The 202,392-nt window shown below is 50.7% G+C and overlaps 3 protein-coding genes and 2 long non-coding RNA genes across 6 annotated transcripts; 2 read left to right on the top strand and 3 right to left on the bottom strand.

Moving 5' to 3' along the window:
* Positions 1-45,792: 45,792 nt before the first annotated feature.
* Positions 45,793-48,862, bottom strand: FAM241B (family with sequence similarity 241 member B). 2 transcript variants are annotated; one of them, XM_045437651.1, is made up of 3 exons: positions 48,732-48,862; positions 47,292-47,431; positions 45,793-46,592 (listed from the first exon to the last, which is right to left on the bottom strand). In XM_045437651.1, the coding sequence occupies exons 2-3, from the start codon at positions 47,382-47,384 to the stop codon at positions 46,323-46,325; spliced, it is 363 nt and encodes a 120-aa protein (XP_045293607.1). In that variant the 5' UTR covers positions 47,385-47,431; positions 48,732-48,862; the 3' UTR covers positions 45,793-46,322. The 2 variants fall into 2 exon arrangements, with proteins under 2 accessions (XP_045293607.1, XP_045293608.1); XM_045437652.1 differs by lacking the exon at positions 48,732-48,862 and adding an exon at positions 48,332-48,530.
* Positions 48,863-87,092: 38,230 nt separating this feature from the next.
* Positions 87,093-88,787, top strand: NEUROG3 (neurogenin 3). The gene is made up of 2 exons (XM_045439793.1): positions 87,093-87,291; positions 87,463-88,787. Exon 2 carries the CDS (start codon positions 87,470-87,472, stop codon positions 88,115-88,117), a length of 648 nt encoding a protein of 215 aa, XP_045295749.1. The 5' UTR covers positions 87,093-87,291; positions 87,463-87,469; the 3' UTR covers positions 88,118-88,787.
* A 40,745-nt stretch (positions 88,788-129,532) lies between these two features.
* Positions 129,533-130,495, bottom strand: LOC123576616. The gene is made up of 2 exons (XR_006701504.1): positions 130,379-130,495; positions 129,533-129,874 (listed from the first exon to the last, which is right to left on the bottom strand). It is a non-coding gene; the product is annotated as an uncharacterized LOC123576616 (long non-coding RNA).
* A 972-nt stretch (positions 130,496-131,467) lies between these two features.
* Positions 131,468-181,730, bottom strand: TSPAN15 (tetraspanin 15). The gene is made up of 8 exons (XM_045437649.1): positions 181,490-181,730; positions 153,898-154,083; positions 152,545-152,619; positions 141,605-141,700; positions 139,288-139,404; positions 134,319-134,366; positions 132,833-132,949; positions 131,468-132,308 (listed from the first exon to the last, which is right to left on the bottom strand). Exons 1-8 carry the CDS (start codon positions 181,583-181,585, stop codon positions 132,159-132,161), a joined length of 885 nt encoding a protein of 294 aa, XP_045293605.1. The 5' UTR covers positions 181,586-181,730; the 3' UTR covers positions 131,468-132,158.
* Positions 169,611-171,712, top strand: LOC123576617. The gene is made up of 2 exons (XR_006701505.1): positions 169,611-169,992; positions 171,296-171,712. It is a non-coding gene; the product is annotated as an uncharacterized LOC123576617 (long non-coding RNA).
* Positions 181,731-202,392: the final 20,662 nt, after the last annotated feature.

Raw genomic sequence — 202,392 nt, 5'->3', positions numbered from 1 at the left:
TATATCAAGATCATGAACGAGAAGGAGAAACAGAGGCACTGGCACAGACTGGGGGGTCTCAGGAGATGTGATAATCCAGTGCAAATGTGGTGTCATCGACCGAATCCCCAAACAGAGAAAGACGTTAGAGGAAAAACTGAGAAAGCCAAATAAAGCCCATAGTTTCAAGTTTATTTATTTAATTAATTAAATTATTTATTTATCCACTTATTTATTTATCTATTTTGAGAGACAGAGGCAGGGTGAGTGGGGGAGGGGTGGAGAGAGAGGAAGAGAGAGAATCCCAAGGAGGCTCTGTGCTGTCAGCACCGAGCCCCACGTGCGGTTCGGTCTCGTGAAACCATGAGATCGTGACCTGAGCCGAAACCAAGGGTCGGATGCTTAATGGACTGAGCCACCCAGGCGCCCCTAAAGTCCCTAATTTAGACATTACTATTGGACCAACGTTGGGGTCTCGGTGTTGATAAGTGTGCCATGGCTGTGTGAGGCATTCGCACTGCGGGGAGCTGGAGGAAAGGCACAGGGAACTCTGTACTATCTTTGCAACTCTTCTGTACCTCTAAAATCATTTCAAAATAACACGTTTTGATAAACTAGGTGTAGCTCTTTAAATACGTACATAGGCGTGGCCTCAGCATGATGACTGTGAACTTGTGCACCAGGTAGCCCACGTCCAGGCAGAGGCAGACGGTCACATACGTCCCTGGCGTTCGCGATCAGCTCCCAGAGTAGTAGGGGAGGATGAGGAGAGGGAGGGCTTAGACTGTAGTGACTTTAAGAAAGCTGCTGTTTCTTATAATTCTTTTTTTTAATGTTTATTTATTTATTTTTGAGAGAGAGAGAGAGAGAGAGAGAGCACTCTCTGGGGGAGGGGCATCGAGAGAGGGAGACAGAAAAACCCAAGCAGGCTCTACACTCTCAGTGCAGAGTCCGATGCAGGGCTCGAACCCCTGAACCGTGAGATCAAGACCTGAGCCGTAATCAAGAGTCAGACGCCGAACCGACTGAGCCACCCAGACGCCCCTCCACGTCTCTTAAACAATGAGCATATCACACTGAAAAGAGATCGGAACCAGACAGGTCCCCAATGGTGCACTGAGACGTCCGGGCACAGCAACAGACCCACGAAGACCTTGCAGGGATATTTGAAGTTTTGAGGGAAACGCAGTGACATCTCTCCAGTGCTCTGCAAACTACTAGCTCCCGTAGTCCACGGTTTCAACATGAGATCATGCAACATTCCTTTCAACAATGTCATAACTTGGTGAAACTCGGTTTTTTTGTTTTTGTTTTTTTTTTTTTTTTTGATGGTTGCTGTGATAAAAAGCAAACACCATGCGAAAATCATTGTGGTACAGGAAGTGAGGTGATGGTGTCCCACACGATTCCAGGGTTTGAGAGTCAGGCGATGCCCCACACATATCCCGTTAGTAAATAACTGTGGTTGGGGATGAAATATAAATGGTTTTTCCTTTCTTCTTTCAACGTATGTACTTTTGATGACGACATAATATGCTTCGAGTTATTTAGACGTAACCACTTACTCAAAGGAACTTTCTGGTATTTCTTTTGGCCTCCGGGACCGTAAAAAATGACTGACACGAAACGTGCTGTGAACAGAGAAAGTTCGGGAACTTCTGTTCGAGGGCGTTTGTTTCTAACTTTTTTGTGTATACAGACAAATGTGTCTGTCTTCATAATTGAGCTCGTGTGTATACACAGTTTTATAATGGGTACTATGATCCCTCATTTTAGAGTTGAAGACGCTGAGCTCCAAAGGGAAGAAGTCACCCAGTTAACCAGACCGTCTTGTCACATACCCTGCTGCTTCCCTCTCTGAGACTCCAAGATGGTGCCCCTCTGTGGTTCCAACAAGGACCAGCCTCACCAGCCAACATTTGCAGGGCCTTAGGATTACCCTGCCTTACTCTAGGCACAGTAAATAGGGTCCCTGTTTCACTGATAAGCCCTGTCCCGATCTGACCTCATTACCGCTTTGCAGATACATAAAACTTCATCCAGCCTTTGACATAGCATTCTCGTGAAGAGTAAATGACTCCAGAAAAGGAAAACCATTGAGCTATTATCAGTCATTGGTACCTGCATGTGAATGAGCTTATGAGAGCCTTTCTTGAGAGGAGTTTTGATAAGGAAAAAAAAAAAAAAGAGGCAATCTCTGAGAGAAGTGGGTAAGGAGGGTATCTCAGGTGGGGTTCGGTGGAAACAGACTGATTCAGAAAGCTGTGTGCAGAAAGTATGCAAAGGAATGAATGCTCGCAGGCGATACAAGGAACCAAAGAAGGCAGGACTCGGAAGGGAAGGGCCGGCCTGCAATGTGGTTGCAGTTGAGGCCTCGGCCATCCTGTAGGGCACTCTAGAGGGGAGGTGGCCCTTCAGAGTTGTCTCAGATTGAGGCAAGAGGGCCAGGTCTTTGGAACCCAGCGTCAGCCATCACTCTCTGTGAGTCAGCCCCGGCAGATGTGACCTGGAGGAAGGCAGCTCCCTGCAGACCAGGCACGGCATCACAGCGAGGGATGAAGCCGTGAGCCAGCGGCAGCTAAGAGTCCCGGCAGATGGACACTAAAGCCAGCTAGTTATAATGGTGCTAAGAGCACTGAAAGAGAATCCTAAAGAGGTGGAGGGTAATAAAGGGGAAGGGCATGTACCTAAACTAGAAAGGTGGGGTGGGGAAGGAGTACACAGCTGTAAGGAAGACCCCCTCCCCCCGGGAGAGTGCCGTGTAGCCTGAGGCCTCTAGTTTGAGCAGTTGCACAGGTAGACAGCATGTGCAAAGGTCCAGAGGCAGAAGGAGCAGACTTTAGCTGCGTTTGGGGCATGAGGGAGCATCCCGAATTGAGGCTGGCCTGGGTCAAGCAGGGCAAGGGTGCAGGGAGAATCGGGGACCGTATCGTCAAGGGAAGCTACTGACCAGGGAGGTAAATAACATGATCAGACTTCTCATTTCCTTTCTGGGATCCTTTCCTTCCCCTCAGGCTGCCCTTTGATGAGCAGCCTAATCAATTTCACCTGGATGTAAACGTGGTCTGTCCTAAGTGCCGCCTGTGCCAGGGTCCCCGTGGCCATCGGCAGCCTCTCTCCTGGAACCCCCAAGGCCCTAGTTGTCCCGCACATGTCTGATGATCCTCGCAGAAAAGAACAGAGACAGGAAAGAAATTATTGTCCTCTTCCGCCTCCTAATGCCCCTTCCTGCCCAGAGCAGACAGAGCTGCCCCCCTCTCAAAAGAGCCTTGTGGGAGAAGAGGGGAGGGAAGTGAATAATTCCTTTGCCAAGCTCCCCCAGAAAACAGGGTGGAACGAATTAACAGAGCTCAAAGGTCCCATCTGGGAAACCACTCAAGGTTTCCAGGATCTGACCCCATGACAACTCGGAGGGCACCGGAACAATCAAGGAAGCATTGGCGGTAAGCCTTCTGTCCGATGTCTGTCCACCTCTATGGAAACTTCTCCTGGGAGCCTGGCTGGGGGCCAGGAAGTAGGTCTGCACACACACCCGGCCCGCCCAGAACCACAGAGGTGGCTGGTCACCCTGTGCAAAGCGACAGCATCCACCCAAGCGGATTAAAACACTCCAAACAGCTCAATTAAACCTACAAATTGCTTTGACTGCTTTTCTTTCTGACTCATTGGGATGATGCCCTTGAATCATCTCTTCACCCAAGGAAACCATGTAAAGCAGGTGCTGCACGGTCTAGTCCACAAAACATAATCAGCCAAGACAGGGTGGCCCAAGGAATGCTATTGACTTATTTATTGATTTTATCTGTTTATTTTTTTTCAACATTTATTTATTTTTGGGACAGAGAGAGACAGAGCATGAATGGGGGAGGGGCAGAGAGAGAGGGAGACACAGAATTGGAAACAGGTTCCAGGCTCTGAGCCATCAGCCCAGAGCCTGACGCGGGGCTCGAACTCCCGGACCGTGAGATCGTGACCTGGCTGAAGTCGGACGCTTAACCGACTGCGCCACCCAGGCGCCCCTCTGTTTATTTTTTTAAAGAAGCTTTTAAAAAAAATTATTTTAGGGGCGCCTGGGTGGCTTAGTTAAGTGTCTGACTTTGGCTCAGGTCATGATCTCACAGTTCATGGGTTCGAGCCCTGCGTCGGGCTCTGTGCTGACAGCTCAGAGCCTGGAGCCTGCTTCAGATTCTGTGTCTCCCTCTCTCTGACCCTCTCCCACTTGTGCTCTGTCTCTCAAAAATGAATAAACATTAAAAATAATAAATAAATAAATAAATAAATAAATAAATAAATAAATAAAATAAACTTATTTTAGATAGAGTACATAAGCGGAGGAGAGGGGCAGGGTGAGAGAGAGAATCTTAAGCAGGCTCCGTGCTCACCATGGAGCCCAACTTGGGGCTCAAACCCATGATCCTGGGATCATGACCTGAGCCGAAACCAAGAGTTGGATGCTCAACCTACTGAGCCACCCAGATGCCCTATCATTGACTTATTTAGCCCTTCTTATGTGCCAGGCGTCATTCTCTATGCTTAATAGACATTTGCCCATTTAATCCTCACAGCAATGCTGTGAAGCAGGTGACATTCCTGTCTCCATGGCACAGATGGGGAAACTGAGGCATAGAGCGCTTAACTAACGTTCCTAGGGCCACAGCTGGTAAGCGGTGAACCTGGGATTTGAATGAGAGTGTGGTTCATGGTTTTTAACCCAGGCCAGAGGCACCCAGGGTGGAACCCCCTCAGGGTAACAGGGTAGTTGCCTCCAGCCCCTTTGATCAGGGCAGAGGATCTGTGTCATTGGTTTTCTCTACAGCATAAAGATTTTTGGCAGAAAACTTTCCCGGACTTCAAATGAACTTGCGAATCACTGGTGAGAGAGTTTTGTCTGAAGAGGCAGGAGAATGCCTGTCTCTTCTCTGAACTACTGGCTTAAAGATCTGAATGAGAACCCAAGTATCAGGAGTGCCTGGCTGGCTCAGTTGGTAGAGTGAGTGACTCTTGACCTCAGGGTTGTGAGTTCAAGCCCCACGTTGGGTGTGGAGCCTACTTAAATAAGTTCTTTTAACGTTTTACTTATTTTTGAGAGAGAGAGAGACATATACAGAGCGTGAGCAGGGGAGGGGCAGAGAGAGGGAGTAGACACAGAATCTGAAGCAGGCTCCACACTGTGAGCTGTCAGCACAGAGACTGACGTGGGCCTAGAACTGGTGAACTCCAAGATCTTGACCTAAGCCGAGGTCGGATGCTCAACTGACTGAGCCACCCAGGCGCCCCTACTTAAATAGATTGTTTTTAAAAAAAAGCAACCAGAAATACTGATTCCAATCACAGACCAATTTGGGGGAAAAAAGAGGGGCAATGCCTTTGGGTTCCACCTCTTCCTCCCTGTCCTCAGCGGGAACTAGGTCAAGCCCCAAGCCTCAGTTCTTGGCCCGCCTCTACCTCCCAGAGGTGCAGTGAGGGGAATGAAATCAGTTCCGGGCTGTAGAAGATAAGGAAGTGTCACTACGTGGACCATGCGTTCCTTCTCAGCCACAGCTATACGGGGACTCTCCTGAGCTCGTGATGGGGCAAAGCAGAAAGCTGGATGGGGAGGGAGACCCTGGGGTTGGGTTTCCCGGAGAACCCAAACCCCGACATTAGGGAGAAAACACAGGCTGGAGCAGAGGCTCTTGACAAAAGCATAGACCCCTGGCTAAACACCAACACTGCGGCTAAGATGTTTAAATACACCTGGGGTTCTCCCAGTGTCGGGAAAGGGAAAGGGAACCTGCTGTGAGTGTGGCCAGTGCGGAGCATGGGCCCGGGAGTCAGACAGACACAACTCTGCATCTGACCCCTCCGGGCACCAACCCTGGGACCTCAGGTGAGTTGCCCCTGTGCCTCAGTGGCTCAGTTTCCTCGTCTGTAAAATGGGAGGCCTCACGGCATGTGCATGGAGCTGGTCGTTAGGATAAGAAAAGATGCTGCCCAGGACCTGTCTAGAAGTGTCAGTGCAGGAGGAATCACGCTCCGCGGGCAGCCCAGCCGCACAGGCAGAACGATTCATCTTTCCGTAGCAATTCAATCTCTGGCTTGAACTCTCCATTCACGGGGGGGAAGGGCACAATCTCACTCAGTGAGTTTGGGGCAACCTTGCAGTTTCCCCCGGGAAGAGCTGGAGTCACTGGAGTTGCTACAAGGCCAGATGCTGCGGGGAATTAGCGTGCCCCCGAAGCACTTGACCCCAAAGTCCCCTGGGTCATTTCTCAGTGGAGCCCTCCGGATTCAGACATCCGTCCTCGAAGCTCATCACCAAGATGACCCTCATTCCTGCCTCTTGCCTGCAAGGTGCGGGGCCCAGGGGCCACTTCTCAGGTCTGGGCCTCACCTGGGTGTGGAAGCCAGGCAGTGCCTGGACTTGCCCCCAGCCCTTCCCCCCGGGTCTTGCTGCCTCCCAGAGCTCTCCAGGGAAGCCCCCTCCTCAACGGCCAAGGCCTGCTCTCACTCCTGACCTTGCTCCCACATTTCCACTAAGCCTCTGAATTCTCCCATTTCGTCGGAGACCTGGGGCCTGGGGGTCCAAGCCGGGCAGCCTCCTTTGTTTCCATTCGACATCTGTCCCATCCCACTTTGTAATCACGCAGGCTGTGTTGAATGCAGAGCACAGAGAGAACTCCCAAGAGAAAAAGAACTGTTAACGTCTCAAACAAGCACACCCCATCTCATTCACTGGACTTCCGAGGGCCGGGCCCCAGCAGAGGAGATGGCACCAAGGTCAGAGCACCAAAGACCCAGCAGAGTCTGCGCCGGGCTGGAAGGATGGGATGTCCTAAGACATCTTAGGAGAAGAAACTGGTGAGCGGGGGCCCAGACGCCGGAAGATGGGAAAATTGCTAGCTGGAGTCGAAGTTGCCCAATGTGACCGTGCCGGGGACACGTGGCTATGGACCACAGGACGGGACCTCCGGATGCCGTGTGAGGGGGCTGGGCTGGTGCACAGAGGTGGTGGGGAGCTGGGTTCTCTCTATGCCCCACCCCTCCCCACTCACTCGGAGGGATCTGGCCTCTGGGGCCGGCTGGAGCCCTTCCCCTCTCTGAGTCTCCACGTGGAAAGTGAGCCAGCCAGGATGGAGATCGGAGGGCCTTCCAGGGCTGAGATTTTAAACCACCACCTGCCGCAGCCAGATGTCGTCACTGAGAGCAGACAGGGAGCCCGCTTTGATCTTGCAAGGGGGTAGGACGGGCTCCCAGAGCTCGGCCAAGGGTGTGGCCGGGGCGGGGGGGTGGTGCCGGGGGGACAGGCTGGCGGGGAGACTTCCCAAGTGCTCAGCACCCCAGACATGCAGGCCAGCTCCTGGGCATGGGCCTGTGACAGGATGGTGGAGGATAAGAGTTAAGAATCCCCAGGACGTGGTTCAGCCAGGGGCTCAGAAGTCGATCAGCTGTGCCTCTGTGCCCGGACGAGCCTCTGGGCTGGACTTGGTGGGGCTGAGGCAGGGGCGCGAGGGCGGGCAAAGCTCCAAGGCGGGCACGTGCTTGTGGATTTCCTGGGTGCTTGGGAGGCTGCGTATCCAGAGAGGTCTCTCTCTCTCTCTCTCTCTCACACACACACACACACACACACCCACATGCAAGTGTGTACGTCCTCAGATTTCATAGTCAACAGATGCCTTTCCAGGGAAGAAGGCAGAGCCAGAGTTGAGATGGTTTCCAACCCATGGTGAAGGCTCAGCCAGGACCTTCTGGGACTGTTGCGCTGGCTGTTAAATTATTAAACACTTCAATATCAGAAACACCAGCTGCGGCCCCCACTCCGGGGGCGCCACCCACCCCACCCCACCCACCTGCTTTCATCACAGCCCTCTTAGCTACAGAAGAAATTCCGGGTTCAGAAGAGAGTCAGAGCTACTGGGGTGCCTGCACGTTTCCACCTTGAGTCTTGGGGGCCCGGTGCCAAGGCCAGACATCCGGGAACTGCTCTGGGGCTGAAGCTGGGCTCAGAGGACAGATAGAGGTCTCTCCCACGCTCGAGCCACCTGCCCCCCTCCACACCCCGTCACCCAGCAGCCCAGGAACTCTGTCCCCACCCCCCCCCAAACCAGCCAGCCTCCTGATGAGTATTCCACACCAGCTCAGCCCCCCAAAGCAGTGAGGCGGCCCCTCCCTGCGGCTGTTCGCTGACAACCAGGAAGGGATTTTAATCTCAGAAACAGTCAAGGTGGGGAAGGGGAATGAGGGGCGGCCGGGAGGACCATATGGAACCTGTTTGAAGAGCTGGGTTGGAGCCCAGCTACACCTCCATGCGCTGGGGCACGGGGCCAGCTCTTGGCTATGCCTGCTCAGCTCGGGCCAGAGAGGGGAAGGAGCGTGGGAGAACAGACAGGCAGGCCGGGAGGGGACGAGGCGTGCTGCATGTGCTCACGGGGCTGCTGTCCTTCAGGTGAGGACACCCTGGCTGGCAGCCAGTGGCCGGATACGGGGCCAGAAGGCCCGACAGCTCTGAAAAGCTGGGTTCACGGGGGTCAGCGGAGTGGCATCTGGGGTCTACTCAAGGCAGTCTCGGGGCCTTGTCTGGGAACGGCACTCCCGCTCAGCTCTGCCATTTCCTCGGCCTGGCTCCTGGTGGAGATGATTCCGGAAACCCTCAGACAGTACCATTTTGTCTCCGGCTTAGCTCCCCTGCCTCTGCACACAGCCAATCTCTGTCTCTCTCTGTTTACCCGTTACTAACCCAGTCCCACACGGGATGTCGGGCCTACGTGATGCCAAGTGGTGGGGCGGACATTATGACCCGTGTAACTGAATACCTGACTACACCACGTGGACTTCAGCCTCACCACATGGAACCTTGGGCTGATCCGGACTTGGATTGACCTTGCTGGATTTTGGACCAACCTCACCAAATTTCCAACTCACCACCTCGGTACATGAGAAGGCTGCCTGAACTTCTGTCTAGACTCCCAGGGCTTCAGGATGAACTGACCGAGTTTCTGATTGATTTTGCAGAAGTTAACGGCAAAACTTGACTGAACGTAGCGTGGCCTGGGTTTCTCGAATTTTCAAGCCACCTGACTGGATTTCTGACTGGGCTGACTGAAAAGTTTTAACCGGGTTCACGATTTGTTATTTTAAAAACTAAACTCGGGGCGCCTGGGTGGCGCAGTCGGTTAAGCGTCCGATTTCAGCCAGGTCACGATCTCGCGGTCCGGGAGTTCGAGCCCCGCGTCAGGCTCTGGGCTGATGGCTCAGAGCCTGGAGCCTGTTTCCGATTCTGTGTCTCCCTCTCTCTCTGCCCCTCCCCCGTTCATGCTCTGTCTCTCTCTGTCCCAAAAATAAATAAACGTTGAAAAAAAAAATAAAAAAAAATAAAAAAAAAAACTAAACTCCCCAAGTGCTTGACTGAGCTCTCTGGAGTCTGTTGCCCTGAGTTGGCCAGATGATGGGGTGCTCCTAGAACGAGACTGAATAACAGGAAATCGTGCGGGGCGCCTTGCCTGGCTGGCCCTCGGCCCGCCCCCGCCTCACACGCGGCTCACCCGGAGCCAGCCCGCTCACCTGAAGGGGGTGCGGGGCAGGCGGCGTCCCTCTTCCAACATTCTGAAATCTTCTGACATTCTAGCACCTGATTATTGCATTTCCATCCCTTTCTGCCTCACTTCTTGTTCCAGCATTGCCCAACTCTCGGGGATGGGCATCAGCGGCCCTAGGAAACAACGTTCCCGAGTCCATCTGGCCTGAGTCCCCATTTCCCATCCAGGAAGTGGTATAAAACAGAGCTCAAAAGGGAGGGCTCTGCGTCAGCCTGCCTGGGCTCAGGGCTCACTCCTGGGTCTAGCCGAGTTGTGCGCTCCTGGGCCGTGTTAATGAACTTGTCTGAGCGGTGGTTTCTTCACCTCCCACATGGGTGTGATTCTCTCCTGCTTGGAGGTTTCGACCAAGAATACTAATGATGGCTGATGCTTGCTGAACACTGACTTGAGCCAGGCTCTGCTCTGGGGTCGCATAGGGCCTGAGGATCCCCACTGAATCTTCCCCGGAGCGCCTAAGTCTAAGAGGTGGAGGGATCAGCACAATCCAAGTGGCCGCCCTCAACCTCTCGGCGATCCTGCCTCCTGGGCTTGCCTGGCACTGATAGAGTCCAGGGATCATTGGCGAGCGTGGTTTGCCTCGTCACCGTGTTGTGATACGACCGGTGGCCTGCTTCTTGTTGGGAAATTGGGCTGCTCTTTGGCTCCCGTCGTGGTGAGGCATTTGCTATTTGATGGTGTGACTTGATATTCTTTCGGGAACATGACCCCCACCCCCACCCCCACCCCCACCCCAACACCAAGGGAGCTGTGGGTCTCTTCGAACCCTGTAGGCACGTCAGGACCGTGGGGCTCCTTCTGTTTCGGGGGACGTTCGTCAATCTACTCACATCTGGTCTGATTTTACCACGAGGACCTCCCGGGTTTCTTTACTGGAGCCTTAACGGGAACCAGATTCGCAAAGCATTCGCCTGGTGTGTCCCTGCATTTGCCAGCCATTAGCCATAAGCTGCGGACGGCGACAGCGGAGGAATCGGCCCTGTTCCTGACCTCGCGCCACACCTGTGGCCACGCTGGTCTTCTTGTCTTCTCCGGGGCGGGAGAGGAGGCCGGTGCTGAGGAGGATGTATGAAGGATGATAAGTATTCATCCCTCACTGGAAGGGAAGTTCTGCTTTAACAGGAAGGGCCGGCTGTGGGCTGCCCTCTTCAGTCTCTGCCTTCAGTCCTGTGCCTTCGTGTGTGTGCTGTGCAGACAAATGCCTTCATTTCCCCTCTTCCGTGTCTTTGCACATGCTGTCCTCTGCCCCGTGCGTCTTCCTCCTCCTTGATGTACTTATTCCGCACGTACCGAAAATCTCCTCTATGTTACATGTGACTCAGGAGCTGGAAACACGAAGACACGATCCCTGCCTCAGTGGCTCCCAGTGGCAGAGGGATGCCGAGTATCAGGGATCCCAGGCCTGGGACACCGAGACCATGCGGGGACGGACAAGGGACAGGGTCAGGGAACTCGCCAGGGCCCTGGGGAAGTTTAATAAATATCCGTTCAAAGTAAGTCTGTGTATACACGCGTGTTGTATCCACAAGTGTGTGCACGTGTGTACATGACCCCACGTCTGTAAGAGGGAGCATGGTTCTCATGGGCCAGGGAGGGGAAGGGTAGTTCTTGGGTCTCATTAACATGTTTGTTTCATTAAGTTCTCTCAGCTCCTCCTCATGATGCCCTCCTCACCGTGGAGACAGGGAGATGGTGGGCTCCTTGGTGTTTAGAAGCTGAAGGATTGATTCTGGGGGAAGGGGTGAGGGTAGGACTGTGAGATACCGATATGCCAGCCTCCATCGGTGCCCCCCTCACAGCCAGCTCAGCCTGGCAACCAGGGCTTGGGTGGGGGGGCACACCAAGAGACAACCAGCCCACATAACCAAAGGGACCCTCCTTTTGATGCCCGATACCTCTGCTCCCCCCAAAATGGCTCCACTCGTGAAAGAGCCCTCCACTACTCCAGCCTACATCTGGAGCTTGGGTGAAGGGTCCCAAAGGGCTCTAGTGTCCTAACCATTGAATGTTCAAGACAGAGACCTAATGTTGACTCATAGGTTAATTTCTATCTAGAAACTCATATCCCAGCTGAACCCTTTCCTGACCTGGGGAAATGTCAGTTGCATGGCTTGTCTAGACCAAGGTGAGCCTCAACCTGAGAGGCTAAGCAGGCAACGAGAAGGTCTCCCAGGTGCAGAAACCCCACATGCTACGTGAAGAGCCCCATTGCCTGGGTATGATGCTAACAGTCCTTGTGCCTATGTGAGGAAGCCTTTATGATTGTCCAGGAAACTTCCACACATGGCCCACTCAGTTACCATTTTTTGAGCCTTTACTTTGTGCCTGGCCTTGTACCTCGCTAATAATAACTTCAACAGGCACTGCGCTAAGCCCCTCGCCTGCATCACTGGTTTGCGAAGATGAAGACAATGAGCGTGTCCATTTCTCAAGGACACACGGTGCTAAACGGTAGAATCAGCACTGGAATCCACCTCTCCCAGGTGACTCAAACGTCCCTTCCCCCACTCCTGGGTGGGAAAGCCAACTGGGCTCCAATACCCACGTTGCCCCTAAGAGAACACTTACCACAATGCTGCCCCTAGATCTAAGCCCATCTAGAGCACCCACTCTGCCTGGTTTTGTCTCATGCTCCTAGTCTCCCTCCCAGACCCTGCCATAGAGGACGCCATGACAGGTAGGAGACAGGCTCTGAGGGAATGAGGATGTCACCCACCACGACTGGTTTGTGAGGCCTCGGTGTTGGTGGTCAGATGGGCTCCAGGGCAGGCCCCAGCCAACTGCTGGCCCCTTGGGGCTTGTCTCCCTCTGCTGCCGCCACCCTTGGGCCCAGCAGGAATGACCCAGCATTCCTAGCGGCTGAGGCACAGGAACATTCTTTCTGAAATGTTCTTGCCTAATCCCCGCCCATCCAGCCACAGGCTTTGGGCTCTGTGACAAGGTCAATAGTTGCCCAAATGTCATCAGATCAGACCTATTTTCAGTTTTCAGACTGACCAAACCGAGCCTGTTCTCATCCACCTTTTCCTACCCACTCTATGTCAACTCTTTCCCTAAAATGTTTGCCTCTCTCACTCAGGGCTAAGGACTCTCCCAGTGTTTGGTGACATACTCAGGGGGTAAACTGCCCACCAGAAGCAGGATGTGAATTTCCAAGAGACAAACATAGATTTCCAGGCCCTTAAATCCCACCCCAAATTATAAGATGGCCAAGTGAGCCCCAGGGAACCCCCCAAGCCCACACGTCCTCGCCTCTTGTCCTCCAGGTTAAGGGCATAGAGATCACCTTCTCTTGGGACTCGGAAGCTTAGGAGGTCTAACTACTCAGAAACTTGAGGACTATAGAAGAAAAACAGTTGCAGTAAGAAAACCTGAACTCAAGCCTTAGCTCTGGCCACTCGCTGTGTGGCCTTGGCCAAGTCACCAGTGGCTCTGGGCGTCAGTTTTCCTATCGTTTTAAGGAGAGGGCTGGACTCTGTCTCTGAAAACAATTCTGGCGTTGGAAATGGTCACATGCTTTGACGTGACCAATCTAGGAAAACCATTCTGATGACAAAGTCTTGTTTTCAAGGCGCTATTCTATCATGCCACCGACTCTCACATGATGTCTGACAGCATATGGAATTAATTCTCCAAGTGCAACTAATTAACAGTAAGACAAGGAAGAGAGGAGATCTGACATTTATGGACCGCTTGTATGTGCCAGCCCCCTTCGAAGTGTGTTCTCCATGCAGGAACTCATGGAATCCTCCCACAAGCCTGCAAGACAGGTGTTATGGTCACTCCCGTCTTACAGACGAGCAGCGTGAGGCTCAAAGAAGGAACGTCACGTGCCAAGTTCACGTGGCTACAAAGCAGCAGAGCCAAGCTCGGAAGCAGGGCGGCTGTCTCCAGAGCACACACATTCAGTGACCACGCGCACGGTCACAGCAAGGTGAAAGAGACCCAGCCCGAAGGGAAGAAAGAGCTTGGACGTAAACTATTCTAATACAAGCTGGGGAAGTGATAAGTGACCGAGATAGAAACAGATGACATCCCCTGGGAGTTCAGACGGGAGAGCATTGCTTCCAGCTGCGAGAAGAGGGAGGGTTTATGGAGGAGGTGACGTGGTAGCTGAGCCTTGAAGGACAGGTAGCATTTGGAGCCTCAGAGGTTTGGGGCAAGGGAACGGTGGGGGCTGCATTTAAGGAGAGCCGTTGGCTCCGCCGGGGAACGAGAGGCAACACAGGAAAGACGCAGGTCAGAGAAGAGAACACCAGCCAAGTTGCGGAGGCTTGTAAATGTCCCTCTTAAACTGAACGAAGATGGCGGAGAGGCGAAGGTGTCTGTGATGGGAGCATGGTCAGGACCCTGCTGTGGGGACCGTGTGCAGTCAACAGACGCAAGGAGGGGAGATCCCGGAAGTAGGAGCGATGTGCACACTCAGGGTTCTGGTGGAAGACGGTGGAGCTTAGGGGCTCAGTGGATGGGTGAATGAACCCACTTCTCATGGAAGGGTGGGTGGAGCCAATGGGGCAGAAAGGCTCCCCCACGAATGGGCAGCCAGGAGCTTTAACCAGCATTAGGCCTGTGAGGCAAGGGGCAAAACAAACCTGCCCGTGGACCCGGTGAGAGCCAGAGGCGTAGACCTTTGGGGATACAGTCATTGCCAAAAACACGGCCCAGAGCAGGCATGGGGCAAGAAATGCGACCCTTGGGTCTCCTCCTGGAGCTTTCCGTGGGCAGAAACCAGAAAGCAAGAAAGTCCCTGTGAAGGACTGCAGGGGTCAGTTTCTGGGGGCACAGATCAGCACAGAGAAAGAGAGAAAGAGAACGGGGTAGGGATGGGGGGAGGGACAGAGGCAGAGAGAGAAGATTCGCCAGCCCAGACCAGATTTTGAAGGCATTGTAATGCTTTGGGAAAGAGACACTGAGACACCGACCCAGGGCAGTCGCAAGGGGAAAAGGAGATGCTGGGGACACGTGTGCAGGAGTTTAAGGAAGGAAGACGGGCGGAATTTGTCAGGTGCTTACCTGCAAAGCAAAGAACCTGTGTGCCGGCTAAGTGCCAAGGGCACGTGTAGCAGACCTTCCATATTAACTAAGAAACAAAACAAAATAAACCACAAGGCTCTGTTCTGGCACGATATATGGGTTTTTAAGCAGGCTCCACACCCAACGTGGGGATTGAACTCACGACCCTGGGATCAAGAATCAGATGCTGTATTGACCGAGCCAGCACGTCCTGGCATGATCTGAATGAAACACTTGAATTCAACCCATGGGGATGAATGATATCCTAGCAGGTTTTCGTGGGAAAGCCAAGAAAGCGAGATCTTCTCCGTGCATCAGTCACCGGTCACCTGGCACCCTGTGCACAGGCTTCTGGGGCGAATTACCTTCCCGATTCCGCAGAGGACAGAACTGAAGCCCTGGGGTGTGCAGTGGTTTGGGAAGGTCACAGAGCAAGACAGCCACAGAGCTGAAACTAGAAGCTGCCTCAGTGCTCCCGCCTGCCCAGCCAGAGTGTCAGGACAGACAACCGTCCACCCCAGCCCCTCTGGGACTGGAGAAATCAGGGGGCTTGGTCCCATCACCCTCTGCCCGGGATGGGCCTCACTCCTTCCATCCCCACTTTCTCTTTATTTTGCTCCTTTGCAGCCGGGGCTTCGAGATGAATGTATCTTTGCCTTGGAAAAGACACAGGGACTGATCAAAGATGGGGCCTGGCCAGGCATCCCCTCGAAGGAACTCCTAGCTCTGGGGTTCCACTGCCTCATCTCCATCCAGCCGGTCACCAGGCAGTGGGTTGCAAGGGAGGATCGTGAAAGCAACGATACCATCCAAAGCCTCGTAAAGCAGTTTCATTATCCTGCCGCAGATTTTTGGCAAATCCTCAAGTCTGGCTCATTTTATGTCTAATTACATATCACTGTGCATATCCCCCGTATGTGATGTTTCACATAATAAATACATGGAAAGTTTCCCTCTTTTTCCATTAGCCCCTGCCCAGAAATGAACAGATTTCTGGTGTGTGCTTAGGCAATAAGAAGAGGTCGTTACAGACCCCGTGACACTTCATAACCTGAACTTTATAGGCCCCTGTGGCTCTGATTCAGAGGGCTTGAAAGAGGGACCTGGGTTTTCCGTATGTTGTTTCGGCTCTGGGAGCAAAGGACGCTTGTCAGGAGTGATGTCCGGGGCTGGCTCGAAACCCAGCCCGCCCCCCACGTGGGGACAGAAAGGGTGTCAGGCTATAGGAGTGTGACAGGCCAGAGGTGAGGTGTGGCTGCAGTGTTTCCTGTAGATGCGGTGTTACTGGATGCCAGGGTCTTGTGAGTCTCGATCCGTCACCGGCCGCCTCATCCAACAGACCATCTACACGCATTAATTAAGCACTCCCTGCACGCCCAGGTCTGTTCTAGATGCTGAGCAGGGGAGGAAAGAGGTCAAGTGCGGGGAAGAGAATGTCCAAGGCGGGGGATGGTTCATGATGTGGTTATGAGAGCAGGATTTGGACCCGGACACCTGGCTTCAAGGCCAGGTCCCACTGCTTATCAGCTGGGGCATGTTTGATGAGTCACTGAAAACCTCTCTGGACCCGTTGCCACATCCAAGTGAGTGGGGGTGCCAACCTATGGCCTCACGGGGTTGTCAGGAAAATTAAATGAACTAATGCAAGTCAAGGGGCTTAGCGTGTTCTTAGCCCAGGATGTGCGCTCGGAGCTCGCTTGTCACCACTGTTAACGGTGTTCTCGCCTCACCTACCGTGAGGCTGGGCAGCGGTGGATCAGGAACGCAAAGACGTAGAAGACGTGGCCCCGAAGTTCGCAGTCCTGGATTGGAAGCCTAGCTCGTGGCTGGCCGAGCAGGCGAGCCCTGGGACGTACACGGCGGGAGACCGTACTCGGCCGGAACTGTGTATGTGTCGTCAACACAGAAGGGCTGGGCTGTTGTGGGCTGGAGTCCGTGAGGGCGGCAAAATATGGGAAAAGTACAAAAGAGGAGCATGGCCAAAAACAGGAAGGCACGATGTTTTGTGAGAGCGTAAAACCATTCGCCATCAACGCCTCAGATGCCTACCGAGCGTCTCCTGTTACGAGCGCTTACCCAACAGTGCCAGGCAGCCTCCAAGCCACGGGAACACAGAGCTCTTGGCTCTCTGTCTAGTGGGGCCACAGCCCACACCTAGGAAGCTACAGCGCAGTGTATTGACGTAGGCAGGCCAGGCGCGAGGACCCAGAGGGGGTCCTGCAGGGCCAGTCAAGGGGGTGCTTGGCTTTGCACAGAATAGAAATCAAACACGAGCCGGGAGGGAGGGAGCACAGAGTTTAGCGAAGCTATAGAGAGAATGCACGTACAGATGGAGTGTCTGGGAGACTCAGAAAGGAAAGGAGAGCGTCTCCTCTTTTTTCGGGGTCCAGGGTTTCTATTGAGGGCTGTGGTCCGGTGTGTGTGTCCTCTCAGGCGTCCAGGAGCCAGCTGGAACAAGGACAAGGGTCCAAGTGTCCCCTGTAAGTCACTTATTCTTTGGAGCCACAGGGTCTTGGGGCCAAGACCCCAGGCGAGGATGGCCTCGCCTGGTCATTCCTTAGATGTTAACTATTGTGCTAGAAGATTCCAAAGAAACCGCTAATTCCTTGATCTTTACAAGGAAGACATATATTGTTTGTACTAGGAGGCATGTGTAAGGCAGGGGGCAGGTCCTAGCAAGAACAGAAGCAGGAAAAGGAGAAAAAGGCAGGTTTTTATGGAGGGCTTCAGTCTTCCCTGTGTCACTACGCTCAAGTAAAGCTTCAGAGTGCAGAGCAGGGGCCATCATGGTCCAGAGCAGTGCAGAGTGCATCGTGGTCAGGGTCAGGAAAGGGACACGGGTACGGTGACCTTTGACTTGGCCCACTTGACTAGCGACGAGAATGCTCACTGGGGGCCGAGGGAGGCCATGGTGGGCAGATATTCTAAGCTAAATGGCCATTCCAACTTTGGGCCCAATAGCTCCGAGGTCACAACTAATACCATAACTCACTGAATGTTAATGGCCGTGAAGGCAAGAACTTTGTCTGCTATATTTGAACATTAGCTAGAACTTCATAGATGCTCAAAAAATATGCATTGAATGGAAGAATGAATGGTAACTAAATCATGTCCCGGCCAGTGCCTTCTGTCTGCCTCTCCAGGGCCACTCTTCTCCTCTCTCCACATTGCTGTCTGCCCAGGGGACTATCAGGCATGAACTACCTCAGTGGACTCCTCCTGCCCTCTGCCCGTGCTAGGGTTTGCCCAGTGGAGAAGCTGGGTAGGAGACTGGAGGGAGGGAGGAGAGTGAGGTCCTGTGAAAACAAGCTACAACGAGCTCATGAGTGGACAGCAGGAATGGAATAGGAGCGGGTCACTGTGCTTCATAAACGGGTTTCAACTGCCCTTTGCCTGGAGAGACATCTGCTGGTTCCTCTCAAAGGAGCACAGGAAGGGGCAGGGCTCTCTGCCACCACCTAGCCATGGGACAAAGGCCACCATTGACCCTTCGGCTTCTGATTCAACCCTATAATGAAAGGATTGGAGAGGCGCCTGGGTGGCTCAGTCAGCTAAGCATCCGACTTCCGCTCAGGTCACGGTTCGTGAGTTCGAGCCCCGCGTCGGGCTGTGTGCTGACGGCTCGGAGCCTGGAGCCTGCTTCCGATTCTGTGTCTCCCCCTCTCTCTGCCCCTCCCCTGCTCACACTCTGTCTCTGTCTCTCAAAAATAAATATTAAAAAAAAAAAGAAAAAAAGGATTGCAAGAGAGCAGGGGTTTTCGAATTGTGCTCCGAGGAAGTGTACGGTCACCCCAGCCAGAATCGCTGTGAGGGATACAAATGGTGGGGTGGGGAGAGCTTGGGAAAAGTGGGGGAAAGGCTCGCGTGGGGGAGGGGGTGCCCAGAGTCGCAGCTGTCCTCCTGAGCGCCCTCCGCAGGGAGGGTGACTATGATCTCCCAGCAACGCAGCGTCCTGTCTGCCTCCGGGTCTAACGCTCTGGCTACACATACGTGACACATGCACACTGAGCGTGGCAGCCAGACCCGGCCCTGCACCAGGCACTGTGCTAACCCCGTGCGTGCACGAGTGGCGGGCACCCATCTCACACAGTCCACAAGTCAAGTGTGTAAGACACGGGACTTTCCTTGCTTTCTGTGACTCGGCCTTATTTTCATTTTGGATCCCCGTGCCAGCGGTGGCCACGTCTCAAATAATGGCAAGTGTCACGCTATCTTCCCCAGGAAGATGGCCCCGTTCCTGTGGGTGGGTGGGGGGTTGCCCTTAGAGACAAGGCATCAAGTGAGACCCTGATGTCATGAGCCCACTTGGTCACCACAGAGGTGCCCTGTGATCCCTCCCACATGGTCCCTCCCATCTGGAAGGGGGGTGGAGGTCTCTCCACTTCTGGGCCCAGTTGCACCGAAGACCTACCTGCGGCTTCCACAGCCTGATGGGGCAGGAGAACTCCCAAGGGGGCTGTTTGAGACCGTGACCTTTTCACGACAGCAGCACTTTCCTTTCTCTGGGCCTTGACGCCTTCCCGGGTTCTCCCCCAGGGATCTGTTCCCAGGTCCCAGACCTCAGGCGGAGCTGTGGCCCTTCCCGAAGACCCAGGCGTGACACTGTGTTCACGGCGGCCTCTTCCTCCTCTACCCTCAGCCGGCCATCCTCCTCTTCCTCCCCATCACCGAAACTTTCTAGTTGGTGAGGGTGGGGTTGTTCTTACTCAGGATGTTTTTCTCCTGCATTTGTTCCCTTTGTAGTTTCCCCTACAGCCAAGGCTTTTGCACACAAAAGTCCGGAAGAGACTCCTTCTATTCCCTTTGCCTCCTTCTGTCACATCCTCTCCCGGAGGCCATGAGCCTGGCTGCTGGAATGGGAGAAGGGTGGGGAAGGAAGGAAACACAATGGGGGAAAAAAACATCAGTCGATTTTCAAAATATGTTACTATGTTACGTGGTGGATGGTATCTCATCGATGCTGTAACATAAATACTAACCATTATGCCCACTTTACAGATGAGGAAACCAAGGCTTAGAAAGAGTTAGCCATGTGCCCAAGGTCTGAGAAAGGACCTCGCTGTCCTTTGCACCCTGGCACTTGCCTCGCTGATACCCCTAACCCCGAGCCATGTGTCCTGTCAGCCACCTGCTCTCCTGCCTCCCCCGGGTCTACAGGACCCATGGGATGTCTGGACCTCCCCAACTCCTGCTGACCCCTGCAGATTCTCGGGTGGCTCCAGGGTCTCACCCGGTTCAGAGCCCAGCCCGCAGGCATCAAAACACCATTTTTCTTTTTTTTTTTTTTTTTTTTTTTTAATTTTTTTTAATGTTTCTTTCTTTTTGGGAGAGCGCACGCAAGCAGGGGAGGGGCAGGGAGATAGGGAGACACAGAATCCAAGACAGGCTCTAGGCTCTGAGCTGTCAGCACCGAGCCCAACGTGGGGCTCAAACTCACAAACCACGAGACCGTGACCGGAGCTGAAGCCAGATGCCCAACAGACTGAGCCACCCAGGTGCCCCCAAAACACCATTTTTCTTAAGCAGCAGCTGTTTGATGTGACCGGGGCTGGCCAGTAATCAATAAAACAAATATTAGCTATCATTATTTGTAATCTACTTTGAGCCTCCCGACAACCTAGCGAGAAAGCTATTCCAACATTCTGCTTAACAGAGGGTAAATCACTTACCCAAGGTCACAGGCAGGGTGGCTGCATTGAAACCCTCCGGCTCCTTGATGGGAGCTGTGTCCACCATAGGGCAGCATCCAAAGATGTGGCCTCTCGGGGTTGTCCCTCCTTATGATTAAGGCCACAAAGTTGTCCCCTCGATGGCCCCGGATAAGGGAGGGTCGTCTCCCCACATCCCATATCCCCCACCAAGGTGTTCATTCTTTGGAAGCCTTTGCTTTCCATGGCCTTCCAGCAAGGGCAGGCCCTCGGAAACGGGACTGTTGGTCCCCTGGGTCAGAGACAGTCTCCTTCAGCCCAAAGGGAGGATCCTCCTACCCCAACCTCCCTGGGGCCCTGGGCACTTTGCAGACTGACCCTCGCCCAGCAACCCTCACAAGCTGTGACTACAGAAAAACCAGGTGTAGACAGCCCGGTGGCCCCCCAACATGCTCCTGACAGGGCTTCCTTGCCGCCCTCGGGCTTTGGTGCTGGAAAGCCTGGAGTCTGGACTTGCCTTGTGGCCACAGCACCCAAAAGACCCTGCCTCTTCCTCCTTGGGGCTCCAGGCTCTAATCAGGCCCGAGCTGAGGAGCTCAGCACTCTTGGGAAAGCCCTCCCAGGCCTGGGGGGATGAAAACAAAGAGGGACTGAAACCTCCCCCTTTCCCCTACTCCCCTCTCCATTTCCACCGAACTCTCCCAGAAAAGGCTCCGGTCCTCCCAATCTGCACTCCTGCTAGACGGGGACGGGGGCCTCCCGGGCCCTCCAGACAGGATGTCCCTGGCCCAGCTACAAACCTACTCGCCTGTTGGCCACACCAGCCATCCTCCACACGCCCTCCCCATCGCTCCAAGGCCAGCCTTCCCCGGACGATAGAGGACAGTCCTCCCCGGCACCTCTCCCAAAAAGCATCAGTCCCAAATCACAGCCCCTTCCCTGGCTGCAGAGCCCGGGGGACACCACAGTGAGGGCAGTGGGCAGGAGGGGAAGAGGGCCACAGGAGCTCCAAGGAGGCATCTGTGACCCAGCTCCGGCCTACTGTTGCCAAGTCCTCTGATTTTTTAAGAGAAACTGGAAGTCTAGGTGTGTTTGTGAAAGATGTCAAATTTAAGTGCCAACTGTGAACTCAAAATTAAAACAAAACGAAAAAAAAACAAAGCAAAAATTACTGCTCGGGCCTATTTAAAAAAATCTCGTCCCATAGGTTACCGGCAGAGAACCTCGGGGGACCTCCACACCCAACCCTCCTGCCTGACCAAAGCGCCAGCTGGGTCGTTTACCCCTCACAAGGGCTCTCACTGCTTCTCTTCTAGAAAACTCAGTGGGCTCTGCGACGGGGGCCCAACCCTCCTCCATCCCTCGATCATGCACCCCGTGGGACCCTATGGACTACGCTTGTCAGGGAATGGCTTCCTCTTGACAGAAAAGGAGGGCGTGTGGCGTCCCCCCCTGCCAGGGCAGCCGGCCCAGGGGCAACGGGTCCTGCCGCCATCTTTGTCAACCCACATAGTCTCCTGTCAGCTTAGGGCCCACAGCCAGGCCACCTGGGGTGCCCGTCTTTTCACCGTGAGCACAGGGCCATCAGGACGTCAGTCCCTGACCTGGTCACATACAGGAAAGACCTCTCCACTGGCTGGGGGGTGGTATAAGGAGCCACAGGGCAGTAATGGGGGAGGAAATGCAGCCCAGCTCCCCCTGACCCACAGAATTCTGTCCATCCAGGGTAGGCAGGGTGGCCAGCCTGCTGCGAGGGGAGGAGGTACACACTATCATCACCCCCGGCCTGCGCTCTGGCTGGACAGGCAGACACAGCACTCAGGAGGGTCAGGCTCCATCCACTGGCCCGGCTCATCCGAGGTCCCAGGAGAGCCCCACGCGGCAGGACTGGGGTCCTGGCACAAAGGCTGTTTGTCTGTTTTCAGGCAGCCTGGCAGCCGGAGTATGACATGTGAACAAACCCACGGCAGGGCCCTGCATTTCCTTATGTAGACCGAAACCCTGCAGACCGGGAGCCAGAGCTCTTTGGGTGACAGCAACCCTGAAGTGTGCCTCTGCTGAGCCACCATTTTTCCGCCGAGATTCCAGATCCTCACAAACAAGATCCTCAAAGGGAGGATACTTGGAGATAGCGAGGAGAACAGATCTTAAGCACTCTGACCCACGAAAAAAGACTCACGTTACCTTCTGATGGTATGGTTAAGATGCTAATGGCAGCCAGTCTCTATTCCTTCTGCAGAGCCCTCTGAGACTTCTAGTGTCTTCTTTGAATATATCATGCAATGCGTTTTTCTTTCTGCCGGGCATTTTCTAATTCAGGCTGGACTTCCTTTCTGTTAGTCAGTCAACAAATATTTATGGAGCCCCTCCGGACGGCCAAACAGGCTAGTCTACCTAGCAGAGGCTTGTCGACCTACCCACCCCGACGTCCCGGGCCCACTTTTCGGAGACTTGCCACAAGTCACCTGCGGAGAAGACACATGTGGTTTGGGACCCTGCAGAGCTCCACCTTCTGCAGGCCCCATAAAGTTCTAGAATCTCAACCTTCCAGCCAAGAGAGGCAGCTGGGACAGGTGGCTAAGTCGTTCACGAGAACCTGTTGGCTGTGTGGGGCTGACATGTGGGAGTGCCCACCCAGGTGGCCGTGTAGCACTCACTCAGCCCTGGACGCAGCCCGATGAGGCCCACGGCTGCCACCTCCATGGGGTCTTTGGACAACACTCCACCCGTTCCTTCTCCTGCTCTGGCCACACGCCTACCCCCTGTCTTGGCCCCTTCTCACATCTTTAAGGGCCTGGAGCTTTTTTCCCATTTGGGCCTGAAACCCCACTGAAAACCCCTCCATCCCTCACAGTGCTGAGCTCTGATGCTGATTTGGCAAGGCAAGCAGCGATCCAGAGTTTGTCACCCCTAGAGGACCTACCTCCAGTCCCCAAGGCTTTATCATGGGCCTCACGATCAGATTTTGGGCATCTGGAAAAGCCGCCTGCAGGAGTGCTTAGCGAGGGCGCTCCCATTTGAGGAACCACGAAGACCGACAGGAATGGACGCAGGGGACTTGGCCGGGGGTGGAGCCACGTGGTCCCTGGACCCCTCTGGGCCAAGTGTGGCCAGCCCAGAACCAGATGGCATAGCTGCTGTCATGATGCCCCCTGGGCTGGCAGCCTCTCAGGGCCTCCCTCAGTTTCCTCATCTGTAAATGGGAGAAGGTCTGGAACAAGCAGGCCAGACCTCGGCGGTGGAGCCAGACAGGCCTGGATTGGAACGCCAGCTCTGAGCCGAGATCTTGGGTGAGGTCCTCAACCTACCCAAGTCGCAGATGTATCGTCTGTAGAGGGGAAGGGATAAGGGTACTCGCCCTCTGTGGCTGTTGACAGGGCTACAGGAAATGTACATAAAGTCCCCGGCATGAGCAGGCTCAGTACGCAGGAGTTATCCTACTATTTCATGGGCCTGTTTCGAGGACTAAATCCAAGGAGATAATGTGTGTGCAATGGCTTGGTGAAATACGGTGTACAAATGGTAGCAATCACCACTTATCAGTATGTCCTCCTCTCCCTGGGCCTCACCCCCTCCTTCCCCCTTTCTCTGTCTAGTTTATTTTTCCTTCTCTGCCTTCACCTCCTCTTGGCCCCTCTCCCTCCAGACCCCCCTCTCCTCTCCTCCCCTGACCCACAGCCAGCCTTCAGCCAGCATCCAACCCTAGCTTTATCTCCCCCCCCCACCCCCGCCCCGCTCCAGAACTACAAGGGCTCCGCACTCTCCCTCACGTCCAAAGTCAGAAGCACCACCTGGTCCCCGGTTTTACCTTGCCTCCCCCCTCCCTGGTCCCCGGAGCAGAGCCACCCCAACCCCCCATGGGCAGCCCCTCCCCTCTACTTCCCCCACACCCACTGGTGGCCTCCTCCCCACCTTCACTCGCACCAGCCCCCAGCCTGGGGCGCTCTTGGGGGCTCGCTGCTCCTCTCAACGAACACAGTCCCACCCGCCCTCCAAGACCTGATTAAATTCAACTTTCTGAGTCAACAAATATGTTTTCATCAGCTACTCTGCGGCAGGAGCTTTTGGAAGGGCTCTCCCCCTGGGAGGGTCACCTTAAAAATGAGGATTAAATTAAAATAGCGGTCTGGAAAGTTCCGAGCACAGCACCTGGTTCAGAGAAAATGATTGACAAATAGAATCTACTTTTGTTATCCTGGTTCTTGGACATATAGAAGCTACACAGACCGGCCAGCTGGGAATGTTAGACTTTTACTGTGTGTTCAGTGATCTTCTGGTTAAAATCAGTATCTCCTTACTCAGCAAGTGCCCGGCAAGGCTGCCAAATCTCCATGTCGCAGTATCCTCAGAGGTCTGGTCATTCAACGCTCGTTTATAATCGTCCCACCTGTGGGGACCTGTGCCAGACATGGGACAGAAATGACACTGCTGGAACAGGTTCACAGGATGCCTGAGAAGCAGTCAGTGAGGACCCGGGCCCCCAGGACAGCCTGGAACACGAGGGGCACCTCCGTGAACTGGGACACGACCCCCGTTCTATGTATAAGCCCTGCCCTACCCACCCCTGGGGCCCATCTCTTCTCCAGGCCCCAGCTCATTTTCCCTCCCCGGCTCTCCCTACCCCTGCCACCCTGGCCTCCCTTCTGTCTGGTCAACAGGGACCGCTGGGGCCTGGCTCGGTCTGGCTCTTCCTTCTGCCTGGGATAGGCTCTCGAGTCCACACACACCTCCACGGGTGGAAGAACTCCAGCCAGAGCCCGCGTCCTGCCACCTGGTGGGGCGTTCGGGCTTTCTATTAGGATGTCAGGAGAAGAGGTCAGGCTGGTTGCGAATCCCAGCTCTCTCACCTGCCAGCTGGCCTGGAGCGAGTGACAGGCCCCCACCCGCACCGAGGAGCACTGTGACAGTGCGTGTGAGCCCCTCAAGCACCTGCTGGGGGCCTAAAGACGGTGGCTAATGGCGAGAGACACGAACACACCCACGTGCCGAGCCTGGAAAGGTAGGTGGGCGTCAAATGGCTGAAACGCCAGGCACGGAGCCGGTCCTTTAGCCCAAGACGGAGGGGAGCAGGTGCCACCGAAGAAAGCCAGCTGCGATCTGTGCGGGACGGACTGCTGGAAAGAGCAGGCCTCTGACCAAGCCCTGTCCACCCTGTGGTCTGCGGGCGGACCCCGGCCTCCTGTACCCGGTCAAGGGCAACGTGGGAGCAGAGCCCGAGCCCCATGCCTCCAAACTCCTCGAAGCTCTCAGGCAGGCCTGGCTACACAGGAGGTGCTCAGAGATCGGTCGCCTGGATGCCGTGGTGCCAGAGTGCTCAGCAGGCCACGTGGCACGGAATTTCCGGCATCCCTGACCCTCCTGCCCAGCATCCCTCCCGGTTCAAAAGATGGTCCCAGCTCCCTGCAGCCCCACCCCTCTGCTCCCCTCAATGAGATGATGCCCGCAAAGCCCTCCAGAGCTAAGTACACTATAGATACAAGGCATTTCTTTTAGATCCAGGCTGAGGAAGCTGTGAGGAGCCAGGCAAGGGACAGGGGCTCCGGGGGAGCCGCGCCAGCCGAGCTGAGCAAGGTGCCTCGTGGCCCAGATGCTGTTAGTCAAACCTGATGGCTGCCGCCGGCTCCTTGGAGTTTACGAGAAACCAGGGAGGGCCAGGTTGGCTGAGATTTGAGCCTGGTGAGCGCTTGGGACTATTCGTCTCACATTTGTGGTTGGAGTAGGCCCAGGGCACGTTCCGCTGAGCCACTTGGAAACTTTATTTTCCAGGCCATGTGAACGTAAGGATTGGGGTTCTCCTGGATCTCACTTGTGGTGCTTATTTGCGGCCTGTTCTCCGAGACCCTTTCTCAGAAGGGAGTGAGATGTTTTGCACTCAGAACCACAGGCTCGACGGACAGGAACTGGCCCCCGAAGCTGGGCAGTTTGGGGCCCCTGAATGCTCAGGCACGCCCCTGAGCCCATCCTCTCCTTTGAGGACATCTTCCCGGGGCACGCTGGGAGCCACGGGCTTCAGCTTTGTCCTCTTGCTGTGCTGGCCTTTGAATATCAGTGTGGCCCTTTATTCTTGCGGGTCTGGTTCCCCGCTCTGGGGCACACGGCACACGGCAGCGGGAGGCAAGCAGGTGTTCAATCCACCTCGCCCTCTGGTAACACGTACACCCGGGATCCCGCCAGCAGGCCACGCGCACCGGTGGATCTCCCGGACGCTCGGCCCTTCCTCTATCTGATCACCCACGCCGCCACGCCCTGTCACCCTCGTCACCGCAGGCGAGCTCACGCCCCACCACGATGCTCCGTCACTCCCCCTCACCTCGCTCACCACCCCCTCCAAACTCCCACCCCCAGAAACTCCCTCAGATGCTGACGCAGGAGGCCTTTGTCAGGAACACTTCCAGAAAGGGCAACTGGAGCCCGAGACTGCAACCTGCGTGCAGAGGACCCCGGGGACCCGAAGGTGGGCAGAGGCTGCCCTGATGGGCCAATGAACGGCCTGCTCCAGATCTGTCTGGGTTTCGAGCAGTCCTTTGTCATCCAAGAGGAGGAGCTATGGAATACTCATGGCAAGCCCAGAAGGACACTCACTGTCCCTGAGGAGCTCATAGTGTCTTGGAAGAGACAGAGTAAAAAGGAATAGCCACAGGGGGCACCTGGGTGGCTCAGTCATGATCTTACGGCTCATGGGTTCGAGCCCCACATCGGGCTCTGTGCTGACAGCTCGGAGCGTGGAGCCCGCTTCGGATTCTGTGTCTCCCTCTCTCTCTGCTCCTCCCCCACGCGTGCTCTGTCTCTCTCTCTCTCCTTCAAAAATAAGCAAACATTAAAAAAGTTGTTTAATAGGGGCGCCTGGGTGGCTCAGTCGGTTGAGCGTCCGACTTTGGCTCAGGTCATGATCTCACGGTTCGTGGGTTCCCGCATCAGGTTCTGTGCTGACAGCTCAGAGCCTGCAGCCTGTTTCAGATTCTGTGTCTCTCTCTCTCTCTGCCCTTCCCTCGCTCACGCTCTGTCTCTCCCTTTCTCAAAAATAAACATTAACAAATTGTTTAATCAAAGTAAAAATTTTAAAAAAAGGAATAACCACAGGAAAACGTACAAAGTTGAATGAAGGAAAGGTAGGGGTGCTGTGGGAGAGGGGAAGGAGGGGATCCAACCTTGCTGTGTGGGAAGGCTTCTCTGAGAAAGTGCAGGGGCTGGGTGCTGGGCGCGTCCCCTCTCGTGTCCCCTCACTGCCTTGGCCCTTGTCTCAACGCACGACTCCACGTCCCTCCTACAGGCACCGCCCACTGTGAAGATGCCCACATTTGCAAAGATCCCCCTCCCAGCTTCTGGACCTCACACCCGTCAGACCTCACACTGGAAGAGACCTCAACGGCCTCCTGCCTGTAATGCACGCTCAGAAAGGAAATCTCAAGGCAGCTGACTTGTCCAAGTTGAACAGAAAATAGACTCTCTTTGTATCACGGGAACGCTATGATGAACCCACTTAACTTCTCTGAGCCTTAATGTTTTCATCTGTGAAATGGGCCTGCCTTGGATGATTGTTAGGAGGTTTAAGCAAGACAGGAGCAGAGAAGCTCCCTGTGTGAGCTGGGAGCATCATGGACAGAGTGTTTCGGAGCTCTGAAGGCTGCGATGGGTTTCCTCCAGACAACTCCACCCCCAGAGACGCCGGTCCCACTCAGTGATACCTCTGACTCAGCAGTGACCTCAGTCGAGGGGCAGGAGGATGCTGGAAGGATCTGGGGAGGGTGGGGAGGAAGGGGTTTATTCCCATCCTGGGAAGGGCTTGTCCAGCTGTCTGTCCATCAGTAACGGCTTTGGCGTGCAGACAACTGGAGACGGGGAGGTGGGGGCGGCTGGGAGGCTGAGGGAAGAGAAAAGGACAGGAAGGTTCACACTGAGACGGGAGGGAGAGGGGCCCACGAGGTGGTGTGCACCCGGGCCCCTGAGCCTAGCCCTGCGTTAAATATATCCTCAGTCCATTGTTTGCTCAGTAATTGTATTTTGCAGTTTTCCCTCTTGAGAGGCAGCCTAAAGGAGGAACCGGCCAAGTCGGGGGCCGCCTGGAAGTTTCACGAACACAATTGTTTTCGTGATGCAAATTAAAATTGCATATTTTTTGTCAAAAAAAAGCAAGCACTCCAAGGTCATACGTTGGCCCCCTGCCTCCTGGACTCCAGACCTGTTTGCTATTCTTCCTCAAGGTGCCTGAATAGAGGGGCCCAGAAGCAAGGGTCAGCCCGGGGCCGCAGCCGGGAATCACGCCCAGGGGGACATTCGAGTTCTTAAGAAACAGCTCACCCTGGCCACCCAGGCCCCGGGCAGCTCCCAGGCACCGAGGGAGGCTCAGAGGACGAACTCCATGGATGTGTCCGCCTCACAGGCCGGAGGCACGGAGACCCCCTCACAGCCTCACTCTAAGGGCGACAACTGGCCTGGAAACAAGGCTTGCTGGCCGGGGGGTGACCTGGCCCGGGGCTGGCAGGGGGAGGAATGTCCACGTCAGGGTGCGAGGTCCAGAGCTCCCTTCTCCTCAAGCAAGCGTGCCGTGAGGGGCAAAAGTATACACGAGCTGTGCTCTAGCTCCTTGCACTCAGGTGGCTCTCTCTCTACTTCCCCAGGGCTCTCTGTGTCTGTCTCTGGCACTCTCCCTCTGTTGCTGATTCTACCTCTGTCTCTCTCTCTCTCTCTCTCTCTCTCTCTCTCTCTCACACACACACACACACACACACACACTTGCTCTATCTCTCTCTCATATTTTTGCTTCTCAGAGAACTTCTGTTGAATTAAGCAGCCTTAATCCCATATGACAGGAGGGTGGGACCCCAGAGGGACGGCTGGGAGACCAACTTGGGGTCGGTGAGGGGCAAAGCCGGGCTATGAATCCGGGGCTTGGGTGTCCCAAGTGGGTTGAGGGCTCCGCCTCCCCACCAACGAGGGTTGACCTGGAGGAGACTATGGATGCCACCCAGTGGGTCTACACCCGCCACTCGGGTTTCTGTGGCACCGCCCTGGGGGCCTGCTCCCCTGCTACTCCCTTCTCCCACTCCATCCTCAGCTGGGGGGCAGGGGGGTGGGGGAATTTGGCCCACGCCCTTGCCCTCTGACCCTCTCTCTCCGACAGCCTGGCAGCCTTCCCCACCTCAGGACTCCAGGGAGAAGTGCTTGGTGGTCAGACCGGCAGGTTTATGAGGCCAAGTTCCCAGCAACCACAACTATGCGCTCCTGACAGGAGCGGGTTTGGCTCTCTCAGCCCAGGGCTCGTGGCTCACGCTGGCCTGCCTGCTCTCGGGGGAGGGGAGGCCGAGGACACCGGGTGGGGTGGGTCCCAGGACACCCTCTTGGCTTCTCAACATGGCGGCTCTCCTTGCGTAGCTGAGCAGCCAGAACCAGGATGGGGCAGTTGGGAAGGCCATGTTGTGAGCCGGGAAGTTGGGGACCAATTTTCACCCCAGAAGAGTGTGCATGGGTGTGTAAATAACAACAGCAAGCCCTTCTGTGCCTGGTTCCGAGCGATTTACACATTGACTTCATTTCCACAACGGCCCTGTTATTATTTCCACTTTATAGCAGAGGGAACCAAAGTCCGGAAAGGTCAAATGAGGAGGTCCGCCCAGGCTGGCTCCAGAGACGGTTCCAAAGCACTCCGCTGTGCCAGCTCACCTACAGTCTAGCAGACAGAGAACCTTCTAATACCGAGACGGTATAGATGGGCTGGCTTCACGGGTGCACTCGCAGGGACGTCCCCACTGAGTTTAATGCTCTGTGGTTGCCATCTTGAAATTCTAAATGATTTTTGAAAAGCAGATCTGGCATTTTCCTTTTGCACGGGGCGCCACAAATCATGCGGCCGGTCCTGGGAATGGAAGCCATGCCCGTCGAAGTCGTTCTCTGAGAGGAAAGCCTTCTGCTCAGCTCTGCTGGTCCCAACACTTCCTGTTCACAGGTCTTCGCGTGGGTTGGTCTGGCTACTGCTGGGCGTCTACAGAGGGCCACTGGAGCTCTGAGCTGGTGTCTTTCTCGGAAGAGTGCCAACACCAGGAACCCCAAAAGCTCCATCCCCCGGCCCAGCCCGGGAGTGAGACGTGGGGGCAGGGAGCGGCCTGGGCAGGAGATGCCCTGGCCCCCTGCCCCCAGGGCGGCTAGGAGGTGAGGCTTCTGGGGTTATTCTGTTCTGCTCCATCCCGGTCCATCCCAGACCCATTCCAGGAGCTGCTGGAACCACGAAGCTGGCCAGGATAGATGGCAGGAGCTGGCGCGACTCTGGCCTTCTATCCCAGCTCTGCTGTCGCCTCCACGGGGAACTTGAGCAAGTGAGCGACCCCCTGGGCCCTATTTTCTTATCAGGAACATGAATGGATTGGACGTGGAAGGATTTCTTTGAAGCCCCTCCTCGCTCTGAGACACAATGGCTCGAGAACTCCTGAACGTGGACATATTACAACCCAAGTGCTACTTTTAAAGCCAGCCCACGGAGACCAGCGTTCTTCTGGTTAGGAGGAGAGCCTGAGATGATCCCCAGCCTCTCCCCCGGCGTGCTGCTGAGGGCCTGGCCCACAGTCCCCACTCAGCACACATGTGCTGGATGGCAGCTTAAATCAGAGGACTCCAGACAAAAATGCTTCAGAATGTTCCAGAGTACATGCTTCAAGACCCATCTCAAGTGTCCCCTTCCTCGGGGAGCAAGAGCCTACATCACTTAGCACTTCGAGTGGGAAGTAACAACCACAAAAGCGGCCTCAAATGGATTCAACGAAAAGGAATGCCCTATTCCCAGAAGGTGGGTAAGTTCAGAAGTGAAGCGAGTCTCAGGATTGGACTGACCCAGTGGCTTGAAAAAGTCACCAAGGACCTAGTTTCTTTCTTTCACTTCTTTGCTTTACATGATGTTATCTTTCCCCTAAAGCCGACTTCGTGAGCTCAAGGCGGCTTCCAGAATCTCCCCTGACTACATACTCATCTCTGGCAAATGGCTGTGGCCAGGGGATGGAACATGCTAGCTGGCTTATACCCATCGGGGTCCCTTTCAGCCTGAAGCTGGAGTCCTGTGTCCTCAGCTGAAGGTTCTCTGTGCAGGAGCAGTGGACGCCCAAGCAAAGATGGGGTCCTGCCAGGAAAGGAGAAGGGCAGGCAGAGGCAACAGCAGAATCCTCCTACACCTTGCCTTACTCTCTGGTCACCCCGATTCTGAGCTCCCAAGAACGCTGTTTCCTGCTTTGTCTGTATACTTGTCACCCTGAATTTTAATGTAGCTGTTTACCTATTTGTCTACCATGTTAGACTGTGACCTTGTGGAAAGCCCAGACCACATCTTCTCTCCTTCCGTGTCCCCTGTGTCTCAGGACCTCACTTGGGGCTCGTTCAGGTCTTGTTTGTTCGATGTCAAAGCTCCGAGAGCAGGGCTCTCATGAAATAGACATCTCTCTGTCCCCAAGGAGGTCATAATATAACTTCCTGTTTGTTTTAAAATAAGTATGTGTCGTCTTTTCCTTAGCATGATTTCTTAATTTTATCTCTCCCATCTGGAAGAATAGCACCCATACGTCCAGGAAATCAGCTTGTGTATGTCACACGGCCTGTGCTTCCTGCTGAGGCACAGACGGGAGGGAGTGGCCCACAGGTCTTCAAGGTGCCTGTTTCCCCCCTCCGGGGGGGACGATGCACAGGGACGTGACCGCTCCCTGGCCCAGTCACGACACCCACTCCACAGAGGCATTGGAACACTCACAGGAAACCCGACAGCTCAGAGTTCTGTGCAGCACAAGCCTAGACCGGGCTCTAAAAATGGCCTCAGAGAAACCAGCCACCGTGGATCAAAGAGTTCTTCTCCCTTTGGAGGAAACCCCCCGGAGCATGAGGTCATCACACGCTGTTCCCAGAAGGATTCGAAACCTCCAGATGGGAGGCAGGCTGGTTGGCCAAACTGCCCTGTCTCCTTAGTGATGGTCTCTTTCTGGTCCTGGGGTTCTCATCGTAACAGGAGGACACTGAGGCTTCCCTCTACCCCACCAGCCTCACCAGGCCTGTCCCCAGGCCCAGAACGGTGCGGAGGACCCGTGTCCAGCTCCCAGCCTCTGCCAGCCCGTCAAGCAAGGCCCCCAGGTGCAAGCAGGGACAGCCACCCAAGTGTCCGAGGGGCCCTGGAGCTTGTGACGGGCACTTCCCAGACCTCACTAGAGTAAACCAGCTGTGTGAACCTGCCCCTCCGGAGCTAGTGGATGGAAACCGGGTCAGAGCACAAGAACCCACTAGGAACTGAGCAGTGTGGAGCCCCAGGAAACACTGCTGCTCTTCCTCGAGGGAGCACAGGCTCCTCCTGATATTCACCAAACTTCGTTTTGCTGTTTGGAACGTTTGGACAGGGAGGAACACAGCCATGGGAGCCCCAAGGGAGAAAGGCAAGCGAGGGCTGAGTCTGCAGGACCCCCACAGCCAGAGTTCGAAGAGAAAACTTCGGGAGGCCTGGCAGGTGGCCTCGCTCTTCCACACCTTCTAGGCCTTTCCAAGGGCAGGAGGGGCTGGAGCTGGCTGGAAGGAGAGGGAAGCTTTCAGCATTCCAGGGTTCAGGACAAAGCCCTGCTAAGCAGGAGGGAGGCCTGTATTTTAGTCCTGACTCTGAGCGCAAGTAGAGAGAGGGATAAGGACCTAGGCACCCTCGTCCCGCAGAGACCCGGGTGAGCCACAGCAGCCTCAAATGGGGCGTCTGAATGAGGAGCAGAAACACAGGTGTCTGCTGCGAATCTTCGTGTTCGCACACCCCCTCGATGAGCATCCGTAGGGACCCCCCCCCCCCCCCCAGCCCAGAGGCCCCGGGACTCGCACTGTGGCGTGGGGCAGCTAGCCATGGTCCTGAGCCAAGGGACTGCTCTGCTGATCTCTCTGCCCTACCTGCCGGCAGATGGAGGAAAGTCTCAGGGAGATGCCTGCAACGTCTCCGGGGCCTCCTGTTCTGGCCCCAAGGACGCCCCCTCCATCACCCATTCAGCTCTGGCCATGGAGAACGACACAGACACGCTCCTCAGACGGAGGCAGACCCCAGATCTGCCCGTGCAGGCCACGGGTTCCTTAAAATCAACCAAACAACAACAACAACAAAAAACCCCAACAAAACAAAAACGCAGAAATCCAAACCAGAAGGAGGTGCAAAAGCGAAAACTTACTTCGAAAGAGAGAAATCAAAACAAACCACACATTTTAAAGGCTGACAAATTCCACAAATGTCACAAAATCCAAAACGATATTCCCGACCAAGTTTTGCTAATTCAAACCTCATTTCGCCTCCACTCCCTACCTGTCACAGGGCCTTTCTTGTTGACCCAGGTACTGTGCCTCTTTGCCTGGCCCAGGGGCCGGTACGAAGGCACCCAGGAGCTGTTCCCATCCCAGGCCAGCCAGCTGAGCTCTCGCCACACGTGGGATGCTGTAACCACCTAAGCACATCTCCTTCAACCCAAACGGGCTCTCTCCAGCTTGGCATCCCCTTAGCCTGGCCACTCCAAGGTACAGTAGAGGGAGAAGTCAGAGGTCTTAATGGATTCTAGTGAAAGTATTTTATATATACCACAGGACAGACCTGTGACCATGGGGACACTGCCAGGGCCCCTCCCGGGTCCTTGGAAGGCTCCAGAGCACCAAGGGGCTCTAGGGTCAAAGCCTCATCAGCTTCTGGGGGTCCTACCTCTGCTGGGAACCCTCACCCTTCACTTTGGTTGACTTCATCAGTGTAAAAGTCATTTCCTCCTGACTTCAACCTAAAATCGGGCCTTGCTCTTTGCTCTGCTTGGCATTTTCCACAATCTGTAGCTCTGTTTTTGTGCGTGGGTATCGACTGGTCTGCGTCTCCGGCAGACTGCCATCCCCCAGAAGGTAGGGAGCACATTTGTCTTGTCGACTATGCGCTCCCAAAGTCCAGTGCCCGCTCGACCCCTATCCATAATAGCAGGGCAAGTAGACCACGTGCTGCTTTGTGTTACATCTAGAAGGTGTCAGAACATAAAGCACCAAGGTGCCCTAGGGGCTCCTCCCACGTCTCCCGCGCTTGCTGAGTCATCTGCGCTCAGCAGGAACCGTTAACTGCCTGCTAAGTCCAAGCAGGAAGATACAGAAAACCCAAAATATAACAACAGAAAGGAGGAAAAGATTCCGGGGATGATGTGGACTCATCTATGGAGAGTCACGTCTTTCATAACGTTGATTAAAAATATCATTCAAAATATGGAAACACGACAGCAGTGCTTTGGAACAAATCGGAACATCCGGAAGGCTCGAAAGCAAGCAAGACAAAAACACAGAACGGAGGGGCGCCTGGCTGGCCCAGTCGGAAAAGCGCGGGACTCTTGATCTCAGGGTGGTGGGTTGGAGCCCCACGTTGGGTGTAGAGATTACTTACAAATAAAATCTAAAACAAACAAAAGCACAGAATGGACTGAGTCGAATCCATTATGTCACGTATGAAACACAGTGCATTATAGGAATAGTTCCTAGAAGTACAAAATTAGGCTGGAAAGTCGGTCAACGGAATAAGAGAGAAAGGCGGGGAGGGAGGGAAGGAAAGAAGGAATCATTAAGACCTCAAAATGTGGCAAAACGAAACATGTTACCTAAAAGACTGTAACAATTCTCAGCTGAGCCAAAACCCGCCTGCCACACCAGCACCCTGGTACATCTGATGAGCAGAGCTTCAGGCTGGGTCACCGGTACACGGGTCACGCAGGGAGGTGATTTTAGGTTGGCGGACTCAAGGGGGCATGAGGCAAACACCTCCTGACCGTGCTCACCTGGGCTGAGGGAGCTCTGGCCCTGACCACACACGCCGAGGGCAGAGGACGATCCAGACGATCCTGGAGGAAGGGTGAATACTCCTGCCCCCCAGCCCGGGCCTGTTCCCATGGTGACAGAGCCCCTCATGCTGTGACAACTAGGAGAAGAAGCTGGATGCAGGTTCCTGGAAGCTGGGCAGCTCTGCTCCCCGCTGGGGCCTCCCTGAGGGCCTCTCCCAACCCCCAGCCTCCCTGCCCCCTCCAGTAATGTCCTTTGTCTCCAGCTGTGTCTGCAAATGTGTCTCTGTGCCCCCCCAGCCCCTTCTTCTGTCTGCAGGGTAGCACATGTCCCCCCCCCCCCCATCTATTTGGGGAGAATGGGGGGAAACGACTCTTTAATTAATCTCCTGCCTTAATTAATTATCGTAATGGCTTTCAACTTGGGGGAGAGAGGGGCACAATGCGCCTAATATGTTTTTATGTCGAGGAACACATTCTCTACTTGGCAGAGAAAGAGGCCAGTTTGGACTGGGGCTGCCGGGTGATTTATAAGGAAATGCTCCCGCTGCAAATGCAAGGTCCGCTTTCTGTGGCGAGGTGGTCACCCTCCCTCCCTTCCTCTCCCTGTAAGATCCCAGCCTCCTTGCCTCACTTTCCCCCCTTTTTCAAAAGCCCTCCCCCTCTTAACCCACCTCTTACCCCTCCTCACATCCCTCATTTCCCCGCCACCCCCTCTCGTTGTCTCTCTCTTCCTCTCCAAAGCCTGGATGGAGGGTTCTTAGGGGAGACGGCCACCGAGCAGACACTCTAGGGCTGACATCCACTGGCTGCACGGGGCCTGAAGGGCATCGTGAGCAGAAGAGGTGGGGGCCCAGCTCAGCTTTGACCTGCTCCTCTGTGAGACCTCTCAGCTGGCCTTTAGGGGCACCTCGCTCGTCCCCCAGAGAGTGGGGGAAGGTTGCCGGGCAACCTTGTGTGAACAAAGTGCTTTCTAGGTCTTAGTGGCCCGGAGTGAGGGCTTCTCCAGGTCTGCTGTGAGTGGGGAAGGTCAGAATTTCTGGAAAGAAGGAAGGAGATGAAGTTAAGGAAAAAACAACCCCACAAATCACTCTTTGATGAGGTGTGAGTCTCCACGGCAACCTGCCCAGGGCTGAGAACTGCGGAGGCAGGAGATGCGCTGTTGCCATGGAAACCACATCCTAGAAACCCACCGGTATTGGTCCCTGTTTGCCTTTGCAGATGAGCGCTGGGGGCAGGGGAAGTAGACCTCCTGGGTCGGGTCCCTCGGGGGGAACTGGGAGGAGGGAGAGAGTGAGCAAAGAAGGAGGAGAGGAGGAGGAGAGGGGGCACAGGAGAGGAGACAGGGAGCGGGGAGGAGAGAGAGAGGGGGAGACAGGAGGAAGGAGGAAGGACAAAACAGCTCCAGGCATCAGACAGGGGGATCCTGAGTTCTCTGGACTTTGCCCAGTGGAGAAGGAAGCCCTGTGCTCAGTGTGGGCACGTGCCAGCGAGCTGGGTGCAGAGGCCTGAGCTGGAGCCCCAGGCTGAGTCTCATGCCAGTTAGAGCCACGACACCCACCTGGCCTCACCACTTTCATCCCACCGTTATTCCAGATGTGTAAATGCAGCACATCCTGGGGTCCCTGTTCACTGACCACAGAACAACCCCCCAAACGTTCTGGAACCGGAGGAACTCAGTTTGGGGCTACCAGTCCTCCTCTTCACCCACGGTCCCAGAAGCACAGTGGTTCCAGAGGGAAGGTGATTGGAAGCTGGGCCCCAAAGCCGGCCTCTTGCCCTAACTACTCCCTGGCTATGGGTTGGTTCCCTTCTTCTGGGAGTTTGCGGCCACTGGGTGCCTAGCGCCACCTGCTGGTGACCACTGGAAGCACGGTGGCAGTGACCAGAATTGGCAGGTCTGAGTATGTCCCGCAGCACGGAGTCTCTGGGACCTCTTCAAGCCAAGGGTCAAACTGGGACCCTCCTCCAAACCCCACCCAGATGGCCTGTGGGCTCACAGCCTCGTAGAACACCCGGCTAAGCCCTGCCCAGAGACTGGGAGTTAATACACGTGTGTTCTTGGGGTGCCTGGGTGGCTCAGTTTGTGACTTCCAGCCCCCCCGTGGAGCTCTGCGCTGACAGCTCAGAGCCGGAAGCCTGCTTCAGAGTTTGTCTCCCTCTCTCTCTGCCCCTCCCCCGCTCATACTCTGTGTGTGTGTGTGTGTGTGTGTGTGTGTGTTTCTCAAAAATAAACATTAAAAATATCTATGTGTGTGTTCTTTTAAGCTACTAAGTTTTGGGTAATTTGTCCCACAGTACAGAAGGTAAATATAGATGCTGTATCCAGAATATTTCATGCAATATTTAAGAAATATGTCACTTCACTCCTGTCTGTACCTCAACCCTAAGAGGAAGTATTATGACCCCCATTTATAGAAGGAAAACTGTGGCTTGGGGCTAAATTGACTGAGGCCACACAATGGCTGGAGGAGAGGGATAAAGGCTCCAGAGACCACACGATGAAGAGCCCAGAGACCGGCCCGGGCAGTGGCATTGGCCTTAGCCCGCACTGCTCGCTGCGCTGTGTAGCAGCATGAAGGCCTTTGGGAGAGTGTATTCTCCTGGGTTCTCTCGCAGGCCCCACCCCTCCCTACTGCCTAGTACTCCCCCTGCTACACAGGCTTCTCTCAGTCACCCACCAGGCTCCTGAGGGCATGTGAGTCTCCAGCCCACAAAACTAAGGCAATGGGAGGTAGAGCCCTGTTTGCCCAAGAACTTGAGAGCAAAGGGCAAGAGCCTAGCTCTCCTGGGAATGAAGCTAGGGAAGGAGGCAGCCTGCGATCTCCAGGGGCAATGCCGCACTCCCTTCCTGAGCTGTGAGGCCACAGCGCATCACCTCTGTGACATCTGTATACTCCAGGGTCACTGTGCCCTCTGTAGCCCGGGGCCAGGCCTGGTCTGATGGCCCAATACCAAGTAGAACAGAGGAGGGACAGGGACACACAAGGACCACAGCCTTAGAGGTGACCCCCCTCCGGCTCCTGGAGCAGGGGTGGGTCCGGGGAATAGGGGGGTTCTCATGAGATGGTCCCCACAGGAGGGGTGCTGTTTCCCTTTAAGGGAAAGGCAGGGATGCCGGCAGATGTCACGGCAAGCCCTGGGGCCCTAACTTGAACTTCCTTAGTTCCCCCCTCCCTCTTCTTGTGCCATGTGGGCTAGGGCAGAACTGCCTGCACTTATAACCTGAGAATTAGGCCCACATACACCCCACATACGCAGGTGACATTTTTTCCCTAGCCCCGCTGGAAGTCCTGGAAGCAACGGGATCCGCATTTGAGTCACTTTGTCAGGAAAAGTCAGTTTCTCGGCATTAGCTGAGCTCAAAGCTGCAAACAAATGCCCTCCCTGGGCCACTGAGGGCTCTAACACAGGCCAGTGCTTCACAGGGAAACTTCTTAACTCTGTCATACTGGCAAGTAGCCATACTGGACATTTTTTCAAGTTTTTGTCTCCCAGAATTTCAAAAGCAGGTTACATTTGAAGTGTTCTTGGCTTAGGGCAGCTAATTTTCACTAGCAAGCGCTGCAGGAAGTGATGTGATCGTGGCTCACTGTGCTGCACCCAGGGACTGTATACACACCTGCCATCTGGACCTCACAACCAGCCCGGATGGCACCTTATTCCCATTTCACAGATGGGGAAACCGAGGCATGGTAAGTAGCTTGCCCACGGACACACAACTAGCAAGTGGGAGGTCTGACTCCACTGCTCCTTGCTTCCTATGAAAAAGACAAGCACCAGGCAAGGGACACTGTGTCCTGAATGACAGCCAGGTCACAATATCACATTAATTGAAGGAACCAAGCTGAGAAAAAAATAGGTGTATGTGTTGGTGGGCAGTGCAGCGGTGGGGCTGGCTAGGCAGCCCCCAAACTGGAGAGGGTCCAGCCTTAGAGAATGAGTGGGTCCCTTCCGCCTGGGGCCACCCTCTGTGATGACAGCAGGGCTGGATGAAGAAAGAATGGAGAGTAAGCCTTCTTGCTCCACTGCTCTCCTTAGAAGCTCAAATACCAGGGAGTCTGCTTCACAACGGAGCCTCTTCCTGGGGCCTCAGTCTCCCTCTTCCTGCCCCCCAGGCCAAAGGCTCCCGCCTGGATCTGGCCATCTGAGTTGCTTTAACCTCTGGTTGACCATCTGTGCAAAGGGGGTGACATCTATTTTTCTTCGTTTGGGAGAGGATAAAATGAAACGACGCTCTTGGCATAGGGCTTAGCCCCGCATGAGACCACAAGGAACGAATCCCAATGGAGCTGCATGCTCCCTCCACCAGAAACCTGAGTTCTTCCAATCCCTGAAGTATAAGGTCATGATAAGCCTGGGGTGGTTGAGGTGCATGGTCATCTGGGTCAGGAGGGAGGAGGAGGATTTGGAGTACCGCGATTCATGGACAGAGGTCGGGCTCCTGTTCAAACTCTCCACCAGGTGGCGCCACGGTACAAAATTCACAGCCCTTGAAGCCAACACCTGGAGACGCTGGGGTTTCCAGGGTCTTCCTGCACAAGGAGATTGGAAATTGATTACCCAGGCTAAAGAAAGCCTGAGGCTGTGTCACTCTTCAAGGCTTTCCTCAATTTCCTTAATCTAAATCTGCATCAAATATGGAGGACAGGGTGGGGCGGGGGGGGGAGAGTGTTGGGAAGGAGTTGAGGGGGGGAGGATGGGGGTACAGACCATGAGGCTGGCAATACCACGCCGTATCAGCAGCGACTACAAACACCATGCGTCCTCGCTGAGCCCGACAAAGCTAGGCGAAGACAGGAAAGGCACCATAGCCATCTGCAAAGGGAACCGAGAAAATCGAATGGGACTCCAGAGGCTAGTCCTGCCTTGACCTCTCCTGGCACACAGGAGACTCTCCCTGAATGTTTGCTGAACCAACTTAGAAGCTAGGACTAGGTTCAAACCACCCAAGGAACCTCACCCCTCAGGCACTGGAGAAACCCTAGTGCCATTTCTCTCAGGGACCCCACAATTCAGAGAAACAGCCCCATGGAGGGGTTCAGGGTCAGAGCCACAAGCTCCTTGGGGGTCAATTATGTCAACCCCTTATGGTACAAATGACTTCATGGAGGCCAAAGAGGGTCACCAACTCACCCAAATACCAAAACACAACAGAATTAAGAAGGTGTCTGTGCACTAATAAGAAATGTGTCCAGTCCAGGATGTACTGTTAAGTAAAAAAGGGAGAGCAGATATGTGTCTAGTTTTCCATTATTTGTATTTTTTAAAAAGAGAAACTTAGTATACTTTATGTTGCTTATATTTGTGTAAATGAATTCTGGAAGGACTGAAAGGACACTAAGAACTGTAGTCATGGGGTGGAGGGGGATAGAAAGATGGATGGAAGGAAGGAAGGAGGAAGAAAGGAAGAGGAAGGAAGGAAGGATAGAAGGGTGGATGGATGGAAGGATGGTTGGAAGGGAGGAAAGTTGGAAGAAGAATGGGTGGATGGGTAAATGGATGGATGGATGGAGGGAAGGAAAGATGGATAGAAGGAAGGAAGGAACGAACAAACGAAGGAACAAAGGAACGAAGGACTGATGGATGGACGGGGACAGGAGAGGGAGTTGAGACTTTCTTCTGTGTGCATTTGTACATCGCTTGATCTTTAAACTTGCGGATGTATTACCTTTCAAAGACTAACCTTTAAAAATAGCTTGCTCAAGATCATATAGTATTTCCCACAGTCATGGGGTGCCTTTACCTGACATGTGTGAAGTGATCTGGGGGGACTGTGCAAGATGACAAAACAATTCACAAACACAGCACCAAATCATAAAATGAGAAAGCCCTTTCCTCTTCATGTCTCTTCAGTCTTCTGACTCCATCCAGGAGAATGTCTCAGTGAGATGCTAATAGGTCTTTAACACTCTCTAAATCCTGGTAACTTGCCTTTTCAACAAGGAAAGCAGGCATCCGGCTCAGAGCCTTGGCCACAAGCAGCGGCTAGCTAAAATGGAATCATGTTATTGTCTCTACACTGAACTTACTTGTTTATAGTAGATATTTCTACTATGAATGGCAGGTAACGCTCACTCTCCATTTACAGTAGTCAGATGAGGCTCCCTTTTCAAAGAGATTTAAATAAAATGCAAGATGTTCTCAACAAAAATGTTAAGTAAACCCTAATGCTGTTGTTTTGTGCTAACCTTGTGCCAGAATCTGCTAAGTGCTTGCCACGAATTCATACTTAATCCTCCTGCCCCTGGGAGGTGCACAGGAGGACAGAGGGGCAGAGAGCGTGTGGACTGTGTCCAAGGTCACCGGTTAACTGGGATGGAGCCGACAGTGTGAACTTAGGCACTCAGCCTCCCCCGGGGACCCCCCACACCGGAGGGACCAAGGTTGGTGGTCCAGTGAATGCAGACCAGCCCTCCTGCCTCCAGCCCAGAGCCCAGCCCACCCAGCCCTTGACGAAATTGCCCTAAAGGCTCAGGCTTCACTCTGGACAGTTTCATCTTCCTCTTCCAAACTCTGGGTCCCAAAAGCCAAATGGTTTCAGCTCTTGCCCCACCCCCAAGCCTGAGGGTCTGGCTGTCTCTCTCTCCCTCTTCCTCTCTCTGTGACGCGCGCGCGCACACACACACACACACACACACACGCACACACGCACACACGTACTGCAGTTCCGCTGAAGTGCTCAATCTGCTTCTTGAACTTTCTCTTGCTGCTCTTTTGGGCCCTGGGCACAAGGAAGGGTAAGCTTTGCCTCTCCCGTTGTCGTGCCCTGCTGGAGAGGCTGCAAGCTTCTCTCTCCGTCACATTTTGGCAGCAAAGCCCTCTGCGCTCCCTCCCCCACCCTCACCACCCCTGCACAGCCCTTCAGGGACCCTGTGCGAGGTAATTGGATTTCTCCCCTTGTCAGTTTGCAATGAAAATGTCATGCATTCAGGAATGCAGGGAAGAGGGCTACACCCCTATTCAGCGGCTACAGCCCAGAGCTGGAAAGCTACGGAGGCCACCCAGCTGGGCAGCTGCGGCCAACATCCTCGCACCCACCCTGCGTCCTCTGCCCTCGAAGAGCTGATCTGATGGCCACAGTGGGTCCCAGCAGGTAGTGAGGCCTGCCCCTGTTGGGTCTCCCTCCTCTCTGAGCGGGCAGAGGTGGCTCCCCCCCTCTCCCTGGGCCTCTGCACAGTCAGGGGTTCTACTGCCTCTCTCCTCCCAACCTTTGCATCAAAATCGCCCCCCTTTGAAAGAGGCAGGCTCTGGGCCGCATCCCTCAGCATGTCTGAGAAGGTCTGCAGTGAGGTCCGGGAATCTGCCTCTGTAACAAGTCCACGGGTGATTCTGACATCCGGCCAAAGGTGAAATCAAGGAATGGTTAAGAATGTGGCCTCAGTTGGATCCTCGCTCCACCCCCTGGCTCACGAGGGGTCCCAGGGCAACTTATAAGTGCTCCAGGATGTGCTCAGCAGGGAAATAAAAAGAACAGTAGTAGAGCGTGAGTCATAAAGCTGGGGGGGGGGGGGAGGGCGGGGGCGATGTAAATGAATGACGTCGAGTGCTCAGCACAGGTCAGGCACACAGCACGCAGCAAATTCGTCCCGTCCTCATAGGAGATCTACAGCAAGCCCCTCAGGGTCCCGGCCCACACAGAAGCAGCTGTGGAGGGGGCAACACTAGTCTTCGAAGCCCAGCACTACCCCAGCTGGGGGTCCCAGGCGCCTGCTACCTTGTGGCCACCTTAGGCCAAAGCCCACAGCACGGGAGCTGGGGTCCAAGGCGCAGCGTCTGTGGAGGAGGTTTGGGGGTGGCTGCGGCCCCTCCTTTTTATGCCCCCCTCTCTCATCCACCATGCAAGGGTGAGCCTGAGGCTCCGAGAGGCAGGAGGGACCCTGATCATCATCCCTTCTCCTTAGAGGTAAGGAACAAGGCTGTCGAGAGGCCAAGTGAACTGTCCAAGGTCACGGACCCACAAAGTAGAGCAGGGCCTGCAAACAGACAGGTCTCCTCCAGGGCCAGGTGGCCTGGGTGGGGGTAGCCTTCGCTGCCCGCAAGGTCAGGCACCCAAGGGCAGAGGCTCTGACCACCACACCAAGGCTTCTTCCTCAACTCAGAGCCAGAGCCCCCAGTCAGGGACCTTGGCCAAAGGGCCGGGTTCTGGTCCCAGTCCCAAAGAGCCGGGAGCCAACAGAGGGCTCCCTGGGGAAGCTGGCAAAACGGGAGGTGCCATTTGGCCCCATCTCAAGTTTGGTATCTCTTGTGGGAAGGCAGAAACATGGCCTCCACCTGTAGGCTAGCTAGACGGTGGGGAGAGGTAGGGTTTGGAAAAGGAAGGCCTTGGAACTTACGGAAGGAGGACCCAGGCACCCGGGGAGTCTGGGAGACAGAGTGGGGACAGGCCGTCAGACCCCGCAGCTCCACTCATCAGGTAACCCCAGCCAAGGAGTCAAAATAACTCCACAGGGGGAGGGGGAGCTCCCCTTTCCACAAAGGCAGCAAAGGCTTGGTGAGATCCAAGCTGCGGCTCACGTGGTGTGGGGGGCAGCTCTCGCCAAGGCAGCCAAGCCGAAAATCCAACCTGACACAGAGACACAGGGCTTCAAGGATTAGCCCTGGAGATTAGCAGAAACCTTCCCTGAAAACCTGCCCTCCAAGCAGCCCGGTCCGGGGGGTCCTGTCACACAGCAGGCAAGGCAGGGGGTGGGCAGAGGAAGAAAGCCCCTCCCTCCTCCTCAGACAGGAGGTCTAGGAACAAGATGCCCACTAGGCCGAGACGGCCTTCGGCCTCACCCCAAGCCTCGTCAGGACCTGCATCCGGCCACCGGGAGGAACAAGCCTCTGCCAGCTGAGAACCTGCACAGGCGAGAGCCTCCCTGAAGGCCATTCTGAGGACAGGCAGGGAAAAGGCCCCGGATGCTACTGCTACACAGGTGGCGCAACCCTAGGGGGCACTCTGCCTCTGCCCACGGGCCACGCCGGCCCGGCCTACCTTCAGACCCCGGGGCTTTGAGAAGGGAAACAGCGCAACGGTTAGCAAACTGCCCAGGGCCCAAGGGGCACAGGGAAGGTGAGTTGAAATAAGAAGGGTCAAGAGGCGGGTTCCTGATCCCACCAGAGCAATTCTGTCAGGTCCGGGTTGTGTGTGTTGGATGAGAAAACAGAACTTTTTTCTCAAACAACTCACCTCAGGCCCCCAACCCCTTCCCTTAGGCTCACAAGTCGCTGGAGGGGCCTTGGCCCCTGGGTAGGTGTGGCCACCGATGTCCAGGCTCCTCCTGCACCCCAGGGCCTGCCTGGACACGAGGACAGGCCCCATGCCCCCCCCCCCCCCCAGGCTCTTTCTAGTCAGGAGCGGGGAGGAAACCCCTGGGCTCCCCTGCCTTCCCTAAAGGGCCTTCGCTTCTCCTCAGAAGGCTCGGGCCTTGGGAACCGACACCAAATTCTAGACAAAAAGACCGTTCTCAGACCTGCATTTGTGGACTCAGATTCATACCCCTTAAAGGGACTTTGTATATTGGGGGTTCACTTAAGATTTCTTTTCTTCGGAGTCCCACAGCTTTGCAAAGCAAAAAGAAGGGGAAAGCCCAGCCCCAGAGGGACAAGCTGAGGGGGGAGTATGAGGGAGGGGGATGCTGTGCACGGTCGTCCCTTCCCCGTGGCTGTGAGGCCACAGCCACATAAGCTTGGGGGCTGGCAGAAGATGCCATGGGGGACAGCAGGGACACCAGCCAGACCTGGGCACCACCTCCCCTTGCCCAGGCCCCACAGGAGCGGCTGGAGGCCAGACCCTCCGTTCCCTCTCTGCAATGCCCCCAAAGGCCCAGCGCCCTCCCCTCCATCACAAAGGGAAACCATGTTCCAACAGCTGCCCCCAAATAAAGACGCAGGAAACACTGAGAAAGGAGTCCTGTTCCAACACCACAAAGCTCCTTCGGGAATGTCTGTGATAAAGGCCACCAGCCCCCTCAAGGGCAGCAGTGGGCACAGGGGTGTTTTGGGCGGCAAGGTCCCGTTCCTAGGCAGCACAGCAGGCTCTCAGGAGGAGGGACAGAATCAATCTCAGTCTCAAACTACCCCCAACCATCCCACATACACCCCATGATGGTTTGTTCCACTAGCCCTGGCCTTCAAGAAGCACCTCCCCAGCCTGCCCTCCTCCCCCGGCCCCAGAAGAATCCTAAGAGGAGGTGAAAACTCTGGTCTCCAGGCAAGGGAAGCCCTCAGGCTCACCCAGCCTCCCTCGGACCACCCGTGGGAGCTCAGTCGTCTGGTGGAGCTCAGTCGTCTGGTGTTACCCCCTCCCCGCCGGCAGGGCCTCCACACAGACCCAGGGCTTACGGGCCCAAACTCAAGGCCTCCACTCGAGAAAAGCAGGGCACCCTTAGCCCACACGCACTGAGCAGTCGGCACCAAGACCGCCTGCTTTTTAAGGAGAGTGAGCCGCAGGAGGGAAGCCGACCCCCTGGGCACGGAAGCCTCGCACCCCAGCAGTCCCATCGCCACAGCCTCATCGCCATTCTGGCCACAGGACTCCACCCCCCACAAGGCCGACATCTCAGAGTCAGCCAGAAATCATCCAAGCATCAGACAAGGGGCCCGGGTCTGTGCTTCACCTGGACCCCCACCCCGCCCCCCGCCAGGCTCCCAGAGCCTATCAAGAAAAGCTTAGAAACCCCGGACCCCACCCCCCACCCCCCACCCCGGGGTCAAATGCCCACCTCCGCCCTGTTTCCAATCTCAGTCACTCCCAACCACCCTCCTCGTGCCTTCCAGATTTACAGGCAGCTGTACAATCATTTATGAATGTCATTACATGGATTCCATTTTAAATCTCTTTATTGAAAATGCCACCACAGTAAGTAGATGCCAGTGAGACTTGTCCTAAACAAAAGCAGCCAATTAAAAATATACCATTAAAACCAAACAGGGCTATAAAAGTCTGGAAACTTTTCCCATCTGCCTTAAGCCCGAGGCCTCCTCGCTAGTAACAGGGGGAGTCATGCGTGAGTTCCAGAGGCATGAGAACACGCCGGCACCAAGTTCAGGCTTTCTTCTTGGCATGAAAGGATTGGAAGAGAACTGGAAAGGGAATCCCTTTCTTGCTCTGACTCTGTGCTTAACGCGGGCCCAATGCTACCTAAAACCGTCTCAAGGGACTGAGGGGATCCACCCAATCCTTTGGGAAGGCAGGACTGGAGGCTTCCTCTGCCTCACGCCTCACGCGACGGGAACGCGTGTTCTCTGAGCGCACCTTCAAGGCACCCTGAGACCCCTGCCCCTGTGCCTGTTCTCACCCCCAGGCCCCAAAACTCCCTCTCCTCCACGCCTGCCCCACTAGCTGCCAGAGGTCACCGCTGACTCAGGTGGGACACCAGGTAGACGAGGCCCACGAGCAGGAGTCCACGCACGCCAAGCATCATGAGCAGGAAGAGAAGCAGGATGGAGGTCACCGGCTCCACAGCATGGTTGCCGAGATGCCACTGGGGGAAGCCCATGTTCACCAGCTGCCGGTTGAGGTCATTGAACGGGGACTGAGCAGCGCCCAGCCTAGCACCCGCCTGCTGCTGGCGAGGGCCGGAACCCCCCAGGGGGGCACCATGGCCCCTGTTGAGAAAGCTCTGGAAGGTGAAGACAGAGAGACGAATGACTCTGGAGAAAGCTTCCCTGGCGCGAAGTACTAGGCAACAAGGGAATCTTCTGGGCTGGGCTCTGCCCTCCCCTCCAGCCCCCGAGGGCCACACCCTCCTTCCTCAGCAATCTCCAGATGCCACCCCCGGGGATGCCGATCACAGAGTCATAAGCTCTCAGAGCACAGAAAATGCCACTCTATTTTCCCCAAGTCCTGCCAGGGAGAAGGTGCCCAGGCCAGAGAAAAGAGAAGGGGTCAAGGAGGGCGGGACCACAGGGCGCAGCTCCTGAGCAGGCATTCATATCATCGCTCCTTCCTTTAACGCCATCATGGTGTGGCCGTGGGCCCGTCTTTGCCACCTTCCCCGGGTTCTCTGTCGGCCGGCAGGCTCTTAAACAAAGATGCCAGCTCCAGCAGGGTTAACCAAGTTAAAGGAGAGACAGCTGTTGGATTCAAAGTCTGAGAAGGCTTCCAGAAGAGCAAGAACTGGGGAGGAAGGGGCCTGGCTGGGATTAAATCTGCATTTTTCCCCCAGTCTTGACCCTGTGTTCCCCAGCCCGACGCTCTGCAAAGAGGGCTTCAGGCTACAGAAGGTTAATGACTAGCAAGAGAGCTTCGGGGAGCTAAGGAGTCACTGGCACAGAGGACAGGAGGCCAGCTGCTCCTGCCACGGGCGCTGGGCACCTACCTGTCGAGGGGTGCTGCTGCGCGAAGGGATAGTGTTCCTGACGCGAGGGTCGTCGTCCTGCACGATTTCCCCATTAGCCAAGATCCGCACCATCCTCCCAGGAGCTATGGGTCCCTGCTGGGCTGCACCCTTCCCCAGACCTGAAAGAAATGATTTATCAGAGGTAAAGAGACGCTTGCCTTCGTGGGAAAAGCTGCGATTCACACCCGTCACCCGTGCCCTGCTGGCACTGCGTCTGATTAATTACAAGGAGAGAAATAAATGCAAGTTATTTGACAGACAAAAATCTTTCAGACATGGGAGTCCACTGGGAAAACTACCAAAACGATCCTTGGAGATGGATGTTCTGGGAACCACTTCCAGCAACCCCAGGGATGAGAGCCCAGGCCCCTGTGGGAAGTCCACTGAGGCCCACCGCATTTACACCTCCCGACACGCTCCGGAGCAGGCACAGCTAGAGATCCAGAGAAGTCTAACCGGCCTGCCCAGAACCACTCACGTAGAGGCAACAGAGAAAGAAGGGGAAGCCACAGGAACGCTGGCCCCAGGTCCTTCTCTCGGCTCTAAATATGGAGTCCAGGGCACCGAGATCCCCCGTGTCCCCATTTCCCATCCGTTACAAAATGGCCCGTCGGGAGTAAATGCCAAGGACCCGGGCCTGCTCCCCACAGAAGCTCTGGGCCCACTTTGGAGCTACTTCAGGTTCACTGCCTGGCAGCAGACCATACTGCTGGCCACCGGGCCGCCAGCGCTGGGGGAGGAGCAGACCTTTCCCGCAGAGGGCACGCCCTCACCTGGCCCTCACCTCTCAGATAACACCAGTCCCCCCCACCCCCCCCCCCGCCCCACCCCTGCTCACGGGGGCGGCGCCAGCCTTCCCAAACTAGGGGACGGGGGATGCGGCTGGGGCTCTGGGCCGGGCCCGCTTCGCAGACCCCCAAGGGTGTCCGTGGGCTGGAGGTGGGGGTGGGGTCCTTCCATGGCGCTCCCCGAGTCTGTGTAAAGGCCATTCTTTTCTAAGGAGATGAGCCAGTTTTCACCTAAATTCTGAAAAGCACTTGTGACACGCGCGCCAAAGGGGGTGAGGAGCCCCTGTTCTGTTGCCCTTGGCCCAGAGCGTGGGACAGGCGGGTCCCCCTTCCGAAGCCCGTCGGTCCCTGGAGGAGGCCAAGCGGGTCACGGAACTCCGCAGTCCCTCGGCGCTTGGCCACGCCGAGCCCGCTGGGTGGGCGGAGGCCTCGGTGGGCCCTCGCGGCACCTGACTCGGGAGCTGGGGTTGGGGGGGGAGCTCGGGGGGCGGGGGCGGCTGCCGCGGGGCGGGGGAGGGGACAGGGGGACGCGGGCTGCGGGGAGGGGGCGCCGCCCAGGCTGCCGAGCCCGGGCTCGGGGGAGGGGAGGGATGCGCGCCCGCTCGCCCGCGCCCCGGGCCCGGACACCCACCTTCGGGCGCGGCTCCCGGGCCTCGGCTGCGTCCACTCCCCGCGGCTCCCAGGCCGCTTCCTCCCACCTGACCTCACAGGAAGCTCGAGCCGCAGCGGCACGGCCAGCGGGCGGCGCCGCAGCCCCCTCTTTAGGCCGCCGGGGGCACTGCAGCTGCCGGGCCCGGGAGCGGCGCTGGGCAGGGAGGAGGGAGAGAAACTGGGCGCCACCGGGAAGAAGAAGGAGGGAGAAAAGAGGGTGGGGAGGAAAGAGCGGAGGAAGTAGGAGAAGGAGGAGGGAGAAGAAGAGGAGGAAGAAAGGGAAGTGGAGCCCGTGGAGGAAAAGCCCAGAGGGTGAGAGACCCTCTGCCCTGGGGGAGGCACAGGCTCAACCCACCAGTAAGAGCTTGCTGAGCAGGCTCAGGGGAATGCCTCTTGAGTGGGACCCAGTCCGACCCTCAAGGAACTCCGGCTTCCAGTGGGGAAGACGAGGCATGAACCACAAGGCAGGAGGTGCAAGTAACTGCAGCTTGTAGGAAGGCAGGCTTCCCGGAGGAGGCGATCTTTGAGGTGGGGCCAGAAGTGTAGGTAGGATAAATAGGGACGGGCACTCCTGACAAAGGGTACCACCTGTCAAAGGAGTGAACAATCAACAATCAGTCTCTGCCTCTTTCCTGATGTCTTCATACCCGCCCCCGCCTACTTTCATAAGCTGTTCTCTGTGGACCCTTTCACCAGTGGGAGAGAATGAACCCTGCGGTCCCACAATTTGGGTTTCAGCCTCCGACACGGGGCCAGTCAGTCTCCTCATTTGCAACATGGAGGTAATGGTATCAGTTACTTCACAGGATTGTGGCAAAGATTACAAATGACAGTTCCTGGCACACGGCAACTGTCGATAAACATTGGTTATGATGATCAGTCAGTAGATGTTTCTGGGAGAAGGCAGATAGGTATTTGTTGAGATGTAGCCAGAGGCCCACTGGCCCCTAGTGGGGGACAGGAACAAGAGTGAGATTCAGGCCTTGCCTTAAGGACTCAGCATCTGCCATCATGGTTTAATTACTTGATTATGAGATTTATCAGTAAAAAATGTTGAGCAGGTCCCCCTGGTATCTGTATCTTCTTTGTCTATCATTTGTTTGTGGATAAAAGGTGGCTGCCCGAGCCAACCTGGTTGGAATCTTGACATGGCTGCTTTCTAGTGCTGTGATGGGTCACTCAGCCCTTCCGGTGTGAGTTCCTTCATATGTCAAATGAGGACAATAACAGTACCTTTCTATGTTTTAAGGGAGGAAAAAGTGCTAATCAAGACCTCACTTTATTTCACTACCCATAATATAGGGTTTCACTCACCTAATTTTCACTAATCTAATATAGGGTTCTCACCCTGGTTCCACGTTAGACTCCCCAAAGGGGGATTGGTGCCCAAACCAATTGGATCAGAACCTCTAGGAGGGGAAGCCTGGACATCTCCTACGAACAAGGTTGTAGACACTAATATGCAGTTTTTAAAACATTGCAGTCGATGCTCCTCTGGGCCAGACGGCTGCCCCTAAACGTAGAGCTCCTTCAGATACAAAGCAGTAAGCTCCATTTGCCAACAAAGATATAAGCTTGTGTCGCAAATTCCAAGCCCCAGACAGGAAACACTGCCCAGGGTACATCGTCATAATTACAGTCGCTTGCCTCCTTTGTATATCCAAACACCAGCAGCAAAGACCAACACTGAGCCTCCAATATGACACCAATCCTCAAGGAAACCCTCTGACCACTTGGCGGCAAGTTGACTTCATTGGGTCCCTTCCATCCTAGAAGGGTCAGAAATTCATTTGAGCAGAAAGAGACACACATTCCAGGTATATGCTTGCCTTTCCTGCCTGAAGGGCCTCACTTAGCACCACACATCTTACAAAGTGTTTAATTTGCTGGTCCAGGATCCCACATAACATTGCATTAGACCCAGGGTCCTCCTTTATAGCAAAGCAGGTGCAGGAGTGTGCCCATAACCATAGGATTCACTGGTTACATCACATACTATACCAGCAAGAAGCTACCGGCCTAATAGAACATTAGAATGACCCACTGAAGGCGCAGCCAGGGGCCCACTCAGAGACAACGCTCAGCAAGAATGGTGTCCCATCCTCAAGGATGCATTGTATACCTTGAATCAAAGACCCGTACAAGCTGTTGGGTCTCCAGTTGGAAAATGCTTGGATTCAGGAACTCAGGGGTAGAAGCAGCAGTGGCCTCACTTACCATCACACCCAATGACCCTCTTGGGGAATGTGTGCCTTCCATCCCCACAACTCTGGGCTCTGCAAAGTTAGAAGTCCTGCACCCCAAAGGGGAACGCCAGTGCCAGAGACTATAGCAAGGGTCCCATTGAACTATGAGCTAAGGGTGCAGTCTGAGTACTTTGGGTTCTCATTTCTGGAAATTAGCAGGCAAGAAGAGGAGGCTTCGTCTTGGGAGAAGTAACTCGTCCTTGTCACTGAGAGGCGGTAGGGCTGCTCTTACATCATGGGGACAGGGCAACCATATTTGGCACCCACGTGGTCCACTTGGATGCCTCTTGATTGTCCTTTACCCGAGTGTAGTGGTAAAGGGCAATGCAGCAATTCTGTCCTGAGAAGGGCTGGAGACCAGAAGCTCGGAGCCCTCAGGAATGACGGTCTGGGTCACGCTTCCGGATAAGTCACGGAAACCAATGGAGGTGCCAGCTGAGGCATAGCGGAGGAGGGAGATGATGATCGTTTGCAGCCACAGTGGTGGGGACTTTAGTTTGTCCCACTAATATTTCCCAGGAAGAGTGACCCACCAGAATCCTGAGATAGTGGATCTGAACGATGTGAAGGGTGGACTGTAGGAAACACGAGGATGTGCGGGGCAGACGCCCTCCAGGGAAGGACTCGCTGCTCTAGCCTCCGGGAGAACATCCATGAAGCCTTCAGCTATCAGCCCCTTCACAGATTGCTTGGCTGCAGAAAGACACTTCACCCGAAGTCAAGCCCTTCCAGAGGCTGCCCACATTCAACGACGGATGGCCACAGGAGACATGCACGGGGCTGTTTCAGCTCCAGAGATCCTCTCGAGCTTGGCTGAGTGTCAGGTTTTCATCATAACATGAGTTTCCCCTCTGCCCAACTCCGTTTCCTCTGCCTCCCTAATAAATATACTGAACTCTAAATTCTGAGTTTGCTTCCTGGAGAACCCAAAATGTAACAGGACCCCATTGTGTTGGAGTAGGAGAAAATCAATGTCGTTTACTGTGAGATAGCCCCTTCCCCTGACATAGCAGGCACAACCAAATGTCCTTTAGATTCATAGGCCCCTTTGCCTTTTTTTTTTTTAATGTTTACTTTTGAGAGAGAGAGAGAGAGAGAGAGAGAGCGCAAATGGGGGAAAGGGAGGGGGGGCAGAGGATCCACGCTGACAGCAGAGAGCCCCATGCAGAGCTCCAGCTCACAAAGCGTGAGATCATGATCTGAACCCAAGTCAGATGCTTAACCAACTGAGCCACACCAGTGCCCCACCCTCTTTTGGCTTTTAATTACGGAGCCCTCCGCTCCACCAAGGTTTGACAGGTAACTAGACATCCACCATATGATTAGGTAGCTAGAAAATCCAAAATAAATGATCAGAATCAATAAGTCATTTTAGTAAGATTATTATCTGTAAATCAGTTGTCTTCCTAAATACAAGCAGCAAGGAGTTAGAAAATTAGATTACGAAAATAATACCAAATGAGATGAAACTTTAAAGAAATATGCAAAGCACCTAGGATTAATCTAACAAAAGATGTGCGTAGGGTCCTCTATTCTGTTCCATTAATCTATGTGTTTATCCTTCTGCTAATAACACACAGTCTGGATTATGTAGTTATATTATAATTCTTGAAATCGGGTAGAATGATTCTTTCCCTTTTATTCTTCTTTCTCAAGATTGTTTTAATTTTTACAATTCCTTCATCTTTCCATGTAAAATTTAGAATAGGCTTGTTTATATCTATGAAAAATCTAACTGGGATTTTGGTAGGAATTGTGTTCAACCTGTGTATCAACTTGGGGGAAATTGACATCTTTTTACTATGTGGAATCTCCCAATCTGTAACATAGTTTGTCCTTCTGCTTATTTACATCTTTTTCTGTTTCTTCCATCAGCATTGTGTAGTTTTCAGCATATAAGGGCTACACGTTTCATTAAACTTACACCTAAGTATTTCATTTTTAAATGATTGCAAGTGATATTATATTTTAGTTTTTACTGTCCATAGGTTGTTAGTGTATAAAAATGCAATTAATTATTGTACATTTGTACAATATATATTGTATATTATTGTATGTTAATTATTGTATTATTGTATATTTCCATGACCTAGCTGAACTCACTTACTACTACTAGGTGTTTTTGTAGATTTATTGGAATTTTCTATGTAAACAATCATGTCATCTGCAAATACAGACCATTTTATTTCTTCCTTTCCAATCTTTATGTCTTTCCTTTCCTTTTCTTGCCTTAATACACTGGCTAGAACTTCCAATACTATGTTGAATAAGAAGGGTGAAAGCAGGGGCACCTGGATGGTTGTTAGTTAAGTGTCCGACTCCAGCTCAGACCACAATATCACGGTCCATGAGTTCAAGCCCCACGTCGGGATCTGTGCTAACAGCTCAGAGCCTGGAGCCTGCTTCCGATTCTGTGTCTCCCTCTCTCTCTGCCCCTCCCCCACTCATGCTTTGTCTCTCTCTCTCCCTCAAAATATAAATAAACATAAAAAAATTTTTTTAAAGAATGGTGAAAGTAAACATTCTTGCTTGTTGCAATCTTAAGGGAAAAATCAGTTTTCAACATGAAATACAATGTTAGCTGTAGGCCAATATTAGCTGTAGCTATATATATACATATATATATATATATGTATATATATAATTCTGTCAAATGCTTCTCCTGTATTGATTGATATGATCATGTCATTTTCCTTCTTTAACATCTCAATGTGGCAAATTATATTGAGTGATTTTCAAATATTTATATATATATAAATATATATATATATAAATAATTCTGTCAAACGCTTCTCCTGTATTGATTGATATGATCATGTCATTTGCCTTCTTTTAACATCTCGATGTGGCAAATTATATTGAGTGATTTTCAAATATTGAATCAGACTTCCATGCCTAGAAGAGTCATGGTGTATAATTCTTTTTATAAATTGCTGAGTTGTATTTGCCAATATTTTCTTTAGGATTTTTACATTCATTTCCATGAAGGATATTGGGGTTTTTGTTTGTTTGTTTGTTTGTTTCTTTTGGTACTATCTCTGTCTAATCTTGTTGTCAGGGTAGTACCAACTTTGTAAAATGAATTAGTAAGTGTCCCCTCCTATTTTCTGAAATAGGTTATACAGAATTAGTGTTAATTCTTTAAATGTTTGGTAGAATTCACCAGTGAAACCATCTGGGCATGAAGATTTATTTGAGTAGTTTTAAAATTCTGAATTCGATTTCTTTAATGGTTATAGAGCTGTTCAAATGATCTCTTTCCTATTGAGTGAGTTGTAGTAGTGTGGTTTCTGAGGAATTGGTCTGTTTGTCTAAATTGTCAAGTATACATTTGTAGAATTGTTTGTGATATTCCTGTATTATCTTTTTCATATCTGCAGGGTTGGCAGTGGTATGCCATATTTCATTCCTGATATTGGTATTTGTGTCTTTGTTTTTCCTTTCACTCTTGATAGAGATTTGTCTATTTTATTGTTCTTTTTTTAAAAGTATTTTATTATTTTGGGGAGAGCATGAGTGGGGGAGGGGCAGAGAGAGGGGGACAGAGGATCCTAACTGGCTCCTTGCTGACATTAGACAGTGAGCCTGATGTGGGGCTTGAATTCATGAACTGCGAGATTATGACCTGAGCTGAAGTCTGACACTCAATTGACTGAGCCACCCAGGCACCCCCATTTTATTGTTCTTTTCAAAGAAACTGCTTTTATTTCGTTGATTCCTCTATTGGTTTTTTTGTTTTCAGTTTCACTAATTTCTACGCTTTGTTATTTCCTTCCTTCTGCTTGCTTTGGATGTATTTTGTTCTTACTTTTCTAAGTTCTTACGGTAAGAGCTTAGATGATTTGTTCAAGATTTTTCCTGTTTTCTAATGTAAACATTTGCTGGTATAAATTTCCCTCTCAGCTTTAGCCGTGCCTTATAAATTTTGATATGTTGCATTTTCATTTTCATGTAGTTCAATGAAGTTTTAAATTCCTTTGTTATTTCCCCCTTGACCCATGGATTATCCAAATAGAGTGTTTTTAATCTTCAGGTGTTTGGAAATTTTCCTTTTATCTTTCTGTTATTGATTTTTAGTTTAATTCCACTGTGGTCAGAGAACACTCTCTGTATGAGTTCAGTTCTTCACAATTTGTTGAGGTTTGTCTTATGGTCCAAAATAAATCTTTTTTTCCCACCACTATTGTGGTTAGAAGTTGGCAGCATGAGAAAGGGGAGGACCAGGTAGAGATTTGGGGTGTCATTAAAAAATACATGACCCCTAAAACTGGGGTGCCTGGGGAGAACTAGAACTGCCTCAATCCAAGAGGAATCAGAAGATCAAAAGTGGTTTGGGAAGACTAGAACTGTCAGGGATGGAGGAAAGAGGAAGGTTCAGGGGTGAAAGGGACGTTTAACAACTAGGGTGAAGAGATTGCTCTCTCCCTGCTGGGATCCCCGTTAGCCTTTCTGGTCTGGCAGGAAGGGGGAAGGCCAAAACTCCCATGGGCAGGTCTGGGGCTGTCAGATGGTTTAGGTAGGGGGTAAAGGGGGTTCACAAAGGCTTGCCCTCCAGGGAGATGATGACGCTCATCCCCAGCTTTTCTGCCAGAGAAGCTATCTTGGTGGATATTCCATAGGTGACTGAAAAGAATGTGTGTTCTGCTGCTTTCAGATCTATCAGTCACTGAGAGAGAGAGGTGTTGAAGTTCCTAACTATAATTGTGGATTTGTCTACTTCTCCTTTCAGTTCTACCAGTTTTTGTTTCACATATTTAGAAGCTCTGTTATTTGGTGCACACATTTTTAGGTGTGCTATATTTTTTTGGTAGATCGACTATTTTGTCATATATAAGGTCATTCTGGTAATATTCCTTGCTCTGACGTCTACTTTATCCTGCTTTGTTTTCATTAATGTTTACATAATACATCTTTTTTTACATAGTTTTACTTTCAGCTTGCCCATATTGTTATATTTGAAGTGAGTTTCTTATAGATGGCATAATTTTAAACCTACTCTCCTGATCTTTTATATGGTATATTTAGACCACTTACATTTAATGTAATAATATGTTAGGGCTGATGCCTGACAATTTTATTTTGTTTTCTGTTTGTTTTCTCTGTGTTTCATTTCTCCGTTTTTGTTTTCCTACCTTCCTATAGGTTACTTGCACATGGTTTAGAATTCCATTTTTATTTATTTATACTACTTTTTCTTATATCTCTTGATATAGCTTACCTAGTGGTTACTGTAAGTATTACATTACACATACAGAATTTATCACAGCCTACTATACTTCTACTTCACTCACAGTTTTACTAATTTGAGTGGAGTATAAGAACCTACTTCCCTTCATGTCCCTTTAATCTCCCAATTGTGGTGTAATTGTCTTAAATATTCCCTCTACATATACTTAGAACGACATCAGACAACGTTATTGTTTTAGTTTCAACTGTCAAACATAATTTAGAAAACTCAAAGGAAGAAGAAAAGTCTATTTTATTTACCCATATTTTTTCTTGCCATGTTATTTCTTCCTCTTGGTATTTCAAGTTTCTTTTACTTTTTCCTTTCTCTTTGGAGAACTTCTTATAGTCATTCTTTTAGAGTCAGTTTCCTGGTGACAATTTATTTTAGTTTTCTTTCCAGAGAGTGTCTTTATATCCTTTTGCTTCCTGAAGGAGATAGGATTCTGGGTTGACAGGTCTTTCTTTCAATGCTTAAAAAAAATATCGTGCCATTTCTTCCTGGCCTTATGGTTTTCTAGCAAGAAATCTGCTGTTGTTAGAACTGTTGTGCTCTCAACTGTTGGCTGAGGTATTGTTTTACTTCTGGCTGCATTCAAGATTTTTTTGGCTTTATTTTTAGTTTTCAGAAGTTTAATTATGATGTGTCTTAGATGGACTTCTTTGGATTTATCTTCTTTGGAATTCATCTGCTTCTTTAATCTTTAGATTTACATCTCTTGCCAAATTTGGGGAATTTTCAGCCATTTTTTCTTCAAGTACTTTTGCAGCCCCACTTTCTTTCTTTTCTCCTTCTGGACTTCATTGATATATATAATATATCTTTTATTATAATTCCCAGAGTCCCTTAGGTTCTATTCTTTCCTCCCCCCCTCCCCCCCCCCATAGTTTCTCTCTATTGTTCAGATTAGGTAATTTCTATTTCTCTGCCTTCCAGGTTACTGATTCCATTCTTCTGTTAAACCCATCTAAATGTCTTTTCTTTCTGTTATTGTTTTCCTCGAGTCTAAAGTTCCCATTTGATTTTTCTTTACGTTTTCTATCTCTTTGTTGAGGCTTTCTATGTCATCATTTGTTACAAGTGTGTTCATTATTTGCTCACGGATGCGTTTTTTTCATGGTTGAGTTAAAAATTTTGTCAGGTAATTCTAGCATCTCTGACATCGCAGTGTTGGATTCTGTTAATAATCTTTTTGTTTTCATGCTTTGATCCCTTCCTGGTTTTGGGTTTTAATGAGTGATTTTCAAACGAAATCTGGACATTTTCCTATTATGGTATGAGACTCTGCCTCTTATTTAAACCTTCTGTTTTAGCTGGCATTTTCTGACACTGCTCCAGTAAGGGATGGAAGGAAACTGCCTCATCAATGACAGGTGGGAAGTGGAAAGTGCCAGTTTCCCAATCATCCTCCAATGGCACCCAAGGAGGGTTCTGAGGGTGGAAGAGAGACATTCTTCGTTACTGTTGAGTGGGGATGGGAGTTTCTATTCCCCAATGGTCTCCACTGATATGATGGGTGGGAGCTAGGGGGACTCATTACGAGCTAGGGAGGATGAAAGTGATTCCCTACTTGGATTTCTCTTTTTTACAGCATCATGAGGGCAGAAGTCTAAGCTCCTTGCTTGGCCCTTGCAGGTATGGATGAGACCACAGTTTTTTCTGTGGTGTTTGGCTAGAATAGTGCAGTTTTTGTCTAGAAGTTTCCTGTCTTGCTAGGTACCTTTCCTAGTACTTTGCTAGAGAGAGCAGGCTTCTTCAAGGCTTTTATGGTCTGTACCCTTGGCCGTTTCCAGCTTCTTCAGTTCCTAATCTGGGATACACAAGACTAATGAGAAATTCACGGAATTTACTTCTGTGTTGTGTCATTCCTCAGATCCCCCAATCCCCAACGAGTCTGCCTGCTCGTCTCCACCTTTCAAAGTCTCCTTATGTTGATTTTATACATAATAACCAGGGTCATTAGTTGTACTTAATAGGAGAATAGGGGGAAAACATATTTACCCCATAATCCCAATAGCAGGCATCCAAGACTGATTTTAAAGTTCTGGAAATGAAGACATTGTGATCTAGGTATAAGCATAATAAAGTGACCAATGGATAAACAGAATCTGGGCACAAATCCGTAAATTGGGATTTGTGGTAACGTAGGGATTTGTGGTAACATTACTGCAGAACAGTAAGGAAAAGATAATCTTTTTAGTAAGTGATGGTGTGGTAATTGGGTATCCATAGCAGAATAAAATGAAATTGGACCCTTACCTCACATATTTATACATGTACCACAAATAAATTCTAGGTGTATTATAGATCTAATTATGAAAGGCAAAACAATAAAGAATTAAGAATGTAAAACACATTATATATATATATATATATATATAGAGAGAGAGAGAGAGAGAGAGATCTAGACCTCAGTAGGGGAAATTTTCTTAATGTGTCACAAAAAGTAACAACAATAAAGGAAGTGATTGATAAATTTTACTACATTAGATTTGCATTAAAAGTAAGAACTCCTATTCCTCAAGATACTATTTAAAAAAAAAATAAATGTCAAGGGGGAGCCTGGGTGGCTCAGTCAGTTAAGTGTCTGACTCTTGATTTCAGCTCAGGTCATGATCTCATGGTTCTCAAGTTGAAGCCCTGTGTTGGGCTCTGTGCTGACAGCATGGAGCCTGCTTGGGATTCTCTCTCTCTCCCTCTATCTTTGACCCTCCTCTCTCTCTCTCTCTCTCTCTCTTTCTTTCTCTCAAAAATAAACTTAAAAAACAAAATAAAACATCAAGTATGCCAGAAAAGCTGTCTGCAATACATAGAGCCAACAAAGGACTCACTTCCAGAATATATAAAGAGCCTTTACAAATGAATAATAAGATAATCAATAAAAATGCGGGCCAAGGACTTGATTGACTGAATTACAAAAGAAGAAATCCAAATGGCCTATAAACTTTTGCAAGAGTTCTCAGTATCCTTAATACTCAGGGAAATATAAATTAAAACCATCAGGAGACGCTACCACAAACTCATCAAATAAACTGTGGTTGAAAAGTCTGACAAGTGTTGGTGATGATGCACAGCAGTGAAAGTTCCCACGCACGGTTTGGGATTTGCAAGGTGGTATAGCCACTTTGGGAAAACCACTTGGAGTTGCCTCGGAAAGGTGAATGTTTGTGTTCTTTATGATCCAGGGCACAAAATGCAAGCTCATACGCACCAGGTCATGTGTACGAGCATCTTTCATGGTAGGGATTGGAAATCATTCAAATGTCTATCAAACTAAAATGGATAAGTTAATTGTAATAGAGTCAGGCAGTGGAATACAATGCAGTGTAATTAAATCTTAAAAATACCATACTGAAGGGGCGCCTGGGTGGATCAGTCAGTTGAGCATCCAACTCTTGATTTCAGCTCAGGTCATGATCGCAGGGTCGCGGGATGGAGCCCCCACATCGGGCTCTGTACTGACGGCTGGGAGCCTGGAGCCTGCTTCCGATTCTGTGTCTCCCTCTCTCTGCCCCTCCATCCCCCCCCCCAACCCCCACTCTCTCTCTCTCAAACATAAATAAACATTACAAAAATAATACTACTACTGAACAAAAGAAGCCAGAGCAAAATAAATCTTACTGCCTAGTCCATTTCTATACAGATCAAAAGAAGGTAAAGTTGAATTATAGTATGTAGAGATACATACTTGTGTGGCAAAAATGTCAAGAGACGCAAGGAAATTATTGCCGAGAGGTAGGGCTTAGCTCTAACAGAGAGGAAGGAATTGGGTCTGGCAGGGAGGAAGGCACGCAGTAGGCAGCAGAGGCTACGAGGTCCTGGCAATATTCTATTTCTTGACGTGGTTGGTGGTTTCATGGAGGTTCACTTTATGATGATTTGTTAACCTGCACAGGGAAGAGGGAGAAGCAGAACTGAAGAAGGAGTTTGCTTCTCCGGGCGGTGGTCAAATGGGTCTCTTCTTTCATTAGAGGCCGCCCAGGGGGATTACGTGTATGGCCTCTGGGGCCAGTCGCCTTTGATTTGAATTCTCTGGCCCTGCTACCTACTTGCTGTGTGACCTCGTGCAATTTACTTAACCTTTCTGTGCCTCGATGGTCTCCTCTGTGAAGTAGATAATACTACCCAATGTGAAGATTAATCGCTCCTAGGCCTACAGTAAATGGTACGCGAGCTTTGTGAAATACGTGAAAACTCATAGATTCATTGAACACGAAAATTCTCTGAGGACCTGTACTGTGTCCGGTCCTTCGATATGCCTTCACAAGCCAGTGGACTCGGGTCCAAGGTGAACTACAGAGCTCTCAGAACCGGGGGTCCCTCTTAGAGTCAAAGCAGTCACCTCCCACTAAAATCCTGGCTGGACTGCAAGCCTAGGCAAGGCTGAGCCCACAGGTGAACCAGAGGGCCCCCCCCCCCCACCTTGCTGCAGCCCTGGGGGGACCAGAAGCCACACAGGCTCTTGCTGGTCGCCTGCTTCTACAGTCGGACACGGGGCCTTCGGGCAGTTTGGTACCAGAACCGGGGCAGCCTCTTCTCCTCCAGGGCTCGGGAGAGTAGAAGGAGGTCAGATGATGAGAAAAGAGGAGCGGGAGAGAGCAGGAGCCAACGGCCTGGGACGCTTTTCATCCCTTCCACAGAGGGAGCAGCAGAAAGAAGTGTGGGGGCGGGGTGAGTGGAAAAAGGAACCAAAAGCAGAGAATGGGGCCTGCCCCGCCGCGCTTTTTGTGGGGTCTTAATTAAGCCTGGAGGTCCTATTGTTCCTTTCATGGTGAAACATATGTTCAGGGCCTGGCTGAGGTTTGGGGATGAAATTTCAATGGTGCTGGGCCCTATGGCCTGCCGGGGAGGGAGTCTAGGAGAGGCAGCAGGGTTGGTGCGGGGGGGGGGGGGGGGGTGGGGGGCGGTGCGGAACTGTCCCTAAGCCCTGCCAGAACTGATACCATCTCCCAGAGTCACCTTCCACCGGAGCAGGAGCTAAAACAACCAGAAAGCGTAGGAGAGCCTCCCCGCAGCCCCACCAGCAGCTCTAGTGTAGGGAAATGCCCGCGGGGTGGGTCAGAGTTATCTTCACGTTAGCAGGCCGTGTGACTTTCGGTGAGCCTCAGTTTCCCAACGTGTGCCATTCAGACGAGGCTGGCCAGGGCGGTGACTACCAGCATCTGCGGCTGCCGTGAGCAGGAGGAGCCCCCCAGCGGCCAGACAGCCCAGGGGTGAAGGACTTGAGCAGACGGCCTATCAAACTTCCATTTGAAGGCTCACTCTGTTGCTCACCAACTGGGTCCTCTCGGCCAAGTGACTCATCTCTCTGAAGCTATTCCTCTGGGAAACTGGGGTGATAACGTCCATTCTCCATGTTTGCGACGGGAATTAACGAGGGCGATCTGCGTCCAGCCCTTAGCACATAGTGCCTGGCGGGTGCTTACTGTTTTCGACAGCCCGTCGTCGGGCTGGTGAACCTTCCCCTCCCGGAGTCCTGACACAAGCCCATGAGCACGCTCAGTAGAGTGAAGAAACAGAGCGTGGCCGTATGGTCACAGAGGTGACCGTAACAGAGTCCACCCAGGCTGCAGGAGCTCAAGATGAAGAGTGAACTCTGTAGATGGGAGTGCTGAGGGGTCTCGTAAAAATGCAGCAGGTAGAGGGCCGGGTGGCCTTGAGCAGGACTGTGGCATCGCACAGGGGTCTGAGCACCTTGTTTAAGGACTGAGCAGGTGACCTGGCTGGTTGGAGATCCTGTTGGGGAGTGGTGGGACAGAACGTTTTGAGTGCTGTTTGGGTCAGAATGTAAAACACAAGCCTGAAGACAAGCCAGGACTCGGGGCATCTCTACAACCTTATAATTAAATCTCAGTCCACGAGTGGGCCTCAGTCCCAAGGGAACCCGTCAAGAGAAGGAAAGTAGAATGCGTACACGCGAAGGGTCCGTGAGATTCCCAGGGTCAGATGTAGCGCCTGAAAGAGGAAGTCACGCTGAGTCACTTTAAGAGTGTGGAGAGACTAGGTGACTCCCTAGAAACTGAGGGGCAGGGAAGGAACTTACACAGAAACAGCAAAAGGAGACAACCTCTGTGCCAAGGTAAAGATAGGTGAGAAATCCTTAGGGATAGGGAGGGTGTCACAGAACCCATGAAGCTATTCTTAGAGAAGGATGATCATTTGGAAAGAGCCACGCCCAGGAAGCATCAGCACCCAGTTACAACTACCACAGTCAAGCCAGAACTACTCTGATTCTCCCCACCCGGGGATCCAAACTGGCAACGAGGCAGGTGGGCAGGAGAAGGGAAAGAAGAGAGAAGCTGATCATACCTCCCACAAGCACACTTGTCCCATGGAGGGCTCCCGAGACTCAGGGGTCTGAGCTGCAGGAAGGGAGACACCCTAAACGAAGTTGGAGTCTTTATATTCCACTGGAAAAGGACGCGCTATTCCTTAGCTGTCAGTGATTGGGAAAGCCCCGAGAATGGCCAGAGATTTCACCCCGGGGAAATGGAGAATACGACGGGAGAGCCAGTGTGAAGGGGCAGTGGGGGAAAATGATACAGCTACATTCCGGTTGCATCGTAACACATGCAGCTCATTCAAAATCCGGTTACAGGGGCGCCTGGGTGGCTCAGTCAGCTAAGTGTCTGATTTCAGCTCAGGTCACGATCTCGTGGTTCGTGAGTTCAAGCCCCGCGTCAGGCTCTGTACTGATAGCTCAGAGCCTGGACTGCTTCGGATTCTGTGTCTCCCTCTCTCTCTGCCCCTCTCCCCCTGGTGCACCCCCCTCACCTCAAAAATGAATAAACGTTAAAAAACATTAAAAAACAAAATCTTGTTTCAGGCACACAGCTATGGAATGATGATTGCCAGGTGCAAAAAGCAAAGTACAAAACAATGCATAATATGGTGTCTTCTATCTCAGAAAGGAAGAGTATTTTTTTTTTTTAATTTTTTTTTTCCAACGTTTATTTATTTTGGGGACAGAGAGAGACAGAGCATGAACGGGGGAGGGGCAGAGAGAGAGGGAGACACAGAATCGGAAACAGGCTCCAGGCTCTGAGCCATCAGCCCAGAGCCTGACGCGGGGCTCGAACTCCCGGACTGAGAGATCGTGACCTGGCTGAAGTCGGACGCTTAACCGACTGCGCCACCCAGGCGCCCCGAAAGGAAGAGTATTAATACAAACAAGTAAATAAATAAATTTGCTTATGTTTTAAGCAATGAAAGGGTAAACCAAAAACTAATAAAAGTGATTTCCAATAAGGGAAAGGAGGAGAGACAGGATTGGAAAATAGACTTCACTAAAAGGACCTTGTTTTATAGTTCTGAGTCTGGAGCCATCTAAATGTCTTACATAATTATAAAACAAAATTAAATCAATACATTTAAAGGTAATGGCTAAAAATAACAGAATGAAGCATATGAACTTAACTATCTATCAAGGTTGTAGCATAACCACAGAGAATTATTTCAAGCGGTTTTAAAGCACAAAATTATGTAACAGGGACAAAAATGCAGGCCTTTGGAATGGAGAATCCTCTGGACTCCCCTAATCTTCAACTCCACCCCCCAGCCGCCTGGAGTGCCTCACTGTCAAGCTAATCCGTACACAGACACCAGCAATCGGTCAAAATGACCACTTAAATGTAACTACCAGTTTGTAGTTCTAGAAGCTTCTATTCCAGGTAGCTGACTCTGACTGTGGTTCTTTCTATTCACCTGTGTCTCCAGATTCCAGGGTGACGGTGTGCCCTGGGACCTCAGTGCTCCCATGGGTCTAAGAAAAGTGGTTGATTTTCAGTTTGTCCACCTTTTTCTCATCATGTGTATGCAATGACTTCCAACCCCTTTATTTATTTATTTTTAAAAAAAAATTTTTTAACGTTTATTTATTTTTGAGACAGAGCATGAATGGGGGAGGGTCAGAGAGAGAGAGAGACACAGAATCTGAAACAGGCTCCAGGCTCTGAGCTGTCAGCACAGAGCCCGATGCGGGGCTCGAACCACGGACCGTGAGATCATGACCTGAGCCGAAGTCGGACGCTTAACCGACCGAGCCACCCAGGCGCCCCCTTCCAACCCCTTTATATGTTGAAACTGAAATGAGAAGTTCCATCCATAAATTCATGGGCTACTTTTTTTTTTTTTAAAAAAAAAACAAGTTATTGATTACTTTGGTGGTTGCTAGGTCTGTCTGTCAGAATTCAATCAGATAGGCAGAACCCATCAGGAGATATTTACAATAAAGGATTTATTACTTTCACCATGTTAAAAAATGTGCATGGGAGGAATTTGTAGTGATTTTACAATCTACCATAACTACCCTGCTAGATCTCCAGTAAATTCAAGCACACGTTGTGCTTTTTGAATTAAACCTTATATTTTAAAATAATAGTAGATTAACATTCTGTAGTAAGAAATAATGCAAAGAGAGCTCTTATATACTTCATCCAGTTTCCTCTGATGGTAACATATTTGCCAAACTCTGGTACAAGATCGCATCAGGATACTGACATTGACACAGTCAAGATACAAAACACTTACATCACCACGGAAACTGCTGATGTTGCCCTTTTAGAGCCACACCTCCCTCTTCATCCCTAGGAACCACCAATCTATTTTCCACATCCATAATTTTGTCGTTGAAATATTATATAATTGGAATCGTATAGTACGTAATCTTTTTGGAATTGACATTTTTCACTCCAGAGAATTATCTGTAGGTTCATCCAGGTTGTTGTGTCTATCAGTGGTTCATTCCTTTTCATTACTAAATAATATCCCATTGTATGGACATACCACCGTCTGTTTAACTATTCACCCATTGAAGGACAATTCTATTGTTTCCAGTTTGGGCTTTTAGGAATAAAGCTATTTGTGATATTGTGATTTACAATAAGAAACGTGTATTTAGTCTTCATATTCTTTTCTGATACAGAGCTCCTAAAACCCTTGGAATTTCCTCAGTGATAAGAGAGGTAAAGATGTTTTGTGTTACCCATACCAATTTCCTTTCAACCACATCTGAGTTTATGTTAATAGGTGACTTTTGAAAATCTCCTAAGGATCAGGGCTAGTTGCCAGTGGAACCCACCATGTGATTAGAGGATTGAAACACTGGCCCCAACCCCTTGACCTCCAGGGAGGGAAGAGGTTGAATCAATCAATCTCCAATGGCCAATGATTTGATCAATGGGTCTCACGTAATGAAGCTTTCTTAAAAATTCAAAGGACAGGATTTGGAGAGCTCCTCGGTGGGTGAATACATGGAAATGTTGGAAGGGTGCAACACCCAGGAGGGGCGTGGAAGTTCCATGCCCCTTCCCATCTACCTTGCCCCATGTATCTCTTTCATCTGGCCGTTCCTTGGGTCGTATTCCTTTATAATAAACCAGTAATCTACCAAGGAAACTATTTTTCCTGAGTTATGGGGCCACTATAGCAAATGAATGGAACCAAGAACCAGTCAGTCAGAAGCACAGGTAACAGCCTGGATGCCTGATTGGCATCAGAAGTGTCAGGGGGAAGTCTGTGGGACTGAATCCTTAACCTGGGGCATCTGATGCTAACACTAGCTAGATAGTGTCAGGACTGAATTGAATTGTAAGACACTGAACTAGTGTCACTGAATTTCTTGGTGTGGGAAACCACCCCTCACCCCCACATTTGGTGACCAGAAGTATCAGATGTGGAGGAGGGTATTCTGTGGGCTGACAGAAAACAGAGAAATTTCCCCATACACTACGATAAGCATTCATGTATAGATTTTTGTGTAAACATAAGTCTTCATTTCTCTGGGAGAAATGCCAGGACAGCAACTGCTGAATTGCATTGTACTTGTATGTTAGCTTTATAGGAAACTGCCAAACTGTTTTCCAAAGTAGAAATACCATTTTACACTCCCACCAGCAATGTATGAGAGACTAGTTTCTCCACATGCTCACAGAAATTTAACATTGTTGCTCTTTTCATTTAGCCATTCTGACATGTGTGTAGGTATATTTCATTGTGGTTTTAATTTGCATTTCCTGATGGTCATCGATGTTGAACATCTTTTTATATCTTATGTGCCATCTACATATCTTCTTCAGTAAAATATCTGTTCATGTCTCCTGTCCATTTTCTAATTGGATTGTTTGCTTTTTTTTTTTTTTTTTTTTACTTTTTCTGAGTACTATATATATTCTAGATTCTAGTCTTTAGATGGATATGTGCTTTGTAAATATTTCCTCACTCTATAGCTTGTCTTTTCATCTTTTTAACAGAATCTTTTACAGAACAGAAGTTTTAAATTTTGATAAAGTCCAATTTATCCATTTTTTTTTTTCTCTTATGAGTCTTGCTTTTAGTGTCAGTTTTTTGTCTGGATCCTGAACCTAGATCCTGAGGAATTTTTTTCTATAGGTCTTATAATTCAATGTTTACACTTATGTCCAGAATTCATCTTGAATTAATTTCTGTACGAGACATGAGATTTAGGTGGAGAGCTTTTGTTTGTTTGCTTGCTTTGTTTTGTTTTGCCTATGGATGTCTACTTGCACCAACACCCTTTGTTCAAAAGGCTATCTTTCCTCTCTTGAATTGTCTTTACACTTTATCAAAAATCAGCTCAGCGTATTTGTGTGGGTCTACTTCTCGGTTCTCTATTCTGTTCCATGTGTCTCTGATCTGTGTGTCTGTCCCTCCACCAATACTGTACAGACTTGGTTACTGCAGCTATATAATAAATCTGGAAATCAAGTAGACTTAATATCAATCTCCCTTTTCAAAACTGTTTCAGCAATTCTAGTTCCTTTGCCCTTTCATATAATTTTAGAATAATCTTGTCTATACCTGCAAAAAAATCTTTCTTTAAAAAAAAAAAGATTTTGGGGCGCCTGGGTGGCTCAGTCGGTTAAGCGACCGACTTCGGCTCAGGTCATGATCTCACAGTTTGTGAGTTCGAGCCCGCATCGGGCTCTGTGCTGACAGCTCAGAGCTTGGAGCCTACTTTAGATTCTGTGTTTCCTCCTCTCTCTACCCCTCCCCTGCTCACGCTCTGTGTCTCTCTGTCTCTCAATAATAAATAAACGTTAAAAAAAATTTTTCTAATTAAAAAAATTTTAAAAAAGATTTTATTTCTTTAAGTAATCTCTACACCTGACGTGGAGCTCAAACTTACAACACCAAGGTCAAAAGTTGCATGCTCTACCAACTAAGCCTGTCAGGCATCCCTTGCTGGGGTTTTGACAGGAATTGTGTTAAGCCTGTAAGTCAATTGGGGAAGACTTGCCATCTTTACTACGATGAATTTTGAGTCCATAAACATGGTATGTCTCTACATTTATTTAGATCTTCTTTGATTACTTTCATTGGCATTTTGCAGTTTTCAACATACAAGTCTTGCACACATTCAGTTAGATTTATTCCTAAGTATCTTATTTGTGTGGTGTGTGTCATTGTAAATGGTGTTGTTTTTTTAATTTCAGTACCCACGTGTTCATTGCTAGTATATAGAAATACAATTGGCTTTGTATGTTTATCTTGTATCCTGCAACCTTGCTGAATTCACATGTTAGCTCTAGGAGGTTTTTGTATATTTCTTAGGATTTTCTCTGCAGATAGTCATGTCATCTGCAAACAAGGACAGCTTTATTTTTCCTCTCCAATCTGCGTGCTTTTTCTCCCTTGCCTTATTGCATAACTTCCAGTACTATATAGAGTGGTGAAAACAGATATCCTTGCCTAGTTTCCAATATTAAAGGGAAAGCATTTAGTCTATCACCATTATATCTTTCATCATTTAATTTTTCACCATTATCTGGAGGTTTTTCATAGACGCCCTTTTTTAACTTAATGAAGTTCCCTTCCATCTTAGTTTGCTAAAAGTTATTATCATGATTGGGAATTGGGAATTTTGTCAAATGCTTTTTCTGCCTTGACTGATATCATATGATTTTTATCCTTCAGTCTGTTGGTATGGTGGATTATATTGATTGATTTTCAAATGCTAAACCACTTTTACATAACTGGTCATGGTGTATACTTTTTTGTACATTGTTGGAATTAATTTGCCAATATTTTTGAGGATGTTTGACTCTAAGTCATGAGAGATATTGGTCTGTAGTTTTGTTTTGTTCTATAATCTTTGCCTGGCTCTGTTATCAGAGTAATGCTGACCTGTACATGAGTTGGGAAATATTCCCCTTTGTATCCTCAAGAAAAAATTGTGTTAAGTTGGTCTTAATTCTCAAAATGTTTGATGGAATTCTCTAGTGAAACTATTGAACTTAGAGATTTCATTTTCAGAAGGTTTTTATTTATGGATTCAGTTTTTAAAATTATTGGAGACCTATTCAGATTATGTATTACTCTTGGCTGAGTTTTGGTAACTTGTTTTTAAAGATTGATCTATTTCTTCTATTTGAGTACATAAGCATAACATTGTGATATTCCTTTATTAACTTTTAATGGATGTAGCATGGACAGTCACATCTTTTTAAATTTCTCACATTGGTTATTATACTCTTCTCTCCTCTTACCTTTGTCAGTATTGCTAGATGTTTATCAGTTTTATTGATTTTTTCCAAAGAACCAGATTTTTGTTTTATTTTCCCTATTGTTTTCCTTTTTCAATTTTATTGTTTTCTGCTCTGATCTTTATTATTTCTTCTCTTCTTCTTGTTTTGGGTTTACTTTTATTTTGTTTTAATAGTTTATGAGGCAGGAGTCTAGATTATTGATTTGTGACCTTTTACTCTTTTCCAATATAAATATTTAATGTTATAAATTTGCCTCCAAGCATTGCTTTAGCTGTATCCCACATATTTTGATATGTAATATTTTCATTTTCATTCAGTTCTATGTACTTTTATTTCCTTTGCTACTTCCTCCTTAATCCATGGATTATTTAGAAGTGTGTTGTTAATTTCCACGTGTTGGACATTTTCTTATGGGTCTATGTTGCTTAGATCCTTGCTGAGTTTCTGTCTAGTAGTTATATCTGTTGCTCAGAGTGGAGTTTTGAAATTCCCAATTCTGAACACGGATTTGTCTGCTTCTCCTTTAAGCTTTATCAGTTTTTATTTTATGTTTTTTGAGGTTCTGTTGTTTGGTGAGTACACATTTAAAATCATTATGTCTTCTTGATACATTGATCCTTTTATCATTGAGTAATGTCCATTTTTGTCTTGAGTAATTTTCATTGCTCTAAAGTCTCCTTTATGTGATATTAATATTCCCACTTCTACTTTGTAAAAATTAATTTTTGGATAGCATACCTCTTTTCATCACTTTACTTTTGACCCACCTATGTTGTTGAATAGTGAGGTCTTTGTAAACTACATGCGGTTCGGTCTTCTCTTACTTGTCCACTTTCTGAACATCTGCCCAGTAGTATATCTAAACCATTTACACTTAAAGAATTAAATGTAAATGGTAATAGTATATGTAGGGCATTTATATTTAAGGGAATTATGGACATATTAGGTTTTACTCTGTCATTAAATTTTTTTCTGCTTGTTTCTTTTTTTTAAAAAAATGTTCATTTTTGAACCTCAATTGCTGTTCTAGGCAATTTTGGTACAAAATATATGATGTAGTACCAACCAGTTGCCTTTGGTGAACTGAGGGAAGAAACTCTTCTACTAGGCAGGCTGCTACAACTTCTCAAAGGAGGCTATGTTTCTCTTTCCTTGCCTTCCAAGGGGTTACTTGAACATTTTTTTAGGATCCCACCTTAACTTACAGTGTTTGTGAGGACATCACTTTGTATAGTTTTCTTAGTGATTTCCCTTGATTTATAATATATATGTGACTCACCTCAGTCTACTAGTATTGACATTTTCCACTTCAAGTGCAGTATAGAAACCTTACTTCCATTTAGATGTCTTTAACTTCCCCACTTTTAAATATAATTGCCTTAAATATCAGATGTTCTTATAATTTTTATTTCAATCCTTATATATGATTTATAAAACTCATAAGAAGGATAATCTATTGGATGAACCCATATTTCTGCTTTCTTGGGTTTTTTTTTTTTCATATTTCCTAATGCTCTAAAGAACTTATATCATTTCCCTTCTGTTTGAGGAATTTATTTTACCCATTCTTTAAGAATAGGTCTGCAAGTTATGAATTGTTTTGGTTTCCCTTTATCTTTTATTCATGAAAGATAGTTCTACTGGACACGGAAATTATATTTGAGTTTTTCCTTCAGCAGTTGAAAAATGTGCCACTTTTTTCTGGCCTCCACATTTCAAAAAAGAAACCTGCTTTCATTAGAATTCCTGTTTCATATAGGTTAATTTGTTGTTTCTCCCTGGCTGTTTTCAAGATTTCTTCTTTGTCTTTAGTTTTCAGAAGTTTAGTCATGATGTGTCTTGGCATAGATTTCCTTGCATTTATCCTATTTGGAGTTAGCCCAGCTTCTTTAACCTGTGGGTTTATGTCTTCTACCAGATTTGGGGGATCTTCAGCCATTATTTCTTTGAATATTCTTTTAGTCTCACTCTCTTCCTCTTCTTACCTGTGAGTCGAATGTTATGAATGTCAGATCACTTGTTTTTGTCTCACAGGTTCCTGAGACTACTTTCTCTCTCTCTCTCTCTCTCTCTCTCTCTCTCTCTCTCTTTAATGCTATTTTGTACCTGTTGTTCATATTAGGTAAATTCTATTGAGCTGTTCTCAAGTTCACTGATTCTGTCCTCTTCACTATACTATTAAACCTATCCATTGAGTTTTTATTTTCTGTTATTGTATTTTTTCAGTTCTGTAATTTCTAGCTGTTTCCTCTGCTTCTTTTCTGAGGTTTTTCCAACTTGTTTCAAGATCATTTACAATTGCTTGTTGAATCATTTTTATAGTGATTGCTTTAGAAATCATCAGATAACTCCAGCATCTGATTCGTTTTGGTGTTGTCATCAATTGATTGTCTTTTCTCATTGAAGTTATTGTTTTCCTTGCTCGTGGTGTGGTTTGTAGTTTTCTTTTTTTACTTATTTAATGTCCTGGGACATGAAAAAATGTGACTATAATTACATGCAGGTGACAACTTTTGCCAAGAGTGGCCAAATATTTCCTCTGTTTGAGGATATTGTGCCACACCAGCAGCAGCCAAGAAGGAAAGATAAATGAGTGAAAGTGGACCTGTGACAAGCCACGGAAAGCAAGTCTATAAAGGGCTCCAACCAATTGTGGCATGTAAGAATAGCAGCCCAGCATTGCTATCACTATTAATTCTTCAAAAGAAACTAAAAATTTATATTTTTAAGAGAGATCTCTTATTGTTTAAATATTAGAAATCCATTCTTTTATTTTTTTTTTTTCCCAAGAATTTTCTGGCCAAAGAAAAACAAGATTGGATTAGGCTTTTAGGAAGTCCTTTTATCCCTAGATTCTACAAGGGAAAAAGGATAGCAACTAGTAGGTATGCAATCAATCGAACCGGAAGTGTCACTCACTGAGTACACTGACATAGCCAGTTCACTAAAGGTACAATGCAGCTTTCAAGGATGCTGCTATGGACCGATTGTTTTTGCACCCCCACTTCCATCCCCAATTCACGTGTGAATTCCCTCAACCCCAAAGTGAAGGCATTTCCACATCCACCAAAAACATCCTTCAAGTTGAATGTGAAATAAAGATATTCAATAAGTGAAATTTGAGATAATTTGTCTCCGGTGAACCTGGGCTCTAAGAAATGTTAATGGAGGCTCTTCAAGCTAAAGGAAAATGATACCTAATACTCAAATCTACGGGAAGAAATGAAGAACACCAAAAGTTGTAAATAAATAGGCACATATAAAAAGCTATGTTATTTTTTATTCTTGTGATTTCCTTAAAAGAAAATAGACTGTTTAAAACAAAAACAATAATAATGTAAGAAAAGCAAAAATGATACTAATGCAAGATAGGTTTATAACACATGTCACAAACATAGCACAAAGAATGGAGTGGGCAGGTAAATGACTTCATATTATTGGGAGGAAATAATAAAAATAATAAAAAGGTGTAGAATTAAGAAGCAAAGAGAGGAAATTAAGTGGAATACTAAAAATATGTGACCCAAAAAAAGGCAGAAAAAGAGAAATGGAGTAACAAAAACTTGAAAGAAAAAATGAAAAATACATAGCAAAATGGTAAACTTACACCCAACTATATCATTAATTACACTAGAGGTAAATGTATTACACACTCCAATGAAAAGGCAGAGATTGTCAGAAGAGATTAGATTATTTTTTTAAACCCAACTATATACTGTTTATAAGGCAGACAATTTAAATTTAAAAATACAGATATATGGAAATTAAATTGATGAAGAAATATACAATGCAAACACTAAACACAGAAAACCTGGTGTAGCTGTACATTAAAACCTCAGTTTGTGAGCATAATTTGTTCTGGAAACATGCTTGTAATCCAAAACACTTGTATATCAAAGCAAATTTCCCCATAAGAAATAATGGAAACTCAGATGATTCATTCCACCACCCAAAAATATTCATATAGAAATGATTACGATACTGTAATATAACAAAACAATAAAGAAAACACAAAATATAAAGAAAAATAAACAAATTAACCTGTGCTTACCTTTGAAAACCTTCCTGGCTGGTGTGAGGGAGACAAGAGAGAGGAAGGTTATTGTGTAGGACAATTTTCACTATCACTAACAGAATCCACTGCACAATGGAATCTTTTCACTTTTGCAAGTTAAATGAGGAAACTAGTCAATGACCTAGAATGAAGCAAAGCATTCCTAAGCTTATTCTTGCATGGAAAATCAAAGACTGTCCCTAGGTGCTTTGAAGTGACAAAAAATACACTAGTGTCAGTTGGGGGCACCTGCCAACATTCTGAAAAATTGCTGATTTCTGCCAAATGTCACAGCCTGAGATGGAGCATTGGAGCACGGGAGATGATAACCCACAATCCCACAGCAAGAAAGAGAGAGAGAGAGAGAAGAACCATTGGCTCAGTTGTGATCATGTGATGTCTGGTATCACATTCTACTCGAATTGCAAGACAGCATTCATTTATCAAGTTAAAATTTATTAGAATTTTTTTTTTCATCTTGTGGAACACTCACAGAACAAGTTACTCGCAATCCAAGGTTTTACCGTGTTAATGTCAGACAATATAGACTTCAAGACAGAGCTTATTACAGGAGATACAGAAGGCCATTTCATAATAAAAAAAAGGACAATTAATTAAAAAGAAACAACAATTCCTAAAATGTATGAACTTCATAACAGCATTTCAACAGTTGTGAAGTCAAACTGGCAGAACAAAGAAAGAAAGAAATAGACAAGTCCACAATCATACCTGGATATTTAACACCCTCTCTCATTCATGGACTGAAGAAGTAAGCCAAAAAAAAGGTAAGACTATGGAAGATGTGAACAACACTATTACTCAATGTGACCAAACTGACATTTGTAGACTGTTACATCCAACAATCACAAAATACAAATTAATTTCAAGTCCTGTGGAACATTCAAGAAAGATCATATTTTAGACCATGAAATAAGTTTTAATAGATTTCAAAAAGTTGAAAATTTATGGACTATTTCTCTGGTCATGAAAGAATTAAATTAGAAATCAATAAATAATAAGATATCAGGAGGGAACTAAATAGATTTAGATAGTTTAGATAATATCTACTAATAAGATATTAGTAAAAACTAAATAGCATACTTCCATGTAACTTATGAGCCAAAAGAAAAAAATTATCATAAAATAATTATCTAGATTCTCACTTTAAAAAGCTAGAAAAAGTAACTGGAAGCAACGGAGCCCTGTGCTAATAGAGAAAAAAATAATAATTAAGAGCAGAATTCAATGAAATGGAAAAAGATGAAGAAGAAAATGAATAAAGACAAAAGTCTGTTCTTTGAAAAGATTAATAAAATTGGTAAATCTCTAGCTGGACTCATCAAGAAGAAAGAGAGAACACAAAATTCCAGTATCAGAAATGACATGGGTGGTATCACTGGAGATCTTGCAGACTTTGAAAGAATATTAAGGAGAGGCTCCTGGGGGGCTCAGTCAGTTAAGTGTCTGACTTCAGCTCAGGTCATGATCTCACTGGTTCGTGAGTTCAAGCCCTGCGTCGGGCTCTGTGCTGACAGCTCAGAGCCTGGAGCCTGCTTTGGATTCTGTGTCTCCCTCTCTCTCTGCCCCTCTCCTGCTCCCTCTCTCTCTCAAAAATAAATAAACATTAAAAGTTAAAAAAAAAAGAACATTAAAGAAATTCTGTGAACAACTGTTAAAGATTAAGTAGTTTCCAGGTGCCTCAGTGGCTCAGTCAGTTAACCATCTGCCTGTGGCTCAGGTCATGATCTCACGGTTCATGAGTTCGAGCCCCCCATTGGGCTCCTTACTGTCATCACAGAGCCTGTTTCAGATCTTCTATCCCCCCCTCTCTCTGTCCCTTCCCCACTCATGCTCTCTCTTTCTCAAAAATAGAAATACATAAAACTAAAAAAAAAAAAAGATGTAATAGTATGAATCTTTTTTTTTTTTCAACGTTTATTTATTTTTGGGACAAAGAGAGACAGAGCATGAACGGGGGAGGGGCAGAGAGAGAGGGAGACACAGAATCGGAAACAGGCTCCAGGCTCTGAGCCATCAGCCCAGAGCCTGATGCGGGGCTCGAACTCCCGGACCGTGAGATCGTGACCTGGCTGAAGTCGGACGCTTAACCGACTGCGCCACCCAGGCGCCCCAATAGTATCAATCTTAAATCCTCCTTCAGAAAATAGAAGGGGAGGAAGCACTTCTGTTATCATTCAGAGTCCAATCAGGAGACAGAAACTACCCAGTAATTCAAATGGTAACTTGAAGTTTAGGATAAAGAAATATTGACAGGAGACTGGAAAAAAGGGAATTGTGTAGTAAGAGTCAACAAGAGCCCTGAAGAATATAGTACAAGTAGCAAACAGAAGTGATCATAAAGATACCCTTCCTTGGGTGGAGATCCAGACCTCACTGAAGAAGACAGGACATGATTCATTGGATGGTGGAGAGATTACTGAGGTACCTGAGGTGCCATGCTAGCGTGACTTGATGGAAAAGTGCCCTCTGAGATGCAGAGGGAAGTCCTCCACAGTGAGGTGGGATGCGGTAGAACCTGCTACATGGCTGGGGTGGCCATTCATGGGGCGGTGCCTCACCAGCAGCATTGTACGGCCCACTGGTCCACCTGAGGAGGGACCCAGGAGAGCTGCTGACAGCCACATGCTGCAGGAACAGGAACTGGAGGAGCCACCATGCTGATCTAGCTAAGCACTAGAGAAAGCTCACGATGCAGGAAAAGAAAATCCTCTGCTCCTCCAGTGTCCCTCCAGCACCCTCTACTGACAAGGCTTAACATGGTGCCCACGGATAAAGGGAAACACGCCGCCATCTCCTTTATCACAGAGCAGGCGAAGAATGGTTTTAGAGTGGAGAAGCAATACATTGATAACAGGCACAGCCTCCCCATTCATTTTATGTGACCGGAAAGACTCTGATAAAACCTGACAAAGACCACGCAAGAAAATTACAGACCAATATCCTTCCCGGACATAGATATAAAAAAGTCCTTAACAAAACATTAGCAAACCAATGACAGCCGTGTATTAAAATGACGATACATCAGAGTACATGGAGCTTATCCCAACAAGGCAAAGTTGGTTTAACACTTAAAAATTGATCAGTGTAATTCACCACATTAAAGAATACAAGAGGAAAATTACACAGCTGCACAAGCATTTAACAAAATTTAACACTCAGTCATGATTTAAACTCTAAGTGAACCAAACACAGAAGACGATTACACAGAAGAGGCCATCAACGAAATTATGCACGGTGGTGAAACTAGAGCCGTGGAAGAGAAGTTAAAAAACTTAACTGGTAAATTTGCTGCTGGAGACGCCACCTTAGATAGACAGGAAAGGTGCGAAATAGACTAATTTCTCTTCCTCCCACCCTTTCATCTCCCGCCAGTGTGTCCTATTGGCGGATCCCAAGCAGAAACAAGTTCTTCTGAGAGCCCCAGAAACAACCCATGGGAATTAGTTCCCTGCATCTCAGAGCAGAGCCAGGGAAAGGCAAAGAGGAGATCTGAGGGAAAACAGGAACAGCATCCAGAGACACTGCTGCCTGCTGGGAAATCTCCCATGTCTCTTGGCAGAAGACGGAGGGCTTGGCCCATCACAGCCAGGGCAGTTCATGGTGGTCCAGCCACATCTTCGTGCTATCTCAACTCTGGAGGGCCTCTTGCTGCAAGTTTGGACTCTCTTCCTCATCCTATAATCCCTCTTCACACAACAAACTGTTGAGTCTCCAAGCATACCTAAGTCTGATATACTCGGCAACCTAGCCCACCCTCCATCTTGCCTGATGTTGAGATCACCGAATCAGCCACTCTGCCATGTGAGTCTGTCTGAACTCTGGGTGCCTTTGGGCTCATAGGGTCTCCAAATCCAACACGGTAAGGACAGAAAGCTACATTCCTCAAGTGGGTCATTGAGAGCGATAGAAAATGGGGCTACTCTTGCTTCCTCTCGCTCGATTCCTGGACTCTACCCTACTGAGTACACAGCACCATGTGGAGTGTTGATTTTAGTATGTATACAGTGGTCCAGAAGATGGTGTCCCATCCTTGCTGATTTTGCGGTGCCTTCAGCTGGCTCTTCCAAGGCTCTCTTAAGCCAGCAGCTAATGTCCTTGCAGCATCGCTGGAGTGTAAAATATGGACCATCAGGGACAGCTGAAAAACAAGATCAGTGATGAATTCCATAGGGTTTCCCTGCCTTGCACTCTGAGTTCCCACCAACCACTCCAGGTGGGGAGTAAAATCTAAGTCTCATTTACAGAACCCTCTGCTGTTCGTAGACCACTTTCACCCATATGCTACCTTAGAAATGACACTGCTTTCTTACATCTGTATAATCCAACTCTCCCCATCAACCTACTTCACACATGATGTCCTACTACAGCAGAATTGAGAGATCTTTCCCTTGGCCTTCAGAATAGGACACCTCCTGGTGGTCCCTGTCCCTTTCTGGCCACCGCCCTCCCCGCAGTGTCCTTACTCTGGCTTCGGATCAAAAGCACCTCAGGGATTTGTTAAATGTACAGACTCCTAGGCTACCAGAGGGCCTACTCTGGAACAGCGGGCTCAGAAGGGTTCTGTAATTCCTGTAAACATCACTGTACCTGTCTCACCACCAGACTCTGAACTCTTGAGGCAAGGACTGGATTTAATCCCAGTGCTGACTACGGTGCTTGGCCCACTTCAGACGTCAGGAAATACATGCTAAATGGCTGAAAGGCCTTCATTGTGTTTTGTCACAACGTTTACTCAGAATTTTGCATTCACTCAAAGCCTCCGCACATCTCTATAGAAAAGAAAAGAATTCTCCAGGAAAAACAAACAAACAAACCAGAAGATTGTTACGACTTGCTCCAAATGGCTCAGCAACCTTCAGACCACTAGTTCTCAGTATTTAGGGAAGGGCGCCACGAACCCCTTAGATGACCTAATGAAACTGAATCTTCTCCTCAGAAAGATGTATGCTCACATAGAATGTTGCCTACCACCCTCTGGGGTTCACAATCCAGCCCCTAAACTGGAGTGATGGGGGTGGGGACAGACACTACATTGCAGTCCAAGTAGGAAAAGTTTATATTTTCTAATAAGTAAGCATGACAAGGACCATTGATAATAGATTTTTCCAATTGATAACTGGGCCTATGGCCATACAGACTTCAGACTCCATTTCCCAGCCTCCCTTGCAGCTAAATGAAGCCATGTGGCACTTACACTGGTCAATGTGCTGATGTATATATACAACTTCCGGGTTGTGTCCCCAAAGGAAAGAATGTGCTTCCCCTTTTCTGCTCCCATTATCCCTACGGTCTTGACTCCATCACCCGCATCAGAGTTTACAGCATATGGGTCTTATCGGTCCCTTCCACTTGTTCCCTATCCTGCCAACATCCTTCTGGCTGCCCAGATACCCAGGTCTCACATAACCTTTACCTTCCTGGGACCATTAAGCCAATTCCTATCAGAGACCCATCAGGTACAATATCCCTGCTAAATTCTCAAAACGACAGCTGCTGATCTGAAGGACTTCATCCTCTTCTGAGGGACACACAAGACAAAGGGCCTCCACATACAAGGCAGAGAAAGATGGGTGCCGAATGAGAGCAACTCCGAGCAAGGGCTCTGGGGCTCCATCATGGAATAATGGAAAGAGACGTGGGTTCTTCTGACTTGGCCACCCTTGCAGCGTGGCCTCGAACAAGGCACATTTCCTTTCTGAGCCTCAGTTCCCAATCATGTGTTAACTTAGTGTTAGGGACTACATGCCAGGGAAGGTCTTACTCAGCCCTAAACCCCGGTTCTTGGTATTTCTCACAACACCTAGCATGACATGGGTTTGTGCGACTGTGCTATAATTCTTTAGAAGGGGACTGGTGTTAATTTCAATTCACTCGGGTTAAGAACTGGAGCAATGAATTCTACCCATGGTCCTGAAGGGCTTCTGGGGCAGGTGACTCCCCAAGTGTGTTCTATACAACTGAACAGCCATCCTAAACCCTAAAGAGCCTAAATCCCTGCTTTTTCAATTCAAACCACTTCCCCCAGTCTAATCTCTGTGACTATGGGGAACAGCTTGTCACCACCTTCTCATAATGACCCTTCATAAACATTTACGAGACAGAGGTAAGGTGTGCCCAACTGACCCCACGCCATCTTGGTATCTGGGCAATTGCATTGACAGGAATTTGATTTGTAGTTTCCTGTGCAGACCTGAAGCTCTGCGTAAAAGTGCCGTCTTCCACACTTGCATCTACAAAGTGGACCCCACCCATCAAATAAGGTTACCTGCCAGGTTGCCTCCAAGCCCGCTACGGTTTCTGGTGGACAAGAGTAAATGAGCCATATGCACACACCACCAGCTGGCTTCATGGATCAGTCCACATCCCCTTTTTTGGTAGTTGCTCAACAAGACTCCAACTGGATGGGTGTGACAATCAGTTCACAAGTTGTAGGACGCACGACATAACAGAGAGCGAGGGCGGATGAGGCACAGACTCGGGCTCAGAAGACCTAGATTCTTACTCCCACTCCCCCATACAAACTGGGGGAGTCGCATCAGCTCTCTAAAGCCTCGGTTTCCTCGTACGTAAAATGGGACGCTGGTCTCTGACCACGCTGCCTCACTGGTTTGATGAGAAATTTTAATGGGTGAGAATGTGCTGAACAAGCACAAACCTGCGTCTTAACTGTTAATGGTACTGTCATAGCAGTTGCTTACGACAGCAGGATTCAAATCAGGTTGCCTGGCGAGGAGAGCACAAGAAGAGTCACAGATTAGAACTTCTAGTTATATCTTATTTTCATGTCCTGGGTGCAAATTTATTTGGAGGTATGTTTTATGATGTAGATATCATCAATGATTGTATTCATAAATGAGTGAACATCCATTACAAGTTGATGGTGATCACGTTACGTGAATTAAAATCGTTTCAGCCCCATGAGGTAGATACTCCATCATTCTCCCCATTTTATAGGTGAGGAAACGGAGGTGCTTCAGAGAGGTTGCGTCAATAGGCCGAGGTTACAGAGCTATTAGGTGCAAAAGTCCAAATTGGAACCCAGGGTGTCTGGGTCTGTGATTGGAAAATCACATTTCCATCTCCACTACTCTTGCTGCTTGGTACAGAGAGACGTCTATAATGTATAACAAATCCTATTTTGCATATGTTTTATATTGCATATAATATGTGAGCCATAATGAATAGCTATAATAACATACTATTATATATAATAACATATCATTCTATCTTTGAAGGGCGTGCCTAAAAGAATTTTCGGATAATGCCACAGGAAAAAAAAAAATTAGGACCACCTGGCTTTGAGGTCTCAGCAAGGGGGAATATGAAGCTCGTTGCCTTCAAAGGAGAGCTGGGGCTGGAGTGAGGCAGGTGGGGTGCCTCGGGCACCAAATTTAAGAAGGTACTCACCCTCAATACCCCGTAAATCTGGCCCTGCCTCGATAGCATTAGTGGGGAGCTAGGAGAAGCTTGTGGAAGCGATAGGAAGAGAAAACTGAGAGAGAAGGGGCCATCTCCATTGTTTATTATTTCCAAATCCTTCAGCTTCTGGACCCCCAAAACTCTGACAGACCTGCTCACCTCCAAAGGGTTCCTGGAGCATGGGCAGTGGGTAGGGGGCCAGGAAGGTGACAGAAGGTGCCAGCACTGGGGTGGACACAAGGAAAGAAGGGTTCCAGTATTCAGCTCTGTGACCTTGAGTCCCAGAATGCTCAGGAGTAAATTGGGAACAGTAAATCAGGAACCACCATCCCTGCCAGTGATATGAGAGGGTGATCTGCCTCCTCAAAGCTCTACATGGATTTTAAAGTACTGGGACTGCTGACTGGCTCAGTCGGTTAAGCATCCGACTTGGTCTCAGGACATGATCACATGGTTCGTGGGTTCGAGCCCCTCGTTGGGCTCTATGCTGACGGCTCAGAGCCTGGAGCCTGTTTTGGATTCTGCGTCTCCCTCTCTCTCTCTCTCTGCACCTCCCCTGTTTGCACTCTGTCTCTCTCTCTCAAATAAATAACAAAAAAAAAAAAAACATTAAAAAAAAAGTTACTAAGTACTGTGTGGGAAAGTACACTGCATGACCTTCTATTGCTTCTGCACTGACTTAGTCTAGAATTAATTCTCGACCCTCCTCGCCTTCCACCCCTGTCCCCTTCCTGCCTTCCCAAACTGACAAGTGGAGGCGGGGTGTGTATTGTATCCAAGGTGACCTAAAAAAGGTGAGGAGGATAGATTTCTCCTGCTCTCACCCCCCAACTCACAGCAATCCCGACACCCTTTGGTTCTTCCCGCTGTTGCCTAGGCACAATCCCCGTGGCACCGGGAATGGGTGGGAAGGGGGCATCAGAGCTAGGGAACAGAGGCACCCCCCGGCAGAGGGCCCCCCTGACTTCTACGGAGAAAGACTTCTCCCAAAGGAGAATGTCCTCTGCCCTGGGCCAGTGCATCTCAGAAATGTCAGGACCACGTTCTGTCAAAACCAAAAACCACAGGGAAAGTCAACAACACTTGTGCAAGGACGGCGGAAGGAGCACAGCTCATCCAAAGTCACGCCGAGGGTTGGAGGAACATGGTTTTCTCCAAAATCAGGACTGGGAAGAGGAAGAGGCTTCAGAGCCACACACCCACCCCCCAGCTTCCCAGCTCCACCCCAGCACTGGAAGAAATGAAGGGCTGAAAGCCTGGTAGCAGCAGGCAGGTATGCTGCCACTGAGGGTCACCGCGGCCCAATCGTTGCCTGTGCTCCAGGAGTCGAAAGACAAAGGGGACAGAGGACAGCTTCCTACACCCCCCAGTGCCTGTCTTTCCCCCAGAAACTGTCTTTCTTGGCCAGAAACTGTCTGTCTTTCTTGGCCAGAAACTCAGATCTGGCAAACTGAGTGTGGGTATTGGAAGAGGGGACTGCCCTCTCTCTCTCTCTCTCTCTCTCTCTCTCTCTGGGTTTCCTCCTCTCTCCCCTAAGACCTGTTGATATCCAAGGTTTCCAAGTTTTGCAAATTTGAAATTTTGAAAATGTATTTCCTTTACAGCTTTTTCCCTTAATAGATGGGAAGGGGGGCCAGGTGAAATCATTTTCTCAGGGCAGCACAAGGACAGTGGCAGAGCCAGCCCCCCACCCCCACCCCCACCCCCAGTGCCCTTCTCATCACCGTTGTGTTAGGAAAGCCCAGACAAGGAGATAAGTGGGCAGAGGAGTGTCAAAAAAAGAGGGGTCCGGGCCTGCCCCTACCGGGCCTCAGGTGGATGTCCACTCCTGGGAATCCTGGGAAGACTGGGGCAACTTCACCACTCAGGAACTGAGAAGTCCAGAGGTCAAGCAAGGACCAGAGAGGTCAGGCAGTGACCCGCACCTCCAGAGCTACTGGCCCTCAATGCTCCTGCCAGGGGCCCCTTTCCCGCTGCCTCACGGTCGGCGCTCTGCGTCCACAGCCGTGCGCTCTCCTGGCTCTAGCGCTGCGCCCAGAGGTGCCGTGCGCCCTCGCGCCAAAGGGCAAGCGCTAAGCGAGAGGCGCCTGGAGGTGGCCTCCCCGCCCGCGGCAGTTTCCGTTTATTCTGGGCTGGGGAGAGAAAATCACACAGTCCTGTTTGTTTCCCCAGCCCTGGCGGGCGCGGAGCCGGGCATATGGACATCTTGCGCTCCGCATCTGTGTCATCGGTCGCGTTTTCTGTGGATGCCTGCGTGTGTGTGCGTGTGTGTGTGTGTGTGTGTGTGTGTGTGTGTGTGTGTGTGTTTGAGACCAGGCGCTGGGAACAAACGTGCATCTGTTAAATTTGACAATAACGTCCTACAACGAAGCTGCCAAGAGTGGGACGGCAGGTGGGGGCGGAAAGCAGAGAGGGTGGGGGAGAGATGGAGTCTCAAAAGGCGACGCCAAGGCGCCTGGCCCAGGTATTATGTCGGGAGAAGGTGAGGACAGCAGCTGCTCTTTCTCGCGGGGTGTGTATGGGAGCGAGGGTGCGTGTGGCCCTGTGAAGAGTACACACCAATCTGCTCAACATATGTCGCCACAAATCACAGTATCTTTCCCTCCTCCCACCCCCCACTCGCTGCTGACCGAGGGCAGAACCGAGAGGCGCTGAGAAGAGGCGCCGCTTCAACAGGTGTCTTGGTGCGCAATGCACCTTTTCACGCATTCACTGTCTCGGCTGGCGGCTGGGATAATGTGGACACTTTGTTTCCAGGCGCTGCGCGCCAGCTACGGACATCCGGGGGGAGGTGGCCCTGGACAGGGAGGGGGATCTGGAAATAAAGACCTCGGGCGCTCCTGAGGTCCCGGGCCCTCTCTTCCCTTTGTTCGAGGACTCCCTGGGCTGGAGTTCCCTCCTACGCCCTGGGGGGTGGCATATGGCGCCCTCTCACCTACCCAAGAAAAAGAACCAGCCACCCACTCAAGAGCGCACGAGGTCTCTGCGCCCGGGGAGGGGGAGTCTCTGAGGGAATGGTTTCTCTCCCAAAGCGAATGAGGAGCCCTCCTTATCTCTCCCCACCCCACCTCCGCCATCCCCTCAGCTGGCGCGGCAGCCGTTGAGTGGGGAGCCGCGCGCCGGGCAGCACCAGCCTGCGGAAGCGCCCCAGCTCCCGGCAGATGAAATATGGGGCTGGTGAGCCCCTGGAGACCATATGCTTTCAATAAAAGAAGACAAATAGGACCGAGATAGGCCTTGCAGTCAACCTGTTATAAATGGGTGGCAATTGGGCCAATGTACACGGAGGCAGGGCCCCCGGGGGGAGGCCTGCTCGTTGCCAAATCCATGTGTCAGCTTCTGGGACAGGTGTGCCCAGGGGCCAGGGGCCACGTCTCCCCCCTTCGGGGTTTATCACGGCAAAGGTAATATTGTGCTAACTATGAGTAAACAGTCATTGTGAAAACGAGGGAGAGTTTATCAGAGGCAAACTAGTTGGGGGGTGGCTTAACAATAAAGTTGTCCGCCTTGGGAGCAGGTGACGGCTGGCTGCGGGACTCCCGCGGTAGATGTTTTCCAAAGCACTCCACTTTACAATCTCTTGTAATTATTTATTAAACGAAATCTATTTATTATTATTTTAGCAAACACTGGAGACAGGTGGGGCTTTCTTTTCATCGTCTCCTTTTGTTTGAAGGGCTGTTTGAAGTGGCCAGTCTCGGCCCAGGCAGCTCGCTCGCCAGATTTTTGTCTTCCCCTCTTTCAGGGCCGAGGCGAAGGCGAGAGAAAGAAGCCCCCTCCTCCGGCAAGCCATTAGCTATTCAGCTTCCTATGGCCCCCCTCCCTCCCGCTTGTTTCTCAAAGAGCCCCCAGGCACTGCTAAGATTCCCCCCGCCGCCTGGAAGGCGGCAGGGCGGACCGCTGCCTTCCTTCTTTTCCAATCTGCCCGCGGTCTCCGGGCGTCAGGCTGTCGCCCGTCTCCTGGGCCCCCTCGGCCTCCAGACGTGCGTAGGCCTCAGAGAGTAGAGGCGCGCGCGTCTTGGAGGCCTTAGAGGCGGTGGCTGGCCGGGGGGCTTCAGGACCAGGCTCTGCTCCCCGCTGGAAGAGCCGTTTCACAAAAACCGCCGGCGCGCACTGAGTTACCACTGCTTTGCGCCTCCGCCACCAAAAGCACAGGGATTAACTTTGGAGAGAGGTCTGTGCGTCCCCTACAGCGGAAAGGGAGGACGTGGACCCTGGATCTCCAATCCCCCAGGACTCTTTGACCTCGGACCCCGCCCTCCTGGCCAGAAGAAGGGCTGCGGGGAGTTGTGGGCGCTCCTCAAGGAGACCGCTACTCCTGGCCGCTGCGCGCTCCTCGCCCTATGTTTTGCGCAAAGCCATAGTGGTGGCGGCCTGGAATCCCCGAAGAGCCCTGGGCCAGAGCTGCTCTGGGGGATCTGGATGAGAATCCCACGTGGGTCCCAGAATTCTCTCCCGGTTAAGAAGGTTCCCAAGAATGCCCAGAATCTTGCCTGGTGCAGGAAACTCGCCCTGCGGCTCTTACCAGTATCTACCAGCCGCTTGAGGCAAAACTGAGCCAAGCGAGTCCCTCCTTTGCCCTTTATCTGAGAGCCACTGCCGGGTGAGAGTCCTGGTTTGGAGCTGCTCTTCAGGCCTCCCGGGACCCACAGGGATGTTTGGATCCCTTATCGCCAGGGCAGGCTCCCCGGAGTGGGGCTGGGTCCCAGAGCCCTAGGGAAGCATGCTTCGGATTTCCTGTCTGTTCATAATTTGCAGGATGATAGAAACCAAGCAAGGTTCGGGTATAGGGCAGGAAAGTAGCAAGATGAAGCCTCGGTCCCATTTCCACTCTGACCCTGTCTCCCCCACAGATACAGGACTTCTCCTACCTTCTACACTTTGGGGTGTCTGGTTTTGCCTTGGGGAAAAAAATATTTTCCCCCAATCAGGGAGAGGCAGCAGGTGCGAGGGGAGAATCTAGAAGTCCGAGTCTTAGGACCTGAGTTCTACGTGGTTCTGACAGAACTTGCTGTGTGACCTTAGGTGAATCACTTCCCCTTCTGGGCCTTGACGTCTCCATCTGTAAAACGGGCCTCTGGTTCTCATTCTTATGACTAGGAAACAAATTTGGAGCAATCCTGACGTGAGGGAGGAGCAGCAGCAAAATGCAATCCAGGAGTCTCTTCCCTTTGCTCCTCGGGAGCCTGACCCCTAGCTTCAGTTGGAAAGCAGAAAGGGAAGGAACCTCTGCTAACCGCGCACCGGCCGAGATCGGAAGGACAGCGCCCCCACCCCCGTCCAGTCCTAGAGCCCCCTCTCCCTGGCGCCCAAGCATATCCATCCTCTTCTGCCTTGGAGGTAACTGCGCCCCCGAAGCAGCCTGGGCGGGTGTGGAGAGGCGGTCACTGGGGCAGATACGCAGACCTACCTCCTCCCTTCACCCCATCCCCTCGGTTTCCCAGCCGGGTCCAGCCCCCCTCGTCCAGCTTCCGGGAGGCACTGGACCTGCTAGGAAGCACAGCTTTCTCAGCCTGCGGAGACGTAACCGGGGCCCCAGTCTTCCCACCCTCGGCTTCCCCCCCCCCCCCCCGCCTCTGCCCCCACCGGACACGTCGCGGTCAAGAGAGAGGAGCGGAAGCCGCGACCCCTCACCCAGAGTGACCGGAAGCAGAAGACCACGGGGTGTCCGAGGCGGGGACAAAAGGGAAGGGCAGGGAAGAAAAGAGGGATGATGTGTTCAGGCTGACTTTGGAAAGATTTCCAGCCGGCGCTAACAGGGGCCCGCGGAGTCCCTGAGCGGTGCTCAGGGCAGGACCCCCCGCCTCACACCCGGCTGGAGCTGGGCCAGGTAGTGCTGGCAGCCCCTGGCTGTGATTGGACAGGGGGACGAAGGGAAGAAAGAAGTCGTCTGTGTCTCGCAGCGCCAGCGCACCACGGGCATTTAAAAGACAAAGCCTTGCTGCGAACTGCCGGCCCTCTCCTGACCCCTTCTCACCTGAGCTCTTCCCCAGAGCCCCTGGCCCGAATGCTAGGGGACTGTCCGCGATTGGTAGTGGTCGAATGTCCCCTGGAGGTCCCACCATAACCCCCCTCCGCCTCTGGGACACGATGGAAACGTCTTAGGTTCCTGATGGGGGATGGATGGGGAGGAGAGGTCCTAAGCGCCTCCCTCTGAGGAGTGTGGAGCCTCGTCTCAGAGCACTGTGGTGGGAGGTAGGGGGGCTCCTCACCTCCAGGGAAGGTCTCTACGTGGCAGGGACCTAGGCAGGATCTGTCTCTGTGGTCGCCCCGCCCCTCCTTCCAGAATGGAGAGGGTCCGCGAAACATCGCTCCATGTGTGTTTCCTAGCCTGACCCGGAGCGCGGAAGAGCAAGGTGGCTTCGGGAGTTCGTGGACGCTCCTCCAAGCTGGTAGTCAGGGCACCTTGCACCTGGTCCCATGTCTCGCCGCGTGATTTGGGGCAAGCCACCTCCTTCTCTGAGCCTAAATGTCCCCGTGGGCTTCCCAAAGCCCTCTTCGAGGTACCAAAGGAGGGGCTGGACAGATGCCAAGGAAAAACTGAATAGGAGCAAAGCGGTCTGGGGCGGCCAGACGCGAGCCAGACGAGGCTCCTCTCCCTGGGCGAGGCTCTTTGAGGAACCGAGAGTTGCTGGGACCGAGCCCGCGGGGAGAAAGCAAACAGAGCGGCGCTCCCCTCCCCCGACCCGGGCCCTTTGTCCGGAATCCAGCTGTGCCCCGCGGGGGAGGAGCGGGCTCGCGTGGCGCGGCCCCCTGGCCCCGGCGCTGATTGGCCGACGGCTCGGGCAGCAACGGGGCAGGCACGCTCCTGGCCCGGGCCGAGCAGATAAAGCGTGCCAAGGGGCACACGACTTGAGGCTCAGAAAAAATTCCGAATGGTCTCGCAGCCGCGCCAAAGACAGCAACAGTGGCCCGGGACCCCCTTTGCTCTTCGCTTCTCTTGGGCTGGGGAAACTTCCAGGCTGTGGCTCCTGCATCCTGGCTGGACTTAACAGACGAAAAGGCCAGCTAAGCTCACCACTGCTCTCGTTGCTCGCCGCTTCTACCCTTTGGCGCGCGGGAACAAGGTAACACCTGGAGGTCACAGAGCGACGGGTGGAGGGGGGAAAGGGGTCCTGTGATCCGGCGGGAGCGGAGGGGTGGCTCTTTCTCGTCATTTTTTTCCCCCTCACTTGACCCGGGGACCGGGAATTGCGCGCGGGTGGCCCACCCACGCTTACCCGGACCTCTCACCCTAGCCTCAGGATGGCGCCTCATCCCTCGGGCGTGCCAGCTGTCCAAGCGACCCATGAGACAGAACAGCCCTTCCAGGGCGCCTCGGACGCCGAAGTGACCTGCGTTGCGTCCTCTCCGCCCAGCCCGGCTCGCGTGCAGGGGGGCTGCGCGGAGGAGGAAGGGGGCGGCTGCCGAGGAGCCTCGAGGAAGCTCCGGCCGAGGCGCGGGGGACGCAGCCGGCCCAAGAACGAGTTGGCTCTGAGCAAGCAGCGGCGGAGCCGGCGCAAGAAGGCCAACGACCGCGAGCGCAATCGGATGCACAACCTCAACTCCGCGCTGGACGCCCTTCGCGGCGTCCTGCCCACCTTTCCCGACGATGCCAAGCTCACCAAGATCGAGACGCTACGCTTCGCGCACAACTACATCTGGGCGCTGACGCAGGCGCTGCGCATAGCAGACCACAACCTCCACGGGCTGGAGCCGCCCGCGCCGCCCTGCGAAGAGCTGGGCAGCCAGGACGGCGGCTCCCCGGGAGAATGGGGCTCCCTCTACTCTCCGGTCTCCCAGGCGGGCAGCCTGAGCCCCGCCGCCTCTCTGGAGGAGCGTCCGGGGCTGCAGATGCCTGCCTCCCCTACCGGTCTGCGCCCCGGCGCCCTGGCTTTCTCAGACTTTCTATGAAGGGGCCTGCGGGTCTCTGGGCGGTGGGTGCTCGGGAGAGAGGGAGGGGGCGGTTACGGGGGCCTTCATGCGAACTTGCCCTTCCAGTCTCTGGCTCGCTGACACCCGATGAGCCCAGGCGCCTACGAGGGTGACAGGCTGGATTCAATCCCCCGTCCTCTGCGTCGCGCTAACTTCAGACCACCGCACGCAGGTTGCTGCGCAAGCAGGTGGGCGTTGCAGGCTTCGAGCGTTCCCCTCCCTGCAACCACCCCAAGTCTCCCGCAAAGACGACGAGAATGGTAGCACTACGCAGCCGGAGACACTGTCTCCAGCCATCCTACCCTCACTCAAGTGTGCCAGTCTGTCTCTTACCAACCTTCCAACCAAGGTGACTTAATCCAGTATTTGATCTCTTCCGGTTTGCTCTCCTCGCCCAGCGTCTCTTCTGGAAAGACGCCGCTGACCCTCTCCGTATTAAGCCCTGGTTTCTGGCCGGTCTGCTGCCTTAATCCACGAAGGCGATCCTCCGCCTTCTCTCGGTGCACTTTTCAGAGCCATTGCCGTCCCGGGGGAGGGAGACCAGGCTGTGAACTGCGGCAGAGACCGCCTGGCTCAGGAATGTCTCTCCTCCTTCCCTGCGACTGAAGCTCCCTTGTCTTAAAAAAAAGAAAAAGAAAGAAAGAAAGAAAGAAAGAAAGAAAGAAAGAAAGAAAGAAGGAAGGAAGGAAAGAAAGAAAGAAGGAAAGAAAGAAGGAAAGAAAGAAAGAAAGAAAGAAAGAAGAAAAAGAAGAAGAGAGAAGAAAAAATCAGTTTGTAAATTATATGATATCTTTTGAAATGAATTTTGGTATGGTAAATTATATACCCCCCTCCCCTCCTTTACACGTTTGTATTTATTGATAAGATTTCACAGCAGGGGGGGAAGTCTATATTTTGTACATAAGATTATTTAGAGACTGGTGAATGAGATTTGAGCCAATAAAAAAAAAGTACCCTCAAAAAGCCTCAGCTAAGTAACTGGACTGTGCAGAAGGGAGGACCACAGCCTCTGGGGTGCGGGCCGGGGGGGGGGGCTCACTCCAAGGACAGGGATGATACTTTCTGGGGATCTGGGCCTCTCCTCTAGTTTGGGCTAAAAGATTGTGACACTGTGCTCAAAGGCAGAGAAGACTGAGTCCTGAGGGCAAGTCAGGTAAACCCACTTGGAAAGTAAGAGCTGGAAAGCTCTTAAGAAATCATTGGTCCAATTCCCTATTTTATTTATGGGGCAGTGACTTGTCTTATTCTAGACAGTGGTTTAGATCAAAGACTCCAACTAGGGCCTCTTGCTGGCCCTTTCCCCAACACCGCTAACTGGATTTAGAGCGACTGCTGCATTTGGTGAGGACGAGTAATAGCCTGGCCACAAGGTCAGAGCCCTTGGAGACACGGAACCCGGACTGGGCATCCCAGGAATGTTCCCAAAGTGCTTAGAGATCTCGCACATCTTCTGAGCTCATTTCACAGAGCCGGTTCAGGGGCGGTGGCGTCGCGGCTCAGAACTGAGCAGCGAGGAGCAGAGAGGGTGGAGGTTCCTGCTGAAATCTCTGACACCCTGGACACCCAGCAGTCTTGACTGAAAACTTACCAAGGAACTGTTCAAGGTCTCCAGCCATGCATTCTCTGTTACTCCCAAGGTAGAGTTGGGCTGGTGAGCAGCGGGACCGAAGATTATCCGGGGGGCGCTATTGGAGCACCTCTACGTGTCTGGTGGGACCCCCAGGCCTCTGGAAGCAGGTTGAGCTGTAAGAATCCGAGGAGTCTGCCTGCTGCTCAGGAATGGGAAAATGGAGGGCGGGCACCCTACCCTGGGAATTGAACCCCAGAGGCCTCCTTGGATTGGCCAGGGGAAGAAGCCGGCCAACCCCAGAGAGGCGAGGCGCCCGTTAGGGGCTGACAGCAGGAAGGCAGGTAGGTAGCTTTCCCGTTAGAGTACAAAAGTGGCAGCTGCATCGGAGTCAACGCCTCTTTTGTTTCTCTTTTGCCATCCCCACTTCTAGATGAATTTTTCCTCTAATCCCAGTAAAGGTAGCTCTGAGGAGATAGGTCTCAGTTACCAGGGACCGGAATTGGGGGCGGGGAGAAGGGCCCCAAAGAAAAGAATGAATGAAGGTGTTGTTTCGTTTCACGGCTTTAATCTGGGAGAAGATTAATGGGTTATTGGTGACTTCTGCAGCAGCCAACTTTCCACCTGGGGCACCACCCAGGGACAGGTGTCTGCAGCTCCTAGTTGCAGGGACCAAACCAGTGCCTGCTACTTGCTGGGCGTTTTGGGGGGAAGAGCATGGACAGACAAAAAGCAGGAAGGTCCATCTCTGTCTTTGCAGGAAAGCAGCAAGTATACAGACAATATTATTCAAGGCCAAAAATATTGGGTGCTGGGTAAAGGTACAAGGCACAGGATAGAGGTAGGATAGCTGGTGCCTGGGGCTGGATTGGGAGACTTGCGAGAGAGGTGGTGTTTGGGCCCAGGACTACAGATTTAGAGCAGTCCTGAAGCAGGAAGATCATTCTTCTTGTGAAAGGCTCTGGAAACTAGTGTTCAAATAGGCGGGGGACTCCCTCAGGTGCAAACGACTCCCTGAGACAGCAAAAGTGTTGACTCCATGTTCTAGGTGGATGGACGCACTGCCCAATCCCCCTCCTGCTTTTGAGGGTGCTCATTAAGGAGCCATTAGTCACTAAACGCACACAGACTGGTCCTCCGCCCCATGAATTACAAAGAAAAAAAAAAAAAAGGACAGTTTAACCAACTTGACTGCTGGGCGGCCACCTTGGGTCCGGGTGGGGGTGGGGTGGGGGATTTGACCCCAGAGCTGTCTGTCAACTCTACATTCCAAGTCAAGAGGAAGCAAAGAAAGGTTTAGGGTTTGCCAGAATCACTGCAAAGTTTAGGGCTCCCTTGGCCGGGGTGAGCTCCATCACCCTGTATGGAGTTGCTCTGAGGTAAGAAACCTCGTCCACACCTCTTTCCAAGGAGCCACTCATCTAGAAGAGCTTGGAAACATCTCTGTGAGTGGCAGATACAACTAACCAGCCCAGCCTCACCATCACCACGCCTCCCACCCGCCGCGGGCATATTGCTTTCAGAGGCTTTGAAAATCACTCAGGCTGCTCTCAGTCTCGGCTGGAAGGCCGCGCCGGCGGACTAAGCCTCAGCTCCTACAGGGCCTCCCCCAGTCTGAAGTCTGAAGTCGTCGCCTGTGCCCCAGCTCTCTGAAATCCGGACAGGGTCCCAAGCGGGGCCAGGAAAGACCCTCGGGTCGAAAGACTCTTCCCCCTCTTCTGCCTTTGTCTGAGCCCAAGCTTGACTTCCAGAAAAACAGCACATGAATCTTGCGCCAGCACCCCACCCCCATCGGCTCACACTAGCAGGTAGATTTATGGTGCCCTGCCCCCATCCCACTCCATTCCCAAGCCGGCCTTGGTTGAAAGACAAAGCGTCCCGGGGCCATTGGAATGCTAATGTCTGGGAGCCTGGCTGCTGGGCTGGCACAAAGGCTGGCGGGGCGGGGGCGCACTCTGCCCCTCCTCTCCCCCCAAGGGCCACTCTACCTGGCTGTGTGACCTTGGACAAGTCCCTGAACCTCAGCTAATTCACTGGAGAATATGGAGGAAGTCCTTAATACACTTTCACTAGATTTCTGGGTGCCTACGAGAAGGCCATGCTTGCCGTGGACACAGTTATAACCCCCCTCCCCCCAACCAGAAGCAGCGGAGAAGACCCTCAGGCCTTAGTAGCGGGGACAGTGTCGGGAGGGTATAAGGGGATTTGGATGAGAATGTGGCACAGAATAAGTGCTGAGTATATTATAATTACAATTTTACATATATGTAATTGATACTCTCTGTTGAGTTTATTTCCCCCATCCTCTTCCTTTTTAAATATCTGCAGGCTGTGCTCAAGAAAAGGAAGGGGGCATTCACTAACCATCCCTGTCTGCTCTGCCTCCAAGGGGCCAAGATTACAGACAGTGGGACACTTGAGACTGGACACTTTTTTAAAAAAAGTTTATTTATTTATTTTGAGAGAGAGAAAGAGCATGAGCAGGGGAGGGGCAGAGAGAGGACCCCAAGTAAGATCCACACTGTCAGTGTATAGCCCAATGGGGGCTCGATCCCACAAACTGGGAGATCATGACCTGAGTCGAAATCAAGAATTGGACACGTAAACCAACCGAGCCACCCAGGTACTCTGAGGCTGGCACTTCTTGTCGTAGGTCCCTTCCTACAGCAGGCAACGAGGGCAATGATGTTCACACTCATGGAAACTGAGACCCAAAGTCTTGGAAGTAGGTGACTTACACAAGGGCCTCTGTCACTTGGTGAATTACTGGAGCAAACAAGCTAGGATTGTGACCTGGCACTAGACTCGCAGGTTAGAGCTCTTTGCTCTGTGCTGGGACAGTTTGTAGTTGTTCCTGCTTTGGCTGTAGCTGCGTCTTCTGTGTCTCGGGAGGCCAAACACTGTCTAGCGCCATTGCCTTTGGCCGCCCCACCCCCTCCTTTGAAGAGGTCCCAGGCTGCTCTCTGCCCGCTCTGCTTCAGAGATCTTGAGGGCCAAGGCTGAAGCTGAGGGCGGCTGCCTGGCTAACCCTGTTGGGCTCAGACGACCTGAAAGCGCCGGCGCGCCCCTGACCATGGTGCTGAAAGTACCGTGTTGGTTCAGAGCGAGAGACGTTCCTGGGAATTTAGTGTTCTCAACGCGGAAAACCAACATCCATCTGCTCTGCCCACGTTTCTAGAGCGTAGTCCCTAGGAAGACCCCCTGTGGATGTGTAGATCCAGAATAATGTCAGGTTTCCCTGGTGTAGTGGGGAAAGCATGGACTCTGTTGCTGTTTACTGACCGTGTGACCTCAGAAAGGCCATATTTTGTCTAGGCCAAAAGACTATCCTTTGTAAATGATGGAGCTAGAATTGAGTGACCACGTTAGGAACTTCGGACAGCATCTGAGAAGTCTGAAGAGGAGCAACATTGGAAGTTTAGGCTGCAGCACCCCTAACTGGGGAAACTGGTTTGGAACTTGGCCATCAATACGGGTCTTGTTTTCTTTGGGTTACAAAGAACTTTTAGTTATTGCAAGAACAAATGCTTAAGGGAACCCTCAAAATGCATACACAGGATGGCAGAATGGTTGAGAACAGTTACTTCAGAACTACACAGACATTGGTCTGCAGCCTGGCACTTCCATTAGCTAGTGGTTTTCAGTAACTGTGAAGTTGGGACAATAAATAGTAGTACCTAATTGGACTGATTAACGTGCTTGCTTTTAGTACAGTCTAGGCTGCTTTAAATGGCAAGTATTATCGGTAGGATCTTCAACTGTCTCAAAACCTTCTTATTCTCCCAGGACTTTTTAGGAGGAGGTGCTTTTGTAGGAGGTTGAATTTCCTCTCCACCCCTGTACAGTGCAAATTGGTACAAAGGCCAGAGGCCACTTACCCCTTCCTGGTGACCCTCCTCAGCTTTCTGAGTTCCTTTCTGAGTTCCAGGATTATATATCCGAATGTCCCTTGGGCACCCCAAGTGAGACATGTCCAAAGTAGAATTCCTCTCCCCTAACTCCAAACGAACGCTGCCTTCTGTTCCTGATCTCATTAAGTATCACCACCTAGGCATCCACACTGGAAATCTATGTTTCATCTTGACTCTTCTCTCTCACCCTGCTGATTTGTCCTTCTCACTATTTCTTGAATCTGGGCTTGCCTTTACTTCCTTATGACCACTGCTTTGTTTAGGCTTTCATCCTTCCCATGGAGAGACTGCCTAACTGATCTCCATATCTCTATTTTTAAAAGTTTATTTATTTATTTATTTTGAGAGACAGTGTGTGTGCATGTGCACAAACAGGAGGAGGGGCAGAGAGGAGGGAGAAAACCCCAAGGGCAGAGCCCAATAGGGGGCCCCAGTGGGGCTCAACTTGGGGCTCGATCCCATGAACCATGAGATCACGACCTGAGCTGAAATCGAGAGTCAAATGTTCAATTGACTGAGTCACCCAGGCACCCCTGATCTCCCTATCTCTAATCTCAACACTTGTCACTCTATCATCCATGCTACGGCCAGAGTAACATGCAAATACAACATTGTCACTCTCCTATTTAAAATCTTCAAGTGGTTTGCAATCATCCCTGGGATAAAGCTCATTTCCAATAAGGAATGATGGTGTAACGTGAGTTGTGAAGTGACATGAATCTGTGTTAGTTCTCAGCTGGTTTACTAACTATCAGTATGACCATGAACATATTCCTTAACATTTCTCTAAATTTCTTCATCTGTAAAGTGAAGACAACATTGCTTTATAGGGTTTAAGCTAAAGTCAGTCACCAGTAGTTCAAACTGAGGCGAGTACTCCAGGTGGGTAGAAGCTCTGCTCCATAACATCATTTGGGGACCTACGTTCCTTCCACCTTCTTCCTCCACCGGTTCCTAAGTCTTTTCCATCCACATGGTTGAGGCTGCATTGTCATGGAAGGGGAAATATGGCATGGAGAAACCTCGCCCACGGTCTTAAAGCTGAGACTCAGAAGTAGCACATTGCAGTTCTACTCATATTCCACAGGGAAAAGATGGTCATATCATTGCACCCAACTGAAAGAGTAGTTGTATGCCTAGGAAGAAGTGAAGAATGGATTCTGGTGGTTAATTAGCATTCTGCACCACAGGGTTGTTGTCAGGATTCATTTGGATTATATATGCTATTATTATTTGTTTGTAATCATCGCAAATCGCTTACACTTATGGCCAGGGTACTGCTCCACCAGCCTCTTTTTCATAATGTTTTATCTGCCTTGACATTTACCATCCAGAGATACTGCCCTACTTGAAGGTTTCCCTTCACACACTCAGATATCCCTTCCATGCCTCTCCCACCCCACACTGCTCTCTCTGCCCAAACTCTCCAGCCCCCACCAAATCCCCAACACAGACATCACCTTCTCCAAGAAATTTTCTCTGGACTATTCCTCCGTCTTTGGTCCTGCTCCCATCATACCCTGTGCATATGAATATCTTTGTAATTACCTATTTGTTCATCTGTGCCTTCCACTGGTTTGTGGGATCTTCACAAGGGCAGGAACTGTCCTTCATGGCTCCGATAAGTGCCCACTCTCAACCATATGCCGCATGTTTTTAGAATGAATTCATGAGTTAGAACTCATTAATGAGTAAGTGAATTGACTATTGAATGAAAGGCATTTCAATTATTTGTTTAGAAATTTCTACCCTTCCCCAGACTAGCTACCACATAAGGCCAATGAATATTTGAGTAAATAAATAGATTATACGGAGACCCATTATCCTTCCTGTGTCATACCCTCCTCAGCACCAAAATAACCTGTCCTTCATTGCTTCTGGGTCTATTTTAGAAGATGCCCCATCGGATTAGGTGGGACTGGGTTATCACAATGGTATGATTATTTCTGAGCTCACTAGTAACAATGCCATTGGTCAGGTGTGGGAGATCTCTCCTGAGAGAGTCCATTAGAGCATAGGGCTTGATATCTATCGCAACCTCAGTACTTCCTAATTCTATCGCCTTGAGCAAGTTTCTTAGCTTCTCCAATCCTCAGTTTCCCCATCTGTAAAAATGAAGAAAAGCACACCTATCACAGAAGGCTTTATGAGGATTCATATGAGATGACAGATGTGTCCATACCCTTCATGTGCCTGCCAGCAATTTGAAGAAGAACTCGTTATAGTACCCACTCCATCTTTATCTTATTCCTACAGATGATTAGCTAAGAAGGCATTGATTTTCCCACATTGACTAGGGAAAGGTTATATGACATGCTCAAGCCCTGTTAATTATGGAGACAAACTGAGGCTCCTGCTATCCTAACATTATCACCAGCTATGCTGCCTCTATTGTACTACTTAGCTATTGCTCATACAAATCACACAAAAAATTTAACTACTTAAAAAAGAAACATTCATTATGCAGGTCTTCTGTGGGTAAGGAACGCAGGCATGGTTTGGCTGGGTGCCCCTGGCTCAAAGTGTCTCATGACCATAGTCATGGTGTGTCAACCAGGAATATGGTCTCACTTCACTTCCAAGCTCACTCATTTGGGCTGTTGGCAGGACTCAATTCCTTCAAGGCCATTGGACTAAGGGCCTCAGTTCTTCAGTGGCTCTGGACCAGAGCCTTCCTCAGTTCCTTGTCATGTGGGCTCTCCATAGGGCAGCTTACAACATGGCAACTGGCTGTCTTCAATTCAAGTAAGCAAGAAGATACCAAGACCAAAGCCACAATCTGTTGTAATCTAATCTCAAAAGTGACATCCCATTACCTCTGTCACATTTTATTTACTAGAAAGAAATGATTCAATCCAGCCCAAAGCCAAGGGGAAGAGATTACACAGGACATAGATACCAGAAGGCAGGAGTCATTGGGGTCCCTCTCAGAGGCTGCCCATCATACTGGCAGTAGCAAAATTTTGCTGCCCACTTTTCACACCCCAGAGTCAGACAGACACATGTGCATGTCACACACACACACACACACACACACACACACACACACACACTCACCTCCTCAGGGCCAAATACACCAGGATTCAAAAGAAGAAAGCCCAGGTGATTTAACTCCTGGAGCTAAAGCAGATGTCTCTAGTGCTAGGTTGGCTTCCAAGGGCCGAGGGACGGGGGGGGGCCACTAAGTGCACATTTGAGCCACCCCAGCTGATCTCTGACATCCATTTACTTTCACAGGCCTCCCCACCCCCACTCCTGCAGGCAGAGATTTAGGACGTCTGGGGCCTGGACATCGTACCCACTGAAGAGAAATTTACTGCCTCTAGAGAACCAGGGCCTGACTTGGGGTCTTGAATGCATCTTTTTCCCCTTTGCCTCTGCTTTATTAGGTTAATCATTGCTTGAATCGGTTGCCATGGTTTGGGCAAACCCATGGCGACTCTATAATGAAGCCTGAAAGACTCGGACCCCATTTATCATCCCCAGTGTTTGGGAGGCCCAAAGCCTCATTTGCCTCCCCCAGGGTCTGGGCACCACCCTTCTGCCTGGGGCCCCCAGGCCCCTTTTGAATGAGGAATGAACAGGTGGCGACTTGGAAAAGAAGAGGAGACCCACACAGGTGGAGTTAGCGGTACACTGCACGTCCCTCCCACACACGCTTCTGTTTTCCACACCAGGAGTCCAGACACAGACCAAACACACAGGCAGCCCTGCCAGGCGTTTTTCTTCCTGGAGAGTGGGAGGCAAAAAGTGATCTTGAGTGAGAAGGGGTCCGTGGCTGTCCTCAGAAAGGGAACTTGTGTCTCAGCAGATCCAGGTGTTATTACGCTCTTTATTTCCTGGGCACAGAGTGAGCAGCGTTGTGATCCTGAAACAGATGGGGCAAGGCCCAGTGGGGAAACCGAGGCAGACAGAGGTTCAGCAAGTTCAAGGTTACCCAGTGATGGGATAGCCAGGGTAGAATCCGGAGCTAAGAAAACTGATTATGGAAAATTTCAAAACTAGAAAGAAGAGTATAATGAATTCTCATCTTATCTATCACCCAGACTCAACAATTTCCAACTCAGAGCCCACGTACGTTTTACCCATATATTTACCTACTCCCCCCAGCACTGCCTCTGTAGATTATTTTGAAGCAAATTGTAAACATCACACAACTTTAACCGCAAATCCTTCCTCGGTATCCTTTTTGTTCAGCATAAATTGCATACTAGAGTGTAGCAGCTGAGGGCGTTGACTCCGAAAACAAAAATCCTGGGTTCAAATCCAAGCTCTGTCCCTTCCCAGCTGCGTGACCTTCAACCAGTGAACAAATACCTCTGAGTCTCCGTTGTCTCGACTGTAAAATGATGCACCGTTACCTTTCTCAGAGGACAATTGTCGGGATTGGACGAAAGAAATCAAGACAAGTGCTCAGCACCTGGGCCAGATGCAGAGAAAGTGGTGGCTTTTATTGTTCCCATTCTTGTTACTACTGTAACAGCAGCAGTGGCCATCACTGGGCAGAAGTTTGGCTTTTGGCCTCCAAAATCCAGGTCTCTTGGTAAAATCTCCTGGCATGGAGGCAAGTGCCTTGTCATTACTCTCTGCCTGACGCTGGACTCTGAGAACAGGTCTCAACAGTGAGCCTGGCTCCAGGTGCTGATGGGCCCCAGACTCTGCTGCTCACAGCCCTGCTCAGCCCTGCAGCATGAACCCCTGCCCCTGACCAGCAAGGCCAGCGACCCCCCCCCCTTCCCTTCTCCTTGCATCTTTAGGCTTTCTTTTTTTGCTCATTTTAAAATATTTATTTAAAATATTTATTTATTTTGAGAGAGAAAGAGAGAGATAGTGCAGGGGAGGGGCAGAGACAGAATCCCAGGCAGGCTCCGTGCTGTCAGTGCAGAGTCCGACTGGGGGCTCCATCTCACAACTGTGAGAATATGACTTGAGGCGAAATAGAGAGGCGCTTAACCAATGGAGTCACCCCGGGGCTTCTGACCTCTTTGCTGCTGGTCCCACTTGTGAGCAGATGCTAATATACCAGCCTAAAGTTTGCATGTGTGTGCACACATGTGCACATGCTTCTGCGTATGTGTGTGCATGTGTGACTGAGTGTGTGTGCTGTCCCCACATGTGAACTACCATATTCTCACACTTTCTGGGGCTCAGCCTGTGAGGGAGACCCCAGAAGGAGAGTAAGACCTGCCCTCTTGCAGTTCACGGTTGACTGACAAGAGAAACTATCCACACAAAGGCATGAAGACACAAGCATAGACACTAAGACCTGGAGGAGGTGAGGAAAAAACCAATCTCTGCCAAACACATAAGGTTGAAAACGGAAGAGAGGGGTAGGCAGGGGGCTCCACGGAGGCTGAGGGCATGGGAAAGGAGGCAGCCCATCTGGGTTCATTGCTTAGGTAAGGCCTAGCGCCAGTAGTGGACTTCTCCAGGGAAGGTTGATTCCGGGAAATCACACACACACCCCCAGGGAATCAAAGCTCTGAAGCATGAAAGGATGTGTCCCTCCGCCCATAGCTCCCTTTTTTAATGGCAATTAACTTCTGTTGAGTGTTTACAATGTTGAATCACAGTCCTGGCGCTTTCTGTTAGTTAGCCTTCGGGAGCAGAATTGATGATATTCCCATTTTACAGATGATGAAATTGAGGCTGAGGGCAACTCAGTGACATGTTACACGTTAAGAAGTGGAGATGGACTGAACCCAAGCTCTTCTGACCTAGAGCTGGAGGTCTTGACCGCTGCTACGTTGCATCACTGATGTGCTCTCCCTTTCCTTTCTTTAAATTGTGACTTTAGATATTTTCAACCATGTACAAAGTGGAGAGAGAGAATATGCATGCAGTCACTCAGCTTCCATAGCCACCAATTCAGAGCCAACCTTGTTTCATCTACTTACCCCAACCTTATCAACCCCAACCCTGCAAACTCATTTTTATTTCGTGTGTGGAATATGGAGTATTTCTAAACGCATCCCAGATAGCTATTATCCCACTTGTAAATTCTTCAATATCCATTTCTAAATGATAGAACTTTTTTAAAAGTTTGTATTTTTATTTTATTTTGAGAGAGAAAGGGGGGGCAGGTGGTTTCAGAAGAGAGAGAGAGAGAGAGAGAGAGAGAGAGAGAGAGAATCCCAAGCAGGCTCCATGCTATCAGTGCAGAGCCCCACCTGGGTCTCAAACCCACGAACCATGAGATCATGACCTGAGCCGAATCAAGAGCCAGAGGTTTAATCGACTGAGCCACCCAGGTGCCCTATGATAGGACATTTAAAAAAAAAAAACAGAACCACTGAGCCATTTTTATACTTGATGAAATTTAACAATTCTGTAATATGATCTAGTATCCAGTCATATTCAAATACTTCCAATCGGCTCTTTCACAAATGTACAAACAAAGAACCTCCCATTTTTTAAAATGTTTATTTATTTAGAGAGAAAGATAGAGCATGAGCAGGGAAGGGGCAGAGAGAGAGGGAAAGAGAGAACCCCAAGCAGGCTCTGCACTGTCAGCGTGGAGTCAGACACAGGGCTCAAACCCACAAACCGTGAGATCATGACCTGAGCCGAAATCAAGAGTCAGATGCCCAACCGACTGAGCCACCCAGGCACCCTAAGAACCTTCCATTTTGGATTCTCCTCTCTGCCAGCTTGAGCAAATGAGCCGGGTGACCCGCTGGAGGCCAGGACCAGGGCCAAGGCCAAGACCAGGTCAGCCCTACTCCATGGCTTGGTAGGACTGGCCCTGGGTAGGTCGATTCCTTCCCCCCTCCTCCCAAGCAGCCCCACCTGAAAGTTTGGTGACCAGCCATCCTGGTTTGACCAGGACTTTCCCAGTTTGTGCACTGCGAGTCCCTGGCAAACCCAGATGGTTGGTCACCCCATAAGGAGCTGGAAACCTGGTGCCCACCCCAACCCTCCCTCCCACTCCTAGCTCCAGCGTGGTGTTACCACCGAGAGCAGGGGGAGCCTGCCACTGAATTTCAAGGGCCCTCAAAATAACAAATAATTTACCGAAACCTTTGAGGAGAGGGCCCCAAGCCCCCCTGTCGCCAGCAGAGAATCAGGATCTTTTCATACCCAGGGGGCCAAATTCAGCAGTCTCCTCCCTCCGTCTTTTTCCCCTCTCCAGATCTAATGACAATCCAAAGAGTTCCTGATAGGGTTTTAAAAGATGCTCTTCATTCACCGTCCACCAAGCATGAAAATCCAGCTCGTTTGTCTCCATTCTTCACCCTAAAGGCCTGGCCGGCCTCAAGCCTGCAGCCTCAAACTTGTCACTCACTTTCCACGTCCTTTTGTGAGTTCGCCTTTATTTCATTCTCCTGTCTCCTCCTACGCCCTCCTCTCCCCCTCCTCACTCCATCCCGGTCCTTCCCCTCCACCCTCCCCCGGCGTTCCCCGGTTCCTCTGTCCACACAAAAAAGGCGACAGACCAGTCTGAGAATTTCTTTACAGTCCCTGTGCCCCCACCCCCACCCCAGCCTCTCCTCCCTCCCTGCTTTTAAAAAGGTGGGAGCCAAAAGCCAGCAGTAGCTCAAAGGGTTCAGGATCCAGGAACAGAATTGCCTCATGCTCTGGCTGGAAATGGCCTCAAGGACCCCTGAGTGCTGACCTTTGGCTTCACAGCTGTGAAAACCAAAGCTCAGGGAGGGGAATAGACTGGCCCAAGGTCACATCCAGAGCTAATGGCAAAGCAGGGCCCAGAGCCAAGTGTCCCAGCTTCTCCACCTGGACTCCTCCATGCAGAATTGACGGCTACTCCTCTGTCCCATGGCTCTGAATTTATTCCCCTTTTATTTTATGACTCTTAGCTGTCTGGGCCTAGGGGCATAGCTTGAAGGCCAGGGCCATGTCCAGGGCATCACCGTGCCCCTTGAATGCCTAGCACGTGATAGGTGTTTGGTGGTGGCAGTGGTGTATGTGTGTGTGTTTTTATGTTTATTTATTTATTTTGAGAGAGAGAAAGAGAGGGAGAAAGAGAATCCCATGCAGGCAGGCTCTGTGCCATGCATCTCCCAAACCGTGAGATCATGACCCCAGCTAAAACCAAGAATCTTGACGCTTAACCGACCGAACCACCCAAGCACTCTGCCCCAGCCGTGGTGTTTCTGATGAAATTGAACTGAAGGAATGTGAGTGCCAGGCTGCTTCCTGTGCTTTGGATCTCTTATCAGCCACCTTCTGGGCTGTGGCTTTGTTGCCAGGCTCAGGGTGTCCCCCTGGGCCCAGGGGAGACGAGAGGGTGAGAACACCCAAGAAAACGGAGTATGTTTCCCAGCCATTTCCCCTCCTAAGAGCAATCTGACAGTGGGTTATGTACTGACAGCAGTTAAGAGAGGGTCTGGCTCTGCCAGTCTCCATGAGTGTCATCTACGTGCCAGACCCCGTGAGCGATAAGAAAAGAGGCTGGCTGTGGAGCCACATGGGCCTTCGAAGGAGGGGAAGGTCAGGCTTGAAAGCTCATCATCAGTAGAGCATGGCCTCTTCTCTGTGACCTTGCCTACTCTTCTTCCTTGAGCCTCCACTGCAACAGCTCTGCTTAGCCACCCACCTGCCCACGCTGGAAACCTAGGCGCCAGCCTCACTTTCGGCCCTGTGGAACCCACCCTGGCCTGTTCCTCCCAGCTCTCGTCTCTGGCTCTTGACTGCACTGTTGCCCTAGACACACAGAGGCACCTGCCTGGAGCCTCCCTGTCACCTCTCCTGGTCCAGCCCACCACAGCCTCATCTCACTGCAGATCAGGTCTCTCCTCCACACAGAACTTTCCATGGAGGCGAGAGAGCTGCTCACATCTTCAGTAGGTTGTGGTGGTCAAGGGCATGGCATAGGGGTGAGTCTCCCTGGGTTCAGATTACAGATCTGCCACCTGCCAGCTTGGTGACCTTAAGCAACCTCTTTAAGCCCCAATATCATTTGTGACATAGAGCTAAGTATAGTACCTCTCCCATAGGGTGGTTATAAACGTTAAATATAGGATCTACAGTATAATATATTAAGTATACACTATATACAATATAATAATCTATAAAAGTAGGAGACTACATGAGACCATCAATGAGTGTCAGTTGTTGCTATTATCATGATTATTGTCCTTCTGGACTTAAACAATTTTTATTATGCCCATATATTACTTCAATTATTTAAAAAATTGACCCACCCTGGGGCGCCTGGGTGGCTCAGTGGGTAAGCGTCTGACTTCAGCTCAGGTCATGAGCTCACGGTTTGTGAGTTCGAGTCCCACATCGAGCTCTGTGCTGACAGCTCAGAGCCCGGAGCCTGTTTCAGATTCTGTGTCTCCCTCTCTCTCTGCCCCTCCCCTACTCACACTCTGTCTCTCTCTCAAAAATAAATAAACATTAAAAAAAATTTTTTTTAAAAATTGACCCATCCTTTCTTCTTGGCTGTATTATCAAATGCCTTAAAATGGCCAACTTCTTGGCCCAGAAATTCTTCCTAGAGAAATCATCAGAAATTACATCAGAATGTGTAAACAGAGGTATTCATAACAGCATCTTTCATAACAGTAAAAATAAGATACAAAAGAAATGTCCAACCATAGAAGACAGAGTCGATTATTATATGTTAGTTGTATTAAATATATATTATATATTTATATTAGATTATTATATATTAGATTAGTAGATTAATATTTATATCTAAAATTACATTATATATATATATATATGTATATATATATATCTCAAAAAATGAGATATAAAAGAAATGTCCAACCATAGAGGGCAGATTAAATCATTATGTATATCCAGTGGGTCTGTGCCCCATTGAAAACTGTGCTGAACTGCTAGGAATTTACCCAAGGGATACAGGAGTACTGATGCATAGGGGCACTTGTACCCCAATGTTTATAGCAGCACTCTCAACAATAGCCAAATTATGGAAAGAGCCCATATGTCCATCAACTGATGAATGGATAAAAAAATTGTGGTTTATATACACAATGGAGTACTACGTGGCAATGAGAAAGAACGAAATATGGCCCTTTGTAGCAACGTGGATGGAACTGGAGAGTGTGATGCTAAGTGAAATAAACCATACAGAGAAAGACAGATACCATATGGTTTCACTCTTATGTGGATCCTGAGAAACTTAACAGAAACCCATGGGGGAGGGGAAGGAAAAAAAAAGAGGTTAGAGTGGAAAAGAGCCAAAGCATAAGAGACTCTTAAAAACTGAGAACAAACTGAGGGTTGATGGGGGGTGGGAGGGAGGGGAGGGTGGGTGATGGGTACTGAGGAGGGCAACTTTTGGGATGAGCACTGGGTGTTGTATGGAAACCAATTTGACAATAAACTTCATATATTGAAAAAAAAAAAAGAAAACTGTGCTGAAAAAAATAACACTTGTTAACATGAGGAAGTGTTCACAACATATTGCCAAGTGGAAAACACAAACTGGCTTTTAAGCAAGATGGCAGGCGAGGCAACTTGCAAACTTCTCCACGACAAAATATCTAGAAACTCTGGAGAAGAGCTAATAAGCATTATTTCAGAGGCATAGTATGAAGCTGTTCACACAAAAGGTACATGCATGTTTATGCTTAGGAAAGAATCTGGAAAGACATCCACTGATTTCTTGACTAGACAATGACATTATAGGACTTGCTTTCATTTCCAAATTTTGGTAGTTTTTTGCACGGAGCTTGTATTGTTTTCTAATGAGAGGGGAACATTATTGATAATTTTAAAGCTTGAATTAATGAATGCAGCGGTACTTTGATTTAAAAAAAAAAAAAAAAGCCTTTGGTGGGATGGCAAAATGGCTTCTTGTTGTTTTAAGCCACCCCGTGTGTGGTCATTTGCTATGGCAGCCCCAGGGAACTAATAGGTTTTTTTAAAAAAAAAATATTGCATCTTTCTGTACCTCTTTACCCAGAGCTCACACCCCACGCCAAGTGTGTGGCAAACAGAAAAGTTCAGCAAGTGTTGGCTTCCACCTCACCTGTCGTGATGGTCAGGGAGCTGCGGTCCAGCTCTGGGCACTCCTGGAGCTCCTCAAATGTGCCCAGCCTCTGTCACGCGGCCCCAGGCTGCTGGGAGGACTGAGCTCTTCTCTCCGCTGTCCTGGTTTCTACTGTTTTAGGTTGCCTGGCTCTGGCAGCTGGCCACCCATTTTCTAGCTTGCTGCCCCTGTCACCTATGGCTGGGGAGCCAGTTATCCAAGCTTAGTGGGACCGCAGGAAAAGAAGGATACATGGTATCTAAGTGCAGAGCCATGGAACTTTCCTTTGAATGGCATGCATGAGCTTTGGGTTTTGGGCTTGATGCCATCGGGATGATGCCAGAGGATGGCATCACCTAGTGGGAGGGGCAAAGACCCCAGGGTACCAGCTGGGGGCTCTCAGAAGTGTAGCTAATTAGTATGAATGCACACTTGCTAAGGTGGGCCCGGCGCCGGCCTTAAGGGCTTGTCAGAGGGCAGCGTTTCTAGAATGACTGAGACGGCACAAGACAGATTTGGAGAGGAGTCCCAGAAGGCCACCTAGAGGTGGTGGGAATTTGAAGGAGGAAAGGACCTCAGGACAAAGAGGCGAAGACAGACAGTGAAATAAGCATGGGATTTGAGCCCAAAGCCCTGGATCGAATCCCAGCCCAGTCACTGTTAGCAATTGGTGGATATTTTACCTATATGTGAAGAATAGAGAGAAAGTAGTCTATAATAGATTATAATTAGTATAGAGTAGTATATAAGAGCATATAAATACTGCATTTACTCCACTGTTGTCATACTGTGCTTAATATATTACGAACACCTCTCAGTCTTGATGAAATACAGATCTACCTTGTCAGTTGAATTGCTTCCATTTTCTCATCTATTAAATGGTGATTACCCGCCTTGCTATGTTCTCGGGCTTAGGGGAGGTTTGAACGAGAAAACTTGCGGTACCGCAGATGTGCGTTGGAAGAGGGGTCTGTGTGTGGTTCCCGGACATTTGTCAGCCAGCCTGCTCCGAGGAACTGCACGGGCCAGGGGAGGTGGGGCGTCAATGGCAGGACAGCAGTCTTCCTGCAGCTCGTCCATCAGCACTGACAAACCTGGCCCCCTGAGGGCTCCGGCCTCAGCTGCTGGGCAACGGCAGGTATGGAGCCGGAGCCCCTCCCTGGGCCCTTGGCACCCTCCTCTTAGGTCAACAGACAGAGTGGGCTCTGTCGGCCAGGTGAGGACAGGGAAGATTAATGGAGCAGGTGCAGGCTGGGGCGGGACAATCACCTGGCCAGACAAGGTCCCCCCTGGAGATTGAGTGCCTGACACAGGCCAAGAACCAAAGCCAATGTCATTCGGTCTGGCTTGAGCTTGCGGGGAGGTGGGCTGGAGCCAGCTACGCTGCCGCCCATCCCTTCCCCCCCCCCCAACCCCTCCCCACCCACATCTCGGCTGACCTCAGGTGGCCTCATTCAGTCTCCAACGTGGGGGCCTGGAGAGGCGCCTGGAGCCCACCCTGTGGCCCTCGGCTTTAAAATACTTGTTGTTCTTATTTCTTTAATTTCCCAAGTAACTCACTGCAAAAAAAAAAAAAGTGTAGATTAGCAAAATGCTATAAATCACCCATTAATCTCACCACCCAGAGATAACCCTGTTAGCATTTAGTTGATATTATATCTCTATCTCTACACGCGCGCGCGCGCACACACACACACACACACACACACACACACACAAAGAGAGACACAGAGAACGCACTCCAGCTTTTGTCCTTGAATCTTCTTTTTACACTTAATATATTATGCACATCTTTTGGTGCCAAAGAAATATAAGTCCATTTCATTGTTTTAATGGCTAAACTCTATTTGATTGCTACCTGAGTGTTCAGGTAAAGTATCACAATATATTCAATCAAAAATCCCCAGCTGGATATTTAGGTCATGTCCGATTTTTCCCCTTTATAAATAACATTGAGATGAACATTTTTATTATTTCTTTAGGAAAATGTCCCAGAAGTACAACTATTATGCCAGAGGGTATGTGCTTTTTAATGCCTTTGGTGGGTACTGCTAAAGGGTTGTGCCTGTGTTTACTGGAGCTTGTGGATGGTGACTCCTGCATCGGGTTGAGGGGGAAATGCAGGAGGAAGGCAGCCTGTTAGGCAGAGGTTGGAAATGAGGCCAATCTAGCATGCACCCCACTGTCCAGGGGTTTCTGGTCCAGCCTCCCGTGCCGGGGAGAGAAGTCCTTGAAGGAGCAGGTGAGGAGCTTCGTAGGCTTGGGAGTGAGCCCCTAGGTGCAGCCCAGAAATCAGATTGGAGAAGGAGGAAATCTTAAGGGGACACGAAGTCAGAGAAGGCTTCCCGGAGTAGGCAAAATTTCTGACAGGTGAAAAAACCGAGGCTAAGACTATCCAGTAAGTGACCTTGGTGGACACAGCTGGTGGGCAGCCAGGACTCAACTCCAGGTCTGTCTGGCCCTGTGGCTCATGAGCCTTCCCTGGGCCAGGTTGCCACCAGAGCTGAGATTACTTTTCAGCATCAGGATAGGAGCCCTTTGGAATACGACTGGGGTCGCCGGGGGCTGGGGAGTGTGGGATCTGAGGCTGTGGAGATAGAAGGCAGGGCCTCCTACAGGCTCCCCCACCCACTAACACCACCACCACTGGCCTCCTCTGCAGGGGGCAGCCAGCTGGTGCCCTGACCTTGTGCCTCTGACAATGATTTAACCACATTAGTGGGGGTTGGGGGAGATCTGTAAAGCCGTCAATAAGGGAGGGGCTTGAACCCCAGCCTCTTGGCTCAGCTGCAAGTTGGGGGTGGGAGAACGAGGACCCAGGGAGAGGCCAGGGGACCTGGTGTTCTGCCTGCATTTCCTCCATGGGTCCACCAGGGAGCCACTGAGCCTGTGCAGTTCTCTGTCTCTTCCCCCACCCTAAGTCCAGCTTTCCTTAGTGTAACCCCAGGCAGCTCTGAAATACTGTCACTCTCCTCTCCTTCCCACGTACAGAGAGCCTGACTGGCTATAGAAAATAGCAGAAATCACATTGGCAAGGGAATCCAGAGACATGGGTTCATATCACAGCTTCCCTATTGTCTGTGCAGCGACCCCAGGGCAAGTGCGCTTAGGACAGGCAGGCAACATGCATGAATGGTAGTGACCAAGTGGAGACTGTGGTCACCTGGAGAGGCCACATACCCCTAAAGGGGCCAGCTGGTACCTAAGTCCAGCTTATTATTTCTACGCAACTGTGAAGATTTAGAATTTTTCAAGAGAGCTGGAAATTCAGATTTGTGTTGTGGAATCTTTCCAATGTTGCCAACCAACTGGAAAAATATTCAAACACAGTAGAGGACAAACAAAAAAAATTCCCAGTGTAGCCTTAGGCTAAAAATCTTTGGCCTAGACACAGAAACAATAAAGGCCAGAGGGGCCATCATTAGATATTGTCTAGCATAACCCTCTTGTTTTAGATGGAGAAACTGAGGCCAGATTGGCCAAGAGAGGCATAACTTGATTAAAGTCACATAGTGAATTAGTGGCCCTGCTGGGCAAGGAATCCAGGCCGTCTGCCCCTGGTTTGTGCCTTTGCCATAACTTGCCTGGTTGAGGGGCCAGTGGGGAGACACTGGGGGTTCTGAGCAGGGAGTGAAGGGAGGAAAGCTGAGCTCCTCCTTCTGTACCAGGCTCACTTCAGTCCACTATGAGCCCAGGGATCCGGCACCCAGATCCACCATCGCTCCCTCTCTGTTCCAGAACTCTGTGTTCAAGTCCCTGTGGTCAAATACACAAGGCGGGTAGGGGAAGGGTCTAGCACCCTTGCCCTGTCAGGGACTTGACTGACAAGCTACCCACTGTGGTATATGGCGGGGGCCAGGGACGCGGGGGGGGGGGGGGGGGGTTGGGGGTGGGGTGGTGATCACTTAAGGACTTACAATAGGCTTGCTTCATAGCACTTATCACAGTCGGCCATCAATGATATGATACCATCTCATGGATAACCTAAGAACTTTACAACAGTACACTTCTCTTCTCCCCTGGTATCCTTTAGGCCATTGTTGTCATACGTTTTCTGATAGTCTAACCCTCCAAATATAGCATTATTATTTTTGTTTTATACAGCCAACTATCTTCTTCAGAATATTTTATACTTATCCACGTGTTTATCAACTCTTGTTTTCTTCATTCCTTTGTGTAGATCCAAGTTTCTACCTGGTATCATTTTCCTAATCCTAAGGAGTTTCCTGTAACCTTTCTTTCTTTCTTTCTTTCTTTCTTTCTTTCTTTCTGAGAGAGGGAGAGAGCATGAGTGAGGGAGAGGAGGAGGGAGAGAGTGAGAGAGAAAGAGAGAGAGAGAGACAGAGACAGAGAGAGAGACAGAGAGAGAGAATCTTAAGCAGGTTCTATGCTCAATGTGGAGCTTGACATGGGGCTCAATCCCATGACCCTGGGATCATTGACCTGAGCCAAAATCAAGAGGTGGACACTCAACTGACTGAGTCACCCAGGTGCCCCCTATAACATTTCTTATAGAGCAGATCTGGCAACAAATTCTGTCACCTTTAATTTGTATGAAAAAAAAATTTCATCTTCATTTTTTGAAAGTATTTTCCCTGGGCGTAGAATTCTAAATAAACAGGCTTTCCCCCCCGCACCCCCACCCCCCGCAGTTTAAAGATGCTGAGTCACTGCCTCTCAGCTTGCATAGTTTCTGATGAGAAAACTATCTCTGTCCCTGGGTGCATGTTTTGTTGTGGTTTTTGTTTTTTCATTTCTCTGACAACTTTCAAGGTTTTGTCTTTATTGCTGGCTTTCAGCAATTTGATTGTAATATTCTTCAGTCTGATTTTACTGGTGTTTATCCTGCTTGGGGTTCATTGAGCTTCATTCGTCTTTGGATTTATAGTTTACCGCAAATTTGAAACTTTTGCCCATGATTTTTATTCTTATTTTTTGAAGTGAGCTCTATGCCCCAACATGGGGATTGAACTCACAACTTCAGGATCATGAGTTGCATGCTGTATTGACTGAGGCAGCCACGTGGCCCAGGGCCCATTATTTTTACAGTGTTTTTTCTGTCTCCCCTCTCTCCTTCTGGAGCTCTAGTTTTATGCATGTCAGACTACTTGATATTGCCCCACAGGTCACTGAGACTCCGTTGATATTTTTCTTGATCACTTTTTCTGTTTGCTTCATTTTGGACAGTTTCTAAGTCTGCCCTCAAGTTCACTGAGCTCACCTTCTACAGTGTCTAATCAGCTGTTCATCCTATCAGTGAAATTTTCATTTCAGGTACTATATTTCTCATCTCTAGTAGTCTATGTGGGTCTTTTTATCATCTACTTCTTTCCTTCTTTCCTCATTATGTTTATGTTTTTTTCCCAAATCATTGAGCATAAGTGTATCTGTCACAGTTATTTTAATAATCCTTGAATACTAATTCCAAGATCTCTGGAATTTCTGAATGTATTTCCATTGATTTATTTTTCTCCTTGTCAAGGGTGACATTGTTCTGCTTCTTTGCACTTCTAGTCATTCTTGATTGGATGCTGTGCGATGTAAATTTATGTTGTTGAGTACTGGATTTGGTTGTAGTCCACTAAAGAGGGCTGGACTTTGTTTTGGCATGCCATTAAAAGACTAGTATGATCTTTCAGAGGCTTGTTTTAAAGCTTTTTAACAGTAAGACTAGAGTAAGTAGCCTTTATTCTACAGCTAGCTTACTTGCACTATCAAAATATGACCCTCTGGTATCTCTCATAGGACTTACCTCATTTGTTTCTTTCTCTCAAAGATCACAATCCTGAGTTGCCTGATTTCTAGTGTCTAAAAACTGTCATATCATATTTTTTATTCTTTTTTTAAAGTTTATTATTTTTGAGAGAGAGAGAGACAGCATGAGCAGGGGGAGGGGCAGAGAGAGAGGGGGACAGAGGTTCCGAAGTGGGCTCTGCACTGACATCAGTAAGCCTGATGTGGGGCTCAAACTCACAAACCACGACATCATGACCTGAGACGAAATTAGATGCTCAGCTAACTAAGCCACCCAGGTGCCCCTGTCATATCATATATTTTGTCCAGTTTTCTAGGTAAGGCCACCCCTGGTACTCCCTTATGACTGAGAAAAGTCTAGAGAGAAACATTTGGAGCAAGGAAACATCTTTCCATTAACAGTTCCCATACAAGGGTGCACAGCAATGAGGACCTGGACAATTTTAGGATCATACCTGTGCTCTGAGGGATGTTCTATTTGATCATCTAGCTACCAGGTGGTGTGGTGCAGTGGACAGAATCATGAACCAGGGATACAGTTCTTCCCCTTCACTGTAGTGCATTTTATTTTGGTCTGTTCCACATCATCCCCTTCTCCTGATCATGACATCTGCCTTCCTTTGGAGAACTGCTCCTCCCCTATTTTCTATGGTTCCATTTGGGCTGGCAATCACAGTGCCTTCCCCTCCAGGCAACAGTGATGAGTCTGTGACCCATTCCCGGCCAACCAGAGCTCTTAATCTCCCTTCTTCAGTCATTGGTTTAGGGATGAGTACATGATCCAAGCTGGGCCAATCACAACCCTTCCCTAAGATTTTTACATAGACGCTAAGAGAGATAGATTTTCCCTGAGATATTGCTAGTCTGGATTGATATAAGCCTATAGTTTCCTGTGGACACATCTTACTCCTCTCTTCATTTCCACAGTGGAAGAGCTCAAGGCAGAAGGCCTAAAAAGAGCAGAGGGAATCCTGACCACACGAGTGATGTCCATGTAATCCCAGAGGCCAGCTGCACCTCTGCACTTCCTGTTTATATGAACCAATAAATTCCCTTTTCTACTGGTTTGATTCGTTTTCTGTCACATTCGACCTGCCACCCCCCCAAATCTGACTGTTTACATCCTGTTTGAGGTCTTGTCCCAGGTGTCTTCAAAGTGCACTATAAATATTCTAAGGAGTGCACAAGATGATCCATTGGTGTATGGGAAGAAAATATAGATCCACTGATGAGTAGGCAGGGCATGTCAGCATGGCAGAATAGCATGTGTGAGCATGAAAACTAGATTCCCTCCTCCATGAAGGCAGGGCCAGGATCTGTCTCATCTTTATGTTTCCCAGCACTGAGCACAGGGCCTGGCTGATAATTGACATCAAATAAATATTTGCTGACCTTTCCATAATACCCAGAGAGAGGTCCATACAGCATTGTTCTGGCACCCTGTCATAACTTAAAGAGCAATTTCACAAGGTCCAGAGCCCTTGACATCCTGCAAATGAAGGAGGAGGATGTCTTCAAACTCCTTGCAGCAGGAACCCACTCACTGGCACCAACCTTGACCTCCAGATGGAACAGTACATCTGCAGAAGGAAAAGTGATGGTGTCTACATCATAAATCTGAAGAGAACCTGGCAGAAGCTTCTGCGGGCAGCTCATGCCATTTTTGCCATTGAAAAATGGTGGTGATGTGAGCATCATACCCTCCAGGAATACCAGCCCGTGGGCTGTGCTGAAGTTTGCTGCTGCCACCAGAGCCACTCCTACCATGGGCCGCTTCACTCCTGGAACCTTCACTAACCAGATGCAGGCAGCCTCCCTGGTGTCTTCTGATGGTTATTGATCCCACTGTTGACCACCAGCCTCTCTCAGGGGCGTCTTCTGTTAACCCACCTACCACCGCTCTGGGTAACACAGACTCTCCTCTGCACTGTGTGGACATTGCCTTCCCTCGCAACAACAAGAAAGCTCACTCAGTGGGTCGGATGTGGTAGATACCAGCCCGGAAAGTTCTTCACACACGTGGCACCATCTCCCGTGAACGCCCATGGGAGGTCTGCCTGATCTCTCCTTCTACAGGCAGCCTGAAGAGACTGAAAAGGAAGATCAGGCCACTACTGAAAAGGCTGTGACCTGGGGCGCCTGGGTGGCTCAGCGGGTTAAGCATCCAACTCTTGATTTCAGCTCAGGTCACAATCTCATGGTTTGTGAGTTTGAGCCCCACCTCCGGCTTCACATCGCACTGACAGCTCAGAGCCTGCTTAGAATTCTCTCTCTCTCCTTCTTTCTCTGCCCCACCCCCTTCTCTCTCTCTCTCTCTCTCTCTCTCTCTCTCTCTCTCTCTCTCTCCATCTCAGAATAAATAAATAAACTTAAAAAAAGAAAAAAGGCTGTGACCAGGGAGGAATTTCAGGGTGAACGGGCTTCCCCAGCTCTCGAATTTATTGCTGTCCAGCCTAAGGTCTCAGACTGGTCTGAAGGCATGCGGGTGCCCTGTGCACCCATCCACCCTGAGAAACACTGGAGCACTCAGCCTTCCACTGATGACGGCTCTACAGCTCCCACTGCTCAGGCCACTGAATGGGGAGGAACAACTGGAGTGCTCTTAAGCTGTTCTACAGACGCTTAAACAGAAAAGGGAAATATGATCAACGGAAAATAAAATTTCTAAAAGGAATGAATGAATGAATGAATGAATGAATATCTGCAGGGTAAACAAATGAATAAATATGCAGAGACAAGTGGCATTTAGACAAGTGCTTGTAGTGGGGTGTAGGCTACAGAGGCAAAAGCACATGGTAGGTGAAGAACAAAGGTAAGGTTTGGTGAGGGAAGGGCACAGAAATCGTTAGCAGGGAGAGGTCGATGCTAAGATTTGGGTTTGAGGCATCTCTTTGCAGGAGAAAGACTGAGCAGTGACCCTCGTTAGGAGCCTGCCTCAGTCAGGTGTGAGATGAGGGAGACGTCGGGAATGGGGTACTGATTCCAGAGAGACTTAAGAGGCAGACCCACCCTGGTTCCTGGATGTTGGGGCTGTACGACAATGGGCTGGGGTAGGTGTGGGTCAGACAGGGGGGTCAGAGGTGTCAGGACAGAGGTGGATCAATGAAGACCCAGGAGGTTCCACTTTGGAACCTGGAGCCTGAGACAGCAAGTTTCACAGTGAGAAGACAGGTTAGAAGGAACATGAGTTTGGTTGACAGTGTCTTGTGGTTTTGAGCTGGGACATCCACGTGGATGTGTCCTAGAGGCCATGGGATTTGTGGGGGATGGAAATAAATTTGGGGGTTGTCAGGGAAGAGATAATATTAAAACAATGAGAAGCCTAAGGAAAGAACCCAAGGCACATTCAACGCATGGGACCAATACTGCAAAATTACCTCACTCCAGAAGGTATAGTCTTGAGACTCTATATATTACACACACACACACACACACACACACACACACACACACACCTTGACAGCAGAGGCCTGGGCAAGGTCCATAGGAAGATGCACATGGCATGCTCAGAGAAGTAGGAAGAGGCCAGGGAGACAGCGATTTCCTGGAAACCAAGAAGACAGTATAAAAAGGCAGGGCTTTCCACGGGATCAAATGCCACAGAAAGATGATGAATAGAGACTAGAAATGGGTAGATGGAAAAGAAATACAGGGCAAGCTCTGCCCTGACTAGCTGGTATTCTGGAGCCAGCCCCCTGGCCTCAACTACCTCCTAGAGCAGGTAAATGAGCTGAGCCCTCGGAAATGCCTGGTACGTGCTGAGGAAATGCCCGTGCCTGCCTTATTGGTTATGGTTGTTCTCTTTTCACCTTCCCTAAGTTTCCTTGACTGCTTCAGCCTGTGCAAACCACCTCCATCTTGGACCTCCCTCCCTGCCTCCCTCTCCAAGCATCCCACGTGACTGGAGAGCTCCTTGAAGACTTGGGGGGTGCCCCTGGGTCTCTCATTCAGACCTTATCTCCCCAGTCTCCACTCTGCCTATCATTCTGAAGGTAGAGGTGGCCTAGAGGAGCAGATGGGAACAGGAAGGCGCCAAAGCCCAGAGTGCTCCCTGATTGGTCAGTGGCCAGTGGGCAGGGCGTTGTCTAAGCCACGCCCTTAACATGAGCTGCCCCTCCCCCAGCCTTCCCAGTTTGCCGGATTTTTCCCAGGGTCCTTGGGTTCTGAGCTCTTCTGGGGCCAAAACTTTTCAAAATGTCCCCATGGATTAGGAGAAGCAAGCAGTGTTTCCTGTTTGGAGCGGGCATTGGCAAGGACACGTCTAAAATCCTGAATCCTGCACGCTTCCGAGTCCCAGTGCCTCAGGAGACTCCCATCCACGTGTCCTGGGCAAAAGAGTTCAATTAGCCAGGAATGGGGGGAAAGTGGACAGGGGGAGAGCCACAAAGGGGCGAACTGTGTGGACTGGAGGTTGGCTGGCGTCTGCAAGCTGATTTCCTCTGGCTGGGCTAGAGGAACCAAATGCTAATGTCTTCCAGAAGAGGTTCTGCTTTCCTTTCTCCCTAGTCCAAAGGGGAGGGAGACGGGGAGGATTTTCTCCGGGAGGACTTTCTCGCTGCCCTGGGACCAACATCATCCTCCACAACCCCAGGCTCCTCACACCCTCTGAGACCCCAGTGAGCACCGAAAGCAGTTCTATCTCGTATGTAGTAGCCCCGCTTTGCCCCTATTTCCAGCTCAGCAGTTGGGCAAAGGAAGGTTCAGGGCAGCCAGGCTGAAGCCACCACAGCCTAGCCACCGGGGAGAGAGGTGTTCTTTTTCAATCCTTTTGACCCTCCTGGATTAGGCCCAGGAAAAGTCTGGGATTGTTGCAAACACTCGCTCACACCCGCCCCAAGAGATCCTGGGGGTTTCTAGCTCCAAAGCCCTGGGCTGCCCTAGCTGAGGTGCTAACAACATCGGGATATTTGAATGCCGTTTCTTCTTAGAATTAACTTCTACTTTCTCTATTTGCAGTTAGGATATAAACTTTTCCTTTTATGTGCTTTAAGTAACATTAAAGAGAAAGGATTAAAAGTTTAGGTGGACGTGGTGAAGGCAAAAAGTGTGCAGTGGGCCCGTGATAACTCCATTTGGGGAGCCCCCGGAGTGAGGGGCGGAGAATGGGGTTCAGAGAGGCTGGGGCTTCCCCGGAAGGAGCTGGGTGTGTGTGTGGGGGGGGGGGGGTTGCACCACCCACGCAGCTACAAAACGGATGCCTAGCTGGGCAGTGACTCCAGGGACCTGAGGCAGATCCCCTGGCGAATCAGAATCAATTAAAAGCCCCCTGTTCCACTTTCCTGCCTGCTTGCCCCTATACCCCATGCCTCCTAGGGCTGAGGGCTTTGTTTCTTCCAGGCTTGGATGGGAGCCTCCCTACACACACACACACACACACACACACACACACACCCTCTCCCCATCTTCCCCTCCCCTTCTCTCCCTAGGCTGTGAGGCCCCTCCGGGAGCCCCTTTGTAAGGTAATTGGATTTCTCCCCTTGTTAGTTTGCAATGAAAATGTCATCTATTCCAGGCCACCGCCGCCGAGGAGGAGCCAAGCCACCATTCAGCTAGCCTGGCTGAGCTGTGAAGCTATTCAGGAACTCCCTGCCTCCCAGTCGGGCAGCTGGCTGCTTCCCTGACAATGCCCCCCTTCCCCTCCACCCCTACCAGTGTACCCAGCCCACCAGGGAGTGGCCTTGACAGGGCCAGGGCTTGGGACGCTACAGTCTGAGGTTCCTAGGTCACCACCACCCACTTCCAGCAAGTAGGCGCTGGAGGAATTTGATTTTAAGAGTATTCCCCACCCTTAAGTGTGGGCACTTGGGAGGGGGCAAGAGAGAGGGAAGGGGCTAGGGGGAAAATTCCAGAAGTTCGACAGACCAGGCCAGAGCCGACCAATCCAAAGGCCACCGTGGAGCTACCTGGCCTCAACTGGAAGTTCCTCCGGACACAGCGCTCACTCCTCGCCCTCAGGGCTCCTAGTGGGAAACATAAGCAGGGGAAATGGCTCACACCCCATCCAGGCACCTGCCAGTCCTTCCCCCAGAGCTTGCGGACAAAGTGAAAAACCAGACGGAAATGAGATGCAAAGGCAGTCATATGAATCTGTAACCTGTTCCCCCAAAGGAAGAGAGATAAACCCCCCACCCTCACCGTCACTGTTCAGTGTGGAAACCGAGGTCCATACTGCCTGAGTAACGTGCTCAAAAGGGCACAGACGACAAATGGCAGAGAGGGGTTCAAACCTGCATCTGTCCCATTTTTAAGCCTACTGTTTAAAAAGCAAGCCCAATTTTGGATGGCATTGACCTTCCCTTCCCCATCCCAGGAGCCACACTGCCCCTTTCATCAGGTCAGGCTAGGACTATTGTTGGGGGGGGGGGGGGTGGCAACAATAGAGACCTGACTGGTCACCCTCCTGCTTCAAAAGCCATCAGTGGTTCCCATCACCCTCCAGTGCAAATTCCGAGGCGTGACCTAGCCCTGCGTCCTGCTCCAGCCTGTCCACTGTCGCCCCTTCCTTCCATCCTATGCCTCAACCACCCGCAAACTCTGAATATGTTCTAGTATTTCTTTTTTTTTAATTTTTTTTAATGTTTATTTTTGAGAGAGAGAAAGAGTGTGAAAATGGGGGAGGGGCAGAGAGACAGAGACACACAGAATCCGAAGCAGGCTCCAGGCTCTGAGCTGTCAGCACAGAGCCTGACGCGGGGCTTGAACCCACAAACCATGAGATCATGACCTGAGCTGAAGTCGGATGCTCAACCGACTGAGCCACCCAGACTCCCCTGTCCTGGTATTTCTCACTGTCTGCTGTGCTGGAGTGTTCCTTCTGTGCCCAGCCCACTCGTTATCCTGAAAGATGCCTGCTCAGTCGTCTAGTGAAACTCTCCCAGACTCCCTTCTCTGTCTGAGCAGTGACCTTGGAAGTTATCTGCAGCTCTGACACTTGCTAACTGTGGCTCGGGCAGTTTATTTTCCCTTTGTCTATGTCTCAGTCTCCTCATCTGTAAAGTGGGGCTAACAATAGCTGTTACCTCAAAGGGATTGTTGGAGGATCCAATGAGTTGATGGTAGCTGGTCTCCCAAGATAGCTGCCGATGATCCATGTTCTAGGCAGTCTCCCCCAACATTGAACCTGGGCTGGCCTGGGACTAACAGAACATGGAAGGAGTGTTTCTGTGCCGGTTCTGAGCCTAGTCTTCAAGGTAACTAGCAGCCCCTGCTTTCTCCTTCTTGCAAGGCGTGGCTGTGAGCTGCCTTGGAAGAGGTCTAGATGTCCTGATGGAGCAGAGGCCACCTGACCAGGTCATTGAGAAGAAGTCCTAAGACTTCATGGAGAAGGAGTGAGGACCAGCCATGCCAACATTCAAGAGCTGCACTCCAAACGACCTCAGGTCCAACTGTCACTTGATAGCACCTGCATGAGACACTCCAAGGAAGACCAGAAGGAGAACTGTCCAGCTGAGCCCGCTCATCCCATGGAACTGTGAAGGATCATTAAGCCACTAAATTCTCAGATGGTTTGTCACACAGCTGAAAAGAACCAAAGCAGAGTTAAGCAAGTAGTGTGCTGAGAACGGCATCTGGCCCACAGTAAGCACTGAACGTGTTGATTCATTGCCACTTATCCTAGAATCCTCATGGCTGTCATCTACACCATGCACGGACCACGAGATCGTGACCTGGCTGAAGTCGGACGCTTAACTGACTGCGCCACCCAGGCGCCCCACCCATATGATTATTGAAAGTGGTTTAAAATATCTCTGCATACGCGCTCATATTTCTCCTCCTGCCCCATAATCTGTGGTGGACGGTGGAGACACAGGATGGAAGGGACATGCAACTTCAAGTTCCAGTGGGAGGCAGCCACCCACCAATGAGGGGCATCTGTTGGGGTCTCCATGTGAGTAAAACATAGACTCCTATTGCGTTCAGCCCCTGGGATTTAAGGAGGGAGGTTACAACAGGTAGTATTGCTTTTAATCTTGTAATTAACAGTCAAATTATCCTTTTTTAAGTTTTACCTTTTTAAATTTATTTTTAGAGCGAGAGGGCACAAGCGAGGGAGGGGCAGAGAGAAGGGGAGAGAGAGAATCCCAAGCAGGCTGACAGTGTGGAGCCCCATGTGGTGCCCGAAGTCACGGACTGTGAGATCATGACCTGAGCCAAAATCAAGAGTTGGACACTTAATCGACTGAGCCACCCATGAGCCCCAACAGCAAAATTATCTTGATCTGATGCATTTCTAATCATACATCTTTTAACAGCTTTTTTTAAAGTTTTTATTTTTAAGCAATCTCTACACCCAATGTGGGGCTCGAACTCACAACTCCGAAATCAAGAGTTTCATGCTCCTCCGACTGAGCCAGGCAGGTGCCCCTAATAGCTTTATTGAGATGTAATTCACACACTATACAAATCACTCATTTAAAGTGCACGGTTCAGTTGTTTTCTGTATAGTCACAGGGGCAACCATTATCACAGTCAATTTAGAACATGTTTGTCACCTCACAAAGAAACCTCCTACCCCTTAGCTATCACCCCCCTAATTCCTCTGCCCTCACCCCTAATTCTCAGCAACGATTAATCTACTTTCTGTCTGTATAGATTTTCCTATTCTGGACATTCCATATTAATCAAATCACATAATTATGTGGTCTTCTGGGACCAGCTTCTTTCATTTATTTATTTATTTTTAATGTTTACTTATTTATTTTTGAGGAGGAGGAGGGGCAGAGAGCGAGGGAGAGAGAATCCCAAGCAGGCTTCGTGCTGTCAGCGCAGAGCCCGACGCAAGGCTTAAACTCACCAATCGGGAGATCGTGACCTGAGCCGAAATCAGGAGTCCGATGCTCAACCGACGGAGCCACTCAGGTGCCCCTGGCTTCTTTCATTTAATGTGATGCTTTAAAGGTTTATCCATACTGTAGCCTGCGCCAGAATTTCATTATGTTTTATGGCCAAATAACATTCTATCGCATGGCTGTAACGCATTTTATTCATCCATTCATCCACTGATGGGCATTTGGGGTGTTTCCACCTGTTGGCCATTAGGAATAGCGCTGCCATAAATATTCGTGTACAAGTTTTTGCGTAGACATATGTTTTCATTTCTCTTGGGTTCATGCGCGGAGTAGCATTGCTGGGTCATATGGTAACTCTGTGTTTAATCATGCGAGGGGAACTGCCACACTATTTTCCAAAGTGGCTGAAGCATTTTACACCCCCACCAGGAGTGCGTACACGTTCCAGTTTCTCCATATCCTCGCCAACACTGAGCCACCCAGGTGTCCCTTGGCCATTTTCAAATTAGATGATTTATCTTTTTATTATTGAGTTGTGCTAAGTCATAAATCTTCATTACCTTTTAATCTTGCATATTGTTATGGGTCTATTTAATTTGGGGGAGGGGATGAGTTGGGTGATTTATTTTCTAAAAAGCTATGTGTTTCTCTAGTTCTTTAAATTTATTGCCATACAGTTGTGGATCATATTCACTTGTAATTCTTTTTGTCTCTTTCATGTGTGTGGCTCTATCACCTTTCTTGCTCCTAATATGCGTTTGAGCTTCTCCCCCAATCTGAGTCAGGCTTGTTAGAGGTTAGCTTTTTTATCTTTGTTAAAAGCTAAAGTTTTGTTTAATTGTTTACTGTTTTTCTTCTTACTTATTTATTCCCTCTTGACTTTGTAGATATCCCCAACACTGTCTTTCTATTTTATTTCTTTTATGGTTATTTATCTTGTTTTAAGTCTTTTATTCTGAAAAACAAAAATGTTAAGTCTATGCATTTTCTCTTGTGAAGAGTCTTGAATGTGTCTGGTAAGTTTTATATAATTTGTTAATAATTTAAATTTTGAGTTTTGATTTCGTCTTTGACACAGTGTTTATTTTTAAAGTGATTGGGAGCATCTAGGTGGCTTGGTCAGTTGAGCCTCTGACTCCTGATTTCAGCTCAGGTCATGATCCCAGGGTAGTGAGACTGAGCCCCACGTCAGGGTCTGTGCTGAGCATAAAGCCTGTTTAAGATTCTCTCTCTCTCTCTGTCTCCCTCCCTCCCTTTCTTTCTTCCTCGCCTTCTCTCTGGGGGCGCCTGGGTGGTTCAGCTGAGCGTCTGACTTCAGCTCAGGTCATGATCTCACAGTTGGTGAGTTTGAGCCCCGGATGGGGCTCGTTGCTGTCAGGCACAGCCCGCTTCGGATCCTCTGTGCCCCTCTCTCTACCCCCTCTACCCGCTCATGCTCTCTCAAAAATGAATAAACATTAAAAAAAATTACAATAATCTTTCCGTTTTTGAGACACCTGGCTGACTCAGTGGAGCATATGACTCTTGATCTCAGGGTTGCGAGTTCAAGTCCCACATTGGATGTGAAAATTACTTCTTAAAAATTCTTAAAAACATTTTTTAATAAAATAATCTTTTCATCATTTAATTATCATCCAAACGAATTTAGATCACGTGAATTTGGCCTATAAAATCTCTACTTTTGGAAATTTATTGTGTATCTTTGTGACCAAGTAAGGAATACATTTTTGTTAGTGTTTCGTATAGTTTTACACGAGACACAATAATGCGAGATGCATATATATGTACATATAAGGTGCATTTACATATGATCTTGGTGTTTTAATTATTCAGACCCTCTACTTCCTTGCCTAGTTGTGTCTACTGAATTGTCCAATTCCAAACCTTTGTATTTGGATCACCAGCGTGGCTGTGGGGCCTTGTCAGTTCCTTATTTTTCAGTTCTGTTTGTGTCTCTAGAAGTTTTTGCTGTGCTTATTTAACTGCTTTGTGGTTCAGCACATAAAGGTTTCCAACTGTTTTACGTTCTTCATGAGAAAGGAATTTCTCTTTTAGAAGTGCGGGTTGAATTTGATCTGCTGACACGTGGGAACGGAATCTCCTAACACCGGACCATCAAGTGAAGCCATCTTGAACCCTGATACATGAGCTTTGGTTCCTTCCTGTTGAGTGCCCTGTGGTATATATCCCACAGCAGGAAGACATCATCAGGTGTCCTCTCGCTGTCTCGTGGTGGACAACTAGGAGTTTTCCCATTTTCACTATTACAAACCGTGCTGCAAGGAATATCCTTGTAACCACTCCCAGAGCACCTATGTGAGTGTCTCCAGGGCTCGCCCACGTGTTGTGAGCAGACCACTGGCCTTTGAGATTCTGGTGCCTGAAGCCCAGCACCTGGGTGTCCTTACTCTTTACTCAGGAGACTCATAAATATTATTGCTCTCTATTAATATTGAAGAAGAAACACTGAAGAGAATTGGGAAGAATTGTCATAAGGCTTACACATTTGTTTTAACTATTTATTTTCAAGAGAGAGAGAGAGAGAGAGAGCACCAGTGGGAGAAGGGCAGAGAGACGGGAGGAGAGGGGGACAGAGAATCCCAAGCAGGCTCCGCACTGTCAGCATGGAGCCCGATGAGGGGCGCAAGCTCACAAACCGTGAGATGGTGACCTGAGCTGAAGTCCGGCGCTTAACTTACTGAGCCACCCAGGTGCCCCAAGGCTTACACATTTTTAACTCTATTGGATTTTTTCTTTTTTCAATCAAGAGTTTACTTCTTTCATAACTTTACTGCCTATCTCCTTTTCCCAACTATATGTGCACGCATGCATGTGTTACGTGTACGTGTGCGTGTGTGCATCTGGTGGAAGGCAGGGAATGCCTGTCGCACGGGTGAGCCTTCTGTGGCCCTCAGCTTGTCTGTTCTCAGTGAAGCTGCTGCCCTTACGCTTTTCCTTTGCATCCTGGAAATGTTTCTCCATTTGTATCTTTTGCATCCTGGAAATGTTTCTCCATTTGTATCTTTCAGGGGAAATTTACACTTTCCGTTCAACTCTCTATTGCCTCTGAGGGGAAGGTACATCAGCCACTGTATTTTTTGTTCATCGCTGTCTCTTACCATGAATTGCCCTTCTTTCATAGAAGCAATGTGTAGTAGAAACCTACTATGTGTTTGTGAGGTGCTACAGCGACGGTGATCATGAGATGCGGCCCTCGCCCTCGTGTCCTCCCTCCCCCTTTGCTGCACTGTTCCCCACTGGCCCATACTTTTCTCCCGAGGACCCCTCCTCTCATGAAGAGTTCCTTCTCTGGCCCTTTGTCGGATGCACGGATTGCCACAGCGTCCGCATAGAACCCTCAGCTCTGATGGAATCTTCCTCATGGATCTAAGGTGGGAGACGTTGGGGTATGTGGTACTCGGCCAGGCCCTGGCCAGTATTCTTCACATGCTGGCTCCCCTTCCGGGTGTGAGACCCTGTGCTAATCCTCCAGGCAACGGGGACCATGGGCTGTTGGGTGGGATCTGTCTCCTGCTCCTACCGCCCCCCTCTCTGACTGGGCAGCTCTCCTTGTTGGAGTTCTGAAACCCACGTTTGCTGCTTTTTGCACATGGGCCTGAAGGGACCTCTCTTGCCTTGCTCCGGAGCCCCCCCCCCGGGCATCACCCAGGTCAGCATCAGGAGGACAGCCAAGCCAGTCATAGAACCCCATCCAGGACGCCCAGCCCCCACCCACCCCTCACCAACAGCATCTTAGTCTGGGCCCTTGCTAGAAGCTGCCGCAAGATCTGCCCCGACACAGGCTTGGTCTCTGAAGCCGATACAGATACTGTTCTTATTTGCGGCAAACCCAGGTTTTTCATGAGATATTGGGAAGGGGAGAGGCAGCCGTGACACGTTTACTTTAGAGACAGAGGAAGGGATACAGGAGCAGGGAGTGTCCGGGGACAGCGCGGCCATTGGCAGGGTGACCGTGTTAAAGAGCGTGCTTCCATCTGGCACGGCTGCTCCCCGAGCCACCACATGTGGAAACCCTTAGGATGTTCCCTCTGGAGAGGAGAGAGAAGCCCTAAGGGGGACATGGCTTTGACCAGGCTGACAGCCCTTGGCCCTTTGGGGCTCGCGGGTGGAATGCCATGCGCCCACTGAGTCCCAGGGGAGCTCCTGGCCATTTCCATCCCCTCAGTCAGCACCTCCTAAGGAGCACCCACCAGGACCAGGCATCATTAGCTTAGCACTGGGGGCCACAGAAGCGCATGAAGCCAAGTCAGACGAGGAGACTGAAAACACTCAGATGCGTAAAAGAGGCAATACGCTCAGTGACCGCTATGTCCCGAACGTTGCTTGTTAGCATGGCCTGCTAGGTGCAAGGGGCAGGGGGTGGGGTGGGGTGGGGTGGGGTGGGGTGTTGAGCCCTCACAGGACCATGGTTCTACACAGTGGTCTCAGTCACCACCCCCCCCCACCCAGTGACCTGGCCAGCTGAGGGTGCTTGTCCTTTTTTCAGACCAAGAAACTGCCCTCCAGAGCCCAGGTGCCCGCACAGTCTCATTCTGACAGGTAAGTCCCCGCCACCCTCCCCTGGCTCATTCCAGGCCCCTCCGTGGCCGTGTAAAGGTGGAGGCTTTGCAGTTGCTGGATGCCGTGGGTGCTAAGGCCGCGCCGCCCGAGCGGGGGAGGGGCTCTTCACCCGGGGTCCTGTTTTGGGGTGGGGGAGGGGAGGCACCGGAACTAACTGGCGACCCTGTTCAGATGCAGGCCGCTCCAAGCCCCGGTTCTTCCCTTCATTCCTCTAACTGGCCTCTCCAAGCCCCCGCGTCCTCACCTGCAAAACGCGCATAATGGAGCACCTGCCTCATTGCTCAAGTGACAGCTAAACAGGATGGAGAAGAAAATACACTAAGCACGGTGGATAGCAATAGTGTTGGCATCTGGCCTCAGCTTCCTAGTTATAAAGTCGGGTCGGAAAGTCTCGTCTACGCCAGCTTCATAGAATGGTCCCTGGTTTAACGACCATTTATTGAGCGCCTACATATGCAGGCATTTATGGTGTTTTGGGCTCCCTCACCCTGTGTCTCACTCCTAGCTAGGGGGTAGGGGGTGGGAGGCTCACTGCAGCTGCAGCCCCAGCACCCCAGACGCGGGGTGGGGGTGGGGGGTGCAGCCTCGGAGGGGAGGAGAGGTTGGAGGTGGCGTGCTGGACTCCAATCAGCGGTCCACAGCGCCACCTAGTGGCGACAGGCAGCCATGCCAGAAGACTTGTGCCTTCTGTCTTTCTGGGCTCTCAAAGACGACAATCAGGCTCCCTTCAAGGGCTCACAGACTGTGGGGAGCCAGGACTCGGTGCCAGAGCCAGCGACCCCATAATATTTCTGGGCGCTTCCCAGGCTCCAGGAGGGTGGCAGGCAGAGCAGGGGCTTGGAAGGAGCCAGGCTCTGGGGTTGCTGGCAGGGCTTCTTGGCATACAACTTACCGACTAGTCTGGTCTTGGTTTCCTTCCTCTGCAAAATGCGTGATAGTAAAATACGTCCCTCCACACCCAGAATGGAAGCGAGGCCAGGAGGAGATGGGAAAGGGAAACGTGGAAGAGTTGGCTACATCTTTCTCATGAGATGATGGGTAGTACCGTGTGAGCTAGGAATGAACTGGGTAAGTCCAGGGACCTGCTGACTGAGCCAGGGTCCAGGGGTGAGGTTGGAGCCGTCGATAGGCCTTCCAGGGCCAGGCTGGCACAATGTGTGGGAGCAGGGGCTGCTTGGGGCTGATTTCCCCACAGAGTATCTCCCCAGCTCATCCTTTCTTGCCCTTCATTCAACCAGTCTGAGCTGCTCCTGTGTGTCAGGCACTGGGCTGGGTGCTGGGAACACAGAGGGGACCAGACACCTCTATGCTGCATTCTGTCCAGGACTGCCTTACCTCCAGCCTACCCTGGGCTCCTCTGAGGCCGAGGGTCTGAAATGCCTGTTTTTGAAACAGCCATAAAAAGCGGTGGTGGGGGGGCACCTGTCTGGCTCATTCAGTAGAGCGTTGCAACTCTTGATTTAGAGTTGTGAGTTTGAGCCCCACATTGGGTGGGGTTTTTTATTAAAAAAAAAACAAAAACTTTAGAAAAGGGGGGCATGCATCTGGGTGGCTCAGTCGGTTAAGCGTTCAACTTTTGATTTTGGTTCAGGTCAGGATCTCATGGTTGGGATCTCAATGTGGGATTGAGCCCCACGTTGGGCTTCTCGCCGAGTGTGGAGCCTGCTTGAGATTCTCTCTCTCCTTCCTTCTCTCTCCTCCTCCCCCGCTCATAATAATGTCTCTCAATAAATAGATAAACATTTTTTAGAAAGACACGGAGAACGGATTGGTGGTTGACCAAGGGGAAGGTGGGAGTGGGCAAAATGAGTGCAGAGGATCAAAAGGTATAAACTCCAGTTAAAACGAATAAGTCCTGGGGACGTCCTGTAGAGCACAGTGAAGACAGTTAATGGTACTGTATTGCATATTTGAACGTTGCTAAAAGAGTAGATCTTAAAAGTTCTCATTACAAGAAGAAAAATGTAACTACGTGTTGTGATGGATGTTAACTGGACTTACTGAGGTGATCATTTTGCGATATGTACAAATAGCGAATCATCTTGTACCTCTGAAAACAATGTTGTGTATTGCTATTTGTATACATGGAATAAATGTCATGTGCCAATTATACCTCATTTTCGAAAAAGATACATAAGTGGTGATGGACGTGTTAATGAACTCCACGGTGGGGATCCTTTCACAGTGTGTATCGTCACATTGTACACTTCAAACACATAATTTTGTCAGTAAAGTTGGGAAGTGAAGTTATTAATAGAATGAAAAAATAATTAAGTGAATCTGAAAAGAAAGAGTGAATCAGAGGAGAGGAATCAGAGACAGAGTATGGACACTCTTTCAAAATGGTTGCAGTGGAAGGAAGGCAAGATATCGGGTGGGGGGCAGGAGGCTATGGAGAAAGTAGGATCAAGAGAGGAGCACTTGTTTGTTTCCAGATAGGAATAGCAAAGCTTGTTTGTATCCTCATGAGAATGACCCAGCTGGTTCTTTGAAGGGATCAATACAATTGCTAACCCCCTGGCCAGACTCAGTAGCAAAAATAGAGAAAAGTCAAATTATCAATATCAGGAATAAGAAAAATGTGATCAGTACACATTCTGCAGATATTAAAAGGATTATAAGAGAAAGTTCTGAGCAATTTTGTGCCCATAAATTTGACATCTTACATGAAATGGGCAAATGCCTTGAAGGATTAAGCTGCTAAGCTCTCAAGAAGAAAGAGCCTGATTAGCCTAATATTCAGTAAAGAAATTGGAATTATTGTGCAAAATCTTCCTACAAAGAAACCTCCAAGTCCAAGTAGCTCCACTGGTGAATCCTATCAAACTTTTAGGGAAGAAATTACAACTCCACACAAACTCTCCCAGAAAATTGAAAAGGAAGGAATACTTCCCAATGAATTCTATGAAGCCAAGACATTACAAGAAACTACAGCCCCAAATCCCTCCTGAACATTAGTGCAAAAATTCTAAACAAACTTCTAGCAAATAAACCCAACAAATTATTGTTAAAAAAAAAAAAAAAAAGTGAGGGGCACCTGGACGGCTCTGTCAGTTGAGTGTCCGACTCTTGATTTCAGCTCAGGTCATGGTCCCAGGGCTGTGAGGTGGAGCCCCATGTCAGGCACCATGTCAGGCTTGAGATTCTCCCTCTCTCTCCCCCCCCCACCCCGTCCCTCTGCCCCTCTCCCCTGCTACACGCATGCTCTCTCTCTCTCAAAAATAAAAACAAAATGAGTGGAGCTTATTTGAGGAACATGAGGTTGACTTAACACTTGAAAATCAATCAATGTAATTAGCCATGTTTAGAAATTTTAAAAGGGGCGCCTGGGTGGCGCAGTCGGTTAAGCGTCCGACTTCAGCCAGGTCACGATCTCGCAGTCCGTGAGTTCGATCCCCGCGTCGGGCTCTGGGCTGATGGCTCAGAGCCTGGAGCCTGTTTCCGATTCTGTGTCTCCCTCTCTCTCTGCCCCTCCCCCGTTCATGCTCTGTCTCTCTCTGTCCCCCCAAAAAATAAATAAACGTTGAAAAAAAAAAGAAATTTTAAAAGATGTAGAGAAAGCATTTAACAAAACCCAACATCCATTCTTGATAAAAATTCTCAGTTAAGTAGAAACACAACAGAACTTCCTCAAACTGATGAAGGACATCAATGAAAAACGCACATCTAACATTATATTTAAGGATGAAAGACTGAATGCTTTCCACATGAGATCAGAAGTAAGCTAAGGACAAGGTGCCTGGGTGGCTCAGTCAGTTAGGCATCCAACTTCAGCTCAGGTCATGATCTTGCGGTTTGTGAGTTCGAGCCCCACATCAGGCTCTGTGCTGACAGCCCAGAGTCTGGAGCCTACTTTGGAATCTGTGTCTCCCTCTCTCTGTCTGCCCCTCCCCTGCTCATGCTCTGTCTCTCTCTTTCTCTCAATAATAAATAAACGTTAAAATTTTTTTTAAAAAAAAAGTAAGCCAAAGGCATCTATTCTCACACTTTCTGTTCAACATTGAATGAAACAGAATAGAAAATCCAGAATAAACTCACACGTATGTGAACAACTGATTTTCAGCAAAGGCGCAAAGGCAAGTTGGCGGAGAAAGAGCTGTCTCTCAACAAATGATGCAAGTGCAACTGGATATTCATTTACAAAATAACCGAATTTCGATCCCTACCTCACACCATACAGAAAAAATTAACTCAAAATGGGCCATTGCCCTAAATGGAAAAGCCTTACATCATTATAAAGCTTCGAAAAGAAAATAAAAGAGAAAACCTTGCAGCCCAAGGGTTTCTTAAATGGGATACCAAAAACACAATGCACAAAAGAAAAAAAGTGATAAACCGGATTTCGAGTTAAAATCTTCTGCTTTGTGAAAAACACTGGTGAGAGAATGGAAAGACAAGCCATAGATGGGGAGAAAAGACTTGGAAATCCGATATGTGATAAAGGACTTATATCTAGACTATGGGAAGAATTCTCAAGCCTCAGAAAATGAGCAAGACAATTTTTTGAGAAAGATTTGAACAGATACTTCACAGAAATTAGTGCGTGGTGGACACAGCCATGAAAAGGTATCCAACATGGTTAATTATTGAGGAAGTGCAAAGTAAAACCACGATGAGGTATCACCACACACCCACACCAAATCCTGGCAAGGACATGGAAGAACGTGGGGGACCCTACATGGCTGGTGGAGGTGTAGAATCATGCAACCACTTGGGAAAATATGCTGGCAGTTTCTTATAAAGCTGAACATACAGCTTTCCACCCCCGAGTATTTGCCCAGGAGAAATGCAAGTGTGTGTCCATATGAAGGCATGCACATGAATGTTCATAGCGGCTTTGTTTGTAATAACAACAACAGAAACCTGGAAGTAAGACGAGCGCCCATCAGTAGGTGAATGGATAAGTAAGCTATGGTATATCCATTCAGAGGAATATCGCTGAGCAGTAAAAAGGAACATGCTACTGATACATGCTACAAAATGAGCAAACCTCAAATTAATCATGTTGAATGAAAGCAGCCCAACAAAAAGAAGAGTACATGCTGTATAAACCCACGGATATAAAATGTTAGAAAATACAAAGTCATGTATAGAAATGGACAGCAGATTCACGGTTGCCTGGAGATGGAGCAGGGGTGTAGCGGGGAGGCCGGTAAAGAAGGGATTCCCAAGGCAGGGCGCCTGGGTGGCTCAGTGGGTTAAGCGGCTGACTTCAGCTCAGGTCATGATCTCACGGTTCACGGGTCTGAGCCCCATGTTGGGCTCTGTGCTGACGGCTCAGAGCCTGGAGTCTGCTTCAGATGCTGTGTCTCTGTCTCTCTCTCTGCCCCTCCCCTGTTCACACTCTCTGTCTCTGTCTCTCTCTCAAAAATACATTTTAAAAAAACATTAAGGAGGGATTCCCAAGGGGCAAGAGGAAATTTTTTCTTAGCATGATGGAAATGTTCATTATCCTGATTGTGGTGATGGTTTCCTTAGTGATGTTTGTCACTTTAACTAGGTGTGAGCCCCCCACCCCCACCCTGGGTGGCTCAGTCTGTTAAGCGTCTGACTCTTGATTTCCACCCAGGTCCTGACCTCACAGCTCATGAAAACTGAGCCCCATGTCGGGCTCTGCCCTGACAGCATGGAGCCTGCTTGGGACTCTCTCTCCCCGCCCCCCTCTCTGCCCCTTCCTCTCCCTCTCAAAATAAACAAACTTAAAAAACACGTGGTTTATTAACGTGGGATTTACGTTAATAACGTGGTTTATTAACGCAGGTGCTGCCTCCCACTCAGCACCTCAAGTACACCTCAATAAACTGTTAAAAAATAAGTTTGGCGAATATAGTATTTGGAATTTGTATTCCAAGTCAGTCTTCTAGGACACGTGATTGTTTTGTTTCTCTTGGAATTATAGAACAACAACAAAAAAGCCCAACATTAAAGCCTACACACCTCTCCCCGTTCCGCAGCTATTGCGGGCTGCAGTAACAAGGTCATTTTCTGTATGTGCCACGGTGAGGCAACAGGATTAGTCTTGAAGGTCATGCTTCCATTCTTGTGAGATGAGGGGTCGAGAGGATGTTGTCGCTTTGAGCACCAAAAGAAGGCAAGAGCAGATCACCCCAACCTCAGGACTGAAAAAGTCCCCTCCTTGTGTCCCGTTTTGCTTTCTAGAGAGGTGAGTGGCTGCGGTTTGGAAGTGTCAGCTGGAGCTCAGTCCTCTGTGGCCACCCACCCCGCCCCCTGGTCCCCGTAAGCGGCAGTGTCACGTAGAGGGGCGTCTTTGCGCCTGCGCGTGGTGGCAGAGAGAAGGAAGACAAGGTGACCAGAGGTTTTCAGGTTACAGGGTACTATGACTTTGGATAGACACACTCAGGGGGAGCCCCAAACTCGCTCAGTGCCTCTGCCATCTTGCTGCCCCAAAGACAGCTGCCTCCCACTCAGCACAGAGAGAATCCTCAGAGAATAGCCAGAGCCAGGAGGCCACCAGCCAGATGCAGGGGGTGACCTGGCCTTGCACGCGTAGGTCAAGATGGGGACCGGGTGGAGGTTCCAGCAACAGCTGCTGTGACTACCCCTTGGGGACAGCTGCAGTATCGGCCATCCGTGCTTTGCACACCCAGGACCATGCATGCGTCCACACCGCGGGGGAGATTGTACCTGGCCTCACATCACGGCTTGGTCACTTACCAGCCCTGTACTTTGGGCAAGTTACTTGACATGCCCCAGTCTCTCCATCAATAAAATGGAGACAACACAGTTGCAAGACTTAAAGGAGCTAGTAGCTGCCCAAGGTCTAGACGGGCTCCCGACACAGGGCATGCTTGCTGACGCGTTTGCTATTGTTGCGGTATTCTATCCTTTTACACACCCCTCTCCTGCCCTTTTCTACACCCATCGGAACTCAGGCCCGTGTACGTGGCCGACCAAACATCCGACCGCTTCACTTCTGGGTGTGGCGGGCAGTTCCCTAACACAGACCGAGTTCTTCAGGTCTGGGGCTCTTGCTGTTTATATCTACAGCTCTAGCTACTAAGAACGGCACAGGAAACCCGGAACCCACGTCTTGGGGCAGGGAGGCCTGGGCGGGCTGATCCGTGCAGGTCCTGCCATCTCCAGCAGGGGGCGATCGGCACCAAGCTTTGCTGGGCATCGAGCGTTGTTCCTCCCGACGGGGGGGGGGGGGGGGGGGGGGGGGGGGGGGGGGGGGGACCGGGAACCGCTCGCTGCTTTCTGTTGGAGGGAGAGCGGCTCAGGTTCGAAAGCTGCGGGTGGATTTGAGGGCACAGCACCTCCCCAGACCCCTGGCTTTCCTAGTCCCCACCTGTCCCCGCTTTCCGGAGGAGGAGCCTCTTGCCATAGGTGGCTTTGCCTCAGTTTCCCAGTGTGTAAAACAGGGGTTGTCATCTCTGCCTCCTCCGAGGTTTCCCGCTGGTGAATGAATCGCTAGCAGGAAGGGCAGGTCCGGGAGGCTCTGGGGCCAGCCCACAAACACAGCTGGGAAAAGCCATTTCCCTAAGAAGCAACACCAGAGAATGGGAGAGGCTGTCCCAAACCCGGAGCAGGCGGCCTCCAGCCAGCTGCTGATGCACCAGCTGCAGTGTCCCCAACTGTCCCAGATCTTGGCCCCATAGTGCCCTGCCCTTCCCCGCGCGTCCCACCCCTACCCCCCTCCCCCGCGTCAATCCTTGCACCAAGGAGGGGCTTCTAAGCCCGAGTTGAGGACTTCCCCACCCCCTCCTGATCCAAACAGCACAAATGAAACACCAAAAAAAAAAAAAAAAAAAAAAATCAAATTTTATTGTTTGATTAATAAACTGGATTGGAGGGGCAAAAGTGGGGTGTGTGGGGACACACCCAGCTTTGATTAGTCAGAAACTCCTGTTAACCGTGTACAAAATGTTACAAAAATCATGTAAAAAAGAGGGTCAGCAAAGCAGCAGCCTTAGGGAGGGCTCAAGGTTCCTGGGAGGCTGGGAAATGGGCCCAGCCTGGCCTCCGGGGTGTGGCCGTGGGACTGGGGACGCCTGGGGGCCACACGCCCCCTCCACCACCAGGCACCCATGCTCTCCTCCCTCCTCGCGTACAAATTGCTACGAAATGGCCTTCAAATGGGCATAAACACCACAGGCCAAGGCACTGCCAGAAATGCCACGGGCCCTGAGCTGGGCGCTGGGCACCCCCTTGCCCGGTGGCCCAGGCCTGGAGAAGGGACACTCTTGTTGTCCGTGCCTAGGAGTGCGGGCAGGCACGGGACCCCAGGGCTGGGGAGGGGCTCCGCTCCCCAGAGAGGCAGCGGCCGTGGGAGGTCCGAGCAGGCCGCCAGAGCAAAACACAGTGGCTTTGGCTTGGCTTTGGACAGTGCCAAGTCTGCGGAGAGGACCCACGGTCCTGTCCGGCCACTGCGGTGTGGCCTGAGTGGTGCTGTCGCGGCACGGTCCTGCGGGAGCTGCTCCCCCAGGCTGGGGTGCTAGTTGGGGTAGCACATGCAGCATCCTGTGCCTGCCGCCTCCACGCTGGCCTTGGCACCAGGTCCCAAGAGCCCGTCGGTGACAGAGTGCTCCATGATGATGTCCTCTACCCGGGTGATGTACAGGACTGTCAGCAGCACCCCCAGGAACTGAAGAGAAAGGGAAGGGTGGGCGAGAGCATGCGGGGGATCTGTATGGCCCTCTCTGGCAGCCCCCAACCCGGACCCTCCTCTCCGCCTCCCAGGAAATCCCAGAGACCCTCCGTGCGCCCCATCGGCAGAGGCCCCTCCGCTCTGGGACCCCTGTCTCCACCCCGGCCATGCCACTCACTATCCAGGGGACCTCGGGCAAGTCACTCAACCTTGCCAAGCCTCAGTTTCCTCCTCTATAAAGTGGGCATGATAACAGCATCTACCTCACAGAATTGCAGAAGGCAGTGTCGGCGAAGCACTTGGAAGAGCTTTATAAGCAGACTACTGCCATTCCCCCTCCCTTCCAGCCCTTTCCGCCCTCCAGGTGAGCCCAGACTGATGGTACAAGAGCGTTCTTCACCCCACCCCGTTGTACCTTTTCTGCTCTCTGTCACCACCAAGCCATGCTTTCTCCGAACCGACACCTTGCCCGCCACCCTACTTCCAGCTCCCCTCCCTGGGTGGAGGGGGGACCAGCCCACCTGGGGGAGCAGGATGCCCAGCAGGAGGCCCGCCATGATGGTGTAGTTGTCCATGAACCAGATGATCACGGCGTTGGTGCAGCCTCGCACGTAGATGACGTTCTGCACGCTGAGGCGCTGCACAGGGAGGAGCCTGGCTGACACCTGACCCGGCAGAGCCCCAGCCCCCACTCTGCTGCTCACTCGACGTCCAGGCAAGTCCCTCCACCTCGGTAAGCCTCAGTTTCTCACATGCACTACGAGCAGGTGGCTCTAACCGGCGGGTCTCAGTGGGCAGCAGTGTTCCTTAGAGAGCACCAAGGACATTCTGGTGGCACTTCTGGGTGTCACAGCAGCTGGGGTTGGGGGCTGAGGGACTACGGAGCTAAGGGCGATCCTATCCCACAAACAACGGCCCTGTCTACCTGCCTCTCAGAAGTCCCCCAGGGGCATCTGGACGGCTGGAAACCCATCCATAATTATCTGAGCCAAAAGCCCAACTTCAGGTACTTATAAAAACCACACTGTTTTCTGTGTGGTTTTACTGTGCACAAATACATAGTATACACACACACACACACACCACACACGTATGCTATATATAACTTTGCATAAATACTACTATGTAAATTACAGAATGATTATACGGTATTTTGTCTGGAATTTTATCAAGAATTGTTCGCCATATTGGAAAAATAATGCCTGTGGTATACACGTTCCCACTCGCCCTGCCGGGGGTGTCAGCTGCCCCCGTGGTACAAACCCGTGACTGCTTTTTTTGCCTCTTCTGTTGTATCTAATGCCTGAGCATTTCCATGTGAAGTATGCTATAGGATTGTAAGTTGTTCTATTTCTCCTTTTATCTCGGATCCATCCCTCGTTCTGAAATTGGGTGTGTCGGTAGATTATATTATCTGTGGATTTCATTTCGAGATAATAACAAGGGCATTCCCACATGATTTTATAATACCTGGGCATCGGGTCTGATGGCTTGAGAACCTCTGCTAGTCTATGACTCTCCAGCTGAAATGTGTGTCAAGCACCTGCTGGGCTCTGCCCCAGGAATGTGTGTTTCTGGCAAGTTCCCAAGGCTGCTGTCACTGCTGGCCCAGGGAACTCACTCCTCACAGGCACCTCAAGCCATCACGATTTTTAGCTCCCTCCCAACACCACCCCAGTGTCTCTCTTAGTCCCCGGAGTTGCAAGGCAGACCGGTGCTGAGCACGGCTGGGCACACGGGCGTGCGGGGGGCACTGGCAAATGCATGCTGACCTCACACCAAAAACCCACAGTACGTGCTCAGTAAACACAGGCAGGCAGCCCCTCCCAGCCTGGGGGGTTCTTGGCTCCCTGAGTTCTTCTGTATCTGGGCACAGGTGGAAAATCCTGGCAGCACCTGACTCCTATTCACAGCCAGGAGCCCCACCCCCAGGAACCCTTCCAGTCACCCCGCGGAGGGGACAGGAAGAGCAACCTTTCTCAAGGAAAGAGATCCCAAAGACATTACCTCCTTGTCAATAGTTCTGTAGCCGCACATGGTGTTGACAACTTCTGTCTGAAACAGAAATGTGTATTAGCTGACACATAATGGTTACTGTACAAGACGCTATCATTCTCCCCTTTTACTGATGAAAGGACGGAGGCACAGAGTCCATATGAATGGAGCTGAGATTCCCTCCCAGGCCATCTGGCTAGAGTCTGCATCCTAGCCTCCCCACCCCCCCGCGCCCGCCAAGAGATGCCCAGGAGGAGGGACAGGAAGGTAGGTTCTGCGGCATTTGGGGAAGAGGACGACTCCTCCACCAGGGGCAGCCCAGGAACCCGGAGAAAAGCGTGCCGTCCCAGGCTCCCTTGCCGCCCCAGGGCCACGGCTTTGCGACATGGCCATACTCGGTCTCAGAGATGAGGGCTGGGCTCTTACGAGGCAAAACCTCAGATGGCAGCCAGGACCCTGGCCAGCTGTGGTTTACCTGAGGACAAGGCTGAGGCCGCTGACCACACTTCCCTGCCCCTGCAGACTGCCAACCCACCAGCCAAGGCACCACCCGGGTGTTCTTCCGGGAAGAGAGTTGCTCTCAGGACAGGGAAAGCTGGGGTCGGCCCTGGACCCCCTAAAGCCCCTTCTCAGCATCAGGACTGGCAGGGGCACATTCCAGCACTGTCTATGCCCGGTGCGGCCTCCTTCTCATTCTACAAAGTGACAGAAAGCTAGATGCCCCGGCCCCACGCTGTGACATCCAACTGAGAGCTGCTGTCACTCAGGGCACTGCAGGTGGCAGCAGGGAGAGCAGGAGAGTGGCCTGGGCAGCCTCTGGCATCATGCTACCTGGTCCGGGTCTTGCTCTGCTACTTATGAGCTCTGTGACCCATCTTAGATGGCGCTCAATCAGTATTTGTTGAATGAATGAATGAATGAATGAGATTCCTTGGTGTCTTTGATGAAGCAATGGTGATCAGTAAACCCACCTCATGGGGCTGTTTTGACCATAAAGTGAGGTACACCCGTCAACGGCTTATCTCAAGGCCAGCCACGTGGAAGAACAAAAGGATGCTGGCTGGAGTGACTTTGGACATGATCCCAGCCCCTGGAAGGCAAGGAAGGCTGTCAACTCCCCTTCCAAAAGAGCAGGTTGGACCGCAGGCCTCATCTCAGATGTCAGGACCTGGTTTGTGGGCAAAATAACCTCCCTCCGTCTAGACTGTACCCCAGGCGCCCTCTGATCCCAAACTGGCCAGCATCCACTTAACACAGGTCAGCATTTGTGGCTCCTCCAGGGGGTGAACATGACCCCCATGGAGAGGGTCAGGCCTGGGAAGCAGGTGCATGATAGAATGACGGGAATGATAGAAAATGGTAGAAAACACCTTACTTGTTCATTCATTCACTGAACAAATATTAACTGAGCACCTATTATGTACCAATCAATGGTCTAGGTGTTGGGAATGTAGAAAAACAAAGGAAAGTCCTTGCCTTCATGCAACTTATATTCTAGAAAGGGGGACCCACAATGAACATAATAAGTAGGTCATCTGCATGGTATATGGAAGGCAACAAGATTAACCACTTTGCACGGTGCTCCCAGCCCTGGAGGCATCGCCCCTGGCCTCAGGGAGCAGACATGCACCTGGCAAGGCCTCCTTTGCACCCACAGCCCCGACCCCTCCTCTGGACACGCCTCCCCTGCCAGGAGAGCCCCCTCCCCCGAGGGGTGGGGGGTAAGAGGCTTCCATGGCTCTTTCCAAAGGTAAAGCCTGTCTAGGTTTGAGCACAGAACGAGTATTCTCCAGAGCCTCTGCTGAAGGTTCGCAGGCCCTGAGACCAGTACTTGGTGGCCTTTTCCATCTGGCACAGGGCCACAGACAGGAGGTCACGAAGGGGGCTTCTGAGCAGCCCGAAAATGAACGCAGCAAAGTTCACAAGGGTTCTTCCCAAGTGCCGCCTCTCACTCTGGCACAGGGCTGATGAGCTGGGGTACCTGGGGTCTGAGAGGCCAGGGGGAAGGGGGAGAGAGGCCTTGGGGGACAGGCCCCCTAAGGGTAGCCAAAACTGAGAGGGTGGATATCTATAAACATGGGCCCAAGAGCTCAACAGGCACGTCAGTCTGAGGCCATTTAACGGAGAGTGCCCTCTACGCCAACCCAGGCCTTGGGGACATCACAGCATAACCAAATTTTACCTGAGTGATCCCTGTTGCTGTTTCCAGTCTCCTGTAGGAAGCCTTGTATAAGACATTTCTTTTAATGCTGAGAGCTAGGGGGAGAAAGTGACTTTCCCTGAAGAAGCAGCTTGCTTTCCTCCGTTGAACATAACAATGTATATTATGTTCATGTCTCCCTTTTTCCTTTGGCTGCCAGGAAGCTCTCAACCACCAAGCATAAGGCTCTGGCTTCTGATTATTTTCAATTTGAGTTTTTTTCTATGTATTTCCTGTGTGTCCATTCAGACCCGTGGCTAAATGAAATAGGGTAAAATAAAAAGATCCATACACGAGTTCACACGCAGATTCTAGGAAGGAAGGAAACACCCTCTCTTCTATCGAGAGAGGAAAATCATGTGGGAGACACAAGGTGAGCCCACCAGTGGTTCTGTAATACAGGACCAGAGATAGCCCAGCTGGGTGAGTGTCACCTCCCCACCTCACTGTTCCCGTCCAGATGCGGACTTGACACTTCGCTTCTCTGCAGGGTCCGTGTTGATATGCCCAGCCTGGACTTTTCCCCACACTCCAGACACCTATATCCACCTGCCTCTTGGACATCCCTGCTGGAATGTCACCCAGCTCCCAAGCTCCGCCTGTCACACTGAACCCCTGATCCCCCAAACCTGCCTCACTGCTGTCCTCCCCTCTCAGGCAACAGTAGCCCCGTCTTTCATGTGGCTCAAACCAAAACCTGGGAGTCCTCTTTATTTCTCCCTTTCCCCCACTTCCCATATCTGAACTGTCGGCATATCTTGTGCAATTACGTGCAAAGCAAAGCCAGAAGCTGACCAGGTTTTATCACCTCCGCTATCATCGCCTGACTCTGAGCCTCTGTCTTCTCCCACCTGGTGGGGTGGGTGCTTCCCGGAACCCCTGAAACACCGCGAGCACAATCGGCAGGAGCCTTAGCTGTCAGCCCTTGTGACGATTGTTACGTGTCGTTAATTTTATGTGTCAACTTGACCGGGCCCGGGGTGGGGTGCCCAGATATTTAGTCAAACATTATTCTGGGTGTTTCTCTGAGGGTGTTTTTCAGGGAGATTAATATTTAAATCAGTACATGGAGTAAGGCAGATTGCTCTCCCTAATGTGGGTGGGCCTCATCCGATCAGTGGAAGGCCTGCACAGAACAAAAAGGCTGCCCTCCCCCAAGTAACCGAGAATTCTTCCTGCCCGACGAACTGCCCACCTGAACTGAGACACTGGCTCTTCCTGGCTCTTGAGCCTCCAGCCCTCGGACAGGAACTACCCCGTCAGCTCTCCTGCTTCTCAGGCTGTTGGACTCAGACTGGAGCTAAACCATTGGCTCTCCTGGATACTCAGCTTGCTGACTCGTCCTGCAGACCTTGCTCTCACTAATCAGCATCTCAGAGCCTGCTTCCCGGACAGCCTGACCTGTGACACACGGGCCGCCCCTCATCAGACTCCCCATGTTCACCTCTGCCCTCCCAGCAGTCAGCGTGATCCTAGTAAACCTGAAGTCAGATCTGCCACTTAGCCACTCAAGCCCTCCATTTGACTCCTTGTCCCTCCAGGGAAAACCAAAGTCCTGACCATGGTCTTCAGGGCACCCATGACCTCCCCAACTTGATCTGCTACTGTTCTCCCCCACGCTCACTCTGCTCCAGCCACAGTGGTTTCTGTGCTGTTTCTCAAATGCACCGGGGCAATTCCCACCCCAGGGCCTTTGCATGTGCACTTCTCTGCCAGGAAGTGCATCCTCCAGATATGCATGGCTTACTCCTTCACTTCCTTCAGGGTGTTATGAGAACTACCTTCTCAATATCTAAAATCACAATCTTTCACGCCCCTGCTTTATTTTTCTCCTTAGCGTTTGCCACCTTTGAGGGTACAATCTGGCCCATACTTTGTTGGTCTAGAACGTCAGTACCGTGCAGGCAGCGTTCTCCATGTGTCTACAGACCCCCAGGACCTCGAATCACATGTGGCACGTAGCGGGTCCTCAACAAATATATGCTGAATGAATGAACACATGTAGAGCTTCCAGAGTTTGACATGGACATTTAGGTGCCACTGTCCTATGTGACAAAGTCCAGGATCACTGCCCCCCCCCACCCACCCCCCACTTTCCCAGAAAGCTACCCTAAAACGGCAGCTAAAATTTCCAAACAAGCCTTCTCTCCTGGTCCAGGCTCTTTTTAGGGCCGATGCACTTGGCACTGACTCCCTGACTCGAGGGTGAGGCCCCCCCCCACCCACCCCCCCACGCCCACCGGCAGCTGCTTGGTTTACAGAATCCAGCAGTAGGCACAGAATGGTAGAGATGTTCGAAAAGACATTTTCCATGACTGTTCAGGCATGAGTAATTGGAAAGCTCTCCACCTCATTCCAATCCAGAAACCGAGCAGTTGGGGGACACGTTAGTCAAACACAGGATTGAAGAGGCCCTTCGTTTATAAGCGGCGACTACACAGGACAGCCTCCCACGAAGGCAGGCCCCTGATGTTTGGGTGCGTCAATTTCTTCATCTGTACGGTGGGTAAAACAGGACCCACCCCAAGGTGTTGTGGAAAGGGCTGAATAATCCAAGAGAGCCTAGGACGGGCCTGCACGTGAGAAGTGTTCACTAGCTGTTCACGACCACTGCTCTTAAAGACCAGCCTTCCACGCCCCCACCCCCAGATGCACCCCTGTCCGTGGCCCTGGGGACTCGGGAAGCCGTGGCAACGACCACCACCTCCTGCCCCACCCCCACCCCCTTCCTGAAAGACGAGAGGCGCCTGGCCAGCCCGGGAGGCCAGGAGCAGCGGGTACCGTGTTTCTGACGCAGCAGGTGTAAGGCACCCCGCAGGCCAGGGGTCCGGGGGCGTCGCAGGCGTGGTACTGGTTCTTGCTCCAGTCCCGGTAGTCTTCCCCGCCGCAGCACTTAAACTGAAAGAGAGAGGCGAGCAGAGGGGTGCCGTGTCACCGCCGAGGCCCCAGGCACGGACCAGGAAGGGGCCCTGCCGGGAGACCCTGCGGCTTATGATGGGTCTCCTGGTAAGGGGAGCACCCGGGGCCGCGGTCGGCAGGTTGTCTTGTGCTCTCCCGGGAGGCAGTGAGCACCCCATCGCCGGAGGGGCACGCAGGCCAAGGCTGGGCAGCCTCCCAGGGTGGGTATGGGGAGGGTACCAAACACTGGAGGGAAAGTTCTCTTCGACCCCCGTCTTCACGTCCCCAGTGCAGCAGCTCAACCCTGAAGGTCCCAGAGACTAGGGCTCCATGGACGCCCCCACAGCCCAGTGGCCTCATGCCACAGCCACCCCAGCTCGGCCTGGGGGTGTTCCTCAGCAAAGGGACACACACACGGCCTGCCATGTGGGCTCGGGACAGAGGGTGGGGACAGGGCGGGCCTCCTTTCCCCCTGGCTTAGCTTCTTCGGGCACCAGCCCCTGCACTGGCGCAGATCCGAGGAGGCAGTGGCTCCCTGGAGGAGGAGGAGGAGGAGTGAGTGGAGGAGGGGGAGCGGGGGAGGAGCGGCCGTACTTTGGGAGGTCAGGGAGGCCCCTCTGAAGACATGACATTTAATCTGAAACACGAACAGCAGGGAAGAGCCAGTCACCAGTGCATAGGCCCCACAGAATGAGCCAGTGGTATGTGGGCAGCGGGCACAGAGGCTTGTCAGGAGCAGGGGGAGTGAGAGGGGAGGGATGAAGGGGAGAGGCCGGCCTGGGCCGCACCACGCAGAGCCTACTGAGCCAGAATGAGTAGGGAGCTGAGATCATATTCTGAGTGATGGGGAGTCGCTGCAGGGTTGACTAGGGGAGTGATGATGCCAGAGAGACACAAAGCAGACACCCTTCCGCAGCCCCCCACAGAGCCTTTCCGGCAGTTTTTAGGACCTGGAAGTGCCTCCCCAGGGTGCAGTTAAATGGCATTTGCTTTGCAGTCCAAGAGACCAGAGTTCAAATCCTCAGGCTACCCCTCCTAGCTGTGTGACTTTGGGCAAGCTGACCAGCCTCTCTGGGCCTCGGATCCTCATCCGCAAAGCAGGAAGAGCAATGCCAGCTTTGCACAGCTGAGCTGAGGGTGACAGAGCCAGGCCATACACGAAGCACTCAGCATGGGGCCTGGCACCGAGCATGAGTCACCCCCATCCCGCCCCACCCGGGGAGAAATGAAATCCCCAAGCCAGTTGAAGGCTGGTTCCAATAAAAACATCATGCTTCACCCGACGGTCAGAGCTGGCCGACACACCCCTGGCAGAGAGGGGCCTCCCGGAGGCTGCACCTGTTGTGACCACAGTGAAGGCCTGAGCCAAGGGAGTGGCCACTGCGGGTGGCCCTGGGTGCGGTGAGATTTGGTTCTCACTGACGGCTAGCACGGGAACCAGGTCCCAAGGCCATGTCCCCAGAAGTGCAACGTCAAGGCACAATGACATCAGGACATCAAGAGCGAGGGGCCATCCGTATGCCCCCCCCCCTCCCCGATGCAGATGAGGAACCTGAGGCTCAGGACTAAATGAGACCGAGGTGTAGAAGCCACTGAGGGCTTATCATTGCATCGACAGACTTGGGTAGACGTTGTGGGGAGAAGAACAGTGTCCCAAAATGATAATCGTTGCGTTCACAGAAGTGCTATGGGGAAAAAGGGGATGTCGTGTTCTGTTCCCCAATGCAGGAGGATGTGGGATCAGGGACGAGCTCTTTCCACATCAGGGCTGTCCCTGACTTGACAGGGAGTGAGCTCCCCGTCACTGAACGGACTCTGAACTGGGTGGCTTGGAGGTCACTCCCACCTCAAGGAAAGATGGTCTTTGCCCATCAGAGAAGGGTACCCTGGGACCCTGTAGGGTGGCTTGTAGTTTTACCTGACCTTATTCTTTTGGGGGGGAGGGGAGGGTGGTAACTAAGGAGAGACAAGAAGAGTAAGGACATTCTGGGCCAGGCACATGGGCAGAGGACTGGTTGAGAAGGTCAGGCCCCACACTTGGTGGCTGTCCATGGCACACCATTGCCTCCCAACGTGGCCAGCTACTTGCTTTGGGAGCAGACAAGCCACTGCTCCGTCACCCTCACCCTCTTGAGCAGGGTCCCGAGTCGGGGGGCCAAAGGGCATGGCAGGTGTGTCTGACCCACGGCGCCTGGCTCACCTCCTTCTGAACAAAGTCCATGATGTTTTTGAAGTCCAGATCGTCATAGTAGTTCTCGATTCCTCTTCGAATGTTGTCATTCAGAAAGTCGATGGTCTATTTAGATGGAGACAGTATGAAAGAAACAGACCTCCCCTCCCTGAGCCCAACCCAAGGTCTCCCAGGACTCGGGATTGGAACAGAGTGCCCACGTGCCCAAGGAGCTCCCACCCTGCCTGCACGAACGCCCCACCACATCCCTGCCCTCACCCTCTCCATGCCCCCCGTGCCCATCTGATGCTTTAGTCCCTCTGCCATGTCTAAGCAGGAGTGATTCACACGCTTTCCCATACAGATCAGATAGGCCAGGACCCAAGAGATGGGGCCCTTCCCCAGGGAAGCAGCCATGCCAGGCTGGTACTGGGCTGGCCCTGGTGCCTGCCTGGTGCTCCTTCCACTGTCCAAAGACAGGCCTGAAGTGAGTCTTCCTTTTGTCCTCCAGACCTCCTCTCCACTCTTGGCTGCTATCCAAGCTCTTGCGTTATAGATAAGGAAACTGAGGCCCAAAGAGGGGCCTGACTCTGCCAGGGCACAGAGCAGGCAGGCTAGGGGCCTGGCCAGGACTGGAAATCAGCTCTCCTCACTTCCCCAGCGGTTCATGGCTGCGGGGCTCTGGCCTGAACAAAAGGCCCACCCCCTAGCTCGGACCGGGAGGGGTGCTGGCACATCGCCCTCTCCCGGTCACACTGGGCCTTCTGGATCAACAGCTCCGCTGTTGTGCTGAAATCCAGGAGCACAAAAGGCCCCACAGCGGGCAGGGGTGGGGGCAGGAGTGTGGGCAGCCCAACCCCAAGCTCAGAGCAACAATCAGGGCTTTCAGAGCGGGGAGGCCCGCATATCACCAGAGATCGTGCTGGCACAAAGGGGGCATTCTTGGCTCTGGAGCCAGACGATCCCCAGGGGAGGCGCCTGTGGGCGCCCCTGGGAAAACCGGGCCCTGGGTCCCAGGCCTGGTCCTGGGCTGCAGGCCCCACCACAGCCACTTCTCCTCTCTGAGCCTGAGTTACCCACTGGTGAACCAAACCTGCAGGCCCGTCTTTAAGGTAACTTCCAGTTCCGAGGACCAACGACTAAGCTGAGAGATGCTGTCGAGGCTCAGAGTCAAGAACAGGCCCCTGCAGCCAGCCAGGCCGCGGACGCTGCATTTAATATCCGAGCCTCCAGTTCCTTACCTGCAAAATGGGGAGGACGGTCCTCTGCCTTGTAGAGATGTGAGTGTAGACAGCCTCCAGAACAAAAGCCAGCGGCTAGCCTGGGACCCCACAAACACCCTGCAGCCCAGGGAGGCCATCTGACCACAGTCACCTCACTGGTCACTGGCAGAGAGATGTTGGAACCAAGGTGGCGAACCCCCAGCCTGACAACACTAAGAAGCCAAAATAAGAACTCAAGGTTCAGTTTGGGGTCATCTCCCCACATCATCTCCAGTATCAGGAAGAGAGGAACAAAGGGTACATCAGCCACGTGCTTCCCGACACTCACTGCTCAAAGCCAAGACAATAAAGGAGACCGGCTTGGGGAAGCCTATCTCTGTGGCCAGAAGGAAAACCCTCTGCTGATGAAGGCCAGCTGCTCAGAAGCAGACCTAGGAGCCGACAACCTTGACGGTGGCCTGCGGGGGACGTGGGGCAAGTCCACTCACGGGCGCACCAACGACCGTGCTCTCACCAGCCCTCAGCCCCTGCGCTGATCCCGGGGCATGGGCCGCTGGCCGCACAACCCACGCAGAGCAGGGACCCGCCTGGCCTCAGGCCCACGCTTCTCAGAGGCCCCGGGCCATGAAACCTTTCTAACCTTGGGTGCCCACCCCTCTGGGTGATGAAGGGACAGGCCAGCCAGCTGGGACACTGTTGGGGGCACCTAAGAAACAGGACACTAGGGTGGGGCCGGTCTGCCACCCAGGGTAGGGCAAGGGAATGAGCTCATGGCATTGAACGGCACGCTGCAGGGGGCCCCTGGGTGAGCGGAGATGCAGGGGTGATGCCAGGGTCAGGGCCTATTTCAGTCAACTCTCGAGGCATTGCAGACACAGTCCCCCATGTCCCCCTGGACCTACCCCAGTCCAGTGGCCACCTCCTCGCCCCTCTACTGGGTCACATACTGTTGGGACTCCCCCGGGGCTAGAGCTGGGGGGCAGGGGATAAGGGCAGGAGGCCCGGGGCAGGGTCAGCCGAGGGGAGAAGCCTCTCCCTCCCTCTTTGGTGAGCCGCTCCGACCTTTCTCTCCAAACCATCTCAGTCTCTGGGCACTTTCCAAACATGCTGACTCCGAAAAAGGCCTCTGTGAAAATCAGGCCTCCCATCTGGTAAGCTGAGCCGGGCCCCTGCAGGGAAGGGAGGCCCCGCCAGAGGTCCGTGGAATGGGCAGGAGGAACAGATGTCCCAGGCTGCGTGGACCGTCCCCAGTTCCTCAGGGACCTCTTCGGATCACACTTGCTCTTGTGTTCTTGTGTGCATGCACTGCCTGTGGCACCGTGAATATGTGGCCTCAGGGGCCACATGGCCCGGGCTAAACTAAGCAAAGAGTAAGCAAACATCAAAGGCCACAAGATTTTCAGAGCACGGTGTTTAAACCACCAGAGGCAAGCTACAAAGACCTGTCCTTTCTAGTTCTTTCTTTTAAATCTAGTCTTAAAGTTATCCAAAGCCTCCACAGCAGCTTTCCCAGTAGAGGTGCTTTCTGCTTTTAAATGGAATTGGGGAGCCCGAGGAATCGGGGAGCCTGGGCCGCTCAGTTGGTTAAGCGACCGACTCTTGGTCTTAGCTCAAGTCATGATCTCCGCTCAGGTCATGAGCTCATGGTTCGTGACTTCCAGCCCCACATCAGGCTCTGCACTGACAGCGTGGAGCCTGCTTGGGGTTCTGTCTCTCCTTCTTTCTGCCCCTCCCCTGCTTGTGCTTTCTCTCTCTCTCTCTCTCTCTCTCTCTCAAAATAAATAAATAAACTTTAAAAAACTGAATGAGGAATCAAGGGAGTGGGACCCGTGGCAGCCGCAACCCGGGGCTGGGAGGCTGGGAGGCTGGGAGCAGGCAGAGAAGGGAGGAGGGGCAGGACGTTGGCAGGAGCCTCCTGCCTGGCCTCTGGGGATGGAGCTTCCGCTGCCTTCTCCTCAGCTCCCGAGACCCCAGGCTGCGGCCCCACTGCCACCGGTACCAGCCCGGTTCCCACAGTGTGGAAGCGGGTGCTTGGCCTAGGACTTCCTTCCCTTGCACCTGGGCTGAGCCGGCACCTCCGGGTTTCCCTCAGTGCCCCAGACTGTGGGGACTTGTCCTCTTGCCTCCAGTCCTGAGAGGGGGCCCACATCTAACAAGCAAGACCAGAAGAGAACCCAGGAAGCAAGAAAAAAGGAGCAGAGAAAGCTACAAGGTCCTCCGGAACATGTGCTAGACCCTTCCTCAGACCTGGCCGGACGTCACGGGTTTAATCCCGAGGGAGAGGAGGCCATGCTTCAGCTTCGCAGGTGTTTGGGGCTCCAGCTGTCCCTCCCACACTCTGTCCACAGCGGGGCACCCCGGCTGTGAGGGTCTGGCCAGATCTCAGCAGAACCTTCTCTACTTGGCCCCAGATGGGAAAGATATATACGTTTGTGTGCTCAGCCAAGCGGGCCACCGTGCCTTCTCCTTTCTCCCTGCCCCTGAACTTCAAGGGCATGTCCAGAACCAGCTAGTGCCAGGGCCATGATTAAAAAAAAAAAAACAGGCTGGGTGCTGTCCACCGTTCCCTGGCCCGGTGTTGGGTGTGACCACAGCACCCTCTGGTCAAGGCCAGGAAAGAGGCCACTCTTCACCCCTGCCTTGGTAGCAGAAGGAAGGTAGAGGCAAGGAGGCCTGCGACGGGCATACAGGTGTACCAGCTACAGCCCGGCACCCTCTGGGTGTCCCGCTCGGCTCTGCCTGACTGGGAACACATGGGCAGGAGCTGCCCTCCTCCCACACCCCTACACCCTCGGGAGAGGTCCTGGAGCAAGCTGGAGTACTACGAGGTCAAGGTGAGACGCGAACCATTGTGGAGGTCACTCAGACTCTCCTCCCATTGGCTGGGGTCAGGACACTGCACTTCAGATGCCCGGGCCCTCGGGTCTCAGTGCCACTAGGCTCTGTACAAACAGAGAAGCCACTTCAGTCTGACCACCAGGTCATGCCTGACAGCAGAAACCCCACCCAGGGTCAGGGATGGAGACTTTCTTCCTTATATCCAGGAGCATGTTTATATATTGCTGCCTGGCTGGGGCCATGGCCCGTGCACCTTCCTGGGAACCCAGCGTGAGGTCGTTAGCCTAATGTGTCCCCACTTGTCACCAAGAGCGACTTAGACTTGACTGGTAGCCCGTGGGGCCAGACTTGTTAACAGTGTGTCTCAGAGAAATATGTCTTCTCCTCTTGGTGAGGAGAAATGGAATCGCGAACTCACCTCCTCCTGGAAGCGGACCTTCATGGCTCCTCACCTTTTTCTCCACCTTACACCGCCCCTTCCTACTGCCATCAACAGCCAGGCTGTTTCCCTATCCTCACCATCGGCCAGTCTCATATTTTACATTCGGGTTGGAAGGGACATTGTTTTTTTTAGGTGGTATTTTTCCCATGATTTTAAGAAAAAGAATATTTGGGAGCTAGGGAAAAAATACAAAGAAGAAATAAAAATCACCCTAGCCCTACCCCTCAGAGGATATAAAAGTTAATATGATAATATTTCTATTATCTTCCAGATTTTTCCAGGCCTAGTTTTTTCATGGTGGAGATCTGACCGCATTTATAATTTCCTATCTCATTTTTCAATGATTTTGAATTCTGCATCACAGGCATATGAGAACGTGGCCCACGATGAGCCTCCAAAGAGCTGAGAGCCCTGACGGTGAGGGTCCTTCCTGGGTTGCACACAGAGACCCTCCCCTGACAGGCCCCATGAAGGGACACACAATCCAATCCTCAGGGTTTGAGGGATAATGAGATAATGAGAAACTCTCAGCCCTGACCTTGACCCACGGCGTCCTCAGCTGTGAGGTCTAGGGGGTGGAGGTCCTTTGGTGGAAGAAGGAGTGGTGAGTGTCATGGCCCCTGCTGAGCTACTGGGCACTGGGAAGATGGCTGATTGGGCCGCCTTTGTGAGAGTGCTCTGGAAACCAGAACTGCTGCTCACTTAGGGTACCGTTTATGAAAACAGTCGATGCTGCTGACCACAACCTGGACCTGGCTCTAGCCAGGAAAGCACGATTCCGTAACCTCTGGAAAGCCACAGGCTGGCTGGGAGCCCAGCGGCTGCACAGAAACACATCCCCACAGACGAATGGAATAAACCTCTCTCCCCTCAGGCTGCTGAGAAATGAACCAACACCCCGATCTTCCAGCTCTGAGCAGACAGTCTGAAAAGCAGAAAAGGGGAAAAGGGAGGAACAGGTAGTGACACCAGATCGAAAAGATAACTGATGAGGCAAAGAAAAAGGGAAATAAAAGAATATTTTGAGACAAACGAAAATGGAAACACAACATACCAAGACTTTGGGGATGCAGCGGAAACAGTCACAAGAAGGAAGTTTATAGTGATAAACATCTACCTTAAGAAAAAAAGAGAACAATGTCAAATAAAAAATCTAACTTTACATCTCCAGGACGCAGAAGGAGAGGAGCGAACCAAGCCCCAAGTTAGTAGAGAGGGAAGGTAATAACAAAGATCTGAGCAGAAATAAATGAAGTAGAGACTAGAAAGTCAAGAAAAAAAATATCTACAGGGGCGCCTGGGGGGCTCAGTCAGTTAAGCGTCTGACTTCAGCTCAGGTCATGATCTCACAGCTAGTGGGTTCAAACCTTGCATCGGGCTCCGTGCTGACAGCTCAGGGCCTGGAGCCTGCTCTGGATTCTGTATCTCCCTCTCTCTCTCTGCTCTCTCTCCCTTTCTCAAAAATAAAATAAACATTAAAAAAATTAATAAAAAGACAAAAAATGAAAAAATAAAATGAAAAGTTAAAAAAGAAATAGAAAATCTGAACAGACCAATCACGGGTCAGGAACTAGTAAACTAGTAAATGTCCAGGGCCAGACGCTTCACTGGTGAACTCTACCAAACACTTAAGGAATAATTAATACTAATCTTTCTCAAATTCTTCCAAGATATTGAAGAAGAGGAAACACTTTGAAGTCATTACGAGGCCAACATTCCTCTGATACCAATGCCAAGCAAGGAGACTATAGGAAAAGACAAATATAGGCTAATACCTCTGATGAACATAGCTGCAAAAATCCTCAGAAAAACATCAGCAAACCAAATTCAACAGTACATTAAAAGGATCATACACCATGATCAAATGGGATTCATCCCTGGGATGCAAGGATGGTTCAACATCTGCAAATCAATCCATGTGATAACCACATTAACAATGAAGGATAAAAGTCACATGATCATTTTAACAGATGCAGAAAAAGTATTTGACAAAATTTGACATCCTTTTCTGATTAAAAAAACACTCGACAAATTAGGTATAGAAAGAATGTACCTCAACATAACAAACACCATACATAATAAGCCCACAGCTGACATCATACTCAATGGTGAAAAGGAAAAGCTCTTCCTCTAAGATCAGGAAGAGACAAATGTCCACTCTCACTACTTCTATTCAACATAGTCCTGGAAGTCCTAAGCCAGAGCAAAGAAATTAGGCAAGAAAAAGAAATAAAAGTCATCTAAATCAGAAACGAAGAAGTAAAATTTTCTGTTTGCACACGACATGATCTTACATATACAAATCTTCAAGACTCCAGCAAAGATCTGTCAAAATTAATAAATGAATCCAATAAAGTTGCAAGATACAAAAATCAACATACAAAAATCATTTGCATTTCTATACACTAACAATGAACTATCCAAAAAAAAAAAAAAAGAAATTAACAAACCCATTTACAATGGCATCAAGTTGAATAAACTATTTAGGGAGAAATTTAACCAAGGAAGTGGAAGATCTGTATACTGAAAATCATACAACACTGATGAAAGAAATTGAAGACAACACAAATAAATGGAAAGTTATCCCTTGTTCACGGATTGGGAGAATTAATATTACTAAACTATTCACACTACCCAAGGTGATCTACAGATTTAATGTAATACCTATCAAAATTCCAATGGCCTTTTTTCACAGAAATAGAAAAAATAATCTTAAAATTTGTATGGAACCATAACAGACCTCAAACAGCTAAAGCAACCTTGTGCACAAAAAGTAAGCTGGAGGCATCACACTTTCTGATTTCAAACTATATCACAAAGCTATAGGTATCAAAATAGTATGGTATTGGCAAAAAAAAAAAAAAAGACAAGACATACAGATTGACAAAACAGGATAGAGAGCCTAGAAATAAACCCAGTCATACCCACTAACTTTTGATAAAAGCACCAAGAATACACAACGGGAAAAAGATAGTCTCTTAAATGGTGCTGAGAAAACTAGATATCCACATGCAAAAGAATGAATTTGACCATCAGCTTACATCATACACAAAATGGATAAAAGACCTAAACATAAGACCCGAAATTACAAAACTCTTAAAAGAAAACATAGGGGAAAAAGTCCTGCACGTTGGTCATGACAGTGAATTTTTTGGATCTGACATCAAATGCACAAGCAACAAAGGAAAAAATAAATAAGTGGGACTACATTACACTAAAAGGTTTCAGGGCGCCTGGGTGGCTCTGTTGGTTAAAATCCGACTCTTGATTTCAGCTCAGGTCATGATCTCACGGCTTGTGGGTTCAAGCTCCACATCAGGCTCTGCACTGACAGCATGGAGCCTGCTTGGGATTCTCTCTGTCTCCCCCCCCTCTCTCTCTGTCCCTCCCCTGCTCACACTCTTTCTCTTTCAAAATCAATAAGCTTTTTTTTTTTTAAGTTTCAACAAAAGAAATAATAAAAAAAAAACGCAAAGACAACCAACAGAATGGGAGAAAATATTTGTAAACCATATATCTGATAAGAAGTTAATATCCAAAATGTATAAGGAAACCTTACAACTAAATAGCAAACAACAATGACAACAATTATGATCTGATTAAAAATGGGCAGAGGGACTAAATAGATGTTTTCGTAAAGAAGACATCCAGATGGCCAACGGGCATATGAAGAGACGCTCAACATCACTCATCATCAGGGAAATGCGAACTGAAACCTCAATGAGATACCACCTCATGCCTGTTTGAATGGCTATTATCAAAAAGACAGGAGGTAACAAATATTGGAGGGGAGAAAAGGAAACCTTTGTACGCTGTAGGTGGGGATGTAAATTGGCACAACCATTATGGAAAACAGTATGAAAGTTCCTCCAAAAATTAAAAATAATGGTGCAATATATCCTTTGGCTATATATAGTACAGCATTGTTCACAATAGCCAAACTATGGAAACAACCTAAGTACCCATTGACGGATGATGGAGATATATATGTATACATTTTTTAATTCATATATTTTTATTTTATTTTTTTACAGTTTATTTATTGATTTTTGAGAGAGAGACAGTGAACAAGCATGAGTCAGGGGAGGGCAGAGAGAGAAGGAGACAGAGAATCCCAAGCAAGCTCCCGGCTGTCAGTGCAGAGCCTGACACGGGGCTTGATCTCACAAACTGTGAGATCATGACCTGAGCTGAAATCAAGAGTCAGATGCTTAACCAACTGAGCCACCCAAGACCCCCTATATATATATTTTTTTTTTAATTTTTTTTTTCAACGTTTATTTATTTTTGGGACAGAGAGAGACAGAGCATGAACGGGGGAGGGGCAGAGAGAGAGGGAGACACAGAATCGGAAACAGGCTCCAGGCTCTGAGCCATCAGCCCAGAGCCTGACGCGGGGCTCGAACTCCCGGACCGCGAGATCGTGACCTGGCTGAAGTCGGACGCTTAACCGACTGCGCCACCCAGGCGCCCCTATATTTTTATTTTTATATTGTATCGTACGTATATTCATCCATTGCATATACACACAATGAAATATTCTTTAGCCATAAAAAAAAAAAAAAGAAGGAAATCTTCCATTTGTAACAACACGGATGGACCTAGAGAGCATTATGCTGAGTGAAATAAGCCAGACAGAGAAAGACAAATACTGTATGGTATCACTTATATGTGGAATCTACAAAAAAGTTGGGCGGGGGGGCGGGGGGGGCGGGTAGTGGAGCCTGGGTGGCTCAGTCAGTGAAGATTCTGACTTCAGCTCAGGTCATGATCTTATGGTTCATGAGTTCGAGCTCCGTGTTGGGCTCCGTGCTGGCAGTGCAAAGCCTGCTTAGGATTCCTGCTCTCTCCTCTCTCTCTTCCCCTTCCCTGCTCATGCTTTCTCTCTCTCTCTCTCTCTCTCTCAAAATAAGCAAATAAACAAATAAATAAATAAGTTTCTTAAGAAAGGGAAACCCATAGAACCAGGGAGCAGAAAAGGAGTTACCAAGGCCTAGGTAGGAGTGGTGAGAGAGGGAGACGTTGGTCAGGGGTACGAACTCTGAGTTATATGACAAATAAGTTCTCGGGTTCTAATGCATGTCGTGGTGACTATAGTTAACAACAGCATATTCTATATGTGAGATCTGCTGAGAATAGGTCTTGAGTATTCTCACTAAAGAAAAAAAAAATTACTGTCTGAGGTGATGGATGTGTTATTTAACTGGATTGTGGTAATCACTTCACATTGCACAGTTTGAATATATTACAAGTTTACTTGTCTCCTATACCTCAGTGAAGCTGGGGTCGGGGAGGAACAAAGAACTGAAAAAGAAGACTGAGCCGACTCGATCTTGCTGTGTGCTCTCAGTTTTCCCAACCTCTCTGTGCCTCACTGACTCCACTGAGATGGGAATCTCCCCTCCCCTCTCCTGGAGTCCATGAAATGGAAAGAAGGCCCCTATATTCCGGGGGTGGAGACAAGGCTGTGTTTAAGGCCCATCCCTGCTCCCACCCGGGCCAGGATCCAGCTGCGCGCATGAGGAGCTTGGTAGGAGTCAAACACCGGGTCATTTGAGGGATCCGGGATAGTGATGCTGCCTTGGGCTCAACTTCTGATAAGAGCGACAACTGGCCGCAGTCCTGATGCAACTGCCCTGCAACAATGCCCAGGAGCGCCAGGGCCCAAGCTGTCTGCGTGGGGAGGGTGGAGGCAGGGGGTGGACAGACAGGGCAGAAGTTGTGCAAACTTGCCCTGCTCCTCAAGTCCCACCTCCGACACCAAGGCCAGGATGAAGACAAAGGAATGGGCTATGGGAGAAATGACAGAGCCTTGAGTTGGAAATCAGCCCTGCACAGCCACCAGCTTCTTGCAGGACCGTGGGCCAGTCCCTTCTCTTCTCCAGGCTTCAGGACAGAGGAGCTAATGTGTAGCAAGTGTCCAACTGGGGGGGGGGGTCATTGCCACACCAGGTTCTCACATGCATTCTCTCATCAACTCCTCACCCCACATCCCAAGAGCTAGGAATGATAACGCCTTGAGATCCTGAGGATCTGAGAGGCTAAGTGACTTGCCCAAGGTCACACAGCCCGTGTAGAGTGGCCCCTAAATCATGGCCTACGAGGACCTAGGGGGTCTGTCTTGGTGGCCCTTGCGACTTTTCCTTCCATGCCTCCCATCAGTTACCCGCTTCAGCCCAGTGGCCCGCACACTGGTCCACAAACCTGCCAAGCTCCTTTCTGCTTCAGTGGTTCCCTCTGTCTGGACTTCTGTTCCCCCTGCGCCTTGCCTACCCCAGGCACTCACCTGTCACCTGTTCTGTTTTCTTGTTCTCTGGTTTACTTGCTCAGTGCCCATCTCCCCAGCAGAATGGACGCTCCACAAGGAATTATCTACCCTACTCTCTGCACACCCCTAGTTTACAGCCCAGGGCATACACGGTGGGAGCTCAGCGTACACATGGCTGATACATGCACCAGAGACCCACCTGGTTCCGGAAGATCAAGGCCACCACACCACCAATGAGCTCAATTATGAGGCAAATCCCAAGGATATACATAAACTGAAAAACAAAATTCAGAGATTCACTTAGAGGGACAAGAGAAGCATCCTTTGCCCCAAGGTCAAGTGCGATAAGGAGAATCCTCTCTGTTGGAGCTCCTACTGGCTCCCGGGCCTTTTCCTCCTTCATCCTGTGAGGGCACGAGATGTGGACAGATATTCCCCGGGAAAACCCATCTCTGGGGCCAGTCAGTGGTCAGGAAGTGTGACTCAGCTGTCCAGGCCAGATTGTTATTGAGGTTTATCCCACGGTCCTCAGCAGAGTCCAGGCAGAAAAACACCCCTCTTACCGCCACCGCCACCAGGAGAGCTGACCCAGAGTGGGCAGGCCTGGCTAGATGGGCAGCCGCCACAGCATTTCCAGCTCTGCTCGCAGAGCCCCTCAGAAGTGGCTTCCCAGCACCCCCCCCCCCAGAGTGGGTGAGAGAATGTCTGAGGCTTGAAGGATATATCCCCCCACCCCTGCCCCATCACAAAGCAGGTATTGTCCAAACTGATGCCAGCAACTTCCAGCCTCAGGCAGCACCAACACACTGCTTATCAGGGCTTTTCGGACCTTCCCACGTGAGAGGTGACAGTGAGGCCAAACACACACGTGGGTACAGAGTGAATGGATCTGCCTACCCAGTACCCCCAGCTTTGGGGAGCCATCCCTCACTGTGCAGAAAGGGGGGCAGGTAGGGCTGGTGCCATGGCAGGCACTTACTTGGCCTGGGCAGGCCCGTCAGAGTCCTGGGACTTCGGCCATAGGTTACCAGGAAACGCTCTCTGGGATCAAGGGCCATAAACCCTCTATTGGCCTGAGGTGCCTAGTGACAATTGCAAAGAGAGCCGGAGGACCCAGCCTGGCATCCAGCTGGGAGGTGGCGAAAGAACAGGAGCCCAGGGGTACCATCTAAAGCCCTGGTCTCAGTGTGGGCTTGCCGATTACGTGAGCCAAGGACTCACCACCAACATCTTTGGGGTTTGCTTGCTCTCGTTTGAGTATGGTTTCTCCCACTCGCAGCAGAGAGTCTAGACCAACACAGGGTTTAAGTAAGAAGAATATTCAAGTCAGCCTTTATATACAAAAGTGGAGGTGGCCTGGTCTCTCTTGAGCCAACGTAACAGAGAGGTTGATCCAGGAAACCCTCTAGAAAGTGTGGTTTGAGGCAAGGACTAAAAAAAAAAAAAAAAAAACCGGGCTGCCCAAAGGCCCAAGGGCAGTCTCCCCAGTTCTCTAGGGGCTCCAAGGACCGCCCCCCACCCACCGGCTGAGGGGTGCATGGGGCCAACTCACCGCTTGGAGAAGGCACAGGTTGTCGCGGAGGGAAGCCAACACTCCAATGAAGGACACGATGAACATGATGACCCCCAGGAGGATGAGGATAATGGCTGGGGCCAGAAAGGCACTTTCAAGGGTTTTATATTTCTGCCGCTCAACTTCTGCGTAGATCCCCACCGACAGGATCAGGCCCCCGATCAGCTGCAGCAAGAAAGCAAGGAGTGAGAGCGAAGGACTGGCAGTCACTTGATTTTCCTACAAAGAGTTCGTCTGGGGGTTATGGCGCCCGTCACTGGGGGGCTCACCCCGGATGACCACAGATGAGGGAACGTGCTATGGGCTGAACCGTATTCCCCCAAAGTTCATACGGGGCACTGCTAACCCCCAGGGCCTCAGAATGTGACTATATTTGGAGACAGAGCCTTGAAAGAGGTAATTAAGTTAAAATGGGGTTATACGGGTGGGTCTTAATCCAGTATGACTGTTGTCCTTGTAAAAAGAAGAGATGAGGGACAGACACACACAGAGGGAAGACCACGTGAGGCCACAGGGAGAAAGCAGCCACTTACAAACCAGGGAGACAGGCCTTAGAGGAAACCAACCCTGTGAAACCTTCACCTTGGACTTCTAGCCTCCAGAGATGTGAGGAAATAGACTCCTGTGGTTGAAGCCACACGGTCTGTGGTGTTTTGTTACAGCAGCCGAAGCACGCTGATACAGGCTCTGTTTGGAAATGCCGCGTTAGAGGCAAATACTGGTGAGTCGGGAGAAGGGCCACTGGTTGGGGGGTCAGAGGGCCTGGGTTTGAGTCCCAGCTCCGCCGTTGCTAACCGTGGGCCTTAGACAGGTATTTGAGCCTACGGTTCCGTGTTGCCATCTGAAAAGCAGCAGAATGACACTTGTTTCTGCCCTGCTCACACCCCAAGTTTCCGCAAGGCTTTCGCGAGATAAGGGAAGTGGAGAAACAGAAACCTAAACGCTCGGGGCCGCTGTAAGGACTACTACCCGGGCAGGTCACCCCGAGGACGTTTCAGAGCTGCTCAGGGGGATGGGCACTGCGCAAGCACCGTAAATATGGACTGTATTTGCAGAAGGACCGTCAGGAAGGCCGAAGGTTGGAGCAGGAGGAGTTTTGAGAGGATTTTTAAGTCAAATTCCTTGTTATCAACTTTCCCAACGGTGGAAAGATGACTCTTATAACACTCCATCAGGAAAATTCAGGTGACAAAGCCCCCTTGGAGGGCTCCTCCTTTCTCTCAGCCCGAAAACTCACATACTAAATTTTCAGGGATTTTTTTTTTTTTTTACTTATTTTGAAAGAGAGAGCGAGCACAAGTGGGGGAGGGACAGAGAGAGAGAGAGAGGGAGAGAGAATACCAAGCAGGCTCCACGTGGTCAGCACAGCACCCGATGCAGGGCTTGAATGCTGGAACCGTGAGATCGTGACCTGAGCCGAAACCGAGAGTTGGGCACTTAACCGACTGAGTCACCTGGGCACCCCTAAATTGTCAGGGAGTTTTATCAGCTGACACCACTCCCAACCCTCAAGTCTGGGGCTCCCTCGCCCGGGATCCCGTAGCAGTGTCCTGACTGACCCCCTCCAGCCCATTCTCCACACCAGAGTGACCAGGCAAACCCTCATCAGAGCAGGCTGGTTCTCTGTAAGAATAAAAACATCAACCTCGATCACAGACGATAGGCCCACATGACCTGTCTGAGCTCACCACTCCCTCTCCTCCTTCTTCCCTCTGCTTTAGCAGCACTGGGTAAAACACGCTAGCGTATAATCCCAGGGCCTTTGCCCAGGCTGTTCCCCCTCCCCAGAATGCTCTGCCTCCTGACATCCACATGGTTCACTCCCTCACCTCCCTCTTGTCTTTGCTCAATTGTCAGCTGCTTTGTGAGGCCTTTCCGGGCCATCTGATCTAGAAGGAGAAAATCCCTCCCCCTGAAAGTCCTGACACCATTCTCCCTTTTATTTTCCTCCTTTGCACTTACCAGTATGTAACAGGCAACTTTTTTCTGTTACTTTTTAATTGCTTGCCTTCCCCCGTAAGACTATAAGCTCCAGGTCAGGAGGGATTTTCCAACTCTTTTGGGCATCCCCAGCACCCAGAACAGTCCTGACATTTAGGTACCACCCGTGTTTACCATCCACGTGCATTGAATGGATGCGAACCGGACTTTCCAACCAACCCCCTTGGGTTTGAGGCCAACGCTGTCTACCCAGTCTCCTGTCTGTCCAAGGACCCTGACATTCCATGCTACACACTGCTGGGGGCAAGGACACATCATTAGCTATGCTGCACTTCCCCTCCAAGGAGAAGGTGGTGTGAGAGAGTAACCAGAGCTGAGGTGCAGCCAGCGAAGGTGCCCGGAAAGGAAGTGAGGGATAATACAGACGGGATGTTGGCGAGATATGCCACGAACATAGCTACCCTAGAGTCACATCCAGAACACTGAGGAGGCCGCCCCTCCAGTTACTCACCAGTCTCAAATTGGCTCAATGTGCCTTCAAAATAGATCTCCGTGACTTCCTTCTAAAGAGCACTAAGACTGCATCCTGGGTAAAGGGAGGTGCCTTGTTTTCCCCTAACTTTTGACAAGTAGTGAGGATGCCAAAAGTCAAACAGACCAAGCTTATTTAGAACTCCCCCCCCCCCCATCACAGAGGATTGCCAGGAAGCCATCTCCCCCTGGGGGTCCACTGTATTTGAAAACATAATCCGGGATTACTGAGACCCACTTCCCCCCAGCCTGAAAGGAAGAACTTTCCAGCACAGGAGGTGCTAACCCAGCTGACAGACTCAGCCAGGAGTTACTTATTAACAAGTTGACCATATCAGGAAAACCATGAGTGAAACGATGTCATCTGTCATCGAAAGTACCCACTTGGGTAAATGTTTACATTTATAAGGCAGAACACACACACACACACACACACACACACACACACACAGAAAAACTTCTATAGGAAATAAAATCTACCTTTAACAGAGCAAGATTATCTGGTCAGTTCACACTCCAAAAGCCAGAACAAGGTAAAATGATTGTTCAAGGCCGTCCTGAGCCCTGTGGGTCCTCTGGGAACAAGAACAATCACTTTAAAAAGCCCAGTCTCCCCCTTCTGAATTACTGGACTGCTAAGGAATCGCCCACTGAACCCTAACCCTGAATCAGGCCCAGAGCCCGGAGATCCCTCCACCCCAAAGCTGAAGATCGTGCTTAAAGAAGACTGCACAGGATGGAAGTCTTCACAGCCCAGGCGGGGAGTGAATTAAATATGCAAGGACACAGTGTACTTGAGGGCTTCAGAGGTGGGGTTTTATCCTCTGTCTTGATGAAAAGTGAAATTCTTCTACTGTGGCTGACCCAACAAGATAACATCTAAGTATTTTCAGAATTGCTTCCATATACTTCTGCGAACTTTGCGCTTCCTGTTTTAAAGATTTTTTTAAGTTTATTTATTTATTTTGAGAGAGAGGGAGAGAGCACATGAGCAAGGGAGGGAGAGAGACAGAGAGAGAGAGAATCCCAAGCAGGCTCTGCGCAGAGCCCGATGCGGGGCTTGAACTCCTGAACCGCAAGATCGTTTCCGGAACCGAAACCAAGGGTTGGACACCTAACCAACTGAGCCACCCAGACATGCCACTGTTTCCTGTTTTAAAGGAAAACAAGCTCTTCTGGGCTGGGGGGACCCAGGCCCTGACATCTAGGCTATCCCTCATTCCTGCCTAAGGCCATGCTTCTGGGTTAAGGTAGCCTGCTTTGGAAAACCATCTCCAAAACAGCAGAGCAGAACTGACCCCAGCCCTCTCCATAAAGGCAGTCAGTGGCTTCTTCTATTTTTACAAGCTCCCTAGAGCCCTGGGACCCACTCCAGAACAGCCTTGCCGGCAGGAAACAAAACTTCCTTTGGTCTGAGCTCCCTCCTGTTGCAAAGCATCCCATTTTCCCTGCCGGTCAGCCTTGCAACATTTCCAGACCACCAAAGCCCTAGGAAAAACTCCTGTGGCAAACTTAACCCAAGCCTCCTGGCTCCACGAGCACTGTGCACTGAGTCGTCACACGCGTACTTCTCCTGGCCCACCCGCTTCTCCTGCCACCCCAGCCCCCCTAGCGGCCTGGCAGACAACCCCTGAGGCGGCTCCCAATTCAGCACAGGCCGCTCTGGTTTCCTCATTCAAGTGATCAAGGGGCAGTGGGCCTGGGGAGAGGCACCCATACCCCCTTTCCAGGAACTTTAAGATTTCCAGTGATATTTACATATGCAATGACATCGGTTTATGTTTGCATTTGAGTATAAAACTAACTGTCATTGTGAGCATGCGATCCCATCCAGTCCTCTCTGCTAATTATAGCCTTTCCCCCAAGGCTGCTGGGGGACCATTCCAGCTCCAGCCAGAAGCAAATGGCCCATCTGTCATGCAGGACATCTTCAGCTACAGACAGCTGGGGGAGAGGGGGGGCAGGGGGTGACCGCATGGCCATGCCCATGTGGGGCCCAAAGCTGGGGGGGATGCTGCTGGCAGCCACGGGCCAGGCCCAAAGCCCCAGGCTTTGCAAGCCCTGTGGCATCATCAACAGGCTGTGCAGGAGCCCCGTGGTCCAGCATCAACTGGGCCTGAAGGTTCCCGCTGAGCCCTGCAGCTTGGAACCAGTTTCCTTCTCGGCAGGGAGAAACCCAGCTTCACACAGCTGCCGGGAAGCAGGAGGCCCTGTGACATTCCAGCCCCGGCGTCTCCTCCTTCAGGAAGCATCTGGTCACCAGTCTGCCAGCTCACTCCCAGCTGACGCATGTCTGCACTTACAGACCCGTTTCACCCCCAAAAGGCACATACCAGGCACCTAGTACGTCCCAGGTCCTGAGGTCACAGGGGTCACAAGATCAGATAGGGGTCAGATAGGGGTCAGAGAGGTGGGAATTGACCTCTACAGTCCACTGGATGGAATTCAGCGGGTCTTTGAACTGGGGTTGGAGAAAAGGTCATACCTTTACTTTTGTTAACCTCCAGCTGAAATGTTTCTGGCACAAAAAAAGTTGACGATTCCCTGGCCCATGGGAAGTGAGCTGCGATTCTTACCCTGGAGAGGCACAGGGGGCTCTGGGAATTCCATAGAAAGTAATGGGGAGAAACAGAATGTCAGGAAATCAGGATGGGCTTCCTGGAGGAGTCAGTGAGTGTTTTCTGGAAGATCCCAAGAACGGCTCCATTCTGGAACTGTTTCATGAGGCCACTCAAGGCTCCAGAGTTCTCTGTTGGGCCCAAACAAAGCACTTTTCTGCGTTTCCGGCTTTGAAAGGATGTGAAGGGTAGCTAAACCCCAAGGCCCAAGAGAGATTTTAGATAAGATGGGGTGAGCAGGGCCCCTGCATCCGGCCAAGCAACCCTGAACCTAGCATGTACCAGCCCTTCTGCCCCGGGTCAATCCTGCCTGGCCCTGGCCAGACAGCCCCTTCCTCCACAGGCTTCGTACCAGCTTCTCTCCCGTACAGACAGACGGGGGTGCCGGAAGGAGCAGCAGAGGGGAGACAAGAGGTGGGAGCCGGCGTTCTGGGCCTCCGTTACCAGCTCAGTGCTCCTGGCCACGTCATGTCTCCTCTTTAAGCCTCATTTTCCACCGGTAAAATAGTGAAGCCCACTGCCGCTTACAGAGCGGTTACGCTTACCAGCAGCCTGCATGCGCTATACCAGGTCAAGAAGGCTGGTCTGAGATGTCCTTGCAAAATACACCGGCGCCCATAGCGGGACAGCGCTGCGTTCTAAGATGACGCTACTGTCCAAGATCGTAGCCACTTGTCACGCTCTCGAAGTGTGACTCGTGTGCCTAAGGAACAAATTTTTCGTTTTATTTCATTGGGCTTAATTTGAATTTGACCACGTGAAGCTCGTGGCCACCATAGTGGACAGCACAGCCCTAGAGTGTGCCCCTCACCACTCCCCCGCAGTGGTCCTTTCTGAAGTCACAGAGGCCAGCCTTATTGAAAAACCATGTGCCCCAACCATCCAGCCACTAGCTAGAGAAGGTTCAATTAATATTCACTGACTCACTCAGCAGAAAACAGTCTCTTGGCCCAGTTGCCCCAAGAAAGCTCAGCTCGTGCTGGCCCACTCCTCCTGCCCCTAAGGAAGGCAGGACAAGCAGGATCCAGAAGGTCCTGGCAGCGTCCCCAACCCACGCTGACATAGGGCCCATTCTGTCTCCTCCGGAAGACTGGTAGCCCCACCCCAGGACCACTGAGCAGTATTCCCCGCCCTTGGGTGCTCGACCCGGTGTCCCGCCCTGGCCCCAGCCCTACCCACAGTCAGCCCGTGCTTGGGGAAACCAAACCAAAGCCAGCCCTTGGGGAAGCAGCAGTGGCTGTCCCCTCCTGCCGGCGAAGGATCCAGTCTCTGGTCTTCATCACCGGACTCTGCTGACAACTCTGCCTTGACCCTGGACAGGACTTCTTTAAAACGAAAAAACTAGACATCAAGTGCAGAGAACCTGGTTAATTGCAATCCTTGGTCCATGACATTCTCTGACACAGCCCGCTTTTGCTTGCAATGTAATAAGCACCACTTATTATCCAGTTCTCCTGTCCCCGCTGATTTGGCACGACTCTGTTGTCACACATTAAGGTTCCACATATGCTTAGGTCTGTTTCTGGCTCCTTATCCGGTCCATCGGTCAACCTGGCTATCCCCAAACAAACCTCCCCGTCCCAGCGACTCCCGATTGGTAACACATCTGGGCATCTGGTAGGCCAACTGCCCCCTTTTTGTCTTCTTCCCAAGTGGCCAGATATCTTTGGACATTAATTCTTCCATACACATTTGAGAGTCACCTTGTCAAATTCCATGAAAAAAAAAAAAAAAACTGCTGAGGTTTGACTGGACCACATTGACTCCATAGATCTCTTTGGGGAGGATTGACATCTTTACTCTGTCAGGGCTTCTGGCCCATGGGCATGGTGTATTCCTTCTTTGTGTCTTCTTTATTATGACTTCTCTATAAACAGTGCTCTCCATCCTCCTCCAGGCAAAAATGGGGAAAGGCCTCTAGAAGGCTGGAGGGCCCGCCAGCTAGGTCCAGGGGTGGAAAACACAGAAAACAAACCTCTGGGAAGCAAGGTGGGCACATCAGTCTGTTTTGTGCCCCCTCCCATCCCTAGCAGTCAGGTAGAGGCTCGATTTAGAAGACCCCTCCATGGACACAGAATGTTCCAGGCTACGAGGGAGCTAAGCTGGGAGGACTGGCAGCCCCAGCTACTAGAGCCAGCCATGGCTGAGAGTGGAATTTCTAATTAAGAACCCCCCACACGTACTGAGCACTGTGGGTAAGAACCGACCCAGCTGGGCCTCTCCTTAGGAAAAGTTGGGGGGCAGACATGTGGGGAGTGGCAAAACAGATAACCACTAAGGATGTTCTGAGACAAGAGGCACAGCGATCAGGTCCTCCTGGGAAATCAGGAAAGGTCCATTGGGGGTTCCCACTACTGGACCCTCCACGAGGGCAGGGACCACCGGCCCAATGCACCTGTCGGAGGGATGAATCTGAGAAATGACCTTGCTTCGGATGCCCAGAACCCCAAAGAAGAAACCCTGGGGATCCCATTCTAGAACAGAACGTTCCACGGCTTATGGATCAGAGTGATTTATGGTTAATCTGAAACCCGGGGAAAGAGCCAAGGCAAAAAAGGAGAGTCCAGGGCAGATCCCCTCCACCCAACACACTCCTCTCCCTGGTTTCCTTTTCCCTCCCTCTCCAGACCTCTCCCCCCACCCACCCCACCCCCCCACGCCTTCACTGTGTCAGGACCAAGAGAGCCAGAAGCCACATCCTCCCGGGGCTGTGTTCCCATGACATCTGAGTGATTATCTCAGCCCCAGGTGGGCCCCAGCCAGGCGGGCTCATTAGCAGAAGCCAATCTGAACAGAAGCCACTGAGCCCTGGAATGCACCCTGGACAGGTGGGCCTGGCAGTGGGGACAGGAAGCCCCCCAGCTCTGGCCTCTGCAAGCAGCACCCTGGGCTCAGGGCTGTGGCTGTTGGCGGGAGTGGGTCAGGTGGCCCAGGCCGCCCCACCTCTCAGACCTTTTAAAAGGACACACAGGCTCACAGAGGTGACGAAGGGGCTTTGTCCCAGACAACAGGCCCCAGCAGCCTTTCAGAGCATACACATGTCTACCAGGTACTGGGCCAGGCATCCCCGATTCTTCCACTGGCCTGGGGCTTTTCCCAGAGACAGCATGGGAATCATCCCTCAGACCCCGAAGCGAAGGCAAGAGGAACTTCAGGGATGGGGTCGGGGAGTAGGCGGGGGTCTCCTGTGACCTCACTTCTCCCTGACTCTCCGGGCTGCTGGAAGGAGAAGCTCCAGTAAAGGAGGCAGCTGCCTGGAAAGGACTGGGCAGGGCAGGGCAGTGGTAGGGGAAGGAAGAGAAGAAGGGCTTCCCAGCATCAGCGCAGAGGGCATTGAGGCCCCACAGCCAGGCTACCGCCTCCCAAGGGTCACCTGGCTGGGTTGGGCATATACAAATTCAGCGTTGTCTCTACGCTAAGTGTTTCATGCTTCTTATTTTTAACGTGAGGTATAGTTTTATATCGAAGGAAAAAAAATGAATCAAATTGCTTTTTATATATACGTAGCCCCCGGCTCGTTCTTTCCCCCTCTGCCCCTGAACTAGAGTTGGAAGGCGGAGGAGGCATTCAGAACACAAGTGTCAGTGCTGGGTGTGTGCGGGGCCTTCAGAACTGCCTCCACGCCAAGGGCTCGTGACTCCAGAGACACGAGGAGAAAAGGGGAGAGCGTCACACACTGAAAGGAGCACTGGGGGTAAGGGGAGACTATAATCCCAGCTCTGCCGCTGACTCCCATGTGACTTTGGTCAAGCCCCTTCCTATCTCTGGGCCTCAGTTTCCCTGCTCCAAAAGGGAGGGCGTTGGCTACAAGCTCTAGAATCCCTTCACTGCTCTAGAAGTCCGTGAAAACTCACAAGAGAATAGCCCCGCCTAGAATCCCGGCCACTAGCAGACAGAATGTGGCCCGAAGTCTCCTCTCCTGGGGTCCCCTGCTCTCCTACCTGGTCCAGGATGTCATATTTGGCATGAGAAAAAGCCCTGCAGGGGACAGAGGTCCCCCCACCCCAGCCTCCACCAAGGCACGCACCCCAGGGCTGTCTCCTACAGCAGCAATGGAAAGGAGATGAAGAGTTGTTTGGAAATAATAAAGGTTACTGTAAGGGGCTAATTAACACCCATCCTCCAAAACTCAGCTCAAAGCCCTCCTCCCCTGGGAAGCCTTTCTGGCTCACCCCAGCAATAGGGATCTCTCTCCACTCCCGATCCCCTGTGAAACCAACAATGGGAAGCCCTCACTAGTCCTGATATTTACAGTATGAATGATGCCCATTGAACAAATAATTCCAGGTGTTTATTCCCTACTGCACACAGGCCACGATGGCAGGACCCCGCAGCACCCATGCCGTCTTTGACCTCGACAACTTCAGAGTCTTCACACGCTACGCCGAATCAGTTCCACAGGTTCGCAGGACGTGTGGTGGCTTAGCTCCCAGACCACACCCTCCCCACAGAAGCCATATGACAAGCGGGTAGGGCCCACACCGGCTCACAGTGGCCTGATGAGCCACAATGTCCCTGAAGATCCTGACACCCAGCAGGTGTTCAATCAATGTTATTTCTCCTTCCACACTAAAGATACAGGACTGTTCTTTGGTTGCTGTGTTTTTGTTTTTTTTTTTAAGTTTATTTATTTTGAGAGAGAGAGAGGGAGGGGCAGAAAGAGGGAGAGAGAGAGAATCCCAAGCAGGCTCCTGGCTGTTAAAGCCCAGTCCAAGGCAAGGGGAGGGGCTCAATCCCACCAACCTCGAGATCATAACCTGAGCTGAAATCGAGTCAGCCTCTTAACCGACTGAGCCACCCAGGCTCCCCAAAGGTATAGTACTGGTCTAACACCGACGTTTCAAAACTCAAATCAGATGCCAGAAACCATTCCCCCTTTTAGAGACATTTTGGTTCACGGATAATTCGGGGAAAGGGGTGTCCCTATTCTGAATTCCAAGGCAGTATTCACTGATTCAACATACATTTCTTAAGTACCTATTATGTACCAAGCCCTGGGAATAAAAAGAGAAGACGTAGTTCCTGCCCTCAAGACACCTGCTCACCAATAAATGTAGCAGAGTTAGGGAAATACAATGCGGGAGTCGAGTGTGCAGAGGGGCCAGGGAGGAGCAGATGCTAAATCACAGGCAAGACCGGTGAAATCTAGGAAGGCTTCCCGGAGAAGGTGATGTTAATGGACTGAGTCCACAGAAGGCATGTAATAGACAAGCAAAGATTTCTCAAGTGGATGAGGGGTTTCAGATACCCATGAAGGTGCCATGGAAACAGCAGGTCGGCACAGCTGCAGTCAAGCACGGGTAGATGGACGAACAGAAGAGGCCAGGCAAGCCCGCAGCCGCCAGGCCACCAAGGCCAGGCCTCTCGGATTAAACCCAAATGTCCATTCACTCAACATCTCTTCACTGAGAGGATTTGTAAGCCAGCGATTCTCAACATTTTTCATCTCAGGACTCCTTTTCACTCTTTTGGAGTGGAGGCTCCCAGGGCTTTTATTTTTATGTCCATAAAAATCTGTCAATCAGTTACTACCTAAGAAATTAAAACACATATTTTAAATATGTATTAACTCGTTTAGAAATACCAATAGATTTACGTATTAACATACATAGCATGCTTTTTATAAAAGATTTTCCAAAAACAACGGAGGGAGAAGAGGGGCACGGGCTTTACATTTTTGCAAACAACGGGGGCTGATGGGAAGACGGCTGCTCCCCACTCAGTCCGCCAACACGTCACCACGCTGTGCCCTGAAACGCTCTGCGAACACTCCCCAGGATGAGGGTGTGGGAGGCCAGCAACATCTCAGCGTCACTATAAAAATGGTTCTGACTTCGCGGACCCCTAGAAAGGGTCCCCGCAAGGATCGCTGGAGGCCACACTCTGAGAGCAGCTATTTGGGGAACGAGAGGCGGTGGGGGACACAGCTATAGCAGCGACCCAAACACAAAAGTCCTCGCTCTTGGGGGCGGGGGTTCACATTCTAGCTGGGGAGAGACAAATAAGAAAAACGCAGTATGCCATGGTTATAAGTGCTATGGAGAAGAAAACAGGAAAGGCCAGGGAGGCTGGTGGGGGGGTGGGGAGGGGGAGAGGGGGAGGGGGAGAGGGGGAGGGGGAGACTGCCAGTCTAAATAGCTTAGTCAGGGAAAGTGACATTTGAGCAAAGACTTGACATAGGTGGAGGGCTCTCTACCATCCACGGGGACGTATGGATGAATGGTCAAGCAGCTACCAACACCTGGGAATGTGCTCCCGTGCTCACAGAAGAGCAGCCAGGGGGTGACAGAGGGGGAGAGTGTGGGAGAGGAGGTCAGAGGGCAGGGGTGGAGCAAAGCAGCTGCGGGGAGCCTTTGAAGCCCCTAAGAGGACTCTGACTTCTGCTCTGAGTAGGTGGGAGGCACACAGGTTTCTAGAGGAAGGTCTGCCTGACTTTGATTTTTTTTGAATGATTATTTATTTTTGAGATGGGGGGGGAGCAAGGGGGAGGAGGGTCAGAGAGAGGTGGGGACAGAAGATCCAAAGCTGACCCTGTGCTGACAGGAGAAAGCCGGATGTGGGGCTCTGAGTCTGAGCCACGCAGGCACTCCCTGACTTTGATTTTTAAATGAGTTACTCTAACTGACTGCTGGGCTGGGAAGAGACAGGGTAGGTAGGGGTGGGGGTTGGGGGGTGTGGGGGGAGGGGTGGAGGTGCAGAGGGAGAACAGTCAGGAATCTCCTGCAGTCACCCCGATGCCAGGCGGCAGTGGCCGGGACCACGGTGGGCAGGGGGAGGTGGCGAGAAGCGGGCAGACTCAAGATAGATTTTGAAGTTGCAATAGGGAAATAGCTGAAATAACTTAAGCAAGGAGTCACATGCTCAGATTTGCTTTCAGAAGTTCTCTCACCGAACAGAACATTCACATGGCCCGAAGAGCCACCTCACAGCCCATTTGCCATCGAGGGGGAAATGCGCGTTAGCAATAGAGGGGGGGCTGGCCATCTAGCTTGGCACGGCTGGCGGTGCGGCGGCCAGACATCATATGCCTCTGAACGCAGCATCCCGGACCTTCTGCCACATCCCCTGTGCGGCGCTTATACGGGAAATGTGTGTGGCCTGAGCCCAACGACAAGGAACCTGTGAAACGAATCCAGAACGCTGGTGTTCTGCAGATCACCAGCCTGGAAGGCATCAAAAAGTCAAAAGCAGTGGGGTTGAACTAGATTGGGGGATTCCAGAGACACGCCACAGCCAAGATAATGTGTGAACCTTGAGTGTGTCCTGGTCGAGTCAAATATCTGTCCCAAAGGACATTTGAGGAACAACTGGGACATTTGTGGATATGACCTGCAGATTAGATGAGGTTTTATTTTACAGTGATTTTTTTTTTTTTTTTTTTTTTTTCAGATGGAGAGTGGCAGCATGTGGGAGAATGCCTTTTTTGGAAAGCTAAACGCTGGAGTATCTAAGAGTGAGGTCACAGGCTGCAGCTTCCTTTCAGCTGGGTTGGCAAAAAAGCATTGCACGGAGATAGAGAGAGATGAGGGAGAGAGAGAAATGTTAAGACAAGATGTTAACAATTGGTAACCAAAGGCATGCAGGTGTTCTTGAAACTCTTTCAACTTTTCTGTGGGTTTAAAAAAATTGGGGCGGGGGGTGGGGCGGCCCTGGGTGGCTCAGTCGGTTGAGCATCCGCCTTCGTCCAGGTCAAGGTCTCGCAGTTTTTGAGTTCGAGCCCTGCGTTCTGAGAGCTCAGAGCCTGGAGCCTGCTTCAGATTCTGTGTCTCCCTCTCTCTGCCCCTCCCCGGCTCATGCTCACTCTCTCGCTCTCGCTCTCTCTCAAAAATAAATAAGTAAACTTCAAAATAAATAAATAAATTTTTAAGTTCATTTCCCCTTTCACAACTCGATTGTGGGACTACTGATTTGAGGCTTTTCTAGCAACCAGGGTTCTCCAGCTTGCAAGGGAGAAAGGGCCTCTCCTGACCCCACCCAACCACGCCCCAGGCATCAGAACCAGGGAACAAAAGAGTGCGCCCTACATGCCCCTGGGCACGCGGACTTCCCGAAAACCTGCTGTATGCATTGGTTGTTTGCGGAGTGCCCCGTGATGTAGCAACCCAGGGCATGTCGGGTCTGCCCAAGCGGACTGTGGACAGCCAGCCCCGGGGGTTTGCAGCAACTTGGAGCCCCTCCCCCAGTGCCTGGCGCAGGGCCAAGCATGTGCAGCTGGTGATGAAGGGTGAACGCTCAGGGAGTCCCCAGCACGGCTTCCAACAGGAAGAGGGCTCACGCAGGCCCCCTCCACCCCTGCATTCCACATCACTACCCAGGCCCAGCAAGCCTTGCCCTAGCTGCGTTGCGAATTTCCCTAAACAAGCAGAGAGCAAGGCCCCAGTAGGTCTTGGTGGATGGGGCAGGCAAGTAACTCACGATCGTCCTGACGGGATTCCAGAACATACAACCTTCAGGGATTCAGAGGTACTTACCCTCATGTTTCAGGTGCACCGGGAAACTTTTTTTTTTTTTTTTTTTTTTTTTTTTTGCCAAAATGAGATTTGATGCAATGCACGAACTGTGGTGCTGTAGCCTGATTATTTTTTTTTTTTTTTTTTTTTTTTTTTTTTTTTTGCCAAAATGAGATTTGATGCAATGCACGAACTGTGGTGCTGTAGCCTGATTATTTTTTTTTTTTTTTTTTTTTTTTTTTTTTCCAAAATGAGATTTGATGCAATGCACGAACTGTGGTGCTGTAGCCTGATTATTTTTAATGCAGTTCTTTGTATCGTTCTTTCACCATCTCTAATGTTTTAATCTATTCACTATAAACCGTTGAGAAAGCGGGCAAGAGCCTTCTCTGGCCTGGAATGAATGCCCTAACCAAATGTATCAGTAACTGCTAACCAGAGCTAAATATAGGCTATAACAGAAACCTACCTATTATCCCTCCAAGAAAGCTGACTAGAAAACAGGCCCCCGTGGGCTCCGGGACAAGCTCCTGCCTATGTAGGAAGAGAGGCCTGGAGGAAGGGAGAAGGGGGTCACTCTTCACCTTCAGTTCCTCCTCCCCTGCTTGAAAAAAATTAGGACCAGAGAACACACACAACGAACCATCACGACGCAATTCTGGCGCTCCAACTGCCAGCTGAGGGAGGAGGTGAAGGTCGCTCACCACTCGATGAGGCTGGCCTGGGGCCACCTGGCAAAGAGCGCAGCCAGCCGGAGGCCTTCGGCCACTCAGAAGCTGTGTGACCTTGGACAGGCCACTTCCCTCTCTGAGCGCTAAACAGGAATGCTAACACCAACGGTCACTCAGAGGACCCCAGGAGAAAGGGAAACTCCTTTGTAAACTGTAAGGTGCTATAACACATCATGAGAACCCCCATTTTTTCTTTAAAAGTCAGCAGATACAAAGACCGTGTTAAGTGCCTTCACCTGACCGGGAGGTACCTACTATATTTCTTTCAAACAACTGCCGTTTCTTATTAAAATAAACACGATCCTGACCTAACCTACCGACGTGCATGAAATCATAGACTTGAGGTACAAATTATTTTCTTACACACATATTACACTTCAAAATGTTCCCCCAGGGACCACCTAAAAACCTCTTGTGAACCACCAGGAATAAGCAGATGGACGCTGTTCTGGCCGAACCGCCTTATTTTGCAGATGGGAATCTGAGGCCCACAGAGAGGTTATCACTCCCATGAGGTCGCACAGCATATTAGCCGCTGGACGGCAGCTGTGACCCGGGTCTCCAGACTCCCAAGCCAGTGCTCTCGCCACCACAAGCTGGCCTCTCTTGTCAGGAAAGAGTTCTCACGCCCTGGCCTACCCTCTCCCGATGGAAAAGTTAAAAGGACAGGGATGGACACTGAAGGATAGTGATGCCAACCCCATTTCTGCCTTCCTGCACTTCCATAACCAATCATGACCTGAGCTTAAATCAAGAGTGGGACACTCAACCGAGCCACCCAGGAGCCCCGATTGCTAGCTTTAAAAAGACAAAACAGTAGGATCCAGAAGAGATGACCGGGTTAGACAGCGGGCAGCATGGGGGGACTTCCCGACTGCAAAAAGGAAAGTTCAGTTCTAAGAGAGGCCAGCACCAGAGGAGACCACAGTGGAGACAGAAGACAGAAACAGGCCCTACTCCTACCACAGGGACTGTAGGTCGCTGAACAACCCCTGTCTTCATCTTCTTTCTGCCCTGATCATGACTCCCCCACTCTTGGGGATGGAAAGAATCAAGTGGCCACCGCCACCCCTATGGGAGCCCAAGTGTTTGTCCACCCCTAAGTGTCCCCGCCAGAGCCTCCTGGGAGCCGCTGGCCGGCCCCGCCCCCATCACAGGCTGTCTGCAGCTGCCCTGAGCTCTCTGCTAGGACTCCGTGAGTGACAGCCTCTCAAGGGACACGGACAGTGCTGGCTCATCTCTCCCCCCAGCCCAGCGCAGGGCCAGCCAAACAGTGAGCCTGGGCCAGAGGCTGGGTAGAACCAAGTCAGAGGCCTGAGTTCCAGGCGGCTGCCTGAGTTCTCTCTGGCCCTGCAGGGACCAGCCTTCCCTGCTGCACACAAGGCCACACATCAGGCCTCTGTCCCCGGGCACAACAGCAGTCCCGTTTACGGTGTGGACACCAGTACCCCAGATGGAAAGGGTAATACCGAGTGAAATCGCCGACTGGTGCCCATTGTCCCCTCTGAACGCTCAACGGAGGTTGTCCCATTGGCCGCAGAGTTTTAGCACCAGAAGCCGTTGCTGTGTGGTCTGGTGTATTTCCTCCCCTTTGAAAAGAGCAGGTCGCACCAGATGTCCTCTCTGGCCTGGGCCCCGAGGGGGGAAACAGAGAAGACTAAGGTGTCATTTTTCCACCTAGAGGGTCAGTCCTTGACGGAGATGGAGCTGACCTCCTGCAGACACAGCCAGAAGTGATGTGTGGTTTCCTGTCCCACTGGATGGCCTGGACTGTAGAGGAGCTTCGGGGATAAACTTGAGGAGGTAGGAAAGGGGCCTGAAGGACCAGGAGGGGGCCGGGCAGAGAGGAGTGCAGAAGGGAGCCTGCAGGAGGGAGGGCGGGACCCTGCAGAGGGTGACTACTGGGCCTGGACGTGGAGGTCGGACACCCCCTCTGCAAAGGCTGGGCCTGGAGGCAGCACGTTGAGGGAAGAGCGCTTCTCGATGGATGGGAGAGGAGAGAGTCTGATTGGCTGCATGACCACGGACACGTCACCCTCGACTCTCTGTGCTTCAGATTCCTTGTCGGTGGGAAGCGGACACCGTTGTACCTCCCACAGGGGACTGGCAGGTGGGGCGGTGCCCGCTGGGCTCTGAGCAGAGCGTCTCGTGCACCGGGCATCAGCACAGGTGCCCAGAGCAGGCGTCCCTGGGCAGGATCCCTGCGCTCACGGGGTGTGGCCCAGAGGGAGGGGTGCCATCGTGCGCCCTGCCTCACCAACACTGTTTCACCTCTTTGGATCCTCAGAACAACCGCTGTGAGCCTGGCAGACAGGGGCACTTGTCCCGTTCTAGAGCTGAGGAGACTCAGGCCCCCATGAGGGGAAGTGACCGGCACAACCTACCATTTGCAAATCGCCCCCCTTCCCCACCAGACTATTTCACTGTGGAAAAGTGCCTGCTGTGTCTTCTTTCGTTTTTCCCAAAGGGGACTTTCTCATCAAGGCAGGCATTTGCATCTTGGCCTGCAGGAAATAAACATTTGCTTGGAGGGTAGAAGGGAAACAGCTTTGGCCTGGTCAGGACTCCGGGGGCTCAGAGCCCTCCTCCTTCCTGCTGGGAGAGCCGGAACCACCTACTCTCCCCACTGCTGGAAGCCCCTCCCAAGATGCCATGTGTGGCCTTGGACAAGTCACATCGGCTTTCTGTGCTCCTTCCTGTCCCTTACCATGGGATGGGCTGTGCTGTTTGCAGCACAGTGGGGCCACGGAGGTGCTTGGGGTCCCGCAGTCAGTTCCTGCGCACCCACAGTGAGCTGGGTGCTGTGCTGGGTGCAGTGTGCTTGGCAGAGGGCAGAGGCCAGCCCCCAGGCCCACCCACTGCAGACGGGGGCCAAGTCCCCTGCTCGAGTGGAGTCGGGTGCTGGCTTCTGGGGCTGGTGCCAAATTCTGAGCCTGGGTCACTTCCTGAGGTCAAAAGGACCTTGTCGATCAGTGGGCCTCATTGACTGTGTCTGGAGGCTTCTGATCCTGGAGGATTTTACAAGTACACACCAGGCCCCATCTTCAGAGTTGATGCAGTGGGTATGGGGGGGACCCAGGCACCTATCCTTTTTAAACCTACCCAGGTGATTCGAGCATGCAGGTCGGCGTGGAAGATGCCGCTCTGATGGTGCCTGCGAGGGAATTCTGATGAAACCAGCCAGGTTTCCAAGCCAACACTCTCTCCGTGTGAATCCAGAGTGACGCGCTGAGACTTCCCCAGCCTCCTGGACCATCTGGACAGCGTCTGGGAAGTTAGCACACCACGAGGGAGAGGCTTGCTGCTTCAAATGGTGAAGGGAGAGCTAGGGGATGTGGGAGATCACCTGGGAGGCCAGGCTTCTCCAGGGGACTGGGATGTGCCCAGGGAGTGGGGGGTGGTCGCTGAGGTCTAGAATTTTGTTTTCCTTTGGGTTATCTTTACAACGTTCTTTTATCTGTTCTAAAGGGAACCCTTCTCTGTAGTTAACTTTGTAACTTAAAGAAGTTTCTATAGAACCAGACTTGAGGGGTCTTTCTGAGTCGGGAATTCACACTTGGGGAGTCGAGCTATGATTTTTCCCCCCTTAAATTATGTCCTCAGCTTGAGAACTACTGACACCCGGGCATCATGTTGGAATACTGGTTGTGATCTCGCTGACCTGCAGCTCTGTCCCCGGGAGGAGAGATGTGGCAGGGGGTGGCCTAGCCCCATTTTCCAGATGGGGAAACAATTCCAGATAGGCAAGATGTACTTGGTTGGGGTCATGGTGATTTTAGTTAGTGAAAGGATGGGGACTCCATTTCTGACTCTGACCACTGAGCTCTGCTGTGGATTGAATGCCCCCTCCCCAAACAAGATAGGTTCATGTTTGTGAACGTGACCTTATTTGGAAAAGGGGTCCTGGCAGGTATAATTAGGTTCTGAATCTTGAGATGAAACCATCCTGATCACCTGGGTGTGCCTCAAGTCGAATGACAAGCGTCCTTACAAGAAAAGGCAGAGGGAGCTTCGAGACAGAAGAAAGACACAGGCACAGAGGGAAAGACCACGTAAAAGTGGAGGCAGAGGCAGGCAAGCCACCAGAAGCCTGTAGAGGCGGGGAAGGAGTTCCCCCACAGCCTCTGGTGGTAGACGAGCCTTGTGACACGCTGGATTTAGACTTCAGACCTCCAGGATGGTGAGAGCACATATTTCTGTTGCCGTAAGCCACCCAGTTGTTACGGCAGTCCCGGGGAACTTGTGATTTGTGGAAACAAAACACAAGCCCCTTCTTTCGGCTGCACCAGGCGGTCTCACTAGGGAGAGGCCCAACTGACCAGACAAAATCTCTTTCCCTTCTAATGGGCTGTGCTGAAGCCTGAGAAGACCCGGATAGGGTTTGGGGGAGGAGCAAGGCCGGCTTGGGGTGAAGCCTTTGGCCCTGCCCCTCCCTCGGCCCCGCCCCCTCCCTCGGCCCCGCCCCCTCCAGGTCCCTGCCTGCCCCACAGGCCAATGGCTGCGCTCTACATCTGCTTTCTTAGGGGAAAGCCCTGATGGAAGGAGGGGAAAACAGGGGAAAGGAATGTGAGTTAGCTCTCAGGAAGGACTTCCTGGTTGTAAAAGCAGTTTAATCGAAATTGCTTGCCAAGCGGGGTTGTAAAACATTTAGGATTCTCTTACAGACTTTCAGAACAGGAGTGTCACCTGTTACTTGGCAGTTAGAAGGTGACTTGGACTGCCATTTGGGCCAAACTTCCAAGGACCGTGGAGGGCATCTGATGCAACCCCTGCCTTTCAAAGGGGGAGGAAATACACCAGACCACACAGCAACGGCTTCTGGTGCTAAAACTCTTCAGCCAGTGGGACAACCTCCATTGAGCGTTCAGAGGGGACGATGGGCACCAGTCGGCGATTTCACTCGGTATTACCCTTTCCATCTGGGGTACTGGTGTCCACACCGTAAACGGGACTGCTGCTGTGCCCGGGGACAGAGGCCTGATGTGTGGCCTTGTGTGCAGCAGGGAAGGCTGGTCCCTGCAGGGCCAGAGAGAACTCAGGCAGCCGCCTGGAACTCAGGCCTCTGACTTTGGTTCTGCCCAGCCTCTGGCCCAGGCTCACTGTTTGGCTGGCCCTGCGCTGGGCTGGGGGGAGAGATGAGCCAGCACTGTCCGTGTCCCTTGAGAGGCTGTCACTCACGGAGTCCTAGCAGAGAGCTCAGGGCAGCTGCAGACAGCCTGTGATGGGGGCGGGGCCGGCCAGCGGTTCCCAGGAGGCTCTGGCGGGGACACTTAGGGGTGGACAAACAGTTGGGCTCCCATAGGGGTGGCGGTGGCCACTTGACTCTTTCCATCCCCAAGAGTGGGGGAGTCATGATCAGGGCAGAAAGAAGATGAAGACAGGAGTTGTTGAGGGACTTTATTAAATCCTAGCTGGGTAGTGTGGTTTATATAGGCTGTGAACCTGAGTTCTATCTGCCACCTGCCTGACATTCCCGGGCCGAGGAACGCCCTGCGCCTGGGCTCCTGGAAGTGCTTCTCCCAGCCCCACTTGTCCAGCTCTCAGCCTTGTGGGACACTTCTATGACGGCCTGCCTGGACCCACGTGCCCATCAGGTGGCACACAGCTTCTGCCGATAGGTACACCACTACAGCCCAAGAACTAAGGGGTGGGAAGGGCCGGGTTCCTGTAAAAGGCCATCTGCACTCGCAAGAGGTCAGACTTCTCCACCTAAGAGTATGGCCACGTCCATCTGCTCTAAGCAGACAGCTCATCCCCAGCAGGAAGTGGCCTCCTCTAATAAGACAGACTCCAGAAGTTCTCACATCTTCTATCCCAGCCCCCCTGAGCTCTGCAAGGCCCCAGTGGACACCAGGCCCTACAGTGTGCATGGTGCCTTGGCATCTCTCCTCTTGCAGAAGCCTCCCCAAGGCCTCTCGGGTATCCACAGATGAGAAGTCTAGAGGCTCAGAGAGTCAGTCCTCTCTAGCTAGGGTCACACAGCAGAACGAGCAGTTGATCTGTCTCCAACTGGCCCTGCCATTGGGTCTTGACAATGAAACCTCCCTTTCAGTCACTCAGACCCCAAACTCCTTAGAGAACCAGGAGCCACCCTCTCCACTCACAACATGGCCCTTCTTAAGCTTCCCCATCTGCTTCAGCCATACTTGCCTACCTCAGGGCCTTTGTACATACTACTCCCTCTGTCGGCGATGTTCTCTAGAGGCCTTTTCTATGGCTGGCTCCATCTCATTCCTTGGGCGTCAGTTGAAATGTCAGCTCCTCACAAAGGCCTTCCTTGACCATCCCATCCCAAGTAGGAACTCCCATCTCCCCCCACTTGCTCCCTAATTTCCTTTTTAGTACCAGTCACAAGCTACACTTATTTACTGGTTTGTCTGTCTTCCAAGGCCTGGACTAAGTCTGTCTTGTTCATAGCTGTTTTCCAGTAAACATCACAGTGCCTGGCATAGACACTAGGCATCAAGTAACTATTTGTTGACCGAATAAGCAAAGAACCTTCTTCACCCTGGAGAGAATGGCAGGTCAGGACCAGACTCTCCCACCTTCCACTAAGATGGGAGGTTCAAACCCACTCACAGCCACAGGTTCTCTCTGGAAAAGGTTAATCTTCTCAATCTTGTGTGTCCTGGGCTAACCCAGAAGACATCTTTCCCCTGTCTGTGGAGCCAGTTGGGTACAGAAATTTCATTATCAGTCTCTTATCTGGTTTACTCTGAGCCCCACCCCAGGTTGGCATTGTGAGTCACCTGGAGAGAAGAGGCGCCAGGCAGGGGCACGAAGGAGGGCGGGTGGTTACTCCTGCTTCTCAGCTTCTCAGGAACAAACAACCAAAGATGGCGAGGTCCCAATCCAGTCCCACAATTTAAAACAATGCCTCTCCTACAGCGAGAGAAGGGCTGGTGCACCGAAGCCTAAGCTAAGAGCAAAGGAACTTTCTCGAGGCCTTAGTTTGCTCATCGGTAAAAGGAGTGCATTGGAAGGCTCTCCAAATCCCTTCCAGGTCTGCCTTCTTGATTCTCTGGATTTTTAAGGCCCCTCGGCCAGGCTGGGGGAGGGGACCCCAGTCCCATTGCTTCCGGGTCTTCTCTGACAGCCTCTTAGGCATGGTGGCTGCTTCTCCAGGGTGAAGTCACTTTCTGCTTGAATTTCACTATTTTCTCTTTGAAATGCTTGCCTAGAACAAGAGGAAAATGGACCTGCCATGCACAATGATAAGTAATAATTCAGGAAATAAAGTAGGTACACATGCGCACAAGGAGATGTCCAAATGAGCGTTTGCCAGCACGTAACAGTGGTTCGCTCCCAGTGACAGAACAAAGGTGACTTTTACTATCTTCGGTGCACTTACCTGAAAGGTTTGCCTGAAAGGTTTTTAACTATATGCACATATTATTTTCACAAAAACAATAAGGCTCTTTTCCAAAGTTGGAAATTCCTGCTGGAAACTAAATCTACTTTCTTTTTCGTCTGGCTTCATCTAGTGCATAACTGGGAGGCCAGGTACACAGCTCCTTCCAGAAATGCTACCCTCCACCCACACCCCGAGCCCTGACAGCAGGGGGAGACCACGGGTGTGGGGGGAAGGGGGGTGGCTGGTGAAGGTCATGGTGACCCAATGAAGAAACTTCAATCAGGCAACTCCGGTCCTGTTCTTGGTCTGTCACGAACTTGCTATGGGGTCTAAAGCAACCTACTTCCTCTCTCCATGCCCCTGTTTTCCTCAGTAAAGTGAAAAGCTCACTCTAGAGGTGCCTTTAAGGACCCTTCTATGCTCAGTCTTTGGCTTTTGAGTACCTAAGAAAACAGAGATGGGAAAAGATTGGCTAATCCTTAAGTAGTTGACGTCATGTTTATCACGTGCCAGGCATTGTTCTAAGCTCTTCCTACATATTCATCCATTTCATGGTCCCAGCAACTCTCTACTATCACCCATTTTACAGATAAAGCAATTGAGGCACATAGAAATTAGTGCCCAAGTCACTCAAATTATAAATGCTAGAATTGGGATTTGAACCCATGCAGCCTGATATAGAGTCCACACTCTTAAACATTAAACTATAGGAAATATAGGGGCGCCTGGGTGGCTCAGTCAGCTGAGCATCCGACTTCGGCTCAGGTCATGATCTCGCGGTTTGTGAGCTCGAGCCCCGCATCAGGCTCTGTGCTGACAGCTTGGAGCCTGGAGCCTGCTTCGGATTCTGTGTCTCCCTCTCTCTCTCTGCCCCTCCCCGGCTCATGCTCTGTCTCTGTCTCTGTCTCTCTCTCTTTCTCTGTCAAAAATAAATAAACATTAAAAAACGGGAAAAAAACGGGGCGCCTGGGTGGCGCAGTCAGTTAAGCGTCCGACTTCAGCCAGGTCACGATCTCGCTGTCCGTGAGTTCGAGCCCGGGGCTCTGGGCTGATGGCTCAGAGCCTGGAGCCTGTTTCCGATTCTGTGTCTCCCTCTCTCTCTGCCCCTCCCTCGTTCATGCTCTGTCTCTCTCTGTCCCAAAAATAAATAAAAACGTTGAAAAAAAAAAAAACGGGAAAAAAAAAAAAACTATAGGAAATATAAAGAATCACAAGCCAAGCTATGATAACGGCGACCATCCTTGGAGAAGGCAAAGAATTAATACTGCCCGTGGCACTTCTTACCTCCCCCACTTAGCCATGCCCACTTCCTTCCCACTCACCCCCCAAGTCCTTTTCTTCCTGGTTAGTCAACATTCCCCAGCCCTGACACCCTTTTGTACCCGACTGGAAATTCTACCGCATTGTCAAGGCAACAGGCTCATGCTTTCTGGATGGCCCGTGTCTCCATGATCAGCCCAGCCCACTCTGCAGATTCAAAGCCTCAGCAAATCTGACCACCGCTGGCTACACACCCAGCTCAGCAGCCCCTGATCCAGGTGCCCCCACCTCAGGTCCTTACAAGACACAAGTTCGGACCTGACCACCTTAATGCAACAAGCTTTCCCCGAGCACTTCCTGTGTCCCCAGCCCCAAGACCAGCATACGGAAAAGGATATGAATGAGCTGCGCCCCTGACCTCTACGAGCCCACAGTCCAACAGGGAAAAACAGTCGTGTAAATGGATCTCTAGGATACCCTGTGGTCAACGCTAAAATTAGAGATGTGTCCCCAGTGGGTTGAGGGCACATCTGTCAGAATGATTCACACTGCATGGTCGGAAGAGGAGGCTCCAAAGTGCCTCTGGGTGAGCTCATTCCTCACGGAGACATCCTCAGAGACCTACCGGAAGGAGCACTGAACTGGGGATATGGAGATGTGGGGACTCACACCAGCTTTGCGGAGGGACCCTGAAACACGCCCTGGGCCCCGAGGTCCCCATCTGAAAACAAGGGGGACCCCAGGTGTGGGACAGGAGCTCCTGTAAGTGATCAAGGTCATATTCACCTTGACTCATAGGCTGAGAAACGTCTTCACGGCTCACTGCCCTTCCCATCCTGCCCGCCGCATCCAGGAGCAAATCTGTCTTGGTGTCAGTTTGTCTTTCCGCCTCTCAAACACTTGCCAGCCTGCCTTTTGAACACAGAACTCAGGTCCACAGCCTACACCACCCGAAATATCCAGCCAGGATTTAATAACGTTTTGTTTTCCCTGCACTATTTACCATTACAGTTACATGCTATTTTTGATGATGCATTTTGGTTTCCCATTGGCAGTGATGACATACATAAAGCCTCCTTTGGAAAAAATTTTAACATTAAAAAGTGAGTCAGTTTAAAGTAATATCGTAGATAACACCATAATTGGTATGAACTCTATGTAGGGCAATTTAACAAACATCAAAATTTTAAACACACATACAAAGACAGGCAAAGCGGTTCTAGGCTATTTGATATTCTGACTGTGATTACCGCCGGAGGGAAGGGGTGGTGACGGGGGTGGGAGCAAGTGGGGGCTTCTGGCTTCTGCTTCCCGTTCTAGCGGTTGACCTGGGGGCTGATGATACATGTGTGTTCACTTAGCAAAAATCCATCAGGCTGTGTCCACTTATCATCGGTGCATTTCTGTACGTCGGTTGTACGTTCACATATACCTCAGGCCAGTTCTCCTTCTAGAAACTACCCTGCAGATAGACACACACGGGTGCAAAATGACACATTCAAAGCTGCTCATTGCACTGCTGTTTGCAGTAACCAAAGATTGGAAACACCCCGAGTTCCCCAGCTGAGGACTGATTGAATGAGTTTGGGCACAGCCTACAGTGAATTCTATCTTGTCATCAGACCGAATGAGGCAACCACTCCCGGATTCGCTCCCGAATTCACATAGACTTCAATTTAAGTGAGAAGGGAAGGGCAAAACTGTGTATAATGTGCTACCTTGTATGGGGAAAAAAAGAATATATAATACATGCACACGTTCATGCTAGGGCATCCCATGGCTAGAGTATTATCTTAGAAGAAAGTGACAGGAAACTGACCAGGGCAGAACAGGGGAGAGGGGCGGGAAAGAGGCTTATCACCAATGACTGCTCTTTGATAGTAAAAAATTTTGCACAGTGTCCTTGCATTTCCTATCTGATAATAAGTTCTAAAGCAAAAAGTCTTACAGAAGGTGCCTGCTTCTGGTGAAACTTATGGTCCCTTCCAGACCTAAAGACTGAGTTGAAAGTGTTACTACTTTGAGCTTATAAAACAAGTAACCCCTGACCCCACCCACATCCCAAGGGATGGTACCAGAGCTAATGGGCCTTCCTAAATGGGTCTCCGATTAACAGCAAGGCCAGTCTAGGACAAATTACTCACTCACACTGGCCTCCGCCCTGCAGAGAAAATCTGGCACCTGGAGCTGCCCTGGCACAGCCGGCAGGTGGCTGACCTCTTGGCATGGGTGGGGGAGGTTTTTAAGCAGAAACACTTCCAGGAATGGGAAGACAAGGATTTAGTAAGGCAATCTCAGTTGACTAGAGAGGAAAGATTCTGAGTTCTGAGTCCCAGCTGGCCCCAAGAGAAGCAAAGCAAGGGCCATTGAGTGGTCTTCTCTCCAGGCTACAGGGACAGAGACAGAACAAGGCCTTGAAAATTTGAGTTCTGGAGCGCCTGGGTGGCTCAGTTGGTTAAGCATCTGACTTTGGTCCAGGTCATGAGCTTGCAGTTTGTTGAGTTCCAGCCCCATGTTGGGTTCTATGCTGACAGCTCAGAGCCTGGAGCCTGCTTGGGATTCTGTGTCTCCCTCTCTCTCTGCCCCTCCCCTGCTTGCACTCTCTCTTTCTCTCTCTTAAAAATAAACATTAAAAAAATTTTTTTTAAAGAAAATTCGAGTTCAATTGTACCTGTGTAACTTTCTTTTGTACAGCACTAGTCACACCCACATGTCACTATCTCCCCATATCACGAGTCTTAAAAACAATCCAATGAGGTGTGGGGCAGGGTATCAATTGCCCATTTTATAGATAGGAACATGGAGGTGCAAAGGAGGTTAAGAGTAAGAGACTGGTCAATGATTACATCTGGAGGGTGGCAGTGAAGCCAGAAACACAGCCCCACCTTCTGGCTTCTGATCTTCCCACCTCCCCCCCACCATCCACCTTAGCCTTCTCTCAACTGTGACCTTCAGAGAGTAGAGCTCCTGTGGCCTGACAAGCAAGGAGCAGGCAAAGAATCCAAGAATCAGAACCGAGGGGCCTATGAGACCATCTGGCCCCGCAGTTTATAACCCTGACTACAAATCAGAATTACCTGGGGAGCTTAAATAGTTTAAATAAATATCTGTGCCATGGCCCAGGTATCCGTAGAGTTTTTAAAAACCTCTGGTTGGTGCTGATGCACCTTTGGGAGAGAATGACCCCCACCCCAATCCCACATACAACCTTCTGCCTCCCTGGAGCTTCCACCTTCCTCTGCTCCATCCTCTGGCCCCCAAATGTACTGCTCATCTCTCTTCCACATTACCTAGAACCAGGGAACCGGATTGGGAATTGGGCTGAGCCTCGTCCTCCAGACAGGCAAGTATTGAACAGCTAAGACCCCAAACGAGGAAGTGACTTGCCTAAGATCTCCCAGTGAGTCAATAACAGAACAAGACTAGAATCTGGATCTCTTGACCACCAGGCATCATCATATCCATTGAGGGGTCAAGAGGAAAGCCAGACCTGTTTGCTATCAGGCAGATCTAGCTGTTCCTGCTAGCAGAATAGATCCAGCGAGGGGCCCCAAGAGGAGATTGGAGTGTGCATATATTTCAGGAGGGATGGGAGTGAGCAATCTCCCCTGCAGTCCCTGTAGCATAGTGGGGGGGGGGGGGGAGGGGGCGGGGGGCAGGAGACTATCCTAGAAAGGCAAGGTTCAAGCTGGCCTCTAGAAAGAGGTCCTCGTTTCTAGGTGAGGGTCCAGCCTAGTCTGAAATCTTCATGAAGAAATCAGTCTCTGGGGACAACTTACCAGGAGGGCCCAGCTTCCCAGGCCACAAGAGTAATAATGGCTCACACTTGAGCTTTTCACTGGTCCCTGGGCTCAGCACTATAACTTGGCCTATTTCATTTAATCTCCACGCCCATCCTAAAAGTTAAATATAATTATTGTGTCTGTTTGCAGATGAAGAAACTATGGCCTAGGGAGTTTAAGTAACTTCCCCAAGATCACTCAGCCAGAAAGTGATAGTGGCAGGGTTTGAAGCCTGATTCATGTCGGACCACTAACACCCTGCCTCCCAGCAATACACAAGAGGAGGTAAAACTCAGTGGCTGGGGGAAGTTACCCAGCATCCAGGAGCTGCTGGAGACCTCCCCAGACGTGGTCTGGTGGAATCCTCCTAACCACTCCTCACCAAGGACAAGTCACGCCCATTCTACTTCCACCGAAAAAGGAAACCGAGGCACAGTGGGGAAGCATCTCGCTCTGGGGCATCTGCAAGAAGCTAGGGCGGACAGGACCGGGAGTCCAGGTTTCCCGCCCAATCCGGACCACAAGCTGATCGGGAGGCAAAGTCTAACACTGGCGGGGCGGGTGGGCGCGGCCAACCAGCTAACAGAGGCCTAGCGCACCCCATGCGCAGCAGACGCGGAAAACCAACGCTCTGGGCAGGTGCACACAGGTGAGCCAGGTAGCGCTCCTTCGTTGTAGTCAACTGTCTCTATCGCTCTGGTCCCACCGGCTGCTGAAATTCAGGCTGAGCCGGGTGCCAGAATTTCCTGGTTCCCAGTGAAAGTGAGACGAGAAACTAGGCGTGCCTTCCCCGCGCCCTCCCTGGAGCAGCCAAGTCTGGACCCAACCCCGATTCGGCGTGGGAGCGATCCAGGGAGTGTCGGCAACCCCTCCTCCATCTCAGGACCCCTGTGGGGTCACTCACCCAGAACACCGTGGAGTAGATGACCAGCGAGAACTTGAGCCAGAGGTAGGAGAGGCGCGCGCAGTAGCGCACCTGCTCCGAGTCCCCGCGGGGCATCCTGGATACTGTCCGCGGGGCTGCGGGGCTCCGGGGCTCCCGAGTTAGGTCCCTCGCCGAGAGCAGCCCCACCTGCGGCTGCTAGCCGGGCCCCGCGCCCCGCCACCGGCGCTCGCTCCGGGACTGACATCTGCTAGCCGCAATCACAGCCCCGGCTGGGACCAGCCGGCCCAGCGGCCAATGGGCGCGAGGCCCCGGCCCCGCCCTCTGGAAGGGGGCGGGCAGGGGGCGGGCAGGGGGCGGGGCTGAGGCCGGGGCCCACCCGAGGCAAAGGGAGCGGAGGGGACGAGGGTTAGGCCAACCGGGTCCCGTGCAACTCGGGTGAAGCCTGTGCGAAGTGAGCGGAGGGGGCCGTAGGAGAGCGTGCACGGTTGGACGCTGGGGAGAGACCAGGCGTACCTAATTCGGGGTACAAAGAAATGCGTGCTTCCCACTGTTGTCAGGAGAGAAGACTGTACGAAGAGGGCAGGAACTAACCGTGAAGGTGTTAAAAGTGTGCAGATGAATGTGCAAAACGTGAATGGAATAAGGCAGTGGGGGGATCAGCCTGAGTGGGGCGGAGGACAGAAATTAGTTGGGAAGGTGCAGCAAACCAGGGTGGGACTGAGGGGTCCTCTTGGAGCTGGGGCCACGAGTTCACCTTTGTCACAGATCCCCGACCAGCCTTTTTCCAGCAAGCCTCCGGGAATCACCTTCTCTGAGTCCGGTAGAGTTCCCAACCTTGCCCCGAGGGCCCCCCTCCTCTGGGAAGCGCTCCCCCATCCATCCTCCGGCCAGGTCCGAGACCCCTAGCGCACGCTTGGCCCCGATCTGACCCAGCCTCTTCCCTCCCTGCGTTTCCTCTGCCTGGGGTCAGAATCTGTCTCCCATGGCCCCATCTTGTCTCATCGCTGTTTCATTGCCAAGCTCAGCCTGGGGCTCTGGAGTCAGACAACCGTTTGTGGCATTCGGTAATTAAATGTGTGGCCCAGAGGTCACGAGCTCAAGGCAGTGCTGGATGGGGTCCCTGGTGGTGACTGAAGGAATGGCACCCTAGTCCAGGTCCCTTTTTTACACCCCACGCAGAGAGTGACACCAAGCCAGAGCCAGCCCCAGCCCCAGCCCCCCAGGCTCTGCCCTAGAAGGAAGAAAGTAAGATTGGGGTGCAGAAGTGTTGGGGAGCAGGAAGGTCCTGTCCCCTTCAAGGTCCTGCTAGCCAGACTAAGAATCAAACTGACATGACACAGATGAACAGGTGAAAATCACATTCGTATAGAGAACCCACATAGACATGAAAATTCCAAAGACAGGCAAAATGAGATATAGGTGTCGTTCTGAACTAAGGAGAAGGGGGCAGGGGTCTGGGACTTCAAAGAGAAGAAATGCAATTCACAGGAAGATGAAAAAGAGTAAATGTTTGATAAATGTTTTCAGGGCGCCTCAGGGACAAAGAGGACTTGGATCAAACAGGCCTTGCTAGGTTCCTCCCTGTCTGCCATACCTAGTTTATGTCATAATGTAGTTAGCTACCTGTGTCTTCCTGGAGCCGATTCTCCATCCACATTCTTTTTAGGCAGTTGAGGGGGAGGTAAAGAGCTTTTCCTGAACCTGCTGGGCTGCGATGCTTTTTAATTCAAAATAATTTTCATGCCAAAGTGGCCTATCTTGGGGCAGCCAGCCCTTGGCCCCTACAGGTGGAAGGCAATGCCTTGCCCAGAGAAGTAAAAGGAATTCAGTTTCCTGGTACGATGGGAGCGTTTCAGTCAAGGGTGTTTGTGATGGGTAGGGACCTGGAACCAGGAAGGAATAGCCAGGGGCTACAAAGACGTCTTTTACAAAGTTGTCCTTTAAGGAAGAGGAAACTAACTCTTTACCCTTCTTTGGGGGAACCAGCCTCCCCCACCCAGCCCTGGAGAGCTAGCCTTATACCCTCTCTTTCAGGTCCTGGTCTCATCCCCTACCCCCCTGAGGGATTGTCTGTCTCTCTCTCCCAGAGGGTTAGCCTCCCCACTAGGGTGTTCTTTCCGGTTGCCCCTGGCCTCTGTTCTGGCATCTAGCTAGCTGCACTTTGTCTCCTATTTTAAGTCTTCCTTCGGGACATGCATGTCTGCAACCCCTCTGGGCTCTCCCTGAGCCCCTATAAGTAGCGCCCTCAGTGATGAGACTATGACAACACCACCACCCAGGGAGCCTGGAGCTCTTTGGGACTAACACACCCTTTCCTGGGCTCCTAAGCTCTTTCGTTGTCCTTCCCCACCCCTCACCTGCCCCAAGTACTGTGGGCTGCCCGCAGCCACATTTGCGAACACTGAGACCCCCGAAGAAGTGACCCCTTATTTTTTAACTTTTCCATCCTTTTGCCAGGAGCTCTGGGCTGGGGGGTCAGCAGGCCTAGGGCTCATCCTGATTTTGCCGTGCACTTTTTGCAAAACTGTTAGAATGTGGGGCGTAGATTGTGTAACGTACAAGTGTGAGTGTGGCCCTGGCTGCAGTTTACAACCCCCTGGTGAGGTTTAAATGTATGCTTATATCCAGGCCTCACCCTGGTTCAGTTAAGTCAGAATCTCCACCAACAGCAACCCGGGAATCGGTACTATCTTTAAAGTCCCAAGTGATTTCTAAAGTGCAGCCGGGATGGAGAATCGCCGGCCTAGCGGTAATCATGCGGGCGAGGTGGTCATTTCATCAGATAGGCCACACTCCAGAGGTCACTCGGCTTTCCAGGGAGGTGCTGGTAAAGGTCTAATAAGTGTCTATTGCTGGGGGGTGGATGGGAGGACTCCTAGCGCCGGTTTCCAGAGCGTAAATACTTCCACCCGTGGCCCCGGGCCGTTAAGAAGAGACGCGATCACACAAATAGCTCCTAACACCTCTGTAGCTGTCTGCCCCTCGGTGCACTCCTGAAGCTTCACCGATTAGCACAGAGAACCCCTCCCATAATGACAGAATGCATCCGTGATATTCACGGCTCATCAGTTAACATGACAGGCATTAGAAATGAGCTCTCCTTGGGTGAAATTAGCAGCCTGCAAGATGTGTAGATTATCTAAAGTGAGACCCCACCCGTTTCTTGTTCAGAGTGAAGGAATTTCACTTAGGGATGATGCACAGGGCTCAGTCCTTGAGGAGCCCATGTCCCAAGATATCTGGTTGCCTGATGGGACCATCAGTCTAGGTGATCCTGTCCCTAGAATGTTTTGTCTTCCTTGAGTGGACCCTTCATCGAGGTGATAGAGCACAGAGAGCTGGGCCTTCACTGAGTTTACAGAACGCACCGTACGAACCAATTTTGCGGCTACTTGCTAATAAATGTTTGTTTTATTGATATTCGTGTGGATGTCACAATTTGTTCTGAGATCTGTTGTCATGATAACCTGGCAGGGAGAGTGTAGGAGGAAATAACTAACCCTCACCTTTTGTGGCTCCTACCGTTTACGAAAAAGAACCTAAGGATATGCATGACCAACCTGGCCTGCACAAGGTTACATTCATGCCACTGGCCAAATGATTGTCTGTGCCTCTGATTCCCCATCTGTGAAACCATAGGTTTCTCTTCTAGCTCTAACAACCTTCGCTATAGTCCTCAGAGTCAAATTGGCGAGCAAATGTAAACTGAGCCTCTCCCGTGAGTCGGGTCCTGCCCCAGGCTCTGAGGATACATCTGGAAACAAGACAGATAAGAATCTCTGCTCTCTTATCTTGGGGAGGGAGTCGTGGGGACATATCGCACAGATGAACAAACACACGAAAGGGAAATTTCAGGCACTGGTATGTGCTAAAGATCTGGAAGAAGAGCTTCCTAATGGAAAAGACAGCAAGGGTGAGGACTGTAAGAGAGGGTCTCGGCTTGGAGAGCTCCCTGGGGCTCGAGCAAGGGACCTCAGGAGGCTAGACGGGGTGACGTCAGATATAGGAAGGGACCTTGCAGCTTTGGTAAGGAGTTTAGACTTATTTCCAGTTTCACTGAGGACCACTGGGAGGTTTTCAACAGGGATGTGATACAAAATACATGTGATTTATGCTTTAGAAGGCTGCCGCACGGAGTGAGGACAGGAGGGTGTCGGCATTGGGAGGGAGGAAGGCTGGTGAGGAAGTCATTGTCGCGATCTCGGAGCAAAAAGTTGTGGCTGGGCTGGGGCACAGCAGTGGAAACGGTGACCAGTGCTGGCAGCGGGGATGCATCTTGGACGCAGAGCCAACAGGACTTGGCTGTGGAATGTGAAGAAAAGAGGAATCAAGGATGATCCCAAGGGTTTTTGCCTTGAGCAGCTAGGTAAATGCTGCTGTCCTTTACAAAGGCGAGGAAGCTCAGGGGGAGTAGGGGTAGGAGGAGGTTGGGTTGGAAATCCATTACTTTGTTCGGCCATTTAATGTTTTGAGATATCTTTTTGAAATCCAGGTGGGGTTGTCCAGGGAACTCAGAGGGGAGGTTTGGGTTGATTAATAGAAATTTGAGAGTCATCAGATCAACTAACACCATGGGCCTCTGTGAGATCATCTAGGGAGAAGACGTAGCAAGAGAAGAGAGACAAAGCCAGACCCTGGGGCCCTCCAACATTGAGAGGAAGAGGGGCTGGCAAAGGAAACAGAGAAGGTACAGCCACTGAGAAAGAAAATGAGGCCAGTAAGGTGACGGTGATGCCTGGAGAAGTTAGTGTCCTGGGAACTTTCCTTACTACCCTGAGGATTCATCTATGCCTGAGAGGTCAAGTGGGGACAGAACAGAGAACTGACCACCAGCTTTGCAAGATGTGGGTCATTGGTGACTTTGATAAGAGCTCTTTCAGTGGAGCGATGGGACCTAATGCCTAAGAGAAGAAGGGAAGAAATGGAGGAGGCCAGTACAGACAACACCGAGAAGTGTAAACTCCCAGGCAGGTGTAAGAAATCATTTGCCCAAGACTGTATACTTGGAACTCTTCCCAGCCCACTACACAGCCTCCTAGGCCTCCTCCTAGGCCAAGGACACAAGAGTTGGCCTCTATGTGGGAGAATATATATGGCCATGAATTCTTTACAGCTTCTCCGCCAACAGGTAGAATCTATTTCCCTACCTCTGAATCTACGCCAGCCTTCTGACTTGTTTTCACCAATAGAATGTGACAGCAGTAAGGTTGCTTGAATAGTAAGTCTTGGAATCAAGAGGCCTTGCACCTCCTGCTTGGGCCCCTCTTGCAATGCCACTGTCATGAGAACAAGGCTGAGCTAGTCTGCTGGCGAGACCACAGGAGATAGAACCCAGGCTTCCGGCTGACAGCCACCAGCTATCGGACACGTGGGAGATACCATCTTAGACCATGCAGATCATCACCCTAACAGCTGACTATACCTATGTGAATGAGTCCAGCCCAAATGTGCCAATGTAGAGAATCGTGAACTGATATGTGACAGTTGTTTTAAGGTACTAAATTCTGGGCCAGTTTGTTATACAGCAAAAGCTAACCAATACATCCTTAGAGCCGAAAATGTTTAAAAACACAAACTCAAATACCCACGTCTTTCTTTCTCTCTCTTCCTTCCATTTTCATTCCAAAGTATTGCACTTCTGAGTCTATATTTTTATTCTCAAGAGGGAACTTCAGTTGTCCTTTGGGCTTTCCTTGACGGCCTTCAGTGCCACCCCCGGCTCAGACTTCAGGCCACTTCTCCTCCTCTCAACCCATTTAAATCTAGGTTTCCCATTTATTCTCAATGAGTTGTTTGTTTAGCATCAGGCACTGAGCTGTGGACTCTCACATACTTCCCACTGAAGTCCTCAAAATCCGTGGGATTTGATGTGATGGATCCCACTTTACAAAGGAGGAAACAGAAGTTCAGAGAAGTAAACTGACTTTTCTCCATTAGGAAGTTCAAGTGTTTCATGACTCAACAAGCAATGTGCCTTCTACTCTAAGGCAATTAGACCCCACCTACGCTGGAATGAACACTCAGCTCAAATATTGAGAGGTCAATACTGGTTAGAGTTTAAACTTTATTATACAGTTAGTATAGGTTTCTGCAAAATGGTAGTTTCGTGAGATTTTAAGCATTTTGTGAAAAAGGATCTATCAGGGCGCCTGGGTGGCTCAGTTGGTTAAACGTCCAACTCTTGATTTTGGCTCAGGTCATGATCTCATGGTTCCTGGGATCGAGCCCCATGTGGGGTTCTGTGCTGACAATGCAGAGCCTGCTTGGGATTTCTTTCTCTCTCTCTCTCTCTCTCTCTCTCTCTCTCAAAATAAATAAACATTAAAAAAAAAAAGGATCTATCAAGTAAGGCTGGGAATGCTGCGGGACTTCAGAGCCTTTATCATGGGAATGGAGGCTTGGCATCTCTAGGAGGAAGGACAGTTTTGCAGCCTCACTCGGCTGCACCTGACTGCACAAGTCGAGTTTCCCCAGACACCAGCCATCACGTCTCAAAGAACCAGGATCCTTCAGAATGTCCTTTGGGAAATGCTGTCCCGTGCGACTGGTTCCTAATTCTTTTAAAGTTGGAAGTGACTTCCTCAAAGTTATATGCTCTATATTTAAGAGGGAAATCAAAAACAGATTATTTTTGTTTTGTGCTTGACCTTGCAAAATAATACAACTTCCGGGGCACCTGGGTGGCTCAGTTGGTTAAGCATCCGACTTCGGCTCAGGTCATGATCCCGCGGTCTGTGGGTTCGAGCCCCGCCTCGGGCTCTGTGCTGACAGCACGGAGCCTGGAGCCCGCTTCAGATTCTGTGTCTCCCCCAGGCTCTCTCTCTGCCCCTCCCCTGCTCACACTCTGTCTGTCTGTCTCTCTCAAAGATAAATAAACATTAAAAAAAATTCAAAATTATACAACTTCCTTTGCCATGATTGTCAGACCACGAGATCCATTTGTGATCACCCCTCTTAGGGCCCTGCACAGGGTGAGGGACACACACCTGGGGACTTTGGGGACCAAGAGAATTCCAGACAAGAGCCTCCAGGGAAAGCCAAACGCTCATGCTCAGAGGGGCCTGGGTCACTCTAGCAGTTTGCCATTTTGTAAATCCCCTGAAGAGTTGCCTGTTAAGGCTCCTTTCTTCTGGCCCCCTCTCCCCACTCCCCCTAGCTGTCCCCCCGAAGGCTGACTGCCCCAGACCCCCCCGGCTCCTTTGCATTCCATGGCCTCTCTCCTACCCGTGGGTGCCAGACACCCCTCCTTACAGCCCCACCCCAGACTGCTTCTAAGACCTTCAAAAGCCTCAGAGGACTTTCCACCTCCTTCTGGACAAATGGAACCAAATCACGGGTCCTAGAGGCCCACTCTGGTCCTGGAGGCCCACTGTGCTCTGCCCCTCCCCACCCCTCTTTCTGGAGACACAATCCTGGACCAGTTATGCAAATGTTTCCTCCCACAGAGGCCAGCCCAGGCCCTCCCTCCCGCTGTCCCCTCTCGTCCCCTCCTCAAGGAGGCTGTTCCTGACCGGCTAGCTAGAGCAGACATCCTTGGGAGCAGCTGTGCGTGTGGGTATGAGTAGTACAGGGCTGGGGGAGAGAGAAGTTAACCTAACTGGTGGATCATAAGGAACTATTACTGAATGATGGCACAGCCACGCCACGGACCCCCGCGTGGACTTGGAAAGTGATGTGGGAACTGTTCTTCGTACTCTGAGGTCCCGTCTATTTGGGGGTGGGAGTGGGGCCTGATCAGGTTCCTCAGCACAGCTTTCTGGGCCTCTCTTCCTGGTGATGGGTGGGGAAACAGAGCAGTGGTATCACAAGAAGTTTGGGCCTATGGAGAAACTGTTGTCGGCCTTCAAAAGGGGCATCTTGGGAGTCCTGAGGAGAGGCGCCCCAGCCAGAACCCAGAGAACCAAGCTAGAGGGTCCAGATCTGGCAGATGAGTGGGTCCTACAGGGAACGGTCAATCCAGGCTGGCTACCGTGGCTCGTGAGCCTTTTGGGAGGAGGGGACAGGCTCTGAATGCACACTGCTTCTGGCCGATGGATGGATGAACGAGGTAAGGGCAGTGCAGGGGGCACTCAGTGTTGGGGTGCTGGGCTCCAAGTGGGTAGGGCCCATGTGAAGCAGAAAGCCTATTTCCTGACATGATTTGCAAGGGGAGGTGGGGGTGGGGCAGGTAGAGGAAGCAAGATACCCAAAGGTAAGTTCAAGATCATCATAGCTTTTCCCCCAAATGTACTGACCCTCAGCGTGCAGCGTGTGAGGTCTCACCTGCACGAAAAGGGGGCTCTGTTTTAAAAAGAAGGTGGGAGCAGTTCTCCTGAATTGAGAGGCCAGCAGGTGTCCAGTCCTGTCCCATATAACTTGGTTTCTCGGCCTGGGCCCCAAGCATGTCTGCCAAGCCTTTGGGACTCCTTCATTCCTCAGCAAGTGACAGGCTACACGTTCCTAGGGACGGTGTGAGGCTTGGCCTGTCCAGCTCATCACCTGCAGCTCTCCCAGCAGCCCTGACCAGGGGCAAGTGTGAGCCTCAGCCCCAGATGCCGACGCAGCCAGGCTCTGGCCTCGCACTTGGCTCCCCGGGGAACTGGGAGAGAATCTTCCCTGCGGTCCAACCCCAGACACGGAGCGTGTGTGGCCTTCCTTCTTTCCTGATCTCTCGGCCTCTGGAGCCCTCAGGGGGAAAATGGATGCCCCGGCAAGATCTGTTTCCTTTCTGTTTCCCTTCCTCCTAGGATCATCAGCCATCCTGAGACTGGTTCGTGGCATGTGGCGCGTTTAGTCTGAAAACTGGGCAGTCCCTAGAAACCATAACGGTGTGCCTGGGACTGAGGGGACTCCAGGGGTACAGGACTTTGGTGCTAAAACCAGAAAAGCCCTGTGCAAATGAGGCCATGTCGGTCCCGTACTTCTTTCCAGCCTTTCCACCACCGTGTACATGTTCAGAGGGGAATAGCCAGTGATGAGAAGGACCTTGACCTGAGCCCTCTGAGGAAAAGTCCTAAGAGTGGGAGGGAAGACCCAAGGCTGGGACCAGTGTCTTCAGCTCGCTCCAGACTGCCCTGGGGGAGAGGGAGAGACTCCTTCAAGGGACCCCTGGAGTGGGCGGGAGGCCTATAGGATACGCGGTGAGCTGGGCGCCGGGAGTGGCACAGGATGGCAGAAAACATTTGATTTTCAGAGTCAGAATCAAATGGGGTGGGTCATATGCCAGCCCCCCCACGTGCAAGCCAACTCGGAATGAAGACCTGGGAATGTTAGCACGACATTGCCATCTGTGAAATGGGACCTTTCAAGGCAAGCAAATGAAATTATCAAGCACCGGGCCTAGGACAAAGCAGGCACTGAATAACTGTGCGTCCAATCTTCCCGCAGCTGGCACACCTCTGCCAGTCCAGCCAGTGAGGGCCTCCGAGGGCCACTGGGCATGGAGGGGGCAAGGCGGTGGAGACCACAAGAGCCACTTCCCTTGTCACAGCCCAGACGTCGGCCCTGTGCTTCGCATCCACCTTCCTCGGGCTGGCTTTCTCCGTCGAAACTTTTTAGAGCCACCAGTCGGTGCTGGGAGGTGGTGGGTGAGCGCGTGTATGCCTGATTAGGACTGAGAAGAAAGAGAGGTTAGGACAGTTTCCCCAGGAAAATATATTCCCCTAGGGGAGTTAGCAATAAACCAGAACTGACAGGGGTGGTTCAGGGAGTGCCGGAACTGCGAGGCTCTTTGGACGTCATTATGTCCAACACTTTTGTGAACAGACAGAAATGAGGCGGACAGAACGCTAGCAGCCTGCTCACGGTGGTGTAATTACACCTTGTGCCCTTTCCTACTAGGTCCTATTTTGCACAATAAAGCGTTTTTTAAAAAGAAAAATGTTGTCTTATTTTAATTTGCATTTCCCTGATAATTAGGAAGGTCCGAGTGTCTTTTTATATGTTGATTAGCCATTTGTAGCTCTATAAATTTCCTGTTCTTACCCTTTGCACATTTTCCAGTTAAGTAATAGCTTCTTTGAAGTGGGCGGTGCCAACGGCTGGCAGGCTAAGAAAATGCCATCCCCACCCCCTTCTTCCCACAGTAAGGGCCCTTCCAGCTGAGGAGAGACTCCAGGCTGGTCTCAAGGAAATTTGAAAGGGGAAGGGTCTTCGAGCCGGCTGCCAGCAGGGGCTGGCCTTGTTGGGGCTGAGCCAGGCATTCTGGGAAGGCAGCCTGGGAACACTGGTTGGCGGGGTGTGGGGCCAGGCCTGTATGACTCACGAGGAGTGGCAGGGTGCCCAGGCATCACAGCCGCATAGTAGCCCCACCTGTCACTTGGCGGGGGCAGGGCAGCTGCTCCCAGAAGCCTGGCCGCTGCCAGGGGAGGGGAGCCCCAGAGGAACCAGGCTCTCGGGCCGGTCTCAGGATGCCAACAATGGAGTCTGGGGGACACAGGAGTGGGGTCTAGACTTAATCGTGTAGCTATTGAAGAAGAGACGGAAGGCTTTTACGCTCCGAAAACCTCTGTGCGTCTGCTGGAGTGGGCCGGGAAAGGGCACAAACCACAGCTCGTCCTGCCATGGGCTGCCTGCTGTGGGATCCCCAGCAGCCCTCGAGGGTGGACTTCACAGTTTATAGTTTACAGAGTGCTTTCCACCCACATGTGAGAGAACTCACCACTCCCACGCTTACTTGGATGCTATCCTCCTTCCCCACTGGACTGTCAGCACCGTGAAGCAAGGACTGTCTTTTTTTTTTTTTTTTTTTTTTTTAATGTTTATTTATTTTTGAGAGAAAGAGAGAAAACGCGAGTGCGGGAAGGGGAGAGAGAGCGGGGACAGAGGATCCGAAGCAGGTTCTGTGCTGACAACGCAGAGCCGAAAGCAAGGCTGGAACTCGCAAACCACGAGATCATGACCTAAGCCAAAGTCAGACGCTTAACCACCAGAGCCACGCAGGCGCCCCGAGGCAGGGGCCATCTTACCATGGCATCTGGGTGCCTGGCAGAATGCCAGGCATAGGTAGTGCAAACGTGGAAACCACGAGTCAGCTTGTCCCCTTGGCCACGTGGGCTGACCCCGCTTATAGCCCCACTTCAGACTGCGGAGTTCTGTCCATCCCCAGGAAATCCAATCACTCAGGCATTTGATGACAAACCCGTGGGGTCACCAGGAGAGGTCAATCTTCTTCTCCCTGACTTTTTTTTTTCAATGTTTATTTATTTTGAGAGAGAGAGAGAGCACACGCGGGGAAGGGCAGAGGGAGAGAGAGAGAGGAGAGAGAATCCCAAGCAGGTTCCTTGCTGTCAGTGCAGAGCCTGACTCAAGGCTCCATCCCACGAACAATGCGATCATGACCTGAGTGGATAACAAGAGGCCGACCCTGAACTGACTGAGCCACCCAGGCGCCCCTCTCCCAGACTTTCTGACCCCTTTCTCCTACTTCCTATATTTTCCCTCAGGTCATTTCAACTTTCTCTTCCTGTTTTTGGAGCAATTCAACTCAGCTGCCTCGCCTACTGTCTGTCTTGCCTGCCCACATCGCTCTCTGTCCCGCTCAGAGGAAACAAAAGGCCTTCCATTAGCAAAATACTGCTCTCTGTCACAGACATGCGTTGACTGCACTGTTGTTTTCTTCTCTCCCGTGGGTCATCAGAATAGCTTTGCGTGGGACACGAGACTGGAAGGGTTCTTCTTACTTGACTCGTGAGAAGACAGCCTCAGAGAGCGTGCCCAGAGTCGCACACAGTCACAGCCCTTTAGGACCCACGCAGGGACTCGAACCCGGCTGCTTTCCGCCTCCTGCTTCACCCCCTCAGGCTTCCCTCTCACGCAGAGCTCTCTGCCTGAGCCCTCCTGCCTGGAGCATTTCCTGACGACCGCAGAGAAACCAGGCTGCTCTGGGCCGCTGGAGGGTCAGGTAAGCAGGGCTGGGGAAAGACCGCTGGGAGTTTTGGCTACTATTTACCGTTTACTTCTAGTGCACCATAAATGCCGCGGGGGCCTGGTCATTAAAGTCAGCTAGGGGTGGAGGCAGTCATGGAATTTTTTTTTTTAAGGCATCTAATCCTCCTTTACTTTTACTCTCTTCCGAAGCCAGATCAGCTGCCTCCCGGAACATCCTCCTATGCAGCAGAGCTCATACCTTTTTAACTTTCACCCAGAGAGGCGTTTTGCATTCTAGCCCGGTGTGGATACCAAACCCACAATTGAGGGAAGCTGCACGAAACACACCCACCCTCACTGCACGATGCATTCTTACCTCTTCTGTGCTATCCCTGGGTTTCAACACTAGTCATAATCCGCTGTTCCGAACGACTCTGCTTCAGAGTGCCGCCAGAATGCCTGCAGAGCGGGCCCTACCAGACCTGCTTTAGCAAACAGGTAAGCCACGCCTGTACAACATCCATCTGTACAGAAAGTACCCAGGCAGTAAGCGAAAGCAAAACTTCTATAAACCGGCTTAAATGAATCCCGAAGTTTCCTCGATCGAGCATTGCCTGGCATCCCTTAGTGCCCCCGCCAGCTCACTCACTCTCTGGGGAACAACCAGGAAGCCTGGAGGGGGCATTTGAAGGAGCACCTGAGGCCACGGAGAGCCCCTGTGTCTCCAAGGGCAAGGACAAGGACAAGTGTGGGGCCTCCACTCTCAAGAATACCAATGTGACATACCGGACCAAAAGCATGAAGTAAGACAAAGTATTTTATTATGTTGCGTCAGAGTCAGTGTAAAAGCTGCAAGTGATGTACCAAAGAATATATACATTCAGAGTATATCCAGTACACAATATAAATACAAATATTAAGGTAAAAATTCCTGGGCCTACAGACAAATTTAATAAAAAGTTATAGTTGGACATATTAATACACTTTTTAAACAACTTGATGGATCGAGCAAGCAAATAACTATCTCATAGACAGAGGATTAAGTAATACAATCAACACGCGCAGTTTAATAGGTGTGTCCAGAATTTTTAACGTCAGGTTTTTAACATCGGAAATAAAGAATATAACACCCTTTTCGTATGTCCCTGGAAAGTTTACCAAAATAAGTCATATATTTAGCCACAGTGGAAACTAATAAATCATAAAAGGCAAAGATTTCACAAACAACGTATGCTGATCATAGGCCAATGAAACTAGAAATCAACAAGGAAAAACTTGACCCCCAAATTCCCTCAACTGTCTGAAAAGTGTGAAACATTCTTCTAACATAACTCCTGGACATTCAGAAAGTTGCAACTCAAGTAACAGATTTTCTAGAAAAGAATGAAAACCTATGCAGTATAGTAAACCTGTACTCAAAGGAAAACATTATGACCTCAAGTTCTTTTTTTTATATAAAATGGGAGACTAAAAATGTATGACTTCCTTCAATTCGAAAAATTAGAAAGAAAAAAAACAAAAACCCAAAACCATAACATACGTAAGAAGAAACCTAACAAAGAGGTAAAAGATCTGTACTCTGAAAACTATAGAACACTTACGAAGGAAATTGAACAGGACACAAAGAAATGGAAAAAACACTCCATGCTCATGGGTTGGAAGAATAAACATGTTAAAAGGTCTACACGACCCAAAGCAATCCACACATTTAACGTAATCCCTATCAAAACGCCCACCAACATTTTTCGCAGAGCTAGAACAAATAATCATTTGGAGTCACAAAAGACCCTGAATAGCCAGAGCAATCCTGAAAAAGAAAAGAAAAGTTCGAGGCATCACGATTCCAGACTTCAAGCTGTATTGCACAGCTTGGTGTGGTACTGGCACAAAAAAACAGACGCATAGATCAATGGAACAGGATAGAAAACCCAGAAATGGATCCACAGCTATACGACCAACTAATCTTCGACAAAACAGGAAAGAATATTCAATGGAAGAAAGTCTTTTCAACAAACGATGTTGGGAAAACCGGACAGCAACATGCAGAAAGATCGAAACTGGACCACTCTCTCATACTGCACACAAAAATAAATTCAAAATGCATGAGAGACCTTGATATGAAAGATATGAGACAGGAAATCATCAAAATCCTAGAGGACAACAGAGGCAGCAACTTCTTTGACCTTAGCCTCAGCAACTTCTTACTAGACATCTCCAGAGTCAAGGGAAACAAAAGCAAAAACGAACTATTGGGACATTATCAAGATAACAAGCTTCTCTGCAGCAAAGGAAACAATACGGAGGTTCCTCAAAAAGTTAAAAACAGACTCCCCAACGATCCAGCAATTGCTCGACTAGGTATTTACCCAAAGGATACAAAAATTCAGATTTCAAGTGGCACATGGACCCCCATGTTTATAACAGCATTTTCAACAATAGCCAAACTAGGGAAAGAGCCCAAATGTCCATCGACCAATGCATGGATAAAGAAGATGTAGTAGAGGGGGCACCCGGGTGGCTCAGTCAGTTAAGCATCGGACTTCAGCTCAGGTCACGATCTCATGGTTCGTGGGTTCGAGCCCTGCATTGATCTCTGTGCTGACAGCTCAGAGCCTAGAGCCTGCTTTGGATTCTGCGTCTCCCTCTCTCTCTGCCCTTCCTCTCTCTCTCTCTCTCTCTCTCTCTCTCTCTGTCTCTCTCAAAAATAAACATTTAAAATGTAAAAAAAAGGGGCGCCTGGGTGGCGCAGTCGGTTAAGCGTCCGACTTCAGCCAGGTCACGATCTCGCCGTCCGTGAGTTCGAGCCCCACGTCGGGCTCTGGGCTGAGGGCTCAGAGCCTGGAGCCTGTTTCCGATTCTGTGTCTCCCTCTCTCTCTGCCCCTCCCCCGTTCATGCTCTGTCTCTCTCTGTCCCAAAAATAAATAAACGTTGAAAAAAAAAGTAAAAAAAAAAAAGTAAAAAAAAGAAGGTATGGTATATATAATTATATATATAATGGAATATTACTCAGCCATCAAAAAGAATGAAATCTTGCCATTTGCAACAACGTGGATGGAACTAGTGTGTGTTTTGCTAAGTGAAAGGTCAGTCAGAGAAAGACAATACCATATGATTTCACTCATAGGTAGAATTTAAGAAGCAAAACAGATGAACGTAGGGGAAGGGGGAAAGAGAAAAAAGAAAAAAGAAAGGGAAACGAATTACAAGAGATTCTTACAGATAGAGAGCAAACAGGGTTGATGGAGGGAGGTGGGAAAGGGATGGGCTAGATGGGGGATGGGTATTAAGGAGGGCACTTGTGATGAGCACCGGGTGTTGTATTTAAGTAACTGATGAGTCGTTGAATTCTACTCCTGAAACTAATATTGCACTGTATGTTAAATAGACTGTAAATAAAAATTTGAAAAGAAAAAAAATAAAAACAAATTAAAACTTAGAAAAAAAGATCAGATTCCCTCACTCAAAACAAAACAAAATAAAACAAAAAACAAAAACCAAGAGGATAGGGGCACCTGGCTGGCTCAGTCAGTGGAATACGTGACTCTTGATCTCAGGGTTGTGGGTTCGAGCCCCACACTGGATGTAGAGATGACCAAAAAAAAAAAAAGGAAGAGTTTAATACCTTAAACTTTTTACAGATCAATAAATAGTGTTATTATGTTATGAACACAAGGACATAAATTCCAGAAAAATAGCTCAAAGAATTGAAATCAGCTGCCTCTGGGGGACCAGAGTTAGGTTAGGGAAGCACTACAGGGAACCACTTTTCGTTGTCTTAAGTTTTACGGCATTGACTGCTTAAACTATATAAATGTATTACTTGGATAAAAACGAAATTTAAAAAATACTTCAAGAGTGAAGGGAAAGTGAGCTTGGGAACCTTGGCCCATCCCGACGCGGTGGAAAGAACATGGAGAGTCAGAGAAGGCTGAGTTTGATTCTTGCCTCTGCGGCTTCTCTGGAATAGGGTCCTGGCAATGCATTTTGTCTTTAGGCCAGGATTTCTGCCTTTGTAAAATGGGCCCTGACGTGTACATCACTAGAGGAGGGGACAGGAGTGGGTCCCAGCCCCCCCCGGGAGAGACCGAGCATGCCCTCCCTGCCCCTTCTGTGGCACAGGCAGGACCCCCCGGCTGCAGACCCTTGCAGATGAACTCAGCCCATCGGGTCCCTGGTTTCACTTCTCGGTTAAAATTGTTGTTTTGGTTTCAGTCTTCCACAGCATTTTGGATGTTTTCCATAGTCTCAAGGCCCCTGGCAGGTATCGGCCACAGTTTCTATTTTCAAACAGAACACAGGTAAAAATTGGCTTTAAGGGTAGGAGGAACAGATGTCTTTAATTTACATCCACTTTTGAACGGAAAACGTATCTCTTTACGCTTCACACACCGTACGTAGACTAACTGCAAAAATTAAAACCTGGGGCCAACTTCAAAATCGTAAGAATCATAGCACTTAAATACCTCTTGTGTTGTTGCAGCGATTCATTCCATACCTGGTTCTCACACACCGTGGAGCACAGACCTTTCACTCTGTGCTGAAGGAGGTGGTGGTAACAGAGGGAGGCAGACATTTGGAAAAGCAGTAACTACACGGGATGTTAAGCGTCTGGATTGGGGGGGAGCAGTTGTGGGGATCTGAGTGTGTTCTGGGAAGGCTTCCAGGAGGCAACGATGTTAAATGAGGCCTGCCGGGGGAAGTGGAAGGTGCCCCGGCGAAAGCACGCGGAGGAAGCTCCCCACCCAAGGGAAGAGTTGTTCCTAAGTTTGGTGCAAAGTGGAGCCCCCTGGAGATCTTTCACAAGCACTGGTGCCTGGCTCCCAACCCCATACATCCTGACTTAATTGGGCTGCGTTGTAACGAGGCGTCAGTGTTCCAAGCTGCCCAGGGGAGTCTAATGTGCAGCAAGGCTGGGAGCCGGTGGCCTGCACCAGGGCCGTGGCTCTCGGTAAACTGAATGGGGAAGCGGAGGAAGCCAGACAGTGGCAATGGAAAGAGCAGACGGGTTAAGATCTGGGGTGTAGAATGGACAGGAGGAGTCAGCCATAGTGGGGAGACAGTGAGGGTGGAAAAGCTGATCATGGGGCGCCTGGGGCTCCGCCGGTTAAGCAGCCGACTCTTGATTTTGGCTCAGGTCATGATCTCAGGATTTGTGGGATCAAGCCCCGCTTGATCAGGCTCTGAGCTGATGGCGCGGGATTCTCTCTCTCTCCCTCTCCCTCTGCCCCTCCCCTGCTCACATGCACGCGCATGCTCTCACTCTCTCTCTCTCAAAATAAATAAAATAGCCTTAAAAAAAAAAAAAAAAGGCTGGTCATGCCCAGGTGTCAGACTTGGGTAACGAGGTAGATGTGGTCCATTTTCTATAATGCAGAACAGAAGAAGAAAGGGCGATGCACAGAATGACCTACCGATTAGAGGTGATGCATGCTTATTACAGGGAAGTTTGGCTCAATAAATAGTAACCCTGGCCGTGATCAAGATCGCCATCACCATCATCACCATCATCTTCATCTGATTCAGACGCTTAAAGCCCTTGTCACAAGGATTAAAGCAGTGATGTTGCCCTCTAGTGTCGCCATCTGTGTACTACAGGTTCTCGGGCAGCAGTCCCCACACCGGCAGGGGGACACTCCAGGGCAGGACTCCGTCTCCAGGGTGGGCCAGTGTCAAGGAGGGAATTTCAAGGGATGGAAAGTGACATTCTCCAGCAAGCATCAAGAACAACGCATGATATTTGTTTGTGGCCACGTCATGATACCCCACTTTCCACCTGGGACCATATGGGCAAGGAAGGGCAAGAGCTCTTAGAACTAGCTTCATCCCACCATCCACACAGTGAGTGTCAGTGTCAAAACCGAGTTGGGCCCTGAATTACGAAGACGGACTCTCTCCCAACTTCCCATACAGCTAAGGGTGTGATGTGACCTTGTTCTGGCCAATAAATATAAGGGGTATCTGCTGAGAGGGTCCTGGGAAAGATTTTCCTTCTGAACAAACAACAAAAAAAAAAAAAAAAAAAAAAAAAAAACAGAGAGAGAGATATGGAAGAAGAGTTCTCTTTCTTCCTGGGACAGGAAAGCTGTTATGTAGGGATGTGATACTTGGAGCTACTGCAGCCATTTTGCAGGCATGAGGCAAAGGCCAAGAAACATAAAAATTCCCAAAGAGCTTTGAAATCATTGAGCTGTTTAGTATGGAAACACCTACCTCTAGACTTGTGGTCATGTGAGAAAAATAAGTCCCGATTTGTTTCAGTCACTATTACTTACAGCAAAAAGCACTCCTAATACTATATCCAAGTTGTTTCAATATGTTCATTCACCTGACCAATCATTTATTTATTTAATCAGCAAATACCACTGAACATACGCTATGTGCTAATTACAATGGAGGGTAGGGAACTATGGCCATAATCAAGACAGACATAATTCCTGGCCTCGTGGATTTCTTAGCCTGGCGGGGAAAACACACTCTCAACAAGTGTGATGGGTCAGATGTTAACAAAAAGGAAAGCATAGAAACACTAGTAGAGTATAGGATGGGGCCCCTGGGTGGCTCAGTCGGTTAAGCATCTGACTTGGACTCAGGTCATGATCTCACGGTTCATGAGTTCACGCCCCACCTAGGGCTCTCTGCTGTCAGCACAAGCCTGCTTTGGATCTTCTGTCCCCTTTTCTCTCTGTCCCTCCCCCGCTCATGCACATTCTCTAAATAAATAAATCGACTTTAAAACGAGAAAAAGAGGATCAGATGACTGGAGAAAGCTAGCCAGGAGCTAATTCCCACCAAGAACGTATTACACCTGTGAGACTCTTGGCTCGAGCGAGACGGGAGCCTCCCTCTGGGGAGAGCGAGCGGGGGGCTCTGCTCCTGAAGAAGTGGTCCCTGCACTTCGTGAGATGGCGAGGAATGCCATCAGGGCCATGCCTGGGGCCCAGCAGAAGGCTCTACAGCAGCTACAGCTCATGTCCCCAGAGCTATAGACAGAGGCCACCGAGTGGGACTCCAGTGTGTCCCCCTTTGGGAGAGAAGGGTCGGCTTACACGCCACCAGCCGCCTGAAAGCAGGTGCCATGATGGCGTCACCGAGGTGTGCACACAGGTGGAGTTTAAGAGGCAGGCCTGCGGGCAGCTGTCCACAGAAGACACTGCCATTTGCAGCCAAAGTGACCACGGTCCAAGCCTGCATGTCACAGAACCAAATATGCTGTGAAGAAATACGTTTAATTTTTTTAAGAGGCCATTTGGCCCAAAGATCCCATGCTCGATGTGATGTATCCTCGAGAAGTGGCACTGGAGGGGTCCTTACGGGACCGGCAGGGTGACTTCAGACAACGTGTTCCGGAAAGGACATTGTTCAGGGCTCCCCGCATTGGCCCCCACTCCTCCTTTCATCAGGAACAGGGCATATGGATATTCCAATCATTTTAATATGGAAACTTCGCTTTCGTTTTTCTTACCTTTGTCACCCTTGAAGGATGAAATGCCAATATTTTTCTCGCTTCCTAAGAATATCTGAAGATTACAGGTGTCCCTGCCCTTGGGGAAAGCAGAAAGGTTTCTTTGGTGGCTGGTGCTCTGGGCCTCGCCAAAGGTACCGTGAACGAGCGAGAAGGGTGGTGAGGTTTGGAAGAGGCTGTGTTTACAGAAGCCGAACTTCCTTAAGAGGGTGGGGAGGAGGGGCGCCTGGGTGGCTCAGTCGGTTGAGCGTCTGACTTCGGCTCAGGTCATGATCTCCCGGTTCGTGAGTCTGAGCTCCGCATCGGGCTAGCTGCTGTCAGCACAGAGCCACTTTGGATCCTCTGTCTCCCTCTCTCTGCCCCAAACCCTGCTCATGCCCTCTCAAAAATAAAAATAAAAATAAAAATAAAAAGAAGTAACAGCTCCCTGACCTCAAGGACCTTGCAGAAACAGTGTATGCATTAATGACAATAAGGGCCCCACCCCAGATGCCTTTGGTACTATAGACAGCCTGGGGCGGGACAGTGGGGACCCAGAAGAAATAAGGTTGGATATCCCTGCCAGCTCAACAAGGTGGGGACTCAGAATAAAGATTAAGGTGGTTTTTAGAGAAGTGTTAGAGAATGAGAGAATAAGGAAATGGACATTTCTGGCACCCCTGGGTGTGGGAACCGACATTTACGTTTGCTGTATCTCCTGTTCCTTACGTCCAGCCAGGCTGGTCTGGCCTTTCTGTCCGGATCGGGGTTCATTTCGTGTCCCCTCCTCCATTACTTCCAAGGGCCACTCAGGTGAGGCACCGCATCACTTCCTGTCCCCCAAAGGCATCTCCCTCCCTGCTCGGAAGCTTGAAGCTCATGGTGTCACCCATTTAACGGACAGGTATGGTGAGTTCTCTGGCTATGCTGGCACTTGGCTCCCCAACTGGGCCAGGAGCTCCGTGAAGGTAGAGACAGGACCTTTTCTCCCAACTCTGGGCTGATCGTTGGAGCTCCTACCCTGTCGAGCGACCCACGGGCCCAGGGCTTGGACCCTTCCCCACAGGCACCCTTCCTTTGTCAGCCTTTCCTCACTTCATCCACGCTAGAGCACTTGGCTGCCACATTTGCCGACACCCTGTGTGGACACCAAGTCCCCTCTGTCTGTAATACCCAGGCCACCTCTGGGGGGACCCTGTTACCCAACCAGCAAGTGGGTGTCGTGGTGTCCCCTCCCAGGACAAGCCTTGCCTACCTACGTCCTACTCCACCCGCCATAGATGGGCAGATTTTGCTAGAGCCTGCTCTTGACGAATGACCCCATTCTGTGTTAGGAGCCTCTGAGCTCCGCGAATACCAGGAGCACAGCAGATGTAAACACTGGCGGCCTCTCTTCCCCCGCTACATAAACTTCAGGCTTTCAGGACAAGGCACTACCCCAGCACACTCACGGTGTTTAAAAAAAGTGTCAGCTCCAGCCCTGGCTCGTGGCGGAGGCCAGCTCTCCCCCTCCCAGCTCAAGTCCCAGATTCTGGGCCACTGATGCAGCGGCCAGGGCGGCAGAGCTCATCTCCTAAAGGGAGGGAGGTGGCTTTAGCGGACCCTCTGGCTCATGGACAAAGGGCGGCTCTC

Source organism: Leopardus geoffroyi, chromosome D2, assembly GCF_018350155.1.
Source record: "Leopardus geoffroyi isolate Oge1 chromosome D2, O.geoffroyi_Oge1_pat1.0, whole genome shotgun sequence".
In the NCBI taxonomy this organism is placed as follows: Eukaryota; Metazoa; Chordata; class Mammalia; order Carnivora; family Felidae; genus Leopardus; species Leopardus geoffroyi.
The sequence above is the reverse complement of the archived record's forward strand: the minus strand, read 5'-3'. Positions and strand labels throughout refer to the sequence as shown.

What these genes read in the sequence shown, in the direction of transcription:
- NEUROG3 (XM_045439793.1), top strand. Translation starts at nt 87,470, where the DNA reads ATGGCGCCTCATCCCTCGGGCGTGCCAGCTGTCCAAGCGACCCATGAG.
- FAM241B (XM_045437651.1), bottom strand. Translation starts at nt 47,384, where the DNA reads ATGGTGCGGATCTTGGCTAATGGGGAAATCGTGCAGGACGACGACCCT. An exon ending in GCAGCAGCACCCCTCGACAG is followed by an intron (nt 46,593 to 47,291) that starts GTAGGTGCCCAG and finishes TTCACCTTCCAG; the next exon opens with AGCTTTCTCAACAGGGGCCA.
- TSPAN15 (XM_045437649.1), bottom strand. Translation starts at nt 181,585, where the DNA reads ATGCCCCGCGGGGACTCGGAGCAGGTGCGCTACTGCGCGCGCCTCTCC. An exon ending in TCTACTCCACGGTGTTCTGG is followed by an intron (nt 154,084 to 181,489) that starts GTGAGTGACCCC and finishes TTCTTGCTGCAG; the next exon opens with CTGATCGGGGGCCTGATCCT. An exon ending in CCTGCTGCGTCAGAAACACG is followed by an intron (nt 134,367 to 139,287) that starts GTACCCGCTGCT and finishes TTTCTGTTTCAG; the next exon opens with ACAGAAGTTGTCAACACCAT.